Genomic DNA, 282,796 nt, shown 5'->3' with positions numbered 1-282,796 from the left:
CACGAGGAGCGGATACCCTTCTGCAGCCTGGGTCGGCGCGGCAGCTCCCGCTGCAGTTCAAAGCGCAGGGGGCGCGTCCGCTGCGCAGCCGGGAATGTCCGGCCGCTTAAAGCGCTCGCCGGCTCTTTTGTTCCCCAGACCCGGCCTCCGGGGAGAGGGGGCTGGGGGAGGGGAGGAGAGGGGGGCGGTGGGCAGAGGAGGAGGGCGGTGCGGGCGCGGGCGGAGTGCGGAGCGCGCACCCCGGGCGCGGCTGACAGATCGCCGCGGTGGGTGCAAGATGGCGCAAGCGGCGCTCTCCGTGATACCCGATCCCCGCTAAAGCCGGCATGCGGCCCCAGCCTCCAGCTGCCCGGGCTCGGCCCCGGCCCGAGCCCCGGCCCCGGCCCCGGCGCCGGCCCCGTGGGACGCTGTGAGCCCGTGAGATCCCCCTCACCCCCCTGAGCAGCGCCGTGCGTCGCCGAGCCCAGCGGACCGAGAGACCGATGGCTAAGCCGCGCACCGCGTCCCCGCGCCGCCTGCCCGCGCTGCGCCGGCCTCGGCTTCCGCCGCCCTTGCTGTCGCTGCCGCCGCTGCTGCTGCTGCTGCTGCTGCTGCTGCCGCTGCCTGCGCCAAGCCTGGGTGAGCCTCAGGACCCAGGCGAGAGGGGCGGACCCCGGGACACCGCGGGGACCTACGCTAGGAGCGCGTGCTGGAGGGTCCGGGCGGGACAGCGAGCTGTGGGACGGGGAAACCCACTCCGGCCCGGCTGCCGGTAGTTTGAAGGACTGCAGGGGGTTCTGGGGAGAACACCGGGAGAGGGCCGGGGCTCGGTTCTCTGCGCCTCCGGGGCTCAGGATAGGTTTAGGGCAGGAGCCCGATTATGGACATAGGAGCTGAAAGCGGGGCAAAGCAGGAGTTGGGAAGGCAGGCTGGAATTGCGGAGTGGAGGAAACAAGCCCGAGAAGAGCGGACGAGTCCCAACCGAGGAAGGCGAGCCCGGGTGCACAGAGCTCGGCTGGGGACCCTGAGTAGCACCGAGGCGAACGAAGCCGGAAGCGGCAGATCGGGGTCGGGGTCCCGGACTCGCCTGCACTGGGCTGAGAAGGCGTCCCCCAGGGTTTAGAGCTGGGACTGGGTTTAGGGGTATCCGACGAAGAGGAAGGAAAGATTCCCGGTTGGCGGAGTGGGCGACCGTGCCAGGGGCTGGGAGATCTGGAGGAGAGATGTCGCCTAGGGCAAGCGCCTGCCAGCGGTGCTGCCCAGGGCCCCGCCCTTCCCCGAGGGAGCTCTCTAGGAGTCCCTACCCTAGGTTCTCCCGGCCTCTAGTCGCTTCCTCCCGGCCTATAAAAGATTCATCTCACCCAAGAAGGGGATGGATCTAAGCCCTCCTCTTTCTCAAGTCCTTCGCAGACACACATTTGGACTATTCTTTCCTTTTCCTTCCTTCCCAAAAAGCAAAATATTGCATCTGTACTCTAGAGAAACTTTATCCCCGGTAGGTAGCTACAGCAGGGTTGGATTGGGGGAGGAGGCGGCTCAGACTTAGGATATGTGGAGGATGCGAAGGATTTGTACGACTGTGAGCTTCAAATGTCTTAAGCTGTCCTTATCGTACAGTGGAGGCAATGCCGAGACTCTCCACCCCACTAGGTCTCACACAGCAGGGAGGGGCTTGAATCCCCGAAGGAGCAACGGGGTCCAGGATCACTAGTTCCTTGGTAATGTGAGGGGGAGGGGGGCTCAGTGTCCGCCCCTTTAGACCAGGAGGGTTTGTTTCTCTTGGAGTGAATGCATAACTGATCTGGTAAATTACTTGCTGGTGAGACTTGCTGTCCCCTCTGGGATATGAGAACCTATTCCTTCTGCCTGGGCTCTGATTCATTCATCCCTTCCACACCTGCCTCCCGCTCTTTTTTATCCTGAGGTTACCTGGGAGTGAAGTTCCTAGGTACACACACGCGCTTTCTGCTAAATTTTGGAAATGTAAATTGATGTTTACTATTGCCCAACTCTCCTTACAACAAAGGCCAAAGGCGCAACACCCAGAGCGTGGGCTAAGGGGGACAGGCCGGCCACACACAGCCTGGACCCTGAATACTGGGTTTATACCGGGGGCTCCCTACCAGGCATGGGACCAAGTCTTTGATAGTTTTACCAGCAAATGGAAACCTGGTTTATTTCTATCTCACTCCACTTTTTAGGTTTTTGTTTATTTATTTATTTATTTTGAGACAGTGTTTCTTTGTATAGCACTGGCTGCCCTGGAATTTCCTCTGTAGATCAGGCTGGCTTGGGACTCAGAGATCCACCTGCCTCTGCCTCCTGAGTGCTGGGATTAAAGGTGTGTGCCCAACACAAGATTTAATTATTTTTTTTTAAAAAATCACAGCGAGGGAACATCGTTGTCTCCCTTATATGTGAAAAGCCAAAATGCCTCTTCACTTTAATTCTTGGTCCTCACACCCCCACCCCACCAGTGAGGGGATTATGAGCAACCATGTTGGGTTTCAGCGCTGGGGAAGGAAACCAGGATTTTATGCATGCAAGGCAAACATTCTACCAAATGAGCAGCATCTCAGCCCTTCCGAATTGCTTTAGGGATTTTAATTTTCTGCATTGCTCTCTTGTTAATCATGTCAAACAACCATGCGACACAAGCCATGTTGCTGTTCCTTGATTTAAATAGTTGATGAGGGGAAGCTGGGATTACACTGAATTTTTAAGATTACATCCTGAAAGTCTGCAAGGCTTCAGTGCCTATGCAGGGTGATCACAAAAATGGAAGCAGAGTGTTGGGATCAGTCTTGCTTTTGAGACTCTGATTTTTATGACCACTGATAGTTTTTTTTTTAATTTATTTATTTTCATATGAGTACACTGTAGCTGTACCACACCAGACACATCAGAAGAGTGCATCGGATTCCATTACAGATGGTTTTGAGCCACCATGTGGTTGCTGGAAATTGAACTCAGGACTTCTGGAAGAGCAGTCAGTGCTCTTAACCGCTGAGCCGTCTCTCCAGCCCCTGAGACTCTGATTTTTTTTTTTTTTTAATCTTAGTTCATTTTACATGTGAGGATATTTTTCCTTATAAGTCCGTGCATCTCTGTGCCTGGCTTCCATGGAGACCAGTAGAAGGCGTCAGATCCTCAAGAATGGATACAGAGAGTTGCAGTGTCCCCATGTGGGTGCTGGAAAGTGATCCTGAGTCCCCTGGAAGAGCAGCCAGTGTTTTTAACAACTGAGCCATCTCTCCAGCCCTACAAGATTCAGATTTGTAAAGACCAATTGTGAGGTCCTGGGCAAGTCACCAGGTTTCAGTTTTCTTATTCATGAGAGAGTTGTATAAATGGTATTCATTCTTCTACAGTGGTTGGAGTTAAGTAAAACACTGCACAGGATGGCATTTGTAATACATAAGTTTCTGTGTACATTAGGGACTCCTGTTAAGCCGGCAGATACACCACAGGCATGCAGTGGGTACATGGAATTATGGAACTTGACTCTGTGTGTGTGCAGTTCTTCTCGGATGTGTGGACACTCCTTGCTCACATCCCCTTTCCTTCCATTTCCCCTTCCCTAATTCAGGTCTGGGCCATTCTGCTGAACTGGCATTTTCTGTGGAGCCAAATGATGATATTGCAAACCCTGGGCAGCCCATAGTGCTGGGCTGCAAAGCGGAGGGAACCCCTCCAGTGCAAGTCTCCTGGAGGAAAAATGGAGCAGAGCTGCCTGAGGGCCCCCACACCACCCTGCTGGCCAACGGCTCCTTGCTGATCCACCACTTCAGGCTGGAGCAGGGAGGTGGCCCTTCAGACGAAGGTGACTATGAATGTGTGGCTCAGAACCGCTTTGGGCTGCTGGTCAGTCGGAAGGCGCGTATCCAGGCTGCAAGTAAGTACACGTCCCTTTTCCCCTTTCGTATAAGCCAGGGTGGTGACCAGGGTCATTCTACATCACGAGGATTTTGTAAAGCTCAAAAGAACAAAGTTTCTAGCTTGGCTCAGTTGACAGGTGGCACAGTGGTGACTTTGTATAGCACAGTTATGTCACATATTCTTTTTTCGTGACTGGAATATGAACTGACAAGAATGTAGCCAAAGACTCACAGGCTGGAGGCAGGGCCTCATCCATGTCTTCCTTTGGCTTCTGAAGGTTTTCACGTGTATATCATACATGAGCATCCTGGCCAATTGAATATGGCTCTAGTGTTTGAACATAGAAAAATTTGCCTTATTCTGTGGGGGCACTTAGATTTTTGAAGGGACATTTTAATGACATGAAAATTTTAGGTTAACTTTGAAACATTCTGAGTAGGATAAGACTTCACTATGCCAGTAATGAGTCTCAAACTGGTCAATTTTTTTTCTTTGAAAGCAAAACAACAAAAGCATCCAGTAAGTGCTGGGGAAACAGCTCAGTTGGCAAGGTACTTACTGCACAGCCTTGAGGGCCTGAGTCTGATCCCTAGAATGCTTCTAAAAAGCCGGGTGTGGTAGCAACCAGAATCCTAGTGCTGGGGAACTGGAGACAGGAGGATTCCTGAAGCTCACTGTCCACATAGACAGCACAGTTGAATTGGCAAACCTTAGGTGCCAAGGAGAGAAACAAGGTGGACAGTGTTGCTGAGGAAGACACCTGAAATTGACCTCTGGCCTACACACACACACACACACACACACACACACACACACACACACACACACCGCACACACACGCGCGCACTTGAGCATGCACTAAATAAATAAATAAATAAATAAAATAAATGTCAGGAAGAGAAGATATTTATTTGAGGAGTAGGAAGGAAGGACACTGTTCTTGAAAAACAGTGAGAGTTGAGGCCAGTGACCAGTGTTCTCTGTCCTAGATCTCTGTATTTCAGGGAGGCAGCTGTTCCTATACAAGCAGCTTTGGCTTTGGGAATAATTCGAGCCAACAGTTATTTAGTGCTCGCTGCATGCTGGGTACTCAGAATGCTTCATGTGACTTCCTTCACTGAATCTTCACAATGACTGAGGGAGACATGTGGTAACATTCCCCTCTTAGAGATGAGAAATCTGGGCCTGGAGGAGGGTGGGGTTCGGTGGTGACATTCTGGGAGGCCGGAGAGCCAGACTGCACCCTGGGCAGCCTGAACTTTACACCCTCCACCTAACTCCTACGGCATGCAGCCTCCTCCCCTCTGAACGCTGACAAGTTCCTTCCTGGCTCAGAGGACATTTGCACTGTTACTTTGAACAGTCTGGTGTGTGATGAATTGTTCCAGGCAGGAGCCCTCTTGCTGGGCTGAGGACGCCCCCTTTGTTCCGAGGATGACGGATCCAGGCCCCCATATGGAGTGTGCTGGGAAGCAGCCTTGGACTTGGAGATGGGAATCACTTCAGGCTCAGTCACCCCTGGCTGACTCTCTGGTGGCGCTGGCCCTCTCCACCAGGCAAGGGAGACTGTACAGCCTCTGAGCAGATGGCAGGGTGTATGAGTGGGACCCAGAAGAAGACCTGGGGCCGGGTGGTGGTGGCGCACGCCTGTCATCCCAGCACTCTGGGAGGCAGAGGCAGGCGGATTTCTGAGTTTGAGGCCAGCCTGGTCTACAGAGTGAGTCCAGGACAGCCAGGGCTACATAGAGAAACCCTGTCTCGAAAAAACCAAAAAAAAAAAAAAAAAAAAAGAAGAAGAAGAAGACCTGGGAGGAATGAGGCTTCCCAGGAAAAAGCTGCCATGTTTTATTCATTCATTCATTCATTCATTCATTGTGTGGGTACAGTGAACTTTATTGATGGTATCGAAGAAAATAAGCCCTCCCCCAATTCTTCTGTAGGTCTGGAATGGAAACTTTAAGGGGAGATGCTCAGTTGGGGTGGGGGCTGAGTTCAGACAGGGACTCCTTAGCATCCAAGGCCTCTCTCTGTTCTTATAGGAGGGGTGTGTAGTCCAGACTTCTTTTGGGAGGCCATGTGTACACCCTGTTGCTGTAGCCATATCTATTTTCATAACAGAAAATGGGATTACAAAGTTGTCATTGAGAACAATGCCATCAAGGGTGGAAGGGTGGGTGGCTCTGTTAGAGGCTTAGGGGACAACCTGACCCTCAGTGTAGTCCAGGATGTCCTTTAGAGGGCCTTCAGATGCCTGCTTCACCACCTTCTTTTTTTAAGATGTATTCATTTGTTTTATGTATATGAATATACTGTAGCTGTCTTCAGACACACCAGAAGAGTGCATCAGATCCCATTGTGGATGGTTGTGAGCCACCAAGTCGTGGCTGGGAATTGAACTCAGGACCTCTGGAAGAACAGTCAAGTACTCTTAACCACTGAGCCATCTCTCCAGCCCCCTTTACCACCTTGATGTCATCATACTTGGCAGCTTTCACCATGTGGCATGTCAGATCCACAACAGGCACCCTGAAGGTAGAAACATAGACGGCCATGCCAGTGAGCGTCCCATTTAGCTCTAAGACAACCTTGCCCACAGCCTTGGCAGTGCTGGTGGGTGCAGGGATGATGTTCTGGGCAGCCCCACAGACATCACGCCACAGCTTCCCAGAGTGGCCATCCACGGTCTTCTGGGTAGCACTGATGGCATGGATAGTCATGCATCCTTCCACAATGCCATGGCCTGTTTCCCTGCAGAAAGGTAGAGGCGTTGGGTCTTTGCATCACCACAAAGGATCCTGGGTAAGGATCAGGAGAGAGAAGACCTATAAGGGGAGAATCTAAATGTGTTTTTCTTTTTCTTTTTTATGCTGGGAGTGAGTCAAACGCAGGGATTTAAACCTCCTAGGTCAGTAATCTACCGCTCAGCCTCATTGTATGTGTGTGATATGTGTACATGTTTGTATATGTGCACATTTGAGGGGATGTGGACGTATGTGTGGAGGACAGAAGTTGATGCTGTGTCCTCCTCAATCACTATCAACCTTCCTTTTAAAAACAGTGTATCTAGTTGAACTCAGAGCTCGCTGATTTACCTAGACCACCTGGCCAGCAAGTCCCAGGGATCCTGCTGCCTCCATCTCCCCAGCCCTGGTCCATTTTTTTACATTGGTTCTGGAGAGCTGACCTCACGTCCTCGCCAGTGTGAGCAAGCATTTTACTGACTGAGCCATTTCCCTACTACTAAATGTGTTTTTTTTTTTTCTGTGCTTGATGTTAACTTTAAGATATTTTGTTTGAACTGGACATGGTAGTTCACTACTTTCTGTCAGACCTCTGTGAGTTCAAGGCCAGCCTGATCTATATTAGTGAATCCAGCCTGGTCTGGTCTATACAGTAAGTTCCAAGACAGCCAGGGCTAAATAAAGAGATTCTGTCTCAGAAAAGAAAGGAAGGAAGGAAGGAAGGAAGGAAGGAAGGAAGGAAGGAAGGAAGGAAAGGAAGGAAGGGAAAGGAAAAGAAAGGAAAAGAAGAAAAGAGAAAAAGGAAAAAGGTTTTTTTTTTAAAGATTTATTTATTTATTATATGTAAGTACACCATAGCTGTCTTCAGACACACCAGAAGAGGGGTCAGATCTCATTACGAGATGGTTGTGAGCCACCATGTGGTTGCTGGGATTTGAACTCAGGACCTTCGGGAGAGCAGTCAGTGTTCTTAACCGCTGAGCTATCTCACCAGCCCAAAGGTTTTGTTTCTTTCAACTCTAGCAATGCAAGGAATTGAGCTGTGGATGGAGCTGGCCTGGGGTTAATTCTTTAGGGTCCAAGAAGCAGCTAAGGGAGTTGTCGCTGACTGTTAGTTTGGTATATACTCTTCCCCTCGCTTCTAAGTCTGTGCCCCATGGGGACTTGCATTGGCCCCAAACAACTATGTAAGTGATTCCATCTTTTTATTTCACAGGCTAATGTCCCTGGGAAGCTTCAAGGAGTATTAGCCTCCTGACTAATTAGCCTCCGTTTCTTCCCAGGTTTTCATCCCCTGGCCTTGCCTGCTGGCACTGTAGATGTTGTAGGACATGGGAGGGTGGCTTTATGAAAAGGTGTGAGTGGCCTCAGGACCCCTGCTCCTCCTGTGGACTCTGGGGTTGCCTGGGAAGGAGTAATCTTGTTTGGCACTGCTCACAGGCAGGTCTGCTAAGACACCCAAGCCTGGGCCAGAGGGCACGCTGTCCCCTTCTGCCCAAAGCTGGGCTCTGCTGTAGGCTGATTTAGCCTTAGAACTTCAGTTTGGGATCAAGGTTCTAAGCTCCCAAGCTCATGATCTCAGGATTCTTGGACTCTCTGCCTTGATGTCTCACAGGCTGATAGCATGAGGGCTGAGACCTGAAAGTTGCTGATGTGGAGTTTGTGTTCCCTTGGCCGAATCTCCTGGACCATGACACATGTATATATGCCATCTCAAAGTGAAGGAAAGTCCCAAGGCCCAGTGCATCCTAAACTCTGCCTGACAAACAGGAGCCACTCAGTAACAAAACATGTCGACAAAATGCCATGCTTGTTTAAAGTGAGCGTCACAGACTAAACCTTTCAGTGTAATCTTGACTGCCACAGAGGTCATCTCTGGATGAAGCAAACCACCTGATTCCACTCCCAGCCTGGGCTTTCTCACTTGTTGGCATTCAGAGGAAGCTCCAGGGAACTCTACCAAGCCACGAGACTGTGGCCTCCCTGTTTTACTGTAAGCCTTCCCTGACCTAACCACCAGAGACCCTCTGCTGTCCCTCTCGAGGGATGCGTGCATTGACTCGCTCTTGCTGAATGAGATTTTTGTGCCTGATTTACTCCAAATAGCCCCTTTTGGGCTGAAGACATAACTCAGTGATTAAGAGCATTTGTTGGTATTCCAAAGGACTCAGGTTCAGTTCCCAGCACTTATGTGGCAGCTCACAACTGCCCATAACTCCAGGCCCAGAGAATAGAATGCTTCTTCTGGCTTCCTTAGGCATAGATGTGGTACATAGACATGCAGGCAGGCCAAACATCTGTACATATAAAAGTTTAAAAAGGCAGGGAAGTAGGCTATTCTTAAGAGAGTAGCCGGGTGGTGATGGCGCACGCCTTTAATCCCAGCACTTGGGAGGCAGCGGCAGGCGGATTTCTGAGTTCGAGGCCAGCCTGGTCTACAGAGTTGTAGCCGCCAGCAGCTACATGTAAACTGGGTTACCTGTTGAGAGAATTTTGGGGTCATAGGGAAGAGCGGCGAAAAGAAAGTACGGCTAAGTCAATGTTCACTGATCAAAGCCGTAAACTTTAATGGCGCCGGACCTTTTAACAGTTTGGGCAAACCCTCCCCCCAGACTCCAGGCTGAGTTCCGGTGGAAGTTGTCTAGCTTCTCTTGGAGGTCTTCGTCTTGACTGCTCCGGCAGCTGGGTGGGTCACCTGTTTAATTCAGGAATCCCTATACCAGGAAGAACAATGAACTTAACCTTTACTACGTGCGCTCCACCCTAAGTGGAGCAGAATCCTGGCTAACTGGGAGAAGTTAACCTTGACCAAAGTCAAACTCTGACCAAGTGCAAGACTGCCCCAATATGGCTCTGTACATGTCCTCCCTTTTTTTATTAATTTGAACACGAGGAGGTAGAAAACAAGTGGATAAATATCCTTCATAAGAAGGCGGGCCTTAACCAGGAGGGGAAGCATTGACCGTAATTCCTCTTAAATATTGTATAACGTCTTTTTCAGAGGAGGGGTAATAGGCTCCCTTATTATTTTAAGGACAGCCTCTCGACGTTAACCCCTATGCAATTAGGTGTACTTCCTGGGGACTCAGAAGCAGAAATTCACCTCCCCATGCAGTGCTTTGCCTCGCACGTCTCGCTGGTACCCATGTTTGTTCAAAAACAAACACACATAGATCTGAGTTCTATGTGGCTCCCTCTTTGGAGATCCACTTGTGTAAGTTTTGAAGCCAGGGGGGTCTGCAAGTGTCTTTAACAGACATGTAATCTCTCCATCCAGGTGAGCCTGGGTGGAGACAGCCAGTCTGCTTAACAGACAAGGTCAAGAGTTAAAGGTGGAATAGGATTAACTTGTCCCAGAAGTATCCAATTCAGTTGTAAATTAACAACTTTAAGGACCCAAGGCTTGGCCTCTGAGGTGGGAGAGGTAGCCTTGTGAATCAAGAATTAAGCTGTTACTTCTCAGGAAAAGTGGAGACTATATGTTAAATTAACACAGCTGGCTGAAGATTGTTAGCCATCTTCAAAATTGGAATCTTCAATATTGGAATTATTTCTAGACCAGTCTATGGTTGAGTCAGCTGAGCACAATAAGGAGAAGAGTCATTTTAACTCTTCTTAATTAATTTTTCCTAAGCTAGCATAACAGTCTCCATGTTCTGTCCCACAAAGTCTAAAAGCTTGAAGCTAGGCAATTTATCTAACCTGGGACATTTAACAATTGAGGTAAGTCAAGAACATATATCCAATATAGCTCTTATGTTACCATGGTCTGGGCATTCAGCAAGCACACAGTCAGCATATCTTCTGCAGCATTCTGTGGAAAAAACAGAGGACATGCCTTCTCCCCCAATATTAAATCAGGATCATGGCATATGTTAGTAAGTGAATTCCTTCATTTCACCTAGACATCAATATGTCTAATTACAAGATGTCATATACATTTAGCAAGGAGTTTCTTGGCATCTAAATTTTAAAATTTTAAAATTTTCTTAAAAACATGTAAGCATAATTTAAATTATATGTACAGGGACACGATTTCCCCTCTCTTCTTTCTTCCAAGAAGATATTGTTTTATTAATTTAAGTTGGAACACAAAGTATAACCCATAACATAGGCAATAACTATGTAATTATATAAAATATAGTTGCTTTTTCTGTTAGAGCAGTTGCAACTAGACAGCCTAAAAATGAATCATTAGTCACATGTACATATTTTTTAATCTTCTAAATTAGAAATATGAATATCATTTATCTGTAATAACTAAGTCCTCTAGGATTAACACCATTACGTGGTAGAGGTAGAAATTGAGGACATCAAGAACAAATCTTTATAATTTGATGTGCACAAAATATAAAATTATTTCAAATACCTAAAGGACAGTCATTTAGAGAACATATCCTTTGTTCTTAGAAATTTGAATCACATTTGTATGAACTGTAGAAATTAAGAATTAGCAGTATTAAAAATGGACCAATTTTAAGCAATTATAAACCATGAGCTATGTATATCTACTATTATTAAAAGCTTGACCTTTAACATCTTAAAAATAGCTGCTATAGCACCCAATTCAGGTATCTGTGTTGAAGCAGGGAGAAACTTAAAGGAATAAACATGTGATCTGATAGTACAAATTATCTTTTGGATAACAATTATTAATTTTGCCTAAAAATGCTTGCCATGTAATAGATCAACCATTAATAATAAATTTGATTGTTGCTTGAAGCAAGGAACAAACGTTTCCTACCTTGAAAACAGAGGTTTAAGACCTTCTGTGGCAAGCTTAAAATGAGGTAAATATAAGATAAAGCCAATTAATATATCCTAACAACCTTTGAAAGCCATTTACCTAAAAATTCTAAAAGTCTATAGGAGCAAGGGCCTGTAACAAACATTCTATGAACATTATACACTGAAAATTTTAAGATCTTAACTTCTGTATTGAAAGAGAGACAAACATTTTTTCTCACAGGACGTAAGGCTGTTAGCCATTCCTTGAGGCAAAAACTTTCTAATGACATTGTTTTGTTGTTTCTTTAAAATTAGAAGCAAATGCTTTTATAATTATCAGAATGTAAAGCAAAAAACCAACCCTTTAAATTTACAATAATTTTATAGGGAGTAGACAGGCCAAATGTTAATGCTTTTATAGCCTCCTTGACCTTTCATAGATTTGAACTGCATTTTAACCCACACCTGGATAAGTCAAAAACTTTTTTTTTTTTTTTTTTTAAACCAAACACTCCCTAGGTGGGGCCTGTAAGGCAGAAACAATTTCTCAAAACTTCCTCACTAGCTTCCCCTGAGGCAGCTCTAAGCTTTGCATTAACTCAAATGTAAATTTTTTTATCTGCCCTAGGATCCACCTTGAGTCCTTGGCAAGGACTTTGTATGAGATTCCTCAAATGTAAATATCTTCTAATCTGAGCCTTTTATCTAAGACCAGACCCAAACCTACAAGGACAATTTAAGGATTAAACAAAAGAAGCCTGTAATTTCATGGTCAAAGGAACCTACTTGATATCAAATACATTTCTACAGAGATATCCTTTTTAATCTTGGAGGGTTAAATTTTGCTCCTACCATTGTAGCCTATAAACTTGTGGAAAAGAGGCAATGGGCCTCTAAAACCCATAGCTGTATCACTCTCAAAATTATCTTAATTACAAAATGTTAAGAATTATGAGCCTGTAAACTGAAAACTGTAGCCAATGACACACTGATTTTTATTGTAACTCAATGTTTTCTTGCAATATTAGAGCACAATTGCAATTTTGGAAGCAAATCTCAATTTTAAACAATCTATTTTCTTTAAAATTAATGGCAAACACATATTTACAGCACAAGGTTTGTATGCCAGTTCTTATGTTCAAGTGTATAACAGTGTAACTTATTAAAGAGACAATATTTTAAATCTTAATCTTCATTAAGTCTAATCTCCAGGCCAAGATTCACATGAAACACCATGCCAATTTAGGAGCGTCCCAAAGGCCTGTATTTCCTGGATTGCGTCATGCCACGTGGTGTTCAAAATGGCGACTACCCTAAACTACCAGCCTTAACCATCATGCCACGTGTTCAAAATGGCGACTACCCTAAACTACCAGCCTTAACCTAACTTTTGTTAATAACATTATACCTTTTAAATCATGTGCAGTGACTTAAGCCAATACTCTATAGTCAAGACATGCAAAATATACCTTTAAATCCAATTATAAACAAGAACAAGGCATGAGTGGCGTTAGGCCACGTGTAGTTAGTTAAGATAGCTCTAACACTGAATCACCAGTTTTAAACTAACCTTTTCTTAATAACACTATACCTTTTACATAATAACCAATTAATTTATAACTCTTTAGTCAAGAAATGTAAAGCCTTATATCATTAAAACCAATTAGAAACAAGTATAAAGCGACTAGATGAATTTCACAAGCCAAACCAAGGTCTTCCCAAATCTTGAGGTTTCTGGGCTTTTAAGAGCGGCTTTTTCCCCAGCCACGCTTGCCTCTTGAGTGAGCTGCGCTGTCGCGGCGTGGCTTTGAATCAATCCCCACACAAACTGTGGCTAGCTCAAGAGGTTACCAGCAGATGTAATCTTTACCAATTTTTTCTTTTTAACATGAAACAGTCATTCACACAAAGACACAGAGAGGACATAAACATACACATAGACAGTCGGTGCACCGGGACAAACACGGAAAGATACACAGAAAGTTAAGCGTGCTTGTTAAGCAATTGCATCCATTTTCCTCTTTAAACAGCTCTTAGAAGCTGTGGACATATGCCTATTTTTAAAAACCCCTTTCTTTTCGCCGAAATCAGCTCTTACGAGCTTTGGGCAAATGCCTACCAAATTCCTTCCCCATATTTCCCTATCTTATCAACCCAAGCAGTCCTGCGCTGGGTCCACGCAGTATGCTTGAAAAACTGTATCCATTTCTTGCACTCACAACCATAGACACGAATTCACTAGCGCTAGTTTTGCCCTCTATGTTGTTTACCGTGCGGACACCATTAATTTTCACCTTTTCCACGAAGCTTCGCTGGATAGGGCTACCTCAAGAAATTCTCTCGTGCCAGGTCTTCCCACGTTCAGGCGCCACTATGTAGCCGCCAGCAGCTACATGTAAACTGGGTTACCTGTTGAGAGAATTTTGGGGTCATAGGGAAGAGCGGCGAAAAGAAAGTACGGCTAAGTCAATGTTCACTGATCAAAGCCGTAAACTTTAATGGCGCCGGACCTTTTAACAGTTTGGGCAAACCCTCCCCCCAGACTCCAGGCTGAGTTCCGGTGGAAGTTGTCTAGCTTCTCTTGGAGGTCTTCGTCTTGACTGCTCCGGCAGCTGGGTGGGTCACCTGTTTAATTCAGGAATCCCTATACCAGGAAGAACAATGAACTTAACCTTTACTACGTGCGCTCCACCCTAAGTGGAGCAGAATCCTGGCTAACTGGGAGAAGTTAACCTTGACCAAAGTCAAACTCTGACCAAGTGCAAGACTGCCCCAATATGGCTCTGTACACAGAGTGAGTTCCAGGACAGCCAGGGCTACACAGAGAAACCCTGTCTCAGAGAGAGAGAGAGAGAGAGAGAGAGAGAGAGAGAGAGAGAGAGAGAGAGAGAGAGAGAGAGAGAGAAAGAGAAAGAGAGAGAGAAAGAGAAAGAGAGAGAGAGGGGTAAGCGAATTAGTTCTAACCCTCTGTTCTCCAGGAGAAGCTCTCCATCCTGCCTCTTGATTCTTTTTCCTTCTTTCTTTCTTTGTTTTTTTCTTTCTTTTATTTTTTTATTGGATATTTTCTTTATTTACATTTCAATGTTTTCCCTTTTCCAGGTCTCCCTTTCAGAACCCCCCATCACACCCCCCCATGAGGGTGCTCATCTACCCATTCCCAACTTCCTGCCCTGGCATTCTCCTACACTGGGGCATCAAACATCATCAGGCCCAAGGTCCCTCCTTCCACAGATGTCCAACAAGGCTGTCCTCTGCCACACACGCTGCCAGTGCCATTGGTCCCTCCATGTGTATTCTTTGGTTGGTGGTCCAGTCCCGGGGAGCTCTGGAGGGGGGGGGTCTGGCCTCTTGGCTCTGTTGCTCCTTCCATGGGGCTGCAACCCCCTCAGCTCCTTCAGTCCCTTCTCCAACTCCTCCATCGGGGACCCTGCGGTCAGTCCAATGAGCACCCGCCTCTGTATTTGTCAGGCTCTGGCAGGGCCTCTAAGGAGACAGCCGTATCAGGCTTCCCTCAGTAAGCACTTCCCAGCATCCACAATAGCATCTGACTGCCTCTTGGTTCTTGGCCTCAATCTCATGAGGGGATAAAAGAGAAACACCCTGTGATCAAGTGCAGGATTCCCCAAGTTGAACTCATCCTGACAAACCCCCAGGGGGAGGGTCTTGGTAAGGTATGATTTTGAATCTAAGCATCTAGACAAAGCTCAAATTTCTGTATGCTCTGTAAGAGTCCAGGTGATGTCAATGCTGCTGACCCACAACTGACTCTTAGGTGGCCACCCAGTCATATGTCATAATCTCACATCATAATCTCTAGTTTGAGAAACTACAGGTGGCCTAGTAAAGTCTATAGAGCAAGAGTTTCAGGGGGAGAGGCTGTGTGGGCTTGAACCAACTCTGCTACTCACTGACCAGCGAGCGGCCCTGAGCAAATGTTGCTTAACCCTTTTGAGTCACCGCATACCCATTTGGACAAAGGCTGTAATCCCTCCCCTCAAGGAACTTGGGCTATGGGACCATTCATTGAGGTAGTAGAATAAAGGGCTTGATGCCTAGGAAAACCATACTGGGTATCTTGGATAGTAGGTGTTATCCACTAATGCCAGATGCATACTTATCAAGTGTTAATGGATTATTTTTAATATAAATATTAGCAGTGAATTAATCCAGTGTCTATACTTCTTTACCTTATGCTAGTCCCCAATAACTACACAGAAACACCAAGATTTATTTAAAGCTGTACTTCAGTAGCTGAGCTGCTAGGTGATCTACCGTAGCCTCTGATGCTGGCTCCCTCCTAGCGCCATCCCATGATATTGCATGTCATTATTCTCCACTGGCTCTTTGGGCTTCGGGGATTTTTCTGTGATCTTTCTCTGGACCCCTTGTTCATGGCTCCAAATCCTCCCCCCCCCCCCCAAGCCCATCTGAATCACCCTCTCTCCTTCCTCTGGCTGACAGATGTCCCAGCCTATTCACTATTCTGCCCAGCCATTGGGTGATCAGCATTTATTGACAAGACAGAGAATAAATGGTAAGAACTGTTTAAACAGAGACAAGAGATTCTTGGTATACACGTTACAATGCCGTGTCCGGATTGAAACAAGATATTTGAGCAGAGAAATCAGCATTTGAATAAATAACACTAGGGTAAACTTTACACAGCATACAAAAACATTATGCCTACAGTCAAGCCAGGCTGGGCGGGCCTAACCATGAGTTCAGATGTAGGCTGACAGAGCAAACAGATCCGGGCTTGGTGGCTGTGGGTCTTGGCCACCACCACCACCACCACCACTCTGGCTTCGGGACCCTGAGCAGGTCACTCAACCCCCTGGGACCCCAGATTCCCTAGGATATGTGCATGAAGAGCTCAGCACAGGCCATGGCTAGGGCCCTTGACTGTGGAGGAACCAACCGTGTGAACTCTCACTCTTCTGAGCTGGGCCACCTCCAGTCTTGGCTGTGGTGTGAGTCTTAGGAAGGGCCAGAGTTCAGGCCCATAGCAACTTCCAAGAGCTGAATCATTCTCCGGATGCTCAAGGGAGAGAAGGCAGGCCATCTCTGGAGCCTCTTTCCACATGAGCGATGGTTGTTGAGTCTGGAAGTACGTTTGGGTAGGGCCAGGAGAAGCATGGGCAGGAGCTGCTGGGGGGCACTCAGTGGGAGACTCAGTATATTTATAAGTGCACAAGTAAAGCAATGGGTGGTGTGGAAGTGGGTCTTGGCCCCGGGGCTGTTATTGTGAAGGTCTTCCTCATCTGGAAGTTGATTGTCCAGGCCCAGGTGTGGAGCTAAAGCTTTCACACTCTCCTTGAAGGGCAACTCAGTGAGGACACCCAAGGAAATGTCCTTCACTGCTTTTCAAAGTCATCTATTTACCGTCAGGGCAAGAAACAGGTTTTGAAGCTGAAGTGTCAACTGGTGGGTGAGTGTTCACAGGTAAACATACTTCCCACTGGGAGTTCACCTCTATCATGATGTGATAAATAGGTGAGGGTCTGAGGGTCAGCCCCTTTTACTTGCCAGTCGTGTGTGTGTGTGTGTGTGTGTGTGTGTGTGTGTGTGTGTGCGTGCGCGCGCGCGTGCACATATGAGTGTAGAAGCATTAGGACAGCCTTGGGTGTCATTGTGTAAGTGCCATCTACTCTGGGGTTTTTTTGGGTTTTTTTGGATTTTTTTTTTTTTTTCCTGAGACAGGGTTTCTCTGTGTAGCCCTGGCTGTCCTGGAACTCACTCTGTAGACCAGGCTGGCCTCGAGAACTCAGAAATCCGCCTTCCTCTGCCTCCCAAGTGCTGGGATTAAAGGCGTGCTACACCACTGCCCAGCTTGCTTTTGTTTTTGTTTTTGTTTTTTAAGACAAGGGTCTCACTGAGTGTCCTTGACTGGTCTGGAACTCACTGTGTAAAACAGATTGGCCTCAGACTCATTGAGATCCACCTGCCTCTGCTTCCCTAGTGCTGGAATTCAAAGCATGGCTTTCCCACCCAGCCCACCTTGTTGGATTGAGACAGAGTCTCTCTGACCTGGAGCTCCCAGGGTAGGGTAGGCTGGATGGCCAGAGAGCTCCAGGGTCTGCCTGCATCCACCTCCCCAGCACTAGGACTGATCTCTCTCTCTCTCTCTCTCTCCCTCCCTCCTTCCCTCCCTTCCTCCCTCCCTCCCTCCCTCCCTCCCTCTCTCTTCTATAAGCAGGTTCTGGGAATTGAACTCAGGTCCTCATGCTTGCAAGGCAAGTTACTGACTAGACTGTAAACTGTTACTTTACTATAGATCACTGTTTGGCATTTTTGAGTAAGTTTTGAGGAGCGATAGAAAGAGAAGGAGAGTGGAAAGGCCCTCCTGGGACCCCAGGAGCCCTGCGAACGAACGAACGAATGAATGGAACGAATGAATGTGAACAGCTCACTGAGACTGTAGTGCAGACCTGTCTCTTTGTAAGGCTCTCAGGGCGGACCTGCCTTTGCTGCGTCTTCCGCTCTTGCCCTTTGCCTGGTTCTTCCTCAGGCTTTGAGTCCTTTCTTCTTCCTCTCCTAGGCTGGGGACAATTGTGGTCTGTGGCATTCAGGTTGGAGCCTTGACAATGGCTGCTTGTACTGTTAAGTAACTGTTTTAGAGCTACACACTCCATCTGTCTCTTCAGCTAGATTTTAAGCTCCTGGGGCGTGGGCGTGGGGGTGGGGGGAGAGGCTTCTCAGCCTTTGCATTTCTCACATCCCCTGCCTGAGGAGCTTGGTAAAAACTAGATGAACATGTGGCCTTCTAGGCTCAAAGTGTGTGTGTCTGTCTGTCTGTCTGTCTGCCTGTCCGTGCCCCCCCCCCCAGCCTTCATTTCTGAAATCACTGGGTTGGTAGCACAGTTCCTAGGAACAGAGGCTATGAACATGGAGACTGGATCTGAAGGTACCATGTGTTCATTCAGGGCAGGATCATGGGCTGCCTGCTCTTCTCTAGAAGAACTAAAGCTCTGAGGACCCCACCAGATGGGGTGTGACTCACACTCAGTTGCCTGATTCTCCTCTCAGACTGGTCTTGGCTCTCTTGCCTTGGACCTTCCTCTCTGGCCTGCAACCCCAGGCACTTTGGCCGAATGGGAGGGAGGCCTCCAGCTCTGTGCTGAGCTCAGGGCTGCCCCTCACCCCACCCTCAGGACTCGAGTGTGGAAGTTGAGTGCTTCTGGTTCCCACACCTTGGCTCCACTGTCGCAGGCAGCCAGCTGGCCCCTTAAACACAATGTGCAAATCTTCTCTGTTCCTGTCCCCGCATTGTCAGTGGCCAGGCGCCTGGGCTGGGAATGTGGGCCCGTGAATAGGAGAGGCATTTGCAGCCTGCAAATGAAACAGGCCCCCCAGCCCCCCTTAACCCTCTGCCCCTTCCCACCCCTAGGGAGAAAAGACTTTTTCACTCCTGGCCTGCTTCTATTGCCTTTCTCTCTCCTCTCCAGAGCCCCTGCAGGCTGGAGTGTGTGTGTGTGTGTGTGTGTGTGTGTGTGTGTCTTGGAGAGAGACTTTCACACAGTAGCCTGAAGGTTATTTTACACCCCCTTAATAAAAGTGGAATGGAACAGAAAGGTACCCAGAATGGCAAACCAGACAGCTCCCTTCTGTCTTTGTTTAACTTTGTGGACTAAGTAATTCCATCGAAAATGTCCACCCTGTGTGCAGCTTACCTGTGACACCCCACATTTCTCTAGTATGTGCGCGTGGGGTGGGGGGAGAAAGAGAAAGAGACAGAGACAGAGAGAAAGAAGCAGATGGGCTGGGCCATGGGCCATTGCTTGGAGGGTGAGGTCTTGGACTGTAAGCTGCAAGTATGGCCATAGCTCCCCGGTTTTCATTCATTAGGTGGGTCCTCAGATCTGTCTGCCATCCCAAGAGAGCCTATGGACCAGTGCGACCTCTCCCCAAGGAACCTCTCCCTCATTGGTGAGCCCTGTCCCAAGACTTGCTAAAACTCTGATATTAGCCACTCTCAAATGAAGGGGAGAACACCTGTGTAGTTCCCATGGAGGGACTCCTCAGCACCTGAAGCCCAATGCTAAGAAGGTAGGAAAGGCCAGTAGAGGGCCTAGAGGGGCAGGATTGACTCCAGGCACAGGCTGGCCTTGTTCAGGCAGAGTCTGCTTAGAGACTTGGACCCCCTGCCTCCCAGCACCACCTCTGTCACTGCTGCTATCCTCTCCATCCACTCCCTACCTCTGCCTCCCTTTGAGGTGACTTTGATGTGTTTGCCTTTAATAAACCCCAGGGCCAGGTTCACTTAGCTTCTCCTCAGCCCTTCCTTACCCCTTCATCCCCTTCACTGGTCTGCTATTTTGCCTACCCTCCTCCATAGTGATTTCTCTAACTTTCTTTGCTTCCAGGGAACCCTCTGGTATGGGAACAGATCCCCTCTGCAGAGAACCAAAGAGGGGGAGGGTCAAAGAGGACCCCAAAAGAAGGGCTTCACAGATTCCCCTATAAGTCAGGGCCTCCCCAGAGGTCAGTCCTCACTGGGAGGAATCTGAGAACCTGGCTGCCCCCTAGCTGGACACTGACCCTGACTGTGAGGTGGGGCAGCCCTGGGCTGCTCTCTGGAATGCTGGTGTTGGGTTGCAAAGAGATGCTAGCAGTTGATAATGGGCAGAAACTGGACTTTCTGGTCTGGCTGCTGCCCCCAAGGCCACTGGAATGTGGGGGAGTGGAGACTACCAAGAGGCCCTGGGGACTTGGGGTGGGCAGATGGAGACCAGACCACCTAAACGCAGAGGAGGGGCAGACCACCATGACAGAACCAAGCTGTAGCTCTTTCATGGAAGGCACACTGCAGAAAAGAGTCCTAAAGTGCTCGGCTCACTGTGACCCCAGTGGCCTTCCTAGATTCCAAGAAAAACCAGAGTGAATATAGCTTTGCTTTGTTTGTTTGTTGTACAGCATCTTCCTATGTAGCCAAGGCTGATCCTGAGTTCATGGCTGTCTTCCCTGTCTTCCTAGTGCTAGGATTACAGGCATGGATCACCACACTTGGGTTTACAGACTTTAAAAACCAAGGCTTCAGGATCAGAAAGATGAGAGCAATTGCCGCTCTCCCAGAGGACCCAGGCGATGTGGTACCCACATTTAGCTGCTCACACCCATCTGTAATCCTAGTTCCAGAGGATCCAATATTCTCTCTGGCCTCTGTGGGCCACCTACACACGTGGTGTGTACTCAAGGATGCACATGCAGACACGTTAAAATTTTTAAAACAAGTTTTTAAAAAACTGAGGTGTCTAGGGCACCCAAGGGCCTCCCAGTCTTTCAGCCTGGGCAGCAAACTGTTCTTCCAGCCTGAACCAGAGTTGTCTGTACCTAGGTCCCCACAACCCCATCTTCCTAGTCCATTCTTCAGGCCTTTCCCAGCTACTTCCGTGTCAGATATTTGAGACATTCTGGTTTGTCCCCACCTCTGAACTCTGGCTTTCTCCAAGAACCTCACTACCTTCTTGGAGGGGCAGATCCTGAAAGAGGGTGGAAGGTCCCTTGTGCCCCTCCCCTAGGACAAACTGGAACTCAGTCTCTCTTTTGCTTTTGTCATGGTTGTAGTTCTGATGAAGACGGCTGATACCCGTGGTAGATCGCAGAGGACTTCATGCGTTCCCAAAGACACTGGCCATGAGCTGACACTCAGTGAACCAGTTAATAATAATAAAAAATGTAGTCATGGTCATGGGGGCAGGGTGCCACTCTGTGATAAACCCTCTCTGGCCTCATTTACTTAATTCCCAGAAAAGTTACATTAGTATTTCTAGTACTGTGTTACAGATCAGAAAACAGGGGTCCAAAATGATTGCTAGAGGGTACAGAGGAAAAAACTGAGAGTCAAAGCCAGGTTGGCCTGCTACAGTGCTCCCTGGAGCACACCGGACATCTGTAACCTGTGGGGATAGGGACGTGAACCAGAGGACAACAGCTTAGCACCCCAGCCTCGGAGGTTGCTCTTCCCGTACTCCCGGAGCCGCTGCTGGGAACTCCCAGGTAGGCCTGAACACTGCCTACCTTCCTGGAGGGTCAGAGCCAGTAGTGCACCAGCGAAGGAAGTTAGATTTGCTGGGGCTGCAGGAGGTAGAGGTGGGAGTTGCCTGTTCCCGGGGAGGGAAAGACAAATTCCCCTCCCCCTACGCAGGGTCCCTGGGCTCCCTTTCACTTTCTTGTTCCCCCACGCATAATGATGCTGATTGCTTCGCATCTGTCATAATTACTCTTTGTTTGAAAATTCAGAACAAATCACAGGAGAGGAACTGGCTTGGTTTGTGATGGCTCCTTCTCCCCAGGGGTCCTGGCGGGAGGGGGAGGGGAAGGAGGGTGGCAGGGTAGAGCCATAATCAGCCTGGAGGAAGCGGCTTACTGCCGCTGATTGTCCTTGTGCTGTCCCCTGGCCAAGGTAGTCACTACAATCCTGGGGTCTGGATGGCCCAAAGATTTCAGGAGTTGCCTGCTTACCTCTGCCCAAGGTTATAGTCTCTCCCCAGCCCGCTGTGGAGGCCAGATGAACACCCCCTCCCACTAATCTAGAGAGGAGTCTATGGTGCCCCCCCTGCCCTCTCAGCCTCCTTGAACAATGCTCAGTAGGAAGGGCAATAGGTATGTATCTGCTGGAAGGGCAGACAGAGATCCTTATTACTGAGGAGTAGCTGTGCCTGAGAGGCTCCAAAACAGATCAGTCATTGTATCTCTTGAGTTAGAAGTAAGGGCAGGGACCATAGCTTCCAAGACCCTCTTGGACTCAGCTGACTGACACCCACGATGCTCGAGGCTCCAGTCTTCCCCAGCCCTGGTACTTCTGGTTCTGCCCAGTGCTCAGCCTGAAGTCACGTGAGTGAGTGTGGGGTTTCATTGGCCCAGTGCTTGCGACTCTGCAGATCATGTGCAGCCAGCCCTCTGTGCTCCTCCCAACCCACATCCTCCCACCTCTGGAGTTTATTAGCCCTTGCAGCCATAAGTGTCTGTGCAAGTGCAGTGGCTGCCTGTGCTGCCCTGTGTTTCCTCCCTCGGCTCTGGCTATCCAGGACTCACTGTCTCGGGGTCCCTACTCCTGTAGGGAGTCATTTTGAGGAGGGACACTTTGCCTGCTTTGCTCTCAAAACTTAACCTTCATGCAGGGAATCTGGAACTATAGGGGAAAGTGGAAGAGAGAGAGAAGGCCTGGGTTTCCAGTTCCGTTTTTCCCAATGGCTTGGCCAAGGATTTCTGACCAAGGGGCCGAGCTAGACAATCTATTTGCAGTTTTAAATTGGGAGGGAAGAAGTTTTAGAGGCTACAGGAGAGCAGACTCAAATATGGGCGGAGCGTGTCACCATAACAGTGACGCTGCCCACAGTACTTCAGAATGGGAAGGACACAGCTCTGCCTCACACTGCCCCTGCCCGCCCCACTTCTCAGACTCCTGACTAGACTGTTTCTCAAACCACTGCCGTGGAAACTTGAGAACCTTGTCCCAAGTCCTGAAAGTATGGAAGAATAGCAAGGGACCAGATGCTCTTTCCCATGTGCTGATTGGTCAAATGGGATTTGGGTTTTAATTTCAAAACCAGAGTTGAATAAGACCTTAGAGAGTTGAAACCCTGGCATAAACAAGACCTGTATCTTTTTCTGCCATCTTCAAATTGGGCTCATTTTCTCCCTTCCCTTGGGGGATTGTTACCATGTCGCTTACATCCCGGCGTACGTGGAATGTCACTCTTTTGACAGCGATCCTCTTCACATTGACTTTCTCAAGATCCATGATAATGATGCCACACTCCTCCAGCAGCCCGGAGAAGCCTGTCTCATGGGCTATCACTGCACAGGTCCACCCAGTAATGGCGTCATGTGGCATTAGCCCAGCATTGCCTCTGTCTGGATTCCTGCCCCTCCTCAGGTCGCCCAGTAATGACGTCATATGGAATTAGCCCAGCACTGAGCCTGTCAGGATTACTGCCCCTTCCTTTGTTCCTGACTTGGATTCCCAAGTCAATCATTTTCTTATCAAACAGTGACAAAAATTAAGATCACAACAAGCGACCTTGTCTGCTGCTTCTGAGATTAAGACTTTACAAGATAAAATGATACTGCCTTTTAATTGAATGTATTATTTTAATTCATTTTATTAAGGGAGGATCCCATGTATCCCAGGCTAGCTTTGAACTTGCCATGCAGCCAATGATCACCATGAACGTCTGATCCCAGATTTAGGTACATGCCTGGTTTATATGGTGCTGGAGATCAAACCCAGGGCCTCCTGCACGCTGGCAAGCAATCTACCAACTGCCTCGGCCCTGATAGCTTTACTTTTGAGACAACTCCAAGTGCTGAGATACAGCATGGCGCTGCTTTTATCATGATGTTCTGAGGAGGATACACTAGGTGTGTCAACAGATTTGCTCTTAGGAGGGGCAGATGCATAGCTCTCGCTCTGATCTGTGGACACTAGGAGAGGCTCCGTCCTTCCTGGAGCCTCTGTGCATGGCCTGGAGTTGGTGCTTGCGGATGGAGGTAGGACTCTGTGTGAGAAGAGATTGGAACTCTGTCTGCTGTGATCTGCTTGCCCCGTGGAGCTCCACAGCCAGGATGGAGTAGACAAACAAAGCTGACTTTATCTCCAAGAGTTCCAGAGCAGCTTTCCCCAAAACACTCTCAGGGAACTTCACGGTCCCCACATCCGGGGTCCACAGTGGATGTATCTGGCTGCTCTTAGCTCAAAGATGATCAAAGAGGTTTTTGTCCATCTCATTTCATGCGACCGTACCTTTAATGCCCATTCTAGTCACCTACAGTCTTAGCAAGGGCCCACTGGAGTGCGCCACCCGAGACTATCTCCTAGAGAAGTGAGAGGCATTTCTAGGATGCCAGGCTTCAGGCCTCAACCTGAAAAGTAACAGGCCAGACTGTGCAAGAATGCTCCCCTTTCCCTCCAGCTCTTGGGCCTCCTCGTTGGAAGGACTGCACATATTCAGGGCCTCCTTCCTGTCACCTGTAAACATCACAACCACAACAGCACTGACAACATGGGCAGTTGTCGCTGTGGAAATGGTCATTATCCTTGTCTTCCTCCCCGAAGAGTGCTCGCCTGGGGAGGGTTTTCTCACAATTTACTTATTTGGGTTGGTAAGATATGAGATGATATAGGCTTCAGTTAAAAGTAAAGTATGTCATTGGAGCCGGAGGTAGCTGTTGCTTTTGAATAGTGGGCCATCTTCTAAATTATAATACACCTGAGGATTAAGCATTCAGTGCTGTCACTGTAATTTGGTCAAACTACAAAGGCTCACACGTGCGTGCACGTGAATGTAATTCTCGTTTGATTGAGCATTTGAGTCTTGTAAGATAAAGGTTATAGGTTAGAGAGATGACTTACTTGGTATGTTTGCCATACAAGCATGAGGACCTAAGTTCTGATCTCCAGCACCCATGTGAAAAGTCTGATGTAATGGTACAGGCCATAATCCCAGAGCTGGGTAGACGGAGACAGAGGGGCCCTGGAGATTTCTGGGCAATTTTTTCAGTGAGCCAAATTGGTGATCTCTAGGTAAGCCAGAGAGCCTGTCTCAAAAATGAAGGTGGTGGGGTCTAGAGAAATGGCTCAGCCAGTAGGAGCCCTTGATACTCTTCCAGAAGACCCCAGATCAGTTCCTAGCACCTGCTTCCATTGGCCAGGTAACTCATAACTGCCTGTGCCTCCAGCTTCAGGGGATCTGACACATTCTTCTGGTCTCCAGTGGCATGTGCATCTCTCTCTCTCTCTCTCTCTCTCTCTCTCTCTCACACACACACACACACACACACACACACACACACAGCAGAATAAAATCTAAAATAATAAATTAATTAAAAACAATAAGTTGGAGAACGACTGAGGAAAGCACCTGATGTTTGACCCGTAGCCTGTACATGCATCTGCACACAAACACATGTACACACATGCATGCACATATGCACAAAGTGAAGGTAGTAGCCTCTATCAAATTAAAAATGGTCTTTGATCTGCTACTAATAGCTATTTCCTTGGATAAATTCTTCTCTCTAGGAAAACAATGTTAAGGAGCATCTCTTAGAGCTTTGTGGCTCCACAGAAGGGGCTCAAGAACCAGAGGCAGGAGAGGGGGCTGGGGGTGGGTGGGGTGGGGGCAGCTCCAGACCGCCTGCCTCTACCCTATACAAGCGACTCTGCTTTATCTCTTTGTTTTGTTCTGCAGTTCTCTAAATTGACTAACTAGGCAGATCTTTCAAACGTAAGTAGTTCACAGCAGCAGGTGTTGTGAAGCCAAGCAGGCTTAAAAGGTCTGATACAGCCTTAGGCAGAAGAAATAGGAGTCCGTGACAAAGATTTACTTAGAGTTATGAAGGAAAACATTGTGATCACATCTGGGCTAGGACCAGGGTTCTGCTAAACTTTACTTCGAAAACAGAGCAAGGAAAACAATGAGCTACACTTAAAAATTGAAAAGCATGCTTTTCTCTTGTGATTATAGCTAGTACTTGGTAATACCAAGGAACTGCTTGGTGGCACTCATTCTTTCCAATGTTGTTCCATTCTCTTCTGAGACAGGATCCCACACAGCCCAGACTGGCCTGGACCTCACTACATAGCAGAGAATAACCTTGAACTTCTGGGTGCTAGGCTTATGCAGTACTGGGGTTTGAACTCAGGGCTTTGTGTGTGCTATTATCTGAGCTGCATCCCAAGCCCTCTATTCTTCAATGCAATTTCTCAAAGTAGATGGTTACTCCAATGAAGGGGTTGTCTGAGGCTGCCAGCGAAGGGCCTTCGATGTTGCAATGACAGCAGCCTTAGAAAATCCTGCACAGACAGGGAGAACTCCTTGGTATGTGTCAAAAAGATGATGCTAGGGGGAACAGTGGGTGGAGGGAAGTCACCCCTGATATGGAAGTGGGCTGTCCATGTTACTCAGAAGACCCCCGTCTTATTTGGTATTGATGAAGAAGAGACAGCAGCCCAATGCAGCATGAAGCATTTTACACAGCAGGACCGCCAGCTTGCCCATCTGTATCAGTTTCCTTTAGTTCTGATTGATTTCTTAACCGACCCGACTATCTCAATAGATAACGGAAAAACCTCAGGCTCGAGGGGTTTCTGATGGGGAGTCTGTCTTCACCTATCTGTGGCTGGAACCCGCACTGGTACAGTCCACCAACCTGCTGTTTGCCTCAAAACTGCGGCTTCAGCGCTCCTTATTCAAATCCCACTTCCTGGCCTCCCAGACTTCATCCTGCCGGTCCTCCCACCCCCACCCCCGACTCTTTTAGGCTTTTCTGAGTCATTCTGCCCTGCTGGTTCATTCCCCAATCGCTCCCAAGCATTCTCTAAACTTTTTGGTTGCTTGCAGTTGGTGACCCACAGGTGGATCCCAAAGCAGACAATTTTCCTCACTGTTCCGCCAATGGTTTCATGTGTTCTTACGAAATTTAATTAGGGCTTAGTGAATGCAGGCCTTTTCTGGCTTTCAGACTCAAGCATGGAACTGGAAGACCAGAGGAGGTGACTGCGAGTGGAGAAAGCTGGTTGAGGAGCCAGGAGCAGTGGGAGCAGGAGCGGGTGCTCCCCGTCTTGTCCATCTTCTCTTTGGGAGACAGAGATTGCTGTCTCAGTTTCACCTCACCGGAGGGAGCAAGGGGCCAGGGCTAGTTGGGGAATTCGAACCTCTAGAGAGGGATAGGGTGGCGGGAAATGGTGCTTCACTCGCCCCAGCGACATCAAACCCTCGTTTGGCGTGCGAGGACAATGGCTGTCTTATTTTCTCCATTCGCCGTGCACAATGTTGGATTCTCTCATTCACCCGCGGTGGTGCGAGCGAGGTAATTAGCCAGTGCCATTCAGCGCGGACACTATTGCTATGCTGGGGGGTGGGGGGGACGCCCGCGTCGGCCCGGATTAGCCGCGGGGCGGGGTGTGCAGCTGCGGCCACTTCAAAGGGGCCCGGCCGGGCGGCCGGGCTGTGGGAACCGGGCCTGCCTCTTGCCGGAGCGCCCGCCGCCCGCGGCCGGCGCCTTTACCGCGCACCGAGATCGCGCACCGCGCGGCTTGCGCTCTGGCTGCGGAGATTCCGGGCCGCCGCTGTGCGGTGCCGCTGGATGCTGGTGGATGGGATGCTGGTGTCGCACCCCGTCACACTCCCACTTTCATCAGAACCTCAAGTGCTTCTCTCCCTTTGAGTCCAGGGAGTCAAAGGGCAAAGGGGGAGGAAGGAGGGAGGGGAGCGAGGGGGATGGGGAGCTTGACACAAAGCAATGACCTCGGAGGAGTGAAGCAGATGGTCCCACTTACTCCTGCCGCTTAGCGAGCGAGGCTCTCAGGGCCCCTGGCTCGGGCCCTGACCTCGCCCGCCTCCCCCACCCCCACCCCCGAATGCCTCCGCCAGGGCCCCGCTGGGGCTGCGCTCTGAAGGCTCCCCCACCGCCTGCTGCCCTCTGCGCCTCGCCTTGCCTAGGGCGCTGGAGTCGGGATACTAAGACCAGCCGGCCTACAGGAAGAGGTGGGGGCTGGGCTGAGAATCTGCCCCTGTCGCTGTTCTCAAGAACCTGCACAGGGCCAGAGGTGCCCAAAACTAACTATGTGAGTCGTCTCCTGGAGCTTTCATAGAAACAGATTCTCGTCCCTTCATCCACCCCAGATCAAAGAATCTCTGACAATGGGACACCGACATTCCCCTTGTTAGGCAGAACTCTGGCTTGTTCGAATCCATATCCAAGTTTAAGAACTGCGCTCTGTTCAACTTTTTAATTTTCACTGAAGAAGCTTAGGCTAAAAGTGAGGAGGAAACTGCAAAGGTGAGGACTTGGCCAGAAGACAGGTTGAGGATGTCATGGGGACTTAGTTCAATTGGTAGTGTGTCTGCCCAGCATGCATGAAACCCTTGATCTTCGACTGGGTGTCATAGCCCACACCGGTAATCCCAGCACTAGGGAGGTGTGGGCAGAAGGATCAGAAGTTCAGGGCCGAACTCTGCTACGTTTTGCTGCAGGCCAGTCTGTCCCAAAATAAAATGAGGAACAACTGGCCTTCTGGGTCCTTCAGAACAGACTACAGTTTATGAGGACTTATTGTTTATCTTGTGTCCATTCTTGCTACTAGAAAGAGGAAGGCAAGTTAGTCTGTTCTCCAGTCTTGTGGGACTCATAGTCGGCAGGTGAATCGGCAGAAAGATGTTTTGATAAGGGCTGAGTGGGAGCTAGAGGCACCATTGCTTCTTTTGGGAGGTGTGGAAGGTGGAAATGTTTGCAGGGGAAGGAACAGAAAAGTTCCAGACCAAATGAAGAGGGGAGGCAAAGAAATGCGAGCATAAACATCCCCAGTATAGCCTGGATCCAGGGCCACACTTTTTATACCAGCACTCAGGAGGCAGAGGCAAGTGGGTGGGTCTCTGTGACATTAGGCCACCCTGGTCTGTGCAGAGAGACCATGTTTTTCTTTCTTTCTTTCTTTCTTTCTTTCTTTCTTTCTTTCTTTCTTTCTTTCTTTCTATCTTTCTTTTTCAAGACAGTGTTTCTCTGTGTAGCTCTGGCTGTCCTGGAACTCACTCTTGTAGACCAGACTGGCCTCGAACTCAGAAATCTGCCAGCCTCTGCCTCCCAAGTGCTGGGATTAAAGGCATGTGCCACCACTGCCGGGCTGAGACCATGTCTTTTAAAAGTGTGGGGAGCTGGGGTGCAGAGAATGGGTTGCTGTTCTTAGAGGACTTGGGTTGGGTCCCCAGAACCTTATAACCATCTTTAACTCCAATTCCAGGGGATCTGGTGCCCTCTTCTGGCCCCTGACGTCAACATCCATGCACATAAAATAAATATGCACATAAAAAGTAAAAATAAGTCTTTTTTTAAAAAAATCAAAATTCCGGGCTGGAGAGGTGGCTCAGCGGTTAAGAGCACTGACTGCTCTTCCGTAGGTCCTGAGTTCAAATCCCAGCAACCACATGGTGGCTCACAACCATCCATAATGACATCCGACACGCCCTCTTCTGGAGTGTCTGAAGACAGCTACAGTGTACTAACATATGATAAATAAATAAATCTTAAAAAAAAAAAATCAAAATTCCAGCACTTGGGTGGCAGAGGCAGGTGAATCTCTGTGAGTTCAAGGTTGCTTTATTATGTAGAGTGAGTTCCCGGACAGCCAGGGTTACACAGAGAAACCTTGTCTCAAAAAAAAAAAAAAAGACAAAACAAACAAACAAAAGCAAAACAACCACAGTCTATTCAGAGACGGAAAACAAGTACAGATTCTGTGACTACGGAATTATCTTTTGCGAATAGAGAGATGAGACGCCGTAATGATGAGGGCCATGAATGTTCTCAATGGCAATGAGTTTCCTCAGGAGCCACAACAAAGAGACACTAACAGGGCTGGAGAGACGAGGGCTCAGCTGTTAAGGGAACTGGCAGCTCTTCCAGAGGCCCTGAGTTCAAGTTCCAGCAACCACATGGTGGCTCACAACCATCTATGATATGGTCTGATGCCCACTTCTGGCATGCAGGTGTACATGCAGATACAGTATTCATAGACATAAAAAATAAAAAATAAATCTTAAAAAATTAAAAAGAGAGTCACTGTTTAAAAGGGGGGAGAGGGAGGGAGGGAGAGAGACAGAGAGAGACAGACAGAGAGAGAGAGACAGAGAGACCAAGTATTAAGAGCATCGTGGCTTTGTGGGTTTGGGGAGAAGGGACAGAATGAGATGGGGAAGGTGCAGGTGGGTGTGCAATTGCAGCAATAGTCGCAGTGGTGAGACCTTAAGCCCCAAAAAACAACAGGAAAGAAAAGGGAGGGTAGGCTGGGTGATGGTGGTGTACACCTGTAATCCCAGCACTCTGGGAAGCAGAGGCAGGCGGATTTCTGAGTTTGAGGCCAGCCTGGTCTACAGAGTGAGCTCCAGGACAACCAGGGCTACACAGAGAAACCCTGTCTCAAAAAAAGAAAGAAAGAAAGAAAGAAAGAAAGAAAGAAAGAAAGAAAGAAAGAAAGAAAGAAAGAAAGAAAGAAAGAAAGAAAGAAAGAAAGAAAAGGGAGGGCAAGTCAGTCAGGACCAATTAGGACCAGTTAGCCATGAGAGGGAGAGAGGTGGGTCAGTGATTCCTTCGTGTATATAACCTGACCTACTGCCACATAATGGGGCTGTTAATGAAGTGTACAGGGAAGAGAGACTCTCTGTTTGATCTAGTCTGATGAGTCCTGTGACTTTTTAGAAAAACTTTTGAAACCCTCTGCAAATGGTTTGTTTCTAAGGTGTTAGGAGACTTCCAACCAACCACTGTCCATCCCAGCTAAGAAACTCTATGGTCCTCCCATGGATTTGAACTTCCTGCCTCCTGAAAATAGATAAGACTTGTTCTAGAGAATTTTGGGGGTTGGAGGACCCTCAGGTCTCCATCTGTGGGGGCTTGGTGTTGAGGTACTAGAGATTCCAGGAGGCAACAGTGTGCTTGCAGAATACAATGCAGAAGCGTCCTCTCCCTGGGTCAGGAGGGAACTCCCTAGTGTTGTCCTAGAATCTTTTAAAATTTTTAATTGTGTGTATGTGTGTACACAAATGCACATGCCCATGGAGGTCGAAGACATCAGATCTTCCTTGAGCTGTATCTAGTCACAGGCGACAGTCAGCTTGCCAGCATGGAGGCTGGGGAAGGAAATCAGGCTCTCTGCAAGAACAGCATATGCTCTTAACCAGAAAGCAAAACAAAACAACATGAAGACAACAAAAACTCCAAGGTCTCCTGTTGTTGGGGTTTTGTCTAAGCTCCACCCCACACCTACCTGGCAATAGCCAGGTATGCCCCACCCCAGAGATCTGGCCCACTATAAGAGGGGCTACTTGCTCCATCTCTCTCCCTCTTTGCTCTCCGCTCTCCCACATTCTCTCACATCTCTATCCCTTGGGCTCTCCGCCCCCCCCCCCCACGTGGTCATGGCCGGCCTCCACTCCACTTCTCTACTCTCTCTCTATTCTCATTCTCTCTCTCTCTCCCCCCTCTCTCTTTCTCTCCCCCACTAACTCCCATCCCCTACTCTGAATAAACTCTATTCTATACCATGCCTCTGTGTGTGTGGTCCCTCAGGGGGCAGAGGTGCCCAGGCAAGGGCCTGCCTGGGCATCCCCTTTCCCACACTGCTGAGCCACACTCCCTTAACCCCCAATCCTCTCCTTTTTAAGCCCCCTTCACCTGTAGCCCAGGCTGGTCCCAACAATAAGTAGCCAGGCATGACCTTGAACTTCCAACCTTCCTGTTGATCCTTTTGAATGCTGGGAGTGCATGTATGTGGTGCTGGAGACAGAACCCGGGGCTTTGTGCTTGCTAGGCAAGCACTCTACGACAGAGCTACATCCCCAGTATCATTTTAGAGTCTGATATTGTCTTTATTTTTAGGTCCATACCTTGGCTATTACGGTTTCTATCCTTCTCCACTTTCATTTTACAGATGAGTAAAACCAAGGTTGGAATTGAAAAGATACATAGCCTGTGGCAGAGCCGTGCCTGGTCCAGCTAGCCTTTATTCTATTACCTAACCCCTACTCCATCAATCCCTACAAATCTTAATATATGGCTCTGGAAATTTGAGGGAAGTGTCTGTTTTTGTTGAGTTGTCCTGGTGGTCATGTGAAAGTAATTTACTTAATAGCTCCAGCCTGGGCCCCTAACCAGACGCTCTTCCGGGAGGTGAGAGAGATCCGGTGTCCGGACCAGAACAACGGAAGTGAAGGATATGGTGGGAGCCGGCAGGTTTACATAGGGAGATTGGTGACCCTGACACTAACAGAGACACACAGTCTGCGTGGAGAGGCTCTGCTGGACCTGGGCATTTCTAAATGCAACACAGAGATTCATTCTCAGGGCCACCCCACCCCCGAGTGGGCCACACTTGGTGCCTTGAAGGTTACATCTGGGCAATATTTCGAACTCAAAAGCTTTAACTCTGCTATTGCACAAGGAGGAAAAAAACAAAACAAACAAAACTGAGAGGGACTTTGACTTCACTAGGACTGTGTAATCCGTTGTTTAAAGAGTTGGCTCAAGTTGGGGCCTCACCTTGCCAGCCACTGGCATATCACCACGCTTTGTCCTCCCAGCCTGAGGGAAAAATACTTCTCCATTTGTATATCCCACTGGGGACCCCACTGAGCTGAGCCTCCCCACTCTGGAAAGACCCCCATACTTGTTTAAAGAAGAGCCGCCTGGAACAAGCTCCTCTTGGCTATTTATTTACCTGTGTTAATAGAATTTAGGGCCATTAGTGTGGTGATAACACTGCCTTATCATGGTGCTTTTCGGCATTAGTTACACTCTATAAAACCACCAAACCCTGGGGCAATTAAACTAAAGTGAACTTGCTGTGTGTGGTTGTCTCTTCAGGACCTTCGCTGAGTCTAAGAACTAGAGCACCCGTCACATTTGAGCAGCTTGTGAATGTGTGGGGGTTGTTTTGTTTTGTCTGTTTTTTGTTTTGTTTTGTTTTTACTGAGGGCAGCTCTGATGCTGGGAAGGAGCTCTGGATCTGGAGTCCACCCACTTTCTATTTAAACATTAGTTTCATTGACTATCTGTGTGACCTTTAGCAAATTCCTAGCTTCTCTGAGCCCTAGAAAAGGTGGCAGTCTCTGCCTCTTATGGTTATTGTTTCAATGTAATATCTAACCTTTAGCTCCAAGTAGGCCTGGTCTCTTTTTGGTTTGTTTGTTTGTTTTTTCAAGACTGGGTTTCTGTGTGCAGCCCTGACTGTCCTGAAACTTACTCTGTAGACCAGGCTAACCTTGAACTCAGAGTTTCAGCCTGCCTCTACTTCCCCAGTACTGGGATTAAAAGTGTGCCTCCGCCACCCAGCTCGATGGACCTGTTTTTAGAGCCGTATTTTAAAATCTTTTGTTTTATGTGTATGGGTGTTTTTTCTGCATGTATATCTGTGTACCACACATACATACATTTGGTATTCTCAGAGGCTAGAAGAGGGCATTGGAATTATAGACTATTGTGAGCCACAAATGGGTACTGCATATAAAACCTAGGTTCTCAGGAAGAGCAGCCAGTGCTCTTAACTCCTGAGCCATTTTGCCAGTGCTCACAGGCAAATTGTGAGAGCACCTAGAGCCTGGTGATTTCACTAGGCTCTTTCCTGAGTGTAATGAGAACATCTAAGGACAGTGCCCAGGGGTGAACAGCTTTGCCCCTGGGGTACCAGAGAGTCTGGTCCTGGTGCTCTTTTTTGTTTGTTTGTTTGTTTGTTTTTGTTTTTTTGTTTTTGTTTTTTGATTTTTTTTTTTTTTTTTTTTTTTTTTTTTGGTTTTTTCGAGACAGGGTTTCTCTGTGTAGCCCTGGCTGTCCTGGAACCCACTCTGTAGACCAGGCTGGCCTCGAACACAGAAATCCGCCTGCCTCTGTCTCTGCCTCCCAAGTGCTGAGTGCGCCACCACGCCCAGCTCCTGGTACTCTTAATCAGTGTGTATATGTCAGATGAATACTCAGGATGGGCTCAGCAGGTCTGCTGTGTGACTGGGACAGGTGATGTACCTCCTGAGCCAAACCCCAGGACGTATGTTCACCTGATATGAAGCAGGAAAATAAGACAAAAATACTTGAAACTGGGCTTGCTTTTGAAACCCTAGTCAGTGGAAGCACCACATGGGGTGGAGGTGGGGGTGAGGGGGTGGGGGTGGGGGCTCGGGCTCCCTTCACTTCCTCTGTTCCCTTCCCCCTCTCCCTCTAATGCTCCAGAGGCCCCCACAATGTGTCACATCCACCCTTAGGCACACATACCTAATAGGCAAGCACACCCTCTCCTGGCACACTTCACACTCTCCGTGGGAGGCAGGAAGTGGAGGAGGAGGAGTCCAGGGAGGAGCTGGAGCCTCCAAACTTGCCGGCTAAGTGATTAAACTAGAGCTTTGAGGACTTTTATTCTCCTAGGATTGTAAAAGCCCAGCTTAGGGACTCTGGATAGCCTCAGCTCGTGGTCTCCCTGCCATTCTGCCTTTGACCTACCTAAGGTGCTACCAAAGTTTGGAGGTCCCCCAGTCTTGAAGGAGCCAATGACTGGAAGACTTTCCTAAAGGAAACGCTCCCCCCACACACACACACCATCCCACACTGCTCCCCTTTCCAGGCCCCCATTTGTCAGAGGTGGCTGCAGAGGGGTGAGCTGTGGATTTATGACTGCGGACTTGAAAGACAAAGTTGCCTTTTGTGTTGGAATTGGGGGCAGAGTAGGGGGATTGGTGAGCTGGTGGCGGAGCTGGGAGGTGGGAGAGAGAGCCTGGAGTTCAGGGGCCCAAGAAGGGGTCAGGAGCTTGAGGAGGCAGACTGAAGAGGCAGACTGAAGGATGCTCGGGCTCCTCAGCAGGGTCACCTGGCAAAAGCTGGGCAGCAAAGCCCAGCAGGCTTCTAAACGCCAGTCTTAAGGAGCTGCCTTAGATCCATTTACTCTTCTGCTGTTCCAACATCCACACAGCCCTTCCCACTTCCTAGTGCACTCTTTGGATTCAGAACCCCAGTTTCACCCACAGTAAAGTCCACAGAGCTGAGTTGTGCTTTTTACCACCTGGGTGACCACAGCTGCTCAGTGCCTGTTACTCCTCAATAGAGCCAAAATGAAGGGTTAAGGGGGATCTGGATGGCGGGGTCACATGAGTGCTGGGAGTGGTGAGTCTGGGCCAGGGAGAACTGGGTTAAAAGGCCTGTACTTCCCACCAGCTGCCCCAGGACCCTTGCCATCTCTGCCCTCCTTCCCCTAGTCCTTTTGGGATGTGACATTTACAGAGGTGTCCGTGGGGTTAGAGAACATGGGAGGTGGAACACAACTGGCTCCTCACCTTTCAGAGTCCAAATCCCACTAGGCCTCACCGCTGCTTCTGATGAATGGGTCTGGAAGGAGGCCAGCGTCACCATCGCCATCGGGGCCCAGTTCAGCAGGTGTTTTAACTACACCTCAGAGAGCCACATCCAAAGGGCAGAATGAGCCTGGCCAATAAAGGCATGAGTTTATGGGCTTCGTAAACATTTTACTAGAGAAATCAAGGCCTCGATTGCCCAGCGGCCCCTTCCAACCGACAGCTTGTCTCTATGAAACCTCCGAGCATAAGTCAGATAGAAGACCACACTCTGGTTAATACCTTGTTGTCCCTCACCTCCAATGACCCCCTCCCCAGTCACCATTTTCTTGCAAATCCCCTCCAGTCCTATCTTCAGAGTACTTGAGGTGCATGCTTTTGCCTCCATCTCCTGGGAAAGAGGCTTGACTCTTGATGGAGTCATTCGCCCCCAGCCTTGCTCTTTTGTAACCTCATGACTCTCTTTTAGTTCCGTTTTCCTGGTTCCCTACAACAGCAGGTAGCAGCTAGCCTAGTGAGCGGATCACCTGTTTTACAGGTGACAAAATACAAATTCTGAGAGCCAGGTGTGGTGGCACACATGGCTCGAACCCCAGCACTTAGGAAGCAGAGGCAAGGGGATCTCTGAGCTTGAGTCCACTGCGTCCTACCCCGGGAAGTGAGTTCCGGACAATTGGAGATATATAGTGAGTCCCTGTCTCAAAACAAACAAATGAAACCCAACCAAAAAAAAAGTTCTGAGAGATTGTATCACTTGCCCAAGTTCTCAGGGTTCATAATGGAGAGCTGAAGTTGGGGTGAATGGAATTGTAGTGTTGAACTTTGAACTCGGGTTTTGTGTGATTCCAGAGTCTTTAACGTCTGTACTGTTACTGCAAAAAGTTCTTAGCAAATATTTCCCAACTTGGGACAGGAAAGAATCTACACATCTACTGACTGAACCATCACCATCAAGTGTTGTTTATTGTGAGGGTTTTTGTTTGGTTTGGTTTGGTTTGCTTTGCTTGCTTGCTTTCTCTTTGTTTTTTTGAGATAGGGTTTCTCTGTGTAGACCAGGCTGGCCTCAAACTCACTCTGTAAACCAGACTGGCCTTATACTCATAGAGACCCACTTGTCTCTGCCTCCCAAATGCTAGGATTAAAGGCATGTGCCACCACGCCCAGCCCCCAGTTATTGTTTTGTTTTTCTGATATGGGAGGCCTAACGTATTATTTGAACGTTTTTTCATAAGCATTTATTTTATATTAATTATTTAAATTAATTTTATTTTAATTTAATTAATTTAGGGGGTATGTGCATGTGTAAGTGTAGATGCCCACAGAACCCAGAAGAAGGCATCCGATACCCTAGAGCAGTTATGAGCTGCTCTAAGTGAGTACTAGAAATCACACTCAGGCCGGGCAGGGGTGGCGCATGCCTGTAATCCCAGCACTCTGGGAGGCAGAGGCAGGCAGATTCTGAGTTCAAGGCCAGCCTGGTCTACAGAGTGAGTTCCAGGACAGCCAGGGCTACACAGAGAAACCCTGTCTCAAAACAAAAAACCAAAAACCAAACAAACAAAAAAATCTACCGGATGGTGGTGGTACATGCCTTTAATCCAAGCACTTTGGAGGCAGACTATGGTGGTTTGAATATGCTTGGCTCGGGAGTGGTTTTATTAGGAGGTGTGGCCTTGTTGGAGTAGGTGTGGACTTGTTGGAGGAAGTGTGTCCCTGGGAGGGTGGGCTATGAGTCTCTCCTCCTAACCATGTGGGAGGCAGTCTTCCAGTGGCCTTAGATGAAGATGTAGAACTCTCAGCTCCTGCACCATGCCTGCTTGGATGCTGCCATGCTCCTGCCTTGAGGATAATGGACTGAACCTCTGTAAGCAAGTCCCAATTAAATGTTGTCCTTATAAGAGTTACCTTAGTCATGGTTTCTGCTCATGGCAAGACTTCTGTGTCTTAGGGTTTTGCTAGTATGTGTGTTATGTTTACAGGACATCTCAATTTTACCTGGGTGTATATCACTACACTGTCTTGGAGCAGTGGGCTGAGTTTTAGAATTTTAATCAGCTATAAATTATAGATTGAATTTACATAAATGTGAGTGTGTGTGTGTGTGTGTGTGTGTGTGTGATTAGGATCTTTGGATAAATCTTCATAGTGGTCCCCTCTTGAATGATGGTATGGAAAGGGTATGGTCAGCTCTCAGAACCCTCTCCTCACATCCCCCCTCCCTGCCCCCATTGACCGGAGACATCCACTAACTTTGACAAAGTGTGCATTTTCCAAATATGCCCACAGCTTCTTTTATCATCTCCTCACCAGATAGGAATCTGACTGCAGCCAGAGGTGGAGACCTGCACTCCCTTCCCAGCCCACTGCCTCCATCCTCCCCTGCCCTCGGTGTCCCCCTGGAGCCTGTCTAATCAAATCCAGGCCTGACCTCTGCAAAAAGCCCTGGACCAGGCAATAAGTTCCTCTCCGAAGCTGCTGTAGACTTGGTTCTCAGGAGATCCCGTCCCTCTGGGTGATTTATAGGGGTGTCCAGGACCATTTCCTGTCATTTCTGTTTCCTTCCAACCAAGGGTTGCTGGCCTCACTCTCTGCCCCTCTTGTCTCTGCCATAACCTGCTGTACCCATGGTGGGTCAGGGAATGTGAGGGGACAGGATGCTGGCCATCTTCTTCCCTCTGTTGCTTCCTTGGGCCCTCATACCTGGCAGGGTTCCCACCTACTTTGTTACTGTTCCTGTCATTCAGCTGAAGTGAGGAACCCAAACTGTCCTCAGAGGACCAACAAATGTCTGAAGAAGTGGAAAGCACCAGCAGTCACGGCACGATTTAATGTTCAGCAGCTAATACCGGCCATAGCCGTAACCAGCCTCCACAATCTTCAACCATAGTGGCCTCTGTGGTGACGTGTTTGGGGAACTCAGAGGTCTCACTGGTAGTCTGATGTTCCATGTGTACCCAGGAACCCTTTCCCTGGAAGGTTAATAACATAAAAGTACCCAGGAACCCGGCACTGCTATCTCAAGGCCAAACATGAGGAGACTGTATTTTCATTTTAAATTCAGAATCCCCGTGTGAAGCCCAAGTCTGGCTTGAATTCATGACCATCCTGCCTCAGCCTCCCGAATACCTGGATTACGGCATACGTTGCCGCCCCTGGCTGAGGTATGGAAGCTCATGCCTAGAGCCCCAGTACAGGGGAAGCGAAAGAAGCATTGAGTTTGAGGCCAGCCTGGGCTACCTACCAAAACTTCTCTATCTAGCTGAGCAGCTCTCTGGCCTGGAGACTGTGGCAAAGGTAAGAGCAGAATCTGAGGATCCTGAAGGGCACTAGTCCTTCCTTCATGCTGCATAAACTAGAGGCAAGCCTCTAGGCTGCAAGCTCTCGGCAAGCCTTCGGGCAGAGCAGAGACTGAGTGAAGGATGTGGAGAGGAGAGGGGAGCAGAAGGCTTGGTGACAGGGCACAAGCACCCCTGACAGGCCAGCCAGACCCCAGGGGAAGCTGAGGAACGAACTCTATCTGTACTCATGACCTGCCTTCCAGCCATTAAGAAAAGGCTGCTTTTAGCAGCCGGGAGGTGGTGGCGCACGCCTGTAATCCCAGCACTCTGGAGGCAGAGGCAGGCGGATTTCTGAGTTCGAGGCCAGCCTGGTCTATAGAGTGAGTTCCAGAACAGCCAGGACTACACAGAGAAACAAAAAATTGAAAAAAATCCAATAAATAAATAAACAAATAAACAAATAAACAAATAAATAAATAAAAATTAAAAAAGGCTGCTTGGGGCTGGGGAGTTGGCTCGGCTAAGAGCACTGGCTCCTCTTGCAGAGGACTTGGGTTCAGTTCCCAGCACCAACATGGCAGCTCTCAACTGTCTGTAACTCCAGTTCCAGGCCAGCAGGCTCCCTCTTCTGGCCTGTTTGGGCAGCAGGCACATATATGGTGTACAGACAGAGATGCAGGGAAAATACCCATTACACATAAAATAAAATTAAATGAATAGTATCTCTTAGTTTGTTTGGTTTTTCAAGACAAGGTTTCTCTGGTTAGCCCTGGCTGTCTTGGAAATTGCTCTGTAGAGCAGACTGTCCTTGAACTCACAGAAATCTGCATGCCTTTGCTTCCTACGTGCTGGAATTAAAGACATGCAGCACCACTGCCCTGCTAAAAATAAATATCTAGAAGAAGAAAGAGGAGAAGGAAAAGGAGAAGGAGGAAGAGGAGGAGGAGAAGGAAGAGGAGGAGGAAGAGGAGGACGGGGAGGAAGAGGAGGCTAAGAGGAGAAGAGCCCTGGTTTAAGATGCCCTTTGCTGCAGGGTTCCCAGCCCTGCAGAGAGCAGAAACTGGCTGGGGAACTAAGGAACACTCCCACCTCCCGCCTCCCGTCCCATTCCACAGAAGGCCCAGGCGCCAGTGCCCCTTTTGCAAGACATAAGGATTCGGTTCAAAATGGTTTTCTAGCATTTTTGGACAAGCAAAGCAGCCCTTCAGAGTGAGTGTAGTGTGTTAGCAAGCACAACACTCAGGGACTGTAAGGGCCACTCTGGTGCAGGCAGTGGGACCATGCAGGGGACCTTTAGGAATCCAGTGATCCTACTGGTATGCGGACTGACCCCTTCCCTCGTCCAGCCCCTGCCAGCACCGGCATTCCTTTCAGCATCTCTATATTCAACCCTGCTGTGCTGACAGTCTCCTGAGGCTGGGGAGTTGAGGGAGGGCTGCCCAGCAGAGGCCAGACTCCTCCATCCCAGCATCTAGGACTGAGAAACAGCAACCTCTTCTGCCTCTCCTCAGGCCAGTTCTAGAACCTACACAGAGTCCAGACTGAGAACTAGAGGCAAAAAAGGCTGTTTCTGTCATCGAGGAGGCAGGCATCTGCAGGCAGCAGAGCCATTAGCCCCCGGTTGAAGAGGTGGGGTGTGTAGGGAGCTACTGTGCCTTTCCAGCTGGGTTGAGGTGATCTCAGCTCCTACATAGGCAGGGTCTGAGGGAGGGGATAAGATAGCAGACTCTGTAGCCTGAATTCTCTCCCCCCACCCCCAAGATCTGTCTCCAGCCCTACCTCCTGGAGGCTAAGCTGGGCAGGGCCTGGAGCCTTCTCTACCACTCCCTAGTCCTAGGTTGACCCACAGGCTTTTGGCCAAGCACAACCTTTAGCCTGAGGCGGGGCAGGCTGACCTCGGGATGCTCCCAGGAGATTCTCTCCTCAAGTCTGATGGGGACCTCAGCTGGACCACCTGCCTTCCCCTCCTGAGTCCAGGCCCCCAATCCTGTCCACAAGAACTTTACCCACAGGGAGATACTCATGATTGATCAACTACACAACCACAGAAACACACAGACCCACTGCCGTGGTAGCTGGCTGATTCAAACCCCTACTGTGGTCCAGATGGGGTCAGGCCACATACAGGAGACAGCGCCAGGCTTCCCAGCAAACACGCAGCCCAGAACACATGTCCAAGGAGCTGTGCACACCCGCCTACCACAGTCCCGGGAGGCCGTCAGAGAGGAGCAGGCTGGGAAGGGGATTTTTATGCATGTTTATATTTAATGAACCATATGCAAATGAGATGGGGATGGCCACAAAGGAACCAGCCCCCAGAGACTCTTGAGGGGAAGGCACAAAGGCTCGGCCTCATCTTTTCAAGCTGCCGAGCTGCGGCCGGCGGAGTCCAGAACAGGACTAGATTGAGAGAGCCTAAGAGGAAACACTGGGGCCATGAGGAGGGCTGTCTAGGCATGCCAGGGAGACCAGAGCAGGGACAGCCAGCAACAAGCTCTGGGGTCCCTGCTGCTTCGGGGGGGGGGGGCTCCTTCTGGGAGGGAGAGAGCCACTGTCCCAATTGATGGAGTGCCAGAGGGGAGGGGCTGCAGCCTGGACAGATGGTGTACCGCCTTCCTGCACTTGAAGCAAAGTGGATTTTAATGAAATCTCAGTTCCCAGCGCTGAAGCTGGGAACTCATTTGGGAGGGGCTCTCCCCCCACCCCCAGGTTTGCAGCCAGGGTGGGAACAGGGTGGAAAGAACACTTAACCAGCTGGGGGTACAAGGGGGCACCACGGGCCCCCTCTGCAGATCAGAGTTTAAGTGTGAGTCTGATCCCCCCCCCAAGGTGGGGAGGGGTCCTTGAATATTTATGACACATTGAAATGTAGATTGGAAGGTTTGACAGTCTTCTGAGAGGGCCTGTCACCTTGCATGGATACACTACCCTCTTGGGGCGCCCGTGGAAACTGCAGAAGAGCTGCGTGTAAGGGGAGAGGGCAAGGAAGGAAGGAAAAGAAGAAAAAGCCACTGGATCCCGGAGAGTCTGGCAGAGCTACTGCTGACGATGACTGTACTAGGTGATGGTGGATTAACCAGCTCCCTCTCTGGGCCTTGGTTTCCACTTCTGTAGAATGTGGCTTATGCTGTCCAGGTCACAGCAGATAAACATAAACTAGCCAACGTAGGGGAAGTGTCTGTCTCTAGGTGGCCTCTGTGAGGTCTGAGAGACCCTTCCCTCCTGTGGAAACCTCCCGCAGCCTTCACGAGTTTGTCCCTCTGGAGTTGGCCTGCCAGGCATGTCCATGCCACAGCCAAGGGAAGCCATGAATTCATTCTGGTACAATGTTGTCAATGTATTTAAAATGTCATGCTTTTTGTTTTGGTTTGGTTTTTGGTCTTCTTTTGATAACTCTGGTGGATCTCACTTCTGAGCTTTGTAGGTGACCTTGTCTTATCTCAGTGCCTCCTTTCCAGGTATCTTAAAGATTATGTCACCTATAGGTTGGAGTCTGCCTACTGGTGGGGAGGGCTGAAGGAAGGGCTGCTATGACCCCTGAGCTACTGCCCTGCCTCAAGAAGACTCTGCTCCTCAGAGGGGGACCCCTCAGCTCTCTCCCTCTGCACCTCCACAGTGCACCTTATCCGTCTCCCCTTTTCTGTCACCCCAGCTATGTCCGACTTCCACGTACACCCCCAGGCCGTCATGGGTGAGGAGGGTGGTGTGGCCCGATTTCAGTGCCAAATCCATGGGCTTCCCAAGCCCCTGATCACATGGGAGAAGAACAGAGTCCCCATCAACACAGACCATGAGAGGTGAGCCTCTTGCGGGAAGGACGGGGAGACCCGGGAAACTGGCTTGGGATGAAGTTGGTGGCAGCGCCTACAGGCTGGGACAGTGCCACTTGTGTAAGCTGCAGTCAGAATTGTGGGTCTGCGTGGCTCACTAGGCACAGCTTCTAGGCTCATGAGAGTGTGTGAGTGTTGGGTGTGTTGCTATCAGGACTAGGAGGGTACGCCCACCTGGGAGGGACCCAGTAAGCAAGCAAGCATCTGTGATCACAGCAATACGGTTGGGTGAGTGCCCATGTCTCCGTTTATGTCCCCATGGCTTGAGGTTGCAAGGACTGTGCTGGTAGTCACCTCTGCCCTCCCCTAACAGGTACACATTACTGCCCAAGGGAGTCCTGCAGATAACGGGACTTCGGACTGAGGATAGTGGTGTCTTCCACTGTGTGGCCTCAAACATTGCTAGTGTACGGGTCAGCCACGGGGCCAGGCTCACAGTGTCAGGTGAGTTCCTTTGGCCTGCATGGTTCTCTCAGTTGATCTACTACCAGACAGACCCAGTTCCCCAGTGTTACAGAGGCCCTACCAGCTTAAGAAGGCGCCTGAGGTTGGTCTCCAGCCCTCTCTTTCTGGGCAGCATGGTTTCCCTGAGCTCTCCCAATGCTAAAGGCCTGGCTGGGAGAGGAAGGGCGTTTGTCAGGACCCGCAGGTTCCACATCTCCTTGTCTTCAGAACTTGGTTGGGGACTGGTGTGTACCCTGGGTCGTGCGTGGGCAGGAGGGGGCGTGGAAAAAGCTTCCAAATGAAATAAGGAAATGCGGGTTTCTCCTGCCAGGCTCGGGCCCTGGGACCTACAAGGAGCCCACCATCCTTGTGGGGCCTGAGAACCTCACCCTGACAGTGCACCAGACTGCCGTGCTGGAGTGTGTCGCCACGGGCAACCCGCGCCCCATTGTGTCCTGGAGCCGCCTGGGTGAGCCTTATCCCCGCTTCTCTGCTCTCAGACCAGCCTACCCCCCTGGAAGGGCTGGTCTCACGGTCTCATCACCCAGCTCTGGGGGGGCTTTACATTGTATTTGTTTTCCACCAGGGTCAATCCGATCCTCTCCCTGTGGCCTGGGGAGGGGTTGAGTTTCTCTGGAGGTCAGCCTGCTGTTACATTCTCTCTCTCCCGGCGGGGCTGGCTTAGTTCCCTGGGTTACCGAGTACAGGCAGTCCTGTCTCTCTAGCCCCTAGAACTCTCTGCAGCACCCAGTGTCTCCCATCCCACCCTCCGTGCCTGGCCACACCCCCACTATGCAATCCTCAGCCTTCAAAATCTCAGCAAGCATCCCACCGTGGTTCAGCCCCGCCCCGTCCCCCTCCCCTCCCGCCGCGCTTGCCTGCTCCCAAGTCTGCCCAGCCAGAATCCCCACGCAGCTGAAGAAAGCCGTGAAAGGGTGCAGATGGGCCACTAGTCTGAGCTGAAAGGTCACTGGGGGAAGGAGCCTCTAGAGGGGGTGGGGTGGGGTCACATTCACAGGGAGACTATGCCACACTAGCAGCTGAGTGCTGGGGGACGGGCTTGGGGGAGTGGGGGGGGGGGAGGCCGTGTGGGATAATGGAGTAGATTTCACCACTTCAGTGCCTGAATGGGGAGCTGTCTCCTTGTGTTCTGGCTGTGCTAATCTGATCCCTGGGGTGGGGGGAGGGTCTGGGTCCCAGGGAGAGGCTGCAAAGAGGAGGCTATCATCAGGAGCCACTAGGCACTTCAGGGGCCATCTGCTCCATCATTTCTCCTAGCAGGAGAGAAAGAATGGCTCAGGGGCCTAATACGTGTGGGGAACAGTTAACCAAGGCCCTTTACTGAGGAATTTCCCAGAGCCTTTATATCCCTGGGCATGCGCCTCAGCATCCTAGATAGAACAGATATTCAGCCGCAGAACTTAACAACTGCTAATCAAATCCAAACCCTCTATGGGATTTAGGTAGTGGTTCTCAACCTTCCTAGTGTTGCTGGATACTTTAATACAGTTCCTTGTGTCGTGGTGAGCCCCCCCACCATAAAATTATTTCATTCCTACTTCAAAACTGTAATTTTGCTAGTTAGGAATCTTAAAAATCAGATGGGCGGTGGTGGCACACACCTGTAATCCAAGCACTCTGGGAGGCAGAGGCAGGCGGATTTCTGAGTTCGAGGCCAGCCTGGTCTACAGAGTGAATTTCAAGACAGATATGCTACACAGAGAAATCCTGCCTTGAAAAAACCAAATCCAAAAACAAACAAACAAACAAACAAACAAAAGGAATCATAAAAATCCATGTTTTCTAGTGGTCTTAGGTGACCCCTAAATCCCAACACCTAGGAGTCTAAAACAGAAGGACCTTGCCCCAGACTATGCAGGGAGACGCTGTCTAGAAACAAAGCAAACAACAGTCAAATCAGCTAGCGGTCTTCCCGCTAGAATCAGAACACTGTCCCCCTGCTGCTGGGCTCCAGGGCTCCCTGCCACTGTTGGAGATCTGGGGAGGAGTTGTGTTAGAGCCATAGGTCAGGGCTTTCTGGAAGCCTGGTGGAGGGATGAGCCTTCTGGGATATTCTTATCCTTTCTATCTCCCTGACACAGCTGGCTCCCCCTCCACTTCCTTTGCAGACGGCCGCCCCATTGGGGTGGAGGGCATCCAGGTACTGGGCACGGGAAACCTCATCATCTCAGATGTGACCGTGCAGCATTCAGGTGTCTACGTCTGTGCGGCCAACAGGCCTGGCACCCGAGTGAGGAGGACAGCCCAGGGACGGCTGGTGGTACAAGGTATGGGGCAGCCAAACCCTTCCTGTGCCCCCTCAGCATCTCTGGTCTGTGCCAGAGACCAGAACCTTCTCTCACTCCAGCATTATCTACCCTCACCCTAGCCCCGCCCCTCACCTCTCACACATCTCCTGCCAGGTCAAAGGCAGCAGGACTCCCCCAGAGTATGAGTATTAGCACCAGAGGGCTGTGGCATTCATGGACTTGCCTCCCATGATCTCAGCGGGTCACTCCCCGAGCTCACACATGCCCCTTCCCATGCAGCCGTTTCATTCACACGTGTGCCACTTCCACGCTCACACCCGCCTGCTGTGTGCTCCCCTGTACCTGTCATCTCCTCTCACACAGCAGCCAGCCTCAATTCCGTTCCCAGGGCTTTCCCCGTGGCTGTCTCCTCCTGGGGCCTGGGCACGGAGCTGGGAAGTGGGGGGAGTGGGATCTAAATGCTGTTTGTTTAGCATGCTATGTGCCCGTGGTGAATCTGCCCACACGAAAGTGATGGAGTAGTTCATTCTTGAGTGTTAATAGAGGCTTGAGCAAGCCGGGGATTGGGGGGAAGTGGAATTAGGTGGCGAAGGGGGAGGGCTCATCCATCTCCTGTCATTACAGCCTTGGAGGTGCAGTCAGCCCTATTAGCACATTTATTTATTTAACAATTTCCTGAGCAGGGAGCTCAGCTTGATTGCTTTCGGATACAGATGTCAGTCTTTTGAATAGTCCTTAAGATGGAGTCCTCTTCCTAGACGCTGGGGTGAAGGAAGAAGACACAGAGCCTCTACTGGCCTCCTGGGAGTAGTCTTCTCTGACCCACCACCCCTCTCCCCTCCCTCGTGGCTGTCCCCGGTCCTCTCTACATGACCCCTATGCCTCTCTACCCGCTCAGCCCCAGCAGAGTTTGTCCAGCATCCTCAGTCCATCTCCAGGCCAGCTGGGACCACAGCCATGTTCACCTGCCAAGCTCAGGGTGAGCCACCACCTCATGTCACATGGCTGAAGAATGGACAAGTGCTGGGGGCAGGTGGCCACGTCAGGCTCAAGAACAATAACAGGTCTGTGTGTGTGTGTGTGTGTGTGTGTGCTGGGATGCTATCCCAGGAGGAGACGGTGGTCTAAAATAAGTAGCCCAAATATATTGTGTATCTCTAGCCAGAGGAAAGTGATGCGAGCCCGGGCTTAAGTTTTAGACCCCTCACCCCTGTGCAGACAAGTCTCGCTCTGACGAGGAGGAACTCGGTCTCTTTATCTCGAGTGGGAGGTGTGGCCGACCCCTCAGGCTCTCCCTTCCCTGCAGCACACTGAGCATCTCTGGAGTCGGTCCTGAGGATGAGGCCATCTACCAATGTGTGGCTGAGAACATTGCTGGCTCATCGCAAGCCAGCGCCAGGCTGACCGTGCTGTGGGCCGAGGGGTTACCAGGCCCCCCACGCAATGTCCGTGCCGTCTCTGTGTCTTCCACTGAGGTTCGAGTGTCCTGGAGTGAGCCTCTGGCCCACACCAAGGAGATCATTGGCTATGTCTTGCACATCAGGAAGGCTGCCGGTGGGTAGTGACCCTCAGGAGAGCTCTGTCACCTACCCTCACAGTAGCTAACCCTCTACCACACATAACATCCTGACCCAACACCTTCCTTTCCTTCTGGCCCCCTGCTCCCTGACCTCAGTTTACCGAAGCTTCTACGACTCCTACCTATCTATCCCTTAACACCCCCTACTCTTTGCCTCCCAGACTCACCCAAGCTGGAGTACCAGGAAGCTGTCAGCAAGAGCACCTTTCAGCACCTGGTGAGAGACCTTGAGCCCTCCACTGCCTACAGCTTCTACATCAAGGCCTACACGCCACGGGGGGCCAGTTTAGCCTCTGTCCCCACCCTGGCCAGCACCCTGGGTGAAGGTGAGGAGTGTGGGTGTCTTATGGTTTACACCATGACCAAGGCAACTCTTGTAAGGACAACATTTCATTGGGGCTGGCTTCTAGGTTCAGAGGTTTAGTCCATAATCACCAAGGCAGGAAGCATGGCAGCGTCCAGGCAGGTGTGGTGCAGGGGAGCTGAGAGTTCTACAGCTTCATCTGAAGGCTGCTAGTGGAAGACTGACTTCCAGGCAGCCTAGGATGAGGGTCCTATAGCCGACACCCACAGTGCCACACCTACTCCAAAAGGGCCACACCTTCTAATAGTGCCACTCCCTGGGCGGAGCATACGCAAACCATCACTTTGTCATACAAAATTAAGGATGCTCAGGCTATAATCCCAGCACTTGGGAGGCAGAGGCAGGCAGATTTCTGAGTTCAAGGCCAGCCTGGTCTACAGAGTGAGTTTCAGGACAGCCAGGGCTACACAGAGAAACCCTGTCTTCAAAAACAAAACAAAACAACAAAAAGGATGCTCAGGCTGTCAGAACAGAACCATCCCATGTATCTGTTCAGGCTGTGTACTGAATGAACAAGGGGCCTCGTCCTGAGGCTGGGTGGGGACTGGCTGTGCTGGGAGGAAGGGGCAGCCTTTTCTGATTCATTGAGAGATGCTGTCTAAGCAAGAGCATGCCCTATGCAGAGACCAGGGGGCTGTGGTTCCGGGTCACGGGTGGAAATGTAGAGCTCCCACTGACTGCTAACTTCTTGGCTCTCTAGCCCCTGTGCCACCCCCGTTATCTGTGCGGTTGTTGGGCAGCTCCTCTCTACAACTGCTGTGGAAGCCCTGGCCTCGGCTGGCCCAACACAATGGGGGCTTCAAGCTGTTTTACCGCCCAGTCAGCGCAGCCTCCTTCACCGGCCCCATCTTGCTCCCTGGAACTGTCTCATCTTACAACCTCAGCCAGCTTGGTGAGGCCCGAGGAGGGTGGAGCTGGGCACGGTGTGGTACTGGGGGCTAGGGGTGGTGTCCCTTCCATTCCAGGACAAAGGTGCCTGGCAGGGAAGGGGACGTTGCTCAATAGCCCTGCCTCCTGCAGACCCCAGCACCGTGTATGAGGTGAAGCTCCTCGCCTACAACCAGCATGGAGACGGAAACGCCACGGTCCGATTTGTGTCTTTGAAGGGAGCCTCTGAGAGGACAGGTGAGGGCTAAGGATAGGACCCGTGCTGCAGCCTGGCCTGCAGGGAGAAGGATGTGTGGTAAGCAGGCTAGGAGAGAGCACAGTATCTGTAGCCTCAGGCACACAGCACCCTGGTTTTATTTATTTATTTTTTTCTGTTATGAAACAAGGTTAAGAATACCTACTTTATAAAATATGTCCAGGATGAAATGGTCCGTAAAACCAAAACAAAGCACAGCTGGTCCTGGCTGGAACTGTAACTGGGCTGATAGTGTGCTTGCCTCATGTGTACAAAGTCCTGGGTTCTACCCCCAGTGCCACAGAAACCGGGCATAGCATCTCTAATCACATCACTTAAGAGGAAGGAGCTGGAGGATCAAAAGTTGAAGGTCATCCTCAGCTACAAGTTTGAGGCCAGCCTGGACTACATGAGGCTCTGTTGTCTCAAAATGAACAGCACTAGTCCTGCTAACTGGCATAGAGCTGCTGTCCTAGCAAATACCAGAAAGGCCCAGAAGACTGAGATAGGGTCCCAAAGAAAAAGTCAGAGAGGTCAAGCAGAGCCAGAGAGCTGGGGAGTCTTGCTTCAGGCCAGGCAAGCCGCGCCCCAACCTGCCCTCCCCTCCAGCCCTGACTCCCCCTTGTGACTGCCGGAAGGAAGAGGTCACCAACCATACGTCCACTACAGGCATTGTTATCGGCATCCACATCGGAGTCACCTGCATCATCTTCTGTGTCCTCTTTCTTCTGTTTGGCCAGAGGGGCAGGTGAGTTCTGAGTCTGGGGAGGAGGGGCTGCAGGGGAAGGCAACAGAGCCGGCACCTCAATCCTCTGTCTGCCTCTATCCCTATGGTGCTCCCCTAACATCTGGCTCACCTCCTAGGGTCCTCCTGTGTAAGGATGTGGAAAACCAGCTCTCCCCTCCCCAGGGTCCCCGGAGCCAGAGGGACCCTGGTATCCTGGCCCTAAATGGAGTGAGCAGAGGAGCCGGGGGCCAGCTAGGCCGAGATGAAAAGCACGTGGAGTTGGAACAGCTGTTCCCCACCGCTGGGGCAGCTGGGGCAGCTGGGGCAGCTGGGCAGCCGGGCTCCAGACCCACGGTGAGTGCCCAGCCTCCAACCCCTCTTCCCCACTCTCTGACCCCCTCAGGGCTGCCCATCCCCACATCTTGACCATAGGACAGGATATCTAACTCCTTGGATCCTGAGTCAGGCTGGGAGTCAGTCTAGGTGTAGCCAAGCGTGTCTGGCTAGCCTGCGAGCCACGTGCTTCTGCACTTGGCGGGTAACAGCTATGAATGTGGTCCAATACAAATATCGTAACTTGACTTAAAACAGGGTGTGCCCACATATGGTGGTGTACACCTGTAATCCTAGCATTCAGGAGGGGGAGGTGTGAAAATCAGAGTTTCAGGATTATCCTCAGCTATATAGAGAGCAAGCCTGAGCTACATAATACCTTCCTTTAAAAAAAAAAAAAAAGTTATGATTTCCAGCCTAGTGGTGCACACCTTTAATCACAGCCCTCAGGAGCCAGAGGCAGGTGGATCTCTATGAGTTCTAGGCCAACGTGCTTATATAGCAAGTTCTGGGCCATCCAAAGCTACACATTAAGACCCTTGAGGGGAAAAGAGAAAGTATTTTTTTCTGTCACTTCACTGACTAAATGGTCTCCAGCATGATCTTTTTGGTGACAGTATGCTGCCGGGTGAAAAGTTTAGATGCGTCTGCTGAACCTACACCCTGGGGTGGGATGGAGTCTGGTCCTTACCTATCTCTGACTCTGAAACTGACTTCCATACCTGACACTTTCCTCCTCAGGATCCCGGAGCCCCTGCTCCATGCGAGGAGACCCAGCTTTCCATGGTGCAACTCCAAGGCTTCAACCTTGTGGCAGGGAGGACAACAGAAGCCACGTCCCCCTGTGCAGGGCCTGGGTCTATCCCAGCACCCCAGGATGTAGGCTCTGGGCTCCTCAGTGAAGGCCAGACTACCCAGCCTCCAGCAGTTGCAGCTCCGCAGTGAGCTCACTGGGGGCAATAGCCAGCGTTGGTGTGTTCCCGACGGTGGTACCCCATTCTCAGGTCAAAGGCGAGGTTTTTCCTGTTCCGTGGGATCTGGATGTCCTAGGAGCTCGCCAGTGAAGGACAGGGTTCCCAAACCACAGGGCCCAGTGGGTCCTACAAGCAAGGCCTCTCCCGGCTCCAGCTAATGCCCCCTCACCACTGCCTGCTGCCTACAGGACTTAAGAAACAAACGTTTTCCTTTAAAACTCAAAATTCAAAAGTCAACAAAGGAAGAGAAAAAAGAGAGGTGGGGGAAAAGTGAATTATACTCCAAAAATATGTCCCTGCTGCAACTCGGCCTGATGCTGTCGCCCGCCCTGCTCTGACCCTGTTTTCTCAGGATGGATTTTAGCTGTTGTGACTCTCAGCACCTACCTCAGCCGGAATGAATGTCCTTGGGGGATAGCGGGGCAGTAGCCTCAGCCTCAACCCCACTGAGCCCGAAAGCACTCCTACCTCAAGCCCCTTAATGGGGACCCCTTCCACCTATATCATTGCCCAGAGTAACAGAAAAAGGAGGGAAAAAAGGAGAAAAAAAAAAGAAGAAAAAAAAAAAAGAAAAAAAAACCTAACCCCCAAAAGAACCACTGTCCCAACTCCAAGTGTGAAAGAAACTCACAAGTCTACCTCAAGGCTCACGGCCCTCAGTGTGGCCTGTGTCATCACTGGACCCTCCCTGGCCTCCTTCTTCCCTGGCCTGGCCTACCTCTCTCCCACAGAGGCGGCTGTAGCTAGGTATCCATGGGGGCTTACAGAAATAGAGATGAAACTGGTCAGAGAGAAAATGTGAAACAAGCCAAAAACAAGAGGAAAGCTGTCCCTTGAAGTGTGAGTTGTCCCCGACTAGTCACATCCCTGCCTGCCTCCTGAGCATCGCCCGTGTGTCTGTCCACCCTTGTTCCAACCTTCTCAGACAGCCTGCTGGCCACCTGTATCCCTATAGCCCTCCTGCCTGGGTTTAGGGAAGGCCTGTCTCCTGTTCTCCCAGACAGAGGGCCCAGCCCCTGGAATGTACTGCATTGTGTGGAGGTGGGGGCTCTCCCATAGAGGCACACCAGCTTTCTGGGACCCAGGTAACCTGACCTACCCAGTCAGCAGGGGCGGCCAGGAGTTATTTTTGTATGAGGTGTGTTTACGTTTTATTTCTCTTTTCTGTTGTATTGTTCTTTGAACTACTTAGGTTAAAAAGTAAGAAACAGAAAGGAAAAAAAAAACACAAATACCTATTTTTGGTTACACTCAGAAACATTTTTTTAAATAGCAGAAGAAGAACTTTTTTTAAAGAGAAAGAAAAAGGTTAAGTGTATTCTTTAAAAAATGAGGTTAGAACATAAAGTCCCTGACCCCAGATCCTCTAGGGACTCCCACCCTGAACTCTAGAGAATTAGCTAAAAAGGTAGAATTTGTGGCGTTCTGTTAGAAACCTAGACTCTTGTCCAAGTGGACTTGGGAAGGGCAGCCTGTCCCGTCTCCCAAATGGTAGGTGGATTCTAGGGCTCTCTCCACTCTGAGCCAGTGTCCTCTGTCCCTGAGGTGCTTCTCTGTGGCATCCCAGTTTCCTTGGTCAGAGAGGCCAGGGGAGAGGGGACCAGCGGCCTCTGTGGCCTGACGTGGGTGTGTCACAGTCTATTCATTTTAACTGAATAAAAGTACTGTTGCCAAAGTGAACATTGAGTTTTTTGATACAGTGTCAGTTTCTGGGCCACAGATGTCAGGGAGATGGGGGTGTGGTGGGGGAAGAACCCACACAGGGCCTGAGATACTAACAGCCAAACCGTCGGAATTGTGTGAAGCACCCACAAGTGGGCACAACGAGAACAGGTCACACGTCCACAGGAGGCCTTGAGAAGGAGCTATGCCAGTGGCCGTCATTTTCATTACTAAATACATAATTCAAGGAAGAGAAGTGGGCCATAACTCAGCTGGCAGAATGCTCGCCCAGCAAGCATAAAACCCCCGGGCTCCATTCCCAGCCAGCACTGCGTAATCTGGGCGTGGCAATCTGGGTGTGTAATCTGGGCGTGGCAATCTGGGTGTGGCAGTGTGCAGCTACAATCCCAGAACTCAGGAGGTAGAATCGGGATGATAAGAAGTACAGGGTCATCCTCAGTTGTGTTGGTCCCCTCCTCTTTCCTCCCCTCCCCTTTCCTCTTCTCCCTTTTCCTCCCCTCCCCTCCCACCACCCGCCCCCTCTACCATCTCAAGGCTGACCACAGCTTGGAACCCATTCTGTATGCCTGGTGCGGAGAGTTTTAGCATGGTGCCTACTCTACTCACGAGCTATGGTGAAGGCAGAGCTAGCTGTGGGTGGGCAGCCATCTCTCTTTTGCTTAGCTTCATTCACCTGGGCAGCTTGCGGCTGGAGGTACCTCCCCCTCCCCCTACCATGTCCTGTGGCTGATAGATGCTGTCAGAGGCACAAACTAGGTGGCATGCTTGTCATTATTTCTAATCTAGCCCTAATGGCACAATCCCACTGCTACAGTGTTTCTTAAAGCAAGTCAGGAAGACTGCTCATACTTAGGGAATTGGGTTACACCGGTGGGACAAGGGTCAGGGGACATGTGGACATATTTTAAAAACAACCATGGAGAAGCTAAGTGTGGCAGTGTCCCTCTGTAATTGTTGTGTTAGGGAGCTGGAGACAGGCAGATCCTAGGGGTTCACTGGTCCACCAGCCTGGCCTGGTCCAAAAGATGAGTCTTAGCTTTGGTAAGAACTCATGTCTCAAAAACAAACAAGCCGGGCGGTGGTGGCGCATGCCTTTAATCCCTGCACTTGGGAGGCAGAGGCAGGCAGATTTCTGCGTTCAAGGTCAGCCTGGTCTACAGAGTGAGTTCCAGGACAGCCAGGGCTACACAGAGAAACCCTGTCTCGAAAAAAACCAAACAAACAAAACAAGCAAAAAAAGCAAACAAGCAAACAAACAGACAAGAAATAAGTCAGGTAAAAAAGCAATCAACCCCACCCCCACCCCATGACTACCTCTGGCCTACACGCATACACAACCACATATGTACACACACATATATGCATGCATGTGCACACACACACACACATACACACACGAAAACATGCTGCCTGTATCACCTGAGTGTTAGGAGCAGGAGGATCAGATGTTCTGGGTCATCTTCAACTATATAGAGAATCTGAGGCCAACCTGGGCTTGAAACCCGGTCAAAAATCAAATAGGAGGTGGCAGGGGAAATGGTCCTATCAGGTAAGGAGATTTGCCACCAAACCTGATGACCCTGGGACCCGCATGGTGGAAAGAGAGAAATGACTCTTGCAAGTTGTCCTCTGACCTCCACTGACACACGGTGGCATGCAGTCATATAGATACACACATAAGCAAGCAAACAAGACTTAAGCCGGGGCAGGAGAGCAGCAACCGAGGCCGAAGGCACCCCTCTGTTCGCCTGGCTTTCCCGGAGTCTCTGGTCCCAGCCTGGCAGCCTGGTTGCCCAACTCTTAAAAAGCTGGGCCAAGACAAGAGGACTCTTGCTGCCACCTTGTGGAACCAATGAACACTACAGTCATTGGGATGGGTGTGCCTTACTAAACTCCAGGATCAATCAAAAGGTGCTTTGCTCCCTGTAAGAGAGGCGCAGGCCTCTATGAACTCAACACAAATAGCTCACAAGCGTCAGAACTGTCTTGATCACTCTATGGAAAGAGAAGGCGTGGAATTGTTGTTGAAGCAGTAGACTAAGGAAGGCTTTGTGGAGGAATAGAAAAGACAGGGAGAACTTTCAGGACAGAAAGCAAGAAGAAGCCAAGGCTGGAGGTGTGGTGGTGCACAAGGAGGTATCTTGGCAGCCAGGAGGCTGTGTGGGGCGTGGCACACATGGAAAACATGTAGATGGAATGACCACTAGGCTTCCACAGCGAGTGCTCTTTGAGTGGCAGATTCTGCCTGGGATCTTGGGGAAGAAGGGGGCAGGGCTTGGGGGAGTCTTATGTCCCAGTAATAATAAGGGCAGCAGTCTTTTTAGTCCATGTGTTCATTTACTGTGGAGGGGACGATGTGTGTGTCATGGTGCACGTGTGAAGGTCAGAGGACCACCTATGGGAGTCTGGTCTCTTCTGCCAGGTGAGTCCCAAGGGCTGAACTCAGACCATCATATTTAAAAACAGGCGCCTTAGCACTGGAGAGATGGCTCAGCAGTTAAGAGCACTGACTGCTCTTCTGAAGGTCCTGAATTCAAAATCCAGCAACCACATAGTGGCTCACAACCATCTGTAATGAGATCTGATGCCCTCTGCTGCAGTGTCTGAAGACAGCTACAGTGTACTCACATACAATAATAAATAAAAATCTTTGGGAAAAAAAAGTCTATAAAAACAGGTGCCTTTATCAGATGAAGCCAAGTCCCAGAGATGCGAGGGGAGATCTGGGGCCTGACTCCCAGATCCCTTGTCCTAAGCAGGCTGCTGCCTTAACCTGTGCTTCCAGAAGGAAAACTAGAGCAAGGGATATAAATGAACTGAGATGGAGTTGTTTTTGTTTTGTTTATCATAATTTTTGAGTTTATAATATAATTACCTCATCTACCCCTTACCCTTCCTTCCTCTAGTCTTTGCCCTGTATCTCCCTCCATCTTGTTCAAATTCATGGCCATGTTTAATTGTTGGTGTGTGTGTGTGTGTGATATTCCTAAATACATAAACACAACCTGCTCATTCTGTATGTTGCTTGTGTGTTATATGTTGTTTGTTTCAAGAGTAAGGAGACCCTGGCCTATCCAACACACTTCCTGTCCCATTTTATGATAAACTCAACAGTCATCATAAAATGGGACGGGGAACCTGCTAAAACTCCTTGTCCCAGAGCAAGCCAGGGGACAATGCTTTGTGTCCATCATTCAAGGTGTCCTCACAAGAGGCAGGGATAGTTCAGAGGACCAGCTAAGGTTTATAACCCTGGCCCTGTCATTGTCCAGCTGAGTGACTGGTGGACACACCCTGATCTCTGTTCTAATTTCCTCCATCATGGGTTGCTGGAGGAGTGACCCAGCCAGAGTGCAGGAAGCTCTCGGGGTTGAGCACACTGTCATTATCATCAACAAGGAAAGAAGCTGATGTGCTAGGCCCATCACCAAGCCCTGCTATCTAAGACAAGCCCTTGACTTCTCCAGGGCATGCTGTGCATTAAGACCTCTGGGCCTTACTGCAGGCAGTGCCTTCAGTCTATAACGACCAGCTCCACGGTCTGGGGAGATCTTTTCCCCCTCCTCTCCAGATAGAACCACTTCTGTCCCGTCCACTGCACCTTGCTCAACTTCCCAAGGGCCTTTGTCACATTAGGATCTGACTGAGGTAGCAGCCAGTGGATGCCTAATGAAAGCTTGTGGAATGAGAGAAAGGAAAAATAAGAGGAAAGGAAAAGGGGGGAAAAAGCAGAAATTGAACTAGAGATGAAACCAAGCGTGAGTGGGGCTGGGCAGTTTAGCACAGGCCTTTGGTCTTAGCACTTGGGAGAATAGGCCAGCAACTCGCTGTGAGGTCGAGGCCAGTGATATTTTAAGTCCCAGGTCAGCAAGGACTACACAGTGAGATCCTGTCTCTCAAAACAAAACAAAAGATAAACCTGGGCTAAAATGGTGGTGCACCCTCCACCCCTGTAGTTTCAACCCTGAGCCACATAGCAAGATTCCATTTAATAATAATAATAATAATACTGGAGAGATGGCTCCGTGAGCGAGAGAGTTTGCTGTACAATCATGAACCAGAGTACAGATCCCAGGACCCAAGTGACAAGCCTGCATCCCACATTCCTGCTGACAGGTGTGTACATACACATACAATAACTATTTAAAAGTAAAAATAAACAAGCAAGTTTGTAGGACAGCGGCTTAGCGGGTGTGAAGCCTCAGTTCCTGCCCCGGCTGCTGTCTAACTTCTTACGGGAAATGAACAAAGAGCCCTGGACATTCACAGTTTAACACGCCCCACCCACCCTCCTCAGCTCCCTTTCTTTCCTCCTGGGCCTAAAAACAGACGTTGAGAATCTCAGAGCAGCTCCGGGCTTGACCTTTGCCCCTCTGAGTATTTCCTCACCCAGTGGTGATCACGACCAGACTTAAATAGCTGCTTTGTGAAGAGATCAAATGAGGTCCCAGCTAGAAAATTCCTGGCACCTGGAGCCGTGTAGGCACTCAATAAACATTCTTTGTTAGGATGGTGATAGTTTGGTGAGCCTAGGGATTCCGGTGAGAATATAGCTCAGGGCGAAAGGGCTTGCCTAATGTGCAGGGGGCCCTGGGTCCGACCCCCAGCAGCAGGGGGTAAAACAGAAAAAGATATTGCAGACATGTGACAAAGGACTGTACCCCGGTACTGCTCTCCAGGGTTGACTGTTCTTGAATCCAGCTCAGCAGTCACACAAGGTCACAATGCCCTCTCCTGGCCTCCCCCTCTTCCTGTTAAGACACAATAAAGGACTCTGACTGCCTGATTAGAGGAAGCGGATATACATTTAATTTCAATTTTAGACCTAAAGCCCTCCTCCTACCTTTCAAGAAGAATTGCATACCTATTCCAATTTACTCACTGAACAAACATAGGATTTTCCTGCGGGTTCTGTAGCCTTTGAAGTGACCAGAGCAGACTATTGATTTATTTCCAACTAACCTCTTTCTTTGAACCCAGAAGGGTCAAGGTTAATTATATAATAAAACACACTGTGCCCAGCTGCCCTTCTGAGGGCACAGGGAGACTCCACTCCCTTTCTGAGCCAGAAGAGGTGGATCAGATCTCGGATTCCTTCCCCCTCAGTTCATTCCTTCATCAGAGCCCATTAAGAAGAAGGAGGAGGGGTGGGAATGACCTCTCATTTCCTCCCTGGGAGATAAATTTTAATTTGCCGAAAAGCAACAAAGGGATGTGAGCCATGTGTTTACAGTGCTTCAGCTAGAAAGCCGCACTGGGCACCCCTGTCCTAGAGCTGGCCGAGAGGTGCGCGGGGTAGCGAAGAGTTACAGACTCCTGAGCCTGGAGTCTTTGTCTCCTACGAAGTGGAATACTGCTCCCCAGAGGGGCCCTGCTGGTGCTGTGTTACCACAACCAAGACTCCACTAAGGCTGACCTGATGGTGAACTAAGTGGCCACGGGCTAGCCACACGCGTGTCAGTCTTCAGTGGCCACTGAGCTGGGCAGCGTGGCATGACCGCTTGTCAGCCAGCCCAGCCTGCCTGGTGAGTCCCAGACCAGTGAGGCTCGTCTCTAGATAAACAAACAGGCAAACACGTAAATGGTGAAATAAAATAAATAAGTGTTGGGCACAGTGTAAACACCGTTTAATCCCAGCACTCTGGAAGCAGAGGCAGGGAGATCTCTGTGAGTTCAAAGCTGATTTACATAACAGATTCCAGGCCAGCTAAGGCTACATAGAATCTTTTTTAAAAGCCATAGATACACACACACACACACACACACACACACACAAAATACATTAACCCAGATAGCTCAATTGGTAGAGCATTGGACCTTGCTGGTGGCTGGAGGAGATTTTACTTTGAGGTTGGGGGTGGTGAGTGGGGTGAGCTGATCAAAATGTATATATCTATGAAATTCTCAAAGAATCAAATTTGAAAGTAAATAATAATAATAATATTAAAATGAAGGCCGGTGAGGAGGCCTAGAGTGAAAATTCTGTCCCCCTGAATTCAACCCTAGAACCCACAGCAGGAGGAGAGAAGGACTATGGGTAAAGAGAACTAGATGGCTGCCCTTTCTTCTCCAGTGTGTGTACCTCAGAACATACACACTCTCACGCATACAAGTAATAAGGATGAAGATGATGAACTAAGTTAATTTTTTCCCCAAGATGCACAGTGTGTGCTTGAGGAATAATGTATGAAGTTGAGATCCCTGCCCCTACATACACGCCCACAGGTGCTTGTGTGCGTGCACCATTGTGTGCAAAAATTATCTTTTTTTTTTCACCCATATCCAGGGAGAGAACTTGGTTAAACTGCTACATTTTATGTCTGTGAAGTTTTACAAATGCCCACGTGTTGAACCGACTTCTCTTAGGAGGCGGAGCCTAAAGAAAGTAAGTTGCATCTCAGGGGCGTGTCTCTGAGAAAACTTCCGGCCTCTGCAGGCTGGCCTGCTTAGGGCCTTGCCGCTATCCTGAGTTCATGCAGTGACCCAATGGCCTTAGACCCCTGAGTCTTGAACCAGAAGCCCTCTTACCATCACTGCCCCGCAAGTTGAAAAAGAATGAAGCTCTTTTTCTTCCCATCATTTAAAGGCAAAAAGATTTCAGAAGATGGCCAGCCTTGGGACGCCTGGCAACACGGTCCCAGAGAGGCAGCCAAGCCCAGGCAGGTTCCTAGGGAGAGAGACAAACAACAGCCACACAGCTAACTGGATGGAAAGGTGGATTTGATTCTCTCCTAGGTGTCCAGCCCAGGGAAGAGTCCCAAGCTCTCCTGTGTTAGCTGATTGAGGATGTGGGGGTGGAATGTGACTGACTGAGACCACTCAGGGACCAGCATCCCTCCTAAAGCCCCAAATCTGGAGATTTCCCACCACATAACACCTCATCTAAGTGAAAATGACACCTCTGGAGAACCACTAAACCCTGCAATGGCCTGCATCTGAGGAAGGGCCTACCGTGGCCAAGGTGTCAGCCCCTGGGGACGGAGGCCCAGCCTCTGAGTAAGGGATGTAGATTCCAGAAGATGGCCGCAGATTGTCCACTCCTCCCCAAGTCAGCCCAGGTCACCCTGCCACGGACATATTGTGCTGTCTGTCGCCTCCTTGACTTCCTTGGGAAACTGTGGGCCAGGCACAAAGAAGTCCAGACATGTGGGGCAGTCAACAGTGCCTTTAAGGATGAATAAGGAGACCTTTCTCTGGCAGGGGGAGAAACTTGAAGACTGGTGACTGAATCGTGCTCACTTCTGCTAGTAGCAGGCTCTGGCATATCCTCTGCCCTGGTGGACTGGAATCCTGTCAGTGAAGTAAAGAACATCTTTCCATGGCAAAAGGATATTTCCTTCTTAAAAGAACTAAAGACTGCCATGTGAGTACTCTGGAAGCTGAGGCAGGAAGATGGATCCAGGTGAGACTTAATACGTAGTACAGCCTTCGCACACGCGTGCACACACACACACACACACACACACACACACACACGGAAAGACAGCTTACTGTTTTGCCATCACAAAGCTCCCAGTAAAGAAAGCACAATTATTCCCAAATTATTGCCAGCCTACAGGTGAGAACACTGAGGCCTCTCGAGGTTATGTGGCTAGGCAGCAGGTTGTGGCACTGGTTAACAGGTCCTCATTTTTGTCCAGTGTGCTCTGCTCCTTCTGTGCTTTCTCTAGCAATGGAGGTGAGGAGGTTTCAGATGGAGTGTCTCTGTGGGCCATCTTTGAAAAGCAGAGCCTGGTAGATCCATTACTGTTAACTATAATCCTTTATACCCTGACTTTAGACATCCCAACGGTATCTTCATTAGTGATCCCTGGTCCAAAGTCAAGTCAGAACTCTCCCTCCAGCCGGTACTAGGGTTCCAGGTCTGCTATCTGGAAGAGTGATCCTGGTGTGGATGTGTTTTCCAACTGACTAGGTTCAGAGGTTTGGGGCATAAACAGCTCAGAGGCCTGCTACATCCTCTTTGATGGGTCATGAGTGGACTACCCTAGTGACAGCTTGTCTTGTTTTAAGTTAGAGACCCAGGATCACCAGCCAAAGGTTTATTTTCCCTTCCTGGAGGCGCCACCTATCTGAAGGGATAAAGAGACAGGCAGGAATTGGCTCCTTCCAATGGGAATTAGCCTTAGCCACAGGGAAGTCTTTGGAACTCTGACACCAAGGGTGAGCATAGAAGAGTCTACCCATTCCAGCCTGAGAGGTGCCTTCTGGTCCTTTCTGGAACCTTCCATGTTTGCCTCACCTCTGCCCTAACAAGGCCTTCATGACTCTTGGGCAGTCAGCTCCTACCACTCTTCACAGGTGTGGCTTCCCCCGCAGGTCCAGTGTTCAACAAGTTCTCTGTGGGCAGGGACTCTGGTAGAGCACTTGCCTGCTAGCATGCATGAGGCTGTCATGGAGCTGAAGCCATGCGTGCCCAGCAGTTCCACTCCCAGGTATGTATGTGAACATACTTGTGAATGTGACTGCACGGATGTGAGTATATGCAGGCAAGTGCATGTGTGTATAAGTGCCTGCATGTTACTTACAGAAATGTATGTATGCAAGTGTGCTTACACGGGTATGTGACTGCTTGCATATAAAAATGCATGTGTGGGTGTTTGCATGGGAGTACACATGTGTGTCTGCTTGTGGATGTGCGTGGGCATGTGACAGTATCTACCACCGTTGGCCTTGGTTTGACCTTGCAGTTTGGCTTTGTCTCTGCTATTTTGTTAGCCACAGGAAGCTGTCTGAGTCAGGCCTCACAGGATGGACAACCTTGTAATCACTGAAGGCCAGGGCAGTTCTTACAGTCAGAGAACACTTTGGTTCTGCCACTCTCTGATCTCTACTCCCTAGAGCCCAGCGTTTAACATCATGAAATGTCAGAGCCTGGGCCACAGCGGCTGGGGGTGTCAGACTATCTGACTCACATGACAAATAGGGGAGACCAGGCCCTAGTCGGGTCTGTTTAAACACTGCAGAAGCTACACAACATTTTGCCCCCAGCTAGCTGAGAATCTCCCCAGTCTCTTCTCTCTCCTGTCACAAGAACCTTGAGTTTTTTTGTCAGCCACAAAGTCTGTAAAATTGGCTTCCCTGGGGCCTGCAGCCCTAGTCCTCAGGCTGGAAGTGGGGTCGACTAGGGGAGCCATTGCAATATGACGGGGCTCTACCACGGAGTCTTCACTGGGTCAGCCTTAGCTCCTCTCTTCAAGAGAATTTTGGTCTAGTGCTGAACAGAATTCTAGCTGTGGTTAATGGTAAAGTTGTTTTTGATCAAAGTCTACATCCTGGAACTTATGATAAGTGTTCACCAGAACTCTACCTCACTCAGCTATAGGGAGCTGAAGGGGAAAGGGGTAAGTTCTGAAGCCTCTAGTATGAAACCCAGCCTAGATAATTCCTTTAGAGTCTCCTTAAATATATATGGCAAGAATAACTAGGTACTACTAATACTTAGCCACCAGTCAAAACTAGTACAAAAGCACTAACCCATTACCAGAAGATATGGATAAAGAAGACTATATTCTAATATTGAACAGGTTTAAGTGTAGCCTTGCCGAAACAAGGCCTCAAAAAATTGGTTTAAGACTCAGAGTTGTTCCTCTCCACGGAAATCTTTAGTAAAAGGCGAAAGATTTATACGATCTGAAGAGAAACCAGAGTATGTCTGAAAGTGCTGACACTCACAACTCGGGTAAAAACAACTCCTAGCACAGTGATGGTGTCTACTTGACTCACGACTACTCTAGCTAAAAAGAACCACTCTTTTGATTTTATGAATTTATTCTGACTTTCACGGAGAAATTCTTAGGACATTACATTAATTTGTTGTTATGTTTTTGTATTGTGCGCAGTGTTCTGTGGGTATGCAAATATATGGCGGCCCCGCCCTGTGGACAAGGGCGGGGGCGGTGCCTCCTCTCAGTGTCTGGTCAGGCCACCAGAGGGCGACGCCGAGAGCTGGCTTGGAGTTCAAGAACACAGCATTCAACTGTGAGGACTCTAAATTCAGGATCCCGGCTCTTGCTTTAGTGAGAGCGAAGGGTGGGTTTAAAGAATGTGCCACTCTCCTGCTTCTTGGATCGCTCGGCGAGCATCTGAATAGCTTGTGGTTGTAGTGGATTTAAGTCGTGCGCGCAGCGCTTCTCTTGTGAATACTCTGCTTTCTTGTCTGTCGTTTAGAGTCTGTGACCACACTTGCCTTAAAATTGGCAGCCAGGCTTATGGTGCACACCTTTAGACCCAGCACTTGGAAGGCAGAGGTGGGCAGATCTCTGTGAGTTTGAGGCCAGCCTGGTCTACAACGTGGGTTCCAGAACAGCTGTGTAGACTGTCTCGAATAAAGAAAGAAAGGAAGAAAGAAAGAAAAAAGAAAGAAGGAAGGAGAGAGAGAGAACTGTAGCTTGCACGCTAGTTCCGGTTTCCTGTGGCCACATTACTGCTGTGGACAGGATCTTGTGGGTCTTTGACCCTGAACTTTTAAGATTCGCTGTCCTTTCCCAAGTGGTTTTCAGTGGTGCCCAGGACCTGCCCACCCTGACCCTGAATGGAAACCAGCGTTTTTCCCATATTGGTGTCTCGGGTTGGCCTCAAACTCTTGCTTTTGCCTCAATCTCTCACAAACTGGGATCACAGGCATGCACCACCACAGCCAGCGCTGGCCACCTCTCCTTTATGGTGAGAACAGTCCAGCTTCACTGGCCACGAGGTGAGTCAGCAGGTCTCGCCTCTGGGTAGCCGGTTTTGGTGCTTTTGGTTTGGAACAGCTGTGACAGAAAAGTGACAACTCATGTCCCCTTGTGACTGCGGGGTCCTTGAAGCCTCACACATCTGGGAACTGGATGTTGTTGGGAGACAGGGTCTCACGAGGCAACTCATTCTCACTCAGCTTCTGAATTTTTATTTTTTTATTTTTTGGTTTTTCGAGACAGGGTTTTTCTGTGTGGTCCTGGCTGTCCTGGAACTCACTCTGTAGACCAGGCTGGCCTCCTACTCAGGGATCTCCTTGGGACAGATGGGTTTAAGGTGTGCACCACTGCCCAGCTTGTTATTTTATTTTACGTGTATGACTGTTTGTTTGCAGAGGCCTGAAGAGAGCATCAGATACCCTGGAACTAGAGTTAGACAGTTTTGAACCACACCATGTGGGGGCCAAGAACAAAATCCTGGTTTTCCATAGGGCAGCAAATACTCCTAACCACTGAGCCATCTTCTCTGACTTCAGCCCTGGGACTTCTAATTGTGTTATTTTAATTATTTACCTTTAAATGGCTAGCATAGCTAATGGTTACAATGTCGGACAGTGTTGACTCAGCCATGTTTGGGACTTGATTTTTTACTTCAGAGAGTGGAGAAAATGTTGGATTTTCCCTCATGGGAAGAGGAGATGGGAGTCGAGACCCTCTCTTCTGAAGTTAAGTTTGAGGAGTGCTAGTAAAGGTCACTGAGACACAAGATTTCTTTTGAGTCAAGACCTTTGGGAGGAGAAAAACAGCTTGTACTGGGTGTGATGGTGCCTGCCTTTTATTGCAGCATTTGGGAGGCAGAGGCAGGTGGATCTCTGTGAGTCTGAGGCCAGCCTTGTCTACAGATCGAGTTCCAGGTCAGCCAAGGCTACACAGAGAAACTGTTTTGAAAAACTGAAAGCAAAACACAAAACACAGCTTGCATGTGGCAGACACTCTGAGATCTTTCTCTCTATGTCCTCTCTCTCTCTTCCCTCCCCCTCCCTGTAGTGGTAGAGAGATGGTGCACACCCTTAATCGTGGCACTTAAGAGGCAGAGGCAAGTGGGTCTCTGAGTTCGAGGCCAGCCTGGTCTACAGAGTGAGTTCCAGGACAGCCAGGGCTACACAGAGAAACCTTGTCTCAAAACAAATAAAAACCAAAACCAAAACAACAGCAAACCCCATACTTCTCTCCCTTCCCCTCTCTCTAACATACACGTGCGTCTCTCACTGTGCATGCACATGTAGACCCCACAAGGTCAAATCAGAAGGCAGTATCAGGAGCTGCTGGAATATAGGGGTTTGTGAACTGTCTCAGACCAGGGCTGAACCTGGGTCCTCTGCAAGAACTGTAAGTGCTCTTACCTGCCGAGCTGGCTCTCCAGCCCCCAGCCCTCTTTAATGTTTTTACAAGATATTATTGGGGCGGAGTGCGCATGCTGTGGTGTGTGTGTCGAAGTCAGAGGTCAACTGTGGGAGTCACTTCTTTCCTTTTACCATGTGAGTTCCAGGGATCAAACTCAGGTCATCAGGCTCGGCAGCAAGCTTTTGATGTTGTCTAGGGGTACAGGAACAACGGATTCGTGTTCTCCGATTAAAGAAAGACAGGAAAGAAATGTCATCATAAATCTTGGGGCATCCAAGATATTATAGGATATCAGGGAACTTGGATTTTTAGTCTCATTAGTAATAGAGTTTAAGAAGGGACACAAACAGAAGCTCGGGGCAGTTTAAAAGAAAAGTGCCAGGGCAGACAAGTTGTAAATCTCACAGCTCCCTGGAGGAGGGGAATGGAGGAAATACACTAGCAGGACAGCTCCCTGGCAGCAAGCAGGCAGCTACAAGGCTGGAAGAGGAGCTTTGAGGACGCACAAAACATAAGGAGCTTAGGCATACTCAGGCTCTGGTCAGCAACAGAGAGGACAGAGGAGAGAGGTCAAGAAGACCAGCTACAACCCAGAAAGTTCCTTCCAGGGAAGGAACAGCATTTACGTGTAACATGACTCCTCCTTCCTAGGGATGTCCCTCTACCCAGATTCCTTACCGGCCTCCCGGGATTAAACCTTAAAGCGGGGAGACAAGAGCAGATCTCTACCTGACATGGATTCTGTTCTTCACAGTAAAGTAGCTTTATGGCCGTAGCTCCAGCCCGCCCTTCCTACTCTTTATTCAACCTATGACCATCCTTCTCAGTGGCCACTTTTCTGTGGGGTGCTTTTGTATGTAAAATGAAGGAAGAAAATACTGTATGCTTTTCTCCTACTTATCTTTTGATATAAAGATGTATGTATGCCTTTTATGTGTATGAGTATTTTGCCTGCATGTATTATATGTGGGTCTCTGTGTACCTGGTGCTTTTGGATGTCAGAAGTTTTTTTGGTTGAAGTTATGGATGGTTATGAGTCACCACGGTGCTGGGAAACCCAAGTCCCCTGAGAGGGCAGCCGGTGCTCTTAACCACAGAGTCATTGCTCCAGCCTCCAGATATTCTTTCTAATGCCAGTTTAATTCTTTTTTTTTTTTTTTTTTTTAGTTTGTAGTTTGGTTTAGTTTTTTACTTTTTATTACTTTTGACCAGGGTTTCTCTGTGTAGCCCTGGTTGTCCTGGAACTCTCTGTAGCCAGGCTGGCCCCAAACTCAGCACTACTGGCTGCCAATTTAATTCTTATGCTGAGAGGTTTTGTTTTTACACCCCCACCCTGCCCCCAGACAGCTATGGCTGGAAACATCTAAAAAGCATGTGGGTGGGATCCAGGGGATCAGTATTGGTTAAGAAATATTCAATCCCAGCACTTGGGAGGCAGAGACAGGCAGATTTCTGAGTTCAAGGCCAGCCTGGTCTACAGAGTGAGTTCCAGGACAGCCAGGGCCACACAGAGAAACCTTGTCTTGAAAAACAAACAAATGAATATTGTCTTCTGCTTTTAAAGAGTTGGCCAGATAGGAGAAGCTCCAGTCTAGAGTGCCAGCCCATCCACAGAACCAAAAATAAATAAGTAAATTGATATATAAAGCTCAAGAAATAGCCAAGCAAGTCTCAGTGCAAATATTAAGTATATGAAGTATAACTAAACGTTGTACAATTCAGAAACACAAACTACACTTTCATCCAGAATATACGGGTACCTAGTGACATGCACAACTATTACACATAAGCAACCACTAAAGTAGATCTTAACAGTTTACTTCAAGACACTTCTACTTTTAAACACAGTATGTGGAGCCTTGCCAGAACAAGGCTTCAAAAAATTGGTTTAAGACTCAGAGTTGTTCCTCTCCACGGAAATCTTTAGTAAAAGGCGAAAGATTTATACGATCTGAAGAGAAACCAGAGTATGTTGCTAACAGCCTCAATACATCTCTAGGGTAACAGAACCTCCTAGTGTAGTGATGGTGACTTATACATTTAAACTGCCGTTATACACATAAATTTCTTCATGGTCTCTTGAAATAATATTTTGGTTTTTAGTTTTAAAAGTTCTAGTAATGGAAGTATTTTTTCACGACAATATTTGCATTAGCTGCGGTGTGTTATGGGTATGTAAATGAGACGAGCAATAGCCCTAGCGATTGGCCCTGCTCCTGGAGACTTCCTGCAGGGGCGGGGCGGAAGTTTGCACCTCCTGCTCACCGGAGTGGCGGGGGTTTGTACCTCTGTACACTGGAATTTGGACATAGTTTCTTTTAAATAAAAGAGGTTTCCAATAGATTAGACGGCGAGGAGCTGTAATGGACGAAGACATAACATCTGACAGGCTCCCTGTTCTGAGGGTGGGATTGGCACAGGAGCACAGAGGGTTTCTACGGTGTTGGCAATGTACTCTCTCTATTCTTTTGAAAACGGCAGTTTCTGTAGTGAAACCAACGTAGATAAGACCTTGCATATTCAGTGCAGTGCTTTATCTCTGCACCGGTGTGTGTGGGGGGGGGGGGAGGGAAATGAAGTTTACCATTTCTAAATCAATGTGTCTGGTTATTTCTGTACCAACTGCTAAACGAAGGTACTTTTTCCACCATTGATATATTTATCGTGCGTGCCTGTGTGCGTGTGCGCGCGCGTGCCTGGAGCTGGCGATTGAGCTGACCCACGTGAGTGCTGGGAACTGAACTGAGGTCTTCAGGAAGAGCAGCAAGCACTCTAGGGGTGGTGGTGGTGGTGGTGGTGGTGGTGAAGACAGGGTTTCTCTGTGTGGCCCTGGCTATTGACACTCTTCTCTGTAGAACAGGCTGGCCTCAAACTCAGATCTACCTGCCTATGTTTCCCGAGTGTTGGGACTACAGGTGTGTACCACCAGGCCCCACTTATAAATTAATTACTTTTTTAAAAAAAGACTTTTTGTAGTGTTTGTGGATAGCATAGAATTTATTTTTAATTGCATTTATTTTAAGATATGTATCTGTATGTGTTTTTGTGTGGATATATGTACCATATGTATGCAAGTGCTTTGGGAGGCCAGAAGAAGCCTCGGAACTGAAGTTACAGGCTATTATGAACTGAGTCTTGTAGCCTACTAGCTACTGCCTAAGACTCCAGCCCTAGAGGGACTGGATGCCTCCAGCCTCACTGGCCATCTACAAACATAAACACATACATGCAGATAATTTGAAATAATAAATATATATGTATTTTGTATTTTTAATTAAATTAAAAACAATACACACACACACATTTATATATATATTTTAGTTTAATTAAAAATGTGTTTTTAGGGGGCTGGAGAGATGGCTCAGTGGTTAAGAGCACTGACTACTCTTCCAAAGGTCCTGAGTTCAATTCCCAGCAACCACATGGTGGCTAACAACCATCTGTAATGGGGTCTGGTGCCCTCTTCTGGTGTGTCGGGGAAGGAAACAATAGTGGTGTGCTCATGTATAAAATAAATAAATAATTTTTTTAAAAAAAATGTGTTTTTGAAAAAAAAAAAAGTCGTGGTGGCTCACGCCTTTAATCCTAGCACTTGGGATGCAGAGGCAGGCAGATTTCTGAGTTCGAGGCAGCCTGGTCTACAAAGTGAGTTCCAGGTCAGCCAAGGTTATACAGAGAAACCCTGTCTCAAACAAAACAAAATGAAACAAAACAAAAAACCAAAAAAAAAAAAAAAAAAAAAAACCAAAAAAGAAAAAAGCCAAAAAAATTTTTTTGAGTCTTTTTGTATATCCCTGACTGATGATGCTGGAATTCTCGTAGATTTGGCTAGCCTGGAATTCATAGAGATGCATTGCCTTTGCCTCCCAAGTGCTAGAATCAATGGCATGTGGTTCCACAGCAGCTAACAATCATTTTTAATGTGTTATCTTACTCATGTATCTGAAGGAATTCTGTTCTCTGGTCTGGGAACAAGGCTCAGCTGACAGACTGTTTGCCTAACGTGCGCAAAGCCCCTAGTTTTGATTGCCAGCACTTCATAAAACAGCAATTTGTAAATATTGTAAATGTAAATATTTTAAATATACATGCATGCAGCAAATTAATCTGGCAGCTCTATTTCTATACTCTTGCTAGTCCCCAATAACCACACACAGAAACCAAGATATTTCAAGCTGCACCTCGATAACTGGACAATATTGATTAATATTAACCCTATGCTAATCAGGGTACTTCCCAGCCATGATCCCAATTAAAATTTGCAGTTTAATATTTTTCTAGCTCACTCTGCTCTCCCCTCCCCCCCCCCCGCCCCTGCACCCATCCCCATCCCCCTCTCCCCTGTGGCGGAAGCTCCTCTATTTTCTATTCTACTCAGCCATTGGGTGATCAGCACTATTTGACAAGTGTACAAAGAATTAAGTCTACAGCACTTGGTGGTAGATGCTCATTATCCTAGCACTTGGGAAGTACAGGAGACAGAAAAGTCAGACGTTCAAGGGCATTCCTAGCTACATAGGGAGTTGGAGACCAGCCTGGGGTACATGAGATCCTGTCTCCAAAAAGGGTGACGGGAAGCTGCGAAATGGCTCTCTGGATAAGGACACTTAAGCACCAAACCTGATGAACTGAGTCCAATCTCCAGGACCCACATGATGGAAGGAAAGGACTGACTCCCGTGAGTGAGTTGATCTCTGGCCTTCACGTGTGTGCACACTGGCGCGCGCGCGCGCGCGCACACACACACACACACACACACACACACACACAAACACAAATAAGTGTAGTTTTAAAAGGAGCTTTAGCCGGGTGTGGTGGCGCACGCCTGTAATCCCAGCACTTGGGAGGCAGAGGCAGATGGATTTCTAAGTTCGAGGCCAGCCTGGTCTACAGAGTGAGTTCCAGGACAGCCAGAATCACACAGAGAAACCCTGTCTCGAGAAACCCTGTCTCGAAAAACCAAAATAAATAAACAAACAAACAAACAAACAAATAAATAAAAGGAGCTTTACTGTGTAAATCTAAACTTTAAGGTGGCTTATGAGGTTCAAGTTTGGAGACGAGAAAGCTCTGATACAGTCAAAGGCTGCCTAGTCTCTGGTGTTAAGCAGCCACGCCCATTTCCTGTTTGACACTTGTGGAGGGATCTCTGGGGATCAGGACTGTTGTTGTTGGGCAGTCTTCTCTGTCTTTCTTAGTTCTTGACCCTCAGCCAGCGAGACATGTCAACCGGATCCTGAAGTGAGCGGCTGCTTTCCCTTCCGTCCCCTGAACTTACCCTGTCGTTTTCCTGCCTTGTGTATATTATCTACCTTTTCTTGTAGTTTTCCCCACTCGCGTGATTGCTTCAGTGGTCACCGTTAAGTGCCAAATTTACCTTAAAGCAGCAGGCTCTGCTGGCAGGGCGCCTGCGCAACTGCGTGAGGTCTAACGATTAGGCTATCCCGCTTCTTGGCTGCCCTCATGGTGTTCTTAGTTCTTTTTTTTTTTTTTTTTTTTTTTTTTTTTTGGTTTTTTGAGACAGGGTTTCTCTGTGTAGCCCTGGCTGTCCTGGAACTCACTCTGTAGACCAGGCTGGCCTCGAATTCAGAAATCTGCCTGCCTCTGCCTCCCAGAGTGCTGGGATTACAGGTGTGCGCCACCACTGCCCGGCCCCTAGTGAGTCTTTAATGTCCCTGCTTTTTCATTCTGCTCCAAGGTGCTCAGGGTTTCCGGTAGGAATGGTTTCGATGAAGACTCTTTCACTCTGTTTCTAGATATGAAGATGACCATTGGTTTTCTAGTTTACTTTTTTTTTTAGTCAGGAACTCACTATGTAGTCCTTGGGGCTTAGAATTCTCCATGTAGTCGGTCTTGAATACATAGAGATCCACCTGTCTCTGTCTGCCTCCCACATGCTGGGATTAAAGGTGTGGACCCTAACACTATTTTGTTGTTGTTTTGAGGGACGAGGTCTTATGTAGACCAGGATGACTGGACTTCTGATTGTCTCATTCCATGTTGGGTTGCTGCAGGCCGTGCTGTTATGTCCAGATTCAAGTTTTAAGTGCGTGGTCTGCCTTGACTTTGTGGTAGAAGTTGGAGTGTAGTCCTTTTTTTTTTTTTTTTAATTTCTAGAACTACAGTAAAATTTGGGAGTTATTTCTCAAGTGGTTAGTAATAGTAATCTTTTCAAGGAAACAGCCCTTTTATAGCCTTAGGGTATTTCCCGGTTACTGCTGTGTGTGTAGTATGTGTGTACTTGCGTATGGGCATCCATGTGCCGTGGCTTGTGTACTGATCAGGCACTGGCCTTCCTTCCCCACGGGTTCCGGGAGTGGAACCCAGCAACCTGCTTTCACTTCAAGCCCTTTCACCTACTGAGCCATCTTGGTTTTGGTTTTTTTTGTTTTTGTTTTTTGTTTGTTTGTTTGTGCTCTCCTCTTCTTTTGGTGTTTGTTTTTATTGTTTTGTGTTTTGAGATAGGCCCTGGCTGTCCAAGAACTCACTGGGTAGACCAAGCTGGCCTCCAACTTACAGAGATCTGACCGTCTCTGCCTCCAGAGTGCTGTTTGTTTGAACAATTTATTTCTGTCTTTGTTTGGGTTTCAGTGCTGAGAAGAAACACCATCACCAAGGCAACTTTTATAAAGGCAAATATGTAATGGGGCCTGGCTAACAGAGGCTCAGTTCATTATCACTACTGTGGCATGCAGGCAGGCATGGTGGAGCCAAGAATTCTACATCTTGATCTGAAGGCAGCAAAGAGGAGACTGCCTTCCTCAGGTTACCAGAAGAAATGTCTTTTCTGAAGGCAGCTAGAAGGAAACTCTCTTCCATACTGAGTGGAGCCTAAGGCCTAGGAGCCCTCAAAGCCCGCCCACATCGTGACACACTTCCGCCAACAAGGCCACACCCCTAACAGTGCCAGTCCGTTGGCCAAGCACTTAAACACATGAATTTTATCTTTTATATCCACGTATGTGTGTTGAGTGTCTGCTATGTGTCCTCAAGCCCTCAAAGGCCCCGTCAGATCCCCGGACCTGGAGTTCCAGGGAGTTGTGAGCGGCCTGATGAGGACAGGGCTTCTGGAAGCGCAGCAAATGCGCTTGAGGCCGAACGTCTCTCTCCAGCCCCGCTTCTGTACTCTCTCAGGCCGTGCTGTGTCTGTTTTCCCGATCTTGTTTTTATTTAATTCCTTATGTTTTCATTGGCTTTCTTCTGATTCTTAAGGTTTTTTTTTTCCTTCTTTACTCTTGAAGCTTATGATTGGCTGTTATTATATGGTGTTAGATTGATTCAGAATCGTCTGCATGAAAGGTGAGTGGTAGATTTTGTATCCCAGTTGTAGCCTCAAGTTGAAGAGAGAAAAACAACATTCACAGGAGTTAGGGAGATGGTGTGGTGGGTAAGAGTGCTCTCTGTGTAAGCACGAAGCATGAAGATCTGAGTTCAAATCCCAGCACCCATGTAAAATGAGGGTTGTGGGTATGGGAATAGTCGCAGCACTGTGGAGGTCTGCTGGCTGCCAGCCGAGTTCCAGGCTCAGCGAGAGACCCTGTCTCAAGGGGAAAAGTGACGGGTGATAGAGCAGGACACACCTCCTGTCCTTCTCTGTCCTTTGTGTATGCACATGGGTGTTTACATACGTCACACACCCATGCACACTCCGCACAATCTACAATCTTTTAGAAACAGTCCTAAGGACATACAGCATTTATTAAAGAATGCAGTAAAAGCTGGGTGTGGTGGCTCACATCTGTAGCCCCAGCATTCAGGAGACAGAGGCAGAAGGATTACCTTCAATTCCAGTTGCTCTGAACTGTGAGTTATAGCTGCTGCTCCCTCCTCCATTCACTAGAGCAGTATTTTACATTTTATTTTTAATTATGTGTGTGCACACATGAATGCATAAAATGGGTACTCTTTAAAAGGATAGGATTTGAGTTGTGTCTGGGCATGTGTAGAGGGTAGAACAGGGCACCAGCTCCCTCTGTAGCTAGAGCACTTGAGATGCTCTAACCACTGAGAAGTCCTTCCAGCTCCCCTCTAGTACATTTCGTAGGGAGCAAGAGTGTCACTCAGAAAGAAGCTTGCCATTGTCCCCACCCCACCTCCATGGTCCCGGGCCAGGGACTCCATCTACAGGGAGAAGGCCAACGGTTTCCCAAAGGAACAGGCTTCATTTATAACAGGGCCTGGAGGAGCCTCATGCAAACAGATTCGGATACTCTGTAGCTGAATGGTCGGCACTTCTCCAGTATGAGAGTGGCTCTGGGCTTAATCCCTAGCAAGGCAAATAACAATGGTGATAAAAACAACAACAACAACAGTGCATAGAGAAATCAAGTCGAACAATCCTGCAGGTTGTGTCGAAGGGCAATTGGGAAATTGGGAAATTGACACTTACTGGTTTTATGGATTTTATGGGCTAATCCCTCTGGCCCAAAGATTTATTTATCATTATGAAAGTACACTGTCACTGTCTTCAGACACACCTGGAGAGGGCGTCAGATCTCTTATGGATGATTGTGAGCCACCATGTGGGTGCTGGGATTTGAACTCAGGAGCTTTGGAAGAGCAGTCAGTGCACTTAACTGTTGAGTCATCTCTCCAGTCCTCTTTAATATTTTTTAAAACTACATTTATTATACTTGCCCGGCAGGAGAGATGGTCGGAAGGTTTTCTCAGAGTGAGAGTCATGCAGTATGTTTCAGCTGCCTTAGGGCAGCTGCTCCAGGACTTGGGGTCCCGAGGGGTTTTATTTGAAGCCATAGGCTCTGTTCTGCCTGCCTTGCCCCCCAAAGTCTGACGAGCACAAGGCCAAGCCCCATTTGGATGCTCAAGGAGAGGGTCTATTTCCTCAGAGAAAGCAGGACGTGCATGTGTATGTTTATCCAAGTTTTTTTTGTAAAGTTTTTTTTTGTTGTTGTTTGGGTTTGATTGTTTGAGACAGAGTTTCTCTGTGTAGTCCTGGCTATCCTGGAACTCGGTCTATAGACCTGTCTGACCTTACCTCAGAGATCTGCCTGCCTCTGCTCCCGGTGTGCTGGGATTAAAAGCGTGAGCCACCACCTCTCAGCAAGTGTGCAGTTTTTAAAGGGGTCCTTTATGTCATCAGTAGGCCAAATGCTTTCTTTTCCTAGTGAGGTCTTGAGGAGGAAGAGGTAAAGGGAATCTGTTCTTACATTTATTTATTTTGTGTATACGTTCACGTGTGGGCACACTCGAGCCTTGGGGCACGTGTGGAAGTCGTAGGACAAATTGCTGGAGTCAGTTGGCACCTAACATGTGGGATCCCGGGATAAAGCTCAGGTCGTGAAGACAGAGAGCTAGTGCCTTTACCCGTCCAGTTGCTGAGTCATCTTGGGGTCCAGTCTTTTCCCTTCCGCAGGGTTAGGTCATTGTTCTCTCAGCCCTCCAGTGCATGTTTTCCGGACTTCCTGTTAGAGGCCTTCGAAGGAGGAGGATCCTGGGAAATCTGAGGTCAGACATTCCAGCAATTCAGAGAATTCCGGAGGCTGTAAGGTAGAGAGGAAGGACTTTGGGTCGGCTACAGTATCTTGACAAAGTACTGTGTCACTCCGACCCTCAGTTTTCTCTGGGTGTCAAGTGGCTCCTTCTGTGCAACGTGTCAGCTCCAGAGGAAACCGATTTATTCAACAGGTGGCAATTCCCAAGGTGAGAGGGGCAGGCTCAACCCGTGGAGCCAGGACAAAGGCAATTCCCCGGGGCGGGTCCGGGATCGGTTTCCACCAGGGGCTGTGGCGAGGATGATTGGCAGCCGCATGGTCACCTTTGCCCGGCACCCTGGGCAGCAGGGATCCTCGGGGACGTGTGGGCGAGCGCGAGTTGAGCTAGGGCGCGGGAAGGGGCGGGCCTGGGCCGGGTGGGCGGAGCGGCGTGAGAGCGGCGGGCGGGAAGGTAGGCTGTGGCTGCAGGCAGTGTGGGGCGGGCAGGCCCGATCCACCGGGTCTCTGGAGTGCTACCGGTGCCAGATGCAATAGCGACAACTCCAGACCAGGGACTCCGGGACTGGCGGGACACGAGAGGCGTCTCTCCCGGATCCCGTGTTTCCTGTACTGAGCGACCGAGCCTAGTGTCCTGCAGAGGACGCTCGCCGGCGCGTTCTTACCACTGTCAATTTGTCACCCCTTTGCCTAGCTCCACCCCCGGGCTGGGAAACCTGGCAGCTGACGGTCCACGGTCCCCGGGGCCCAGGCCCCGCGCTGCCCCTCCTTGTCTCCTCCCGGCCACGCGCTACGAGCCCGGGATGCAGCTCTCCAACAGGGCAGCAGCCAGGGAGGCGGCAAGCCGAGACGTGCTGGCCGCGGACCTCCGCTGCAGCCTCTTCGCCTCGGCGCTGCAGAGCTACAAGCGGGACTCGGTGCTGCGGCCCTTCCCCGCCTCCTACACCCGCCACGACTGTAAGGACTTCGAGGCCCTGGTGAGTCCGTCCTGATCCACCGTTGCTCGCTGCATCCTGGGCCAAATGGCCCTGTGGAACGGCAGGCAGGAGCAGTTCCACCCGTGTTAGAAAACACGCCAATTCCCTGGACTTCCCACCCAGCCTGGTCTTGGGGAAGGTTCCCATCAGCAAGAACACTCCTAAACACCCTCGTGTAGACACACTGCCATGTCATTTGGTGGCTGCTTCCTTTTGTCAGTGACTAACTCCCAGGAGTGATGTGAGGAATAGTTACATAGTCCACAAAATGCTCAAGTGTGGCCCTAAAGGGGCGTTGATCTGAACCAGCTGTTCTGCCTAGATAGGAAGTTGTCCCTCCCTTTGCAACTAACTAGACTTTGTCCTTCAGATGAAGTTACATACAAACAGTTCTAATATAAACTGTCACGCAGTGCACATGTCCGCTGCTGTTACTTTCTGATGATTCTGAAGTTCTGAGTTCTGAGTTCTGGGATTACAAGTTTCAGCACTACCTATGACCTGTAAGGCATATATATATATATATATATATATATATATATATTTTTTTTTTTTTAAGAGTTAGGATCAGTATTCCAGATGTCAGCTATCCTTGTAATTCAAATATTTGGAATTATCTGGAAAGATATAGCTTGCCAAAATTGAAGTAAAGAAAATAGAAAGTCCAGTAGTGATGGTGTATACCCACAAACTCAACACTCAGAATGATGAGGCAGGAGCACAAATTTGAGGCTACCCTGGGATACAGAAAGAAACAAGCAAACAAACCTTTGAGCCTACCTGCTTTAATGACAAGTTCTATTTCAAATGCGAGAATAATACATAATTACGGTGTCAACAGAAATGTTTCGAAAATACTGAAAATGTAGTTAGATACGGTGGTAGGCAAGCATCTGCAATCCCAGCCCCTGGGAGGTGGACTAGCTCAAGGCCAGCCTCAGCAATGGATTGAGTTTCTGTACAGCCTGGATTACACAGAACTATATGGAACAAAACAAGAAAGCAGGAAAGAAAAAGAGGTTAGAACATCCTTGGATTTAAATCTGATAAAGGTAAAACAAGAAAAGGAAATTATTGAGCAATTCCATTCCCAAGTATAAATGCAGAAATCCAGGGTTGGGTGATGGCGCAGAGGTTATGATCACTGGCTGCCCTTCCAGGGGACACAGGTTCAATTCCTGGCACAAACATAGTGGATCACAACCATCTAAATCCAGTTCCAGGGGGTCTAAGACCCTTCTGGTCTCTGCCAGCACTAGGAACATACATGGTACACAGGCATACATCCAGGCAAAATACCCATTTGCACTAAAAATACATTGTTTTAAGAAATACAAAACACCACCACAAAATACTAGGACCCTCAACACAACATATAATAAAAGGTACTTCATCATCACTAGGTTAAGTCTGTGCCAGGAGTGCATCCATTTTCCATGTGTTAGGAAGTCAACTAATGTAACCAACCATGTTATCTGATGAAAGAAATGGGCACCAAGTATCTCCTACCGTCTCTGATGGCGTCATGAGCCCTGAGTTCCTTTGCTTTCTTTTTTTTTTTTTTAAGATTTATTTATTTATTATATGTAAGTACACTGCAGCTGTCTTCAGACACTCCAGAAGAGGAGTGTCAGATCTTGTTATGGATGGTTGTGAGCCACCATGTGGTTGCTGGGATTGAACTCAGGACCTTCAGAAGAGCAGTCAGTGCTCTTAACCACTGAGCCATCTCTCCAGCCCCCCTTCTTTGCTTTCATTCCTTGGAGGTCAAGCAACAGACAAAGGCGGGCCATGTGGCTCCACCTGGCCCTTTCAGCCCTAGCCATATGCTGAGGATCCCTCAAGACTTGAGCACACTGCCTCTGCAGGTCCGGGTGCAGGAAGTGGGAAGAGACAGGCCAACCGACTTCCATCACAGACTCCTGCAAACTCTGGTCCAATTTTTTTGCGTTTGTGGTGCAAGGGACTTGAGCACAAAACATGCATACGTTTTGACAACAGATGTTTATAGGTCAAGTGACCTCAAAGGCTAATTTATAAAGAAGATCAAGTCCAGTCTGGACTTCACTTTCTGGATCATTTTGTGGCTGAAGAAGGAAACTTGGGAAGCTGTTTTTAAAAATCTCTCATTTTTCTAGCTGAAAGCATTTGAGAAACAATAGGAGCATCGCCTCTTCTGGCCCATTTACAGTTACTTTCTCCACACGCCTAGGTGTTGTTACAGGTGCAGTAACTTTGAACAATTAGTGCCTGGTTTAAATTACTTTATTGACCATTGCTAGAGAACCCCTCTGATGAATCATGTCCCTGGCAGTTAGGCATGGCGGCCTGGTCTTATCCTGCCACTGCCTCCAAAGCTCTCAATTATCTCTTATATTCCTTGTTTTGAGAACATTTCTACCCCACCAGTTCTTTGATTTTTACACTGAGAATGGCCTGGCAGGCACTTACCCAGATCTGAGGCATCTAATTGAGTATGTGCTGACTGCCCAGGCTGAGAGCCTCTGACCTTGTTCCTTGGCACAAAGGTTGCATAAGCCCTTATCAGGCCAGAGAATCTCTAGCCCTCTTGGGATTTCCTGGCCCTTTGGCTTTTTTTTTTTTTTTTTTTTTTTTGGATTTGGTTTTATCGAGACAGGGTTTCTCTGTGTAGCTCTGGCTGTCCTGGAACTCACTCTGTAGACCAGGCTGGCCTCGAACTCAGAAATCCGCCTGCCTCTGCCTCCCAGAGTGCTGGGATTACAGGCGTGCGCACCACAAAGGCTGGCCCTTTGACTTTTATCTCCAAACTTACGTTGTCATTTGGCAACAGATCTTGACACTGGCTGTCACCTCTGTTAAGCTTTTACTTGTTTTCTTCCTTTAGAAAATACTGTACCGTGGTTTTCTGTTAGACCACAGACCCTTGGGGTGGGGTGGGGCGTGGGAGGTGGCTGGTGGTGGCTTTTCTGAACTTACTCCAGGGCTGACTATGATTTGGGTGTTTGGGACCTAAATCAACACCAGCGTCCCAGTCAGCAGCACCTTGGGGCTGTTAGAATTGCAGCGGCAGACAAGACCTGCTGAGCTCTGTGGGTAAAAGTGATTGCTGCACGGGCTGAGGAATTGGGTTTGATCCCTGGAACTTGCTGTGGTGGGAGAAAACTGACTCCTTCCTGCAAGTGACCTCCTCCTTCCTCTGACCTCCACACTCCCTGTGGCACACATGTGGATGGTCTCTCTCTCTCTCTCTCTCTCTCTCACTCACACACACACACACACACACACACACACACTACTGGAGGCAGAGCAGGCTGACCTCTGTGGATTCAAAGACAGTTTGTTTTATATCATGAATTCCAAGCTAATCAGATTCTGTCTCAAAAAAATTAACTAAGTAATTAAAATACATTATTACTTATTTATTTACTTATTTAGTTTTTTAAAATCTTGCATAAGCTTGCTGCTGTCCTGAGCCCCCTGATACCATTCATTTCTACTCTGCCCAGGAAACTCCTCCTTTAAGACTCAGGATGAGCCAGGCGTGGTGGTGCACGCCTGTAATCCCAGCACTTGGGAGGCAGAGGCAGGTGGATTTCTGAGTTCGAGGCCAGCCTGGTCTACAGAGTGAGTTCCAGGACAGCCAGGGCTACACAGAGAAACCCTGTCTTGAAAAAAACAAAAACAAACAAAACAAAACAAAAAGACTCAGAAGGAAGTTTTCCTGTTCTGTGCCCCACTTGCAGTAATCAGTCCCCTGCCCTGGGGGTATTTTATTTATTTATTTTGCATGTGTTTGTGTGTGTGTGTGTGCATTCGACTGTGGACTGTGTGTGGGCTCGTGTGTGCTTGAATTGGTGTGGAGACTTGAAGCTGATATTTGGGGTCTTCCTCCATCTCTGACTATTTACTGAGGCAGGATTTCTTGCTGGTCCTGGAGTTTGCTGGTTCCAGCTAGTCTAGCTAGTTTGAATGCTGGGATTATAGCTGGCTTCCACACCTGTCAGCTTTTCAGCAGGGGGTTCAAACTCTGGTCCTTAGGCTTGCAAAGCAACCACTATCCATTGAGCTGGGGGGGGGGGCGCCCCCACCTCCACCTCCGCCCCAGATTCCCACTACACCCCTCTGCCCCTTCAGTGTGATTCTGAGGATCAAACCCCAGCAGTTCATATTTGCTGGGCAAGCACTCTGTCAGCCGAGCTACAAGTCCAGTTTGTGCTGGTGTTTTTTTAACCCCAGACTGGCCTGGACTTTGGAATCCCCCTGCCCCAGACTTCTGAGTTCTGGGTTCACAGGTGTGCATTACTATGCCTCTTCTTTCATAACTTTAAGCAATGGCTCTCACAGACATTGCCACGGTAAAACACCCTACTATACTAATAATTGTTCACATTTCTCCTTGTCTTCTTGAGATAAACTCTGAGACATGGCATTGCTGTGAGGAAGGCCTGTGCTGCTTGTTTCCAGATTAGACACTGGCTGCTGACGTTTGCTGGGATAGTAGATCACTCTTTCCAGGCTCCAGGCTCCTCTGACATTGAAGTCACCAGGCAGCTGTCAAACAGCCCGGGTGTCAGGGCGCCATCCTTACAGCATACAGTTTAACTGATCAGTGTAGCCCTGGAATTGGATTTATTCTTGCTTGTAGATAGCATTTTAATTTTCCTATCAATTGATTTGAGGGTTTCTACAAGTACTCAGAGCCATGTAGGGAGGAAATTATAGCACTTAAATTTGGTCTTGTCTTATAAAAATGCTTTAGGTCAATCCTTGATTTTTTTTCTTTCCTTCTTCTTCTTCCTCCTCCTCCTCCTCCTTCTTCTTCTTCTTCTCTTCTTCACATTCTAAGTTTTTTTAAGACTTGTTTCTTTTATGTATATGAGTACATTGTAGCTATCCTCAGACACACTAGAAGAAGGCATTGGATCCCTTTATAGATGGTTGTGAGCCACCACGTGGTTGCTGGCGATTCCCCTGGAAGTGGAGTCAGTGCTCTTAACCGTTGAGCCATCTCTCCAGCCCCTTGTTATTTATTTTTTAAAACATTTATTTCATATATAAGAGCTTTATCAGTTACTTGCCTGCCAGAAGAGGGCATCAGATCTCACTCTAGATGGTTGTAAACCTCCTGTGGGCTGCCATGTGGGTGCTGGGAATTGAACTCAGGTCCTCTGGAAGAGCAGCCAGTTCTCTTCACCGCTGAGCCGTCTCTCCAGCCCTGAAGTCTCTGTCTTACCCCTCCTAGTCTTTCATCTCTTTTCTCCCTCCCCATCCCCGTTCCTTTCTCTCTTTAGGAAATGCTGGGATGAAGGCACTCACCACCATGCCCACCCCATGCACTCAGCCCTGCCTGGCAGCCCTCCATGCCCACTGTCCCTCCCTCACCATTGCAGGTGGCATCGCCTAGTCCCAGAGGCAGGTGCCCTTTGGCTCATTGTTTGTACTACAGGGTTCCCCCACACTCCCTCACCCCTCTGGCACTTTCCTAGACTTTTTCCAGGTGTTTTCTCGACTGCTGTGCCTAGTGAGAGCAGCCGCAGCTGCCACCTGCATCAGAGCGGTCCAGTTTTGCCTGGTGATGAGTGGCACCTGAGGTAACATCCGCAGACAGATTCCTGGGCCTCCGATCCAGGAGCTGGTGGAAAAGCATCCCCTGGGCTTCCCTGTCATTCAAAGCCAGGAGGCTGGGCTGCCTGCCTCCTCCTGGCTCATCCAGTCTCCTCCCCCACTTTGCTGGTTACCTAGACTTCTTGTCTTCCAGTCCCAAGCTCTCAGAAACCACCTGGAGCTGGTGGGCCACAGATGGACCTTTGAGGAGGCCAGGGTCTTCTGTGCAATAGCCTTTAAGATCCCCCCCCCCTTGCTCCCATGTGGGTGCTGGGAATTGAACTCAGGTCCTCTGAGTTCTCTTCACCTTCTTCTCCTTGCTCTCCTTGCTCCCGCACTCATTTTCTACCCTTTCTGTCCCAGGGTGTATTTGGGCTCAGGATGCCCCTTCTGTGTGCCTGACTGCTCACTCCTCTGGGTGTTCGCTTCCTCTGCCTCCCGTGGTCCTCCTGTAACCCTCTTCCATGCGCTCTCCTGGCAGTGAGTTCCTTCCGCACCTGCCCTTCCTCCAGAACGCTTTTCTCTTCCACCCAGGAATTGGCAGATACATCCAGCCAGGATCTATGGTTTAGATCTCTTGTGCACATGGAAGGTTTCCAACTCCTGCTCCATCACATACTATACACAATATATGTGGATATATTTCTCTCGGCCATTGACAGTCCTAAGGCAGAGCTGGTAGCTGTCTGGGTTGTATTCTCTGGGGAGCAGAGTAGGGGTTACTTGATTGCTTAGCTTCCCAAGCAGCAAAGTGTGGCCCAGTTCTTCCCTTGCAAAGATGCTCAGGCTATCACTAATAATTGTGTCCATTCAGCAGAAGAGTGTTGAACTTAGAGAGCCCCGAGTCCCGGCCACCTGGCTTCATGCATGCTCGTGCTGCCCGCCATGGAATGGCTAGCTCAGTGACCTAGGCAAGGGATTCAGAACTCCAAGCTTCAGTATCCTTGTCTTTGAAATGAGTTGTTACTAATATTACCTCAGTTAGGGTTCTGTTGCTGTGAACAGACACCATGACCAAAGCAACTCTTATAAGGACAACATTTAAGTGGGGCTGGCTTCCAGGTTCAGAGGTTCAGTCCATTATCATCAAGGCAGGAGCATGACAGGGTCCAGGCAGGCATGGTACAGGAAGAGCTGAGAGTTCTACATCTTCATCTGAAGGTCACCAGAAGACTCTCAAAGCCCACCCTCACAGTGACACCCTTCCTCCAACAAGGCCACACCCCCTAATAGTACCATTCCCTGGACCAAACATATTCAAAGCACCACCACCACCACCACCACCACCATCATCATTATTATTTTGAGACAGGGTTTCTTTGTATAGCCCTGGCTGTCTTGGAACTCACTCTGTAGACCAGGCTGGCCTCAAACTCATAGAGATCTGCCTGCCTTTGCCGCCTAAGTGCTGGGATTAAAGGCATGCACCACCACTGCCTAACTAGAATGAATTATTAATTATGGAAAGAGGGATATAGCTCACTTGGTAGAGTGCTTGCCTAGCTTTCAGGAAGCCCTGTGTTCTACGCCAGCATCACATAAATGTGGCATCGTGGCACACACCTGTAATCCCTGCACATGGGAGTATGAAGCTTGAGGCTAACCTGTTACATGTTGAGTGCTAGGATAGCCCCAACTATATAGTGAGACAGACACTATGCTTCAAATATCACATAGGTTAATGACTCACTGAAACAAATCCTTGCCATGTAGCCTTGGCTGTCATGGAACTCCTGATATAGACCAGGCTGGCCCTGCCTGTGTGGTCTTCCCGCTTCCTAAGTGCAGGTCTGCACCACCCTGCCCAGCTCATTTTTGATGTTGTTGTTGCTTGTCTGAAATTCCCATGTAACTGGGCAGATTGTATTTTATCCGGCAACTCTTCGTGTGTGTTTTCATCCCAGAGGTCCTACCACAGTGCAGACAGGGAAGACTTGACTTCGTAGAGCAGAATAATGTGGACAGGGCCACGGGCCATATAGGAAGGCTTGAGGGTGTGGGAGATGGAGGGCCAGGGAGGCCGGGCATAGCCCTCGCCCAGCACAGCCCTCTCCGGGCAGGTGGCAGTGGGAGGGCCTGGTAGATAACTTCCTTCGGGGCCTGTGTGCAGATTGGAGCTGGTAGGGGTCTTTACCGTTTTTCTGAAGCCCCTAAAAGAGGTCTAACTACTGCTCTTTTGTGGGACTCTCTGTACCCAGGTCTGGGTGGTGGATTGGGCTGTGGCTCACAGGATCAGGTGAGAGAGCAGGAGTGCTGGCGAGTCAGGGAAGTGGCAGAGCACTAGCTTGGGCACGGGCTCCGGCTCCGGCTCCGGCTCCGGCTCCGGCTCCGACTCCGGCTCTGGCTCCAGCTCGGGCTCTAGGCTAGCGAATGTGCAATAGAGAAACAAACGAACTGAACGTGACCCCAGACGAGAAGAGTGTCCTTTGTTATTCTTTTTTTTTTCTCGTTCCCATTCTTCTTCCTTTTCTCCCTCCTTTCCTTTTTATTTTTCATGGTAGAGCCGTACAGATCCTGGGCTGATGCTGATGCGCAACTTGCAAGAATGCCCTGAACTCCTTCCTAATCCTTTGCCTCCACTGCCTACCAGGGTTTAGTGCGCTGCTGTTGGTGGTGCGGTTAAATGCAGAGCTGAGCGTCAAGCATGGGCCTCTTACGTCTTGTCTTTTGTTTTATAGGTAGCGTCTTGCTTTGTTGCCCAAACTGTCTTCAAACTCACCACAACCTTCTTTCTGTCTTGGGCTTTTGAGTCTGGGATTACAGGCTTCCCAGCCTGACTACAGAATATTATTGACTGGGGATTAAACCCAGGGTCTTGTGTGTGCTGGGCGAGCAACCTAGTTCAAGCTATTTATTTATTTAAGAATTATTTATTTTAAGTATATGAGTATATTGTCACTGTCTTCAGACACACCACAAGAGTGCATCAGATCCCATTACAGGTGGTTGTGAGCCACCATGTGGTTACTGGGAATTCAACTCAGGACCTCTAGAAGAGCAGTCAATGCTCTTAACCTCTGAGCTATCTCTCCAGCCCCTCAAGCAGTTTTTTTAAATCACTAGGTGGCTAACTCATGTGGGCCTTGCCTGATTCTTGACCCTTCTGCTTCAGCCTCTCCACTTTGAGTGTGGCAGGCATGGAGTATGCCCACTACAGTGAGTTCTTTTCTCTTATTTCGTTTTCATGTGTGTGTGTGTGTGTTCGTGTGTGTGCTCACACACACATGCGTGCGCTGCTGTGCCACTGTGGACACATGGAGATCAGAGTGTGGGAGTCAGCTTCTTCTTCCACTGTGTCCTGAGGATGGGACTCAGGTTGTCAGACTTGGCAGCAAGTGCCTTTGCCTACTGGGCCTTCTCACAAGCCAGCGGTGAGAAACCCTGTGGGGGTGGGGAGGAGCCTCCCAGAAGTACAGGGCTGGGCACTGAGTAGATGCTCAGTAAAAAGGACCTCCTTCCTGGACGGGGACTAGTTGTGGAAGAGGCAGGAAGTAGTAAACAAGAAATAATAGCACTAAACCCTTGTGATCACGAGGGGGAAAGGTATAGGAACCACTCTTCAGTACTTCCTATAATAGCGCCAACCCCTTGTGTTCATGAGGGGAAAGGAACCACTCATTCAGTACTTCTGCAGCCGCCAGCCATCCCACACAGAAACATTCTTGCAGCTTAGTGCATCAGTTGTAACAGGACAGAGACTAAACCTGAAGCAGCTTAGGTCATGTTTTGTACCAAGTGAATAAAACAGAGCATAACCTTTTAGAATTGAAATGTTTCAAGGTTTGGTGTTATTTAGGTCGGAGACTACCTCTTGGAAAATTCCTCTTGATAGGAGTGAAGTTTTCCACCTTGCCACTAGAGGGCGTTCAATCACCATTTTTATCTGGGATTCTTGCTAATGGAGGTTCTTTCTCCTTTCAGCTTGCGGACACGGGCAGGTTACCCAACTTGAAGGAACTTCTGCAGTCCTCCAGAGACACAGACAAACAGGCCTGGGACCTGGTGAGCTGGATTTTATCCTCCAAGATCCTGACAATCCACAGTGCCGAGAAGGCAGAGGTGAGACTGGTGTATAGGTCACAGGTTCCCAAGGTTGGCTGCTCTGAGACCTACCTGCTCACCACTGGGCAGCTGGTTGAAATTTCAGATTCTTTGGTGTCAGTCTCAGAGATGCTCACTGCTTGTCTGGAGAGCCCAGGCACTCACACCGTGGCGGGCTCCACTGTGCAGTTTGGCGGCGTGGGTCTCCTCACCTATAAATTTGGATAACTGTGGTATACTTCAGTTGAGCAGATGTACTTTTTGCAGGTATTTCTGATAAGAGAAGGGCCTGTCCGTGCCTTAGGAATGTCTCTCGATGGGAGAACACTTGCTTAGGTCTTGAATTCTATCCTGAGCACTGGAGGGGAGGGAAGGGGAAGAGGAGAGAGGACAGAGAGGGCATGAGTGAGGAGAAGAGGGGAGGAAGTGGCTTAGTCCAGCTGGTAAACAGGAAAGTCTCCCATAGAGTAGTAGGATCCTTCAGTTTCAGGGTTCAAATCCTATTCCGGTCGCGTGCTGAGTCCCTTTTGTAAGGTAAGGCCGTAGCCATCTCCAGGAGGACCAGTGACAGAAAGGGTGTTTGCTACCCCTGCACAGTTTCTGGCAGAAGCCAGATGCCCCATAATTTAGGCCTCCTCTCCTGGCTGGGAGCTCCCAGGGACAAGCTGGGACGATCCTGTGGCCCCTGACATGGCGTTCTGTCCTCGGAAGCTCAGCGGGACGGTTATCTGTGCTGCTACTGAGCTAGGCAATTTCAACTAAGCATTCAATTTTAAAATGCAATGTTTTCACTTGAGGGCAGTATGTTGTAGGTCAGGGGACAACTTCTTCTACCATGGAGGTCCTGGGATTTCACTCTGGTTGTCAGGCTTGGTGGTGGGCATCTTCTTTTCCCCACTGAGCCATCTTGTTGGCCCTCAATTTAAAAAGTTAAAAAAATTTTTTAGATGAACTCATTTATTTGACACATTATACAAAAAATTATATACAACTGTACAAAAAGAACCATGTTTTCATATTACTAAAGACAGAAGTGGTCAAAAATAATGAATTGTTGAATGGACCCCAGGATTTAATGCCAAAAACACCTAGTACAGAAAAGCTTCAGGCTTCTAACTTGGATGAATCCAGAACTACATGTGTTTCTTTATACTCCCTGGCTTCTTCCAAGTCTTCTCCACTTTGTAATATCTGAAGATGGATATGTGCCACCTCTAACCAGAGCTGGCAGTCGGGGATCTCTGCAGGATCTAAGTACGCTGCAGCTGTCCTCAGACACCAGCAGAGGGTGTCAGATGGTCATTATGGAGGGTTGTGAGCCACCATGTGGTTGCTGGGATTTGAACTCAGGACCTTCAGAAGAGCAGTCAGTGTCCCTAACTGCTGAGCCATCTCTCCAGCCCCGCCCCCCCCCCCCCCCCAATGGCATAGTTGTCACCATCTTCAACCTTCACGTTTCCAGCCTTTGCTTCTTGCTGCCTTGCTTGTTCTCACCACACCCCTTCTTGAGTCGTCCTGCCAGTCTTGATCTTAATCTGCCTCATGCAAGGATCAGCCATGCTCCCTAGGGCACCACAGCCCGTTTTTATTTTTAAAGATTTATTTATGTATTTGAATACACCATTGCTGTCTTCAGACACACCAGCAGAGGGCATCAGAGCCCATTACAGATGGTTGTGAGCCACCATGTGGTTGCTGGGGATTCCTGAGTTGCAGAGGAACTCAGGACCTCTGGAAAAGCAGTCGGTGCTCTTCACCGCTGAGCTGTCTCTGCAGTCCCTGTTTTTATTTTTATTTCTATTTATTTACTTTTATTTATTTATTTATTTATTTTCAATTTTCTCTGTGTAGCCCTGGCTGTCCTGGAACTCACTCTGAAGACCAGGGTGGCCTCGAACTCAGAAATCTGCCTGCCTCTGCCTCCCAAGTGCTGGGATTAAAGGTGTGCGCCACCACCGCCCAGCTGTTTTTACTTTTAAAATGTATTTATTTTTATTTTAGTTGTATGAGTGTTTTTCCTGCAAGTATGTATATATACCATGTTTATGCCTGATACCTGAGGAGACCAGCCAAGGTGTCAAATCCTCTGAAACTATAGTTACAGATGGTTGTGAGCCAACATGTGGATGCTGGGAACTGAACCCCAGTCCTCTTCAAGAACAGCAAGTCTTCTTCACCTCTGAGCCATCTTTCCAACCCCCTGCTTCTGGTTTTTGAGACAAAGTTTCAATATGTAGCCTATGGTGACTATAAAGTCATGGCAGTCCTCCTGCCTCAGATTCCTGGGATCATAGGGATGTGCCACCAGGTCCAGCTCTAGAATTCAATTCTACAAGCATCTAAATGTTACAGACTTTGATTCCAGGGATCTGGTATCACAGGGACATCCAGCTGTGCTAAGTGGTAAGATACAGGGGTGGGGCACGGAGACATTGGGTATTACAGCTAAAGCAGATGTGATAGTGGCTCCTTTGCTTTTGGTGATGAACCAATTTGAAATGTGGGGTGGTGTGTGGGTGGGGTTGGAGAGATGGTTCATGGCTAAGAGTACTTGCTGTTCTTGCAGAAGACCCGGGCTCAGTGCCCAGCATCCATGTGCACCTTGCCACTGTCCTAGAGTATCCCATGTCTCGTTGGGCCCTGATGGGAACCTGCTTGCAGGTGGTACATAGGCAGATAAACAGGCATACACACAAACACATAAATAGAAACAAAAACAATCTTTAAAATGTGGGGGCGTTGGAGCACAGGAATGCCAGATTTTTATTTTGTTCAAGTCAGGACCTTGGCCATGTATTTTCACTTTATAAAAGGACATTTTATCTGGCCATGGTGGTACACACTTGTAGCCCAGGCTGGCTTTGAACTTGATATGTACCTGAGGATGACCTTGAACTCATGACCCTCCTGCCTCTACCTCCCAAAGGGGAGTGGGGGAGGGGGGTCGGGTGGGGTGGTGGCCGTGGGTAGGCCTGTGCCAGCACACTGGCCACTGGGAGGACACTTGCGAAGCACACTTACCAGTGCCCCAAATAAAGCTGTGACTTTGTGTTTCCCTTTCATGTTTTCAAGTTTGAAAAGATCCAGCAGCTGACTGGCGCCCCACACACACCTGTCCCCACCCCGGATTTCCTGTTTGAAATCGAGTACTTTGACCCGGCCAATGCCAGATTTTATGAGACCAAAGGGGAACGAGACCTGATCTATGCCTTCCATGGCAGCCGCCTAGAGAACTTCCACTCCATCATTCACAATGGCCTGCACTGCCACCTGAACAGGGTGAGCCTGGGGCACCTGAGGAGCACGGGAGGGGTGTGCAGGCATGCTGTGTCCCCGCTGGGGGCCTGCTTGTGAAGAGTCCGTGGGGAGGTAGGTTTACTGAGGCCACAGCACTCGGAGTGACCTGCAGACCACAGCGCTGTCACTGGGTAACTGCAGCCTCTCAGGCCACTGCTGACCTTCTGCACTGACAGGCTCTCGCTGGGAAAGCATCAGTGACTCCCTGCCTTAGCTCTGCATTTAGATCCCTTGAACAACTTTAAAAAATCCCAGTGCTGGGCTGGAGAAGCATCAGGAGCTCCCAGTGCTTGCTACTCTTGCATAGGGTCTGGATTCCGTTCCCAGCATCAACGCAGGTCAGCTCACCATTGCCTGTCACTCTAATTCCAGAAGATCCAGCACCCTCTTCTGGCTTCCATGGGCACTGCACAAACATGGTGGCTCTATAGACAAGCAGACATACATACAAATAAATAAAAAGTTTAAAATAAGCTGGGCAGTGGTGGCGCACGCCTTTAATCCCAGCACTTGGGAAGCAGGGGCAGGTGGATTTCTGAATTCCAGGCCAGCTGGTCTACCAGGGCTACACAGAGAAATCCTGTCTCAAAAAAACAGAAAAAGTTTAAAATAAAGAAAACAAAAATACCAGTACTGGGAGGGCCTGGGATGTAGCCCAGTTAGTAGAGCCCGCACTAGGCTCTGAGTTCAGTTCCCAGCACCTACGTAAGTTGGATGTGGTGATGACCACCTATAATCCTGACACCAGGGAAGTAGAGGCAAAAGGCTCTCAAGTACAAGGTCATCCTGGGCTGCATAGGCTGTTTGATGTTAGCCTGGGCTACAGGAGGCCTTTTCTCACAAAACCATAAAAATCCCAGTACCAACTGCACCCCAGACCAAGTAATTGAGATACTGTGGGCATGGGAGCCATCAGTACCCTTCAGCTCTCCAGTGGTCTTAACATGTGACTGGCCCTGGTCACTCAGTGTGGACCCTGGAACAGCAGCATAAGGATTACCCAGGAGCACCTTGTGGAAATGTGGAGCCTCACTTAGGTCCCCCAGTGACAACCCACACTTTAACGGGATCCCGCATGTGGCCATTTTTGAGCCTCCGTTGACCCTGGGAACATGTGGGGTACGCCAAGATCCACCAAGAGGAGTTCCTCCACAGAACTACTTTCCTCTCATTCTTATGACTCAGCCACCCTCTTTCTTCTGACACTTATTCTGTCACCTAGGAAGGAGTAGGAGGAAGATGACAGTCTAGGGCTCATAGCTAAACAGGCTTGGTAGCCTGTTCCCTCTTCTGTGGCACCCGTGACCACTACCCTCTAAACACATGAGAGGGTTGGAACAGTTTATGTTCCAGGCACCAGGAGAAGCAGCAGCTGCCATCACTGGCCAGAGGAGAGGGCATCTGAGGTAGTGGGTGCTGTGCCACCCCCCACCCCCACCCCACCCCCGGGCAGAGCAGCATCTGTCTTGTCTTGATGGGCTGGCTCCCGGAGCCTGGGCTCAGCTGCTGCTGATGTAGCCCTGAGGCTGGAGAAGCTGCTTCCAGCCCTGCTGCATCTGATTAGTGAGGGTGGGTGGAGCTTGTTTATGTCAGCCCTGGGCTTACTGTTGGCCAAGCTACTGGAATCCAGGGGTCTCTGTCTTACCCCGACGCTCCTCTGGAGAAGTTGCCTGAAGTTTATAGTCTTCTACACTAAACCTTCACTCAGGTACCCAGTGCTTAGGTGAACCTAGGGGGCCTTGGGTACTCGGACTCGCTCCCTGGTCTCTCCTGCTCCTCTCAGCAGAGGCTCCCTTGAGGGAGTTCCTGTCCAAGGGGGAGCTGTGAAACTTCTTCAGATGGAAACGTCTAGGACTCTCGTGTTCGCTGACAGCAGCCAGGCACAAAGTTTTGAGTCTCAGGAGCGGAAAAAATGTAGGCCTTGCATTTCCACCTGCAAGATAGCTTCACAGCTCCCGCTCGGACAGGAGCTACCTCAAGGGAGCCTTCGCTGAAGGGAGCAGGAGAGACCAGGGATGGAGTCCGTGTACCCAGGGCCCCCTAGGTTTGCCTAAACATAAGTGGAGGATCAGTGGGGAGGGGACACCAGGATGACTCAGTGGGTAGGGTGCTTGCTACTGAGCGTGATGACCCGGCTTTGATCCTTAGCAGGATGAATGGAGAACCAACTCCCACGAGTTACCTTCATACCGAAGTATGCAAACGTGTGTGCTGTGCACGAAAGCTCATGTGTGTGTGGTGTGAGAGAGAGAGAGAGAGAGAGAGAGAGCGCGCGCGCGCGCACACACACACACACACACACACAGAGGGAGCAAGATTTCTAGATGTCTTCTTAGCCCACACCAGCACAGAGTAAAACTCACCCCGCCATTCTTGCCACACCCCCCATTTAGTCCTAGTTTCTGTTCAGAGAGACACATTTCTTTTCCAAGTAGTAGGGTGTGACTTTGCTTTTGCAAACCCCTAGGTGTAATGCATTGATGCAACAGGTATGACGGGAATCATTCTGTCCATTACAACAGCGATGCTTGTGATGGCATGCCTACCGTGACTGCCACCATCTCTTGTATGCCAGAGAGCCTGAGCAGGCACACTGGATTTTGTGTGCCTGCTCAGGCTCTCACATTCACACGCGCGCACCTGTGAATGCTTACACAAGGGCTCTATCACTGAGTTACACCCCAGCCCTACCTTATGTTTTTGAATCATGGATAAAGCTTATGGAAGAGGAAGTATTACCACCATTTTGTAGGAGTAGAAACTGAGACACAGAATTTATGTAACCTGTTGGAAAATGGAAACTGAGGTCTATTTGAACTCTGCTATCATTGTTGGTTTTTCCATCCAACCTTGACGACAAGGTGCAGCTCGCTTGCCAGGCTAGGTGGCCAAGTCCACGGCCGGTTAAACTGGTGTCAGATGGGGATGTGTTTAGTAACAAGCCCTGCGGTGACATCAGAGGTTATTTGATATTATTGTCTTAAAGGGGTTGGGGAAGCGTGAAATTTTCTGTTTACAGCTCTGTGGAAGAAGGACATGTGCTATCCGTGACGCCAACTCTCACTCATTTTTGTGTGTTTCTTTTCTGTCATGTCTGCTATTCCAGACCTCTCTGTTTGGAGAGGGGACCTACCTCACCAGCGACTTGAGCCTGGCCCTCATTTACAGTCCTCACGGCCACGGGTGGCAGCACAGCCTCCTTGGCCCGATCCTTAGCTGTGTGGCTGTGTGTGAGGTCATAGATCATCCAGATGTCAAGTGCAGAACCAAGAAGAAGGGTGAGTGAGCGCCTGACCCGGGCCTGGCTGCTGCACCTGCTCCTGGTGCAGGGGTGGGCAGGGCCACCACACGCTTACAGGTGGGCTGCTCCAGAGCAGGGCAGGGCAGGGCAGGGTAGGGCTGGGCTGGCCTTCAAGGAGGGCAATGTCTCCTCAGGGATTGAACATATGATAGAAAAAAATCAGATACACCTTTAATCCCAGCACTTGGGAGGCAGAGGCTGGCAGATCTCTGGGCTATCCTGGTCTTTAGAGCAAGTTCCAGGACAGCTGGGGCTATATGGAGAGACCCTGTCTCAAAAAGAAAACAAAAACAAGAAGAAGGTCAGACTATAGGTAGAATTCAGGGAGTGCTAGGGGAGGGGCTGACATGTGGGTGCTGAGTGGGTCCAAGTAGCCAAGGAACTTGGCTTTGGGAAGGAAGCAGGATCTGACAGAGGGAGGGTGGAGAGATGGCTAGTGGTCAGGAGTGTTTGTTGCTCTTTTAGAGATCCTGAGCTCAGTTCCCAGCACCCACACTGTGGAATTCATAACCGCCTATAACTCCAAATTCAGTGAATCTAACACCTTCTCTTGGCTCAGGGGTGTCAGACATTCATGTGGTGCATGTACATACATTCATGTAAAACACTCATACATAGAAACAAAAATGAAGGGAAAAAAAGACCGGACAAATAGAAGCTAGTGTGTAGGGGAGGGCGTGGCTCCCTGAGAGTGAGACTTGGTGTTATCCTGGACACTTGGCACCAGCAGAGAACACTGGAGTGGGCTGGAATCCCCAGATGACCACAGAGGCATCTGAGGCCATGGACTCTCCAGGAGCAGAGAGCAAGGAGCTCTGAGGTGTCCTTTAGACAGTGTGCCCTGTGCCTCCCTCTGGGTCACCCTCCCCCAAGGCAGAAGAGTCATAGTAGGACTGTCATTCTGGTCTCCAAACTGGGCTGTTGTCATTACAAAGAAGAGGAGAATCCAAGACACAGGCTGTTCTGGCCTCTAATGTGAAACAACTGGGTCCCAAGGAACAGGCCCAGGTCTGACACCATCCTCCCAAACCAGCCGGCACGAACGCTTGCTCACTCACTTGCTCGCATTCGAAATTCTTAGCAAGTTTGCATAAGGTGACATTAAACATCAAAACAAGGCTGCTCAGCCTCTGCTGTCAGAGCCCTGGCTCGCGCTTGGCGGTAAGCAAGGCCGGCGTGCTGACCCTGCCTCCTCCTTCAGACTCCCTGCGCACATACAAGGTCCAGCACATGCACATAGAATCCACAACAAAAAAAAAAGCAATTGATGGGCTAGAGAGATGGCTCAGCGCTTAAGAGCACTGACTGATCTTCCAGAGGTCCTGAGTTCAATTCCTAGCAACCACATGGTGGCTCACAACCATCTGTGATGGGATCTGATGCCCTCTTCTGGTGTGTCTGAAGACAGCTACAATGTACTCACATACATGAAATAAATAAATATATTTTTTAAAAAAGCACCTGTAATTCCAGCACTTGAGACAGAAGGGTCAGGGGTTAAAGGTTACCCTCAGTTACATACCAAGTTCAAACAACTATCCTGGCAGAAATGTTGGAAGTGATTTTGTTTGTTTTTGTTTCTGTGTTTGTGTTTTTGGAGACAGAATCTTACTACAAAGTAGTCCTGGCTGTTCTGGAACTTACAATGTAGATCAGTCTAGCCTTGAACTCACAGGAAATTGGCCTGTCTCTGCCTCCCTCTCCAGGGCTGAGTTTAAAAGTGCTGGGATCAAAAGTACATGCCACTCGGCCTGGGGAAGGGAGCACTCTGGCAGCTCAGTCTGTGTGGTTATTCAGAACACCCCCTAGGCCCAGGGATGTAGCTCAGGCAGTGGAGGACTCACCTGGCAGGTAGGAGCTGAGGTCCAGCCTCAGCACGGCGTCCACTGCTAAGATGGGATGGGATGCCCAGCACGCAGAAGCAGAGACAGGAGGATCAGAAGTTCAAGGCCATCCTTAGTTAGCTATGAAACTTGTCGATCAGGAGACAGACAGACAGACAGACAGACAGCCTGCCCTACTTGAGCTTTGCTCCCCGGTGAGTCCTTGTCCTCTTCCCAGGGTATGTGATCCTGATCTGCTATTTCAGCCTTCAGTGTGCATCTACCGTCTGCTTTTCTCCATTAGGTGGTTTTATTTTCTTCTCTTATATTTTCATATTCTTTTTCCCATTTATCTTTCTGTCTGCCAGAGACTCCTGCTCTTTGAACACAGGTGCATACCTGACCTTCTGTGCCTCAGGACACATTTCTATTCCTTTTTTTTTTTTTTTAAAGACTTATCTATTTTATGCATGAGTGCTCTGTTACTGTTTTCAGACACATCAGAAGAGGGCATCAGATCCTATTACAGATGGTTGTGAGCCACCATGTGGTTGCTGGGATTTGAACTCAGGACCTTCCGAAGAGCAGTCAGTGCTCTTAACCCTGAGCCATCTCTCCAGCCCCACATTTCTATTCCTAATTTGCTCATTTTGTTATCGTGTTTCCCACCCCCAGGCTCACACCACCTAACACCATCCACTTTACCTTCTCTTTTCAGATTCCAAGGAAATAGACCGTAGCAGAGCAAGAATCAAGCACAGTGAAGGGGGCGATATCCCACCTAAGTACTTTGTAGTCACCAATAACCAGCTTCTGCGGGTGAAGTACTTACTGGTGTATTCCCAGAAGCAGCCCAAGAGGTAAGAACATGCTCCCTCCGTGAGGGTTAGGAGATGGCTACTGACGGTGTTCAGATGTCCCCAGCATCCCTCTCCCCCAGCCTCAGGCCTCCGATGTATGTAAAACATGTTTCCCACAATGCTGGACAACAAAGGAAGAACTTGGGAAGTCAGAGAAGATGCCCAGGGTCCTTGGTGGACTGGCATTTAGCCATTTTAATGCATTATTGCAGTCTGTGGTTTGGAGCTTCCTCCAAACACACACAGTGTCTGTGTGTGTGTTTGTGTGTGTGTGTGTGTGAGAGTGTGTGTGTGTCTATGAAAGTGCCAGGGAAACCAGAAGAAGACCCCAGACCCCCTGAAGCTGGAGTTATATGCTATTTAGTTGGGGAAACTCCATTCCTAACTGATTGTCCTTAGCAAGTGTTTCCAATGCATGTTTGGATGGCCTTAGAACACCTCCCCATGTAAGGAAAAGATCCCCCAGGCTGGTGAGAGCATTTGCCATCATACCTGAGAACTGGAGTTCAATCCCTGTGCCCCATGTGGTGGAAAGAGAACTGACTCCTACAAGCTAATCTCTGGCTCCACAGGCCCCCCCCCCCACATTAGTCCAAAAAAAAAAAAAAAAGATTTAAGATTTCTCCAGCTCAGATTTGTATCAGTTCATACGTAAACTATCTTTGCTAAGTCACTGTCCAGGCAGAGCAGGGGCAGCCTTATAGATAACAAACCCTTAAGGAAAAAAAAGAAAATGATTTATAAAAGGCAAGTAGAGGAGCTAAAAAGGGACAAGCGGGATGAGCTCATAGCTAGCTGTCTTTGTGCATTTAGAAAATGTTCTGTTGAAAGGTGTGATGGTGGTGCCAGGGCAAACCGCCCCAGCCCTCTCGAGCCGCACGAAGCCTCGCTTAGCAGCTCGCACAGAGGATGAAATCCATCCTGTCGTGTTCTCCGAGCCAGAACTTCTTGCATACACTTAGAACAAAAACTGTTTCCCTGAGTTGCCAACACTCTCTCCCTCCGGGCAGGGCCGCAAGCCAGCTCTCCTGGCTGTCCAGCCATTGGTTCATGGTCATGATGTGCCTGTATCTGCTGCTGCTTCTCATTGTGAGTGTCACCAAGTCCTCTGCTTTCCAACACTTCTGGAACCGTGTGAAGAGATGATCCCAGGTGCTTGGAATGGGGCCACTCACCGTGTGCCTTATGGAAGCTTGTCCTCTACCTCCTGCGTGTCACATCCGGTCAGGTCTGGGGACCAGTTGCAGGGGTGCACAGGACAATTTTTATATGCCATAAGTGTTGATGTGCCCAGACACAATTCAGTCAGTGGGGGACCCCTCGGCCCTCACTTGTCGGTGTCAGGGGTGTCCTACCATCTGCTTCTTCCTAAACAGCCTAGGGAGGTGGCTCTTTAGCTAGGGTCAAAGGAAAAAGTCTTGCTGCATTTAAAAGCAAAGTGTCCAAGCTGTCCGCGGTGTGTTTACAATTGCCCAGATGGAGGCCGGCCCTGACGCTAATGCCTTTTGGAAGAAAGAACATGTGCGACGGGAACGATAAATCATTAGGCGGCTGCCTTGTTTTGACTCGAGACACCCAAGAGGGACAGTCGTGTTTCTCATAAAAATATCAGTGGGATCGTTTGGGGATTCCATCGGCTTTAGTCTGCGGGTGCAAAACATTTTAACGGTTTTCTCAGATCAACAACAGTCTCTGCCACAGCTGTACCCACCTCCCTCCTTAACCACACAAGAGGAGGAGCCACAGGCGGGAAAACAAAATGCAGATTTAACAACTAGTAACTCTGTCATCTTTTTCTGAAAACGATCAGCTGTTGATTACAGCTCAAATGGAACCAAATGTTTGCGGTTCTGTTTTTGTTGTTGTTTGTTTGACAAATTATCCTCTATGAGCCAAATAGAGGGGGAGCTGCGTGAGCCTGGATCCACAGCCTCTTTCTGGTGTTGTTATGGAGAAGGGTCCAAGCCATAGGCTCGCAAGGGTCCTCATTCCCACAAAGCTGCCTTGATACACAACACTGGCCTTCCAGGCAGAGGCCTGCCTCAGTGGGCCGCAGATCTCCATGGGTTGAGTCTCCGTCTGAGGAGCCTGAGCTGAGTCGTAAGCAGGGAGGCCCAGCCATCCTTGCTGTGTTGACGACCCCTCCTTCCTGCCAGGCTTCAGCCAGGAAAGAACCCTGTCTACTGGGAATGGAATTTCCATAGAGAAGGAGAAAATAATTTTTCCCTACAATTTGTTTTAAAGCTTGTGAAAAAGCCACTATCATGATTTTTAAATCAAGTAGTGGGACGTTTAAAAAAACAATAAAGATATTTTCCTAAATACCAAGTCATCTGTGACTGTCTGCAGCCTCAGCTCAAGTAAGCTGTGTGTGTGTGTGTGTATGTGTGTGTGTATGAGAGAGAGAGAGAGAGAGAGAGAGAGAGAGAGAGTGAGTGTGAGTGGGTTGGGGGTCTGAGACAAGACAAGACACAGGTCTGTACCATGTTCCCAGATATTCCTCCCACCCAGGCTCCTCTCCTACAGTTTTCTTGGCTGGGGACCAAGAACTGCATGGGCCTACGGGAACATTTTGTAGCTAAAACTACAACACAACTTCATTGCCCTGTCCCACAAATCACAGAGGCTGCACTCAACTGAAACCTAAAGAGAAGTCAGCTTAGGCCAAGAGAGGGAGAAAAGTCTCTCAGACAGTGGGAACGTGAGAGAAGCAGAGAGGCACCACCGCCTGGCTGGCCTCGAACTTCTTACATAGTTAAGGATTTCCTTGAACTTCTGATCTTCCTGAGTCTCTACTTCCTGAGTGCTGAGAAAACCAGGTGCTGGACACCGGGTCTGGTTTTATTTATTTATTTATTTTTTGGTTTTTAATATTTGTATTTATTTTCATGTGTATGGGTTTTGTCTGTATGTTATGTCTGTATTGTGTGTGTGTAGTACTCATATGTTATGTCTGTATTGTGTGTGTGTAGTACTCATAAAGAAGAGGGCACCAGACCCCCTGAGGTGGGAGTTAGAGAGTTTGTTTTGTTTTTTTAGGCCACCCTGAGCTGAGGATGCTGGGAATCAAACCTCAGGCTCCTCTACAAGAGCAGCCAGTGTTCTTTATCCCTGCGCCATCTCTCCAGCCCTGGTTTTAAGTTTTTCCATGTGTTTTGAACCCAAGGCCTTGTCCATTCAAGGCAAGCATCTACCATGAAACACTATCTGAAGCTCCCCACTTCTGGTTTTAAAAGAAATTAAAACATTTGGGTGTGAAGCACTGTGCTTATTTTGTACAGTGAATGTGCCAGCCCTGGTGGAGGGTCATAGGAGATGGCGGGTGACCTCTTGGCACCTGGAAATGATCAGGAAAGAAGGGGGACAAGCCCTAGGAGACCAGCTCCACTCAGCCCCTACCCTAAGGCAGATGCCATTAGAACAGTGGCTTGAGCCGGGCGGTGGTGGCGCACGCCTGTGATCCCAGCACTCTGGAAGGCAGAGGCAGGAGGATTTCTGAGTTCGAGGCCAGCCTGGTCTACAGAGTGAGTTCCAGGACAGCCAGGGCTACACAGAGAAACCCTGTCTCGAAAAAACCAAATCCAAAAACCAGTGGCTCAGGAGAAGACAAGCTGACAGGCCTGGGGTGGGGCTCAGGAGGAGAAAACAGCTTCCTCTCTGTCTTGTGTACCCAATGTGGATGGCAGAGGTGCTCATACAGGGGCTCAGGTGTCACCACCTCACATTGGGGCTCCTGCTGCCTTGGCCTTGTGAGACACTCCCTCCCCAACTCTGTCAACTACAAGTCATTGTCTGGAGTACAGCTTTCTGAGAGGTGTCAAGTGGGCCTCTCCCTGGTAAGAAGCTGGCTTTGAAGGGCTCAGAAGCCTGGGAACTAAGTATATTCCTGAGTGGATGAGAGGAGCATATGCGAATCAGGGTTGGTTCTGATTAATTCATTCCACTAAATAGCCATTGCCTCCCAAGCCAGGCCAGGGGTGGGGCCTTGATTTAAAGAGCCCAATTCAGGTGTTTTCCTTTATGACATGTCAGCATCCCATCTGCGCCCATCCACTGCTAAACCCAGGAGGTTTGTGTTGGCATGGAATCTGCCGAACTCGCCCTCCCTGTTGCTATGGTGACTCCTAGGCCCCGGGGTTGGACTGAGTTCTTCACCCGAGCAAACAGGACCACACACTCCCCAAGCCCCTTTAACACCCCCCCCCCACCTCCGCACTGCCCCACTCCACACACCACGTGCTTGATCCCCTGGGTTTCCATCTCTTGGTCTTTTGTTTGTTTTTTCCCTTTGTCCACTCCTACCATGGGTTTTTGTTTGTTTCCCAGTTGTCTGGTGCTGCGCACCATGGAGACGGTGTCCTGGGCTGCCTCTAACCCTGATCTGGTTAGGAACCCCTCCGCTTTGCGTGTATCTCCAACCTGATGTTCAGAACATCCAAAACAAACCCCGACATTCCAAAGCAAGATAGAAACCACTGTCCCCACCCACTCTGCTGGCGCCCTGGTCCACCTGGAAAGGGTTTTTGAAAATTTCCAGAGTTCCGCAGCAGTGTCCGTGTGCTGAATGGAAAGCGGTGTCTGTTGAGCATTTTAGACCCAAAGAGCTGTGCTTTGGGTGAAGTGGATGTTTTCTGCCTTGAAATTCTACTGGAAGCTTCCTGAGGGCAAGGCCTTGGGACAAAAACACATTTGTCTCAGTTGGTGGGCTCAAGAGAAGTCTGTTGAGTGAAGAAATAAAGAGATTCGAGGAATCCACGTACCCCCACCCCAACCTTAAAACATAGTGCTGGTTTAGACCTCAGGGAAGCGAGGAGGGGAGGGTTGGTGGGCAGCTTGGAGCTTCTGTTTCATTTTAAAATGCAAATGTTCTGAAAGGTGGAAAACTGGCTTCTGAAGCTCCTTCACACAGGGTCGGTGACTGACAGCAAAGCCTTTCCAGCCAGGCCTTGTGCTCACACCTGTAATGGAGACACTTGAGCAGCAGTGGATCACAGCTTTAATCCTAGTGCTTGGGAGGTAGAGGCAGACAGATCTCTGTGAGTTCAAGGTCAACCTAGTCTACAAAGCGAAAGCCTGTCTCATACCATGTACATGCTCCTCCTAAGGACCTGAGTATGGGTCCTTGTACCCATGGGGTGGGGGACTCTGGTATAGGTGGGTAGATAAAGATGGACGACAAATGATCTGTAGCTTAGGCTGGCCTCAAACTGTGGCAATCCTTCTGCCTCGGCCTAGAGGATAGTCTTATTTGTTGGTTTTTCTGAGACAAGAGTTTCTCTGTGTAACCCTGAGTGTCCTGGAGCTCATTCTGTATGTAGACACCATGCTGGACTTGAATTTAGAGATCTGCCTGGCTTTGCCAAAGAGTGCTGAAATTAAAGGTGTGCACCACCATCCTGCTTGCAGTACATACTCTTGACAGCTGAGCTGGTGGTGGTGGGACTTGGGAAGTCTCATCCTTTTTTTTTTTATTATTATTTTTGGTTTTTGGAGACAGGGTTTCTTTGTGTAGCTCTGGCTGTCCTGGAACTCACTTTGTAGACCAGGCTAGCCTTGACTCAGAGATCCACCTGCCTCTGCCTCCCAAGTTCTGGGATTAAAGGGGTGCGCCACCACTGCTCAGCCTCCCCCCCCCCTTTTTTTTTAAAGATTTATTTATTTATTTTATGTATGTGAGTACACTATTGCTCTCTTCAGACATACCCGAAGAGGGCATCAGATCCCATTACAGAGGGTTGTGAGCCTCCATGTGGTTGCTGGGAATTGAACTCAGAACCTCTGGAAGAGCAGTCCATGTTCTTAACCACTGAGCCATCTCTCCAGCCCAAGTCTCATCCTTTTAGAGTTTTGATTCCCTCCCTCTTCTCCTCTGCATCAGACCACCTGTTCTTGGTACCTGGGGCCACTCACTGCACTGGCACTGACTACACTCTGACGCTGAGCCGTCAGCCCCATTTCCCCCTCTCCCTGGGTCCTGATAAAGCAGGCTGACTGTCTTTCCATCATCCACCCACTCTGAGCAGAGCAGTAGTTGGCTTCAGATGTGGGCATGAGACCCAACCAGATAATAAAGTCTCAGCAAGATGAAGTCCAGTTGTGGATGCTCCTGGAAAAGAGACTAGTATTTTCCCTGGTCCCAGAGGTGAGAGGTTGACCTTCTGCTGACCTTCCTGCTGGCTTCGTGACTATTTGCATTTTGTTTTTGAGGCAGGGGCTACCAGTGTAGCTTAGCATGACATGGGACTCAGCCTTACTGCCTCTGCCTCCCAAGTGCTATATTATAGGCACGAGCTATCCTGCAGGACCCTGTTGTCACCTTGCTCCCATGTAAAACCTCAGACTGACACCAACACAGTGGGAAGCAGGGCCCAGAACCTGTGTCGGTGTTTTCCCCTCAAACAAGTGCTTAAAACCAGGCTCTTCACTTGGTGATCAATGTGTTGTGACTTAACAAAGCTAAATTGTGTCTGGTGAGAAATAAAAGTGTGTGTATTGAGGGAAGGGGTTCTTAGCTGATGCCCTCAGCTGTCCCAGATTCTCTTTAGGTGTAAATGTATGAATTATTGGGGGGTTGCGGGGGATGTGGCGTTTAAGCTGACAAGTCTGGATCACTGAAGTTTGATTGCTGTTACAAGCCATGGATGATCCCACAATGCACTCCAAGTGTAGACAAGATGAGAGGCAGACCCCCAGAAAGTGTGGCCTTGTTAGCTGGGGCAGGGATAATAATGGAAGCAGGCAGGCACAGGCTCCAGCTGAAGAGGCTGCCTGAGGGACAGAGACCCTGGATGACAGTGAAGAAAGGCTGTGGTGCCAGCACCAGGCCCAGTGGGTGGAAAATCCCCCTCTCCAGAGCCTCAGGCTCTGCCTGGTCAAGCAGGGGCCACATGGCGGTACCAGGAGTAGATCCCATGGGGAGTCTCCCTGATGTTCCCTCATTAGCCAGAGCCCTGCACTCAGCCCTGATCACCTATCTTGCCCAGTCACTGCAGGTCTGAGAGGCGAGCATGTAAGACCCACAGGACACTGAATGAGAGGCAGGCAGGGGGCCTTCCCTCCCCTGGCTGCTGCTCAGTCTGCGTGATGATGATTTCTTCGAGACCACAAATCCAGGAGCTGCCTGCAGCCAAGTCCTCTGATTGTCTGAGTTGTTCTGGACATCAGAGAATAAACAGTCTCCACTGTCTGGCCAGCTGTGCTGAGCAGTATTTCTGTCTTCTGCTGCTGCTGGCTGGCCAGGTTACAATGCTGTGTTCACCTCCTGCTGAGGTCTGGGGGGCCTGAAGTGGCAGAAGGGTGAGGGAGAGCCTATGTGTATCTCTAGACTAGAGAGGACAGACACTCTTTCTGAGTCTCTATTTTGTTCCAGTATCAGGCATTTCAGCCTCAATCCTGGTTTTGTTTTTGTTTGTTTTGTTTTGTTTAAGACAGGGTCTCACATAACCTGGGCTGTTCTCAATTATGCACTTTAGCTGAGGATGGCCTTAGACTTCTGAGCTTCCTGCCTCCACCTTCTGATCACAACATACACCAGCATACATTGGTTTTTGCAGGGCTGTGGTTGCAACCCAGGGCTTCATGCATGCTAAACAGACACTATCAACTGAGCTATTGTATATCTCAACCTGGATTTCAACTCTGTCAGTTGGGAAGGAGACCCTTATAGGGTCACTGTCCCTGGCGTTGGAGTCCTTTAACTGGTGCCTATGGATTACCTGGGGTGCTTGAAATGTGACCTGCAGCTGTCACATCCCAATGGTTTGTTTCACAGAGGTGTAAAGAGGATAGATGTGAGGCAGAATGAGACTGGAATCCTGACCTTTGATCCCTAAGCCTTGGAGTGATACAGACACCGCTTGATGACATGATGGACTGCCCATGCATTTGAAGGGGGGCAGGGTGTTCTCATCCTAGGCCTGTTTTGGAGATCAAGCTCATGGCTGGGCTGTTTCCTGAGACGACGGCCCCTGGAAAAGTACTGGTTACCAGGCTCTGCTAAATCATCTTATAAAGAGCAGAGCTGGTGCCGCAGGAACTCTGCTACTGTCTGAGAGTCCAGCGGTTGGTCCAAGCATGGCCAGGTCATGAGAGGAGCCAGGGACTAAGGGCAGAGTCCTCAGGAAAGGGAACCCCTCCCCCAACATACAGCATCTGCTTCTGTGCCCTAGCATTGTGGCCTTAGATTACTGAAGGGAGGGGGTGGCTTCCCCAGCCATCTGCAGCAGGAATTCCTTTAGGATTTCCATCTCTTTCTCTCTTTCCAGCTGTAGACAGGAGGGTGGGAAGCAGACAGCGTGGGAGGGTTGGGGTAGCTCTGGAGTCTCTGTGGACAGGTGTCTCAATCCTGGTCCGGCCTGGGCCTCAGGCTGTGCTTTCATTGGTCCAGCTGTCCATGTCTGAGTGGGTTTGTGTGATCGTCCTGGGCTTGCCTGTGTGGGTAGCAGTTCCTTTGGTAGAAAGTGTGCTTATGTGTATTTAGGCCTGGGTGTAAGTGTCCACACTGAGTAAGCCTTTGTATATGGGCGTCATGGAGGATAAACCATGGCCTTCTGTGTCTTCGCAAAGATGTGTAGACTTGCCCCTCTGAGGTCATTTTGGAGTAAATGTGACCTTGTCTTTATAGATGTTAGGCTTAGGCATATATATGTGGAAACATGCATGTTTTTCTATAGTAGATCCAGAGTCTCTGCGAGCACGTAGGTAACATCTTTGTATTTATGCAGAAGCATTCATCTTACACTCACTAAATCATTTATAAAATTATATCCACATTTATTCAGGAGACATTTTTGAAGTGCTTACTTGATATTGTCCTGAACTTAGCACTGAGAATCTAGAGCAGTATAGGAGACCCAAGTAGAGCCATGTGGTGGCCTTCCGGGACCCTTCATGTCTATTTTGTATGGACTGGACCTATGACAGGAACCAATCTAAGAGCAGTATATCTACATGTCTAGTGTATACCTTTGCCTGTATACGTCTGTGTGAGTGCCTCCATGTTAGCTATATGTATGTCTGATTGCTTGGAGGGCAAAGCCCTCAGCTTTTCCCTGCTGGGGTTGACTTAGGACAGTCAGAGGTGCTGGGGTCACCCATCAAGAGTTCAAGATCCTGCTCCTACACCCAGTTTGGATCTGATCTTTAAACATTTATTTAGTGTGTGTGTGTGTGTGTGTGTGTGAGAGAGAGAGAGAGAGAGAGAGAGACAGACTATGTAAAGATCAAAGGAGAAATTGTAAGAGCCAGAAGAGCCAGGTCTCTCCTACCTTGTAAGTCACAGGGATTGAACTCGGGTCATCAGGTTTGGTGGCAAGCAAACCATTTTGCTGGCCCCTGAGTTATTTCTTTTTTAATGTTTATTATATATGAATACATTGTAACTGTCTTCAGACACACCAGAAGAGGTCATCAGATCCCATCACAGATGGTTGTGAGCCACCATGTGGTTGCTGGGAATTGAACTCAGGACCTCTGGAAGAGCAGTCAGTAATCTTAACCACTGAGCCACGTCTCCAGCCCCGAGTTCACCTCTCCAGCCCCAAGTTAAGTACTCTTTAGATCTCCATTTAGGAGATGCTCAGGTCTGGAACCTTTGGCCCTCCTTAGGGAGTGCTAAGAGCATTAAAGAAAATGACACGTGGAGGACTGAGGATTGTGGTATCTGGTGCTCAATAAATACTTGCTTGTGTCCTTGTCTGGAGTTTCAGCTGCCGTACCCCACCACTCCTGGTCCAGTGGGCACACTAACTGAATTCATTTAAGCCATGTACTGGCTAGTTCTGGCCTGTTGTGATTTGGGAACGGTGCAAGGAGACCTAGCTGTTCCTGTAGTGCTAGGGGAACAGCTCCCTTCCACCTTTCACCCTGTTCCAAGATGGAGCTCTCATACCTTCTTGCAGAAGGACACAGAGGTACTATGAATCACGGGTTTAATGCCGTCTTCCACCTGGACCGGCTCCTGCCTAACTCAGGGCTGCAGCATGCCGAGCTCAGCAGGATGAAGCCCAGGGCAAGGCTGGGTCAAGTCAGGCCTCCGCTCCTTACATGTCTGCACCTGCTTGCCCAGCTCAGCTCCAGCAGCTGTCCTCACGGTTGACATTCTTAGGTGGGGATCTCTCTGCTCCTGGCATGGGTGGCCTTGAGCTCTGGGTGCATGGGAGAGACAGACCGTGTCTCCTGTCCCCTCGAGGCCTCTTAGAACAGCCGAGTTCCAGGAGGGATAACACTCAAGGGTGGGGCAGGAGGCAGCTCGGGTTAGTGGGGTGCTCATCTTGGGAATCCCCTGGAACCTGTTAAAACTGGTGGCTCCTCTGCTCTCCTGAAATATCCCTGACCTGGAGGGAATGAAGGGGAGTTTAGAGTGCAGCCAGAGATGCAGGCTGGGAAATGCCCTGAAGGGAGCTCTACAAGGCCCAGGGCCTCGGGAAGGCAGGAGAGGGTCTGTCTGCCCTCCAGGTCACCACACCTCACCCTCCTCCCATGGGGACTGACAGACAGTTTGGTGGTTTCACAGGCCCAGAGCACAGGGTTTCTTTACACAGTGGATAGTGATTTATGCTCCAGAAGACCTTATGGAGTCTTGTGTGTGTTTTGCTCTAAGCCCAGGTTAGATTTAATCTCACCATGTAGTGCAGACAGGCCTCAGACTTGCCACAATCCTCGTGCTTCTGCTTCCTGTACCACCAAACCTGGTCCCAGAGGGTCTTTGTGACAGTTCCCCAACAACTCTAGGCTTTTCTGTTTGGGATCAGAAATGGAAATTTTCCTACTCAAAAAAATTATTAAAAGGAAGGGAGACATTGGTAAACTGTAGCCAAAGTAATGTGTTTAAGGAAATTTCTGCTTCATGCTAGCCTTGGCCAGGGCAGGGAATGTCTGGTCAAAGAGTTGGTGACGGCCAGGGTCTCTGCAAGTAAACAGGCCGCCCCCGATGGCCAATGGCCGCTCTGAGCTCATTTCCCTCAGCGGGTGAGATGGGGAATGACGTCATCACAAGTGGGGCCTTCTGGTCATGGAGTTTGTCAGAGAGTGGGACGCAGGCTACACGATCGCTGGCGGCCGATGCCACTGTTGGTTATTGGGAACAGCTGCTTCCCATAGAAGCCGCTAGGATGCCCTCCTACGCATCTTCCAGGATGGGACTCCAGCCACGTCCATGACCCCACAGCAGAGGTGTTTCTGGGGATGCCTGGGATTAACTGTCCCAGCCCTTACTTTCCACACAAGACCTGACCCTCCTCCAGGATCAAGGCCTCCCTTGGACTAAGGAAGGTCACTGAGGGTGGGTTCACTTAGAGTCACAGGCTCATGTCCTGTTCCCCAGTCCCCACCCCATCCCCCAGAGCTTGGGCAGTGGTAACGTGCAACCCTGCCTGTCTCCTGGGACTAGGCAGCCAACTCCAGCAGGGGAGTTTCCATGAGCAGAGAGCCCAGGCCTGGGGGGGATGGCGGTGAGGAGATGGGAAGCCACAAAGCCTTCTCTGTGGTTCCACAGGCTCTTCCTGAGCACTGCTACCCCAGATGAGGCTTTTATGGGGTCCGAAGGCCCTCCAGCAGTCTCTGAGCCCCAGCTGCCAGGGGTGGGGACAGGTTCACAGTCTCTCTACTCCCCCGCACAGCCAGACTTCACTTCCTGGCGGGAGAGTCATGAACAGTGGAACTCAGTAGAGAGTGGGCCAGAAACTTCCTGGAAGGAAGCCTGGGGCTTTTGCTTTGTTGTCACCCCAGGACTCACTGTGGGCTCATCAGTCAACAGACCCACCCCACAGAGCAACCCACCCAACTCAAGGGCTGCCTGACCTGGTCCGGGCTGAACCCAGGCCTCAGGCTGGCTGACAGGCTTGACGGCTGACAGGCTTGACAGCGACTCTTGATGTGCAGCTCCTCTGACCACAGGGCCAGACTGCTGTTCATCTCCTTGGTCAACACTGCCCTACCTAGTTTGTGCTAAATCTTTGCTGGATGCAGCAGATATAGGCACAGAGATGGAAGGCAGATTCCCGATTTTAGGGGGCTGACAAAGAAGCAAACGATGAGTGAGGTCTACACTTCATTTTTATCATGAAGGGAGCAGGTGAGGTCCCACGGAAGACAGTTGGTTACAGGCCTTTCCCTGGTTACAGTGGGGGTTGCAGAGTAAGAAAGGACCATGCAGGAACATGTGCAAGAGATGCCAGGTAAAGAGAAAAACAGCTCTGAGGTGTGGGGTCCCCCTAATCTTAGAACAGGAGAGACCCAACCTCGAGGCATGGGGCTGGCCTGGTCTTAGAACGATGAGAAAACCCGTGCCTGAGGCCTGGGAGGAGGGAACGAGTAGGGGCAAGTTGGAAAGGAGGGCAGGAGTCTCCTCACGAGCCGCGGGGAGGACCTAGGTATGGGGGGGGTGTCTTGGAGACGAGCAAAATTGTGACATGTCAAGGAAAACAGAATGAAATGGATGTCACACATCTGAGGAAAAAATAATGCCAATTTTACAGTCAATCTTCCTAAAAAATTGACAAGGAAGAAATACTTCCCCTCTTATTCCACAAAGCCAGTATCATGCTGACTGCGGATACAAAGATATTCTAGAAGATGAACATCACAGGTCCATGAGACCCAGTGGCCCCAGTCACTTGAGAGGGTGAGGCAGGAGGGTTGCAGAGAGTTCCAGGCCAGCCAGGGTCACATGGTGAGTCCCAGTATGAGCACAAGTTTCAGAGACAGATAGACAGACAGAGACAGAAGGAGGGAGAGACAGAGACAAAGGGAAAGGGAGGGGAGAGAGTGAATTATAAAACAACCAACAAAGGACTTCGATATAGAATATAGGTTTTTTTGGTGGTTTTTTTTTATACTCATTATTATGTATGTGAAGAGGAAAACTTTGTGGAGCGAGTTCTCTTCCCATGCTTTTGTGGCTTCTTGGGATTGAACTCAGATCATCAAGCTTGTGCAGGTTTTTACCAGCTGAGCCATCTTGCTCGTTCTAGAATATAGTTGTTTACAAAGAGTCACGTATGGTGGTACATGGAGTCGAAGACTATCCTTAGCTACACAGCAACTGTGAGGAGAGCCTAGGCTATATGAGATCACAGCTTTTAAAGAGAGACAGCCAGCCGGGCGGTGGTGGCGCACGCCTGTAATCTCAGTACTCTGGGAGGCAGAGGCAGGTGGATTTCTGAGTTCGAGGCCAGCCTGGTCTACAGAGTGAGTTCCAGGACAGCCAGGGCTATACAGAGAAACCCTGTCTCCAGAAAACAAAAACAAACAAAGAGAGACAGCTGAAGTTGACCTCTTGCTTACACACACACACACACACACACACACACACGATGGTCCTTGCTTATTAGGAAGTGTAGAGTAACGCTCATGGAACAGTTTAGTGGCAAGGCTGGAGGTGGGAACCTGAGTATTTCCAGCACTCTGGGAAAAGGCCCAACAGTCACTCAGAAAGTTAAACACACACCTCCTTCAGTATTTAGCAAATGACAGCAGAAGGCCACACAAAGACTTGTAGGTACACGAGTGCTTTCAGAACCCCAAATGTGCATCATCAGAAGGATGCATAGAGAAATTAAGGTACATTCCTCAACATGAAAGGGGACAAGCCGCCGGGCAGTGGTGGTGCACACCTTTAATCCCAGCACTTGAGAAGCAGAGGCAGATGGATTTTTGAGTTCGAGGCTAGCCTGGTCTACTGTATATATAGTGAAATATTAATTGTCTGCTAACTATATCTAAAAAAAAAAATCTGCTTCAAAACCAGAAGGTAGGGCCGAGGCTGCAGCTCAGTTCACACAGCACTTGCCTTGCATGCATGAGGCCTTGTGTTCAGTTCTCAGCACCCCATAAAACTGGGCATGGTGGTGCACACCTGTAATTCTAGCACTCTCCCGGAAGTAGAGGCGAGAGAATCAGAAGCTCAGGGACATCCTCAGCTACATCAAGAGTTTGGGGCCAGCCTATACTATGTAAGGCTCTGTCTGAAAAAGAAATCAGAGCCTGGCCTGGTGTCCCAGACCAGACATATAGAGCTGAGGCTGCAGCTGGCCTGAGTGTGTGGGAGAGCCTCCTGGGGCCGGGAGGTAACTGCAGACAGGAGTCTCTCATTCCTGCCAGTCCTGACTCAACATGTGGCCACAGGCCATCCACACAGCAGCCAAAGTGATCTTGAAGTTGTAGATCTGTCCCCATCATTCATCAGCGAGTGACCCCTTAAAGCTCCCCCTCACCCCGCACCTCCCCGCACCCCCTCACCCCGTCTACAAAGCCCAGTGTCCTGGCCCCACCCACCTCTGTGCTCATGTCTTTTAGTTGCTGTCTCCAGACACTCATTGCTTCTTAGGTCAGTGTCCCTCCTGCTCTGGGGTGTTGGCCTGGTGACCCCCTTCATTGAGTTAGTATCTACTGTCGCCTCAGATCTCTCTTCAGTAGGATTTCCTCCTCAGTCTCAGGCCATACAGATGTGTGATGTGAACTCTTATGACTTCCTGCCTTATCTTCCATAATACTGTCAAAGTGCATATTTATATTACATTTTCAAAAATTTAAGGGCCTGCAAGAGGGCTCAGTACTTGTTGCACAAACTTGGAGAGTTTAATTCCCAAAAGAACCCATACAATAATAGAATGAGGGAACCCACTCCATAAAGTTGTCATGTGACTTCCACACATGCACCATGGCATGTGTGTACCCCACACCATGCACACATACACATAATAATAAAAAAAAGAAAACAAAATGTAAAAGAGTCATGGTTTGGCTTTGTTGCCCAGGATAGCCCTAAACTCTTGGTATAGGCTTGTTATCCAGCTAAAGCAGTGAATACTTGATCTCAAGTGTTTAAGGTCAGCCTGAGTGGCATATTTGTATGTCTGTCTGTCTAGCTATCTGTCTGAGATAGTCTAAGGATTTGTATCTAATGGACCAACTGTGGCAGAAGCGATGAGGTGTGACAGCTGAGGGAGGCCAGAGAGGCATCTTGGCTCTCTTTGTGGATATTCCCTTTCAAAAGACAGTGCCAGCCAGAGGTGGTGCACGCCTTTAATCCCAGCACTTGGGAGGCAGAGGCAGGCAGATCTCTGTGAATTTAAGACCAGCCTGGTCTACAGAGCAAGTTCCACCATATGCTTTTTATCCTAGTACTAAAGAGGCTGAGGCAGAAGAATTGCCATGAATTTAAGGCCAGCTGGACTACATAGCAAGACTGTCACAAAAACCAACCAACCAACCAAAGCCACCAACTGCCCTTTTCCCCAGAAGACAGAATCAAAGGATAGTTGCCATGCTATGAGCATGCCAGGGTCACAGAGAGAGCTACATGAAAGTTAGTGAGAGAACTCCACTGAGAACTTGACCCAAGATCTGCACCAACTGCTAGACATGAACTACAGAGGCCTTGAGCATGCTTCTAGGTCTTAGGCCATTTCCTATTGCTAAACCAAAATACCAGAATCTAAATACTTTATAAGGACAAGATGTTCATTAAGCTCACAGATTTTGAACCCAAAGTCCAAGACTCTCAAGTTCTGCAAGAACTACTTAAGTCCCTTCCAAGGACAATGCCCCTAGCAATCCAATTCTCTCTGATTAGGCTCCACTTTATAACAGGTCTATTAGAAACATCTTCACACTGGATGCTAAGCTTCTAGCACAGGAACGTGATGAGACCACATACAAACCGTGACACCATATGATTACAGCCATATGAGACTGAGTAGGGAGGGGTTGCCCTGGGGAGTCCAGTTTCTCCTGGAACCACGAGAGGTAAATGATGATTGCATGAATCACTGAGTTTGGGGATGATATGTTCAGCAGCCATAGACAGTGGGAATAAAGCTTAGGAAATACTTTGTTGTTTTGTTTGAGACAGGATCTAGTTAACCTAGGTTGGTCTTGAACTCATGATCCTGTCTTAGTACTGGGATGGCAGGTCTGTACTCCAATGCCTAGCTCCAATAAGTGCTTGGAATGAACAGAAGTAAAAAGGTCTGGCTAACTGTGGCTGTGTTTAAGCTCTGTTTTTCCTTCCCCAAGAGATCCAGAGATTTCGGAAGTCCAGTTCAATATCTCAAAGGGCAGTCAGTGTTCTTGATAACCACCACCCTTGGTGGGGCGAGTCAGGAAGAACTCTGCTCAAAGCAGGAGTCATGGTGGTGTCGAGAGGTATCTTTGAGGCTCAGTTAGGAGAGTGCTAGCCCCCTGCATGAAGCCCTGAGTTCAAAGCCCTGGGTTTCGATCTCAAACATTGCATGAACCTTGGGATCCCAGCCTGTGGGAGGTGGAAGCAAGAAGATCAGGAGTTCAAGGTCCTCCTCAGCGATCCAGCAAGCTCAAGACAGACAAATCCCTGTCTCCAAAACAAAAAGGAAGGAAGGAAGGAAAGAAAGAAAGAGAAAGGAAGGAAATAAGGAAGGAAGGAAGGAAGGAAGGAAGGAAGAAAGAGAAAGAAAGAAAGAAAGAAAGAAAGAAAGAAGGAAAGAAAGAAAGAAGGAAAGAAAGAAAGAAAGAAAGAAAGAAAGAAAGAAAGAAAGAAAGAAAGAAAGAAAGAAGGAAAGAAAGAAAGAAAGAGGAAAGGAAAAGAAAAGTGTCCCCTCACTGTGTGCTTTTAAAGCTGGGCCCCTGGATAGTTTCAGGAGAACAATAGCAATTTTTCACATTTCCAATGTGCTCTTTCTGAGGAGACATTCTCAGACTCTTTTATTAAATTCTCAAAAGAATCTCTGGTCCGGACACATTAAGAACAATTTTCTGGTCCAATTATTTCAGTTTTTAGGTCAAGAAATAGAGCCTACTTCCTTCTGGAAATAATTCTGGACAAAAGAAAAAAAACTGTAAAAAAAATGGACTTATGAACTGGCAAGAAAGCAAGAAATATTCAAGCCGAAAATATTCATAATCTCACTGCCACCTGAACTATGAAACTTTCTTTTGCCTTAAGGACATATTTATTTATTTCTATAATTTTACTTTTTACTATGGTTAAGAAAAATGAAATCTGGCTGGGCAGCGGTAGTACATACCTTTAATCCCAGCCCTTGGGGTTAAAAAGACAGGCAAATCTCACAGTCTGATCTACAGAGTGAGTTCCTGGAGAGCCAGGGCTACACAGGGAAACCCTACCTTGAAAACCCCCAAAACAAAACAAAAGAAAAAACCCACTATGATATCTGATGATGCTATACACATAATCACAGCTCTTAGGGAGCTGAGGCAGGAGCATTCCCACAAGTTTCAGGCTATAGAATTAAAAATGAAAAAAGAAAGAAAGAAGAAAACAAACAGATGAAAATAAAGTCACCAGATCTTCAGTGTTTTGTTTGTTTGCTTTTTGAAATAGGGACTCACTCTATAGCCCTGACTGGCCTGGAATTTGATATGTAGACTAGACTGGCTTTGAATTCACAGAGATACATTTGCCTCTGCCTTCCAAGAACTTAGATTAAAGGTGTGTGTCACTATGCTCATTCAGTTTAAATGTTTGTGTGTGTGTGCTTCACATTTATTTATTGTGTGGGTGCACACGTGAAGTCAGGGAAGGACTCATTGGGAGATTCCTCCTTCTATCATGTGGGTCTTGGGTACTGAACCCAGGTCTACTGGAATAGCAACAAGTGCTTTTAACCAATGAACCATCTCTGCAGTCCTGAGACCCTATCTTAAAACAAGATAGAAGAGGAGGAGAGACACCTGAGGTTGTCCTCTGGTTCCATATGCCATCCACATTCACACAAACACTACAGGTAAACTTTTAAAAGACATATATTTTACAAAGTTGCAAAGGAGAAAAATTAGATAGGAAAAAAGTCTTGGGAGCAGTGATGCACACCTGTAATCCCAGCACATGGGAGCCAGGGGAGGAGGATTGTTCGAGGCCAGCCTGATCGAGAGCGTGAGAACCTGTTTCTAAAATCAAAGGTTGAGAGTCAGGTTTGTAGCTTGGTGGGTAGAGCACTTGCCTGGCTCTAGTCACGTCAAAGGCTCTTCTTGGTAAAGGAGAGCATGAGTGTATGCATGCATGAATGAATATTTGGTGTGTGTGTGTGTGTGTGTGTACAGGTACATTTGAGCATGAGTGTGCATGTGCCTGTGGAGGTCCGAGGACGACTTCAATTGTCACAAGTGCTGCCACCATTGCAGCCTCTGTCTCCTCTTTCTGCTTCTTTAGTTTTTTGAGACAGGGTTTCACTTTGAATCTGAGGCTGGCCTTGAATTTATAGAGACCCACCTGCTTCTGCCTCCTGAGAACTGGGATTAAGATGTGAGCCTCCACACCTGTCTTAAATTCCCACTTCTTATCTGAGGCACGGCCTCTTATTGTCCTGGAATGTCATTATGTAGGCTGTGCTGGCTGGCCAGGAAGCTTCTGGCTTCTGCCTGTCTCCACCCCCTTACCCCCCCCCCCCCAACGCTGGCATACCATCTCTAGGATTACAAGCGTGCCCCGACACGCCTGGCTTTTTATGTGGGTTCTCAGGTCAAACTCAGGTGCTTGGACTTGTGAGACAGCACTTTACCAACTGAGCTATCTCTCTCCAGTTTCTGTAACTTCTAGTTCTAAAGCCTGGAGCCTTCCTGACTTGCCAGTGGACTGTCCTTCCAGTGTGCCCTCAGTAGGAAAAACAAACCTGAAGGCACCACATTTCCCCAAGTGGTGATTGGGGGAGCAGAGAGAATATCAGAAGGTGGGAGAAAGCCTTGCTGGTTTTAGAGAGAAGTATCTCAGGGGACCCCTCCCCTGTAGCTGTAAGCTGGAGCGGCCTGGAGGTTAGAGTAGTGGTAGGGGAGGTTTGTGGCCCGAAGAGCCCCAGAGCTAGCCTGGAGACTTCAATATGTGTTAAAGGCATGTGCTCACAGGGAACTAGATGCCCCCATTTGCCTATAGGGGGAGAATAGGGAGGTCTTGGCTCTTCCCAAGTTCTGAGGAACTATAAGCTTTGCTTATCCACTAGCACTCCTTTTTATCCCTTCAGAGTCTAGCCCAAGCTGAGCCCAGGCTATCCTTCCCTCCCTCCCTCCCTCCTTCCCTCCCTCCCTCTATCCCCTTATCTCTTCTCCTCTCCTTACAGTGGGGCATAAATTGGTGGGTAGTATAGTATCTTTTATCATCAAAACAGAAGCAGAGAGTCATCTTGGAAAGGGCTTTTCTAGCCTGGGATTGTTTACTCTGTGTGTGTGCACATGTATGGGTTCATGAGCACATGTGTGTGCATACGTGTCAAACAGAGCTCAACCCTGTGTGTCGTTCCTCTGGAGCCATCTGCTTTATCTTTTGAGACAGGGTCTTTGGGACCTATCATTTGCCAGTGAACCTGGCTAGTGAGCTCCTAGGATCTGCCTGTCTCTTCCTCTGCGGCCGGGAAAATAAGTGCATACCACAACCCTTTGTGTGTGCGCGTGTTGGGAATCAAAGTCAGCGTCTCCTGCTAATCTGACAAGCACTTCCCAGACGGAGCTATCTTCCCAGGCTTCTGGGTGCTTTCCACAGCTCCTTGATGACCGAACCTGGAGTGAGTGCCTCACAAACACCTGGCAAAAATAAGCATCATGGATCTCCCCATGAGACAGATGCAGCTCATAGAGGCAGAACACATGGCCAAGGTCAGAGACTAGATGGGATGGGTGTGGCCAGGGCCTCAGATGGAGCAGAGTCACGGAACCTAAGCTCCTTGTGGGACCATGAAGTCTTCGGGCAGCCTGGGAACTCCCATTGCTGGCCCCTCTCTAGGGCTAGGTTGTGACTGCTCTAAGGCCTAGAGTGTGGATAGGTCACCTCTCCTGGTTCAATCCTGGGTTCCTCTCGCTGGAAAGGCACACCCTTTGGTGAGGGGGAGGAAGCATTTTTGAGGTGAACTGTTGTCTAACAGCCAGGAATGGAAAATATTAAACGTCCAATGGCGCCAATGAGGTTTATACCAGAGCCAGAAAGTACAGAGAAAAAGAGGGAACATCCTTGTTATTGAGGACCAGGGGATTTGCAGGGGGTCAGCTACCAGCCACCCACACCCTGTATCTCCTCCCCACACACACCCTGGAGCCATCTGTATCTTCAAGAATAGCACAAGTCTCTCCTGGGCCAAAGGAAAGCCCTGCTTTGTTGACTTGAGAGAAATCTCTGGTTCTGTTATGTTTGGTTTATACCATACTCTGGGGAAGGCAAAGAGCACAGCAGTGTGGGCAGTGGTCCATGGACTACCTCAGGGGAGGGAGGGAGAGGCCAGGCTAGCTCATTCCACACATATTCTGAGCTTTGTGTATAAATGGCAAGAATGCCAAGATGCTTTCTTCTGTAGGGCCTCTCACCATAGAAGGGCAAACCAGAAAAATATGACTACAGTTCTTCTGGAGGAGTGCTCAGGAATTGTGGGACAGAAGAGGACTTAGCCTGAGGAAGGGCTCCCAAAGGGTAGGTACTGAGGCAAGCCATATTATTGATAGAAAATTAAAGGAAATCTCAGAAATCTAGAGTCTGAGTCTGCATTCTTGGAAGTGTCTCTGTGTTTGGGGAAAGATTTACTGACAGATGCAGGCCAATGCCTGAGCCTCCCCACTTGAACTGCAGGGAAGACACAGGAGCCTGGGAGGGCACAGGAAACCCACCCTAGGTCCTCTGCTGAAGCTGCCAGCGTCTGAACACGGAGCCATCTCTCCAGCCCTCTTTTCGGGGGCATTTTAATGGGACGATTGCTCAAGAGATCTGAGGTATGCTAGAAGGGGTCTTGAAACTACTGGGCAAGGTGACATGGAGCCAACCTCTGTTCCAGGTAACTGTCACTATGGAGCAAATAACCCCAGGCCGATGCCTTCTGTGATAACCCTTGATTATTCCTTACAGACTCAGTAGCTCAAGAGTTCATGCAGGACTCGACTGGACGATTCTTCTCTTTCCTTCCTCCATTTTGAATACTCCTTGGTTTTACAGACAATTCAGGTTTTGTTTTGTTTACTATTTATTTAACATGTGTATGTCTACACGTCTGTGTGAATGGGATGTCAAGTGTGGGTGCCCACAGAGGTCAGCTGTATGGAGCTGGAGGTATAGGCAATTGTGAACCATCTGATTGATCTATCAGAACTGAACTCCAGTCTTCAGGAAGATCAGCAAGCACTCTTAGCCACTGAGCCATCTCTCCAGACCCAATGTCTGTCTGTGTGCCACATGCATGTTTGCTGCCCTTAAAGGACAAAAGAGGACATCAGATCCCGGGAACTGGAGCTACAGATAATTGTGAGCCTTCTTTGGTAGCTGTGAATCAAATCTGGGTCTTAACTGCTGAGACATCTTTCTAGCCCCTTAAACTTTTAAGAATTCATTTTTATTTTATACATTTATGTATGTATATACATATACATACATATCTGTGTGCATGTATCTGAGTGGCTATGTGCACATGAGTGTGTCTGCAGAGCTACTCAACATGTTACAGTTCCAATTGTGTTCTTTGAGGCATTAACTAAGCCCACGTAATAAAACTCTGCTGGTGGGTGAGCTGGTATAGAAGCCCCAAGACAACCTCACTCACATGTCTGCACCTTGGTGATGATGTCTGGACGCTGGGCTCGGTGGGGTCTGTTGACAAGCCACACTGGGCTACTTTGGTACAATGGTCTGGTGGTAATTAGACTTGACTTCTTACACAGCAGGTGGATCTCCCTAGAGCAGTGGTTCTCAACCTAGGGCTTTTGTTCGACCTCATTTGGGTCACCTATGAAAACCATCAGAAAACACAGGTGTTTACATTTCAATTCAAAATGGTAGCAAAATTACAGTTAGGAAGTAGCAGTGAAAATAACTTTATAGTTGGGAGTCACCACAACAGGAAGAACTGTATTAGAGGGTCCCAGCCTTTGGAAGGTTGAGAACTCCCACACTAGAGTGAATGACCCCAGAGAGGAAGCTGTATGACAGGGAAATCATGAGGCTACCTGAGACTTGAGGGGTGAGAAATTCAACTCTGCATCTTGAGGTGGAGTAGTGTAGTCACCCACACGCCTTTAGTCCTTTAGTCCCAGCACTCTGGAGGCAGAGGAAGGCTGAGGTCTGAGTTTGAGGCCAGCCTGGTCTACAGAGTTCCAGGGCAGCCAGGGCTATACAGAGAAACCCTGCCAGAAAATAAAAAACAAAAGCAAACAAAGAAAAAGGGGCTGCAATGAAAACCACTTTTGGAAAATGCAGACTGATGTCTCCTTGAACAAAACCATCACAAAGGAAGCAGTTAAGATGGGGAGAGGTAGGTGGGTTAAGAGCACTGGCTGTTCTTCCAGAGCTCCTGAGCTGAATTCCCAGCAACCACTTGATGGCTCACAACCATCTATAGTGTGGTCTGATGCCCTCTTCTGGCATGTAGGTATATATGCAGATAGGGAACTCATACATGTAATTTTAAAAAAATCTAACGAAAGCAGGGAGAGAGAACAGTTCTGCATGCCTGGATCTGATTTCACAGGCATGATGATGTATGCCTATAAACCCAGCACCTGGGTACTAGAGTCAAGATTGATACAAGTTCAAAGCCAGACTGAGTTGAAGTGTTAGACCTCATCTCAAAAAAATAAAGTAAGGGTTGGGGCTGTTTCAGTTGATAGAGCTTTCTTTGTATGCAGGAAGCTCTGGGTTTGACCCTTAGTACTGCATAAAACAGGGCGGGCGAGGTGGTGAGCATCTATCTCCTAGAATTTTGGGGGCAGTGACAGGAAGGACAGAATCTGTAAAGCCTCCTCAGGCCACAGGACAGCAACCATGGCGGGGTGGGGCTCCAGGGTGGGGGTGGGGGACCAAAGAGTGTTAGAGACAGATCACCACCTTCCTCTGGAGTCACCAGTCAGCCCACCCACACCTCCCCTGCCAAACTTCTTTCCCAAGGGCAGAGTGGGGTCCTTGACCATAGGTTCTGGCCTCGGAGACCAGCTGAGCTGAGTTTCAAACTCTTCTGCTGCCTGGGCAGGAGTGGGGGTGATAAATGAATTTCCAGTACGTTCCAAGCAGGGGTTTGGAGCTGATTGCAGACAAGCTTGGCTTGCAGAAGTCCCAGATGGCTGACACATCCAGGCCAGGCCTTGGATAGTACAAGCCTATGGCCATCTCCCAAGACCTTCTGTCCTGGGGTCCTGGCTGAGGCAGCAGCAATCTCTTCCATGGAGGGGATCTTGGAGGAGAGGGTTGGGAAGGCTCAGATTCCCATAGTCTCCCTTGAGGAAAAGAAAGACCCATGGGGGTAGGGAGGGTCAGGAGCTGGAGGTCCCCAGGGATTCCATGCCTTCTTCTCCCATCTATCTTATTAAAATCCAACCTCAATAGTCAGTCATACTGCTTTTCTAGAAAGCCTCCTGCCCCACAGCACGACTCCTTGATAGCTCATGTCTCCCCTTCTCTCATGCCTGTTGTGTTTGCTCTTCATGTGTGAACAGACCTTGCCACCCTAGAGCTGGAAGGGCCAGGCGCTCACTCAGCCCAAAGCTCTTATGGCAAGGATGGAGACACAGAGGCCCAGGATTACTGGGAATGCTGCTAGTCACACTTCAGAATGCATTATAGGACCGGGACGAGACTTTTGAATCCTAGGTTCTTCTTTTTCTCCTACCCTTTATTCTAATGATTGTAGCTGAGTCCCCATCTATCTGTCTTTCCCTCAGATGAATCACATGGGCTTTACTCATTTCATACAGCTACTATCAGAGCCTGATCTGAGGACTGGGGATATGACTCCGTTGGCTGAGTGCTTGTCAGGCACTGGGTTCGATTCCTATCACTGCATAAACCCACATGGCACACTCCTGCAATTGCAACACTCTGGAGGTGAGACAGAAAGATCAGGAAGGCAAGATCACCCTGGCCCACATAGCAAGTTTGAGGCCAGTCTGGGGTTATAACAGCAACAACAACAAAAACAAGCCTAGTTGGGTGGTAGTGGCCCATGCTTTTAATCCCAGCACCTAGGAGGCAGAGAAAAGTGGATCTCTGAGTTCGAGGCCAGTCTGGTCTAGAGTGAGTTCAAAGACAGCCAGGGTTCACAGAGAAACCCTGTCTCGAAAAACCAAAATAAAAAAACCCAAGCCTTGGCTGAAGCTCTGATGAATTGAATTGGGCCAGACTGGAGCCAGCTACAGCTACAGAGCCTGTTGGCTGAGGCCTGGGTGCTGGATTAGAAACCAGGCCCCTTAAGAACAAGCCAAGCAGATCTGTGTCCTATGTCAACTCAAGAGCTCTGTCTCTCCTCTCAGCCCTTGACCCAGATGACTTCCAGGAGAAACCCAGTTTCTGAACTTCTGCTTACACACTGAGGAAGGGAGAGCTACAAGAGGGCATGAACATGCACGTCCACACACTGCTGATGAGAGGATCTGTCCTGCTGCATTGTGGGACCTGGTCCATGAGAGCCCTTTTCCTCTGAGTGCGGGGATATGCCTGTGCTGGTTAATTCTGATTGTCAACCTTACAGGATCTGAACTCACATGGGAGACAAGCCTCTGGGCATGTGTCTGAGGAAGTTTCTGAAGAGAGAGTTAATTAAGGCAAGACCCACACTAAATGTAATGTAGGAGGTTCCATTTCAGGGCTTGGGTCCTAGTCTCTCTCTCTCTCTCTCTCTCTCTCTCTCTCTCTCTCTCTCTCTCTCTCTCTCTCTCTCCTCCCTCTCCCCCCTCCTCTCTCCTCCCTGACTGTGGGTATTATGTGACCAATCACCTCTTTTTTGTTTGTTTGTTTTCGAGACAGGGTTTCTCTGTGTAGCCCTGGCTGTCCTGGAACTCACTCTGTAGACCAGGCTGGCCTTGAACTCAGAAATCCTCCTGCCTCTGTCTCCCAAGTACTGGGATTAAAGGCGTGTGCCACCACTGCCCAGCCGCCAGCCACCTCAAGTTCCTGCTGCCATGATTGGCTGCATATTATACTGCAAGCCAAAATGAGCCTGGTCTCTCTTAAGTTGTTCTCTTGGCTGAGACAATGTGAAATGTAACTAATACAACATCCTTCTTGTGACTTCCCACTGTCCAGCTGAGCTAGCTACCTCCTGTGAAGAAGAGTTCAGTCAGGCTTTGAGAGTGACCTTATTCTTTGCTGTGGAAAGAGTCCACCACCACGTGTTGGCATGGGACAGGAAGCCCACCCAGGCCACCTAGATGAGGCTGTGACATGAGGCAGGACTCAGGAGACCCCCTTCTTATCTTCTACTTACATCTGGGGTTCTATCTTTTCAACCAAACTCTCAAAATGTGGTCTGAGGACCACCAGCTCCATAGAAAAACCAAGTCTCATGTTCTGAGTCAGAAACTCTGCGGGTGGAGCCAAGAAACCTGCATTTTCCCATGTGCCTGCATGGATATATGTGCACCACGCATGCGTCTGGTGTTCATGGAATCCAGAGGGTGTTGGAGATCCTGGAACTGGAGTTGCAAACTGCCTGATTTGGATGCTGGGAACTGAAGATAGGTCCTCCGAAGAACAGTAAATGCCCCCACCTCCATGCTGAGACAAGGTTTCTGGGTAACAGAGCCCTGGCTGTCCTAGAACAATTTGTAGACTGGGCTAGCCTCAAACTCACAGATATCTTCCTGCCTCTGCCTGGGTGCTGGAATTTAAAGGCATGTGCCACCACCACTACCACCAGGCTTCTAAGTGGTGACTTGTGATTTTTTTTTTTTTGAGACAAGGACTTATGTAGCCCAGGCTAGCTTAAGACTCCCCATATAGCTGAGAATGATCTTGTACTCCTAATTCTCCTGTCTCCATCTGGATTCTGCGATTACAGGTATGTCCCATCATACCTGGTCTATGCAGTTGGGTTGTTCATGTTAGGCAAATGCTAATGGAACTACATCCCTGTGAGGTTGAGGACCTGTGCAGGAGACCCAGCCAGGGGTGGGGGTAGGGGTGCGAGTCCTTGTTCTGATCTGGCATCTGGAAATGCTGAGAGGCCTGTTCCATTGCTCTAGCATGGTGGGTTTTGATGAAAGGAGACAGCCCATGATTTTAAAGCTTTATTGAAGAAGAATAGAGTGAGAGAGGGGAGGTGGAGAGATGAAAGCTGGCCATGGCCACCTGGAAAGAGGGGGAAAGAATGGGGAAAGAGAAAGAGAAGAGAGCTAGAGGGAGAGGGAGAGAGGGGGGAGAGAAAGAGAGAGAGAGAGAGAGAGAGAGAGAGAGAGGAGATGAGAAAAGAGAAGAGAAGGGAAGGGAAGGGAAGGGAAGAGAGAAGAAGAGAAGAGAAGAGAAGAGAAGAGAAGAGAAGAGAAGAGAAGAGAAGAGAAGAGAAGAGAAAAGGGCAAGAGGGGGAGGAGGGGGCCGAGCATCCCCTTTTATACTGGGCTGGGCTACCTGGCTGTTGCCAGGTGACTGTGAGGGCGGAGTACCAGGGGCTTGGGGCAGGCATTGCCCTACCCGACTGATGGCCACAGAATTATGGAGTTGAGGGCCTCGTGGTGTCAGCCTGGTGTCTGGGCACATGGGCAAACAGCCTTCCGTCCCTTGTGGATTAAATCCACAGGATCACTGGAGTTCAAACCTAGCTTAACCACAACATAGACTGCCTTTCATGGTCGGACACATCCCCACTTCCTTCTAGCTGGTTCTGATGGCGCTGAAGTTAGCTAGCCTAGCCATGGTCTAAGACAGCAGGCAGTTTCAGGCTGGAGCTGGACGAGGAATATGGGAGAAGCCTTAGAGTTCAGGCAGCGGTTTAGTCACCTGTAGGTAAGGCTTGCAGGGAGAGATGCACACACATACACACACACACATGCACACATACATACATGCTCATGCACACACACACACACACACACATACACACATCCTGCTGGGGCTCAGAGCAGTTTACATGATGAATCTCTCTGGTCTCAGTGGGTGTGGGGAGGCATGCAAATGGCTGTGGAGAGGGGATTAAGAAAGAACCATTCTTACCAGGTGACATCCTGCCCCCCATAGCCTTTGTCCCCTCTGAGGGTCCCTGGGTGTTCCTTCAAAGGCCAGAGAAGCTGAGTCACTGCCAGTAGAGACCAAGCACACCCGTCCACAGAAGCTGAGGTGAGACTTATGTGCCAAAGAGTTTCAGAGTAGGTGCTAAGAGCTTGCTGTGCACGGCCCGGCCCGCTGGGGAATGTGGAGGGTCGGCAGGCAAAGCTCGGGCCCCTCACATCATCCCAAGCTTGAAAGGCTGCTCAGATGGAGAATTCTCTTGGCCCTTTCCCAGGACTGAGTCCTATGTCTAGCCTTCCTCCTGACCACTGTCTCTCTGATGTAGACTGTGGCGGCCAGGCTGTGGCCCGCTTGGGTGTCACTGCTCCGTGGCATCCTCCCCCACCACACCCCCACATCCCTAAGGGTCTTGATGTTCAGTTCTTGCCCCTGAGAACTGCTGGCGATGTGGGGAAGGGAGAGAGCCTCATGCTCAGATCTGGTTTCACTGTTGCTGCTGTTGCTGCTTCATGGCTGGCTGCCACGGGCTGAGCCACCAGCTGTGCTATATAAGACGGCTGGACGGCTGGCGGCCGGCGAGGTGAAGAAGTCTTGGACCCCCAGCTAAGAGGCTTGTTCAGGACACGGTGAGCTCCAACCCCAATCCCTCACCGCATCTCTGTGTCTCGCTACCTGGCTCTGCTCCTACCCCATCCCTAGATACCTCATTGTTCTTTCTTTGCTGGCTAACCACAGAAAAAAAGAGGGAAAACAAGATGCCTCTTTCTGCTTCATTCTTTTTTTGCTCCTCATTAACTGGACTTCCCTCAGTCCTGCTTCCCTGAAGTCACAATGTCCCCCAAGTGGCCCCATCTTGGTCTCGATACCTTTTCCTTCTGTGGTCAGCCACTGTGCACTGTCGGGGAACTCCAGGGAACATCGGCTGGGCAGCCTCGGAGTCAGGCCTCTTCGGAGGAAATGGTGGGCTGTAGAGAGCCTCTCTGCTGGCTGCCAGATGGGAAATGGCTTTTCCACAAGGTGCCTCAGGCCACCCTGGCCTCTTCCACAGATTTAGAGCTGGCTCTGCTGTTTAGGTCTGCTCAGAGCCTTGGAGCTTGGAGTAGCCTGAACCAACTGGTACAGCGGTCTCAGGGTGAGACAGTCTGCGCTGTGGATTTGTTTGTCCCTAGAGACATCCAAAAATTCAGGGGATCTTTTTTCTTCCAGAAAGAGACATTTTCTTCCCTTTCCTCTGCACCAGACTTAGTGATTAAAGGTAACTTTTTTTTTTTTGAAAGAGAGAGTCTTGCTCTTGCTGGGTCCCCAGGGCTATCCTGTAATTCACTATAATAGCTCAGGCTGACCTCCAGCTCACAGAAATCCACCTACCTCAGTATCCCAAAGGCTGGGATTGCACTTGGGGTCCCACTCTTCTGAAGGGAACCGTTTTTTAGATTAGATTCTGAGTTGGCGCTAACTCTGGGGGAGAAAAATACTCACCTGTGAAAGAGCCTGGGCCACCCATGTCCACCTCATGGTTCTTTAACATTATTTCTGGGCATGTTTTCTTCTCCCTAACTCCATGTTCCCAGTTCCTGGGAGCCCTGGGCTCTCACTTCACACCCATTCAGTTCTCTTTAGCTGGCTCCTGGCTATGATGCTCGTAGCCAGGTTGCAAACAAACAGGCCAGAATAGGTTCCAGCTGTGGCCCATGCACATCTGGGAATGTCTTCTTGAAGGTGATTGGACTGAAGCATGGGTGTCTTTCAGCCTGCCTGCTCACCCTAAGAGGACTCCCTGCTGCTGCGGCCAGGGCTACATAGCCTTACGATGTGCAAAACTGTGAGCCCCATTCAAGGGCAGCCAGGACAAAAGTCTGGGGCTTGAAAGTGATCAGTAAGTTACCCAGCAGCTGCTGGAAGTGAACCTCTTACTGTCAAGGAACTTCTTTATCTCTTTCCTCCTTTGTGGCCTGTCTGCCATGGAACCTGATAGGTTTAGAACCTGGTCCCGCCTGTTTGGATTCAGATCCTCAGTGTCTACATCTCCCCAACAGCTCAGTTTGGCGGTTCAAGAAGATGTCCTTCCATAAAGTTTTCCCCTTCATCCTGGACAGGTCAAGAGCTATGTCTACTGGAGCTGTAGGAGATGTGACCCGGGCTTGGGATGTAGCTCAGTTAGTAATCTGCTTGCCTAGCTTGAAGGCAGCCCTCCTTCACCCCTAGCATCACGTAATGCCAGTGTACAAACCCGTAGCCTCAGCGCTCAGAAGACGGAGGCTGGAGAATCCCAAGTTCAAGGTTATCCTTGTGTACATGTGAATTTGAGGCCAGCCTGGGCTACAGAAGACCACATCTCAAAAAAAAAAAAAAGGGGAAAGTGATTCAGGAGTGTGAGATATGATTCCCTTTGCTTCTTTGCAGATCATTGGCTCTATGAAACATCCCTGGGGAACCACAGGTCCAACCTTGTGAAGCAGTGCCACTTATCTGCGACATTTCTACGGGACCTGAGGGAGAGATGGCAGCAATCAAGACCTGGATACTCTCTTTCCTGGTCCTTGAGGTCGCCACTGTGCTGGGTATGCACCAAGTCTCTGCTTGCTTCCATAGCTTCTACTTGCCACAGTGAAGTTATTTCTGTTCCGGGACCCAATTATCCATGCATCTGCCTGGCCTGAAGACTTGAGGCTGTTTGATAGTTTGTACTCTGTTCCCACTTCAGATCTGAGATTATACTTAGTATTAAGATTCACAGAACAGAATCAAACAAGCAAGATGAATAGTCACTTGTGGGGAGGAAGAAAAAAAGGATAGAAAAGGTTCAGCCTTGTACACTAAATTTATCTGTGAGCTTCCTGATAGCTAAAGCGAAAAGGGAGTCACAACGGTGACATTCTCAGGAGCAGGTTTAAGGTTGGTCCCTTTTCAGTCGCATGAAAATTTGTCTGGCAAGAAAACTCAGTTTCCTTTATACCCCGAAGCCAGATTTGATGGACACACCAGAAACCTTTCTGGTTTCCTTGCCCTCTGCTTCCATATTCTGGTGACGGGAAAATCAGAGAGAAGGTACCTGCTGGAGCTGCTGACTACCTGAGCTGCTGCAGCCCCTCAGAGGTCTCCCACTCTCTTGCCTGCCTCCCCTCATTTCTAATTATACTGCTAATGCGGAGTGATCACAACCCTCTTTTAAAGCTGCATGCCCTGCAGGCTCCTGGCCTCAGAGGCAGGAACAAAGGCAGCCCCAGCTCGGCGCCAACCCTGTGTGTGCCCGCCTCCCCCTCGCCCTTTCCACCTTGGCAGCTGCTGTTTGTGAAGATGATTAACATTCAGCCATCTGAGGGGAAATCAGATTAGGTTGATTAAACGGGCTCCCATCACCCCAATTAAGCAGCACAGAGAATTCCGACTTGGCTCCTTGCCCGGGAGTTAATTGCCTTTCAAGGCTTTCGCAGGCCGCTGCTCCCCCCTTCTCCTGCTTCTGGAGTCTTCATCCCAGCTTTATGTAGAGACAGGCTGGAGAAGGCTGCCCCTGTCCCTGACCCTCTGCTCATCCTCAGGTTGGAACAATGACAGCCATGTCAGTTCACTGAGTCCTTTGTGGGATGGTGGATTTCAGTGCCAACCCAAGTCAAGGGGAAGGGACTTCCAGTCTTTGCCAGGCTCTGAGCTAGAAGAGCTTTCTAACATTTACTCAGCATGCTAGACAGCATTCTGAGGCAGTGCTTCTCGACCTTCCTAATGCCGCGACCCTTTAATATAGTTCCTCACGCTGTGGTGGCCCCCAATCATACAATGATTTTTGTTGCTACCTCATAACTGTGATTTTGCTGTTACGAATTGTGATATGTAGTATGATATGCAGGATATCTGATATGCAAACCCCAAAAGGGTAGCAACCCATACAGTGAGAAACACTAAGTATTTTATGAACAAACTCTTCTTTTCATGAGAGAGTAGACAGGGTCAGGTGGGTTAAACAGCCTGCCCAAGTTAGTTAGGAAGTGGCAGAGTGCGCTGCTCTCTCCAGAGACACTGGCGGCGTCTCATTTCGTCAGACCCTCAGGACAGCAGCACCCTATGAGGGGGAAAGTTGTGTTCCCACTTTATAGGAAAGGAAAATAAAGCCCCACATAGACTCCCTAGCAGAAGTCTCAACCTACTAGCTGACAGAAGTATCTGATGACCCCATTTAAAATGTTTATGTAATTAATGGGTTTCATTATGTCATTTTCACATTTGTGTGTGGTATATCTTACTCTCTGGCCTTCTCTGGTCCCCCCTCTACTCCTGCTGATCCCCCATTTCTTCCTTGCTTTTTTTCTTTTCTTTTCTTTTTTCTTTTTCTTTTCTTCTTTCTCTTTCTTTCTTTCTTTCTTTCTTTCTTTCTTTCTTTCTTTCTTTCTTTCTTTCTTTCTTTCTTTCTTTCTTTTTTTTTTTTTTTTGGAGATGTAGTCTTATGTAGCCTGGTTGGCCAGTCTGTCCTTGAGAGATCTTCCTCCCTCTGTCTCCTAAGTGCTGGGATTAAAGGCATGCATCACTATGCCTGGCTTCCCTCCCTCCCTTCCTCCCTTCCTCCCTTCCTTCCTTCCTTCCCTTCTTTTTCCTCCTCCTCCTCCTTCCTCTCTCTCTCTCTCTCTCTCTCTCTCTCTCTCTCTCTCTCTCTCTCGGTTTGATGTAGCTTAGGCTGGCCCGGAACTTACTATGTAGCAAAGGCTCTCCTTGAACCTCTGACCTTCCAGCCGGTAGCTCCCAGGTGCTAAGATTACAAGCATGTGCTGCCAAGTCTAGCTACTCATCCACTTCTAGAACAGCTGAAAAGGGAATTACTGTCTGTCAAGCATGCCCTCCATGCCAGCCTCAGTGTGTACTTCTGGGAAACAGGCTGAGAAATAAAGCCTTTGGGGGTTTCGCAGCAGTGATGGCAGAGCCAGAACTGGGCCAGTGCTTAGGACTCACGCTGCATCCTCTTCTGACCTTCCTCCGCATCTTCGAGCCCTGTGAGCCCTGGCTTACTCTTCTGTCCTACAGGGAGACAGGCGATGCTTTCCCAGTCAGTGAGAAGAGTCCAGCCTGTGAAGAGGACCCCTAAGCCCCTTGCCAAGCCTGCTGACTCCCAGGAGAGTGAGTCTCCACTGGAACAGGGGGGTTGGGATGGGGCCTTGGCTGAGCTCGCTGGGTAAGTCTCTGAAGCCTGGGTAGGATGTTAGGATTTCCTGGAAACTTCATTTTAACAAGACACTTGGCTATTCTCTCCAGATGGAGTAGAAGAAAGCCCAGAGTCAGGAAGCGGCCTGATGTCTTCCAGAAATGGGTGTTTACATGCTAGAGCTGGTGGGGAAGGAAGGGGTAGATGAGGGTGTAGAAATAGCACAGGAGTCTCACCAACGCCCTAACTGCCTTGCTAAGAGCTTTTTAATGCCAGGGAATGCTGTGGCCCAGACCACATGGGGAAAGCTTGCCCCATGCACAGTGTTAGAAAGGGGTGGGGGGCTAGAATGGGAGAAAGGAGCGATTAGACAGAAACTCGCAGGCACAGTCTGCCAGGCTGGAGAGAGCTGGAATGGAGGCTCCCCATTGTGAGACAGAGAAAGACTGGAGAGTTGCTGGAGACATAGGGGTGGGGTGGGATGTGGGAAGTGGGGATTGAGCAGAAGCAGGAGGGCATTGAGCAGGGACGCACCAGGAAAGGATAGCTGGAGCTCACTTGCTATTCAGAGATGGTTCCTCCTCAACCTGGCTCTGGCCCTCAGGTCCTGGAGAGTGGACAGCTTGGTTTAACGTCGACCACCCAGGTGGGCAGGGTGACTACGAGCGACTGGATGCCATCCGCTTCTACTATGGGGAGCGTGTGTGTGCCCGTCCCTTGCGGCTAGAGGCCCGGACCACTGACTGGATGCCTGCGGGCAGCACTGGCCAGGTGGTCCATGGCAGTCCCCGTGAGGGCTTCTGGTGCCTCAACAGGGAGCAGAGACCAGGCCAGAACTGTTCCAATTATACAGTGCGCTTCCTGTGCCCACCAGGTGAGTTCGAGTGGCCGCAGGCAGTCCTTGCCTCCCAGCAGCCCTGGCACAGGAGAGGCCCGGGTCTGAACAACGCATATCGACATGCACTCTCAGCCTCTCATCTTTAGTAAGATCCCCAAAGCTGCTCCAGTCAACTGTTTGTGTTGAGTTACAGTGACTCAGTAGGGAAGACAGTGCACCAAGTCCTCTAGGCTTTGAATCTCCAGCTTACTGTGTGCAACTGGTTTTATTTTTTGTAGTACTGGGATTGAACCCAGAACCTTATGACAGGCAAGCCCTCTACTACGGAGTGATATCTCCAGCCTTCTACCATTTTATTACTATTTTAAATAATGAGATAGGGTTTCTCTAAATTGCCCAGGAAGGTCTTAACCTTATGATTTTCCTGCCTCTGTCCCAAGTAGCTGGTATTACAAATATGTAAAACCAAGCCCAGTACAACTGTACTCTATAGCCTAAGATGGCCTTGGGCTTCCCAGTAACCTTGGATGGCCTTGAACTTCAGATTTTCCTTCTGCCACCCCACCCCTCAAGTGCTGGGATTCTAGGTTCGAACCACACCTACAGGCTGGGGCTCCATCAAAGACTTTATGTGTATCAGGCAAGCATTCTTCGAGCCACATCCCTCACCCTCTGCCCTCCTCCTCCTCCTTTTTTAAGGGGGAGATGGGGTCTCACTATGTAGCCATAGCTGGCCTGGAAATCATTATGTAGCTCAGGCTATCCTTCAACTGCTGACCTTCCTGCATTTCTCCAGAATGTTGGGATTGCAGTCCTGAGCCTCCATCCAGACTGATCCTGAAGTCATGATTTTTTTTGGGGGGGGGGGCCTGGAGATTACTGTTCTGGATTGAGACATGTTTCTCTGTAGTCCTGGTTGTCCGGGAACTCATTTAGGTTGGCCTTGAGCTCAGAAATCCACCTGTCTGCCTCCTGAGTGCTGGGATTAAAGACAGGTGCCACCCCTGCCTGACTGCCACTGGCCTCATACATGTGTGACACAGGGGCAATAGTGTATCTTCAGAGTTTAGTTAAACCAACAAACCCTTTTTTTGTATTTTTGTTGTTTTTTTTTTTGTTTTGTTTTGTTTTGTTTTGTTTTGTTTTTTGGTGGTTGTGGTGGTTTTTCGAGACAGGGTTTCTCTGTGTAGCCCTGGCTGATCTGGAACTCACTCTGTAGACCAGGCTAGCCTTGAACTCAGAAATCCACCTGCCTCTGCCTCCCAAGTGCTAGGATTACAGGCATGCACCACCACCGCCTGGCTGTTTTTTTTAGTTTTGATTTAAAGTTTCACTTTAATTTAGGCTTGCCTCAAAAAACGTACTACTAAGCAGCTCAATCTAGTTCCTATAATCTGTCTGTCTCAGGTCTCCAAATTCTAGGAATACGGGTGTGTCCTTCCATTCATAGGGGTTTTGGTAATTGTATAAGACAAGGAACGAAGCAGCAGAGCCCAGGTAGGCTAAATGTCAGCTGCTGCTACAATTTCCGTGTGCACGATGCTGGCTGCCCTCATTATTCAGCCCTGACAGTAGATCTTTGAGGCATTGCTATCTCAACAGGACACGTGAGGCTCAGAGAAGACATAGTTGTCCAGTAGATACATGGCTAAGTGCCACACAGGGGTTTGAACCATGCCCATGTTTTGGAATCCATGTTCCTTAAGTCCTTCCAAGCACTCAATAGTGCATATATTAAGTGACCAGCTACAGGCCTGCACTCTGGATGGGTACCCAGCCCCGGGGCTTTACCTGTCCATATAGATTAATGCTGCACGACCTGTGATGCTTTTATGCTGTTAAGGAGCCCAGCTGGTCTCCACAGCAAGGGCTGACCCTCCTTATTATACACAGCTTGTAGTTGTATTATATACAGAAAAGGTAGTTGTTTTCATACTAGTGAAAGACAATAATGGGCTGCTAACAATGTAGGTCCTACAAGCATTGCTGGGTTCCCCCCCCCCAAAAAAAAACCTCCCTTCCACCCATAGGTTGCCTCTGTGCAAGCTTTAGAGACATTGCTTCTTCAAGACTTTTGACTTCCCTTGTTAGAAAAAAGCCATTGCAAGGCCAAGGTGTGGTTCAGTTTGTCAATGTTGGCTTAGCATCCACAGAGCAGCAGCTTTCGTCTCCAGCAACACCTACACTGGACAGGTGGTTGCCTGCCTCCTTACAGTGACAGTACTCAGGAGAGAGAGGCAGGGGGATCAGACATTGGAGGCTAGATAATGAGACTGTCTCAATATTATCTGTACTTCATTGCAATAAATATCCCTGATATTTATCAACAGGGACTTTGTGCTCCCTCACCAGAGAAGATACAACCTTGAGGTCAGATTTCCTGACCCAGTCCCCTGGGGGAGAAAGTGACTCCTGCTGGTTTCATTTTGTAGGGTCCTTGCGACGAGATACAGAGAATATCTGGAGTTCCTGGTCTCCCTGGAGCAAGTGCTCAGCCGCCTGTGGTCACACTGGGGTCCAGACCCGTACCCGCACCTGCTTGGCACAGACAGTGTCACTGTGCAGTGAGGCCACGGAGGAGGGCCAGCTCTGCATGAGCCAGGCCTGCACAGGTATCTCCCTCCCTCTGGGCACTGAGCCTCTGTGGTAGGCGGGATTGAAGCAGCCTGTTTGATGAGCTTGAGGGCCAGCGTGAGACCGGGTTGCCTGTTCACCCACTGAGCCCTAACTATGCAAGTCATTTGCTCTGATGGGAGACACAGGACAGCTAAGAACACAGTGTATTGTCAATGAGCGATCACAGCTTAAGAAATCAACTGGGCAGTGCTAGTGCAAGCCTTTAATCCCAATACTTGGGAGGCAGAGGCAGACAGGTTGGAAGCTAGCCTGGTCTACAAAGTGAGTTGAAGGACAGCCAGGGCTATGCAGAGAAACCCTGTCTTGAAACATCTGCCACCCCCACATACCATCCCCCTCCCCAAAAAAATGAAATCAGGAAGCTGTTTAGAGGAGGTTCCCTGGGCTAAATCTGAAGAGCAACTAGGAATTAGTTGTATAGGCAGGCGAGGATAGTGGAGCATCCAGGCTGGGCTAGGGGATAGGACAGGTCAGATTCCATACAGCCCTGCTGATGTGGCTCCTTGTCCCACAGCTTGTGACCTGACCTGCACCATGGGCCAGGTAAATGCTGACTGCGATGCCTGCATGTGCCAGGACTTCATGCTTCACGGGGCCATCTCCCTCCCTGGAGGTGGCCCAGCTCCAGGAGCCACTGTCTACCTGCTGGCCAAGGCACCAAAGATGCTGACCCAAACAGACAGCAACGGGAGGTTCCAAGTTCCTGGCTTGTGTCCTGATGGCAAAAGCATCCTGAAAATCACCAAGACCAAGTTTGCCCCAATTACAATCACGATGCCCAAGACTAGCCTGAAGTCAGCCACCATCAATGCAGAGTTTGTGAGGGCAGGTGATTCCGTGCCCTGGGGCAGGAGGGGTTATAGTTGAGAGGGCTCCTTTCCTGGCTAAAATGTGAAACCCCAGTGTAAAACCCCAAATCTTTACCATGACCCATGGGCCTTCTATCCTCTGGCTTTTCCTAATTTCCCTTCTTCAAACATGCTATGCAGAATCAATCTATTATAGCCACAAGAGCTTTGTCTGTTTCTCAAATAGAGGCACACCCCTGCCTCAGGGCTTTTGCTCTTTGTGTGTACTTAGTGCAGAGGGTTCTTCTAGATGTTGGTAGGTCTAGCACCCTAAGGCATGAGGACTTCCCTGGCCTACTGTCTAAAACAATTACCATAAAGGTTTGTAGGTCACAGAGAAGCCTGGAAAGCACAGACATGGTGCAGAATGGTTATAAACATTATAATAAACATTATGCAGGGGGCATAAGACTGTGAACTGCACAGTGAAGCAGTGAGTTCTATCCTTTGTAGCACTTAGAGTGTGGGTGGCATGAGGGCCCCTGCGTTCTCTGTTGTTCCACCCAGATGCTACCAGAGAAGTTTGTGGGAGCAGGTCCCAGATAGAGGAGGTGGAGGAGGTGAATCCACCGGGGATCGTTTCCTTTGGTTGTTAGGGCACCACTGGAAACAGGCGGGGGATAGGATAAAGCCGTACGATTGAAATACCATCACAGACCCTGGGGAATCAGGACTGGCTAGATCCTGTCACAGAGCAAGAAAATCAAATAGTTTTCTCATCTTCTCTCCCAGAGACTCCATACATTGTAATGAACCCTGAGAAGAAAGCACGCCGGGTTGGGCAGAGTGTGTCTCTGTGCTGCAAGGCCACAGGGAAACCCAGTCCCGACAAGTACTTCTGGTGTGTATTCTTCAGCTACCCTGTCCAGTTCTCTCTCTTTTTAAGAGTAACACTTTTTTTTTTAAGATTTATTTATTTTATGTATGTGAGTATACTGTTGCTGCCTTCAGACACACCAGAAGAGGGCATCAGATCCCTATTACAGATGGTTGTGAGCCACCATGTGGTTCCTAGGAATTGGACTCAGGACCCCTGGAAGAGCAAGCAGTCAGTGCTCTTAACTGCTGAGCCATCTCTCCAGCCCCTGCCCAGTTCCCTTAGCAACCAGAGCTTGCCTGCCTTGTGTCTAGACTAAACTAGCAATGACTGGTAGAATAAAGGCAAGTATGGGCTACTGGTGCAAAGCCCGAATGGTGGCACTTACAAGTGGGACCTGTAGGATTGAGGTTGCCCAGACAACCAGCCAACCTCTTACACCTCAAAACTCAGTCATTCTGCCAAAATGTCTCTTGACTTTTGGGTTCTCATATGCATGTTCTAAGACAATGCTACAAGGCTTCTCAGTCCTGCTACCCCACACAAGATCAGAATCCCCAGTGGTAGGAGTGAGTTGTTTACCCTTCGATAATCAGTTACAGCCACTAGGCTTGTTTAGAATGCCTACAGTTCTGGGAGGTCAGCTGGAGATCACCACTCCTGTTTTACAGAGCGGGAAGTTGTAATTTAGAGAAGTGATGGGATTTGTCTAAAGATTCCCCATCAATTAAGAGGTGGGACTGGGATTTAGAAGCAATTTCCCAACTGCCAGCTAATCAGGTGCTCTTGGGCAAGCCGAGTGAAAGTGAACCATCACCAGCCCTCGCTTCCTGGCACATCCTACCCCGGCCCCTCCCTGTCCCCTGGGGCTCCACTGCTGCATCTTTACAGGTACCACAACAACACACTGCTGGACCCCTCCCTCTATAAGCATGAGAGCAAGCTGGTGCTGAGGAACCTGCAGCAGGACCAAGCAGGGGAGTACTTCTGTAAGGCACAGAGCGATGCCGGGGCTGTGAAGTCCAAGGTCGCCCAGCTCATGGTCATTGGTAAGCCTGTCTGCGTGGGTCTCAAGGGTCCCAGATCTGCAACAGGGATGGCTGCATCACTGGGCAGGAGAAGCTTGGCATATTCTGTGATGTGCATAGTGCCAGGCATCGTTTGAGCTGTGTGTGTGTGTGTGTGTGTGTGTGTGTGTGTAGAAATGGAAATAAAATCCAAACAAGACAGAAACATGCAGGGCCTGGGGATAAGGTTCAATAGGTAGAATAGCAAGAATTAAGCCCTTGGTTCCGTCCAAGCATTGCAAAAACCCAGCTTCAGAAGGTGCAAGTAGGGGGTCAGAGGGTCAGGGTCAGCAACAGCTTTATAGTGAGTTTGAGACTAGCTTTGGCCATGTGAGATCCTGTCAACTTGCCTCCAAATGACAGAAAAATGCTGCTAAAATTAAAATGTAGATTTTAATAGACAAGAAATAGACTCCTCCTGGGCTAATGCAAGGTAGCATTTGGGAAGTAGAGGGAGGATCAGTAATTCAAGGTCATCTTCCCTTTCATAGCCTTGAACTTATAGAGATCTGCCTGCCTCTCTGCCATTTTTGTTTTTTGAGACAAGGTTTTTTTTTGTATCCCAGTCTGGCCTCAAACTCACTATGTGGCCAGGAATGACCTTTATGGTCCTTCAGACTCCACATCACAAGTACTAGAATTATAAGCATGTGTCACCATACCCAGTTAAAACAGGATTTCTGGGGCTAGAGAGATAGCTCAGAGGGTTAAAAGAAGTGGCTACTCTTCCAGAGGTCCCAGGTTCTATTCCTACATGGTGACTTATAACCATTTGCAACTCCAGTTCCGGGAGCTCCATTTTTCTGGACTCTTTGGGTAGTCTTCTGGCCTCTGTAGGCACCAGACTCGCAAATGGTACACAGACATACATGCAAGCAAAACACCTATATACACATAAAATAAAAACAAAAGCAGGGTTTCTACGTACATTTCCTGGGATGTGGGAAAATTGCTGAGGTGTAGGGAAGTGCCAGGCACTGGAGGCCATAGATCGTGAATCCTCCCTTCTATTATAGGCCAGTGATTCTTCCAGTTTTGCTGGGGATTGAACTCAGAACCTCTGGAAGAGTAGACCCAGTGTTCTTTTTAATTTTTTTTAAAGATTTATTGATTTAAATTAATTTATTTTTTAAAATTTTTCTTTCACCTTCAATTAGCAGCTAGAAAAGGTCACTTTCTACATCAACTTTGTAAATGTTTAAGGGCCCACTTGGCCCAGATAGCCTCTTAAAAATGGCCAGCAAAAACATACCAAGATTTATTTATTATATATGTAAGTACATTGTAGCTGTCTTTAGACACCCCAGAGGGGGACATCAAATCTCATTACAGATGGTTATTAGCCACCATGTGGTTGCTGGGATTTGAACTCAGGACCTTCAGGAAGAACAGTCAGTGCTCTTAACCTCTAAGCAGTTTCTCCAGCCCCAAGACCCAGTGCCCTTAACCACTGAGCCATTTCTCCAGCCCAAGGCACATACTTGCAATCCCAGTATTTGAAAGGTGGAAACAAGAGGATTGTGAATTCAAGATCATCCTAGGCAAAAGTTTAAAGGCAGCCTGAAACATCTGAGACCCTGACTCAACAAAACAAAAACAAAATAGTGAGAGGGGAAGAAAGGGGAGAGAGAGAGAGAGAGAACCCCCATTGAGTTGAAGTACTCTGTCTAAGGCATAAACTTTTTTTTGTTTTGTTTCATTTTGTTTTGTTTTTTGCTTTTTGAGACAGGGTTTCTCTATGACAAGGCATAAACTCACACTTTAACATTCACACAATTTCTTCTTTAGCACATGACGAGACTCCTTGCAATCCAACCCCGGAGAGCTACCTGATCCGGCTGCCCCATGATTGCTTCCAGAATGGCACCAACTCCTTCTACTATGATGTAGGCCGCTGCCCGATCAAGACCTGTGCAGGTCAGCAGGACAATGGGATCCGGTGCCGAGACGCTGTGGACTACTGCTGTGGCATTTCCAGAACAGAGGAGCGGGAGATCCAGTGCAGCGGGTACACACTGCCCACCAAGGTGGCCGTGGAATGCAGCTGCCAACGATGTGCAGAGACACGGAGCATCATCCGGGGCCGAGTCACTGCTGCGGACAATGGGGAGCCCATGCGCTTTGGCCATGTGTACATGGGGAATAACCGTGTGAGCATGACTGGCTACAAAGGCACGTTCACCCTCCACATCCCCCAGGACACGGAGAGGCTGGTGCTCACATTTGTGGACAGGCTGCAGAAATTTGTCAACACTACCAAAGTGCTACCTTTCAACAAGAAGGGGAGTGCAGTGTTCCACGAGATCAAGATGCTTCGGCAGAAAGAGCCCATCACGTTGGAAGCCATGGAAACCAACATTATCCCCCTGGGCGAGGTGATTGGGGAAGACCCCGTGGCTGAACTGGAGATTCCATCCAAAAGTTTCTATAGGCAGAATGGGGAGCCCTTCACAGGAAAGGTAAAGGCCAGCGTGACCTTCCTGGATCCTCGGAATATCTCTACAGCCGCAGCTGCCCAAAGTGACCTGAACTTCATCAACGATGAAGGCGACACCTTTCCCCTTAGAACATACGGTATGTTTTCGGTGGACTTTAGAGACGAGGCCACTTCTGAGTCACTTAATGCTGGCAAGGTAAAGGTCCACCTTGACTCGTCCCAGGTCAAAATGCCGGAGCACGTGCCGGCCATGAAACTCTGGTCGCTCAACCCAGACACAGGCCTCTGGGAAGAGGAAGGAGATTTCAAATTTGAAAGCCAAAGGAGAAACAAGAGGGAAGAGAGAACCTTCCTAGTGGGCAATATGGAGATTCGTGAGAGAAGGCTCTTTAACCTGGACGTCCCTGAAAGTCGAAGGTGCTTTATCAAGGTGAGGACGTATCGGAGCGAGAGGTTCTTGCCCAGTGAGCAAATCCAGGGTGTTGTAGTCTCGGTGATCAATCTGGAGCCCAGAACTGGCTTCTCATCCAACCCCAGGGCCTGGGGCCGATTTGACAGTGTCATCACAGGGCCCAATGGGGCCTGCCTGCCTGCCTTCTGTGATGACCAGTCCCCTGATGCCTACTCCGTCTATGTTTTGGCAAGCCTTTCTGGAGAAGAGCTAGAGGCCGTTGAGTCTTCTCCTAAATTCAACCCAAATGCAATCGGTGTCCCTCAGCCTTACCTCAACAAACTTAAATACCGTCGGACAGACCATGAGGATCCACGGGTGAAAAAGACGGCTTTCCAAATCAGTATGGCCAAGCCAAGGCCCAACTCGGCTGAGGAGAGCAATGGGCCCATCTATGCCTTTGAGAACCTTCGGGCATGCGAGGAGGCCCCACCCAGTGCAGCTCACTTCCGGTTCTATCAGATTGAGGGGGACCGCTATGACTATAACACAGTTCCTTTCAATGAAGATGACCCTATGAGCTGGACGGAAGACTACTTGGCATGGTGGCCCAAGCCCATGGAGTTCAGGGCCTGCTACATCAAGGTAAAGATTGTGGGGCCCCTCGAGGTGAATGTACGATCCCGTAACATGGGAGGCACCCACCGGCAGACCGTGGGAAAGCTCTATGGGATCCGGGATGTGAAGAGTACTCGGGACAGAGACCAACCTAATGTCTCATCTGCCTGCCTGGAGTTCAAGTGCAGTGGAATGCTGTACGACCAAGACCGTGTAGACCGCACCTTAGTGAAGGTCATCCCTCAGGGCAGCTGCCATCGAGCTAGTGTTAACTCTATGTTGCACGAGTACCTGGTCAACCACCTTCCCCTGGCAGTCAACAATGACACCAGTGAGTACACCATGCTGGCACCCCTGGACCCTCTGGGCCACAATTACGGTATCTATACTGTCACAGACCAGGACCCTCGTACAGCTAAGGAGATTGCGCTTGGCCGGTGCTTTGACGGCACTTCTGATGGCTCCTCCAGAATTATGAAGAGCAATGTGGGTGTCGCCCTGACCTTTAACTGTGCAGAAAGGCAGGTAGGCCGCCAGAGTGCCTTCCAGTACCTCCAGAGCGCACCCGCCCGGTCCCCAGCTATAGGCACTGGCCAAGGAAGAGTATCTACAATGAGGCAACAGCGGGTAAGCAGGGGTGGCCCACGCCGGCGTGGAGGCATGGCCCCTCTGAGATTTTCTGGTGTTGCTCAACAACCTCTGAGCAACTGAGTCTTGTGGTCCTTAGTCTTCTCTGTCTACCTTGTGTGACAGCTGTCGTGAGACTGATGCACAAACTGTCACTTGTTAATTTAAACATATCTGATTTGGTGCAGTTAGCTTCTTTGTGCCTTTGCGCACTGTCTCTGTCTTGTGATACTGATTGACACAGGGCCCCCAAGATGACAAAACGCAGATCCCCTCTTAAAAAGAAACAAAAGGAATTGGTAAACGTCTGCAGCTTCGGCCGAAAACACACTTCTTATTGTATGGTTTTGCCAGCCTTTACGCTAATGATAATCTAATACTGAGGCTCAAGTGAACAATAATTAAACAGTTCTTGGCCATGTTCCACAGGATGTAAGCAAAGCCTCTGTCACAGTCCATATATGTAAGTGGTGATGAATAAGGAAATAAACAATATTTTTATGTGAATTGCAATTAACATTTATTTCTTTGGGAAATTTGGAACTCTGGTGTCCATGCACAGTTTCTTTTGTTTGTTTGTTTTGTTTTATTTTGTGGCAGGGTTTCTCTGGGTAGTCCTGGATGTTCTGGAACTTGCTTTGTAGACCAGGCTGGCTTTGAACTTACAGCGATCCCCTGCCTCTGTCTCCAGAGTGCTGGGATCAGAGGTGACATCCCACCAAAGATTCTTTGTTTTTAGTGTGTGTGTGTGTGTGTGTGTGTGTGTGTGTGTATTTATTTTCATTACATGTATGCAGGTGCCCAAGGAGGCCAGAGGGCATCAGAACCCCTGGAATTGGAGTCAGAGGTGGTTTTAAGCCATCTGATATGGGTTCTGGGCAGAACCAGGCTCTTTTGCAAGGGCAATAAGTACTCTTAATTGCTGAGCCCTCTCTCCAGCCTCTAAATGTACTGTTATCCCAACAATTCTGGGAAGACTATCTCCCAGTAACCCATGATTGCTTTGCGTTGTTAATTGTGTATTTCTCTCTTTCAAGATAGGGTTTCTAGTAGTGAAGTCTGGTCTCAAACTCATAAAGGTTAGGATCACCTTGGACTCCTGGTATTTCTGCCTTCATCTCCCAAGTGCTAGAATTAGGGACACACACCACTGCACCTAGCTTTATGCAGTCCTGGGGATCAAACCCAGGATTTTAAGCATGCCTGGTAAGTCCTCCCCAGACTTAGCTGCATTCCCCAGTCCTGCACGTATGCTCCTTTATATTTGCTGTTCTTGCTAGGAGCCCAGCAAGGCCAGGGCAGATATCCATAGATGCACATCCTGGGCTTTGACTCTGAGGCTGCCATGCTATCCTTCAGCCTTCAAATTACACCAGGTGCTCTGAGCACAGGGCTCTAGAAAATGGGACCAAGGTGGTTCAAGGTCTCGTGTCCCAAAGTTACAGGGCTGGGCACCTCCGGCTGTTACATTTGCTCTCTTAGCTCATATTTTCCATTTTCAGAGAAAAGCAGAGATTCCTGGAGTTATGAGCCTGTTCTGGGCTCCTGAGCAAGGCTTAAAATATGTCCCAGTTTTTGTCTCCTTTTTCCAGCATGAAGGAGATTATACAATGCTGGCCTAGGATTCTGGCCAAGTAATCCTTTGGCTTCTCCCGGTTCTGTTGTCTCCTCCAGCTGCTCTGGCTAACCTTGCTCCAGATGACAGGCTTTCTCTCTCTCTCTCTGCGTTCACGCCTTCTACAGACACCCTGCTTTTCTAGACTGCAGGCCTCTGCTATGGATAGCACCTGTCCCTGGAGTGAAACAACTGGTCTAAAGGGACAGGATTTAGTTTTGGTTTAAAAGGTTTTAAATAGTAAACCAAGGGCCAGTAGGTGGCACCAGTGCAACCCTGGAGCCTCAGGAGAAGGCAGGGGAGGAGAGAACAGGATAGCACTCTAGTCTATACTGGATCTCAGCATTCAGGAGATGGAGGCTGGAGAATCAGGAAGTCAAGGTCAGCTTAAGCTTCAAAGTAAGTCTGAGGTTAGCAGCATGAGCTCATAAGCTCCTGCTTGAAAAATCAAAACCAACCAACCAAACAAACAAACAAATAACCAGGAGAGGGGAAGCAGAGTTGGAATGAGATGATTTTCTATCTTTTTCTACCAGCTACTCCAAAACTGTCAGGAAAACAGGTCAGGGAGGGCTGGAGGAAGATAGGGCACCATTTATTATCAGAACAAAAACCTTGCCATGTTCCCTTGGTCAGACTGAGCTCCTTTGGCCACCACTGTGCTGTGTTGGACTCCATCTCTCAGATCAGCATCTGCCTAGCTCCTATGAGTGCAGTTTATAATCAACTAGAAATGTCTCTGGCATGCACAAGGTCCCAGGTTCCTTCCCCTGAACAACCAACCAAACAAGCAAACAGAATAGCCGCTGACTCATGGCTTGGTCCTCTCCACTGAGGAGTCTGCTTGTTTTCTGGACCAAATACATGTTCACCTCAGGAAAGCACTGTTTTCATTCTCAGCCGGTGCTGTGCTGGCTGACCGCTCAGTACAGAGAGTGAATTTTACGATATATGAGGTGTAGCAGCAGAATAAGCACAGGCAGGAAGCCACTTAGAGGAGACAAGAGCAGAACCTATGGGGCTTTAGAGGACTTAAGAGACAACACCCCATTTTATGCAGTGCTGGGATCAAACCCAGAGCTCTATGCATGTTAGACACCACACCGTAAGAGCTACATCCTAGCCCTTGTCTTTGAGCCATTTTGACTCAGTTATCATATATAGTAAAAGGATGAATCTCACTTCATTCTTTTACATGGGGTTATCCTCCAGACCTGGCACCATTTGGTGGAAAAACTCCTTATTGAAGGTCTTGGCAGCTCTGATGAAAATCAGCTGACTGTAAACGACCTTATCTATGAATTTACCAGTCCATTCTTTTACTTTATCTGTCTACTGCACTCCTGCTGACTCCCTGGTAGCTGTAGTTTTGAAAGCAGGATGCTGTGAGTCCTCCAACTTCGTTTTTAGTTGTTTGGAATGCTTCATTTTGATTCTTACCCTTGAAAACATTTTCACCCAATATCAGTGCCCTTTGAATTTTTCAAACAAAACTGGGCAGTGATGTCACACACCTTTAATCCCAGTACTCAGGAAGCAGAGACAGGCAGATCTTTGTGAGTTCGAGGCAAGCCTGGTCTATGAGCTAGTTCCTGGACAGCCAGAGGTACACAAAGAAACTCTGTCTTCAAAAACCAAAAACCAAAACCAAGCAAACAACAACAAAAACACAAAAAACCCCCAAAACAAAAATCAAACAAATGCTTTCTGCAGCTATCCTCAAGATTTGTGACACTGGAGTTCCACTGGATTAACTTCAAGAACCACTTTCTCTCGCAGAGTCCGAGGGAAGTAAGGTAAGTTAGCGCCACCTGCTGACCATCTCTCTAAAAACAGCAGGACATAGAGCTCCTGCCTCACCTTCAGCCCAAAGCACTGCCACTGGGGGGTGAGGAGTGCTTCCTCCTGTTCTCCTTCATCTCCAGCACAAAGGATGAACAATGACCCTGATGGGAAAAAGCCTAAAGAGAGACCTTAGAAAATACAGGCTTGTATCACCATAGTGGAGACCCACCTTACCGCAAATAAGCTTTAGCATTCCATAGTTCTAGCAATAGAAAAGATTCCTGGGGTTAAAAAGTTATCTCAGCAGTTAAGAATACTGACTGTTCTTCCTGAGGACCTGGGTTCAATTCTCAGCACCCACTAGGCAGCTCACAACTCTCTGTAACTCCTAACACCATCATACAGACATACATGCAGGCAAAACATCGATGCACATAAAATAAAACTAAATAAAAAATTCTTAGAAAACAGGTTCCTGATCTGGGGGTGTGTAGCTCAGTTGGTAGAGTGATTTCCTGACTTGCATAAAGCCCTTGGTTCTATTCCTAGCATCAAGTAAACCAGACATAGTAGCTATGGCCTGTAATTTCAGTACTTGGGGGTGGAGGCAGGAAGATCAGACATTCAAGGTCATCCCCCATTTTACAGAGTTTGAGACTAGTTTGTGCTACCTGGGGCCCTGTCTCAAATAAATTAAATCATTTCTGAGTCCTAGTCTAGAATATTTATGAAAACACTTTGGGGCAGGGGCTTAGGTGTATTTAAACCAAGACCCGCATGCTTCTTCTTGTTGATATGAGAGCTTGTTGTGTGGTCCTGGCTAACCTTAGACTTTCAGGCCTTTTGTCTCTGTTTACCCAGTAATGGATTACGGGGGTGGGGGTAGTTTGTGTGTGTGTGTGTGTGTGTGTGTGTGCACACGCGCAACTGTATTCCAAGTATGTATAGGTATCTTTAGATGGAAGAATAGGGTATCTGATCTCCTGGAGCTGAAGTTATAATAGGCAGCTTCAAGCTGAATGACTGGATGCTGGGAAATGAGCTAACTTCTGAAATAACAGGAATCACTCTTAATCATTGAATCACACCCCAGGGGGTAATTTTCAAAGAATACTGGTAGGTCACTGTCTTAATTAAACAGCAGAGTTGTTTTTTGTCTTGTTTTTAAAGACAGGGTTTCTCTGTATAGCCCTGGCTGTCCTGGAACTCACTCTATAGACCAGGCTGTCCTTGAACTCAGAAATCCACCTGCCTCTGCCTCCCAAGCTCTGGGATGAAAGCATGCGCCACCACTGCCGGGCTGAAACAGCAGAGTTTTAATCCTTGAAGTGACACATCTATCTGGGTAAGGGGTAGAGATTCTTCTGCAAACCCTAAAACCTCACTATCATTTGAAGAGGGAAATAGGGAAGAAATGAGGAACTCATGTGGGAGACTTAGTCTGAGCTCTGGGTCAGTTAGCTTGGGCCGGTAAAACTCAGGTGCTGCAAGCTGCAACATAAAGATGTAAAACCACTCTCGTTTGCAGGTGTATGTGTGGTGTGGTGTGGTGTGGTGTGGTGTGCATGTGTGTGCATGTTTATGTAGGTGTAGATGCATATGTAGGGTCCCCCAATTGACATCATGAGTCTTCCTCAATTGCTTTTTTACCTTGTTTATCAAGGCACGGGTCCTTATTTGATGCCAGAGCTTTTTGATAAGGCTCGTCTGGCTAGCCAGTTTTAATCACAGAGTTACCTCACTTGTTTTCCTGAGACATAACCTCACTCATAGCCCAGGCTAGCCTGAACCCAGTATGTAGCCCAGGTTGGCTTCCAAGCAATGGCAGTGCTTCCAGCTCAGTCTCCCAAATGCTTTGATTACAGGCAAGAGCCACTACACCTGTCTGTAAAGGTTTTCAAAATTGTAAAGTTCTGCATGATGGTGGCTCACATCACCTACAGATGCAAATCCATATCTTTGTGTATATATGTTCACAAGTTGCAGCCTATGCATGCATGCACACTGGTGTGTTGTGAAGGCCAAAGGCTGATCTCAGATGTCCTCCACACTTACTCTGCCACCTTATTTTTTTCTACAGGAACTCTAATTGAATCTGGAGGTTCACTTAGGAATTTTGGGCTGTGGAAATGGCGCACTATAGCCAGTTTTAATATTAAAAACCTGCTGTGGCTGCTGTGCCTGTAATACCAGTGCTGGGGGCTGGGAGAGGCCAGAGACAGAAGGATCGCTAGGCCATGAGCCCAGCTCCCAGATTCAATGATAGTCTGTCTCAAGAGAATATGGAGAATAGTGAAGACACCCAGTATTCTTCTCTGGTTTCCGTATGTGTGCATGTGCATATGTCATACATAGCACACATTCCCGAACATACATACTAAAAGGTCTTTATTTAAAAGACAACAGTGATTCTAGAAGAGGATTTGTGCCGACAGTTTTATGCCAACTTGACACAAGCTAATGTCACCTAAGAGGAGGGAATCACAGGTGGGAAAATGCTTCCATAAGATCTGGCCACAGGGAAGTCTGTAGGGCATTTTCTTGACTAACGATTGATTGGGGAGGGAATCATCCATTATGGGGGGACTATCCCTAGGATAGTGGTCCTGGGTTCTCTAAGAAAGCAGGCTGAGCAAGCCGTGGGGGCAAGGCAGTAAGCGGCACTCCTCCATGGCCTCTGCATCAGCTCCTGCCTCCAAGTTCCTGCCCCATTTGAGTTCCTGTCCTGACTTCCTTCAATGATGGACTACAGTGTAGAAGTGGAAGCCAAACAAACCCTTTCCTCCCCAGTTTGCTTTGGTCATAGTGTTTCATCGCAGCAATAGTAATCCTAAGACTGTGTGGCTCTCTAAGAGGAAGCAGGACTAGAATTTCTGGTGAAAGAGGAGGGGGAATTTAAAAACAATATTTGTGTGCGGTGGGATGTACGGAGGTCAGAGAGTACATCTTTCAGGAGTCAGTTCTCAACTTTTACAGTGCGGCTCCAGGGATTGAACTCAAAACATCATCTGTTTTGGCAGCAGTACCTTTACTCACTGAGCCATCTTGCTTGTGCTGAGCAGTACAATTTTTAAACCAGAAGACTTGGGCTGTGTTCTATATCTCTTTCTGAATCATCATATGATCCTGGTCAAATTTCTACTCCCCCCTTTTTTTTTTTCCGAGACAGCATTTCTCTGTGTAGCCCTGGCTGTCCTGGAGTTCACTTTGTAGACCAGGCTGGCCTCGAACTCAGAAATCTGCCTGCCTCTGCCTCTGCCTCCCAAGTGCTGGGATTAAAAGCGTGAGCCACCACGAATTTGTACCTTTAAAAAAAAACCTATTTATTTATTTATCTATTTATTTATTTGTGTGTGTGTGTGTGGCAAGGGGCACACAGCGCTGTGCCCGAGGAGGTCAGAGCACAGCTTTTCAAGGACAACATTGTCCTCTCCTTCCACGTGGCATGTGGGTGCCGGGGCTTGCACTCAGGTGGTCAGGCTTCAAGGTGTACCTTCACCTGTTTTCTAATCTAATCTAATCTAATCTAATCTAATCTAATCTAATCACTGTTGCAATTTTTCTGATTCTAACCCATATAAATAGTTTTTTTACAGTAACTTGTAGTATCCTCAATTCTGGGAGATGGAGAAACTGAGTTTTATGCAAGAAGACACACAAAGCTATGTTTTTCAGCTATGTAGCTCACGAAAGATAAATAACTCAAGATAAGGACTCCGCGGCTCCATTAAAACTATTCAAGCTGGAAAATTGCACTTGACTTTCTTGTTTAAGCATCATTAACCTGTCAGAAAGGAGCGAAAGTAGGTGTAATGTGGAAGAATGTTGTTTCGAAGAGCTGGTAAGATGTGACCAATGTGTTCCACCCATTTCCTGATAGAAAATCCATTTTTATCACAGGAAAAAAAAACATAAATGGCCCTGTGGTTAACAAAAACTTGAGAGGATGCCCTGGTGAGAACCTGACCAGAGGCTATTTGCGATGTGCCAAGTGGGACAGAAGTCATAATATGCCTTTGGGACTCCTTACTCTCTCCTCAGACCCCAAGTCCTGCTCTATCTCACAGATACTCAACCGTAACCCCCTAAGCAAGGGCCCGTCCCAATCTATTAATATCAAGTCACAAAGTGTATACATATAAATGTAGCATACACCTTTATTAAACAGCTAAACAGCCTATGAAGACTGATGTTTACAGTTTCCAACATTGACGTTACTTTAAACACAATACCCATTAGTATTTTGTCAGTATGTGCACTCTGTGAGTCCAGTGCCCATGGAAGGCAGATGAAGGCATAAAGGCTCTGTAAGTGGAGTTAGGGATAGCTGTGAATCATGTGGGTGTGGGGAGCCAAAATAGGTTCAGAAACAACATTGAAGAAAAGAAAGTGTTCTTAATTGCTGAGCTATCTTGTCAGTGATCCCTCAGTGCCTTTCATTTCTATGACAGGGTCACCTCACTGTGTAGCTCTGGCTGTCCTGGAGCACAGTACGTAGACCAGATTGGACTAGACCTCAGATCACAAGGCCCCTGATGCTGGGGTTAAAGGCATTCACGATCACATCGGCTATAAGCTCCCCAGTTCGAGCACCATTTACTAGGTGTTTCATCTATATCTCTATGAGCTATAACCAATGAAGAACTTTGTATGAAGTCAGGGTCTCAAACCTGGTGTCTCGGGTGCTGATCCCAATAGCCCAGGGCCTTCTGACACACGCAGCAGTTTTAGAGGGCAAATGAAACTTCCAAATTTTCTTTGCCATATGAGGAAACTTTCCCCGGCCTAATGCCAGACCCACATAACCCTTGTTCACATCGATGAGACAATTTAACCAGGCTGGTGTGTTTTGTATTTTCTAGGGCAAAGTCTACACTATGCTAATTGGGCAACCACTGGGAATCCCTTCCTGGACACTAAGATTAACTCTTATAGAAGTTTATAAAATTTGTCTTCTAACCTTTTACTTCACCAAACAGAGCCCTAGCTGGAGTGGGACTTGGGATTTTCCTGTCTCTGCCTACAAGTGCCGGACTACAAGTGTGTATCATACCCAGCTTTCCATTTGTTTCCAGATAGGGTCTCACTGTGTAGCTCTGGCTGGTTGGATCTCATTGTGTAGACCAGGCTAGTCTCAAACTCACAGAGAACCACCTGTCTCTGCCTCTGGAGTGCTAGAATTAAAGGTGTGCACCACCATACCCAACACGTTTTGTTTTTGAGACATAATCTTATGCAGCCCAGGCTGACTTTGAACTTCTGATTCTCTTGTTTCCACCCAAGTGCTGAGATTTTAAGTGTGGACTCTCCTGTCCATCCTGGTCCTTGGCCTTAAAGTGATTGTTTTATTTTTAATTGTGTGTCTGTGGCTATGTGCATGGGAGTGCAGAGGCATATAAGTCATTCTAGATTTATAGGTTGTTAAAAGCTGCTTGACATGGGTGCTGGGGACGAAACTGGGGTCCTACAGAGCCATCTCTCAGCCCCATCATGTGTTTAAGTTTTTAATTGCTATGTTTATTTATTCAGTATGTGTGTGTGTATGAGGTGGTTGGGGAGGGGGGTAAGAGACATACTGTGGAGATCAGAGGATGGCTTGTGAGAGCTGGTTCTTTCCAGCATGTGGATCTTTGGTATCAAACTCAGATCATGAAGCTTGATAGCAAATGTGATTACCCACTGAGCCGTCATAAAAGCCTGTGGTTCTCGGTTTGTAAGTTATTAGGTGGAAAAACCCCACAACATTCTAATGAAAATGAGGTTTGATATATTGGTTTCCAAAGTTTTGAGGGAGCCAGGCAGTGGTGGCGCATATCCCAGCACTTGGGAAGCAGAGGCAGGTGGATTTCTGAGTTCCAGGCCAACCTGGTCTACGGAGTGAGTTCCAGGACAGCCAGGGCTACAGGGCTACACAGAGAAACCGTTTCAAAAAACCAACCAACCAACCAAACAAACAAATAATAAAAAAGAAAAGAAAGTTTTGATGGATTTATTGGCATTTTTTTTTGTTTTGTAGCCTAGTTCTGGTTACTTTGAGCAGATAAAAAGGCTTTTTGTAATTGTTTCCCCTATCAGAAAAGTTTAGCAGAAAAACTGCCAAACATTAGGGATATTTTTCTATTCATTACTTAAAAGGTCATTTGTGTAGTGTGTGTGTGTGTGTGTGTGTGTGCATCTGAAGGCTAGAAGAGAGTTCAGGCACTGAAAATTAGGAGCGGTCCACCTTGTTTTTTTAGGCTTGTTTCTCCCACTGGCCTGAAGCTTGTGAGTAGGCGAGGCTGAGAACGCTGGCTTCTAAACACATGCCACCACGCCCAGCTGCTTTATTGGCTTGTTTCTGTGGATTCTGAGGCTTGAACTCAAGTCCTCTTGCTTGTGTAGTATGATGGTTAATGTTAATTATCACCTTGACAGAATCTACAAATACTGGGAGATGGCGCATGAAAGCAAAAATTTAACACTACCAACAAATCTCTAACCACACAAGGAGACCAGGAAAATCCTGGTTTGTTTTTAAAGACTTAAGTGGTTCTTCCAGTGAGCCCTTCCTTTTCAGTAAGTTAATACCTATGTACTAAAGGGCCATGATTCATGGGACATCTCATTGGGCTCATGAAAATGTAATCATATGGTAGGAATGCTGACAATTCAGGGCCTGCTAGCACAAGTGGGTAAAAAAAAATTGTAATATAAATTATTGACCTGCATGCTTTTTCTGGACTCAACTCAGTCCTTACATGTGAGCTTAGTTTTTGCTATTGTTTGGACCACTGGTTGAGCAGAAGCCAGGACAATAACTTTTTTAGTAAGTACAATGATGACGAGCAGTGGTCGATACTTTTATATCAAAAGGAGGAAGTAACACTGTTGGAGAGATGGCTGCTCTTCCAGAGGACCTGGGCTCTTTTCCACATACAGGGCTGCTCACAACTATCTTAACTCCAGTTCCAGAGGATTTGACAGTATTTTCTGGCCTCTTTGGACACTATATGCACATGGTTCACATACAAGCATGCAAAACACCCATATACATGATCTCTCTCTCTCTCTCTCTGTCTCTCTCTCTCTCTCTCTGAGACAGGGTTTCTCCATGTAGCCTTGGCTGCCCTAAAGCTTGTTCTGTAGACCAGGCTGAGTTTAAACTCAGACAGATCCACCCGCCTCTCTAATCCCCAGTTCTGGGATTAAAGGCATGTACCACCACCACATGGTTTTGTTGTCTTTTTAAAAAATATTTTTAGAACTGAAGAGATGACTCAGCATTTAAGAGTACTTTGCTCTTGCAGAGGTACTGGGTTCCCATCACCCACATGCTGGTTCACAGCCACGCATAATCCCATAATCCAGGGAATCCAACAGGTACACATATGATACACACACATTCATGCAGGCAACATATTCACACGCATGAAGCGAAGATTTAAAAGAAATTGTGTGTGAGTGTACCCTCTCCCCCTTCTCCCTCCGTCCCCTCAAGGGGCAGAAGGAAGGGACCAACTCCTCCTGGATCTCAAGTTACAGGTAGGTATGATCTGACATTGGGTCCTCTGCATGAGGAGTGCCCCTAACCTCTTTCCGAGCTCTCTTCGCCCCCTGGAGCACTGTTTTTCAGTGATCACTATCCATTGACACACCCTAAGAATACAGATCTACATGGTGGTAGTTGTCAGATCTCAGTCTAAATCAGTCTGCCTGTGCTTGCAGAGTGCTGGCATTAAAGGTCCCACCACCTCTGCTCTGGCATGTTTGTTTGCTTGTTTGTTTTGTTTTGTTTTTTTGAGACAGGGTTTCTCTGTGTAGCCCTGGCTGTCCTGGAACTCACTCTGTAGACCAGGCTGGCCTCGAACTCAGAAATCTGCCTGCCTCTGGCTCCCAAGTGCTGGGATTAAAGGTGTGCACCACCACCTGGGGCCGGTGTTGGTTCATTTCTGAAAAGAGATGTTTGTCCTAGAGTCATGAATTCCAAACACTGTTTAATACAGAAAGACTATTTCCAATAAAATCCCAATAAATAAAACAGATAAAAAAACATCACTTCTCTCTTAAGGATGTGTGTGGGAGAAGGCAGACAGAGAATGTCCACTTGGTTCCCTCACAGTAACCATGTAGGGAGAGCTTCCAAGAGAGTCTAAGAACACAGTTCGAAAGCAACTACTGAGAGAACTTGAGCCCCTCTTTTCAATTGTATTCATGGATGCAGCCAGGGAAGGTGTGGGTTTTAGTGAAGAATGACAGGAATTCTTTTCTATCTCTGCAACTTTACCATGAGGAGTTACCAAAAGTCAGCTCCACTAGAAAGAATCCTTTAGTATGAACCACCTGTAATTCCCCTTCTGTGAGTTAGACCCGGGGAACTGGAAGTCGCTTTTCTGGCTGGAGATTGACGCTGGTTAATATAAGTGAACTAGTGTTGATCCTGGCTTGATTCTCTTTCCTCACAGTTTCTATCTAAAGGTTCCAGCAGGGTGTGGCACAACTCTGTAATCTCAACCATCTAGAGGTGGGAGCATAAACATCAGAAGTTCAAAGCCGTTTTCAATTACATAGCAAGTTCCGGGCTACCTGTCAATTTGGCGTTTAGCGTTGAGATTCATATACAAAAACAAAACAAAACAAAAACAAAAATGCATAATTACTTTGGCATAGTCCCAAATAAAAACCCATATGGTGGTGGAGGCGGAACTCTTTAAATTCGGGGTCAGCCTGGTCTACAGAGGGAGTTCTAGGACAGCCAAGGTTACACAGAGAAACACTTTCTCAGAAAAATCAAAACAAAAATCCACACAGGCAACTAGCAACAACTGAAAACTTTATCATCACAAAGCTTGAAAGAGCACGGAAAGCTGTCTCTATTCAACTTGTTGCTGGGGGTGGGAGTGGGATTAGGTAACCATTTTCGTGCTGCAAGTGAAACAGAGAACATAAAGGAAGCCAGGATGTAGAGTCCACGAAGGAAGGAACTTGCCGAAGTGCAAGCGCCTGGCGGTTACAGTTTATATTTATTATGTGGGATTATGGTCTTTACCATTAAACTGCATTCTTAGTCTTCGGATCACTTAAAAAAGATCCTCACCTTTTTTCGCTTTTATTTCCCCTGCTGTTAAGAAGCGTAGGGACAACTCCCGACACGACACGTGCCTCTTTGGGTCTAAAACTTTTTAACATCAGAATAAAGGCACTTCCTGAGAAATTGGGCTACCGCAAAACTTTGGGTTCGCCGCTTGCCGTAGCGTGCTCATTGGTGCCCAGGTTACCGCCCCATTCTCGAGGCTCACGTTAGTCTTCACGCATGCGCAGCGTAAACCCACGCCCCCTCCCGGGTCTAGGACGCAAGCGCGCGCACGCTCCCCGGTCGGGGTGGGCGGGGAATGGGGGAGAGTAGGAGGGAGGGGAGGAGGGGAGGTGTCTACTCCTGTGAGTAGAAGGCGGTGGGACGCTGGGATCGCCCAGGCCTGGCTGCCTGGTGGGGAAAACGCTGCGCCAGCATAGAACCGGCGGAAGGGAGCGAAGCCAGTCAGCGTAACACTCGAGCGGCACAATCGGGCCGCTGAGCCCCCTCGATCCTCAGGGCGCGAAGCCCTGGCCTAGGCCCCGCGGAGATGTCCAGTTGCGGCGCTTGTACCTGCGGCGCTGCGGCCGCCCGGCTTCTCACCACCTCGCTCACCTCCGCGCAGAGAGGTAACGAAGTAGTCCCGAGCCCGTGCCCACTCTGGGCTCTCAGCGAGTGAACCGGTAGGGACCCCGGGGAGGAGGGCTTGAAGGCTGCGAGGCGGTGCGAGCCTCTGAAGTACCTGGCTGTCGGATTGGAAGAAAATCCAGTGGGCTGTCGCCCGCCTGTGAGCTCTCAGGCCTTCGGAGTTTGGGGCTGGAACGGGGCCATCTCGCCTCAACTCAGGGAGAAGAACCGAGTGCGGCACTCGCTCGTTAAAAAAGTGACCCCCGTGCAGCCCTGCTTGGGGCCTGTCACATTTAGGGCTGTCTCTGTGTGTCCGGCTAGTTGCCTGGAGGGGCAGCGTAAGGGTGTCACTGTCATTGTGCGGTCGGTGACGACAGGACGTAAACACAGCTCGCTGGCCTTCCAGATATTTGGCAAACTTGGGGTCCCAAGAAAGTAGCGGGGAGGTGGGGGAAAACGACCGCTGGAATTCTTCAAATACTTAAACATAGCAACAGTCGTTCGCCCGCTTCCCCAGTTTGACAGCTGGGATCTGCCTCTAAGAGAGGCTCTTGTTTACTTTGCTTCTCTATTCATCAGGACCCGTGACAGAGTGCACACCTGCCAAGAGATTCCGGGAATGAAACCCGTTTTTTCCCCTCCCTCAAGTCTATGCATATCAGATTGTGAGGCTAGGTCTTAGACTCTGAACATAAGTTCAGATGTCTTTTCATGACGACCTTTGGATCAACAAGAGCCGGTTTCCTATTTTTTTTTTTTTTACTAATTCTAAAAATCATCATTGTTTACTAAATGTATAATTGGCAGCTTATAATACACATGAAATGGAGTAACATAGGCGGAAGCATTTAGTATTGACACGTAAGTGTAAGATTTAGTCTTAACATTGCCACACCTCAAATAGATGTCCCAATTCCAGACGCTTGATTTGTAAACACACGAAAGAAACATAATTTTAATGTATTATTTGACATACATTCATTGAGGGCTTAAGGTATTACTGTTTGGTACTAGGGGTATTGAATTTGTCATGTTTAAGTTTGGTAAAGTAGACAAAGCATTGAAAAGGGTCATGTGTTTTATTAGACAGGAGGGATTCTTGGTAAGATTTAGTCAAAGACTTCCCAGAGTCAGCCTGGAGGTTATAGCACAGGACTTTAGTTCCAGCAATCTTTAGGCAGGGGCAAGCCAGATCTCTGGAATTTGTAGACTAACCTTGGCTTTGGATTCAGATCTACCAGCTTCTGCCTCCAATTGCTAAGATTAAAGGTATACACCACTACGCCCAGCTGACGTATATATTTTCTTAAATGGACTTGACAAGTGGGTTAGAAAGGTAGCTCAGCAAATAAAAGCATTTGCTGCTGAGTCTCCCAACCTGCCTTCAACCCTGGGCCTGTACAGTAGAGAGACTAGAGTTCTGCTAGTGAAGAGCAGACAGAGAGACACATTTTAAATATGTGTGACATGTATGCGGTCACTTTGCCTTTTAAGTGTATACATTCGGCAATACTTGAGCATTTAACTTCTCAGGGACAGCATTGGCCCTGTCTTTGGGAGGATTGTAGAATTGATGTAATTTCTTCAGTTTCTGACTTCCTTAAATTCAAACAAAGGATGCCAGGCTGTCATGTCACTCCTTTATTCTCAGCAGCTGAGATACAGGCAGGAGGATCTCAGAGTTCCAGGCCAGTCAGGTCCAAAGAGGGAGTTCTAGGACAGCCAGGGCTATATAGACACCCTGTCTTCAAAACCAAACCGAACTAACCAACAAGCAAGAAAGACAAAGGGTATCATTCCAAAAAAAGGTCTGAATGAAGAGGTCAGACATGTTGGCATCACAGTTTTCATGATTATATAGTGTAACTATCTTAATTTTTAGTCCTATTTCTCCTTCCTTCCTTCCTTCCTTCCTCCCTCCCTTCATTTTTGATAGTCAAATATAATAGATTAAATAGGGCAGAATGAATAGTTGAAGCATTTTTGTTTTACCAATTTTGCATGCACCACCACCGCCTGGCTTGGTTTTTTCGAGACAGGCTTTCTCTGTGTAGCCCTGGCTGTCCTGGAACTCACTCTGTAGACCAGGCTGGCCTCGAACGCAGACTGCTTCTGCCTCCCAAAGTGCTGGGATTACAGGCGTGCGCCACTACCGCCCGGCTAAATATCTTTAAACTTAAGAAATATTACAGTAATGATGTTACTTGTTCTTATTAAACAGTATTTAGAACACAGGAGACAATAGTGCATAAAATAAAAATCTAAGCATAAATTAATAAATGTAGTAAGTACTTGTTAAGTTTTGGGTTCTTTTTTTTTTTTTCAATTTGAAAACTTTTTAATTAGAGGCCAAACTTGTAAGAGGATATAGTGTTATTTTCTATTTCACCAGTTACTTTTTCTTTTATTGGATATTGTCTTTATTTAATTTTACCAGTTATTATACACACTTAAAATACTGTCACTAAAACAGATAATTTTTCATCTTTTTTGAGACTATTATCTGCTATTTATTCTTTCATGCTAAGTAAAATAGTTGTTTTTCTTTTTTTTTTAAGCTAGATTATTTGTAAAGTTTTGTGGACTCCTTAGTTCAAAATGAAGAATCCAGGGAGGATCTGGGACTCAAGGCCAAGAGAGAATTCACACTAGTCTGGGTTACATGAAAAACTGTCTCAAAACCAAAAAGTTAGGTATGGTGTTGGCTCATGCTAATAACTTCAACACTTTGGAGGGTTGCCACAGTATTTAAGCCAGTCTGGTGAAAGTGAAAGCTTATCCCCCAAATGAAAAAAAAAATTTAAATATGTATTAAGTATATATGTTAAATATAATATTTAAAAGCTGAATAAATTGTGGCTGGAGAATTGGCTGCTCTTCCAGAGGACCTAAGTGCAATTCCCAGCACCCATATGGTAACTCACACCATCCTTAACTACACTTCTGGGGATCTTAACACCTCCTTCTGGCCTTCACAGGCACACGTGGTAACAGAGCTACATGCAGGTAAACCAACCATACACAAATTTATAAAATTTAAAGAGTAAATTACATCATTGTTTTGAGACAAGGTTTCACTCTGCAGCTGATGCTTTCCTGGAACTCACTGTGTGTGAGCTTGTGGTCCTCCCGCATCCGCTGGGGATCACTCTATATTTGTTTTGTTTTTTGCCATAGTGGGACATGGATCAAGGGCCCCACACATGCTAGCAAGTGCTTAGCCCTCCAGGAACATATTGTTTTGAGACAATGCTTCACCAGGTTCTCTTTGTGACCCTTGCAGGCACTGAATGTAATTACCATACTCCTGCCTCAGCCATCAAAGCAGCTCAGTTCTGTATCACCAGGCTTAGCTTTCTTCTATTTCCTAACAGCCTCAAAATAGATATTAGAAGCTGCTCTGAAGCTCAAAAGGCTTTATCTGTGTGAAAGATGTTCATAGATGATTTAACTTTTAACTAGCATTTATCTTTACTGCCAAACAGTGTTGCAAAATGTACAGAAATATTTCCCTAGCTTTCAGGGATTTTTCACCTGAGGTTCACGGGTCCTTCAGGGGTCAATAGGTAGGATTCAGGTTTCCTAAACCTTATTTCCACTAATCTTTAACTGGAAAACAGCATTTTCTTTAATTATCAAAGTAGGCCATAAATCATAACAATCTTACAAGTGTCTGAATTTATCACCAGTCAGAATCACACATTTTCATATTACAGTCTGGGCTAGCTTGGACCTAAACATCTTGATTTTTTTTGCCCATTATTTTCTTTTTGAAAAATTATATTTTGTTTATTTGAGTGTGTGCAGGGGTGTGTATGTGCACATATATCATCATACTGTGTTTATGGAGGCCAGAGGACAATTGGAATAGTTTTTTGCCATGTTTCCTAGAGATTGAACCTCATGTACCATCTCACCAGCCCCTGTTTTAGCCTCTTGGGTGCTACAGTAGGCCTATTCCACCAAGCCTTAATTTTTTTGATTTTCTTTTTTAGCATAGTGTAGTGAATTTTCTTTGTTACTTATTTTATGGTATAATATTTAAAAAAATCTGAAATCTGTTCAAAAATTTACCAGAATATGTAAGTTTCATGGTACAAAAGAGAGTTAAACCCCCTGATAGTGTGCTGATTATCTTTTCTGAAGTGGTTTTGTGGTTCCTGAGTGGCCACTTTAGTACAATTTAGTACAATTGTTTTTGAAGTGCAGTCCCAAGGCAGTGGCATTGGCTACAGCATCAACCTAGGACCTTGTTAGAAGGTCATTCTTGGGTCCTGCCTTCAGCCTTCTGAAGAACCAGGGAAGAGTGCCTGTAGTGTTTTAACAAAATCACCAGGTAGTACTAAATGCATACTTGAGTTTGAAGACCATCAGTTTAGTGACTTGGCATCTTGTTCCTTGTCATAGCTTACAGCGTGTTAAAGCAGCACTGTAATACCATGCCAAAAGTTCCAGGAAAGAAATCCTCTACTTCAGAAGTTTAAATGACACATAAAGTATTTTTTCAAGTAATGTTTTTGTTTTTTTTGAGACAGGGTTTCTCAGTGTAACCAGCCCTGGCTATTCTGTAGACCAGACTAGCCTCAAACTCAAGAGGTCAGCCTGCCTCTGCTACCCGAATGCTGGGATTAAAGGCTTGCACCACCCTCCTGGCTCAGGTAGTGTTTTATATGGTGTTTTTAAGGTTGCATTGGTTTTTGTATTTAGAAACACTGTATGCTTAGACATACAAGTTCATGAGCTCATAAAAATAAAATTTAAAGAGTAAGTTTGCAATAAAATGAGAAGAAAAATAGTTTTTGGTTTTTTGAGACAGGGTCTTTCTGTATAGTTCTGGCTGTCCTAGAACTCACTCTGTAAAACAGGCTGTCCTTGAACTCAGAGATCCTCCTGCCTCTGCCTCCCAAGTTCTGGGATTAAAGGTATGGGCCACTACTGCCCTGCTGAAAATAGTTTCTTTCTTTTTTTTTTTTAAAGATTTATTTATTATTATATGTAAGAACGCTGTAGCTGTCTTCAGACACACCAGAAGAGAGCATCAGATCTCATTATAGATGGTTGTGAGCCACCATGTGGTTGCTGGGATTTGAACTCTGGACCTTCGGAAGAGCAGTCAGTGCTCTTAACCGCTGAGCCATCTCACCAGCCCAATAGTTTCTTAAAAATAACTGTTAACGTCTCCTCTACCAGTTTTTGGCTATTGTTACTTATTATCTTCTAACAGCATTTTGGTAAACTGTTAGAAAGCCACCATAAGTATTCATTATAGTCTCTTGGTTTATGTAAGGTTTTTAGCCTCATAGTACTGAAAGACATAGTTTTTTTTCCACAGTCCATAAAGGCTTTTTATTTATGCTTTACATTTAAAAGAAGAATCCCGGGATTTCCCTCCTGTATGTTTTTGTCTTGCCTGTTTTGGTCCATGATGCCAGCCGAGGTTGTCAGCACAGTGAAACCAAACTGCCGTGATGGACGCAGATTGTTCTGCCACTTCTCTAGGTCTTTTGAATTGAACATCTAATCTAGGGCTTATAACTCCACACTTGTTCAACCTTCCTGTGAGGTTCACAACGATCTTCCCAGCTTTGTTGTCGTCAGGGATCTCGAACTCTCCAGTGCAGCCGTGCCTCATCCTCACAGTTAGGAACTGAATGATGACTTGGGAGCACGGCCTGATGGGGACCTGGCCTTTGCCTCTCCTCTCAGCGCTGTTGATGCTGTTGAGAGCATCCACCAAAACATTCATTCGCACCATGGTGACAGCGAGGGAAGATAGCAGAAAGACATAGAATTTTTAATCAAAGGCCATTTACCTCTTTGTTCAATTTTAGTTTGTTCCCTGAAACCCAGCTAAAGGCAGGAGGACTGCACAAAGTTGTTGTCTGACCTCTACACCATGGCATGTGCACCCCCACATACACATCCTACACAGATACACGGTAATAATAAATGAAGAAAAAGGAAGAAAGTCAGATATGGTGGTATATATTTTTAATCCCAGGAGTCAGGAGGTATAGGCAAGGGAATCTCCAAGAGCCAAGTCCAGGTCAGCCTGGTTTCCATGCTGAGTTCCAGGTGAGTTAGTACTGCAAAGGGGGACTTAGCTTAAAAAGAAAAAGGTAAAGACAGCTCAAGAGCAACATTGATGTCCATCAAGAGAGGAAGTACAAATGTACTTCAAGCACATGTTAATCCCAGCACTGAAATAGGTGGATCTTGAGTTGGAGGCCAGCCTGGTTTACAGAACAGTTCCAGGACAGCAAGGACTGCACAGAGAAACCTTGTTTTAAAAAAACAAAAACAAATAATACTTTAAACATGGTTCCTTTTTCTATAAGACTTAATTCACTAAAGTATGTTTATTTTTTCTAAAGATTATTTTATGTATTTGAGTATACTGTAGCAGTATTGTTGGTTGTGGGCCATCATGTGGTTGCTGGGGATTTGAATTAAGGACCTCTGCTCACTCTGGTAGACCTTGGCTTGCTCCTGCCTAAAAATTTATTATATCTAAGTACACTGTAGCTGTCTTCAGATGCACCAGAAGAGGGCATCAGATCTCATTACAGATGGTTGTGAGCCACCATGTAACCACATGGGATTTGAACTCAGGACATTTGGAAGAGCAGTAAGTGCTCTAAACTGCTGAGTCATCTCTCCAGCCCAAGTATGCTTATTTATAATGGTGTTCTTTGTTTTAAAACCAGTATCCTTAGTCTAGGCTGGCTTCGAATTCATTATGTAGCAAAGGATAAACTTGAGTTGATCTTTCTGCCTCTTATCTCCCAAATGTGGAAAATGCCAGTGTATGCTATCATTTTAGTTTTTGGTTTTTTTTTTTTTTTTAAGATTTATTTATTTAATGCATAAAAGTACACTGTTGCTCTCTTCAGACACACCAGAAGTGGGCATTGAATCCCATTACAGACGGTGGTGAGCCACCATGTGGTTGCTGGGAATTGAACTTAGGACCTCTGGAAGAGCAGTCAGTGTTCTTAACCATTTCTCCCACCTTTTTGTTTTTTGTTTTTTTTTTTTTTTAAAACAGATTTTTTAAATTTACTTTTTGAATATTTTGCTTGCATGTATGTCTGTATCATATGTATGCAGTATCCTTGACCACCAGAAGTTTCAGATCCCCTGGAACTCAAGTTACAAATGATTCTTAGCTTTGAACTGGAAGTTAGTGCTTTTAACTCCTGAGGTATCTTTCTTCCCTTTCTTCTTGAAATATTCTCTCTCTCCCTCCCTCCCTCCCTCCCTCCCTCCCTCCCTCCCTCCCTCCCTCTCTCCCTACCCCCTCTCTCTCCCTTCCTCCCTCCCTCCCTCTCTCTCCCTCTCTCCCTCTGTGTGTGTGTGTGTGTGTGTGTGTCTGTCAGTCAGTCAGACTGCGTGTGAGTGTTAGGAGGTTTCCTCAGAGGCTAGAGGCTCTTCTGGAAGAGGAGCAAGTGCTCTTAACCACTGAGCCCTTGCTCTCTGGCCTTGTTTTTAGTTATTTGAAGCAGTCTTATATAGCTAGACTGACTTCAGACACAATATGAATCTGAGTATGACCTTGTACTGATCCTCTTGCATCACCTAAGTACTAGGATTACAAACCTGTGCTATGATTCTAGCCGGGTTTTATTTTTTCTCATTATATAGCCCAGGCTAATCTCCAGCTAGGAATTCTCCTGCCTAGTTTCCTGAGTGCTAGAATTGCAAGCTACAGGCATGTGCCACTCCATCCTTGCCTGGATTGGTGTGTGTGTGTGTGTGTTTCTGTGTATGTGTTTGTATTTTGTGTATTTGTTTGAGATGAGGTGTTAAGTAGTCCAAGCTGGCTTTGAACTATGTGCCAAAGACTGGGATTAAAAGTGTGTACCACTTAATACTAAACATTTTTAATTATTATAATTTGTATGTATCTGTGATGTGTGCTTATGGATTTATATGCTATAGCATATCTGTGGAGGCCAGAGGTTCCTTTCCTTTCCTTTCCTTTCCTTTCCTTTCCTTTCCTTTCCTTTCCTTTCCTTTCCTTTCCTTTCCTTTCCTGTCCTGTCCTGTCCTGTCCTCTGTCCTCTGTCCTCTGTCCTCTGTCCTCTTGTCCCTTCACCCATCTCTCTCCAGGAGCTCATGGCCGGCCTCTTACTCCTCTGCTTCTCTTCTCTCCTCTCCTCTCCTCTTCTCCCCTCCCTCCCCTCCCCTCCCCTCCTCTCCCCTCCCCTCCCCTCCCCTATCTTCCCCTCTCCCCTTGGCCTGTAGCTTTTCTGGGAAAGCTAGCATGTTTCAAGCTTTTTGTGTTCAGCTTTTATTTAGCAGGACTTTGTTTAAGACTTTATTTTATGTGGGTAAATGTACTTGGCTAAATGTATGCGTGCCATGTATGTGCCTAGTACTTGCAGAGAGCAGAGGAGGTTGCTGAGACTCTTGGACCTGTGGTTGCTAGGACTCAAACATATGTCCTCTGGGAGAGCAGCCAGTGTCCTTAACCACTGAGCCTCCTGGGAACTTATTGAGACATACCAGCATTTGGTATGAAAACTAATAGACTTCCTTCTCCCTCCAGGTATTTCTTGTGGGCGCATTCATGTGCCAATATTAGGAAGACTGGGGACCTTGGACACTCAGATTCTGCGCAGAGCTCCTCTAAGAACCTTTTCAGAAACACCAGCATACTTTGCCTCAAAAGATGGGGCAAACAAGGACGGCTCCGGAGATGGAAATAAGGTTAGTTTTGTCTTGTTAGCATCTATACGCTTCCTGTCTTTAAAGAGCTAAATATAATAGTAGTGTTATGTATTGTTAGTTTAAATGTGTTGTGTAGGAAATGTGAATTACATAAAATGATCTGAAGAATCTGAATTGATCTTATTTTGTATTCTGTCAGTTAGTTTTTTGTTTTTGTTTTTTTTTTTGAGGCAGTTTTCTTGTGACTTAGGCTGCCCTGCAAACCAAATCCAACCCCCTCCCCTCAAAAAAAGGAGCCTTGCCAAATAGTTGAACTCACTCTATAGACCAGGCTGGCTGTGCGCTCACAAAGAGGCACCTACCTCTTCCTCCCAAGAGCTAGGATTGAGATGTACACACCACAACCCAGTTTAAATCTTTATTTTAAAATTTTATGTGTATTGGCTTTTTTTTTTTTTTTTTTGCCTGCACAGCATATGTATGTATTGCCTGGGGAGGACAGAAGAGGGTATCAGATCCCTGGAACTGCAGTTATAGATAGTTGTGAGCTGCCATGTGGGTGCTGGGAATTGAAGCTCAACCCTATGGAAAAGTAGCCCTTCCTTCCTTCTTCCTTTCTTTTTTGGTTTTCTGAGACAGAATTTCTCTGTGTTGCCCTGGCTATCCTGGAACTCACTCTATGGTGCTAAGCTGGCCTCAAACTTTAAAAGATTGACCTGCCTCTACTTCCCAAGTGCTGTGATTAAAGGTGTCTACCAGCACCGCCCAGCAGCAGCCACTTCTCAAACACTCGCAGTTAGTGTATGGAAATGGATACCCTCATTCCATCCGACTAATTATGCCATTATTTAATCACAGTTTATACTTAGCCTATTAGAACTTTACTCTTTGCTTACTAAGTACAATAACTATATAACTATAATATAAATTAAGCACTGAATAAGCTAGGCTTGGTGGGCACTCAGGAGGCTAAAGTCAGGATCCCATTCCAGTGCTGCCTGGGTTACACAGCAGGCAGGGTTTACAGCCTTTCTCTGTGTAGCCCTGGCTGTCCTAGAGCTCGCTCTGTAGACCAGGCTGGCCTCAAACTCAGAAATTCGCCTGCCTTTGCCTCCCAGAGTGCTGGGATTACAGGCGTGCGCCACCACCTCCCAGCTTGGCAAGTCTTCTGATCCAACCTTTTAACCTTTTTTGTTTTTTAAGATTTATTTATTTATTTTATGAGTACACTATAGATGTACAGATGGTTGTGAGCCTTCATGTGGTTGCTGGGAATTGAATTTAGGACCTCTGCTCTCTCCTTTCAACCCCACTCCCTCTGGTCGACCCTGCTTGCTCCAGCACAAAGATTTATTTAATATAAATAAATACACTCTAGCTGTCTTCATACACACCAGAAGAGGGCGTCAGATCTCATTACAGATGGTTGTGAGCCACCATGTGGTTGCTGGGATTTGAACTCAGGACCTTCAGAAGAGCAGTCAAATGCTCTTAAACACTGAGCCATCTCTCCAGCTCCCTGATCCAACCTTTTGAGCACTGAGACTATAAGTATGAATCACCAGCCTGGATTATTCCTATACGTAACTTAAAAATCTCATTTAAAATGAGAATCATTAGCAGGGCAGTGGTGGTGCACACCTTTAGTCCCAGCACTTGTGAAGCAAGGGTAGATGGAAGGAACTCTGTCATTCGAAGCCACTTTAGTCTACAAATTATGCTCCAGGGCAGCTAGGAAATCTGTCTCGAAACACCAAAGAAATATGTGTCTGTGTGTGTATACTCCATACATTATATATTTTTAAAAAATACATTCTTTTAGCCATGCGGTGGTGGCACATGCCTCTAATCCCAGCACTTGGGAGGCAGAGGCAGGTGCATTTCTGAGTTCGAGGCCAGCCTAGTCTACAGAGTGAGTTCCAGGACAGCCAGGGCTACACAGGGAAACCCTGTCTTGAAAAACCAAAAAAACAAAAACAAAAAACATTTTTTTAAAAAAATGCTTTAGTCCGGGCGGTGGTGGCGCACACCTGTAATCCCAGCACTCTGGGAGGCAAAGGCAGGCGGATTTCTGAGTTCGAGGCCAGCCTGGTCTACAGAGGGAGTTCCAGGACAGCCACGGCTACACAGAGAAACCCTGTCTTGGAAAAACCAAATCCAAAAAACCAAAAAAAAAAAAAAAAATGCTTTAGATAAATACATAGTAACTAGGACTGATTTGATTTTTATGGTAGATCTTTTGTCATATATGTGAGTATTTATGTATGTATGTGAGTACACTGTCGCTGTCTTCAGACACTCCAGAAGAGGGCATCAGATCCCATTACAGATGGTTGTGAGCCACCATGTGGTTGCTGGGAATTGAACTCAGGGCCTCTGGAAGAGCAGTCAGCGCTCTTAACCACTGAGCCATCTTTCCAGCACGAAATTGTAAAATTTTAAGATTAATATAAATTGTTGTTTACATCTAAACTACATGAAACAAATGATTTATTTTTTTCTCTTTTGTGAACATTAGAAATCAGTGACTGAAGGAAGCAGTAAGAAGTCAGGCTCTGGGAACTCTGGGAAAGGTGGAAACCAGCTTCGCTGCCCTAAATGTGGCGACTTGTGCACACATGTAGAGACCTTTGTGTGTAAGTATTTTGATTTTCTTTCCTCTTTTGCTACAGGCCATTGACTATATAGAAATTATATATTATATAAACCAGAATTATTTTTGCCCTGACATTGTGATTCTCTAAATGTTCTAAAAACCTAAAAATTCCTAGGACTGGTAGTAGCACTTTATATTCTGAGAGGAAGAAAGAAAATATTTGCTTTATTTGCTTCAATATATTTGTTTCAGATTTGGATTTTGTGAGTTTTCCTGAGTATATTCATTGGACTGTAGAAAATCCAAGACTTATTTATACTATATTGCTATATTCTTCAAATACATTTGTCTTGGTTAGGGTTTTACAGCTGTGAGCAGACACGATGACCAAGGCAAGTCTTATAAAGGGCAACATTTAATTGGGGCTGGCTTATAGGTTCAGAGATCCAGTCCATTATCATCAAGGTGGGAGCATGGTAGCATCTAGGCAGGCATGGTGCAGGCAAAGCTGAGAGTTTTACATCTTCATCTGAAGGATGCTAGTGGAATATTGACTTCCAGGCAGGTCATAAGCCCACATCCACAGTGACACACCTACTCCAACAAGGCCACACCTTCTAATAGTGCCACTCCCTGGGCCAAGCATATACAAACCATCACAACTCTTAACTATTAAGTAACTATTAAGTAACTCATCTGCCAGGAAATCAGTCATTTATGTATTAAGGTAATTTCTTCTGGGCACTGATATCCCAGAAGTGAGAACTCTCAGTTTTAGGAAGTGTTTGGTGATTATTAATGGTTCAGGCTACTTCTGACAGTTCTCTGAACTGTAAGAGCAAAGTGCATTACATCAAATGACTCATTGCCTCTGTGCTTAGAGCTAATTATAATCAAGGGAAATTGCACTGTACCACGTGTCAGCCTTCCTGTGCCCATGAGAAGGTTTCTTTCTTTTTCTTTCCCCCTCCCATCTCCTTCCTTTATTCCTTTCATTTTTCTTTTCTTTTCTTTTCTCCTCCTCTCTCCTTCCTTTCTTTCCCCAGGTTTGAGAGAGTCTTGCTGTATACCCAACTGGCCTTGAGCTCCAAGAGCTCCTCCTCTAAGTACAGGGGTCACAGTCGTGCCTCACTGTACAGTTTAACTCTGATAGAAATACTTTAGTTACTTATTATTATATGTGAGTACACTGTAGCTGTCTCCAGACACTCCAGAAGAGGGGGTCAGATATCATTGTGGATGGTTGTGAGCCCCCATGTGGTTGCTGGGATTTGAACTCAGGACCTTCAGAAGAGCAGTCAGTGCTTTTAACTACTGAGCCATCTCTCCAGCCCCTAGTTCCATTTTTATAGTTTTGGGGAGCCTTTTTTGAGACAGAGTCTCTACATAGCTCCTATTGTCTTGGAATTTACTATGTAGACCAGCCTGGCCTTAAACACACATCTCTGCCTGCCTTTGCCTCTTAAGTGCTGGGACTAAAGGTGTGCATGCATCATTGGCCCTGCTCATAAAATAAATTTAAAGGGACTGGAGAGATGGCTTAGTGGTTAAGAGTACCGACTGTTCATCCAGAGGTCCTGAGTTCAATTCCTAGCAACCACATGATGGTTGTAATGGGATCTGAAGCCCTCTTCTGATGTGTCTAAAGACAGCTCCAGTGTACTCATACATAAAATAAATAAATCTTTAAAAAAATATTTTAAAGTAGCTCTACTGGACAGTTTGACTACAAGAAGTATTCTTAATGGGTTTACATAGTGAAAGAAAGAACCAATTAGAATAAATAGTAATTGGGATCGCCATAGAAAATGAGAGTGGTGGACCTGAATATGATATTTTCTAGACAAATCTGACATGATGAAGTAAAATCCTAGAGTCTGGGGATTTCTGTCCCCACTGTGTAAGAACACTGCCATTCTGACTCATTTTGTAGTTTTAATTTGTATCTTGCCGGTGCCGTGTGTGTGTGTGTGTGTGTGTGTGTGTGTGTGTATATATAAAATGTCTAGTATCGTTTCGCCATTCATGAGTGGCTAGATGACCATGTGAAGACTTTGTTCATTTCTAAGTGAGGTCCATATGTATTCTAGGTACTAATCCTAAGTCCAGGTGCTTGCATCACAGTTCTTCTAAATACAGTATAGCATGAGTCAGCAAACATTTGCTGGAAAAGGCCAAACAGTCAAAACAACAACAAAAAAATGTGGCCGGGCGGTGGTGGCGCACGCCTGTAGTCCCAGCACTCTGAGAGGCAGAGGCAGGTGGATTTCTGAGTTTGAGGCCAGCCTGGTCTACAGAGTGAGTTCCAGGACAGCCAGGGATATACTGAGAAACCCTGGCTCAAAAAAACCAAATCCCCCCCACCCCCCAAAAAAATGTGAAAAGCTGGGCAGTGGTGGTACGTGCCTTTAATCCCAGCACTTGGGAGTCAGAGGCAGGTGGATTTCTGAGTTTGAGGCCTGCCTGATCTACAGAATGAGTTCCAGGACCACCAGGCTATATAGATAAATCATGTCTTGAAACAAACAAACAAACAAACAAACAAAAAAGGCCAAACAGTAACTATTTCAGGGTTGTGGGCCATGTGGCCTCTTGCAGCTATTGTAGTCTGCATTTGTGTCAGTACTCTCCTTGTTTCTGTGACACAGTACTGACAGAACAACTTAAAAAGAGGAAGTTTTTATTTTGGCTCAAAGTTGCAGAACATTACTTGGCCTTGTGTACTTGGACAAGAACACAGTGCCATAGGAATGTGTGATGGAAAAGAACGGTTCATTTCATGGCCCAGAAACAGAAAGGGAGTGCCAGCAGCCTACTGGCTTTCTCCCTTTCCTCTTCCATAAAAGTTTTCATTACATTACCTTCATTTATTTATGTGTGTGTGGTGGGGGTTGTGGGGGGACGGGCGCTTGACACACAATATCTCAAGGACAATTTGAAGGAGGTAGTTCTCCACTTTTATGTGGCACCCAGGGATCAAACTCAGTCGTCAATCGTGGCAGCATGCACTTCGACCTTCTGGGTCACCTCACTGGCCCACTTTCCCCCTGTTGTTCTGCCCAGGCCTTCAGCCCATGGAGTGTGTGGCCCACTTTAGGGAATTTTTAAGAGTTAAAAAGTATGCCATATAAATTCATATCACCTCCATAGTATTTCAGTAAGTAAAATTGAGTCATTGAATTTGGGTATATGCCAAACATGCTCCACCATAAACTTGTATTACAAATCCAGCCTTCAAGTTAAATTTTAGCAGCCCTTCAACATCAAGTTCAGATGACACATGGTAGTGTTTAATCTCTTTCCCTTTGACCTAATTTCCTTAGAAAAATATTTTGGTCTTCTGTTTTCAAGCCAGATTTTCCAGTCACACAGCCTGAACTAGACGAGAAGCGTCTCTGCCCTTTAATCTTTGCCCTGTTTACTATCAATAACAGCTGTGAACTTGTACCCCATTATAAAATAGAGATGATCACTTTTTTTCTTCAATGGGCAGTGGTGGTTATATATTTGAGCTTGTGTTAATTTTTGGATTTGATGGCTTGAATTTTTTTAACAGAAGTGATTAGTAAATACAGAGCATGTGAAAGTCAGTCCTCTTGTCATTTAAAGTTTGCTGCTGGAACATCCAAAATGTGTGTTCATGTGTGTGCTCATGCACTGCACGTGTGTGTGCTTTGTTGTTTTAATAGAATATCATTTTAAAGATTTTTTTTTTTTTTTTTTTTTTTGGTTTTTGTCGAGACAGGGTTTCTCTGTATAGTCCTGGCTGTCCTGGAACTCACTCTGTAGACCAGGCTGCCCTCGAACTCAGAAATCTGCCTGCCTCTGCCTCCCAGAGTGCTGGGATTACAGGTGTGCGACACCACCGCCCGGCCCATTTTAAAGTTTTTTGAAGGCTCATTTTATATTTTGAGAATAATTTTTAAAAATTATTTTGTGTATGGATATTTTGCCTGCATGTTTTTCTGTGTGCAGTCTCCACAGAAACTTGAAGAGGCCATTGGATCCCCCAGTACTCAAGAGTTGTGAGTCAATTGTGAGTCACCATGCGGGTGCTGGGAAATGGAGCCTGGGTCCTCTAGAAGAGCAGGCTGTGCTCTTAACCATTGACTCATCTCTCTAGTCCCTTAAAACTGTATTTTAATAATGTATAGGTGTATATGTATCACCATGTGGGTATTTGCCTGAGTACAAGTGCCCACAGAGGGCACAGGCATTGGATCCCCTGGAGTGGGAGGTAGAGGTAGTTGTGAGCCCCCTGACATGCTTGTGTGAGCAATGCCACTTCCACTGTAAGAGGAATATGTTCAACTGTTCACTGAGCCAGCTCTCCAGCTCCTAGAATAGCCTTTTTTCTGTAATTATTTCCAAAAACTTTATTCCCCTTTCCCAACTCTTTTCACCTACAAAATGTTTTTAAAAGTTCTTTAAAAAAAAAAAAATCAGGCTGGAGAGATGGCTCAGCAGTTAAGAGCACTGACTGCTCTTCCAGAGGTCCTGAGTTCAAATCCCAGCAACCACATGGTGGCTCACCACTGTCTGTAATGGGATCCGATGCCCACTTCTGGTGTGTCTGAAGACATCTACAGTGTACTTACATACAATAATAAGTAAATCTTTGGGCAGGAGTGAGCAGGGCTAGAGTGAACAGAGGTCCTAAGTTCAATTTCCAGCAACCACATGATGGCTCACAACCATTTGTACAGCTATAGTGTACTCATATACATAAAATAAATAAATAAAAATCTTTAAAAAATATCAAGAAACTTTTCCCCTGTGCCCATGTCCTCCAGGGTCTTCCCCAGTTTCTTTTCGATTAGTTTCAGTGTGTCAGGTTTTATGTGGAGGTCCTTGATCCATTTGGAGTTGAACTTGGTACAAGGAGATAAGAATGGATAGATGCACATTCTTCTGCATGCTGACCTCTAATTGAACCAGCACCATTTGTTGAAAAGACTATCTTTTTTCCACTGGATGCTTTCAGCTCCTTTGTCGAAGACCAAGTGACCATAGGTGTGTTGGTTCATTTCTGGGTCTTCAGTCCTACTCCATTGATCCGCTTGCTTGATATTGTACCAATACCATGCGGTTTTTATCACTATTGCTCTGTAGTAGAGTTTAAAGTCTGGGATACTGAATCCCCCTGAAGTTCTTTTACTGTTGAGAATAGTTTTAGCTATCCTGGGTTTTTTGTTATTCCAGATGAATTTGAGAATTGCTCTTTCTAGCTCTAGTACCTCCCACTCCCAAACCCAGACAAAACTAAAAATAAAAATAAACAAGAAACCAATAAGACAAAATAATGCCAAAACAAAACAAAACAAAGGCCACAAAACTCCTGTTGAGTTTGTTTTGTGATGGCCAACTTCTGGATGGGAGAAACACGGTTCTCCTTTCCCAGCAGCTATCAGTTATAGGTAGCGTCTTGGTTGGGGCAGGACCCTGTGCCTACGGTAGTACCCGCTTACCCTTCTAGTTAAACCTATGCAGGCCCTGTGTGTACTGCCACACCGCCTCAGGGTCACTGTGCATCAGTCATGTTGTGTCTGGAAGACACTGTTTCCCTAGAGTCATCCAGGCTCCATTTCCCAGCACCTACTCACAAATTGGGGACTCACAAATGTCTGTAACTCTTGAGTTCTGGGGGATCCAATGCCCTCTTCAGGCTTCTGTGAGGATTGCACACATGTAGTGCACAGAGAAACATGCAGACAAAATATCCATACACATAAAATAATTTTTAAAAATTATTCTCAAGCCGGGCGGTGGTGGCACACGCCTGTAATTCCAGCACTCTGGGAGGCAGAGGCAGGCGGATTTCTGAGTTCGAGGCCAGCCTGGTCTACAGAGTGAGTTCTAGGACAGCCAGGGCTATACAGAGAAACCCTGTCTCAAAAACCAAACCAAACCAAACAAAACAAAACAAAAAAACCCCAAAACAAACAAACAAAAAAACCCCATAGATAATTAGAAAGCAGTTTGACAGCTGGGTGGTGGTGGCACACGCTTGTAATTCCAGCACTCTGGGAGGCAGAGGCAGGCAGAGGCAGGTGGATTTCTGAGTTTGAGGCCAGCCTGGTCTACAGAGTGAGTTCCAGGACAGCCAGGGCTATACAGAGAAACCCTGTCTCAAAAAACAAAAAACAAAACAAAACAAAAACTTGTATATGTATGTGTGTCTGCATGGGCTTATTGTAATACTTGTATACATAGGTCCTGGAAAGTAGAAGAGAGTCTTAGATCCCCTGGAAATTCGGTTATAGACTGCTGTGAGCTGCCATGTAGGTGCTTTGTGAGTAAGGTGGAGCTTAGATCATTTGCAGGAGCAGTAAGCATTCTTAACTACCAAGCCACCTCTATAGCCTCTAAGTTACATTTCTTAAATTAACTTACAAAGTAGTGAGGTTTTCCTACATCTTTAGTTTGGGTTAACCTACCTCTCCTCCTTTCTCTCACCATGTGTGCTAAATTGGCTTGTGTTTAGAAATGGGAACAATAGGCCTGGAGGGACAGCTCAGTGGTTAAGAAGGCTTGCTATTCTTCCTGAAGATCCATATTCTGATTCCAGCATTAATGTTGGGTGGCTAACAACCACCTGTAACTAGCTCCCAAGATCTGACATTCTCTCTAATCCTCCCCCACCCCTAACTCCCACCCCCAGCATGCCTCTATGCATGGCAGATGGGAGGCAGAGGCAGCCAGTTGTCAAGACCAGCCTGGTCTACAGAGCAAGTTCCACGACAGCCAGGGCTACACACAAACTCTGTCGGGGGTTGGGGAGGAATATATCTCTTACATTTTTGGCAATTAAAATCACTTTAAGTACTGAAGGTTTTCATAAAAATAATAGAAAAATCTACTCACAGCTTTGTCACAGTTCATTGAGGTATTTCGGTAAACTAGATGATTGGTCTATATTCTCAAACTAGTTTTAAAATTATCTCTAGTAAATTGAAACTGGATTACAACCAGATCTCTTAATGACTATTAGATCAGGATAGAATCTAGTGGAAATTAATAAAATATTTTAATTGTTTTTAATACATTTATATGTATGCAAGTGTAGAGATCAGAGGATAATTCTGGGGAGTGTGTTCGCTCCTGCCATGTGGATTCCAGGGCTTAGAAGCACATACTTCAACCTATTGGCTGTCTCACTGGCCCTGCTTGTTTTTTGTTTTGTATCCACTTGTTTTTGTTTTTTGGTACAAGGTCTTACTTTCTGGCTTATGCTGGTCTGTGACTGTGCTCAGTATGACCTTGAATTTTTGTCTGTCTACCTCAGCCTCACAAGGGCTGAGTTTACAGCCATGTACTGCCACATCCAGTGGACAGGTCAACTAACTGAGGTATTGTGACACTGAGTCATATCCCCAGCCCTACATTGAAATTATTTGTAAAGTTTTCCTTTCTTGACCTCTCTTTTGCAGCTTCCACGCGTTTTGTTAAGTGTGAAAAATGTCATCATTTTTTCGTTGTGCTGTCAGAAGCAGACTCAAAGAAAAGCATAGTTAAAGAACCAGAGTCAGCCGCGGAGGCCGTGAAGTTGGCATTCCAGCAGAAACCACCTCCACCCCCCAAAAAGGTAGACGAAGCCTGTTCTTCTGAAGATATTCCATTGCTACGCCCTTCTGTTTATGTTAAATCCTCAGTTTCTAGATAAGCTCATCAGGTGTTTACTTTTTTTGTTGTTTTGTTTGTTATATTTTATTGAGACCCATGTTCCAAGTAGCCTGGGTTAACCTTGAACTCCCCAAGCAGTTGAAGATGAACTGCGGATCTTCTAGCCTTCACCTTTAAAGTGCTGTAGTGTGGGGCATATGCTATGTCTAGCTATATACGTTTTTAATTTAATTTGTGTGTGTGAATGTGCACATACATGTGCTGTTGGTATGTGTGTGGGATCAGAGGACAACTTCTAAGTCTGCTCTATTGATGGGAAGACCTCTTTGTACATGTTTCACGTAGTGGGATTTGGTCCTGTGAAGGAATGAGAGAGTGTAGGCTGGTTCCTCTGACTACACAGTGTGTCTTTCTGAGAACCCGGAAGCCTGTACTTCTTGGCCCCACATTCTCTGTCCTGGCATGTGCTGGGGGTCTGCACACTTGCACTCCTGTCTGCTTCTGCTGTGTTCAGGGTATTCGTGTGTGTCTGACTCCATGTCTATTGTGGCAGATTTAGTAATGCTGAGATAGAAAATAGAGGAATGAATAATTGAAAAAAACTATAAGACTAAAGAAATGGTCATGTAAAATACTGTAATAGTAAATACGTTTTATATCTTTGTTAATTTGTGTAGATTTTGGACTTCTGGGTCAAACTTCCAGAAAACACATAAATGATTTAACTTCTCAGGAACTGATCGTTATTAATAGCTTCTGTGTGTGTGTGTCTGTGTGTGTATGTGGTTATTACAAAGACAAGGTGTTACTGTGTCACTCAGGCTGGCCTTGAACTTGAGATCCCCCTGCCTCTACCTACCACATGATAGAATTACAACCATGTGGTACCATGCTTGCAATTTACTTTATTAAAAACTCAAGAAGTTGATGCTGGTTCTAAATAGTTGGTAATATGAAGTGTGAAACAGCCTTAATTTTTATTAACAAAAGTGAGTTGAGGGTGTGGTTCAGTGGCAGAACATTCAAGACAGCATCTGAGCCCTGGGCTTGACCCCAGGCACTGCCCTCCCCTACAAAAAGGAAAGACATTTTAAGTTGCTACTCAGGTAAATGAATAACTTTTTAAAAAGATTTCATTCTCTCTTTTATGTGTAGGTGTGTATGAGTCTGTATCTGTGTACATTTAAGGGGTGGGTGCCTGCTCCAGGGAATTGAGAAATTCCCTGGAGGCAAAATTACAAGCAGTGCTGAGCTGCCTTGTGTGGGTGCTGGGAACTAAACTCTAATCCTCTGCAGGAGTGCAGGCACTCTTAACCACTGAGCCATCCATCTCTCCAGCCTTAGACACTTCAATATTAATGGGGATTTTTTTTTTCAAATTTAAAACTCTAAGAAAGTTCGTTTAGCTTGTAGTTTCGAAATGTGTTTGTTCTTATGATGGCTCATAGTAAATTGTTTATGCCTAATCATCTTTCAGATTTATAACTACCTCGACAAGTATGTTGTTGGCCAGTCGTTTGCTAAGAAAGTGCTTTCAGTTGCCGTGTATAATCATTATAAGAGAATATATAATAATATTCCAGCTAATCTGAGACAGCAAGCAGAGGTTGAGAAGCAGACATCATTAACACCTAGAGGTCAGTGTTTTTGGTAATTGACCACAATGTAGATTACTATGCCTGATCTTTATTTGTAACTCTTATTTGAAAATCTTCTTACCATAATACAACATTTTAAATGATCTCACAGTAGATTATGAAATCATTTTGGTACCTTTCCAGAAGCTTTATTATTTTTTTTTATTAAGTAGGCATGAATGAAAAATGCCAAAGTTCATTAACTTTTGTTAAGGTAAGTATTGTTTCTTAAAACTTGGAGTCACAGAGTCAAATGTGTTTCTCGAGGATTTCACTTTTTTGTTTGTTTTTTTGTTTTTTTTCTAGACAGGGTTTCTCTGTGTAGCCCTGGCTGTCCTGGAACTCACTCTGTAGACCAGGCTGGCCTTGAACTCAGAAATCTGCCTGCCTCTGCCTCCCAAGTGCTGGGATTAAAGGCGTGCACCACGACTGCCTGGCTTTTTTTTTTTTTTTTTTGGAGGATTTCTTGAGGATATGTATGATCAGCTCAGCTCAGTGGTGGAGCCCTCCTCGGCCCTCTCAGTCTGCCCTTGCCTTTGATAAGGAGCATCACAAAACCTACCACCAAACCTTGAAGGCTGCGGAGGAGAGGGAGGAGAGCCTTTGAATTCCTGAGATAACTGTGGACAGATCAATGCAGTGCTCTGGACTGCAACTCTAAACTCTGGACAAAAACTCTAGTTTTTGTCTTTTGGGTTCAGAATACAGAATTTGATTTGCCTATTATCAGAGATGATAACTTAACAGCATATTTAGCATTTTTCGTGGGGGGAGGGTTGGATGAAGCTACAGAATATGAGGTTAAGGGCAAATTTGTAAGTAATTTTCAGTATATTTCCTATTAATTGAGATTCTAATATATCATTGTACTATGTAATGTCAATTTACTGTAAACAATAAAGTATAGTAATTGATTTTTAAATATAAATTCAAATAAAATATAAATATTTAGGTTTTTATTTTGTTGTCTAGGGAGCCCTGATTTCTGATCTAGGTCTAAAATCCAACATTTTAGGTTCTTTTAGTCATTATCATACAATTTGAGAAACTTTTGCCAATGCTTTTAAGTAGCTACTAAATATATAACTGATTTAATGAAGACAGTGGTCACCTGTTGAGCTTTTTGTAAGATAGTTATGTGGTAATATGAGTTGACCTTATTTTTAGAAAGCGGAAGTCATACCAAATGGTGGTCATAGGACCTTCATTTTTATAAGGTCCAAAGAGTAGTCTTGTCATAGCAACTATTTTCTAGTTCTTTTCAGTCATTAATATCTAGATTGTAGGCGATGCTAGAAGAGCAAACAGTTTCAGACTTTATAGTATGGAGAACTTCAGCTCATGATGCATAGATTATTACTCTCTTAAGATAGACAATAGTTTTAATGGATAATTAATAGGTAGTAATTTTAAATTCTACTTATATGACTATTAGGACCTGGGCAGTCATCATTGAACTTGGTTTCAGTTTTTTTAATGTAGAAAGGATGTTGCATAGAACATGAAAGTGAAAAACTAAAAACATCCTTTAAATGAATTTGGAAGAAGGCAGGAAGTAAACATTCATTCTTGGCTGACCCAAACTGAACATATATATAATATATATTTCATACTGCCCCTTTTTATCTCCTTTCTTAGAGTTAGAAATAAGAAGACGGGAGGATGAGTACAGATTCACAAGTAAGTCACCTCCCTCGGGTCCTGTCTGGACTCTCTGGTTCTGAGATTGCCTCAGTGACGTATCTCAGTGGTAGTGATGATCTGTTTGCCTGTGTGTTACCAAGAAGGCTTACTTAACTCTCTCTTGTGCATCATTTAAATGTCTCCTTTATGTGTAATATGTAACTTGGGACAAGATTTAAAAAAGATTTTGCCAGGGGAAGGTAGTGGTGCACCTTTAATCCCAGCACTCAAGAGGCAGAGACAGGCAGATCTCTGAGTTCCAGGGTAGCCTGGTCTACAGAGTGAAGTTCAGGACAGTCAGAGCTACACAGAGAAACCCATCTCAAAGCAAGTAAACACACAAACAAAACAACAAATGAGAACAGGTGACCATGGAAGCCAGGGGTGTTGGATCCTCTGGAGCTGGAGTTCCAGGTTGTTGTGAACTGCCTGATGTGGATGCTGGGTACCAAACTCAGGTCCTGTTCAAGAGCAATATGCTCTCCTAACTCTTGATCCATCCCTCCAGGCCCTTATCTTTTGTGGACCAACAAGATGGTCAAATGAGTAACGACACTTGATGTCCAAGCTTGGTGACCTGACGAGTATGCATAGTGGTCCCACATGGTGGAGGAAATGGACTCCCATAGTGTCTTCTGACCTCAGCATGTGTGCTGTAGCATAGAGGGACACCAACCTAATAAAAAAATCAATACGCTTAATTAAAGATTCTTGTTGCTGTATTTCAAGACTTGGTTTCTCTGGGTAGCACTGGCTGTCCTAGAACTGGCTCTGTAGACTAGACTAGCCTGGAATTCAGAGATCCACCTGCCTCCTACATGCTAGATTTGAAGATGTGCACCACTGACACCCTGCTAAATTTAAATTTTTTAAAGAGAAAATTATGTTGTCTCTGACGTATGAGTACATGAGTGTGTGCGTGTCTGTGCTGGATACAGTGATCTAGTCTTGTGGCCAAGGCTGGCCTTGGATTGTAGAGTGTTAATGTTATAGATGTATGCCACCATACCTTGACCAAGTTATTTTTACATTTATGGAAATACTGATGTTCAGTAAATAACACAGTAAAATTAAGATATACTCTCAGTAGAGGTAGAAAGATGGCCCAGTGGCTAAGAGCACTGACTGTTCTTTAGTGGCAGCCCACAACTCTCTGAAACTCCAGTTCTAGGAGATCCAATTTCCCCTTTTGGCCTTCAAAGGCAATAATCAGGCAAGTGGAGAAGAGACATGCATGCAGGCAAAACATCCATACACATAAAGATTTAAAAAAAAAAGACATACAGTTAATGCAATAGAATTAAATTATATAGAAGAATATAAGCTCTAAACCAAGTATGGTAGTACATACTATGCAATCAATACTAATAAATTTAGGCTGATATCTAGTGAAAGTAGTATAAATTAGTAAAAGAAAGTCTATAGTGATTACTTTGAAATACCGATATGTAATAATATATGCAACAATTTAGTGTCATGGATGTTTTATGGTACTGATAAGCTGTCTACAAGACACCTAATATAATTTTTTTTTCGGTTTTTCAAGATATCTCCCTGTTACCAGGCTGGCCTTAAACTCAGAAATCTGCCTGCCTCTGCCTCCCAAGTGTTGGGATTAATGGTGTGTGCCACTACTGCCCGTCTTAAATTTTAACAAATAATAGAACTCAAGCACCTCAGTTAAAGCAGTTTATAATTGTATTAGTTGGCTTGTAAACAAACATTTCAGACATTTAATTATAATTTATCATTATGTACTGTTTAGTTATATCTTGTGTAGAATTTCAGGTTCTGAACTTAGGACTTAGACCAAAGTCATGAATAATATAATTCAGAAGTTTTTCTTGGGATGACAAGATTGTTCATAGAATAATGTATTTGATGTGTAAAGCCTGATGGCTTGCATTCAGTTCTCAGAACCCTCATCCGGGTGGGTGGAAAGACCCAGTGAGTGCCTTGGAGTTGTCCTCTGACATTCACATTTACACAGTAGCATATGTGCCCAGACATGGGATATCTCCCTCCTCACCACCCCATTCCCTGCCCTGGAACTTGTTATATATACTAGGCTGGCTTCTGCTTGCCTAGTCCTAGGGTTAAAAAGTGTACTATTCACTCTACTAATACATTTTTGAAAAGTATTCTGTGTTCCTTTGGAAATTAGATATCTGCATACAGCTCTTAGACATAAATGTTTTTTCTGTACTTTTGGAACATAACACTGTTTCTTTCTTTTTATGTTTTTCATTTTGTTTTTTTGAGACAGGGTTTCTCTGTGTATCCCTGACAACCCTGGAACTCACTCTGTAGACCAAGCTGGCTTCAAGCTTGCAGAGATTCTTCTGCCTCTACTTCCCAAGTGTTGAATTAAAGGCATGCACTATCAAGTCCTGGTATAACACAGTTTCCTAAATCAAGTACCAGATATAATCCTTAGCCTGCCTTTATGCTTTATGAATGATTTTTTTCTGGTGGTAGTGAAGATTGAACTTGGGGCCTCATGTCACTAAACAAGTGCTCTGCCACTGAGCTAGATCCCTAGGCGATGGATGAATAATTAAACTCTTGGAAAATAGCAGCAATATGAGCAAGTGTCTCTATGATAATAAACCTTATCTTATAGGCACTGGCTGTGCTGTTTTATGTGTGTTCAATTAATCTTTCCAAAGCTTGCAAGGCCTAAACTATTATTTTTCAACCCCATTTTATAAATGAGAAAACTGGAATATAGAAGTATATGCAGACACACACACAGATGTGTTGAGCTCCATGTCACTGGAGCTTGTTCACAGCTGTCATTGTGAGAATTTCTTACAGAGTGAGGCAAAACAGGGATGGAGGGCTACCTGAAAGTAGACTCATCATCTCAAAGTATAATCTAGGGCACTAATCATAAAATAGAGAAACTGACTTCACCATTGCCAGTTTGTTTTATGTGGCCCACACAGCACATACGGAGGTCAGAGGACAACTGTCAGGAGCTGACAATTGTCACAGTATCTTTCTAGTTTCTGCTGCTGCACTGTGTACACCAAGCCAACCCTGCATCTCTCAATAAAGGTGACAGATTTCACATGCATTCCAGGGATCAAACTCAGGGTTGTCCAAGTTATCCAGCTTGTGCTTTTACCTGCTGGACCACCTCCCTATCTCCCTGAATAATAAAACACATGTGTATCATGTAGCTGTATTGTAATTTATCTCTTGTAATTTAAAAAAAATCTCTAAATCATTTTTCTCTATTGGAAAGAGCTAAATCAGTCAAGACCTTTATTACTACAGTTCCTAGCTGTATTTCCCAGAAATTAAAAATTTTGCCAATAGCAGATAAATTCAGACATACAGTATGTTTTCTTTCCTAATGTAGATAATAATATGAATTGCTAACTCAGATGTTTACAACTCAAGTTCTATGTATATTGCACTAGTAATCTTAATGACTAGGCAGCTTTAGCCACAAGCATGATGATTAAAGTGGTGACTGATGGAATTTTAGGGCGGATATTAACTGGATGGCTGCTGAGCTTTTACTATCCTGTCTATTGGCTTGATTAAAATGGTCACTAGACAGCAGGATGCTATTCTTAACTCATTCTTAGAAGTAGCTTAAAAGTAAACCCAGGGGCCTGAAGAGATGGCTCATTGGTGTAGAACTTGATGCTTTTACAGAGGACCTAAGTTTACTTCCCAGCACTCACATGATGGCTCATAACCATCTGTAACCCCAGTTTCAGGGAATCTAATCCCCTCTTTTTGAACTTCAAGGACATAGGCATGGTCATGGTACATATATGCAGGCAAAACATTCATACACATAAAATATAGTATAAAATCCAAAATTATATACAAGTAAAATGTAGTCACAGATAAGTGATGAGAACTGGGAACAATCTTTAAAGACTGGGTGCAAAATCTTTAAAGAGTTACTCTAGTCAAGAGAAAAAAAAAGAATAAGCATTCATTTTTTATAAACTAGTTAAATATTTTGTTTGTTGAAGGAACTAGAAGGATCCTCTTGACACCCAATAAAGTCAGTTATTCAGATAAGGACATTAATAGTGAGATTACCACACTTGGTTTCCTGCTACACTAAGAAAAACATTTTTACAGAAAGATGAGAGTATAAAAGGCCAGGGTCACAGTATTATCATATTGTAGTTGAAGTTAGGCAAATTTCCATAGTTCCATAAGCAGGAGGCAGCTAAACTGAGACTAGAACTCGTTTCCTAGTTCCCTATTCCTTTTTCTTCTTCCTCCTTCATCTCCACCTCCATTCTTGTCTCCTTATGTAACTCTGGTTGGCCTGGACACCCACTATGTAGTCTAGACGTCCCTTGAAATCAGAGATTTGCCACCCTCTGCTTCCTGTACTTGAAAGGTGTGTTCTCCAGTACTTGGTCTCATTGTTTTTGTCTATATATGTTTGAAATTAATAGGACAGGTGATAATGCTGTTTTAAAGATAGAAAACAGAATCAGAAGGGAAGGCTGGCAGCTGAAGCACTGTTCTGTTGTATTATACTCTGAAGAGCACACTTACACATTGTATAATTATGGAGGAGAGTTCTTTTCTAGTTCCTTTCTTTGAAGCTCATTGTTTTATAAGTATGTATTTAGCATTTGCCACTAGTCAGTTTGAAATATTGGAGTTGTTTTCAATAAGTGTTTATTATTTCTGGATGTAGGATTGTATGGCACATTTTTCCAGTAAATTCGGGTGTAGCTCTAATAATCTGGTATTGTTTTCCCCAGAGTTGCTTCAGATTGCTGGAATTAGCCCACATGGCAATGCCTTGGGAGCGTCTATGCAGCAGCAGGTGAATCAGCAGATGCCCCAGGAAAAACGAGGGGGCGAAGTATTGGATTCTTCTCACGATGATATAAAACTTGAAAAAAGTAATATTTTGCTGCTTGGACCAACTGGGTCAGGTAAATAACATTTTGGGAAACTTCACTATGCATTTTTAAAATAGAGGATGATACTATAACCTATACCTTGGAATAATAGTAGATTCTGGCTCATACCTGAATGTAATCCTAGCGATTGGGAGGCTGATGCTAGAGGATTGCCACACGTTTGAGGCCAAACAGGTTTACAGCATGAGAACCTGTCTCAAAAAAAACCAAAATAAAACAAAATCTAAGATTGCTCCGGCTATTTGATTTTTTTTTTTTTTTGAAGATTTATTTATATGACTACACTGTAGCTATCTTGAGACACACCAGAAGAGGGCATCAGATTTACAGATGGTTGTGAGCCACCATGTAGTTGCTGGGAATTGAACTCAGAACCTCTGGAAGAGGAGCTGCTGGTGCACTTAACCTATGAGCCATCTCTCTAGCCCTGGCTATTTGATTATTATTCATTGTTTAGACTGTAAACTGAATTTGAGATATTGGCATGGCCCTTTGGGCTAATCCCTAACTTTTTAATTAACATATTAATTATACCAATTTGTAACTTTGTAAAAGGAATAATAAAATAAGATCTGAATATAATAAAGAACACATGCAACACTTCAAGTTTCATTATATACTTAAGGTTTGGTATTTTGTTTTGTTTGTTTTCAAAAAGGTTGTAAGACAGTATATTTTCAGTTACTATTTTTGTTTGTAGGTAAAACCCTGCTGGCACAAACTTTAGCTAAATGCCTTGATGTTCCTTTTGCTATTTGTGACTGTACAACTTTGACTCAGGCTGGATATGTAGGTGAAGATATTGAATCTGTGATTGCCAAACTACTCCAAGATGCCAATTACAATGTAGAGAAAGCACAACAAGGTATGCTGTAAGTGGAGCTTGTCTGTTCCCAGGTGAAGTGTCTTGAGAAAGCAGTCGAGTATTAAGAAATCGTATAATTCTCGTTTTCAGTCAAGGGCTAACATTTTCTAATGTTAGAAAAGCACACAGTGTTGTACACTTTCGAGCATGCTTGTTTGCTTTGTCTTAATGGCTCCAAAGACACCTGCTAGAGTGAAAACAGGCTGCTACTATTCATTTAGGCCTTAGTGCTCCCAGTGGTGTTTCTGTTCTTACTTCTCTCCAGATTTCTAGTGGTGGTGGTGGTGGTGGTGGTGGTGAAAGGATGGGGACAGGGACAAGGATGGGAGAGTTTAGAATGGATGAGTATAGAAAAATGTAGCCTGTTCCTCCAAGATTGTCATAGATGCTTCATTTCCTTTCTCTGAGTACTTCATAAAGAAAGATTCTAACAGCTTCCCAGTCAGATTCCTTTAAGGCAGTGAGTGCTTCTCAACCTGTGGGTCATGACCACTTTGGGTTCACATATCAGATATCTTGCATATCAGATATTTATACTATGATTCATAACAGCAAATTATAGTTATAGTGTAGCATTGAAATAATTTTATGGCTGGGGTCCCCACAAGATGAGGAACTGTATTAAAGGGTCACAGCATTAGAATGGTTGAGAAGCACTCACTGCTTTAAGACAAATCTATCAATGATAGGCCATCAAGGTGGGTCATTAGACAAAAACACTTGCCTCCAAGTCTGATGCCCTAAATTCATTCCTTAGAGTCCACATAGTGGAAGTTGTCTTGCAAGTTGTCTCCTGGCCTCCACATGTGCCATGATTACGTGTATGCCCATAGACACGCAAACATACATACATACACTGAAATACTTACATGTGTGTAGAGGGGGGGATAGATGTGGGGAAGAATAAACTGAAGTTATACTAGTGGCAAATGCCTCATGCTCACATGCTGTATCTCACCTCACCATAAGAACAAAGATTGAATACATTTTACCAGGATAGATAATTGTTGTCAGACAGTGTTTTGGTTATCATTTTCAAATTGTATGCTATAGAATCAATAGTTATATTAAAAGATGAATAAGAAAGATTATATTCTTATATGACCAAGCCTTTGCATGTTAAGTGTTAAAAAGAACTTAATACCTTTGCTTTGTAGGTATCCAGTCTTTTAAAGCTGAGACTATCTTGTGCCTTTCTTTTCCATATTATAAATAGAATCCTCCTTAAATTATAGGAATTGTCTTTCTGGATGAAGTAGATAAGATTGGCAGCGTGCCAGGCATCCATCAGTTACGGGATGTAGGTGGAGAAGGCGTTCAGCAAGTAAGCAGTTGAATATTTTGTTCACGCCCACTAAAAGGAAGGGAACCCATCAGCTTCCCAAGTACTGTACGTCTGGTTTCACATTCAATTAGATTCAGTTTTATTTCTCTCACCCTAAACTTCATAAACCACTTTATTTATGTATTTATTTTATTTGGGATTTTTTTGAGACAAGGTCCGTATAGTCCAGGCTGCCCTTGAATTTGCAGCAGTATTCCTGCCTCAGTCTGCTGGGGTCACAGGCAGGTGCCACCACATCTAGCTTCACATACTGTTTAAATTAGGTCAGATCCTAAAAAGGAGTGTTTTATTTTGTTTTTTTAATTATTTTAAATAAGAAATTACATTTTTGGGGGCTGGAGAGATAACTCTGTGGTCAAGAGTACTGACTGCTCTTCCAGAGGTCTCAGTTCAATTCCTAGCACCCACATGGCAGTTCACAACTCTCTGTAACTTCAGGATCCAACACCCTTACGCAGACATACATGCAGGCAAAACACCAATACACATAAAAATAAATGAATTTCCAAAAAAGAAAATGTATTACTTATGAAATTTAAATGCTTTTAAACTGTTTTATTTTTATTCTTCAAAGGCCCTTTTAAATGCTTCTAGAAAGGTGAAAACTAAATACAAAGATCCCATGCATGTTTCTTCATATAAGATTAGCATATGGCCCCAGATGTTACTCATTGAGTGAGTGTTCAAGGCTCTGGGTTCAATCCCTAGCACCAAGAGAAGTAGAGGAAGAAGAGTTGAAAAGTAAAGGAGAAAGGAAAGCAGACATGGTGGCATACCTGTTGTCAGGGACTGTGTGGAACCAGAAAAACGATGAAGAGTTCAGTGTCATCAGCCACACAGTAAGCTTGAAGTTAGCCTAGGCTCCATGACAATCTGTCTCAAAAAGATGGTATAAAATAGCATTTCATTTTATGCATAATCATAATTAAAGCCACATGGTCTAGTGACCACAGTAATAAACTTAATCTATAATGGCAATTAAACTGTAACCAAAATGCTTCTGCTTTATTTTCTGACAAACACAGAGGGATTATGTTTTTTTTACTTATCAAATAATTTTTTATGAAAGCATCTCAAAATATAATCTTAAAGCTGACTATAGAATTATGTTAGAATTATAGCATTCATGTGAAAGATTGATTATTTTCAATTTTGAATATTCCCACTGTTCATTACCATTAATAGAATCATTATTCTGTCTGCATTAAGAGCTTGCCATCAAACTAGGTATAGTGGCTCTGTCCTGTAATCCAGTACCCAGGAGACTGAGGCAAAGGACCACTGCTCAAGACCAGCCTGGGCTACATAAGCTATCAGGGGAGGTGGGAGAGGAGATGGGATGGGGAAAGGAAGGCTTTACCATTAAACTCAACTTCCTTAGATGACTGTTTACTGAATTTCAATTAATTTATGAAGTACCAAATTGATAAATGCAGTTGATTTTTACTTTGGTTTTAGAAATGTGGGAGTTTTCATTAGTTACACTCATTGACCATAACCATGTATTATTTTCCCCCATTGAATCCTATTATTTGATGTTTAATAATGCCTTTACAAATGGTAATGCTACAATTTATTCATTATCAGGGTTTATTAAAACTTCTAGAAGGCACAATAGTCAATGTTCCAGAAAAGAATTCTCGAAAGCTACGTGGAGAGACAGTTCAAGTTGATACAACAAATATCTTGTTTGTGGCATCTGGTGCCTTTAATGGCTTAGACAGGATCATCAGCAGGAGGAAAAATGAAAAGGTAAGTTTTCTGTGAGATTCTTCATAAGATAATGTAAAATCACATATGGCAGACTCTGAGCCTCTGTTCACTTGTCTACTGGTTACCAGTCATGGGGTTCTCTGAGAAAGAGCCAATGTATATCCCTAGTTGTTTGAATTTTAGAGTAACAAATAATAGGATTTCCAAATACCTATGAATTAGCTATGCATGATGGCACAGGACTTTAATCCCAGCAGTTGGGAAGCAAAAGCAGATCACTGTGAATTTGAGGCCATCCTGGTCTACGTTGAATTCCAGGACAGCTAGGATGACAGTAAGAACCTGTCTCAATATACCTATGGATGAACAAAATGTACCTGAACTTGATGAGTGTAGTTTTATTTTTTGCCTAAGAAGCTTTCATACTGTTTGAGATTCGCTGCAGGAGAAACAAATGGGCTAGAGCAGCTGGGGCACAGTAAACATTTAAGAGTCTCCCTGCTCTTAAAATTTGTTATTAACTGCTGGATTTTCCAAATAGGAGGAAGAACTATTCCTAGTAGGGAAAGGATTGTGGTTTTACTGCGTCTTATTGGTGTCTCTCGGAAAATATTTTTAAGCTTTAAAAAAAAGATCTACTAATGTAATTTATATATATGAGCACTGTACTTGCATGACTGCCTGCATGGCAGAAGAAGACATCAGACAATGGGATCTTACGGGTGGTCGTGAGCCACCACGTGATTGCTGGGAATCAAACCCTGGACCTCTGAAAGAACAGCCAATCCCCTTTAACCACTGAGCCATCTCTCCAGCCCCCATCTTGTAAAACATTCCTCTAAGCCATGATTTTAATTGGGGCTTGGATTTCAGGGTTCACTTCCTGTACCAAGTAGTTGGTTGGTTCCAGTAAGATGTAATGATAACATGGTAGTGAGAAACCTAGAACACCCTGTGTTTGTCCTGCCTTGGGTTTTATCTAGTAGCCACTATGACATTTCATGACGTTCCTAAGTGAGTGTATTAGAATGCGCTTTCCCACAGTTTGCTTTAAATTGTCCTTGAATTCTTGCCTTAATATTTAATTTAATAGTAGTTTCATCAGCTCTACCCTCGTTACAGGTACTGAGTCATGTATCAAGCCCAGCCGCAGTTGAGTTCTTATTTTAGTTAATTTATTCTTGCTATTGGAATTCTACATAGGTTAACAGAGAATCTTTTTTTCTTTCATGTGTGACAAACATAGTAATAAGTTAGCTTATATTTAAGGTTCTATAACCAATGACAGGAAACTATGTTCTAATATTAATAATTACTAGTGCTTCTTCAGACTTCCAAAAAGGATTTGATGGTAGAGATATGTAAAATTAAAAGTAATGTTAAAGAATCAAGGACATGTCAAAAGAGGATCTGCCACATAATTTTAACCTATAGGGATTTAGGGCATTTCATTTAGTTGTGAACTTAGCAGAAATCTAAGTCCTAAATTCAGATCTTGGCTTTGCTACTTAGAGAAGCCAACCATGGTTAAAGTGCTTAGCCTTTGTGACCCTGCTGCATGTGACTTGTAGAGTGTGAGGCATGTTTGCAGCATCTGCCCACTCCTTATAATCGCTGTCGTCTCTTGGACAGTATCTGGGCTTTGGAACACCATCTAACCTGGGAAAGGGCAGAAGGGCTGCGGCTGCTGCCGATCTTGCCAATCGAAGTGGAGAATCCAACACTCATCAGGACATTGAAGAGAAAGACCGGTTACTCCGCCATGTGGAGGCCAGAGATCTGATTGAGTTTGGCATGATTCCGGAGTTCGTGGGACGGTTACCTGTGGTGGTTCCTTTGCACAGCCTAGATGAGAAGACACTTGTCCAAATACTGACCGAGCCTCGGAATGCTGTTATTCCTCAGTATCAGGCCTTGTTCAGCATGGATAAGGTTAGGCTTCAAGGTTTCCTTTATGATTTTTTTTTGATATCATAATTCTATTTTAAGGTAGCCCAGTATATTAAGAGAGCCATGCCCATCTGGAATGCTAGCCTGGGTATAGATGTAGGAAGGCACAGGGCGTTACACTGAGCATTTGTGAGTTTTGCTTTTTTCTAGTTAAAATGAGCATAAAGTACAAAGATATAGAGAGAAGTGTCAGCTTAGTGTCAGCATTTCCAAGCCAAATGCAAAGAATTGCTCTTTCAGTCTTGATATTCTAAGTGCTTTTGCTGTTCATATATTTTTATATTCATATATAAATGTTTTTCTTCTCACATCCAAACATGGAGGTCATGTAGCCAGTACATCCAATCAGATAAAGAACACTTTGAGTTTTGTGACCTTGGCATCTCTCAGTGTAGTCTTCTCCCTGTTGCCATGCAGTCACCTCACCACTGAGCCTTGTACCCAGCCAAGGAGCAAACTGTGACTCACAGCCGTGACGCTCCCAGTGGTTAATTGATTAAACATACTGCTTGAGGATGACATTCTAAAGTGTTATGAAATGACAGACTTGTCTTGAGTTTTGCCTTTTTAACTTTTTCTATACATTGTGAGAGTGTTATACTCTTTAAAATGTACTTAGACAGCTAGGGGTGTAGTTCAGTACTAGAGTGTGTGGCCCTAGGTTTAATCCACTGTAGCAAAAAGAAAATTTTAGGGTGCCAATGAAAGTCATCTGTAATGAGGTCTAACTGGTAAGACATAGTCTAATCTGAAAAGGTTAAGGTCTGTCAAGAGATAGAGCCCACAGGAGCCTTGCCTTTCTCTCTGGCTTTGTTCCTGAGTCTCAGTGTACTTAACTTTCTGGAACTCATCTGTGAAGTAGCTATTGGTCCCATTGTTTATAAAATTTTCTGAATCTGGAAAATTAATATTAATCATTACAGTTAGTACATCAAATGCTACATGGCTGTATTAGGAAAAGATCACCAAGGACTTGCTTAAGTTTTCATTTCTCTTTTACCTATTTGTAGTGTGAACTGAATGTTACTGAGGATGCTTTGAAAGCCATAGCTAGATTGGCACTGGAAAGAAAAACAGGTGCACGAGGTCTTCGGTCTATAATGGTAAGATGGAGCTAAAAATTAACAAGCCTCACCTCCCAGATTGTGAGTGAGCCAAATGTGTTGTTTTGTTTTGCATTTGTCAGCATAGTACATACGTGTCTGCATGTTTGTTCACATGCATGCAGATGCATGTGCTTAAAGGCCAGAGGTCGATGTTGGGTGCCTTCCTTTTGGGGTTGAATAGGTGTTGAGACAGGGTTTTACTATGTAGCTCTGGCTAACCTGAAACTTACTCTGTAGACCAGGTTGGTCTCAAACTCACAGATGTGCCTGACTCTGCCTCAAAGTGCTGGGATGTGAACCGCCAGGTGTCTTTTTTCCTAGACTGGGTCTCCTGCTAGACCTGGAACTTTCCAGCGTGGTTGGTTCAGGCAGCTTCTAGGGCTCCGCTTTCTCTGCTTCTCAAGCACTAAGATTATAGATCAGCCACCACATCTACTGAACTTTTATGTCAAGGCTGGGGATCTGAGCTCCGGTTCTCATATTTGCAAGTGCGTCTTTATTCACTGAGCAATCTCCTTGCTCATACCCTTTGAGTCTTTTGAGACTATTAAACTTTCTGTTTTTCTTTTGGAAATTCTATTTAGAGATCTGCCCTAAAGCTTTATTATTTCTATAGTTTTCTTTTGTGGAGGATGGATAGGGTAGTCACAGATTTTATTTTGCTTCAGCTTCTAGAAAAAGGTATTTTGTTACTGGTAAGTGTGGCTTATTAGTGTGAATGTGTACTGACTTCAGTTTGTAAAACAACACGCATACACTCACAGGAACACACACACACACACACACACACACACACAATTTCACAATTTGGGCTCAGACACTCAGTAGGTAAAGTGCTTGCTAGAATGCCAGAAGCCCTTAGTTTATACTCAGCATCATAGAGCTAGATGTGATGGCTCATATCTAATGTTAATCCCCATGATGTGAAGGCAGGAGAATCATGCCTGCTCAGTAATAAGTGAGTGCAAGGCCAGCCTAGCCTCAATCTCTTACCTTACTTCTGACTCTCAGTCAACTTAACTTTCTGGAACTCGTTTGTCTGTGAAATAGTCATTGGTTCCATTTAATAAAATTCTTTGATTCTGGGAAGGTTAGTAATGGTCATTGCAGTTAGTAGATCAGTGATTATTAGGAAAGATCACCAAGCACTAGCTTAAGTTTTCATTTATCTTTAGTCTATATCTGTAGTATGCACTGAATGTTACTGAGGTTGTTTTGAAAGCCATAGCTAGAACACTGGAACTGAAAAATATGTGCATGAGGCTTCCATTGGAATCCCTATTGCAGACACCATGACACAGTCTCAAAAATGAAAGAAAACAAAAACAACCCAAAATTGTAAACAAAAAGCTCTTTAGGCCTTAAAGTTGAAGGTGTTTGCAACCCCAGGGCACACATACTACGACAGATGAAGTACATGATCTGAATCAGCTGGTGTGATGGTTCACACCCCTCCCAGCAGTTGAGGGGCAGCTAGGCCGCTCTCTGAACCTGAGGCCAGCCTGGTCTATGTGGACTTTACCAAGTTCAGATCTCTTTCTCGGACCCTTTGAAATCCCCATTTTAGCCTCTATGCTTCAGTGTGCTATGAGTTTTTTCTTAGAGACCCTCAGTTTAGGACTGGGGCTTCCTAGTGCAACCCACTCCTTTTTAAAATTGTCCTCCAGATCTGCCATGGATTATTATTTCACTGCCTGCTCCTAAAGCAAGTCATCTTCCCCGTAAGGATTTCACTGCTCATCTCAGTGAGATTTCAGTTGTGTAACTATGTGTTTATCACAAGCAGCTTGAGACTACTCTGGTGAGGCTCTGGTGGTAAGGTATTACTAAGGACAAACAGGCAAACTGAAAGAACAGCTAAACTATTCAGTTGACATTCCTGGAAATTTGATGTGTTGGCAGTTTTCTTTAACACCCCCCCACCCCCCCACACCACCACCACCACCACCACCACCACCACCACCTATAGGAAAAACTGGTTTTTCTAGTTTTCTTCAGACCTGCTGCTTGAGGCAAATATCCATTTGACTCACAGTGTTAAATTGAATAGCTGGGCAGAGGTAATTTTAAGATTAATTGACATAAAAGAAAGGACTATTAGTTGACTGTGTTGGCCATTGAAAAGACCAGGCACATTCTGAAGCAGCATCTGAGTGTGAAACTACAGCTTGTATGTCTGTTGCTTAGGTTGACAGAACAATAGGCAGTTAGTTGATTTATTTATAAACTGACCTGAATGTAATGAAAAACTGTATTTTTTATGGACTCAATTTTCCTCCTAATTTATCACCTTTTCTCTTTCTAGGAAAAGCTGTTACTAGAACCAATGTTCGAAGTTCCTAATTCTGACATTGTATGTGTGGAAGTTGACAAAGAAGTAGTAGAAGGCAAAAAGGAACCAGGATACATTCGGTAATGCATGTTCTCAGGCCAGAATAGTGCCAAAGTTAAGGTCCCTGTGCTTGAGTTTATTGGTCTGTCATTGAAATTCTTCCTTGTAAGGGAAGTAATAATTTCATGAATTTTCTATAAGATAAATTTAATATAGTTTTATAAAGTAATTTTGTGAGTCATTTTGAAAACTGATCTTCAAAACAGTCTCTATTTTCACCAATAAGCAGTATATGAAAGAGCGTACGCCTGTCGTATGTACTGCCTTGCTCAGAAGCTGCCTCCCTCTGGCTCCTCCCGGCTCCCTTTGCCCCACCCGGCTTAGCTCCAGGATGGTGGCAACCAGCCCACTCTGAGCTTCCTTTTCTACCTGCCTTCTCCTGGAGGGGCCGAGTTACTAGCCCACTCCAGAGACTCCTAAATCTCAGATTGATCACACACTAAAAGTGATATGGTCTAGGAAGAGGGAAAAATTAGTTTCTCAGAGAAAGGAATGATTCCTATGTTGGCTTCAGCTCAGGAACCTTAAACAAAGAAACTCAGGGGAGCCTCAGCTTGTGGATGTTGGAATCCCCTGCTGTGAACTGGAGGAAGGCAGAGAAAGGATAAAGGATAGATTGAATGAAGAAATGCTTTAGGAAAGATTTAAAGAACTCTCACAGAATTATTCAGATTCTTTGAACATGGGATCCACGGGAATTCTGTGTTCACTATTTCTGGCATGGCAGATTAGAAGCCTGAGAACAGACTTATACAGTAAGCCGAGGTTTTTAAGGTAGAAGGGAGATTGAAAAAAGAAAGTTTTTTGTTTTTCAATTGGACAGAAAAGGAGAGGTTAAGGGAAGGATCTGTCGTTAAGATCTTGTTCTCCAATTGGTTCTTAGCTTGTCAATAAAGAGAAAGTGGGCAATTGCTGGGCAGAAGGTACAGATGGGACTTCTGGGTCCCAGGAGAAAAAGACTCAGGGAAAGAGAGGAGCTTTTCTGCCATGCTTTAGAATGAAAAGAAAGCAGCAGTCATGTAAGGTCTCCGGGCAGCTAGGCCTGCAGCCTCTGCTGGGGGGGGGGGGTGGACCAGCTGATGCAAACCACTAAGTTTAGGACTAGGGAGAGGAGGAGATAATAAATTGATAAGGGCACGCATATCCAGGTAGGAGGTATCTGCACCCAGTATTTATTCCTAGATGCATGTTCTAAAAGTAATGGATCAGTGTGTGTATGTTTTATCCAAGGATTCAAGGGTCTTGAGAGTGGGCTGGTAATGTGACTCCTTCAGGAGCAAAGGTAGGTAGAAAAGAGGCTGGGTCAGTGCTGGTGGAGCTGATCCTAGAGCTAAGTTGGTAGGAAGAGAATGGGACCCGGAGGGTCTGGTAGTGCAGCCTCCGCTGCTGGCAAAGGCAGAGTGTGCTTTTAAAACTACACCCAACCTACACCCATTATGTGGGAAGGGAAATACCTGCAGAAGGTTCAGAAGTTCATGGTTTTCTTCAGCTACATGAGGTTGAGGCCAAACTGGACACTGTTTCAAAACAAAACCAAGGAGGAAGGGGCAAGCCTAACTATAGCCTGATCTACACAGTGAGTTCAAGACAGCCAGGGAAACACAAGAGAAACCCAAAAAGGTGTGGGTGTGGGTTGGAGAGAACAGGGAACAGATTACAGAGATTAAAATGAATTTTGATGCTGATTGTTTTATTTTTTTTAATATTTATTTATTTCATGTACATGAGTACACTGTAGCTGTCTTCAGACACACCAGAAGAGGGCATCAGATCCCATTATAGATGCTTGTGATCCACCATGTGGTTGCTGGGAATTGAACTCAGGACCTCTGGAAGAGCAGTCAGTGCCATCTCTAACCACTGAGCCATCTCTCCTGACTCCCCCTCTCCCCCAATGCTAATTTTCTAATTGATGGATAATTTTTTTAATGGCTTGCCTTTTTATTTTTTGGTTGGGGTGGGGGTGAGGGTGGGGCTCATGTAGGCCTTGAATAGCCCTGAACTCCTGAATGCTGGGATTATTGGTGTGCACGAGCACATTCAGCTCTTCTTAATGGCTTTCATAAAAACAAAACTTTGTTTACAAAGTTGTTTTCTTCAGTATCATACCAGCTGACACAATTGATATAGTTGTTGCTTCCTTTATTATAGGCATCAGCAAGCTTGCTCATATAAGTGCTTCAGAGCCACACTCTCTGTACAGCAACTGCTCAAACTACTCCCAACACAGAGGCAGCCATAGGCAACACGTCAGGGAATGAGCATTTCAGTATCCAGGGGAATCTTGTTTACAAAAGCAGACAGTGGGCTAGACTTGGCTCATGATTTGCACTTTGTTTCAGCAGTAGCTTCTTTAGGGAAATCACTGGACTCTTCTATAACTAAATCCCTTATTTCACCACTAAGCAATGCTAATATTAAAATATTTTTGGTTTTTGTTTTGGGGGCTTATTTAGCTATGAAGTCTAGTTTACTATTCTGAGACCAATGTTGTTGAAAAACAAACACGGCTTTTGATTACAGGGCTCCCTCGAAAGAGTCCTCTGAAGAAGAATATGACTCTGGAGTGGAGGAGGATGGATGGCCTCGCCAAGCGGATGCTGCCAACAGCTAAACCACCAGACTCCTACCTGCACATACGGCTCCCGGCTCCCTGTTCTTTAGCGTCATAACAGTTTCTGCAGTCTGGCATTAAAGGCATTGAATCGATCTTGGATATCATACATGGTCAAAAGCCTTTAAGATAAGAATCGGATCATGTATATTATTGTAACATCACATTGATTTATACTGAAGACAGTATATGGACTTTAATGACACAATGTTTAGAGATAAAAATGTACATTATTTTGGTTCTGTTTTTTAAAAATATGCTTTAACAAAATCCTTAGGAATTCTTTTAAGCAATGCAGATGTTGCAATAACGACTTTACAATAATGTTACTCTAAAAATGAGAAAATAAAATCTTTAAAGTTGAGTATTGGGATCCCATTGTTCAGTATTACCTTTTTTTACCCAGATTCCTTGGAAATATTAGAATTTTCATTTTAAAAATTGGATCATTGCCGGGTGGTGGTGGCGCACGCCTGTAATCCCAGCACTCTGGGAGGCAAAGGCAGGCAGATTTCTGAGTTCCGAGGCCAGCCTGGTCTACAGAGTGAGTTCCAGGACAGCCAGGGCTACACAGAAAAACCCTGTCTCGAAAAAACCAAATCCAAAAAACAAAAAACAAAACAAAAACAAAAAATGGATTAGGTAGTTTTTAGACAAGTAAGAATACTTTGAAAACCCACACCTTGAGTCATGTTTATCTGTATTTCTGGTCTTTTCTGCTAGTGAAGACTCATTCCCAGCTGGTGCCATAGCAACAGACACGTTCCCTTGGTGACCTGTCTGACTGACTTGCATCTCTGAACCACTTTTACCACCATCAGTGAGCAGATGGGATTAATAGTCTGATTTAAAGATTTAGAAGACCATAGGCAACTAATCGTACATAGCTTGCTATCAGCCATGTGCTACACTAAATAAAATATCTTAATAGTATGCACTTTTTCTAAAGTCCTGAATTTGTTTTTTTATCTGCTGGATATCTGTCAAGTTTTTAACTCTACAAAACCATTAGTGTCCTCATTGGCATATATATATATACATATATATATATATACATATATATATATATATTATACTGCAGAACTAAGACTTAGGGATGAGGGAGACTGGAATGAGACTTGTATCTGCATTTGTAAGTGAGTTTATCAGTATCTGTAAAAATTTTCTTCCTTTTGTTACTTTTGGAGTATTTTCACACCCTTTTCCCTCGAGTATATACATTACACTTTTGTTCTATGATTTTATCATCCTTTCCAATTATACTTTCAATTATTAATTCTATTTTAGAAGTAAAAATGGCAGTTTCTAAATATAGTAAAACAATATTGAACTAGTAGACAAACACATACAATTACGATTTACCCTGGAACTTGGGTTTGGCACCTGGATAAAACAGACTGAATTTAATTTGTGGTGGTGTGTTCATGCCACAGTGGTGCAGCACTCTGTTGGCAGTGCCAAGGGGAGCCAGATTGGTCCTTTCTTTAGACAGAGATTCACTATACATCGCTCCAGCCTGTCCTGGAACTCACTATATATGCTGGGCTGAGCGTGAACTCCCAGAGATCCACCTCCCTCTGACTCCTGAGTTATAATGTTTGTTAAACGTTAATGAAAAAATACCTAAATGTCCTGTTTGGAGCCTGAACTGAGGACATAGACTCAAGGATCTTGTAGCCTTGCAGGGAGCAGTTATAAACTTGAGTGGGTAAGATAAGCACAGGGTATGGTAGCCCAGATGAGTTTGGAACAATTAGGAATTAACCAAAAAGGATTGGGTACAAAATCAAAATCTCCAAAGTAAAATAAAACTAGGGGCCCTTGGGAGTTCAGGAGTAGTGGTAATTTTGTCTTCCGCTTGTTGCCCTGCTCCTGTCCTTTGTCACTTTTATTCAGTAGTAGTTTCCCCCCCCCCCCCCCCCCAGTCTTCAGTACCAGACATGGCAAAAAGTGACTACAGCCAACTGTGATTAAAACATTTGTTCAGCTGGTGTGCTTATGGTGCACACCTTTAATCCCAGAACTCGAGAAGCAGAGGCAGGCAGATTTCTGAGTTCAAGGCGAGCCTGGTCTACAGAGTGAGCTCCAGGACAGCCAGAGCTACACAGAGAAACCCTGTCTGTGAAAACAAAAACAAAAACAAAAAAAACAAAAAAACACTTGTTCACAATAAACACCCCCATTACTACAGACCCCACAGTCCTCATTGTGTGTACTTTTGTTCCTTTAAAAAAATAAATGCTGGGGCTGGAGAGGTGGTTCAGTGGTTAAGAGCACTGACTGCTCTTCCAGAGGTCCTGAGTTCAATTTCCAGCAGCCACATGGTGGCTCACAACCCTCTGTAATTGGGTCTGGTGCCCTCTTCTGGTGTGTCTGAAGAGAGCAATGGTGGTGTACTCATATGCATAAAATAAAAAAGCCACAACCAAGACCAGGTGGGATGAACAAGAGTTAAGATCCTGGAGGGGAAGAGTCCAGGAGGTCAAGGAGGAGGAACAAAGGGAGAAGTGAACACTACAAATGATGAGTAAGGAGACACAATCCCAACGCACAACTGAAGGCGGTCACGAGGTGCGATGACAGTGGAAGGCATAGAGAGTTGAATTCATTGGTGCAGACAGTCTGCAGACATGAAGAGCAGCCTATGGTGCATCCACACCGCTTTCTCTATTTGGCTATCGAGTGTGTTATAGAACATCTTAGTGTATATTGGAAAGGGTTGCCACAGTGGACTGTTAGAGGCAGTGCTAGGTTTCACTGTCTCACTAGGCAGGAGGTGACTCCTGCAAGGAATACCAGCCTAGCTTACTTGGTGTTGAGTATGTTTAGATTATAGTCAGTCCGGCAATGGTTTTCCTTGGCGCCAGACTGTGTGAAGGATTTCCTTTTGAAGTCTAGGCTGCCCACCATTACTTCATCCTTCACTCGCCATTTGCATGGACTTTAGTGTCTTCCATGCTGTATGAAGCTCGGCCTCTTTCTTTCTTAGAAAATGGAGAAGATAATTTTTTGTTTGTTTTTTTAAAGACAGGATTTCACTGTAGCTCTGGCTGTCCTGGAACTCACATTGTAGACCAGGCTGTCCTGAAACTCACAGATCTGCCTGCTTCCATCTTCTGAGTGCTGGGATCAAAGACAAATGCAGTGATGACCTGGCTACTTACTGTTTCATTGGGATACTTTTAGAGTAGGGATAGTTCTTGCTTTTGTGTTTCTTCATTCTGAAGAAATCATTGTACAATCCAGTCAAGACAACCCTGTCAGATCCATTTTCTAACATGCAAATATGTTAACTATGCAGCTGTTACAGTGTTCAAAGTTTGCTTCTGAGGCATTCGTGTACTTGATGTCTCCATAGGCCTGTAGCCAACATAGATCTATTCCTGTGGCTGAATTTTACCTCAGAAATATAGGATATGGTTTCAAATATTTGACTGTTTACTCATTGAAGTTCAGTTCATGGTCACTTCAACATACAAACCAAGCAGATGTTTACAATAGGCAGCCATTTGCAATCAGCTGACATCATGCTACTGTGAGACTTAGCAGTGACTGGGTTTATTTTTAGCTCTTGGTAATGAGGCAACTGCTGTTCTCACTTTACGGGGACCTTGATATTATAGACATTATATCATTCCTGTTATAGCAGGAACTAGGTCTGTTAGGGTTGAGAAAAATCAAAATGTCAAAAATGTTTTAATTATGTTAAGCAAGGTCTTTTGAAAAGAGATTGTAGGCAAGGCATTCCTAGAAACAATGTTTTTCTAGAGATAATCCAAAAAGAAAGCCAAAGTCTTCTGGAGTATGTACAAGGTGTAGCAAAGGTTGGCAGTGAACTAATGAATGCAGATTAACAAGGGACAGGAAACAGGAGCCTTTGCCTTCAGGAAAAGCCCTGGGGGGCAGATCAGGCCCTGATATCAATTTTGAACGAACCATTTCCTTTCGGCATCAGAAAAACTTATCCGCAAAGCAATTAAAAGATTTAAGTCCTGTTGTTAAAAGCAATACTGCTCTGAATGTAATCAAGATCAGAACAGCTTCAGTACATAAAACAAAAATTTAAGAGAGACCAGAAAACAAGTATTTTTGGAAAATTTCTATAATGGTCAGAAACCAAAGCAAAAACAAAAACAAAAAAAAAAAACAAATAAATGGCATTGAAACTGAAGATTTAGTAAGCACAGAAGCAGATGTAACTATAATCTCACCAGAATTTTGGCACCCATATTGGCCTCTTCAGGAGGTAAATATTCAGTTTGTAAAGAGAATTTTGTCTTGCTGGGGATTACAAATTCCTCTTGAAAAACACAAAAAGGAGATTATGTTAATTATCTAGGATATAAGATAGGGCTACAGAAAACCTGACTACAGAAAGTACAAATCAAGAAAGTTAAATTATTGCTGGGTGGTTGGTGGCACATGCCTTTAATCCCAGCACTTGGGAGGCAGAGGCAGGCGGATTTCTGAGTTCAAGGCCAGCCTGGTCTACAGAGTGAGTTCCAGGACAGCCAGGGCTAGACAGAGAAACCCTGTCTCGAAGAAAACCAAAAATAAAAAGAAAGTTCAATTATAAACTCTTAATGATTTTAAAAATTTGCTGGGAGATGTTAACTGGCTATGGACCAAAATTGGATTAACTTCTCAAGAGCTAAGTAATTTATTTCAAACCTTACAAGGAGATAAGGACTTAAATAATCCAAGAAAATTATTAACAGGGTGAGAGAGAACTGACTTTTGTAGAGCAGAAACTACAGGATGCACATGTAGATTGTTTGAATCCAAGGCTATATTGTATTTGGGTTTTTGCCCTCTGTTCATTCTCCCACAGGGGCTTTCATAAGATAATATCTTAGAGAATATTTTTAGCACACAAACAGAAAAAAATTTAAAGACCTATGTAGAAAAGGTTTCTTTTTTTTCTTTTTTATTTTTTTTCACATTTTTTTATTCAATATATTTTTTATTTACATTTCAAATGATTTCCCCTTTTCAGGCCCCCCACTCCCCGAAAGTCACATAAGCCCCCTTCCCTCCCCCTTAGAAAAGGTTTCTGAATTGATTCTGAAAGGAAAAATGAGACTGTTGTAAATGTATCTTATTCTCTGTATTTGTAGTAATTGTTGTCTCCAAAGCATACTGCTTCTTTCTACCTTCCTAGGCCTAGTCCTGGAAGCTTCTGGACTTCTATAAAATCTAATCTAGGCCTAGAATGATTTTCAGACTCTGAGATGTACTGCTGAATAAGCTCACTCTTTCTAGCTCTTTCTGAATTTTTAAAATTTATTTATTATTATATGTAAGTACACCGTAGCTGTCTTCAGACACACCAGAAGAGGGCATCATATCTCAATACAGATAGTTGTGAGTCACCATATGATTGCTGGGACTTGAACTTAGGACCTTCGGAGGAGCAAGCAATCAGTGCTCTTCACTGCTGAGCCATCTCTCCAACCCCCGAATTTTTGATGGCTAGTTCAACTTGACTGTTCTGGCTCAAGCTCCTTTCCATACTGATTCAGTCTGGCTTCTTTTTCTCTCTTTCCTGAATTCTCTGCTTGGCCTCATACTAACTTAGGCAATATGTTCTAATCTTCTATCTCCTTCTCATTATCTGTCACATTCTGGCCACTCAATTAAACATCACTTTCAAACTTGGGAGTTTCCTTCTACAAATTAACTTTACCTTCATTGTTTGGGATTAAAGGTTTCTACTAAGGGCATGTCTGTGTTCCAGCCAGAGAGGGATTAAAGGTATATGCTAAGGACTGAGCCACATCACAACTAGAAACAGGGGTTTTTAGTAAATAAAACAATCTTGGGTTCATAGTATGATCAAATATCCTGTAATACTTTGTCAATTAGCAGAAATAGACCTAGCAGAAATTGTGGTACCTTTTACTAATGCTGAACTTGCCTCATTATGGGTAGAAAATGAACATTGGCAACGAACTTGCAGTAATTTTTTTGGTGGTGAGAGATTAACAACATATAAATATTTACACAGTTTATAAAATGAACTAATTAGATTCTCCTTTGCATTGTAAAAAGACACCGATTTCTGGACCCCTACATTCTATATTGATGCAAATGAATCAGGAAAGACAGGTTATAAGTCAGAAAAAATAAGTGCCTGAAAGATGTTTGCCACTCTTTTGTTTTGGTTTTTTTTTTTGTTTGTTTGTTTTGTTTTTTTTTTTTTTGATTTGGTTTTTTCGAGACAGGGTTTCTCTGTATAGCCCTGGCTGTCCTGGAGCTCACTCTGTAGACCAGGCTGGCCTCAAACTCAGAAATCTGCCTGCCTCTGCCTCCCAGCGTGCTGGGATTACAGGCGTGCGCCACCACCGCCCGGCGCTGTTTGCCACTCTTATAGTATTATTAGATTTTCCTGAATCTCTTTGTAGTTACTGACTCTCTCTATGCAAAGAGTTGTTTTACATATTGAAACCACTGAATTTATCCCAGATGGTTCAGAATTAACTTTGATAGTTATTCAACTGCAACAAGTAATCAGAAATAGAAACCATCCACTGTCTATAACTGTGGAGAGCTTTTGGGGCCACCTTGTAGGTACTTGGCAGGAATTTGACATTGGGCCAGGACACAGAAGCAGGCTCAGGCAAGAATATTTACATTTGGACTAATGCAAAGAGCTCAGAGCTGGCTCTGAGCCGAGGAATGTGTGGCAGTCCTTTCGTCTTGGTCATCCTCATAAACCCCTAGAAACAGTGTTTATGGGCCTTTGTTTGTTCATTGACCGTTTGTGTTTATTGCCCAGAACTGACATTATTTGCAAGTACTTAAAGTGGTATAAAAGCAGACTGGGAAAAAATTATCCCACTTCAGTCTCAGAACAGGCTGGGGTAACGCTACCGTGTTGTCTATTTGTCTTTTTCTTTTTAATCCTCACTCCCTCCCTGGAGAACCAGTTGACTGAGTTGGCTTGATCATATAACACGTATCAGATCCCATGTGGGTTTACCAGACCCTCTAGCACAAGGTAATGGTGCAATTTATCAGCTTATTTTTTTTATTTTGTTTTATCCAGACAGGGTTTCTCTGTATAGCTCTGGTTGTCCTGGAACTCACTCTGTAGACCAAGCTGGCCTCGAACTCAGAAATCCACCTGCCTCTGCCTCCCAGGGTGCTGGGATTACAGGCGTGTGCCACCACTGCCTGGCTTTTTATCAGCTATTAATAATAAATGTGGTAGAAGCTCAGAATTTCATAAGAAATGCCATGGTAATAGCAAATATTTGAAGACAGATTCTTCTATCACTTGGCAACTAGTGATATAGCCAAGGAAGTTATAAGGAATTGTCCTACTTGTTCTTCATATAACCAAACTCCATTACTTGCAGGAAGTAACCCAAAAGGAACCCAAAGAAATGAAATTTGGCAAATGGATGTGTTTCATTTTGCAGAGTTTGGAAATAAAAGTATGTATACCATAGATACTCAGGATTTCAATGGGCAACTGTTTTTAAGTTCTGAAAGTGCTGATTCTGTAATTACGTATTAGAAGTAATAGCTATTATGGGGATACCTGTACAAATTAAGTCTGACAATGCTCCAGCATATGTCTCTAGTAAAATGAAAGTTTCTTGCATATTACAACATAAAGCATATTACAGGTGTTATGGCTTTATGCTATGCCCAGGGAGTGGCACTGTTAGGTGTGGCCATGTTGGAGTAGGTGTGACTTTGTTGGAGTAGGTGTGTCATTGTGAATGTGGGCTTTAAGACCCTCATCCTAGCTGCCTGGAAGCCAGTATTCTGTTAGCAGCTTTCAGATAAAGATGCAGAACTCTCAGCTCTTCCTGCACTATGCCTACCTGGATTCTGCCATGTTCCTGTCTTGGTGATAATAGACTGAACCTCTGAACCTGTAAGCCAGCCCCAATTAAATGTTGTCCTTAGGGCTGGAGAGATGGTTCAGCAGTTAAGAGCACTGACTGCTCTTCCAGAGATCCTACCACATAGTGGCTCACAACCATCTGTAATGGAGATCTGATGCCCTCTTCTGGTGTGTCTGAAGACAGTGACAGTGTTCTCGCATACATGAAATAAACAAATGAATCTTTAAAAAAAGAATCTATTTAAAAAAAATGTTGGGCTGGAGAGACGGCTCGGTGGTTAAGAGTACTGTCTGCTTTTCTAGAGGTCATGAGTTCAATTCCCAGCAACCACATGGTGGCTCACAACCATCTGTATGTTTAATGCCCTCTTCTGGGTATGTGTGAAGACGGTTCTCTCATATACATAAAACAAATAATTTTTTTAATAAAAAAATGTTGTCCTTATAAGAGTTGCCTTAGTCATAGTGTCTGTTCACAGCAGTAAAACCCTACAACAGGTATACCACACACTCCTACAGGACAAGCAATTATAGAAAGATCTAATCATACTTCAAAAGATATGTTTTATAAATAGAAAGGGGTAATAAAGACTCCCTAGATAGATTATATAGTGTTTTATTAACTTTAATTTTTCAATACTAATGAGAAAGGAACAACAGCTGCAGAGAGACATTAGAAAGTAAGAAAAAAACTGCTGAATTAAGTCAGGCTGTATACATTAAAGATGTGTTGACCTTAGAAAGGAAACCAGGTTATGTGTTACTTTGGGGAAGAGGATTTGTCTTGGTTTCCACAGGGGAAGACAAGCCGTGGACATCATCAAAATTGATAAGATTAGACTTAAATAGGAGATTTCTCCTGTATAATAGGAGGCAATTGTTCTCAGATAGCTTGGTCATTCACTCCAAACTTATAAAGACTAGCAAATGCCTTTCATCTGATCAAGCATAAAAGCATAAAAATGAAATTTTTTTTTTTTTGGTTTTTTGGATTTGGAATTTTTCGAGACGGGGTTTCTCTGTGTAGCCCTGGCTGTCCTGGAACTCACTCTGTAGACCAGGGTGGCCTCGAACTCAGAAATCCGCCTGCCTCTGCCTCCCAGATTGCTGGGATTACAGGTGTGCACCACCACCCGGCGAAAAATAATATTTTTGAATGATAATTTACCAAAGGCACACTTGCCTTGTAGGCATGAAATGATAACTGAGTTTTCTTAAACCATCCATCTTAATTCCATGTTAGAATATTAAACTACAGATTGCCCATGCCATCTTCAAATCAGCTTTTGCATTTTCTTCTTAAATAAAAAGGATATTTGTAGGCTTATGTTTTTAAAACCTAGTTTTAATAAGGGTTCTTAAATGCTTTAGCCTCTCTTCTAGCCCACCCCCACCAGAGGTAGTGGAAAGGAAAGGTTCACAGGACAAAGGAGAATGTGGACCTGTTTAGAAATAGTTCTTTGGAGCAAATCCAATCTGTGTCAGGATGTCAGATCAGGTCACATGAATCAGCAGTGGCAGCTGATCCACTGGCAAACACCATTTATGATCGGCAACAGAAGTTGATCCAGAAGAAACAACAAGACTCTGCCAATTGTCCCAACTCCACAGAAGAGGCAGGAAGCTGCAGGAACACCCCCAGAAGCTCTTTGGTGCTGTTTCTTTTTATATAGTCCAGACAGATGAATACCAGCCAAGAATGGCAAGGTAAGCCGATACCATGCAGTGCCATCCACTGTCTGTTGGGTTATAGTCACACCCTTTCCAAACATCACATTTCTCTCAAGCATCCGATCAGCAAACTCCACATGCCCTTTTTCCAGGCTGCTTCCAGAAAAACACCACATGTCTGTCCTCAGCAAAACATCCATGTGTCTGCTTTGGTAAAAACATCCTCTCATAAGACAGTTTCCAGAAAAACATTACATGACACAACTGGGTCTCCAAAGAAACCAGAAATTTCCATTTCAGATATTTTTGTTCTTTGGTATTAAAAACACACTTAAGAGATTTAAAACATTTCAAGTAAATTCAAAGAGTTACTACAGTTCAAATGTTGTTTTCTCAATCTCTAAGAGCTGGTGTGTTTTAGAGATGATAAAGTATTTGAGCAGGGCAATGGTAGATCATGCCTTTAATCACAACACAGCCAAGTGGATCTCTGTAAGTTGTTTTCTGAATTCTAGATTTACAGTGAACAAGGTGGCGGTGGTACAAGACTTTAATCCCACACTCCCCGGGGAAAAAATGATCAAACAAGTATAAATTCATATGGGATCCTGTCAGGAATAATACAAACCTGGATAAATAAGCAAATCTCCAGTTCCAATAGCCTGAAACTCTTTTGGTAAGTGGTGGCTAAGATTTCAGAAGGTGGATTAAGGGCTAAAAATAGGGTGGTTCTAAAGGGAAAATGCACTGCAGCTTTACAAGTTGTTGCAGGTGGGGGAATCAGGATAAAGGGCACACAGGCTCCTCTGTATTGTCTCTCACAGCTTAATATGAACCTTAAATTTATACCGAAGAAGTTTAACTCCTTTAACTAATAAGATGGAAGGATTTCCCTTTACAATTCTGGCTTATAGCCATTGGTTTTTCATTTTTCTTAAAACATGACACCCTGGAGCCAGACAGTAATGGCTCATGCCTTGAATCTCAGCACTGGGGAGGCAGAGGCAGGCAAATCTCTTTGAGTTTGAGGCCAGCCAGGTCTAGGGAACCAGTTCCAGAACAGCCAGAAAATCAAAACAAACAAATGATATGAAATCTGGATACTGTGACATCCATCTCTCCAAGACCACCTAGCCTCTCAGTGTTTCTGCGTTCTACACCCTGTGTCCCTTCAGACCCCCGGCAGACAAACTACTAGCACATGCTGCTTCCATCCTGTGTTCCTCTCAAAACTTTTTGTCTTTCAGATCTTAGCTGGAGCTTCAGGCATGTCTCTAGTCCCTCTAGAACGTTCAAAAATGTCACTGCTTCTGAATTCAAGACTGAATCGGAGAGGTCAAATCTCCATCTTAAAGAAAAGAAAAACGCCTGAGAACTTGACCTGCAGCAGAACTCAAACTGCACCAACACTACCAGACCTCATGTCTTGTCCTTGGCCAGTTACTCTCTAGCTACTTCTAGCAACAGTTAAGCAGAGATTAGTTTGATTGTTCCAGATGTACTTTCAAACTGTTTGTGATCAAATACAGTCTTGCTTCAGAACACCCACCTGTTGGTTTATAGTCATTCTATTAGATGCTTGCCAGACTGGACGCCCCCTCCCCTCGCTCTTATTTTCCTATAAAACTTGTTTGTCCTACTGAAGGTTCAGGGCTGCTCCGCCTTCCCTTCCTGCCCTGCTATGTTAGGGTTTGTTTGGAGGAGAGTCCAAGCCCGAGCTTGTAATAAAGAAACCCTAATGCTATTGCATCGGAGATGGCTCCTTGGTGTTTTTTCCGGGTTCACACTTCCTGGCACGACAAACAAAAGTCCTGCAGTTCGCCAAGCTTCCAGGAAGTGAGTAAAGCACCGGTCGTGCATTATACACGTCACTTCCTCCTGGAACCCGGATAAAGAAGTACACAGATTACTACTGTCACTGCTCGCAGCCACTGCTCTACAGATATGGCCCTGCCACCTTTTTTCGCCCAGAGCCGTCAGGGACCGCCGCCCCCGCAGCCACCGCCTTCCGCTCCATTCGGCTGTCCGCCCCCGCCGCTGCCCTCTCCGGCTTTTCCGCCGCCTCTTCCCCAGCGACCCGGCCCCTTCCCGGGGGCATCTGCCCCTTTCCTCCAGCCTCCGCTGGCTCTGCAGCCCCGCGCGCCGGCCGAGGCCTCCCGCGGCGGCGGCGGTGGCGGTGGCGGCGTCTTCTTCCCGGTGCCACCCCCACCGCTGCCGCCGCCACCGCCGCCGCCGCAGTGCCGGCCCTTCCCGGGGCCCGACGTCGTCGAGCGTCCACGGCCACCGCCTCCAGGCCCTGGGCCGCCCTGGAGCCCGCGCTGGGCCGAGGCGCCGCCGCCGCCCGACGTGCTCGGAGACGCGGCCCTCCAGCGCCTGCGTGATCGGCAGTGGCTGGAGGCGGTGTTCGGGAACCCTCGGCGGCCGGGCGGCCTCCGGACCCCGCGCACACCCTCCGGGCCCAGCTTGGGCGAAGTACGCGCGCGGTTGCGTGCCGCTTTGCGTTTGGTGCGACGGCTACGCAGCCTGGGGCAGTCCCTGCGTGAGGCCGAGGCCGACGGAGCGGCCTGGGCCTCTCTGCACGCTCAGACGGCGCCACTGCGAGCGGAGCTAGCCGAGCAGGTGCAGCCCCTGGCCCAGGCCGCCTATGTGGGCGAGGCGCGACGGAGGCTGGAGAGGGTCCGGCGCCGCCGGCTGCGGCTTCGTGAGAGGGCCCGGGAACGTGAGGCTGAGCGGGAGGCGGAGGCCGCGCAGGCCACGGAACGGGAGCAGGAGATTGACCGGTGGAGGGTGAAGTGCGTGCAGGAAGTGGAAGAAAAGAAGCGGGTGAGAACTACTATGTGCTCGGTGGTTGGAGCAGTGGTGACTGGAACCCGAATCTGTGTGCTAGTTAGCTCGGATGCTTATCCGTGAAAGCTAGCCTTTCGCACCTCTTTGCTCTGTGTTCCGTGTTGACGATGTGTGGTGCATAACTCTAGAACTTAGACCATAAAGTCCCTTAAACACAGGACAGGTTCACACTGGTGCATTTCAGGGAGGACACCCCTCCTGTATCCTGCTCCAGAGTTGTTGGATCCACTTACTGATGGTGCAGTACTAACCGGTCGAATTATCTTTTTTGGGGGGTGGGGGGGTTATTCAAGACAGAGTTTTCTCTGTGTAGCCCTGACTGTCCTGGAACTCACTCTGAGGACCAGGCTGGCCTTGAACTCAGAAATCCGCCTGCCTCTGCCTCCCTGAGTGTTGGGATTACAGGTGTGCGCCCCCACCACCACCACCACCACCACCGCCGCCCAGCTGAATTATCTTTTATACTATGTCCTAAAACGTGCAAATTTAGAGGACTTGGACCACACCCGGAGACCTTTATAACCTGATTGGCTGATGAGGTTGATAATAGTCACGGGATTCATTTGTTTACTCGTTTGACACTATGAATCCCACTGTTTGGGTGAGGTGGGTCTGTCTGGTTCGAGTGTTTCCCGGTGCTTAACCTCTTATTCAAATGATTGAAATTAGGACTCACAAAATTGCAAAAATAGCAAGAAAACTATATTCAAAAACAATGCAGTAAATAGCAAGTGCAGATTAGAATATGATACTCCCGTTATTTTTGGAGATTGTGCATGGAGAGAGCATATAACCCAATTCCACTGGCCTCAGGTTGCTATGCTATTCTGGTTTTTGTTTTGTTTTAAAGATTTATTTAAGCATGGCAGTGGTGGCGCACGCCTGTAATCCCAGCACTCTGGGAGGCAGAGGCAGGCGGATTTCTGAGTTCGAGGCCAGCCTGGTCTACAGAGTGAGTTCCAGGACAGCCAGGGCTATACAGAGAAATCCTGTCTCGAAAAAACCAAAAAAAATCAGAAAACAAAAATATTTATTTATTTACTTATTTATTATATGTAAGTACACTGTAGCCGTCTATGTTCATAAACTCCAGAAGAGGGTGTTAGATCTTATTTGGGATGGTTGTTAGCCACCATGTGGTTGCTGGGAATTGAACTCTGGACCTTTGGAAGAGCGGTCAGTGCTCTTAACCTCTGAGCCACCTCTCCAGCCCGCTATGCTATTCTGTACTCACCCCAGCTCAGCACTTACATCTATAGTAGACACTACACTATTGTGTGTTGTCCTACACACAGTCCTGAGGAATTCATTACCCTAATTTTACAGATTGAGACTTAAAGCAGTTAACTTGACAGCAGTCACACAAATTTGTACCAATATTACTTCAGATTTAATCCCAAGTTGTCTGATTTCAAAGCTTGCCTGTCTCATGTTCTTTGGTAGAACCTGGGAGAAAGTAGGGTTTGCCAAGTGTGAAGTTGTAGGCATCCTCATTTCCTTTGAATGCTGCTGTTATTGTTGTTTCAGATTTATTCATTTTGGGTTTTGTGATTGTTTTGCCTGTGTGTTTGTATGTGTACCACATGTGTACCTACTGCCTCTGGGGTCAGAAGAGGACATCTGATCCCCCGGAAATAGAGTTACAGATGGTGATGAACCACTGGGTGCAACCAATGGGTGCAGGGTGCTGGGAATTGAGAGTCCTTTGTAAGAGTCACAAGTGCTCTTTTAACTGCAGACCCACTGCTGCTTTATGTGTGTGTATGTGTGTGTGTGTGTGTGTGTGTTGGGGTTTTTTTGTTGTTGTTGTTTTGTTTTGTTTTTTGGTTTTTTTGGATTTGGTTTTTTCAAGACAGGGTTTCTCTGTATAGCCCTGGCCTGCCCTGGAACTCACTCTGTAGACCAGGCTGTCCTCGAACCCAGAAATCCGCTTGCCTCTGCCTCCCAGAGTGCTGGGATTACAGGCGTGCGCCACCACTGCCCGGCTTGTTAGTTTATATATACATATATAAATATACACACATATGTATGTATATATGCACATGTATACATATACATGTTAGTTTTTGAAAATATAATTACATAATTTCCCCCATTCTTTCTTCCCTCCAGCCTCAATGCATCTCGCTTGTTCTCTCTCAAATTCACGCCCTCTTTTTCTTTACTGATTGTTACATATATACATAAATACAACCTGACTAGTACATTTTATGTTACTTGTATGTATATGATTTCAGGGCTGACTACTGATAATGAATTGAGGTGCTTGTCCCTGGGGAAAACGGTTTCTCTTGCTCTCAGCATTTCCCAGTTACCTGTAGTTGTCTAGAGCTGAGGATCTTGGAGCTTTTTCCCTTCCATGCTAGCATGTCTATTGTTCAGATGTTGAGACGGTGCGAAGGGTCCTTCAGCTCTTCCTACTTTGTACAGTCAGCTGACACTTGTTTTAGTTAGGGTTTCTAGTACTGTGATGAAATGCTATGAGGAAAAGCAACTTGCAGTTCAAGGGTTCATCTCACTTCCACGTCCGCATCCCAGGGTATGATCAGAGCTAGTCAGGGTGGGAACCTGGAGCAGGAGCTGACACAGAGGCCATGGAGAAGTGTTGCTTGCTAGTTTGCTCTCCATGGTTTACTCAGGGGCTTTCTTATATACCTAGGACCACATGCCCACAGGTAGCACCACCTATAACTGTACTGGGCCCTCCTACATCAGTCACTAATTAAGAAAATGCACCACAGGCTTGCCCAGTGGCCTGGTTGGTGGTGGTGCAGGGGATGGCTTCTCAATTGAGTTTCCCTCTTCCCAAAGGACTCTAGCTTGTATTGAGTTGACATAAAACTAGCCAGCACAATCTCCTTCCCCCCACCCCCACCCGGTGTCTACTACTGCTCTAGAGGCCAATGTAGCATTGGTGAAAAGTATGTTGATAATGAGATTTAGCATTGAACCTCAGGAATGTCAGCACAGGGGAGGCAGTACTTTAGTCTGGAAATATTTTGAGTCACTTCAGCAAACATTTAGTAGGAGTCCATTAAGTGTCAGAGATAGCAGGGGTAAGGAGAGTAAAATATAGCTCTTATCCTTGATTGCTTAGAGCCTTGTAAAGGATCGTGTCAGTACCGCATGGTATATGTTAATTTTTCAACCGAAGATAGTATAAGGAGCCCAGGGATATCCGTCTAGTTCAGGGGAGGGAGGCTCCCCAGATAACTTAATGACTTCTGAACTGAGCCAAAAAGCAGTAGTTCCAGCCAAGGGTGGTTTTCCTAGCAGAAGACTGAAGGGGGCACCGTCGTTGGCTGTAATGGTGGAATTGCAGGCACTTACATAAGAGACGGGAGGGAGAACTAGGCAAGCAGATTAGAGTATGGGAGGCAAATAATCCTAGGAAGATTGGCTCCTAGTGTGAAAGATGCTTGTGTGGAAGCCTTCTTTAGGAGCAGTGAAGGATAAACTTGAGTGTTTATCTGAGGTATTATAGGGTTCTAGGCCTTCACAGTTCATTCCGTATCCTCCTTGGGAGCCTGATCTTTCAGGTCTGTTAATCTGCATTTCTAGAGTTCCAGCTTGACAAGGTGATTAGATTCAGGCATTTGCTGTACCATACCTTAGGAAACACTGAGAAACAAGAGCTCAGTACAGATGCTGAGGAGAGGTTCTCCTTAAATAAGGTTATGGAGCTGGGTGGGGTAGCTCACATCTGTGATCCCAGCACTCAGGAGGCTGAGGTGCAGGTGGAGTGCTGCAGTTTGAAGCCTGCCTGGCCTACAGAGTGAGACCATGTCTAAGAAATAAATAAAACCAAAAAAAGGGGAGACGTCTGTATGATGAGCTGGGAGAGGTGGTCATACCTGTGGGAGGCTGAAGTAAGATAACTCTCTTTTAGTCCAATACAAGACTCTTCTCTTATATTAATAAAATATACAAGAAGACAATTATGAAAACTATCACGTAAAATGACATTCACAATGCCCAGTTCATTTGTATTTAGCAACCTTGGAGAAAGTACTATCTATCCTGTCTTGGTGAGTTCAAAGTTCTGTACTTAAATCACTTTCTATTATTTTAAATCACTAATCTATTAAATCACTTTTATATTATTTATAGGTTGCATTTACCAACCTATAAATATCATTTTAGACCTTAAGACATTTTTTTTGAATCCTAAACAACTTAAGCTTAGGTATGAGACTATAACTATCTAGTCTTCAACCCCATGAGAGACCCGAGAAGGAATAAAAATTACCTGAGTAAACAGGAAATTAAAATTTGGAAGCAAGCAGCTTCCAAAACTATAGAAATGACAGACACGGCTGGCTGCCTGGACAGACACCCAAGGTTCCGTTGCAGCAAGGGAGCATCCATCTTTGGTCTTCTGGCCCAGCAAAGGACAGACTTTTTTGTGAAGCAAGAATTAAGAAGGACAGGCCTACTTTGTCCTTGCAAAGTCTGGCAGTTGGTTTCTTCCATGTTCTGCTTGCCCACAACTTGGACAGCATGCTGTCTGCAGTTCTTGCCCAGGGGCAGCTTGCCACATTTGAAGCAAGCTTCATGTGAAGGTTCTTTGGTGCTCGTCATCTTTGAGGTAGAATGGGGGTGCTGCCAGGAGGAGTCATGTCTCACTGTCATGAAAAGCCTTTTATTAATAAAACATCTTAAATGCCATATTGTGTGCATCTCTGAGGTTTTTTGAAGATCATTATCTGTAGTATATCTGAATAGGAAATGTTGCTTGTTTCCAGCTAGTTACTCTCTGTTCAACTTTGAAAACTCTGTAGGAGGCTAAAGAAAGCTTATTTCTGTAATAAACTAAACTAGTACCTCACAGGACTATAAGTTTGACTGACTACTAAGTTGTATTTTTTAATTATTCTAAACAGTTTGCAATAACAGCTTACAAAAAGGGCTAGCACTTCACATTGCATTTTCAAATAAGTTGCATAGGCACAAAACCTTTAACAAGTTAAAATATATATACAGTATTTGTAGCAAAAGTAACCGTAAGTTTGAATCAATATACAAAATCCATACAAAATGTAAATTTTGTTAATGATCTTTAGTCTAAAAGTAGATTCAGTAACCTACCCTTTCATCCTCTCGTTCCTTATACTCTGTTTTCTGTTCACCCTTTCTGTAACACTAGATAGGGAAGAAAGAAGGGTAGAGGAAAGAGAAAGATCCTTGAATCTAACTTCCTTTACTTTGTTTCCTCCTTGACCAAGAGCATTAACAACTTGTGACAACTTAAACAACAACAAACATTCACCACCCAGGGAACAATCCAAACCCACTTTTTGGGAAATGGGGCATTCTGTTAAAATTGCTTCCTGATGTCTTGGGGAGGTGTTTTCTTTTGGGGTCCCTAAGAAAATTGGGATATTGGCCAAGTCCTAAGAAAACTAGCAATACATTTGTTGTTCAGTCTCTGTGTGATGGGAAAGTGGAAAGTGCAGGGCTTAACTAAAGTCCTGGCTAGACGATCTTAGCTGTTTTGAAATTGTTTTTGACTAGATATTTGAGGAAACAGCTATTGAAGCTGTCTGCGAGGTTGGATCACCTGGGCAACTTGTCTTCTTTGACGTCTGGTTCTTTTGTTCTGTAAACATATAAACTTTTAAAAGTAATATACATTTCTATATTAGCACATGTAAGGAATATGAAGTGTGCACAACTCAGCTGAAGATGATCCTCTGCTCTTTGAGCAGGAGAGAGACATCTATCAATTTATAAGTCTGTGTGGACTGTATAGCCGAACTGTAATATACATTTCCATCCTTGTAGGCTGGAGAGATAGCTCAGGGGTTAAGAGCACTGACTGCTCTTCCAGAGGTCCTGAGTTCAATTCCCAGCAACCACATGGTGGCTCACAACCATCTGTGATGGGCTCATGTATTCATATAAATAAAATAAATAAATCTTTTTAAAAGAATTTCCATCCATGCCATATGAAAGGATGGCATATATTAATAATTCCTGAGGACTCTCTTGTCAACAAGGTTTATTGGCCATGTAGAGGTATTTCTTAGCCAGTCTCCAAGCTGTTCCCTTGGAGACGGATCAGCATGCACCTCCTGCTTTGTTTTTTAGTTTCTTTTTTCATGTCTGCAGCCAGAATTTTCAGGGTCTCCTCCAGTCAAATCTGATCTTTATTAATTTTGACAGAATCCATAGCTTTTCATCTGCTGTTGAAACAAAGACAAAACCTCTTCCCTAATGTAACATACTTCCACATATATAGGCTGGCTTAATTCCACAGTCCTTTCTAAAATCCAATGCTTTTCAGCAGCTGTGCTGTGTGTCTCAATGACATTTAAATGTTTTTAAATTCAGTAGAGCACCATTTAATCCGTCTTTGGGAGATCCTACATCTTCTGTTTATGAGCGTCTCCTTTAAAGAATAGGGAGATCCTTTACAGCTGCCTGACCTGCAGGACTGTAAGCTACGTCTGTAACGTGTTTTATGCTGTAATGGCTGAAAAAGTGTCACATTCTACTGTGTACATATGTTGGGGCATCATCAGCTTCAATCTGCAAAGTCATATATCAGCATATATACATATTTTAAGTTTTCAAACTCTACAAAATGAAACACATACGCTGTTATATAACATTGCTCTAAGGTGTCCTCAAACAGTATCTGTACTTTTAATTCAGAGTATCACATCTCTATGAGTTGCCATTCTAGTTCTTCAAGTTTTTATTGGATTTTTCTCATCTTGAATCCTCTGATGGACTCTGTGGTCTGTAACCTAGCATCCCATCTTTCAGTCCTTATCTAAATCTACTTTATTCTGATCTTTCTTAAAGAGCATATGTGAAATTACAGCCATCTCTGAAAATAAGATTACTTATTTGTATGCTGATAATGGAAACAGAACTATGTGGGCTCCAGATGCCCTCTTCTGTTTGCTGTTGTGGTCACTTCCTTTGGAAACTTATTATTTTCAAACTTTTTTCTGTGATTGTCTATGCCCAGTTTCTTTTCTTTCTTCAGCACTTAAGCACAGGCTTACCTGATCAGAGGCTCGTCCGTGCTTGGGATTTGGGCTTTCTGTTCAGGCCTGGCTTCTGCACACCCTTAGTGGTTCTCTGACCATTCTTAAAGGGTGCCGACCCAGGGGCAGTCCCTTTGCCGTGAGACGTTCACTAGATTTCAGCCTCCCTCCTGACTCTGGCCTCAGCATGGCATGTGTTCCTGTGGTCATCTTGGGCCTCTGGTTCCTGCTCCCTACCTAGTAAGCTGCTTTGATATGGAGGCAGGGTTGGGGGTTGGGGGAGTGTGTGTCTTAAAGGAGCCCTGATTTGATATGGGGTGGGGTGTCCTTAAAGGAACCTGTTCCTGTAGAGTGCTTGTTCAACTTTCCACCCAGGACTTCTCTCAACCCTTAAGCTTTGATTTCTAGCCCCGCGTTGGGTGCCAAATGTCAAACTAGGGGCTTTTCCAAATGTGCCCTTGCTTTGAATAATGACAAAGAGACCTTTATAACTATTAAAAGCTTCAGGCACAATAGCTGGGCTGATTCCGATCTATTCTAAGCAGCCTATGCTGACCTGGTCTACTTCTCAGCCAGGTGGCCCCGTACCTACCTGCCACCTCGTTCTCACTTTGGCCTCCTTCAGACATGTCCCATGTGACATGCCCCATGTGACTTCCCAGGCCCCACATGAGACCCTATCCCTTTCTCTGGGCTCAGAAGTCCTGTCTTTTCCTCTCCTGCCTAGCTATAGGCTGTTTAGCTCATTATTGACCAATTAGAAGATGGTGGAGAACAACATCTTATAAAATACTGAGTCGGGAGATATGTCATAATAATGACAGTGCCAAAGTCCAGACTGCAACCAAATTTGTGGGTACAGAAGTCAGCATTAGAAAACACTGTGCACAAAACGCCCTCCAGCAAAGATGCAAAGACAGGAAGTTCAGTCAAGGCCAGCTTGGGCTACATAGAGGGGTAGCCTCTGCAATAAAGCAGCAACACAGTTGTATAATTTGTCTGCAAAAGGACAGAAGCCCTTGGGCAAAGTCATTGTAGCTTGCTACGCCTAGGCAATTGAAATATAAACTCAGTAGGCTGTGGTGTGCATGGCTTGATCCTCTGAAATCTCACCTCCAGGCAGGTCTGATCTCTCAGGCCGTTCCTAATACAAGTTCTTGTGGCCTTTCCCCTCCAGGAACAGGAACTCAAAGCAGCTGCTGATGGGGTCTTAGCTGAAGTAAGGAAAAAACAATCAGACACCAAAAGAATGGTGGACATCCTGCGTGCTTTAGAGAAACTGAGGAAACTGAGGAAAGAAGCTGCAGCCAGGAAAGGTAAGGACGGCTTGTATTCCAGCTGATTGTTGTCTCGGCCTCCGATGTAGTTCAGAGTCCTGGGGCCTCACTGAGGTTTTGTTAGGACAATTGTGTGTAAGGGGGAAGATTAATATTTGCTGTTTGAAGCTCTTTTTTATCTTATGGAGAACAAAACCGAAGACCTCCCTTTATTTGTTTGTTTGTTTTTGTTTGTTTGCTTTATGGTGATTTCATGATTTTATCGTGGTCTGTTCAGTAATGCCACTCTTACTGAGACGGAAAGAGAACAGTCTTGAATTGATTGTTCTATTTTAAGGGACTTATAGTCTGTCCTGGATGAGAGTTCATCAGTAAGGGGTTAGGAATAGCTAAGTGTTTAAGAGTACCTGCATTTGAATCCCCAATACCCATGCAAAAGGCCAGATGTAGTTATATAAACCTGTAGTCCCAATGCAGGAAAGGGGGGGGGGGGGGGCGGTGTGCTGAGACAGGATGGATGGGACTTGCTGGGTGCCAGCCTAGCTCCAGGTTTAGTGAGAAATCCTGTTTCTTTTCTTTTCTTTTCTTTTCTTTTCTTTTCTTTTCTTTTCTTTTCTTTTCTTTTCTTTTCTTTTCTTTTCTTTTCTTTCCCTTCCCTTCCCTCCCCTCCCCTCCCCCTCCCCTCCCCTCCCCTCCCCTCCCCTCCCCTCCCCTCCCTTCCCTTCTCCTCTCTCTCTCTCTCTCTCTCTCTCTCTCTCTCTCTCTCTCTCTCTCTCTCTCTCTCCAAGACAGGTCTTGCTTTGTAGCCCTGGCTGACCTAGAACTCACTCTGTAGAGTAGGCTGGCCTTGAATTTGTAGAGATCTTCCTACCTCTGTCTTTCTCCTGACTACTGGGAAGCCTAATTGTTTTTCCCCCTAAGTAATTTATTTATTTTTATTATATGTGAATTGGTGTTTTCCCTGTATGTATGTCTGTGAGAGTGTTGAATCATCTAGAACTGGAGTTACAAACAGTTGTGTGCTGCCATATAGGTGCTGGGAATTGAACCTGGATCCTCTGGAAAAGCAGCCAATGTTCTTAACCGCTGAGCCATCTCTCTAGCACTGAGAGATCCTCTTTCAAGGGAAAAAGACAGTGATAGAACAGAACACCTGATGGCCTCTGGCCTCACACTCATGTGCATGGGATACGCACCTGTGCACATGCTACACACACACACACACACACACACAAATGAGTTAGTTAGCAAGTAGCATAAACTGGAATGAGATGAGTGAGGGCCAAAAAGACAAACTTTTGGGACTGTCTAAGGATTGATGAAAAAACCAAAATAGGATGGAGAGACACAAGGAAAAGGTAACCTCCCAGAGGGGGTGCAGACCTCAGTTCCTTTTCCTCTGAGAACTTAGGTAAACTCTGTGTGTCGGGTTCCTGCTCTGCGAAGGGAGTGACGATAGTTCTGCCCACAGCTGGTGTCACGCTGTAGTGTGTGTGAAGCACACGGCAAGCACTGCATAGGTGTCCCCTCGCTCTGCTCTGCACTGCCTAGGAATGTACGGGCAAAGGAGCATCCACTCGCTTCTTTTTGCACAGGGGTCTGTCCTCCTGCTGCAGCTGATGAGACTTTTGAGCACCATCTTCAGCGGCTAAGAAAACTCATTAAAAAGCGCTCTGAACTGTATGAAGCTGAAGAGAGAGCCCTCCGAGTTATGCTAGAAGGAGAACAGGAGGAAGAGAGGAGAAGAGAACTGGAAAAGAAACAGAGAAAAGAGAAAGAGAAACTTCTACTTCAGAAACGTGAAATTGAGTCCAAGTTATTCGGGGATCCAGGTAAGATTATCTTTACCAGTAGAAATGAGGAAAGTAAGTTGATAGTTCTTTTTATTGTGAGTTACCCAGCTTAAGCCAAAAGGAAGACCTGACTACAAGCTGAGATTCTTAACTGGGTGGTCAAAGTGAGGGCTACTAGAAGATGAGGTTGATCTTATTGTCATAATCCGTCACCGTGCCTTGAGAGTGCACTCCTAACAGCAAGCAGACATGGTGACGTGTTGTGCCTTCTCTTTCAGATGAGTTCCCGCTTGCCCAGCTCTTGCAGCCATTCCGTCAGTATTACCTCCAGGCTGAGCACTCGCTGCCCGCGCTCATTCAGATAAGGTCAGAAGGGCAGCCTCTGCTGTCCCCCTTTCTCGGGTACGGGACGCTCTTGATGAAGTGCTTCTGCTATTGAGCTCTACTGCTGTATCTTTTTAAAAAGTTCCTTTTGGGTGTGCAGTGTTGCCAAATTTCAAGGGTGCCACCTGTATCTTTAAAGTCCTCATTAGTTCTTGGAAGTCAATGTCTCCATTTGAACAGGTAAAGAAACTGAAACTTGACTGTGACTGCTCTGTACGTACATCATGTTGTCCTTGAATTCAGAGATCTACTTGCCTCCCTTCATTGCTGGGATTAAAGGCATGCACACCATAGCTGGCCTTGTTGTCTTTCTTTTTTTTTTTTTTTTTTTTTTTTTTGGTTTTTTTGGATTTGGCTTTTTCAAGACAGGGTTTCTCTGTGTAGCCCTGGCTGTCCTGGAACTCACTCTGTAGACCAGGCTGGCCTCGAACTCAGAAATCTGCCTGCCTCTGCCTCCCAGAGTGCTGGGATTACAGGCGTGCGCCACCACCGCCTGGCTTTGGCCTTGTTTTCTTAATTTTAGTGCTGAGTCAACCCAGGAAAAGAAACTTTTTTTCCTGAATGGTTGCCCATGGAGACTAAAGTCCATGCTGACCCCTGCGTGCCCGCAGGTTTGAGCATAGTTCTCTCAGCTGAACTCGCTCCTTAGGAGGGAGTTGGGCGGTTCTCAGCTGTCTAGGCTGTGACAGCAGCTTCTTTTCCACACGCAGTCTTCTGAGAAGTCAATGACTGGATGTCCCAGGCAGTGTAAACTTGGTGCCTAGAAGCATGTCTTTATTTTCTAGGCTCCAGCATCTTAGGACTTAGGGGCCTCAGAAAAATGGCTTAAAATACTGGAGACTTCTTCCAACATTCCAGCAATTTCTGAATATTGGAAAGGAATTTTCTGGGGAATCAAGTTTACTTTTTAGAAAACGTTCTAACTTCATTGCACAAGTTTTAGACTTTAAACGTATTTTTGATAGTAGGTTCTGTCAAGCTACTGTGAATATTGAATCACAGAATATTAAACATTGCATTACTCCTGAAGGAGACAGGGCCAGGTAGACAACTGAGCTTTTGTCTCAGGGTTTTTTTGTTTTGTTTTTGTTTTTAATGTGATTTGGGTATTTGAGTGTGTGTGTGTGTGTATGTGAGAGAGAGAGAGAGAGAGAGAGAGACATGTGTACCTGGTGTAATGGACTGGCATCACAGGTAGTCGTGAGCCATCGTGTAGATGCTGGACGTCAAGCCTAGGTGGTCTGTAAGAGTAGCCAGTGTTCTTACTGCTGAGCGGTCATTCTAGCCTTTGTCTTATTTTTACTAGCTGATCGCTACCTTGTTTGATGTGTCAGTTTGAAGATGCCTAATTTCATGTATCCTATTGATTATAAGCATTGCATTAGAGCTAACTGGACTATAATCTGAGTCTAATGATGCTTGTCTAGAGTACATTATCTAGAGTACAAGGTACCTCACAACTCTCTCACGTAGTAACATTAGCACTTCACCAGCACATTTGGGTGCCATTTAAAGAGTAAAGTCACCAGTAAGAAGCACAGAACTGGCCGGGCAGTCGTGGTGCACGCCTTTAATCCCAGCACTCGGGAGGCAGAGGCAGGCAGATTTATGAGTTTGAGGCCAGCCTGGTCTACGGAGTGAGTTCCAGAACAGCCAGGGCAACACAGAGAAACCCTGTCTCGAAAAACCACAAAAAAAAAAAAAAAAAGAAGAAGAAGAAGAAGAAGCACAGCACAGCACAGAACTGAACAAGTGAAGCACGTGGCAGAGAGCAGACAGGAAAGGATGCTGATTTATACCATAGGAGCTGAGGAGAAGACGGCGGAGGAGGGCCTTCACCTAGGAATGTGCATTTTGATGACAGATTTTTTGGGTTTCCGTGAAAATTCCGCATGGGTTGATGTAAATTTGCTAATACAGCCAAGTGTGGTGGCTCATGCTTATAGGCCTTGGGGGAAGTGGAGGCAGGAGGATAGGTTCAAGGCCAGCCCCAGCCCTGTCTCAGAAAAAGAAATTACAAACGTAAAATATGCAAATAATGAGGATCAATATTTTTCCTTAAATGTGTACCTTATTGTGACCCAGTTCTTTAGCTTTTGAAAACAGTATCCTGGATAAGAAGTCTAGTTTCTGAATATCTTGCTTGGAGAAACAGATATAAACATTGTTTTTTAACCTTCTTATTAAGGCATGATTGGGATCAGTACCTGGTACCGTCTGATCATCCTAAAGGCAACTCCGTTCCCCAAGGCTGGGTCCTTCCTCCGCTCCCCAGCAATGACATCTGGGCAACTGCCATTCAGCTGCATTAAGACGCTCCAGGAGTGTGGTTCAGTGGGCAAGCACTGCGGCTCGAGATGCTAGAGATGCTGAAGTCTTCTGCACAACTTAAACTCTGCAGCATTGTCCTAGCTGGAAAGCCTGCTTCTTTCCTTCTCTGCCCTGGGCAGGGGTGCCTCTGGAGCCAGGAGATTCATAAGGTTCTTCTGGAAAGGGCCTAGATGAACTGAGGGTATTAGCATGGGCTGTGACCTTAGCTCACTAAATCTGCCTCTGTTTTGAGAGGCTTGGTTCAATGTGGCCTGCTCATTTGCTCTATTTTGTCTGTGTGCTCTGTTGGTGGGTAAGTACGGCCAGCACACTCGGTGGCTGCGTGGAGGTGGTCACTGAGTAGAGTTAGCAGCCACTGCTCCTTACTTCCCTACCAGCTGCCTCCAGCTCCCAGGGGCACAGGTCACAGTGTGACCTACAGTTCTGCTGCTCCCAGTGTCAGTGCAGTGTGGAGGCCAATACTGAGGATGATGGGGCAGTGGCTGCCGGGATTACCGATGGCTTAGAACTGTTGTTGTGTGGAGAGTTTAGAAAACTTGAAGAGTTACCAGAGCCAGGTTGGCTTGTGCTCTGACAGACAGTGCCTGATTTCCTCATGAAAGTGCCAATACAGACGTTCTGAGGGAGCTGGTTGTGTGCAGCCTCCAGGAAGAGAAACTTACTTCCCTGTGGGACCGTAATCTCAGTCACATGGTAGGGGCTGGATAGCTTCTAAAGCTTCTAAAAACATCCATGTCGTAAAAGTTGGGAAAAGAGCAAATATGAATGATAATTTTATTTTTATATTCATTAGTAAGTGCTGTTGTGCTTGGACATGATCAGTCATATGACATGTTATGGTTTTTGTTTTGCTTTATTCTGGGTTTTGTTATTTAATTTTCTAAAAGCCAAATAAATACCATTTTTGCTTTTTTGTTGAGCCTTTGCCCCTGATTTGTTCTCTCTCAAATCATTTGACACATTTCATCTTCACATTGCTAAAGCATTTCACTCCAAAGTTTAATTTTAATACACAGGTGTTTGCTGCAGGAAAAATGAATCCTCAACACAAAACTTTGTCTGCAGAATCTGACTCTGCATAGCAAGAAAGGTCCCCATCAGCTTTGGAAATGCTGTGGACTTGGGAGCCCTGGGGTGTAATACGCTAATACCTTCGTCCCTTTCTGTAGTCTATTGTACAGTGCTCCGTCTGTGCAGTATGGCGTTATACTGCACAGCTAGGGAATGGGGGCTGCTTTTTCCCAGCATGTCTTAAGGTCTGACACGATTCACTTCACCCAACCCACAGGCCTGCTCCTTTGTTGGATTCTGCTGCTACGAGATGAGCTGCAGGAGGAGCAGAGACTGAAGAGGGAGAGTGAGCGAGCGTTGGTGCCGGCCTTATCCCTGGGTGCCAGCAATTTCGCGTAGGGTTCAGAGGTTCAGCCCTGACTCAGAAAAGGAGGTGCTGAGTCCTAGGTGGAGAAAAGCTGTTGCCACTCTACACTCCGTGCCAACAAGGCTTGTATAAAGTGAGCGCTACTTTTGTTCAGTTTTTGTTTTCTAGGTTTCCTGGTGCATTGCCTGCCTGTGAGTTATAGTGGCACCAGTCACTGTTTCTTTCCAGATTTAGAAAGATGCAGGCGAGTGCTTTACCCCTGACTATACCCCCAACCTGGCTTATAGACCTTTCAGTCGACAGAATTTGGATCAGCCCTTTACCGATTCATTTTTTTTGTTTTGTTTTATTTTTTCACTTTTACCTTAATTCTCCTTATATTAAACATCAATGAATAAAATGGAAAAATAAGATTCAAAGATTAAGCAGAAAGCTAATTGTTAACTTACCACATTTTTAATTAAAAAAAAATGATTTGATGTATATGGGTGTTTTGCACTATGTGCATGCCCAGGCCCATCAGGCAAGAATAAGGAGCCAGAGCCCCTGGGATTGGAGTTGCAGATGGTTCTGAGCCACCGTGTCAGTACTGGGGACCAAACCCCGAGTCCTCGGGAAGAGCAGCCAGTACTTACAACCACTAAGCCATTGCTCCAGCCCTAGACTAATCATATCATAGGAACAAAATAGAACAACGCACACACAGACTCAGGACTTGTGTGAGACTAACAGGAAGAGTTGGGTACATACGGGAAGAGTAGCAGGCCACTGGAGAACACTCGGTATTTAGCTGGAGTACCTGAGCTTGCGCTGTCTGGAATTAGCTGCGACAAGCCAGCTGGTTTAATCACGCTAAGATCCTCTATGCTTCTGAGGCCATGTGACTTTTAAAAAGCTCAGCTGGGATTGCTGCTCCTGGTGTGCGGCTCGGCTTCATATACTGTCCGCAGAGAAGCCTCCCGGGATCGCAAGGTCAGTACAGATCATGTCTTGTTTCCAATTAGCTTCCTTTTTTGAATGATATATTTAAAAAACACTTCTTTCAGCTGATTCGTCATTCCGCTTCACTTTGTGAGTTAACTTGAGTGAACTCTGGACTTTTGCGTGTGTCACACAGAAGTTCCTGATGCGCCACGCCTGGCTGCAGCTCAAGATTTTGTTTCCAAAGCAGGGTCCATTTGCCTTTGGAATATGCTTGTTTTCTCATAATCTCTGAAGCAAAATTGAGGGTTCGGGGCAGATGGCTTGTAGAGACTCTTGTATATCTGCACATCAGAAGACAGTTGTCGACTTCTTTACTTCATGTAAGGATCAGGAAACCAGGATTTGAGCCGTGTCCTTTGGAAGATGGCTTTTTGTTTCCCAGTTTTCTGGGTACTGTAATTTACATGCTAAGAGGATAAGAAGGAGTGGGCTGGATTCCTGGTATTGATGGCTCTTCACCTTACTCCATCAGACTAGCCTTCCTTGATCCTACAGCTTCGCAGACAAAGCTCTTCACTGTCACTATGATGGTGCTAAGGGGAAGTGCTAACACCTCTGTGGTTTCATTGCTCAGATATTTCACACAAAGTGCCTGTGGATGCTAAGAAATACCTCATGATCCCACAGAGAGCACAGGCTAAAGGGAACATGCTCATTGACACAACAAAACTGTTTTGAGTACTTTGAAGGTTCTACAGGATCCTTAAGTAGGAATCTTCTTCAGATTTAAGTGAGATAATATAAACAGTCCTGTAGAAAGAGTAAGTTACTGTTGCACCTGTGTGCGTGTCCTGGTTCACTGAGTACGCTGTGGGTCAGAGAAGATGGGCAGGTAGAAATGTACACCAGCTGGCAGAATGTTTGCCTGCATGCCTGGCTTCAACCCCAAGCACCCCATAAAATCAGATTCCCACGCTTAGGGAGTAAAGGCAGGAGGGTAGGAAATTGAAGGCCTTCCTCAGCTGTTTAGAAATTCAAAGACAGTCTGGAGGAACTGCCTCTACCATGATTCAGGAAGGTTCCCTGAGGAGGCAGCTGGTAAGCAGGTGATATTTTTGCTCTGGGGAAAATAAAAGCTTTTAAATAGTGCATGAGAAGAGATGCAAACAAAGACACTGTCAGGAGTAGCTGGCAGGATGTTGTGGGGTTGAGGGACCGCTGCAGGTGAAGGCCACCCAGGCCGGAGTTGCATGGGTAAGAATCAGCTGAGCTATTGCAACCTCCAGAAGTTTAATTTTTATTTGGAAAGTACCCGAGGGCTATGGAAAGAGGAAGGATTGGAGCTTAATTTTGCAACTTGAAATCATCTTGCTTCTGTATGTAGAGCAAAAATACAACAGTAGCACACGAGAAGATGAATGGAGGTGCGTTGTCCCGCTGAGGTACCACTGGCATGGACTTTCATGGTAGCCATGGCATAGGATGACCCAGACTTAAACTTCAAGGAGGACCTGAGATGCGAGGTGGTGTCTGAGTGAGGCGGCACCTGGATTGGGTCATCAGACCATGAGACAGAGACCTGTGGGGGGAAGAAAGGTGAATTCCCTTTGTGAGTAAATTAGAGGCACCCTAAACTTGGGAGAAGTCTTATCGGCAGGTGTTTGAGTTTGATCTCAGAAGAGACAGAATGTGGCGGTTGTTGGCAGGAAATTGAAGCTCCAAGCCAGGAAGGAGTCCTTTCGAGTCCCTCGGTGTGACCCCACCTAGGTCAGTCACTGTGACTAATACCCACTTCAGGGCCAGCCCCATCCTCAGATGGGACTCTGAGATGTGCTGGACTATAGTTTGCTGAGGTGTTGAAGCACACACACCCTTGCTTTCCTTAGGCACCCCCACCCCACCTCCACCCCATCCCAACCAGTCAGGGCTTTCTCCGCCACCTAGTTTTTGGAGTCAGAACTCAAAATTCAGAGTCTTCCCCAGGAAGACCCCAATCTACCTTGAAGTCTTGCTGCAGACTGCACATAGCATTTACATACTTGTGACCCATCACCCCATCCTGCAGGGTCCTGTATCTGCTCCTGCCTTAGGCTGTGCCTTCTCTGGTTGCCTGCTCTTTGATTCTTTTTCTGCTCACAGTTCATTCTCCCACCCCTTGATACCCAAGTCAAACCCGATCTGCTTCCTAAAGCTTTCCCAGGCCTCACAAGGACTAGACTACCCCTTCCAGAGGCACTCCTTGGACATTTTTAAACGTTCTAACTAGCTCTGAATTCCACTCTGTCCCTTGCTGTTCTTCAAAAGAGTTCCTCAGAAATTTCAAACTAGAAAGAAGCCCATTCAGGGCTGTGCAGAAAACAGTGGATGCAGACGTCAGGTGGAAGATGAGGAGAAGAGGGGTTGTTAGGTCTGTATCTCAAGTGCATAAGATTTTACACTTGAGCCTCAATAGAAGCTGGGCCCTTTCTTCTCTGTAATTCAGAATTCAGTGATAGCTGAGACTGAAAGATAAATCTGAGGGTAGTAAAACCTGAATTTTCCTGAGCCTCCTGTAACATCCTTAGACCTCACTGGTACCCTTTAAAAATGAGCTGATAAAGCAGATTTTTGGTGGCTACCCCAAGATTTGCTTGGTGTTGCTCATAGCAGGGCACTGCGAGCCACCCACTGACGTGCAGGGGTGTGAACTTAGGCAGGAAGAGATGAGTCCTAATGGCAGGATGATGCTGATGAGAACAGACAGGTGGGGGAGGAGACGAGGGCTTCGGGCCGGCAGTGTCACATGACCTGTCTGCTCCCAGATTACCCACCCTAGCTCTCCAAGAGGCTGTCCTACCAGGAACAGGATGACCGCCCAGTGACCCCAAGCAGCAGGGTTTTGTTTCCTTAGGTCTCTGATGACAGATTGTATGGAGCCAGAGCCACACCCTGGGCCAGGCTCCTATTGTTTGCAAACTGCCAGGCTATGTGTGATCAGGGTTCACTTTGTTATAGGTAGTTTTGAACTTGAACTCCATGTTAAAGGGTTTTTTTTTTTTTTTTGCTTTGTTTTGTTGCTGTTGTTTATTTGTTTTTTGTTTTGCTTTTTCCAAAGCAGTGAACTGCTTGCATTACTAAACCAAGGGCAGATACTATACAATGCTATCCAAAAGACAAGGGATGTGAAGATGAGTTTTTAATTCTAGGATTTCAGCCTCAGTAGCTGCTGTGGACCAGTACTGACTTTTTTCACCGACAGTGCATGAATATGACTCTCCCATTCTGGTTGTCTCTAAACTCTGATGACTCGGACTTCTAACTTTAATCCAGTTTATCAGTATTGTCTTCATGGCTAGTCTTTCTTTGTGTGTATTTATATACATGTGATAGTGGGGGTTAGCCAAGGGCTTCCTGTCTGCTAAGCAAGCACTCAACACTGAGTTCTGAGCCCTATAGCCCCAGCCCTCCTCTTACCTTTATGTTAAGACTGCATTGGCCAGGCAGTGGTGGTGCATGCCTGTAATCCCAGCACTCTGGGAGGCAGAGGCAGGTGGATTTCTGAGTTCAAGGCCAGCCTGGTCTACAAAGTGAGTTCCAGGACAGCCAGGGCTATACAGAGAAACCCTGTCTGGAAAAAAACAAATCCAGAGAGAGAGAGAGAGAGAGAGAGAGAGAGAGAGAGAGAGAGAGAGATTGCATCTCACTAAATTGCCCAGGCTAGATTTACATTCTATAACCCAGGTAGACATTGAACTTATGATCCTCCTGCTTCAGACTTCTGAGTGTTGGGATCATAGACCCATGCTACCCAGACTGGCTCTGTATCCTTGCTCTGATCCTTGGTCTTTTGTAAATGTCTTTATGAAGCAGCCTCAGGACCCCAGCAGGTTTTTTTGTTTTTGTTTTTGTTTTTGTTTTTGTTTTTGTTTTGTTTTGAAACAGGGTTTCTTTATGTAACCACCCTAGCTGTCTTGGGCCTCAAGTTGTAGACCAGGCTGGCCTTGAATTCAAAGAGATCCATCCACCTGCCTCTGCTTCCTGAGTGCTGGGATTAAAGGCACCACTGCCCAGCTTCTCCAGCAGTCTTTACCTCCATCTTGGGCTGTCTGTGATACCAGAGTGTGATGGTGGACTTGAGCTGAAGAACTCCTATATGTGCGTTGAAGTCCAGAGCAAGAAAAGCATCCTGATCCTGAAGTATCCCATGGAACAAGGTGCCACGGTAGACATGGAGATCATCTAGTACCGTATCTTCTACAATGAGGTGCTCGTAGCCCCAAAGCAGTACCCCATGCTGCCCTCTGAGGCTCCCCTGAACTCTAAAAGCAACCATAAAAGATGACCCAGATCATGTTCAAAACCTTTGACACCCGAGACTTTGCATAGCCATGCGGGATGGGCTGTCCCTGCACAAGCCTGATGCAGGGACCGGGAGCTCTGGAGACAGAATCACCTACCCTGCTGCCATCTCTCACCCACACTGTGCCCATCTACGAGGGCTATGCTCTCACCCACGCCATCCTGCATCTGAACCTGTCTGCCTTAGACCTGAACGATCTCGACTTAGCATGGCTACAGCTTCTACCACTGCTGAAGGGGAACGTGATATCAAGGAGAAGCTGTGCTATGTTGTCCTGGACTTAGAACCAGAGACAGCCATTGCTGCATCTTCCTCCTCCCTAGAGAAGAGCTTCTAGCTACCCTACAACCAGGTCGTAACTGTTGGCAAAAAGAAGTTCTATTTCATTGAGGCAGTCTTCCAGCCTTCCTTCCTTGCTATGAAATCCTGTGACATCCATAAAATTCATTTCCATTGTGAGGTGTGATGTCAACATCTGTAAAAACCTCCATGCTGCTGGGCAATGGTGGCGCACGCCTTTAATCCCAGAGTGAGTTCCAGGACAGCCAGGGCTACACAGAGAAACCCTGCCTCAAAAGAAAAACCCTCCATGCCAACTAGTGCTATCTGGTGGTACTGCCACGTTCCCAGGCATGGTCAACAAGGGAATCACTGCTCTGGCTCCCAGCTCTGAAGATCAAGATCAAGCGCAGGGACTCTGGATTGGCAGCCCCATTCTGATGTTGTTTACCATCCAGCCCATGTGGGTGGACAAGCAGAACAGTGAGCCACTTCATCAGCCTCCAGCAATGCTTCTGGCAAATGCTTTTCTTGACAAAACCGAACTTGTGCAGGAAAACAAACATAAGGCAGCATTGGCATGGCTTTGTGTTTTGTTTTAATTTTTTGATTTGTTTTGTTCCTGTGCTTTGGACTCAGGATTTAGAAACTGCAACAGTGAGGGCGACCACGCTTGGTTGGTTGGACAAGCATCCTTGAAGTTGTACTGTGTAGCTGAAGATTGATTGAACATCTTTGTTTAATAATAATTCCAATAAGACACTTGGTTACAGGAAGTCCCTCCTCCTCCCAAAAGCCACCTCCTACTCTAGAAAGGAAGATGACTCAGTCTGGGTTCTGGGTTTATGCTTTTGAGTTATTAAATGTGAGACCAGTTTAATAAAAATGAATGCTTTACAAATGATCAAAAAAAAAAAGGATTTATTTTAGAATAAAAGAGAGCCCTTGCTGCCCTTTCAGTGGACCCGGGTTTAGTTCCCAGCACCCACATGTGGCTCACAACCGTAACTCAGTTCCAGGGCAGCTGATGTCCTCTTCTAGTCTCTAAAAGCACAAGGCACAACAACAAACAGACAGTAAAACACTCAATTTAAAAAGGAAATGTTTGCTTATTCCAGCCGATGGCACATGCACCCTAAGCTTTGTTGTGCTGTCTTTGCCATTCACATCTAGAGCCGCAGGGTTGAAGAGGGGCTTGAGGTGAGGGCGAGGCCAGTGTTTTCCAATTCTGAGGTTCTGTCATACTAATCAAGGATGCTACCACTGCAAGATATATTGTCACACTCAAGATTGTTTATTTTTTCCCCTCAAGATGGGTATCTTGTTGATCCAGAACATTTATTGCAAAGTCTTTTTTACTGTTCTACAAATCAAATGTCTCATTAGTCAAGAGTATTGTGTGGTCTGCCTCTGGACTATTTACTCTTCTGGCCCCTGTGAAGGGATTTCTGCCACTCACTTTGCTCTGTTTGCTGGTTTCTTTGGTTGGGGGATGTTAGTGTTTGCTTGTTGGTTGGTTGGGGTTTTTTTTGTTTTTTGTTTTTTGTTTTTTGTTTTTTTTTTTAGTTTTTGAGAAAGGGTCTCACTATGTAGCCCTGACTGGCATGGACCTCATTATGTAGAACAGGCTGGCTTGAACTCACAGATATTCTGCCTCTGCCTCCCAGTAGTAGATTTCTGATTGTCTGTATCTCTCCCAAATCCCTCCCCTCTCACCTTTTTTCTTTAAGATTGCCCTGGTGCTAGGGAAATGGCTCAGTGCTTAAGAGCACTTCCGATGCTCACAGAGACCACAAGTTAGGCTCCAAACCCCGTGTGAACAGTTCACAACTGCCTGTGTCTCCACCTCCCAGCAATCCAACACTGTGACCTCTCTGGGAACCTATGCACACATGAGCTGCATTTATGCAGACACACATCCAAGTTAAAAGAAACTGTCCTGGCTTTTCTTTGCATACCATTTAATTTTAGCATTAGCATGCCAATTTACACCAAAAATGTGATAAAATTTTGATCCTTTGGATCTGTACATTAGTTTTCAGATATTGAAGTTTATTATCATCAACCAGGGTATGTGCCTCTATTTAATAGCTTTTGGTTTTCTATATAGAGGCCTTACACATACTATGTTAGATTAAGTCCTTGTTGGTAGATATAATATCAGTGAATATCAGTAATCTATCTTTAATAAGTCACTCTTTGATTAATTTTATGTATTTACTTATTTTGGCTTTCAGAGATAGGGTTTCTTTGTATAACAACCCTGGCTGTTCAGGAACTCTCTTTGTAGACCAGGCTGCCCTTGAACTCACAGAGATGCCTGCCTCTTTCTCCCAGTGCTGGGATTAGAGGTGTGCATCACCAGCCTGCTTCTTTAATTATTTAGAGGTGTGCACCACCAGCCTCTGCTCCTTTAATTAAATTTTTAAAAATGCTTTTTCATTGTTATTTGCATATAAGGATACAGTTTACTGTGTGTGTTGACTGTATATCCAGTGTCCTTTATAAATCGTGTTACTAATTCTGTTCAGATTCCTTTGGACTTGGTTCATATAACTGTGTCATCTACAAATAACGTTGTTTTCCTTCTTTCCAATCTGTATCTGCATTAGCTTTCCTCCTTCTTGCACAACTAGTATCTGATGTCATGCTGAACAGAAGAGACGGTGGTCTGACCCCCACCTTCACCGTCAGCCTTGAAAACATCTTTCCTTATCTCCCGTGGAATGGGGTGTTTGCTGTAGTTGGTTACTTATTCTTTCCTTGACTGAGGAAGCTGCCTTTCAGCCTATGGAGATGTGCACTTTATTTTGTTGCTCTTTAAAAAAGTATTACATTTCCAAAATTCAGGAAATCTTTCTGCAGAAATCTATTTCATATATGAATAGTTACCCAACACAGTGATGGAGAGAGAAAAAAAATCCATTTTGGTGAATTTTTACACTTGACCTTAACCAAAAGGCAGAGAAGGGATTTGGTGAGATTTTTGTTTGTTTTTTTGTTTGTTTGGATTTGGATTTTTCAAGACAGGGTTTCTCTGGCTGCCCTGGCTGTGCTGGAACTCACTCTGTAGACCAGGCTGGCCTCCAACTCAGAAATCCGCCTGCGTCTGCCTCCCAAGTGCTAGGATTAAAGGCATGTGACACCACCGCCCCGCCTGGTGAGTTTTTAAAGAGTCACTTGTTTCTTGTTTTAGAGAAGTAAAGGAAGAGCTTGAGGAAGAATGAATCCGTACTTTCAGCATTATGTCACAGAATTGATTTTAATCTCAATCAAACAGAATTTCTCAGAAAGAGACATTTCACTCTTCTCAGTAGTAAACCCTATCGTATAACAATTCCACTTTATTATTATGTCTCTATTATAAGAACTGATAATCTGTGAGTACTTGTTGCTATCTTTTGCTATATAAATACCTTCATAGTAAATAAATATTACATTTTATTATTGGGTATATGTGCACATTCATATACACTACGGCATGTGTGCAGGGGTCAGAGGACAATTTGAAGAAGAACGGCAGAGGTTTGAATTATCAAACCAGGGCAATAATTGAAAAATAATCTTGCTGGGCAGTGGTGGCACACACCTTTAGTCCCAGCACTTGGGAGGCAGAGGCAGGTAGATTTTTGAATGAGTTCCAGGACACCCAGGGCTACACAGAGAAACCCTGTCTCAAAACCCAAAAACAAACAAACAAAAAACCCCAAAAAACTCATAATGTTTTAAGTAAGTTTCTATTGGGCTCCATTCATAGCCATCTTGGGGCACATGCAGCCTGTGGGCCTGGCTTGGACTTGCCTGGTAATGTAAACTTAGACATAAAACAGCCAACGTGGATGCTCTGAGTTTTACTCACTCATTTCTTCTTTGTACAGCACTGGCCACTACATCTTTTCCTTCCAGCTGCAAGGGTGACCTGAGCCCAGTTCTGAGGACTCCACAGCCTCTCCCTGCCATCTGGCCACGTACTTCAGAGACTGTCCCACCCTTCTCTGGCAGAATGAATGCCCTCGATGGTGTCCCCTTCAAGGTGCCCAAGGGCTTTGTGATGGACACAGAGCCCCACCCAGTGCCTGAGCTCAGTGTCCGGGACTGTAGAGAGCTCTTGCTGGGCACAATGGTAAGTAAATTTGAGTGTCTAGCTTTGTCCTGGGATCTGACATCTGGGGCCTGTCTCATGATTGTAAAGGGAACCTTGGGTTGCTTTCCAATAGTCTAGGGAGTTTGAAAACCAGTCACTAAGTCCCGTGGAGAAGGCTGGGTCTGGGTGATGAGGTTGTTCCCCTAGGTCAGCCGAGAGCTGTGTGAGCGGCCTGTGTCACTGCCGGCATACCCGGCTTGTTCCCTCTTCTCATCAGCTGTTAGAGTCCCTCTTGATAAGACTGCATCTCAGAAGCCTCTGTTAAAAGTGCAAGCAGCTAGCTGGGTGCACATCTTTAATCCCAGCACTCGGGAGGCAGAGGCAGATAAAACCTAGTCTACAGATCAAGTCCCAGGACAGCCGGGGCTACATAGAGAAACTCTGTCTAAAAAAGTGCAAGTAGCTCTCTGGGCACATTAGAATGGATTAGGAGAGTGTCCACAGACTGAGTACACTGCTGGAGGCCTGAGAGCTTCTCGTGCTCTGCAGAGTTGGTGCCACAGGCAACCTCAGGATAAAAATGATTTAGCTTCCTATGGAATCAAGTTTACTTAGAGATTTGGGTGGGGAGTATGTTGCATTTACACTAAAACATGGGGCTGAAGCTAAGGTGGAAGAATTATCTATATTGTAGCATAGATGTATCATAGGGTAGATACAGATTCGTATGGACTTAAAAATTAAAATTCCCAGGGACTTTGAACTGGTCTGGGGCTCCTGTGCATGGTAGCACATGCTACTCAATCCAAGCATTTAGGAGGCCTGGGCAGGAAGAGCCTAAGTTCCCTACAGCCTGGGCTGTCTAGTGAGGCACATATCAATAACAAAACTGTAATTAAAAGAAGTCCAGGGCTGGAGAGATAGCTCAGCGGTTAGGAGCACTGGCTCTTCTTCCAGAGTTCCTGAGTTCAATTCCCAGCAACTACAAGGTGGCTCACAGCCATCTGTAATGGGATCCTGTGCCCTCCTCTGGCATGTCTGAGAACCGCAATATACTCACATACACAAAATAAATAAATCTTAAAAAAACAAAAAATAAAAACAAAATAAAGAAGTTCCGGTCTTACCAGCTTTACTCTTGAGAAACCTGAGGTCTAGAGATTCATTCGGTAATTGCTGGGTTTTCCCTGGTTTTTCTAGACAGGGCTTTGTGTAGCCCAGGATGGTCTTAAATCACTATGTGGCCAAGAAGAATTTTTGAATTCCTGGTTTCCTGCCTCTGCTTCTCAAGGGCTGAGCTCACAGGTGTGCCCCGCCCTCCCAGTCTAGGTGGTGCTGAGATTAGAACCCAGAGCTTTCTGTGTGCTAAGCAAGCACTCTGCAGTCAGAACTAACTAAGCCCCGAGACCACAAAACTCTAGTGGAGTGTTTTGAGGTAGCTGTTGTTCAGTGGCATCCTGAATGGTGAATGGTTTTATTTTGTGTGTGCATTCACACAAAATAATTTCAATTTTGTTTTCTGTGCATTGGTGTTCTGCCTGCATGGTATATCTGTGGGAGAGTGTCAGATCCCCTGGAATTGGAGTTACAGATAGTTGTGAGCTGACATGTGGATGCTGGGAATTAAACCAGGGTCCTTTGGAAGAGCAGCCAGTGCTCTTAACCACTGAGCCATCCCTCCAGTCCTGAGCAGAGGGTTTTAAATATTGGCATTTTATCGTGATTACTTTATTAATTCACCACCTGATTTGTCCTTCATGCCAGGGTTTACCACTAAATCGTTATGATGCCTGTTGGCCCCAGAAATATCTGTAAGGGAAGATGGGAGTGGGCTCTGAGGATACCTGAAGTTTAGGGCCAGGAAACTTCCCCCAGCTGGCAATTGAACAGTGTCCCCAAGCCACCAGTGAGGGCTATGGCCCATGGCCGTGGCTTGCTACAGCTGAGCCTCATGTCGTTCTTCTCTCTGCAGTATGACTTCAGCCTGGAAAAGAAGGCTCTCTTCTGGGTGGAAGCAGTCATCCGAGGATCTTGCCCCCATCAATGCAATGACCTGGGGATTGCATCAGCCCCTCCCGCCTGGTTCTTACTGGTCAGTCCAAAATACAATCAGGTGCCTGCACCTGCTGAAATCAGAGACCCAGAGGCTGGACTGCAAGAATCTTCTGAGCAGGAGGAGGAGGAGGAAGAAGAAGAAACAGAAGAGAAGGGGGAGGAGGAAGATGCCTCCTCTGCCAGCGAGGAGGGCATGGACTCCAGCAGCCCTCAGCCCGGCTCCCCTACAAGTCATCGTCGCTGCTCCCTGGATGTGCTGCGAAGCATGAGGTCTGAGCTGGCCGGCGCCAGGCGGCGGCTCTCGGAGAGTAGGCTAGCCGCGCGTCCTCGAGCCCTCCTGCACCGCTTCCGCGGCCACCGCACGCTGAGCCTGAGCGCCAGCCCAACTCCAGCCCCTGGCCCAGCACCACAGCCCCCCAGCGTCTCCGAGCTGCCCCCACGACCGTCCACCGCTGGCGCCATGCCTCCATTGCGGAGCCACAAGCCCACAGTTGCTGTAAGAACTCTCCTCCAAGGGTGCAGGCCCCAAGCCAAGGCCTCCAGGTTAAGGGGTCCCGAACCTAGGGTCCTTCCTCCATACAGTGCTCTCTTCTCATCTGCTCCCACCCGGCCCTGTGGTCCTCCCTGAAGCCTAGTACCCGGAGTCTCTCTCTTCTCTTGATTTCACACAGAGGAGCACCTCACAATAATTAATAATCACAGTTTCTAGTTCCATCTTTCTCTTGCAATGGAATTATTTTAGGCACAGGGTGAGAGAACATTCATTTTTGTTTCACAGCACCAAGCAGTAGACCCTACCGACAGGGGGCGCTCAATGAATGCCTGTTGAAGACGCAGATCTAAGGTTTCCGAAGGTAGAAGCTGGTGGTTCAGTCAAGAAATATTCAGTTGCTTCCCACCAGACACCCATAGGATAAAGAGAGCTGGTCAAGAGGATGTGAAGAGAGGCCCAGGCTTGGTTGTGAGATCAGTTTTTGACAGGCAGGGCTGACATAGCTGCGAAGGCCAGGGTAGAGGGCATAACACGGCAAGTTCCCCGTGAAGAAAACAGCCGGGCAGTGGTGGCGCACACCTATAATCCCAGCACTCTGGGAGGCAGAGGCAGGCGGATTTCTGAGTTCGAGGCCAGCCTGGTCTACAGAGTGAGTTCCAGGACAGCCAGGACTATACAGAGAAACCCTGTCTCCAAAAAACCAAAGAAAAAGAAAAAAAAAGAAAAAAAGAAACTAAGTTTCAGGAGGCTTAGGTGTGCCCAGATTTGTATATATATTTTTCCTTTAAGTGACACCCCTCCCCCATCCCCCCCATCAGTGAATAAATTTCAGAGTTCAGAAGCCCCAGGGCCAGACTGGCAGACTGTGACCCACAGTTAGAAACTGAGGTGCTACAGAATAAGACCCAGGAGAAATTAAACCCAAGAGATGGAGTCTGGAAGTCCGGCTGAGTGGCTGGGCCACTATGTGCCACTGCCTCTACTTATCAAATGGGTCAGTGTGCGAGAGGAGGGCCTTTAAGAGCTGGGTAGATGCCAGATGTTGATGCCAGAGTGGCTCTTTTCTGATTAAGATCAATCTAATTAGCAGAACACATGTCTGGCACACACTTGTAATCTGAGCAACTCAGGAGATGGAAGCAGGAGGATTGCCAGTATGAGGCCAGCCTTGGCTACATGGCTACTTTAGGTCTACTCTGTGCTACATAGTTATAAAACAAGATATTATCTAAAAAAAAAAAAAAATCAACTTGAGGCCCATTGGGGGAGCAGAGCTGGGGCAGGAGGATGAGGCATAAGGAAACCCAGGCAGACAGTAGCTAAGAGTCTTTAAAGATAAGTGATACCACTGCTTGAATCTGAATGTTCCCCAACTTAGAGTTGAAAGGAGGGCTCATAGCAGAGGATCCCTGAGATGATGGCGGCAGGGAGAATTCATACGCCCCAGACATGCACCAGGACTCCAAAGGCAAGGCAGCACCTGGTTTTTCCCTCAGGGGAGGGGAAAGGTCTGATGGCATGCTGATTCTCGCTGAGAAGTCCTTCCTCATGATGCCAGCCAAACACAGGAATGTCTTCAAGCTATCTTCTGTAGTGCAGCATTTGCCTAAGAGTCAGCGTGCTGAGTTCTCTCCTGTTGGGCCTAGCTTAACCAAACTGCTGGAAAGTGTGGCTGGGGAAAAGGTCCTTCTCACTAAGTTACTGGGCATGGCGGTCTCAAGGTGGGTTCATATCACAAATGTGCACTGTGTGTTGGGGTCACTGACTTCTCTAAACCTGGTTTTCAATCTGTAGCATTCATATTCTCTCTCTCTCTCTCTCTCTCTCTCTCTCTCTCTCTCTCTCTCTCTCTCTCTGTGTGTGTGTGTGTGTGTGTGTGTATGCCTCTCTCTGTGTGTCTTTCTCTGTGTGTCTCTCTCTCTGTCTCTCTCTCTGTCTCTCTGTCTCTGTCTCTCTCTGAAACAGGATCTTATGTAGCCCAGGTTGACCTCAAACTTGCTATGTAATGGTATCTGAGGATAACCTTGAACATTTTATCCTCTTGCATCTGGGATCACAGGTATACACTGCCAAGCTCTGTGCATGAGATGCTAAGGACTGAACCCAGGACCTTGTGGGTTCTAGACAAGCATGCTACCAACTGAGTTATACACTCTGTCTTTCTTCCTCATCTGGCCTCTCACTATGTTACCCAGGCTCAACTTGAGTTCTGGGAGTCAAGCAATCCTCCTGCCTCAGCTCCCGCGTAGCTATGATTACAGACACGCACCACCACATCATGTTTCATTTGCAGTGTGGCAAGCCTTAGGTGAAACGGTAGCTTTTGCTGACAGCTTCTGCATACTGGGCCCTTTGCTTATGAATCACTTTGCTCACACTCTGATTTATGCCTCCTAACAGTCTGACGAGGTAGTTCTAAGATGGCTGTGTTGACATCTGAGAAAGGCAATGGAGCCTGAGAACTGGAGCCTGCAGGACCCAACGCTCTCCACAGTGGACACAAAGCCACATCTTAAGCCCAGCTGACTGTGACCTCCTGTGGTTACTGACATACCATTCTGTCTGTGTTTCAGTCCCTCAGCCCATACACCTGCTTGCCACCTCTTAGGGAGACACCCCAGCCCCTCGTCTCCTGTAGAATGCTTCCTGATTCAGCACCTGACCTGCTGTCTGCCCTGACCAAAGAGGAGCAAGACCTCATCGGGCCGGTGGTCGCCTTGGGCTATCCCCTGGGAAGGGCCATCGTGGCACTGCAGAAGACCGGGAGGCAGAGCCTGAGCCAGGTGAGCGGGCTGAGGGGGCTGCTCCCCCTCTCCCCCTCCCCCTTGCAGTGCTGGGGATGAACACAGGGCCCTGCACATAGTAGGTGAGCTCTCTCCCAGCCCCTCTATAGAGCCTCTCTAGAGCCCCAACCCCTGATTCCGTCTCTTTAGAGGTAGAACCTCAACTTGGCACAAATTACCCAGTTAGTGATTAAATTTTTAGGCCTTACTGCTCTCTCCTCCACAGGACTTCCCAAGGAATTCCTATGGCCATTTAAGGATCTCCACAGTCAAACCCTTATTCTAGTCCATGTACCAACTGCAGGAGCCTGAGTGCTAAGCAGTCAAGAACCTCTCAGGAACTGTCCAATAGGACAGTCTCTAAGAGAATGTGCATGTGTGTATCTGTTCATGTATGTGCTGGTGTGTGTGTGTGTGTGTGTATGCAAATGCACGAAAAGGTCATATATAAATAAGTCAGCCTCAGGTATCTTCCTCAGATACTAGCACATCTTTTTAAACGGTCTCTCACTTCTACGTGGTATTTGCTTCAGTTACGACAGCTGCCTCAGTCCAGTGAGTGATGATACTTGCCAACTAGGCCACGTTTCTTCAGAAAACTAGTCCAGTTAGTGTCAAGAGTAGAAGAGCAAAAACTTCAAAATTCTACACAGTCATTTCCACCTCACAGACTAGTTCAGATTTAAAGGACTAAGACTCTGACAAGCTGTCAGCTCCGCCAGGCCCTCCTTCCTCAGCAGTGAAGGGGGTTGGGGTGCTGTGAGCCAGACCTGGGTGTCCTGCAGTTCCCCTCGCAGGAGCGCCGGGGCTGGCTCTGTGTGGCTGCAGCCATTTGGCCTCCAGCTCCGGGCAGCCTGCTCTTAGGTGCTGCTCGCTGAAGCTTCCCGTGCTGGCACAAACAGACGAGAGCTCCAAGACTTTGAAAACCACATGGCTAGGCCATCTGTGCTCCTGCCAGCCCTGAAGGTCAGCAGAAACCTGACCTCCTCCTTCCCAGACACACACATGGTTCTCACGGCCTAGAGCTTTCAGCCGGCACCTGTCCCCCATAAAGCCTGCTTTGATTTGCCCAGCACTGGCATAGTCTCCCAGGTCTGGTTTATCTCCTCCTCTAAGCTGTGAGTTCCTTGATGGTAGTTCTTAATTAGTTTTACGAACATGGCATGTTTATTGTGCCCCTCCCTCGCTGATGTAGTGGTGACTGACTAACTTCCTCTGTGGGACAGAAGTGAGCGGGCAAAGCCGCGTGGGTGGAGCCTGAGAGCCCCAAGGATGGCCCAGTGAAGGCGGAGTCTGCAGGGAGGTCTCCTGGGAGGAGACTGAGGCTGGCCTTGCATGGGAGTTGCACAGAGGCCTGGAGAAAAGGAGGGAACCAAGGCTATGAGCAGGCCAGGGTATGGTGAAAAGCAGCATGTTTGTTTTGGAGACGTGGTTTCATGTGGCTGGGCTGCCTTCAAACACATTATGTAGCTAAGAGTGAGCTTTAACTTATTGTGTGTGTGTGTGTGTGTGTGTGTGTGTGTGTGTGTGTGTGTGGTCTAGTGCAGTATTTGTGTATATGTGTGTGCAAATGCAGACCCTCATGAGTGCTTGAGAGACCATAAAATTATCCTGGTCTGTCATTCTCCGCTCTGTTCTCTTGAGACAAGATCTCCCACTGAACCCAGGGCTAGGCTGGTGGCCACACGCCCCAGGCATTCCGCTTCTGCCTCTTACAGTGCTAAGGCTTCAGGCTGGCAGGTGGCACCATCAGATGTCTATGTGGGGGCTGGGCATTTGAATTCAGGTCCTCACGTTTATGATGCAAGCACTCTTCACCACAGAGCCAGCTCCTCGGCCATGACTGTGAACTTCCCACCCTCCTGCTTGCACCTCCCCAGTGCACCATGGTACCCAGTTATACGGTGCTGGGGACTGAACCTCGTACACAGTAGGCAAGCGCTCTACCAACATAGCTACCTTAAGGCAACACTTAGTTCGTGTTTTGAGTCAGGTCTTACTATATTACTGGCTACCCTCAAGCTCCCTATGTGGGCAGGCCAGCCTGGATCTAAAGATCCTCAGGTGATGCTACTTACCCTGAAGGCAAACGAAGCACCCCACCCCCATGATGTAATCTGGGGGGGGGGTTAGAACTGGTTTTCAGCACCAGAGAAATGCTCCAGGAGAAACTTCCTGCCCCTCTGCACCTTCCCCACCTCTCATCCCCCAGCTGTGGTGCAGACTGAGGCCTGGTGTGAGCTCAACCCATCCTAGGTGGCAGGTGTGTCTGGGGAGGAGGAAGGGTGCATAGAGATGAGTGAGGGGGTCCTTTTACATTTAGGGGCTCCTTTGAGAAGGATGGCTAAGCTGGTGGTAGTCCATGTGGTGGCTGAGGTGAGGCAGAGTTACCTGCTTAAAGCCGGTCCTGGACCCCACTTAGGCTCTGTGGACACATGAACAGTCCTTTTCTTGGACTGAATCCCTCAACTTGGGACATTTATTGAGGACCTGCTGTCACTCCTCTGCTGATACTCAGCGGAAGCCTGTTCCAATTCTGTTAGCCATGATGGGTTGTCCAATATGCATGGCCTTAGTGAGACCCCCGCGTGGTCCCCCAGCGTGCCCGACACTCCTCTTACTGTCTCTCTGTGTCTGCCCTCTTTGGTCCAGTTTCTCGGCTACCTCAGTGCGTGTGAAAGACTGCTGCGGCAGGGCTATGATGAGGCGCTGGTGGACGAGGCAATGGAGATGTTCCAGTTCTCCGAGCAGCAGGTCAGCGGGGCCTCCCACTTGGTCCTCAGAGAATGGGAGCATGGGGTGGAGGGGTGCATTGTCCCCAGAGCTGCATGTGGACTGGTCAGAGAGAACTGGCCTGCTCACACTGGGGAGAAAGTACCGACCTAGAGAAGCAGAACTCAGCCAAAGGTAGGAGAGAGAACGAAGGGGCCGAGAGGGAACTGGAGGCTGGAGGAGCAGGGCTTTGCTGGAGGTAACTGAAGCAACACAGCACATATTACTGGATGCCTGCTGGTTTTGAGACTTCCATATACGAGCAGTCTGAAGATGCTTAAACTCGGGGAGTTTGCTGCCCTCAGCAACCAGGGAGCTTCAGATGCCCAGAAAGTAACACGTACCACGATAGCTCCTGCTGCAGTAATGGAGCAGCAACTCAAAGAGCCAGGAGCTGCATGAAAGACTGGGTATCAGCCAAGAGAGGAAAACTCAGGGAGAATCTTCAACAGAGGCTGAGCTGGGTGAGCTCTGCATTGCCAGCCCACAGGTCCCCTGGCTTGGCCTGTGCATCCTCCTGGAGCTGCTGCCCTAATGCCAATCACAGGGAGCCCAGAGTGAGCCACATGATGGCATCTCAGCAAAGCTGGCACCTTCTTTCCACGCATCCCTAGAGGAAGAGGAAGATGACAGGCATTGACCCAGGGGCCAGGCTTCCCTAGTGAAGGGAGCACAGTTTTCTGGGATGGTTGGAGGGTCAGTAGGCACCAGGGATGGGGAGACTCAGGACTGAGGCAGCAGTGATAAAGTACCCTTTGTGCCTCCTCTTCAGGCAGGGGAGTTCCTGCGTCTCTGGCAGCAGTTCAGTGACATGGGTTTCCAGCAAGACCGGATCAAGGAAGTGCTGCTGCTGCACGGCAATCGGCGCGAGCAGGCTCTGGAGGAGCTGGTAGCCTGCGCCCAGTGACCAGCCAGGGCACTGATGCACGGCTGACAGTGAAGTACCAAACATGCTGCACTTTTAATGATCCCAACTGTATCATTAGAAGAAGATAATGCTGGTGGTAGTGGCACACACCTTTAGTCCCAGCACTAGGGCTGCAGAGGCAGGCAGATCTCTGAGTTCAAGGCCATCCTGGTCTACACAATGAGTTCCAGTTTAGCCAGCCAGGGTTGCATAGAGAAACCTTGTCTTAAAAAAACCCCAAACAGTAATCATAATAAAACAAAATAAACAAAACTTAACAAGACCAAAGCCAGGTGTGGTGACACATGCATTTAAGCCCAGCACTCAGGAGGCAGAGAAAGACAGATTCTTGAGTTTGAGTCTAACCTGGTCTACAGAATTACAAGAGAGCTAGCACTGCATAGAGAAAACTTATCTCAAACAAAACAAAACAAAACAAAACAAAACAAAACACAAAACATTAACAACAAAACTAGTAAGACTAACCATGAAGCACAGAGAAGGCCAAGGTGGCCGTAGATATGAACTGCTGCCTCTCACTTTCTAGAGGCAGCAGGTGAAGAGCATGGTGGGGTTGGGAAGGTCGGAGCGACAGTTGTCCCTAGTCACCACTAGCCTGAGTTTAAGAGACTCCAGGGACTGAGAGGACCAACCAGTAAAGTAGCCTGTGACTCAGGCAAGCAGAGGTCAGAGGCCAAAGGCTAGTGCCCTGCCTCTGACTGCAGCCAACCCAACATTCTTGGGTTTGCTCTCTCTCTTTCTCATTTGCTTTGGTCTATAAATTAAGTTGGAGCCCAGGTCTGTGGAAAACCCAAGGAGAGTGCCCTTGTCTGTCAGCATTTCACTCCCCCATTCAGCTGTGAACTGGGGACCTCTGCAAGCTGAACAGCAAGTTTGGGGCAGCTTGCCGGGTCTCCTGAGGCCCACAGAGCCCGTTCGCCCTTTCCACTAAGTTTCAAAGCCACTCAGCTTGAAATCACATTGAAAATACTTTGTGTTCTCTGCCTAGCTTTGAATAAGCTGGAGGTAATGCACAGAGAAGTATTTGGGAAAATGAGCTAGAGAGCATGAAGGTGGCCATGAGTCTATCGCCAGAACCAAACTGACTTGGAAAAGACGGTAAAATTGCAGGGTGAACGCTGAGATGCCGTGGCAGACCTGGGGCTTTTCCTGTTCTAGTTAAGGTAATCTGGCTCAGATGCCACTTGTATTAAGGCCCTCGAATGAGAGGTGACCTGAAAGGTGCTCGCCACTGTCATCCTTTCTTCCTGCCACAGACCCTTCCATTTCCATCCCTGGGAAACTATTGCTTGATTATGAATGAAAAAGGGTTAGTTTGCAATAATCGTTTTCTAGCTTTTTATTGCATTCATTTATATAATGACTTCCTAAGTTTAATATGGGTTGTTTACGGGAGCTTGGGGGATTTACCTGTAGCTACATCACTGAAGAAAATATCTCTCCTTCAGTTATCAACTGCCTGTAGGATCTATAGTATAGCTCCTCAAGGAGGGGGTGATGCCTCTTAAGCCCCACCCCCCTAACTAAGGGAGGTGGAAAAATAAAGCATAGACTCTGAGATCAGATGGAGCTACAAGTTCAGCCTTAGAGCTAACTAGCTGTGTGATCTTTTGAAAGTTGCTTATCTTCTCTGTGCCTCAGTTTCTTGTTCAGACAATACATGGGAAAAGTTTTCAATGATACTGGTTGAGTGAGGTCGTGCACAGGACGCTTCTGGCACTGTATCCGCCAGCCTTTCACATATATGTCGCCCTTGTTCTGTAGCCACCATCCTCTGTTCACTCTCCCCCTCATTTGATGAACACAGGCTCTTACAGTCTGCGTACATGTATGTCCCCTAAAGGGTTAAAGACTTAGTCTCCAGCTGAGGGTGCTGGTGGGGACTGAGGTGAGGCCAGGAAGACGGGAATTGCACCATGTCCTTGAGAGGACCCTAGCCTGTCTTCTCGCTTCCTGGCTATCATCACGTGAGCCTCTTTGTATCTCACAAACCACAACGCTCTGCTTCATCATGGGCCCCAAAGGACAGACTGAGCGACTGTCTGCTGGACCCTCTCAAACCGTGGGTCAGAGATATCTTTGGGGGCATCTGGAAAGATGGCTCAGCGGTTGAGAGCACTGACTGCTCTTCCAGAGGTCCTGAGTTCCCAGCAACCACATGGTGGCTCACAGCCATCTGTAATGAGATCTGATGCCCAATTCTGCTGTGTCTGAAGACAGCTACAGTGTACTTATATAAAGAAAAAATAAAACTTAAAAATAAAAAGAAATTTTTTGGTTTTTCTCATTCATTTCCAAAGCAGTATTCTGTACCCAAACTCAGAGCCCCTGAACAAGCCTGTCCCCTAGGGACCACGCCTCTCTGGTCAGCAGAGTTGAAGAAAGCATCCAAAGTAGAGGATTATGGAAGGACCTCCTGGGAAAATGGTGCCTCTATGATTCATATTAAGGGTCAGGTGGCTCCTGAGGTATCAGTAGATGACACACACAGGCTACCTGAAGTCAGACTCGGATACGATGACCCCTACAGGGAGACCACAAAGATGGTGCAGTCCAAGTCCCAGGCAAAGCCAAGCCAGGCCCAAATAACAGATCCAGTCTTGCTTCTTATCACCCCCTTGTCTTCTCCTTTTCTGCTTCCCTCTAAGTTCCCTGGGAGATGCATGCCAGTGGGGAGAAGAAGGAAGGCCCCCAAGCTGACAGGATAGCTGTCTTAGAAGCCACTTCACTCAGGCTGAGCTCTCAGGCTCACTGTGCCCTCTGTCTAGTTCACCCTTGGCCACTTCCTCTGAAGCACCCTGAAGATTATCCTGGGCCATGAGACTAATCCAGGATGATCTGCCTTCTCAAAATGCCTAGTTCAATCCACATGCAAAGTCCATCCCACATGGAAATGACAGGTTCACAGGTTCTGGGAATTAGGCAGAACCCCTTAGGGGATCATTATCCAGGCTGCCTCACGGTGCAGTGCTTTCCCCATATAACTGTGATGGATGGTTACAAACAATCCATCCTACATGGCACATTCCTATTTTAGAAAGGAATGAGAGTGAGGTGGGGTTTCTGTGTGGCCCTGAGTTCCTAGATCCACTGACTGAGAGGGTGGGGGCGGGGCTGGCTGGGCAAGGCTGCCACAGTGCAGCTCCTCTCTCTCCTTTGGAGAGCAATCCTGCTCTTGCTTCAGTGTGAGTCTGCCTCCTGCAGCTATCTAACTTCTGCCATGGGAGGAGTGCTGGCCAAGGTGCTGCCACAGTCTCCTCTCAGCCTTGACCTTTGCAGTCAGGGGACAGTGGAGAGGCACACCTCCTAGATCTTGGTTGGTGGAGAACTCAGCCACGAGTCTCTTCCAGGACCCTCTCCATCTGTGAGCCTTTTCCTTCATTCCCTGGGTCCAAATCTGCCCCCCCTGTTCTTCTGTCTGCTGCTGTTAGAGAGGTCTCAGCTTGTCCCCACAGAGAACACATGGCCCTTTGCTGACCTTAGACTATGATGAGATCGTAGGCACCATGAAAGCTGAGGGAAGGTCGGAACCCAGATTTTCAACCTTGACTACAAGTCCTACCATAAAGAGGATCTGGGCCTCAGGGGCTCACGGGAGTCTTTCCTAACGGGGTAGAATCACCTCAGGGACACCAACCTCTCCTTCAGACCCTAGTGGCCAAACCTTTGTTCCTATGCATGCTGATGTCACAGGAACACTTGAACAACTAGGACTCTCTGAGAGTATAGTCCCCCATCCTGTCCCCCCAACCCATCCCCCCACCTCATCCCCCTTCCAGCCCCCAGCCCCAACCCCATGTTCCAGGAACTGCAGTCCATGTCATGAGTCAAAACTGCCACCAAAGAACAGCTCATTTGGTTCTGTGACTATGGCTAGGGTGTGGCCCAGTTGGCTGAATGCTCACCTAACATATACAAAACTGTGGGTCCAAACTCTGGTACCACATGAACCAGGAGCAGGGATTTATACTGACAAAGCCAGCATTGGGGAGGTAGAGGCAAAAGAATCAGAAAGCATTCTCAGCTATAGCTAGAGTTTGAGGCCAACCTGGTCTACGTAAGACCTTGGGTTTTGTTTGTTTGTTTGCTTGCTTGCTTTTTTTTTTTTTAAATACATTCACCAGTTCTCCCACTATCTATAACTTTGTTGCCTAGCATCCCAGCTGGGCATGGGTTGGGGGTGGGGGGAGGCGGCGGAGAGTGGATGGGAAAAAAAAAAAAAAACCAACAGGAAATGGTCTCAGTGCTTCAATGAGCTGCCAGCATTGGGCTGGCTTGGGAGGCTGGTGTAACACAGGCTGCGGCCTGGGCTGATGATGACAGCAAAAGGTACAGGGTGGGGTGGGAGCAGGGGCTCCTGGGGCTGCATTTGGCCAGCTCACCCTGTAGAATGAGTCCTGGCCAAGAATGCCTGCTAGTTCCATACCCTGCTGAGTGGTGGGGCACCCACCCCCAGCCTCCAAGGCTGCTGCCACTGCTGGCAGCCCTCCCTCCTGCCCACTCTCTGCCTGAACCTGTCCTTATAAGGCCACCCATTCAGGAGATGCAAGCTCTGTGTCCCCTGGGCAACTGCCCACATGGCGTCATCCGATGTTTCTCTGCTCAAGATTTTTAACCTATGACTTGGTTTATTTTGTCACTAAGAAAATGTTTCCAGGTTGAACAGAGACATTCACTGGGTTCCAGATGAGGATACAAAGATAGAAGCTAGGGTGCTGGGGAGCTGGGGACCCGGGACATGCCCCAGGGCATGTCTTAGCCTAATTCCATGTTCCCTTAGTAGCCACGCAATTCCAAGAACTTAAGCAAGCTCTGTGCTTAAGTAACTCCCAAGCACTTGGGGAAGCAGCCCCTCCCCCTGCTGTGAGCCATCTTAGTGCACTGTCAAGGTGCCCTGTCCTCTCTTGACCAGGAGTAGACACATGTCACTGCTTGGGGCCAGCTTATTCTGATATGTACTATTGGATCCTTGAGAGCCTCCTTTCTGGCCTGGCCTTGGAGAAGTGAGATCTGCTCCTGCGCAGAGCCTGTGCCACTGACTGCTGCCCTTGCCCATCCCAGGGAGCTCTGAGTAAACCCAAGGTCTCCCAGTCTGGTACTGAACTAGCTGAAGTCCTTACCTTCTGCTACACATGGCTAAGCTCCCTGCTGGGTGTGGTAAACACACACACACACACACACACACACAGAGTCTGAGTACTCCAGGGACAGTTCTGGGTTGTTTTGGGGTGCAGGTTGGGGGCGGTAAGGAGGTAGTTTTTGGGTAAGAGGCTGATGCTAAAGGATGTATTTTGAGCTTCTCAGAGCTGCGGGGCTCTCAGGAGCAGGTCAGAGATATAGCACATTCTTGGTATCTGTACAACCCAGCTGAGGGGACTCCTGCCTGGGGAGCACTGTCCCAGTCCCAGTAGTGGTGAGAGGTCTGGGTTTGTGATGCTTCCTTGAGGTAGAGTGCTTTCTGGTTCATTGAAACGAGCCAGGCACTGCTGGTCTGATGTTCTGTGCTCCTTATAGAACTTAAGTTTACGCATTGTTATTGTTCCCACTACCAGATGCCCACCTGATGTTCAGAGGCTAAACAGCTGGCCAGGGGCATACAATCAGAAGGCCCCAGAAATGGATTTGATCCAGAAAGCCTGGGGTAGCAGCTGGAGCATTCCTCGGGGCCGCTTGTTCTCCTCCCAGTGGGCCTGCACACAGCTCCCTCCCTGAGCCCACTGCAACATGCGCAGCACAGGTAATCATGGATGGCACTTCCTAGACCACCAATCAGGCCTCCAGAGCTCTCCTTGTGGGCCCTGTGACAGGAACCTTGTCACATAAGGGGTCTAAAGAGCATTGTTTCCCCCTCAAAGTGGCTTGGGGAGGCGAGGCTCCAGCTTCCAGTTATGGAAACACCACCCCTACCCGGAAGGCATTTCTCTGGTTCCAGCCACTGTGTGATCAGGCCAAGCTTTGGGATGGACACTTACCAATATGCTTTACTGTGCCTGAATTTAACTGCAGGGTGACTGCTGCCCGGATTGCTGAGGGCCAGAGAGGACAGGCACTCAGCCAGCAGGCTCTTGCCAGGAAAATGGCTCACTCCAACCTGCTGACAGAGGCTGTTTAGGAAGGGTGAAGGTCCACCCAGGGGCAGTACAATGGCAGTGACGGGCACTCTCTCCATTCCTGCACCCCCTGTACGTGCGGGTCGGAACCCCAACCTGAAGCCTGAAAGGACTACCTGGAAATAGCCACCTGACAGGGGTTGTTGTTCAGAGCAATGGGGTAAGAAAGCCCCGACAAAACTGCTGGAGGTGGGAGCTAGGAACTCATTCCCCCCTCCTGCTCCCAGCCCCCTCTGCGGGAGCACCCATGTCACAGGAGCTGAGTGATGTGACCCAAACAGGGGTCTCAAGGGTTTTCACACGTCTCTGCTTGTCACATTTATAGCCTTATAAACAAACTTGCAGCTCCAGTTTCTTGAAAAACAGAACCCAAGTTCTCCAGGTTGAATGTTCTCGGGCTCGGGCTCAGCCTCATCCATGGCCTCACAGCCTGGGCGCTTGGGACAGCCTGCAGGATGGCGGCCCGGCCTGCAGGACGAAGGCATAAGCCTCCGGCCCATCTCCATCCCTGCTTTAGACAGAAACCAGGTTAGAGCTGGGCTGGGGGTACAGGACGAGGTGGAGGCTAGAGGATCCCCTGAGTCAGAAAGTCCAAGGCTAGCCCAGACAACATAACATCTCATCTCAATAAGTAAGGCGCTGGGCCTTACAGTACCCGAGTACAAGTGGAGGATAAGAAATACAGAAATTCAAGGTCAGTCTTGGCTTCATAGAAAGTTCAAGGCCAGCCTGGGCTACAGGAGACCCTGTTTCAAAATAAATAAGTAAATAAATAAATACCCAACCAGGAGGGTGCACACACATACACACCACACACAAATAAAAATAAATCTTTAAAAAAAATCAAGATACAGGCTGCTCTTCCAGAGAACCTGGGCTCAACTTCCAGCACCCATGTGGCAGCTCACAGCCATCTGTAGTTCCACTTCCAGGAGATCTGACACGCGCTCCTGCTCTTTCTGGGCACTGGGCTCACACATGATGCACAGATAGACATGCAGGTGAAACACTTATACAACTAAAAGTTAACTAAAATGTTTTAAAAATATACCACACACACACACACCCCACACACACTACCTTTAATCCAAGCACTCTAGAAGCAGATGCATCTAGATATAATTGAGTTAAAGGACAGACAGGTCCATATAGTAAGTTCCAGGTAAGTTAGGACTACAACACGAGACCCTGTCATTTAAATAAACAAACAAACAAACAAGCCAGTTGGAGTCAACACTGGACTCTAAAGCCAGCTGGCTGGCAGGCAAGCAGGCCTGCCCCTCTACAGAGTTAACCACATGAAAATCCTCTCTCTTAGTGCCTTGGTTTGCCTCAGCAACCTTACAAAAAACATTACCTGTGTATGTGTGTGTGTGTGGTGTGTGGTGTGTGGGTGTGTGCATGCACTCATACAGTATATGTGTGTGTGTACTTGGTGCGTGTGTATGGCATGTCTGTGTGGTGTGGTATGTGTGTGTATGCAGTGTGCTGTGTATGGTATGTGTGTGGTGTATGTCTGTGTGTGGTATGTGTGTGTGGTGTGTGTGGGTGTGTGCATGCACTCACACAGTGTATGTGTATGTACTTGGTGTGTGTGTATAGTGTGTCTGTGTGGTGTGGTATGTGTGTGTATGCAGTGTGCTATTATGGTATGTGTGTGGTGTGGGGGGATGGTATATGTGTGTGTGTGGTATATGTGGTGTGTGTAGCATGTATGTGGTATGTATGTCTGTGTGTGGTGTGGTGTGTGTGTGTGGTGTATGTGGTGTGTGTGGTGTGGTGTGTGTGTGGTGTATGTGGTGTGTGTGTGGTGTGGTGTGTGTGTGGTCCTCTTGAACTTTATTTTTTGGAACAAGGTCTCACACCTGCGGCTTCCCAGGTAAGTGAGGCTGAGTGACCAGGGAGCCCAGAGACTTAACTACTTTTGCTTTCTCAGCACTTGGATTACAAGCTCACATTACTGCACTTGGCTTTTACTGTTGTTTTGATTTTTGGTAGCCCAGGTTGGCCTCAAACCCACTATGTAACCCAGGCTGGTCTTGAACTCTTGATCCTCTTGCTTATGTAGGTTCAAGGAATGTAGGAACTAGAAATCAAAGTCAGGTCCTTGTGCTTACAGGGCAAACATTTTAATGACTGGACTCTCCTCAACTCCCCTTTACCTTTCTTAGCTGCTGAAAAGCCAGAGCCAGGAGTCTGTGTCTTCATGGCTGACAGCTGAAGTATCACTGGACAGTGCGGGGATGAGACTTCCCTCTTGGGATCCAGGATCCCCACGATCAGAGGTAGCTTGTCTCCTGACAGCTGGGCCTTACACCAGCACAGTTAATTTGCTGCTGGTTCCTGAGGAATGACAGCAACTTGAACAAAGCAATTAGGATGAAAAAGGGGCCCAGCTGCCTGAGGCCAGAGGAAAATAAACAGACTGGTCCTGTGTGTACTCCACCGCCAAGAGGAGCAATCCTTCACCGGTGATTAGCCTTCTCAACCACAGCCTCCTCCCCTCCCGGGAGGAAGAGTGTGGCTGAGTTCTCAGATCCCACGTCTCCCGAAGTGCACAGGTCATCCTTGCCTCACAAAGTCTTCTCTGCCTTTACAACCACCCTCAACCCTCACTGCCCTACCAGAAACTCCTCTGAAGTCTGAGGCTTGCTACGTACCTCCCTCGGGGTTTTTTTCTATTTCTGATTGTTCTGGTAAAGACATCATTAAACACTCCGGCATTCTTCTCACAGATGGTATACATCTTTACTACATTGTAGACACTGTTCCTGGTACTAGTGATACATCAGTGAATAACATAAACAAAATCTGCCCTTGGGCTGGGAACATAGCCCAGGGGTAAGGTAATAGCCCAGCCGGCTCAAAGCCCTGGGCTTAAACCCTAGCAGCAGGGTTGAGATCCCTGCTCTCATAGAGTTCAAATTTTAACAGGGAGAGAGAAAAAAAAAAAACAGGTGAAAATATAGCAGAGGAGAAGGTGTTAAACCCTACAGAGGAAAAGGAACAGTCGCTGGAGAGAGAGAACTCAGCAGTTAAGAGAACATATTGCTCTTGCAAAGAACCACATTTTGGTGTGTGTGTGTGTATGTGTGTGTGTGTCAGTGTTCTATTGTAAAGAGACACCATGAGCATGACAACTCCTATAAAGGAAAAGAAGGCATTTAACTGGGGCTGGCTTACAGTTTTGAAGGTTTAATCCATTACCATTATGGTGGGAGTGTGGTGGCACAGTGGGAAGTGGCACTCAGAGAGAATTAGCTGAGAGTTCTATATCTGGATCTGCAGGCAGCTGGCAGAAAGAGGGGGGAAGAAAGGGAGAGGGAGAGGGAGAGGGAGGGGGAGGGGAGAGGGAGAGGGAGAGGGAGGGGTAGGGGGTAGGGGGAGGGGGAGAACCAATGGGCCTGGCTTAAGCTTTTGAAACCTTAAAGCCAACCCCAAGCAACATCCGTTCTCCAACACCCACTCCGAGGGCTACACCCACTTCAACAATAGCACTCCTTGATGACTAAACAAATATATGCTACTATGAGGGCCACTCTGATTCAGGCCACCACAGTGTGCCTGTGTGCACATATGTGTGCAAGAGTGTTTGTGTGCATGTGGGCTTAAGTGTGCTTACACACATTTGAGTGTGTACATGTACTTGCCGGTAGGTCAAAAGGCAATTGTTATTTTGTAAACACCATCTGTGCATCTTTCCCTTTTCTTCCTGAGACGGGGCTTCTCCTTGGCCTGGGACTCTCCAGCTGGGCAGGCAGCCGGTCAGGGAGTTCTAGACACTTCCACATCTCTGCCATGCCAGTGCAGGGATTCCACGCCTACGGTTCCACACCCAGACTTTTAAGGTAGAAGCTGGGGGCTTAACTCAAGTCCCTGTGCTTCCAAGGCAAACATTTTACCAAGTGAGCTATCTACAGTTCCCCTCATTACCTTTCTTTGTTGCTAGATTTTTTTTTTAAACATAGGCTCTTAAATCTAAATTTAGGGCCTTCTATTTGCAAAGCAAGCACTTTACCAAATGGGTTATCTCCTTAGTTTTGCTTAAAATTCTTTTTTATTCTTTTTTAATTTTTATTTTGAGACAGTATCTATGTAGCCATGGCTGTCCAGGAACTTGCTATGTAGAGATCCACCTTCCCCTGCCTCCTAAGTGCTAGGGTTAAGGGTGTGCACCACACTGGGCTCTTGCTTAAAATTCTCCAACACTTGAATAAGTCAACTTTGAGAAAACTGTATGAACTTCAGATGCTCATTACTATGCATAAAGACACTTCTGCAGGAAGGTGCCGCTCTTGCTAAGCAACAGAGTGCAGAGAGCCAGTCCAGCAGGCCTCTCAGAACCAATCCTAGAGTTCATTGAGTTGAGAAAGAGCCTATGAGCTGACAGACATTGCTGTTACAATTGACACGTGTTCAGTACTGGTCAGGAGGTGTGATCAAAGAGGCAGTGCTCTGGCTGCTAAGGAAAATGGTCCATCACCTGGAATTATAGCCAAAGGAGGATAGTGGGTCCTTAACAGCATCGCTCTGGGGCCAGGCTGAAGAAATGAATGTGAAAACAGCTTGCCTAGAGTTCATAGGATACGAATGTCAGAGTTTATTCGTGTGATTTATAGGACTAGACTATTTCAAAGGCTAGAAGATTCCACACTCCCAAAGGCAACTTATTTCAAGTTTGGGATACTTCAGGGAAGAGGCAGCGACGGCCCAACACCAGGCTCCATGCCCAGGAAGTACCTTGCCAATGCTGTGTTCTCTACTTCTAAAGCCAGGGTTTTCTATGAATCTTGAGTCCTGGAGGATGGAGACTACACCGGACCACTGAGAGACATCTGCCTTGGCCAGGCTGCAGGGCTGAGCAGGCATCCGAACAGAAGCTGTATCTGGGTATTGCTTTTAAGATAAGAGCTGTTTAACAGCACATGTCAGTAGCGGACCCCTAACTAGAGGTTCTTGTAAGACATCATTTCATTTCGCAGGCAAGGAGGTGCCTGGCTCAGTTAAAAGTATTGGACCTCTATGCCTACTATCTGCAAACATGTGTGGCTGCATATCCAACACAGAATGTCACGGAGATCACTGAGCGATGCTGGCAGCCAGGCCAGGAAAACAGGAGCTGGCTCAGCCAATCCTGCAGAGAGGAGGTGGGTATGGAGCTGAGGAACAGGAAGAGGGAAAGCTCGGGGGAATGGGCACAGCAGAGATTACAAGAGAGACGGAGCCCATGGTACATCTAGGAAGGAATGCCCTGAGGAGTTAGCAGGGTTAGGCTCCATACACCTTACATAGCCTGAAGTCAGTGATACAGAAAAAATGGGTCAAAATTTACACCTGGGTACTCCCTTTCCATTACAGTCCTTAAAGCAACCACGGTGAACCCTTGCTCCCTCCCACCATCTTGCTTCAGGCTCAGCGGAGTTTCATTTGCTACAATTCAGTCCAGCCTCACTGCCGAAATGCCTCCATCTTCCGCTGTTCTGCCTTAAAGGCTGGAGTTTACTGAGACCTTCTCTGATCCAGCCTTCCCCCTCTCCACTCTTTGAACTCTCAGATTCTGTGATCTGCGGCTGCTCCTCCAGGCTGACTGTTTTAGTATTCTTCTTATTGCACGGTATGTTGTTTGCTTTTTTAAATCAGCATGTCGCTGTTGGTTTGTGGGTGGAGGCAAATTATGTGTAGACCTGTTTTATCATCCTGACCTTTGTATTACAAAAGCTGGTATTGTCACCAAGCTTTCTGTGCAGCAGCTGACAACTACAGCCCAACATTGTATTGACACTTTATGCCTGTTAATTAGCAGTTTGGTTTAGCTGAATCACTTAACCCACTTCTAGCTATAGCTTGTATTCCACTACAAGTCTGAATTGTCCAAATTGTAACTCTACCCTTTTCCCTGAGATTGGGACCCACCAGCTCTCAACTGAGCCCAAGTTATTTGAGGTCCCAGGCACCTGCGTTGCTCAGGGCTTCGTGGACATCTGCACCACCAGAAAGCAAACCTGAGTGTCTTAACAGGGGGAAAGGAGTTCCCAAGAGCTCCCCAATCCAGGCGCACACAGCCAAGGCTCACGAGGACACAGCCAAGGCTCACGGAGACTCGTGTATCTTCTGAAGTCATTCCAAGCTCACAACTCTGGCAGGGCGGTGGCCACAGGCCCAGTAGTGCCAGGAGGCAACCGCAAAAGAAAGGTCTGTAGAGAGCCAGGCCGAGGAAACCCAGCCTTTTCCCTGAGCAGCCGCCAGGTGCCATCTTCAATGGCATAGACCAGCGTGGATACACGGTTGACAGTATAAACCATGTCCCCACGCACTACAGACGTGAAGAGTGCTCCCTTGCTGTTGACAAATTGGCCAGGTAGCGATGTCCACTGGCCTGTGACCAGGTTGAGGCAATCGATGGCACAATGCAAGAAATCATCGGAAGGTCCATTTCGTACCACATAGAGACTGTCGCGATGGGCCACCATAAAGTGACCGTAGCTCTGCGAACGACACAGTTCAGCCACGGGCAGCCACTTGTCCATCTGTACCACGTACTCCACGACAGCAGTGATGTCTGCCGGCCTCCACAGGCACACAAAGAGGCGGCCACGCGCCTGGGCACAGGGAACCCCTGTAGCCGGTTGTGGCAAGTCCGCCACGAAGCTCCAGCAACCTGTGGCCGGGTCATAGCACTCCACGGAGCTCATGGGTGTCCTCTGGAATTCGCCACCAATGGCATAGAGGCGGCCTTCAAAGCCAGCCAGCGCCATATCATAGCGCGGTTGGTGCGGGCTGGGGAATTCGCACCAAGTGCCACCTTCTGGGTCGTAACAGAAGCCCAGCTCCACTACTTCCTTGCTGGCACCACACACGCCACCCACTATGTAGAGCTTGTTGCCCAGGGTGGCCACACCCGCCAGCAGCGTGCTGGCCTCCAGGGGCAAAGCGGCCAGCGTGCGCCACGCGTCCTCCTCCTCGTCCAAGAAGCACATGGTGCGCGATGCATCCTCCAGGAAGCCGGGTGTGGGCGTGTGTGTGCTCACCGCCACATAGGTGCTGGGTCGCAGCGCCGCCACGTAGGCTCGGGCCTCGGGCAGCTCCAGCTGTGCCACCAGCTCGTGCGATCCGTCGCGGATGAAAAGCGCAGCGCTGTGGAGCACATCGCGCAGGCCAAAGGCGGCGGCCGCGTCGCACAGCAGCGAGCAATTGTCCGAGGTGACGCTGTGCTCCAGGAAGCGCGCGAGCGCGGGCGCCTGCAGGAACGCGGCGCACTCCACCGCCTGCAGCAGCTCGTCGTCGGCCGCCAGCTCCGGCCGCTCTCCGCGCAGCACCCGCAGCGCAGTGCGGAAGCCCGCGGCGCTCAGCGCGCCCAAGCGCACCTCGGCGGCGCGCGCCTCCCGCATGCCAGAGCGGAAAAGCCCGCGGAAGAAGCCGCAGTGCTCCACCAGCAGCGACTGCTCGGCCTGGAAGAGTTGACCGTCCACCCACACTTGCACCGGGACCTCGGGGCCTGGGGACATGATGAGCCAGAGGGGCAGAGGCTGCCACCGCTGGGGGGGCCTAGATTTGCCTGGGGCCACTGACTCTGGGGCTACCCCGAGGCGGGGAGGGAGGAAAAAAAACTTCCTTGGGGGTTATAAATACCTTCCTTGCTAAAGATAGGTCCTGCTCATGTGATGTGGCCCGCAGCCGTGCATAGCCTCCGGGCCCAGAGGGCATCTGGACACCTGTGTGATTATTCAGTTCTGTTAAGATACTAGTGACAGGGCCGAAGAGACCGTTCAACAACAGGTTCTTGTCTAGAAGCCTGGTTGGCCTGGGTTCAACCTAGAACCTACATAAAGGTGGAAGGAGGAAACCCACTTCAGAAAGTTGCCCTCTGACCTCTGGATTCATCCCACCTCCACAGAGACTCAGATAACTTTTTTTCAAACAAAGAAATAAATAGTGACAACAACTAACTTATACTGAATACCCACTGTGTGCTGGGCCCTGCCAGGCCTGCTTGTAAAGATACCCTGTTTAACTGGCACCACAACAAGCTGTGTGTACAACACATGTATCTCGGCTCTGTTTCCTCACCTTTAAAATCGGGTAAATGGAAACATCTATATACAGTATTGGGGCAAATTCCATAAGGTGTTCCGAATGAGGCCTGGAGAGTTTATATGACTTGTCTAAGGTCTTTCAGACGAGGACAAGCGTTCATCGGCTCAAAGGAGTGGGGAAGGGCAGTTGGAGTATGAGACGAAGGAGGAGCAGATCAGATGCTCAGCCAAGGGCTCTAAGATGTCTGTCTCTGCTCATGCTTGTTGGACAGCCCAGTCACCACTCACATTTTGCCTGCATGTGTGTAAGTGCATCCCAGACGTGCCACAGGCACATCTCAGATCCCTTGGACATGGAATTCTGGGAGTGGAGGGAGCCCTGTCCTCCGGATGAGGAACAAGGGTTTGCTCTTAATGTTGAGTGGTCTCCCGAGCTCCATCTCAACCTCCTTTTGAGCCCTTTTCTTCCATGTCACAGAGCGTCCAGGAAGCCCCTGTAGGTGAAAGCTGCCCGTTTCTTGAAATGGAAATGGGAAGCTGGCATTTGGTTCTCACTTGCCCGACCCCTCCCTCTGTGACTGTCACTGTGGGTGATATGTACTTTGACTCCTAATCCTTGCAACTGTCATGAATAGTTACTCTGCCCAATATCCTTGGTGACTAGCCTTCTCCACTTACTTTACAGCAACACTATGAGCTGCATTTCTTCTCTAGGCCATGTCTGATATATCCTAGGCTGGCTTCAGTGCGGTAAGGATGACTCTGAACCTCCAACCTCCATCTCCCAAGTTCACGTGTCACTATGTCCGGTTTATGTGGTGCTGGGGTTGAGCCGAGAGCTCTGTGCATGCTGAACAAGGACTCTGCTTACAGAGCCACACCGCAGCCCTGAACTAGATGCCGCTTTTGCTAGATAAAGAGAGTAAACTAAGGAAGGGTTTAGCCCACGACCAGCAGGTGGCAGATTTGGGGCCAGAATGCAGCCAGTTTGTGTCTGTGCCTTAACCGTGCTGCCCTGTTCCCTCCTGGGCAGAGATGAGGCAGTGGAAGGAACCTCGGGTCCTGAATTCCCCAGAAGGCCTGGTGAAAGTATGAGAAAGAGCCCTGCCCAGGGTCTTGCAGCTTGGGACAGACAGCCCAGGCTCTCCCGCAGTCCCATCCAAGGACCTTTCCACTGCACGGCTTTCATGGCTTACCTTCTAATACTTGGTCCAAGATGCCAGACGGGAAGGAGTCTGGTGACTGCCTCCTCCTTCCACCTCACTCTGGTGTTGAGGGAGCTGAGGAGCAGACTTTGATAGGATGGTGTATTTGTGTGGGAGGTGTTCGCCTTGGCCCTCGTTTGGGGGTGAGGTTTGTGTGTGTGGAATAGTTATCCATTACCAAAAAGGCAGGAGGAGGAGGGTAGAAGAACCCTCCTCCCCTGTAGGACACAGACATAGACCCCACAGATAAAATCGCAGACCCACAGCAAATGTGCTCCCCTGAAGGCACTCCCTAGTTCACCCCATCCAAACAGGCCTGGGGTGCAGGGACCACTTGTGTGAGCCTGGGAAGCAGGAGGCCTGGAAGACACTGCCAGAAATATCTCAGATGCTCTGCCCCAGGGACCAGGCAGGAAGAGGGGAAGGAGATGGGGGTGGGGTGGGCAGAAATCCCATGAGTATTATCCCAGGCCCTCTGCCAGTGCCTCTCCTTCTGTGAGACCAGACATTGGCTGGAAAGGCCCAGAATGTTTCAGGCAATAGGTATGACAACCCTTTCTTGGGGACAAGTGGACGCTTTGGTGTCCTTCTTAGGCCTTAGTGACAGGGAGAGTGTCTGGGAGGCTTCCAGATCAAGGGGGCTTTTCCTCAGCGTGGGACTTGACCAAACCTGTTTACTGGCCCTGTAGGCTACTCCCTCCCTAGGCTGGCACCATCTCTCTACCTGCCTAGCCTTGCCTCAGAAGGGAGAGGAGCTAAAGAAAGCCAAGGGTCACGACAGCGCTGCAGAGATGCCATCAGCTAGCCTGTTCCTGACACCTAACGGAGAAGCCAGCCAGAGCCAAATGGAACCACATAGGCCTCTCCTAAGAGCAGGAGGCAAAAGTCACAAAACTCTTCTAGACTGAAGTTTATCCTCCAATCCATACCCCCCTCAAGTCAAGACCTCTTGAGTGGGTGGGGGCTCATGCGCACACCCTGTTTCCACCTTCCACGGCCTGATGATGGGGAGGGGTCTATACAGAGTAGAGATCATGGTTCTGCATCTGAGCTGAGGCTTTGCCCTTGGGTCTCACCCTCAGGGCCCCAGCTGGTAGTGTGCACAGCTGGGAGTTTCCTCCTCCCAGATCCTGAGTGGCCCTCTGGGAGATGGAGAGGACAAGGAACCGTCTTGGCTGTGGGCAGCCCACAGAGTTCCCAGGCCCTGCCTGACCCTTGCCTGACCTCTAACAACCCCCCTTCTCCACTTTGCACTCCCCACACTGAGAGAGATGGGGGTAGGGACAAAAGGCAGGCAGGCATCAGGCTCTGAGCCTTGGAGGAGCAGAGACCCAAGCCTTATTCATAGCTGCAGCCACATGGTCAGCACCCAGTAGGGTCTCCCTGCCCACCTTTTTTTTTTTAAATTAAAAAAGAACTTTTAAAAATGTATTTATTTAATTTTTATGTGTATGAATGGACTGTATGTATACCATGTGGATGCCTGGTGCCTGCAGAGGCCAAGTGTCAAATTCTCTGGGACTGGTGTTATAAGTGGCTGCAAGCCTCCAGGTGGGTGATGGGAACCAAAACTGGATCTTCTCCAAGAACAATAGGTACTCTTAACTGCTGAGTCACCTCTCCAGGAGGGTCTATACAGTGGAACCCTGAGCCCCAACCTGTTGGAATCCCTAATGAGCCAAGGGAAATCCAGTTTCTGTCCCAGAAGAATGTTGCCTGATGGAGGAGACATAGCTCTGGTCTGATGGTGGAGCCTCTTTCCAGTCATAGTGGAGACAGTGCAGAGGGCAGGAAATACCTTGCAGCTCCTGAAGTTAGAAAGAGGATTCTTGCCTGGGCCTTTGTGGTACGTGACCACCGATGTGCCAAAGCCGCTCTCCAGGCCTCAGTTCCACAGCTGCGATGTGGGATTTGCAAATGATTTCTAAGGTTCTACCCAGTTCTGATATTGTGATACGTCACAGAGCAACAATAGAAGGCACGTTGTGTTGAGACCCAGGAGAAGCTATCATAGGCTTCCTCAAGGTTTAGCTTTATGTGCAATTGCTTATGGGTATCTTGGCACCAGGAAAGACTTACAAGTCCTACATGCCCCACCCGTTCATGCCTTACCTACTTTGTGCAGCTATTGAACACTGACTGCAACAAGCCCATCTCTGGGCCCAGCAGCACAACCTCCATGTTCTGGGTATCTGACATCTTCTATAAGAGCTTTGGTTGGGGGGCTAGATAAGAAGAGTTGAGCTATGTGCCCAAACAGAATAGCCTCTCTCTTGAGCGAACTGTCTCCCTTCTTTGTGAGACGGGCTCAGACATAGTGTGGGCTGTTCCTGTTCTCCTGATCTTGTAGGAGAGAATGAACTCGAACTTCTGATCCTCCTGCCTCTGACTCACAACAGCTGGAATTAGAGGCCTGAACCATCAGTCACTCAGGTTTACTTGGTTCTGGGTGGGGATTGATTCCAGAGCTTTGTGTGAACTGAGCCCCAGCCTAAAAAAGACTCTAAGCAACTCCCCCCACCTCACACAAGCTCAGAAGTGGCCAAGCACTCATCTGCTGGACCCGTGCTGGCTCCACCTTGCTGGCTCCAGCACTCCGGCAATGAGACAAGTTTTCTCCCCCATGGACCCCATCTGGAATGTCTGCACAGGGTTGTAGCCAGCCTGGGGATGTGGCTACACCTTGGCTCCTGCTTTTCTGGCTCCTGCTTTTCCTGCTCCTCCACGTTCTGGGTATCTGACATCTTCAGAGGAAACCCCTTACGCATCAGCGTTCAAGCAGGTCTAGTCTGAAGAGTGATGTAGACAAATCCCTCTGGTACCTCACAGGCATTATAACAGCTGGTTTACTGTGAGTCCCACAGCATCTAGACCAAGCCAGAATTCACATCCTGTCCAGAAAAGCTTTTTTTTTTCTTGCTTAGGGGTGATGCTGCCATCCTGCATATACCCTGTCTGCTTGCAGGTTCCATGCTTTTTGATTTTCTCTGGTTGGTGTAACAGGCACCCCCCCCCAGAACTTAATTGGCCCCCAGACCCTAATAAAACTGACTCCATGATGGAAGTACCATTCAGGCCACAAATGCAGCTCATACACAACACCACCTACCAAAACTAAAACAAAGACCTGATCCATCAAAGCCCATAGTTCTAGAAAAGTCTCTAACTGATTTTCTGTCTTCTGTTGCTCTGATTCTGACTAACTGTTCTTGCTAACTGAGATGTGTCAACCTGGGAAATGGTTTTGTGCTTAAAAGCTCACCCTGAGAAAGGCCCAAGGCTACACTGGGATCCCAAACAACAGTGTAATTGCTGCCTAACTAACAAAGACTTTCTATTGGCCTAACAGTTGTCTGAGCAGGTGGATTCCCACAACAGTGGGTGAATGGGTAATCAGCTCACCATTGTGGGGGCAAGAATGGGGTGGAACCCCTTCAGCATGAGTGTTTTCCAGAACACAGGCCTTCAGGGTTCTAGAATTTACTCATGCCTGCCAAAATCACATCACAAAATTTTGTATTTATTTGCCCATTGGTATTTACAGATAGGGACACCAAAACCTGAAGAAGTGGGTGATTTGCTCAAAGTTACCTCAGCAACTAAGTTCTTGTGCCCTATCTCCAGCATAACCAGATCTATCCGAGACCCCAGGGAATGACCCCTACTTCATCAACCTCATCACCAAGCTCAGAATGCTGTCCACTCCAGAACATAGACAACATACTCAACTCTTTGCTCCTGTCAGGGAGCTAAAATAATCCAGGATGGGTGAGATTTCTGGAAGCCAAGCCCGCATAAAGTAGCTGTTTTACCTTTTAGTGGCATTTATCAATTATACATAATCATGAGTTTTGATGTGACATTTTCACACAGGCATCTAATGTATTTTGGTTGTATTCACTGTTCCATACTCCCTCTCACGTCCCTACCACTCACTTATCCCCTTCCTGTTCCCAGTTACCTTCCTTTCAATTTTCATACCTTTATTTTTTATTATTTTTATTTATTTATTTATTTATTTATTTATTTATTTATTTATTTATTGGATTTGGTTTTTTCAAGACAGGGTTTCTCTGTATAGCCCTGGCTGTCCTGGAACTCACTCTGTAGATCAGGCTGGCCTCGAACTCAGAAATCCGCCTCTGCCACTGCCTCCCAGAGTGCTGGGATTACAGGTGTGCGCCACCACCGCCCGGCTTGTCATACCTTTAGATTAATTTTTGGCGAACCAATGAGTTCAATTAGAATCACTTACAGGAGCATGGATGGAGTGTTTTATGTTTGGTTTGAGACGGTCTCATATGTAACTTAAGCTCTCCTGGAATTCACTAGGTAGCCCAGGATGGCCTCCAATGCGCCACTGCTGCAACCCTCCCTCAGCTTCCCAAATGCTGAGATTAGAAGCGTAAAATATGGTACCTGGCTGGGTCATGAAATCTTAGCAAGGGACACAAATTCTTTGTCCCAGGAGCCTGAGTTCTGCAGTGATGCTACTTGGAGTCGCCCTCGCAAAACACAGAAGTTGAGTGCTGAGGTTGAGCTGGTTGTGGTCTAAAGCAAAAGTGACACAGACCAAACAGGAAGCAGGGAGAGTAATCCTGGTTGCAGGGTGCTCTGGCCAAGGCTCAGCGGCTTTTAAAAGGTGTTTGGAACACGGAGGCCACGCCCCGTTCACGCCCCTCCTCCAGCGGGCGGACACGGATGGGTCTGCCGGAGGGTGACTGGGGGCGTGCAACTAGCCAGGAGACCGGCGGGGCCATCTGCAGCTTCGTCATGTCCTCGGTGTTCGGCAAGCCCCGAGCTAGCAGTGGGCTGCACAGCGTGCCCCTGGAAGTTAACCTGGCTATCCTTGGGCGCCGCGGAGCGGGCAAGTCTGGTGAGTGACCTGCAGCGTGGAGGATGAGGACAGCTTCATCCACCAGCTCCCAGACACTTGCTTCCCCCACCCCATCCCCGTGGTTGGGTGAGCCCCCTAAGACTTTGCTTTTTGCCTCAGTTTCTCTGTTGCAGGCTGTCACCCTCGCCTTGCTTCTCCATCGCTTTTGTTTATCTTTAGCTGCTTGCCTGACTCTTCCTCTGCCTCTGTTCTCGGTGCCTGTGACTCCTGTCCCCCACAAAACTCTTCTCTTTGTGCTTCTCTTCGGTCCTCTACTCCTCTCCATCCCTAGTACCAGCAGCCAAATCTTGTCAGCTGACACTAACGAGATCTGTTGGTCTCCAGCCTTGGGTCCCTTTTGAATTTAGTGACATTCTTGCTACTTTGATCTGTGCTATCCACCCCCTCACCACCCCCTCCAAGAAACTTAGTAGAAGTCAGTAGAGATTAGACTTTCTCAGACTTGGGCCACTCCTCCACTGCCAACCTTTGGGACTCTGAAACAGACTATTCTTATCAAATGTATTTGTTTCAAGCCAGACCCCTCTTGACTTTCTGAAAAAAGACTACAGTCCCAGGTGCCAGGGACTTGTCCTTGGGAAACCTGGATCTTGGGTACTATTAAGATAATTTCTGTCACCCCTGAACCTTAATTGCTCTAAAAGCCATCACAGAAACCCCAAAAGGAGTGTTTGCGCTGCTCCCTGACACTTAAAGACCTAATAAGCGGAAGATGGGTAGCCGGAAGGGGCTTCTCCTGCTGCCCAGCTCCAGCCCACAGTTAATGGCCGCCAGGCCTGTGAGCTGTGGCTTTCCTTCTCCTCCTTTCCGTGAGATTCCCTGGGGAAGTTTGAAGCCAGCACCCATGACGCAGAAGAGGGACCCAGAACACGGTTTTCCTTGAAAACCAGCTTGTTCCCAGTGACTTGGCTAATGGTCAGCTAGTGACCACATGGCTGAAGGAATTCTTTTTATTTTTGATGTAGACTCATGTAGCCCAGGCTGTCCAAGAACTTGTTATGAAGTCAAGTTGTTATGATAGCCCTATATTCCTGACTCTTCTGCCTTCCAAGTGCTGGGTTTCCTGCACCACCATTCCTGGTACTGGTAAACCTGGAGATGGAACCCAGGGCTTCATGGCACTCTACCAACTAGATAACATCTTAAGCGCCAGAAAGTTTAAAATATGTATTCCCTGGCTAGTAGATCGCCAACTGGCAGTGTTAGGAATCCTTCAAAAGAATCTTACATTTATTTTTAATCCTATCAAGAGTCCAGCATAATATATTTGGCTGACCCTTGCCTTTATGTGCCGAGCTCTGAACAGAAGCAATCCTGTTAGTGCACGCTACAAGGGAAAAAGAACTACTTCTTCGAGTCTTACATTTTCAAGAGCTAACCAAGAGGGGTGTGGAAGTCCCACTGAGAGCCAAAGCCCAAGGTGTAGAGGACCCAGACTAGAATGTGTTTACTTGGGACACAGTCTGTCCTGGACCTTGCCTGGAAACTCATGCCCTGAGGTGGAGGTGGGGGTCAGATTCTTCCTGGCAATAGCCAGTCCATTCTTCACTTACTGTTCTGAACCTTCCTAATGCTGCAGCCCTTTAATACAGTCAGTTCCTCATGATCCCCAACCATAAAATAATTTTTGTTACTACTTCATAACTGTAATTTTGCCACTGCTATGGATTACTGGTAATGTAAATATCTGTGTTTTCTGTAAAAGGGTTATTTAACTTCCCAAGGGGTTGTGACCCACAGGTTGAGAACCACTGGCTTATTGTCTCTGGTGTATACCCAAAGCTGCAGTAAGTGCCCCCCCCCACTAAAAAAGTCAGTGTGACCTGTCCAAGGGTGGCAGATGTATCCCTTGTGTTGGGGGATTCACCAGTCCTCAGGATAACTTGAGGTATGGTCTAGACCATGGGTTTGGTTGTTCACAAATACTCTTAGACATGCCTCTTTCTGACTTTCATACTCATAGTAACTAATCCCAGGGTGCATGTAGTTAGTGGGGCTTGGCACCCTATTCCCATGCCTTCTGAGCCAATTCCTCTGCTCTGCAGCATTTGGAGAGCCAAGCTTGGTATCAGCAGAGACCACAGAGATCAGTTAGGCCTCCATAAAGTGACAGGGACAGTGACCTCAGCTGCAGCTGCGGCAGGAGCCTGAGCCTACTTCTTTCTTCTTGCAGCCCTGACTGTGAAGTTTCTCACCAAGAGGTTTATCAGCGAATATGATCCCAATTTGGGTAAGAAGCAACTCCTCTCTGCTGCCTGGGCCCCACCTGGATGATTGCCCCCTGACCCCCAGCTTCCCATGTGGGCCCTGAGTAGCCCTGTGGGTCTTAGGGTAGAAGAGAAGGATCCCTGGGATGATTCAATGCACACCAGACAACTGGGGGCGCTGGTCCAGCTCAAGGAACTGAGACTGTTTGCCCTAAAATATGTGGTGCAACAAGACTTTAGAAGAATGTTTTCTTAAATAGCAGTATGTCCACATCCAAATAGGCACAGTTATTCAAAATGTTCACTCAGTGTTCTTCCCGAGACAGCCAGACATACTATTTAAGGGATTCTCTATTGGTGCTGGACATTCTTTGGACCAGGAAGAATTTGTTTTGTTTTAGAATTTTAAATTTACTGTATTTTATGTATATGTTTTGCCTACATGTATATCTGTGCACCGTGCGTGTGCCTGATACCAACAGCGTTCAGAAGAAGGCACTGGATTCCCTGGAACTGGAGTGACAGATGATTGTGAGCCACCATGTGGGTGCTGGGAATGGAACCTGGCAAGAGTGACAAGTATTCTCAACCACTGAACCATTCGTCCATTCCTACACTTAGCTGCATAAAGCTAAGTTTGGACGCTGGCTCTGACATTTATTGGCTGGGTAACTTTGAGACAGTCACTTAACTTCCCCGAGCTACTATTTCCTCATCTGCCAGAGGAACCTAGGCATAGCTGTAGCAGAGAATTGTTGTGAGGTCTGAAGAAAGGGCGCACGTTAGGCTACTGCATGACCCCAGGAGACTCTCAGAGAATGTTTACTCCTCCTCAGATGGTGTCCCATGCATACTGCCCAGAGTCCCTCACATTCATCAGACCTGGGCTGTGAAACTTATTTTTAACAGAAGGATCATTGATAAATGAAATAAAGGATCCTAAAATAAACCCTTACATAGGACCCTAATACCCAAGACAAACAAATTTAGAACTTTATCAGCACCAAAGTCACTTCTAGCTCATGTCTATAACACTTTTATTTGTAAACTGTCCATTGAGAACAATGAGGTATCTGAATGAGCTTAGCTTTTTGAAACTGATGTTGAGTTGTTTTCCCATTCATTAAAATCAAATAAAGTGCCTGGCGGTGGTAGCGCACGCCTGTAATCCCAGCACTCTGGGAGGCAGAGGCAGACAGATTTCTGAGTTCGAGGCCAGCCTGGTCTACAGAGTGAGTTCCAGGACAGCCAGGGCTATACAGAGAAACCCTGTCTCAAAAACAAAAAACAAAAAACAAAACCAACCAACCAAACAAACAAAACCTTAAAATCAAATAAAGTGTCAGTGCACCAAGGCGTCCCCCACTACAAGAATGCACAGGACTCTGGGTCACAAGATAAGATCCATTCTGCAGCACTGCCTCCAAGAGGCTAGCAGTCCATGCTAGATTAGAATGCAGAGGAGGAAGAGAGTGCTCAGGGCTACAGCTACCATTTTTATTTTGAGGCTAGTTGTTATGTAGCTCAAGCTAGCCTTTAAACTATCAGTGTTGCCAAGGATGACCTTGAGCATCTGATCCTCCTGCGTCCAGCTCTTAAGTGCTGGGATCATAGGTGTGCGCCACCATGCCTGGTTTATTCTGTGCTGCTTATTGAATGAAGGGCTTTGCGCATGCTCGGTGAATACTCCAGCAGCTCAGCCGCACCACCAGCCCCTGTATTTACTTTTTTCCTCACGTTCCGTTTCTAGCATCTCCTCTTTCCTGCTCTCCGACCTTGCCCTTCCACAGGATCCCATCAGATGATTCCAGTACAGTGGTGATTTGAGCTTCCTGGTTGAGCAATTTTGGAATTCTGATCTGATGATGGAACATGTGGTCAGACTGTCTGAGGTGGTGGGGGGCAGACAGCAGCCTATAATGTTTAACCACCTCAGTCTTTGGTCTCTTGTTCTCCTGAGAGCCTATTAACTGGAAAGTAGCTGCTCCTATTCAGACACCTTAGTAGGCCAGACTGAGAGACCCAAGCCTCTCCTATGGAGAGAAGTCTGGACATACAAGAGGAGGGTGTGCCTCAGGCACAGGTGGCTAAAACAGCTCTTTAGCCCTTTGCAGGGTCTCCCAGGAGCCTGAGCACACACTGGGACTCTTTGAGGTGGAATGCCACTCCCAGTTTCAGCCTGATATGTGGATTATGTGATATATGTTTGATCAGTGGTTTGTCCTGTGGACTGAATTGTTTTTGAAATCTGTTTCAGAGAATTATCAGCTGGGCTTTAGCTCACACCTTTAATTCCAGCATTCAGGAGGTAGAATTCTGTTAGTTTGAAGCCAGCTTGGTCTACAGAATGAGTTCTAGGACAGCCAGGGCTATAAAGAAACCCTGTCTCAAACAAATAAACCAAAACCCAACAAAAAAGAATTATTACCATCTTCATTTTCTAAGAAATAAACTGAAGCAGAGTGGACTCAGTGAGTCTTCTAACATCACAGAGCCCCCTCAAGTTCAACGGAAGGAGAGGTTTATCCACTTCCTGTGAACTGCAGTTTATGGGTCCAGAGGTGGAGGTGTGTGGTGTACTGGGTTCTCTGAGCCTCAGTTTCCCCACATGGAAGCTGAGACTGAATTGTTGGGATTGTATCTTGTGGGCTGTGACTGGGGCTGCTAGGACCTGGAGACTGACTCTGCATAGAAGGTGTTTGCCTGTGTTCTGCCATGGGTAGGTCAGGGGCTCCAGTGAATGTTCTTTCCTGGCTCCTACATGGGATGATGCCAACTTCTTACCTCATTTGCCTTCATCCTGTTTCTGTAAGGACAAGGATGGTCATCGTGTCTGAGGTGCCACCTGATGTACAATCATACAGACCTTTGGTGCCTTTTGTACAATTATTCTTTTAAAGACATCGAGGTGCTCAGAGTCAAGATAGGCTCTACAGCACTATGACCGGGTAAGAATGTGCCATTCCAGCTCCTGAGGCCAGTCACTTGATGGCCTGAGGCTTCATCCAGCTTGCATATCTGTACTAGAATTCCTACTAAATAGGATACTTCATGTCAGAGACTTAGTGGGAGGACCAGCAGATCCATCATTAGTCAGGGACATCATTAGTGGGAAGGCAGCCCAGAAGGCCCAAGTCCAAGTCCCCCCACACCTCATTACTGGGATTGAATGAACCATGCATGCTAGGCAAGCCTTCTATCATTGAACTGTACCCCTAGTCCCCACCCAACCCCAGTTTTATAACAGGGTCTCACTACATGGCATAGATGTGCCTTGAACTCATTCTGTAGCCCAAGCAGCTCCTCCTGCCTCAGCCTCCCAAAACAACCTTGTCATCTTTCTACAGTGGAGCTAACAATCTGCTAGCTCGTTGGATAACCAGGAAGACCAAGGTTAGAGCAACATTTGTCACTGGGCTGGGCAGGACTTTGCCTGTTTGGGGTCATTGCCTAAAAGGCAAGTTTGGCAGAAAAATAACAAGTATGAACACAAGATAGGCCTCCAGCAACAGCTCTTCTTGGGCCAAATATAGTTAAGCATTTGGAGCATATTTTCCATTATTTTTTTCCTTCTTCTTCTTTGGATAAGAGCAGCTATTTATCCAAGTCCCCAAAGCAGGCTGGGGACGAGGAGCTGTCTGTGACTCAAGTTGGATGTTAGTGGACTTGGCCTGTGTCCAGGCCTGCTTGGCTGCCAGCGGTCATCAGAGAGAAGTGTGTGACTGCATTCCTCCCCCCCCCCCCCCCGTCCCCCGGGGTAAGGGTGCTGTTCGCAGAGTGGCTACTGCCAGGAAGGCAGAGAGCACCTCAGTTTTGCCTAGAAGGGTCCTCCAGGGAAAGGTGGGGACTGAGGGTACACATGTACACGTGCCAGAAGTGCAGGGACAGTGGGGAGGTTGAGAGAAGCAACTGTCAGCGTGCCCGTGATGGTTTCTGTGTGCCTGACCACATTCGGATTTCTTGGGTTTAAAGTCATAAGAACTGGAAAAAAAAAAAAAAGAAGAAGAAGAAAAGAAAAGAAAGAAAGAAAAAAAAAAACACAAACTGGTGAAATCCAAATAAGGCCAGTAATTTAGCTCATAGTGGAGAACCAGCATCAACTTCCTGGTTTGGCGATTATGCTGTAGTTATTATCTGAGGTGTTAACATTGAGGGAAGCAGATGAAGAATATGCAGGAACCGTGTGAGTTTGTAACCTCTATTTGAGTTTAAAATTATTTCTCTATAAAATAAATGAGTTGTGGGGGCTGCGGATATCACTCAGTCAGTAACATGCTGAGCAGGAGGGCCTGAGCTCAGACCCTCAGCACCCAGGTCAAAAGCAAGGTCTGGTGGCACGCCTCCGGGGAGCAGAGGAGACAGGTGGACCCCGAGAGCTCTGTGGCCGGCTGTCCCGGAGCAAATTGGAGAGCTTCAGGTTCAGTGAAAGATCACAGCTCAAAAAGAGAGGTAGAGGGGTGGGGCTGGAGGGATGACTCAGTGCTTAACTTGGTGTTCTTCCAGAGGACGCAGCTGTTCCAAGCACCCATATTGGATGCTCACAACTACCTAAAACTCTAGTGCTGGGAATTCAGTGCTCTCTTCTGGTCTCTTTGGGCATCAGCATACAGGCACATACCTAAAAATAAATGTAAAACCTCTTTTAAAAATAATAAAATGGGGGCAGTAGTGGCGCACGCCTTTAATCCCAGTACTTGGGAGGCAGAGGCAGGTGGATTTCTGAGTTCGAGGCCAGCCAGAGTGAGTTCCAGGACAGCCAGGACTATACAGAGAAACCCTGTCTTGAAAACGAAAATAATAATAATAATAACAGCAGCAGCAACAACAACAATAATAATAATAAAATGGAAAGAGGCTGAAGAAGACACAGATGTCAAACTCTGACCTCCACACAGACTTGCACACACGGACATGCATACATACACACACCACATCCTCACCCACATAAATAAAACCAGAAGGAGGAAATAATTACCTGGGAATGTGGACCTGTCCTGTTAACTTTGGAGATCCTTCATGTTCCTCACCACCAGTTCTAGATATTTCTTATGAACTAGGCCCCAAACATGGAGTCCTAAATAGTCTTTCCCCAGTCCTGGAAAACAGGGAGGGTAAATGTGCTAGCTTAGGGGCAAGCCAAGCAGAGTGAAGGCTTGAACATTGCTCTGGCTAGGCAGAGGTATGGCATGCCTTTAGTACCAGCACTTGGGAGGCAGAGGTAGGTAGATTTCTGAGTTTGAGGCCAGCCTGGATCCAGGACAGCTGGGGGTACACAGAGAAACCCTGTCTCAAGAAGAAAAAGAAAGAAAGAAAGAAAGAAAGAAAGAAAGAAAGAAAGAAAGAAAGAAAGAAAGAAAGAAAGAAAGAAAGAAAGGAAGGAAGGAAGGAAGGAAGGAAGGAAGGAAGAAAGGAAGAAAGAAAGAGGCAAAAAGAAAAGAGAAAAAAAAAGAAAACTGTCAATTGAAATTATTATAGTGTTTCTGTTTTAAAAAGGACACACTCCCTGAGAACTGAAGTGATGTGACCAAATCAGGTAGCTGAATTGGCTTTTGGGGAAATGTGCAGTGTATGTGTGTGCTGTGCATGTGTGTGCTATGCATTTGTGTATGTGTGTGCTATGTGTTTTGTGTATGTGTGTGTATTGTGAATATGTGTGCTGTATGTGTTGTCTATGTGTGTGCTGTTTGTATAGTCTGTGTGTGTTGTGTGTGTGCAGTGTATGTGTGTGCTGTGTGTGTAATTTGTATGTGTGTATTGTGTGTGCAGTGTATGTGTGTGCTGTGTGTGTTGTGTGTGTGCAGTGTGTGTAGTCTGTGTGTGTTGTGTGTGTGCAGTGTATATATGTGCTGTGTGTGAGTGTGCTCTGAGTGTGTTGTGTGCGCTATGCATGTGTGTGCTGTGTGTAAGTCTGCATATCTGTATGCACACAGAGAACAGAAGAGACATCAAGCACCTTGTTCTGTCCCTTTCAACTTTATTCCTTGATGAGAGGATCTTCAGGAGCCCAGGCATCAGCTGACAGTCAGCAATTCCCAGTGATCCTCCTGGGGTTTTTCTGGGGTTACAGGCATGTGCACATCTATGACTGGCTTTTTATGTGGGTGCTGTGGACTTGAACTCAGGTCCTCATGTTTTTTTAGCAATCACCCCTCCCCAGTGAGCTTTCTCCCACTTCCCTGAAGTCAGCCTGGATTCTACATCACCTTGTCTATTTGATAAGGATGATTTACAAACCCTTGGAACGTCTGAGTGAGGTCTGGCTGACCTCTCTCTGTCATATCAGAAGCTTCTCTTTCTCCTTGTCTCCCACGGAGGGAAGTCTTTGGGGATTCCCTGTGAGCCAGGTAATGTGCTGGGAAGAGAAAATTGGAATTCTTGGAGGAAATGCTAAGCCTCAGCCGCTACGCTCCTCACCACAGGCTTTGTGCATGGATCCAGAAACAGCCCAATCCCCAGGGCATGGTATGTAGTGGCCTCTGTTGCTTCTAGCCTGGTTGCAGCTCCCAAGGGCCAGTCAAGGCTACACAGGAGTCCAGCACAGGAGGAAGCCGGGACATTGACCTTTATTGTGTGGCCTGCCATGCTGCTGACCTGGCTGGCCATCTGTTTTGCAGAGGACACCTACAGCTCTGAGGAGACTGTGGACCACCAACCTGTGCACCTGAGGGTCATGGACACTGCAGACCTGGTAATATTATCCCCTCCTTGATCCCCCGGAGAGGGCAGGCAGTCAATGCAGCCCCTCCAAGTCCTGACCTCACAGGGAGTCAGGATCTCTTTAGCCTCCAGTTTGCTGTGTGCCCCTGAATGAGACTCTGACTTTTCTGGGCCTGAATCTTTCATTTGCCAAATGAGAAGAGTGACTGCTGACATCTGCCCAGATATCTTAAGCTGTAAGGCTTTCTGAGCATATACTGTTATGTGCCTGTTTATGCAAGCACTCCTAGAGAGCCTGTGAGCTCAAGTCTCTCAACATATGTCCTCTCTACCCACTGCTGAAGTCAATTCTCAGAGGCCAAAGGGGCAGTGTGAACCTGACCTAACACCAGCAGTACTCAGGGACATCAGGTCCTTGGAGGGCCAGGCCAGAATCTTTGACCGGGTGCCCAAGGGGCCAAGGTCTCCAAGTCTCTGGCTGGGTGGTGGGAGGGAGGCTCATGAGACAATGTCTCTTTTCACACCAAGCCAAATCGACACTGAAGTGCTCCTTTGAAAAGAGATCTGCTGGGAAACAATATACAAAGACTCCCAAGGTGGAAAGGGCAGCCCAGGTGAAGGCCTTTTCCCCTCAAGTTCTTCTGCCTCTCAGTTAGGGTCCGCTCTCTTCCTCCAGGACACCCCCAGGAACTGTGAGCGCTACCTGAACTGGGCCCATGCCTTCTTGGTGGTGTACAGTGTCGATAGTCGGGAGAGTTTCGAGGGCAGCAGCAACTACCTAGAGCTGCTGGCCTTGCATGCCAAGGAGACACAGCGTGGCTACCCTGCCCTGTTGCTGGGCAACAAGCTCGACATGGCCCAGTACAGGTGAGTGCAAGCATCTCAGCATCTTCTCTAGAGCTTGCCTGCATGCGGATGCAGGTGGCATCCTGCAGCCAGGAGCAACAGAACTCTCAGCTTCAGATAAAAAGACTGTCCTGGGAGAAGGGACTGGGAGTTTGTCTTCTAGGCAGCCAATGACAGGACGGGAAAGACACCTGGGCTACTTAAGACATAGGCTGGACCCCCAAAAGGCAAAACAAGACACCCTTCCTTTCAGGTGTCTCAGTGGCCGCTTGCATCAGCCTTGCCTGAGGCTGTGTGGCATTCTGGTTGCCCTCCCAGCAGCTGACTAGTCATTTGGTGACCAACTCCAGTGCCAAGGAGAGGGTCTAATTTGCTCTCTGGATCAGGTGACTGCTGTGGTCCAAGCAGCCCTTCCTTGCCTCGTCCAGGCTTAGCATCTCGGGCTTGTTGCCGCGGCTGGCTGCTGAAGGCAGGCCTCTCTTAGAAAGGGTTGGATTTGAACCAGAGGTCACAGACTGGGCCGGAGGGCAGGTCACCACAGAGTGCTGCAGCCGTATTTTGCTTGGCTGGCACTATGTTTTAAATGAGTAAGATGTGGAATGCTCTAAGGTGGGGCCTCTCCTTCAGCTGACCACAGGCCTGCCACTCCCTGTGGCTTCTACCTCCACCCTTTCCCACACATCCAAGTCACCAGCCTGGCTTTAAGGTCCTTGACACGGAGGCCTAACCCTGAGCAGTCCCCCTGGAACTCTCCAGTGTGGACAGTGCCCCTCGTGCCCAGCATGCCTGCTCGGTGTGGTCCCTTCTACTTGTCCCCTCTGCTCTCAACTTGTCCTTTTTCTCCCAGGCCCCTGAGGTCCAGGGACTGAGACTGAGGTTGGGTTGTTTTTTTTTTTTTTTTTTTTTTTTTTTTTTTTTTTCCGGAATAGATCACACAGGCAGAGGGAGGAGAGAGTTGTGGTTTCCTGAAAGGTAACCATGGTGGTAAGGGGGCCTTCTGCATGGGTGGTCCAATTTTCAGCCCAGAAAAAAATTGCTTCTTGGGGAATTAGGGAAGTTGTACAGTGGGCAAGTCACTGAAGGTGGTCTTCGAAATATCTTGGAACCTGAGATATCAGAAGACTGGATTGTCTATGAATAGGAAGGATACTGTTCAGTATGGTGGGTGTGTTGTGTGTGAGAGAGAGACAGAGAGAGAGATAGAGAGACAGAGACAGAGAGACAGAGACAGAGCGAGAGAGACAGAGAGAGAGAGAGAGAGAGAGAGAGAGAGATTACAGAATATTGTTTTGACCCCAATGTTTACCAAAGAGATTGTTGAAAAATGGTTTGCAAGTGAGTGACCAGGAATCCAGGGCTTGGTGGAACGGGCCTGTTCCCTGGGTATGACACATGGTGGCTTGCCCCGCCTCCTTTTCAGTCCAGTAAAGCACTAACAGGCTAGGGTTCCGTGGCACAGTATGTCTCCTGACCCCTTGCTCCTGCCAAATCAGGAGACTGTGACATCTCCTCCGGTCTTGGGCCGAGTCGTGGTCCTAAGGAATGGTGGTTGGGACAGCTCATCAATGGGTGCTGGTGGTGAGCAGGAGTCACCCAAGGTGCAACCTTGGCCTCAAGACCTGAGGACTCCTTGTCACTCCCCTCTCCTGAACAAGAGTCAGTCTTCGTTTTTTTCTTCACCCCATTTCTGTGGGTTCCAGTCAGAAGCTCCTATGGTCCTTCCTCATGCCAACACTTACCCCATCACCACCGGAGGCAGACAGAGCCTCCTGGGAGCGAGGACAGCCCTCGGTAATATGGCACCCTCATTGCGGTTCTCTGCTGGCCCTCAGCTGGACCAGCAGACAAATCACCTACGGGCACCAAGAGTCTGCCAGTCACGGGCTTCCCGAGTAATCTGAGGGGTGCTACCCGCTTCATTGCAAACACCTGCTCTTCACTAGTACTAGCCCCTCAAGCTGAGGGTGGCCATTTCCTGAGGAGGTGGGCAATGCCCTTCTTCATCTGGCCACAGGCAGGGTCTATCCTGGGAGAATTTGACTCAGCCTTTCTCTCTTCCTTGTATTTATTCCTAAATTCCAGCTTTGGTGATCGAGGGCTGAGTCTGTGCCAGGTACTATGCTAAGCACTCCATGCAGGTTGCCTCTAACGGAGGTGGGTACCATGACCCTGTTGTATGGAGGAACAAACAGACTCAGAGGATGAAGATGGGTCCAGACCACCTGGTGGGGAGATGGGTGTGGGACCCTCTCTGCTTGACTTACAATGACATTTTCCTGATGGCGTCTCCCTGCTTCCTCTCCAGGCAAGTCACCAAGGCCGAGGGTGCAGCTTTGGCAGGCAGATTCGGGTGCCTGTTTTTTGAGGTCTCTGCCTGCCTGGACTTTGAGCACGTGCAGCACGTCTTCCATGAGGCCGTGCGCGAGGTGCGACGAGAGCTGGATAAGAGTCCCCTGGCCCGGCCCCTCTTCATCTCTGAGGAGAAAGCCCTGTCCCACCATACCCCACTCACAGCCCGGCATGGGCTGGCCAGCTGTACTTTCAACACTCTCTCCACTGCCAGCCTGAAAGAGATGCCCACTGTGGCCCAGGCCAAGCTGGTCACTGTGAAATCATCTCGTGCCCAGAGCAAGCGCAAGGCACCCACGTTGACTCTACTGAAGGGCTTCAAGATCTTCTGAGGTCCCTTCTGCAGGAGCCTTAGGCTCAGCTGATGCTTGGGGCTGCAGGGATTGGGCTGGATTGCACTCTGATGAACCAAGGTAGATAGCGGATTCCACCTCCAGCACCAAGCAGGGTCCATACGTGCTCACTAATGTGAGCCAGAGGGACAGGCAGGGATGCTGTTCCTGGCTGCCTCACCCTGATTCCTGGCCAGGCAAGGCCTGGGCTCCATGGTAACTGCTGTATCCACTGCCCTGGAGGGAAGCTGCCCCTGTTACAGACAGAAGACCTGGAGTCAGCTGCGAGCATAAAGGACCTGCAATCCAAACCCTGTGCCGTGACTCTCCTGCTCCAGCCACCGCCAGAACAGCTGCAGCCCGTGTTCAAAGAGGCTTTGTCTATGTGAAGCCTTTCTTGCTAACAGTCTGCAGGATGGCTGGTCTAGAGGTCCTACCATCACCTGGTGGTAGAAGGAGGTAGGCCAGCTGTTCAGAGGCCCAAAGCTTCTCCAAGAAAATTCTAGTTAAAATAATCCAACGAAGGCTTGGATAGGGCAAAGAAACCTGGACAGGAGCCCCTCAGCACTTGCCTTTAATTGAAGGGTGCAAAGAGGAGCTGTGAGTTGTCCAGGTTAGAGAGCCTCCAACATTTTTTTTACCAGCATTTGGGGGACTATTATAACTACTTTGTTAGTAGATGCCTCCCCCAGGACTACCCTTCTTGAGCTTAATGACCAAGGCTGCAGAAAGTCATTCTACCCAGTGACAGTCCTCAGAGAGTCCACAGCTGGCAGGATCTGACACCCTCTGGTGGGAACCTTTGGCCTGCCCACTGTTTCGTAGGCGCGGTCTGGTTTGGTTGGATCTACGACCCTCAGCAATGGGATTGTTCAAAGCCTACTTTAGTAAGATAGATCCCAACGTGTTGGGGATTGATATGGTGGAAATTTACATAAGCTATTTGGTGTTTTACCAAGGCTCAGATGTGAGGAGTCTGTCACAGGCAGGGGCTGCAGCTGTTTCGTACTGTTTACCACAAACTCTGGATGAGCAGGCTCAAGGGTGGGGCCTGAGAAGGCCTAGGCTGGGCACCCTGGGAAGCTGCCTCCTTTGGCTCCCAGACAGCAGCCCAGGGGCTTCAATGGAGAATTTCTCTAATCCAGTCTTCAGCTCTAGTCTATAGCTGGAGAAGCTGAGGTCAGAGGGAGGCCCTGATCTACCCAAGAGCACTTGCTGCAAGTGCTGGCCCTTTGTCCTGACCAAAGGCCAGCTGTGAACTTTATACAATTTTTTTTTCTTTTGGGTCTCTTTATTATGTAGGTCTGGCTGTTCTGGAACTCGCTATGTAAATACCAGGCTAGAGTTGAACTCACAGAGATCCACCTGCCTCAGCCTTCTGAGTGCTGGAACTGAAGGCTTCCACCTCACACGGCTGAACTTTGTACTTTCAATGCAAGTCCCTGTGTGTGGTCTGCAGACAACCATCGTCTGAACCCAGGGCACAGTTCCAGCTGCCCACCTGGAGAAGCATTTGAATAAAAGATTTTTTTAAATAACAATTTTTCATCTGATTGTCGTTTGTTTATTGGGTCTGCTAAAAATAAGTTAGGTGGCTCAGTGGGGTACGGTCTAACCTAAGGGGTTTGAGGCCTCAGAGCTGAGCTCAGATCCCAGTCGTGTGTCTGGCTGGGGCAGTGTGTTCTCTCCATGCTCCCTAGCTCTCAGCTTCCTGTGGGTCTGGTAGAAAGACGAGTGATGTGTCTTTCTCATTCAACTCAGTTTCCTCCGGGGCCAAGTCTGGCTTCTCTGCGATCAGTGTCTCTCTTAGGGCGGCCCCGCTGATGTTCTCTTTCATTTTGGAATCATCTAGATGCAGGTCTTCTGGTGTTTCTTTGTCTTTTGACTGCTTCTTTCGATTTCTGGAAGGAGAAGAAATAGTGTTGATCGGGGATACTGAGTGGTTGGCTCAGGACCCAATAGTTGGCTTGAGGGGAGCATCTCTGTTCAGAAGTGACAGTGGCTCCCAATGGCTCCCACTCTACATCCATCGCCTCACGGCAAGGCCACCTGGGAGTTAAGCTTTGATCGCCAGCCCTTTCTCTTAGAGATGAGCAAATGCAGCGTTGGAAGCCAATGAAGCACCTATCTGCCTCGTACAGCTAAGTTTACCCATGCTGAGCCCTGTGACCTTTCTCCACAGCACACTATCCTGACCCCAGGGCTGTCATGATGCTTGGTGTACAGACCCTTGCCTACCATGTTCTATCACTAAGATGCTGCCAGAAATCCCTAACTAGTCTTCTATCTCCCCTGTTTCTCCAAACAGCTTTATCCACACCCCTGGTCATGTGTGTAAGATGGTCATGTGTGTAAGACCCACTGCTCCCACTGCCTCCTCAACCTGACCGTCTCTCTAGTAATCCCTGAAAGTCTCTCCTTTCTCTAAGCTGGTTTACCCAAGGAACTCTTGGACTTCCTGGCCACAGTGGAAGGAGCTGAGTACCTAGCCCACAGGAGAGCAGACCTGTATCTGCTGCTCCTGTGGACAACCACCTTGTCTCTCAGTTGAGTTTGCTGAAAGGAATACCTCTGACAGGGTAAGAGGGGCCATAAAGGGTAACACCCTTCTGAGTCATTTCAACTTGCTGGCCCAGGAGAGGGGATCACAGGGGAGAGGGGCAGCTGCTGGGTTGTTTATTTCGTAGCTTTGGTCCTTGATGACTACCATGGAAGATGAAGAGCTAGTTCCACTAACGTGACTTCTGCATAGATTGCCATCTGGGGAGGAGGCCCCACCGCTCTCTATGGAGACCCACACCAAACCAACCCCTCACCTGTTTGCCAGGATGCTCCTTCTCAGGAGGAACATGCTTATCACCACCACCACGATTGCCAGAACCAGGATGGAATAATTCCAAGGAGCCGCTGGGGAGGGACACACAAAGAGACAGAGCCCTGAGCAGAGGCCAGGTGCCACCAGGCCCACTCAGAGCTGGGGCTGGGGCTCAGGCCTATCCCAGGGCATCATTTGTCCCTTCTATGCAGACTCCCATCAAGACCCCTTGCTTTAGGGGAGCCCCCCCCCCAACTGACCAGTAGGGTTGGGGTGGAGACAGGGTTTCTGCTCTGGACCAGCCCTGATCCTACCGGGGGCAGGGCAGCGGGCAGTGCTATGTTTGCATAATAGCTGGATAGAGGTGTGAACAGCAAGGAGGAAACCTGAACTCCAGTCTTCAGTTTTATACTACCTTTAGGAAGAGGAGGAGGAGGAGGAGAGGGATGGAGCGATGAGTCCGACTGGTGCAGTTACTACAGGTGAAGTGGCAAACTGGGTGGTGTGTGCACCAGATGAGTCAAACTGTGACATGTGAGGCAGGCTCCAGGATCGCAGCTTTTACTTCCCCTCCTACAGGAATGGTCTTCCACCAAAGGATCCGAGAGCAAATTCCCTCCCTTCTTGCAAGTCTTTTCCCCCCTGCAAGCCTTTACCAGAATGTCCTGTTAGTGAGACTTTCCTTGATTACTTTGTCTTCCTTGCTGCATAATCCTCCACTCTATGCCTTATTGAGGGTTCAGTGTAAGATTCCTCACATGCATGACAGGCACCCCATCACTGAGGGCCAAAACCTTTTAAAATAAGGTTTCACTAAATTGTCTGGGCTGGTCTTCAGTTCACTGTGTGGCTCAGCCTGGCCTTGAACTTGTGATCTTTGTGGCTGAACCTAATGAACAGCTACAGTTGAGGGCCTGTGCCACCACTCCCAGTTTGCTCCTCCTCCTCCTGTGTCTTCTTCATTTTCAAGACAGGGTTTCTTTGTGTAACAGCCCTGTTACTTGCTTTGTCAACCAGGCTGGCCTCAAACTTACAGAGATCCACTGCCTCTGCCTCCCAAGTGCTGGGGTTAAAGGTGTGCGCCACCACCACCTGGCCAGCTTGCTTCTTGTTTACTATGCACCAGGAACATGCTATACTCTTAGCTGTTGGTTTATTTTCCGTCTCCTCTACTAGAATGGACACTCTGTGTGGGCAGAGACTTGTGTTTTGCTCACTGCTGTATCCCAGTGCTAGGGACAGTGCCTGGCATACAGTACAACTAACTTAATAAATAGTAGAGATGGTTGAGAGTTGCGTGAGTAGCCCATACCCTGAGGAAAGGGGAGTGAGAGATGTGCCACTTGCTGGAGAATGATAGACAGTGACGAATTGCCCCGCCCACCTGCCATCACCTACCATCTTCTGCACGAAAATACCAAAGCATTTCTTCCAGCAGTTCCTGGGGCACTTCGGCGCTGGCTGCAGCTCCCTCTGCACTGTGGTCCATGTTTCTGCTCCTGGTTGAGATGTTTCTGGGCTGTGAACAGACAAGTCTTGAGGCCCTAGCTGCTCACCTGGCCTTCCAGGTTCTGGCCTCTGAGCAGACAACTCCAAAAACAGCAGGAAGCTCCATTCCTCCTTGTCCAAACCAGCAGCCCTAGAGCCCACAGCTTTAGGGCTGAAGGAGCCTGAACCATGCCCAGCGTCATCTAGGATAGGCTGAAGGCCTACGAGTGACCTCCTGGAGATGCCCATTAGATAGATGGCAAGGTCCAAAGATACTTCCATCCAGGATTGCTTCTTGCAGCTGATATGCCTTTCCTGTCATTATTAAAATAGTATAATAATTCCTGGGCATCAGCTCGCCCTATTTGGCAGGTATACTGCAGATCAACAAAGATGTACTCTCTTGTAGCAATGCTATGTAGACAAATTGGTGATTTCGTAATTCCTAATAATGATTCCATAGAGTCCTTAAATGTATACAGGTAATTTTGAGCCCTCTACAGTATGAAGGCTGCAGTTAGGGCTCTGTGAACCTTTATGTGTCACAGGCTAATTGCATTAGGATAGAAAGAGGGCTTGGAACAGATCTGAGGTTGGGGAAGGAATTCCTTCTGGACTGGCTGTGAAACCATCATCTGATAACCAAGGCTTGTAAACCAGGAGTAGGTGCAAGACAGAAGTTTGCTCATCCAGAATAAATGAGGTTTTTCATTGGTGCTCAATGGCCTTGCTCATGGGGGCTTTTGCTCCATCCACCAAATATATACATATTTGTCCATGATAGCTAGCTGGTAGATACATAGATGAACACATAGACAAATACATAGGTAAAGTAAGAATGTGATCTTAGGAGCGGGTGGGGCCTGAAGTCAGGAACCAGAGAGGAAGGAGTGAATATATATATATATATATATATATATATATATATATATATATATTCACATGCATGCATACACACACGCATATATATATATATATGCGTGTGTGTATGTGTGGATGAGACAGGTGGTCAGCCCCAACAAGAATATGCGTGTGTATGAATGTGTGTGTACATATTTTCTTTCTTCAAGTGTAACTTTCTTTCCCAGCTTTACAAAGAGTTAATATCTCCAGCCCCGTTGTCCCCCCCCCATACCCCCCCTGCACTACAGCCTATGTTAAGCGCCAGAAGTCAGCACTTATTCAGGCATAGAGAATTATAGTGTAAGTAAGAGTTAAGCTTCCTACAAGGTTGGAGATCATCGGTCCTTTGGTGTTCCACCTGAACACATCCAACACTGCTTTTCTGTACCCTGACGCTTTTAGAAACTGTCTTGTCTTGTGGTTTTCATTGTTTTATTACTATAAAATGTCACGGGGCACTTGGGAGCCAGAGGCAGGAGGATGCCTGTGAGTTTGAGGCCAGCATGTTCACCACAGTAAGGTCCAGTACAGCCAGGGCTCCATACTGAAAGCCTGTGTCAAAACAATAGCCCTTCCCAAAACTGCTACTACTTGGAATGTGATATTTAGGGCAACTGAGCTCTGTGTTCCTGGGCCATGGACACTTAGAGTTGGCTTCGAGGCGAGATTTGTGGGGTTTTTTGTCCGTGATAGGTAGCTGGTAGATAGATACATAGATGAACACATAGATAGATAAATACATAGATAAAATGAGAATGTGATCTTAGGAGCAGGTGGGGCCTAAAGTCAGGAACCAGAGAGGAAGGAGTGAATCAAATCTATTAAAATTTATAGCGTTCAGGGAAGGGGACTAGATAGGCCAGTGTGAGGCTGAGCCACTGACTGGCAGTGAGAGAGAGAGAGCCCCTTACAGTTGACACCCTCCACCCCCTACCCCCGTTGCTCCCAGCCAGGCACTCCATCCCACTTTTAACCCAATTATCCCACCCAAACCACCTCGAGCCTCCCTCCCCTCTTTCCCCGTAGCCAATCACAGGCCAGTGTCTCTTCTCGTGCCCAGAAACCTAGCCCTGCTTAATCTCCTTCCGCGGATTGACACACTGCTGCCCCCCTGTGGACAAGAAGCTGGAAGAGTCCCGGAAAGGCGTTTGCGGGGAGCGGCGGCGGAGGGGTGTTGAGCACTCGGAGGCATTGGTAAGCCTTATCTGCCACTTGCTACTCAGAAAACTGTTTCTTCTTTTTCTTTCGCGGGGTAAGTGGCGCGAGGTGGGATGGGGATAATGACTAGAAATGGTTCCTGTTGTTGGCAAGAGAAAAGCATGAACAACTGTCCCTGAGATGGTCCCTTAGCGTGAGCCTGTTCCGTGTCCCTGGGAAATAAAACAAGTGAAGCTTCCTGCCGCATTACTTCACTGGAGATTTTCTGGACTTACTTAAAGAAACAGTGACGTTAATTTTGACAGCGTATTCCATTCAAGACAGTTCGCTTAAAGTATTATTTCAATGTGATTGAAATCACATTGTGTGATGTTAAAAATATTGACGTGTTTTGCATTTTTTTTTTTGATACTAGGTCTTTGAGATCGGATATAAGCTTTATGCTTGCAGTATGCTTATTCCGAAAACCACTAGCCACATTTCAGGGGCTCAGTAACAATACGTGACTGGCGGCTACTCTGCTGGGCAGTCCAGCCTTGGCCAGCATCTGGTCCTCCTGACTGCACTGTGGGTTCTTGTCATTTACAAGAACTTTATAATCCCAAATTTTAAAACCTTATGTTTAGCTATTCTCAACTTCATGTGGCCTGTGGGCTGCAAGGTGAACATCCTGGTAGATTAACCTAACCAAGAATACCAAACACTTGTGATAAAAATGCTAACTCTGGGTGGGTGAGTTGGCTCAGCTGGTAAAGGTGTTTGCCACAAAGCCTAACAGCTAAACTGAGTTCGATTCTCAGGCCCCGCAGAGTGGAGGAAGAGGACTAATCCTCATCTGTTGTCCTTTGATCTCTCCATGTGTGCCGCGTCATGGGTGGACCCCACCCCACCCCAAAGGGAATAAAGACTTTAATTTCCTCAAGAGGGACATGCCATACCATTTATCAAAAGTGAAAACACTCGAACAAAGCAGCACATGCTTTACTAGAACAACTTTTAGGAGCCATGTTAGGATTGTTGCCTCTGAGAAAGAAAGGGAAAATAGAAATCAGAGAAAATGAAAAACTGAAGATATGAAACAGAAGTCCTGGGCACACATGAGACCCACCAAAGGCAGAGAGAGCACGTGGTCTCCAGTTCCGGAGCTCTACAACTCTGCCTGAGACAGCCTTTGCACTCACAGCCTGGGGCTTTCTCAGACAACTAAATGGCAGACAGCCAAAGGGAAACGAAAGCACCTTGAAAAAACAAACATCGCAGGAAGACTGGAAGAAGATTGCTTGACAGGAATGTCAGAGCTCAGCTTTCTTGAATATGACTGCTCACTTGTGTGTCTGAGTTGGTATGAACTGTGGGGAGAAAGAAAGACCTCTGAGGGGCTGGACAGAGGCTCAGGAGTTAAACGCAGGTTCTGGTCTTGTAAAGCAGCAGTTCTCTCTCTGTGAAGGGGTCATGACCCCTTCAGAGGTTGCATGTCAGATGTCTTGCATATCAGGTATTTACATTGTAATTCACAACAGCAAGATTACAGTTATGAAGCACCAAGGTTGGAGGGTCACCATAAGCCAAAGAACTGTATTAAAGGGCTGCAGCATTAGGAGGCTGAGAGCCACTGCTGTAAGGGAACTGAGTTCAGTTCCCACTTACCTGGTGCCATAATTCTAGAGGATCCAGGGCCCTTTACTGGCCTTTACAAGCACCTGCACACACACACACACACACACACACACACACACACACACACATATATATATATAATTAAAATTAAAAATAGAGAGTTTTAAAGACATTTGGAGACTCAGATGCCTACTTCCAACATCCTTGATTGAGGGATGTGATAGAAAAGACAAAATCATGAGATTGGCTAATCAATGAGATCTGCATTTAGCTCCAGCTAATTCAGAATGCCACACTGAGGAAAACGAGGCATTCTGGCCAGTTGCAGGGCCTGGGTTAAAACATCAGATCATCCCTTGCTCCCCACACCCATAGAGAAGATCACTGAGATCTAGGTAGCAGACACTGTCTCTTTCTGAGGACTGTGATAGAACCTAGATACCAGTATGTGACATTGACTTTGAAAACCTCTGTGCTTATTCCTTTCAAGTATGCCATTCATTCATAGAAAAGCAATGTGTGTAATTCCGTGTGTGTGTGTGTGTGTGTGTGTGTGTGTGTGTGTGTGTGTGTTGCTGGAGATCAAGCCAAGGACCTTACACAGGCAGATAAGTAAGTACTCTATCACTGACCTATGACACCTATATTTTTCCAGGTGTATTTATTTTATGTATATGGGTGCTTTTCCTGCATGTATATCTGTATGTAACTTGCATGCCTTGTGCCCATAGAGGCCAGAAGAGAGTGTTAGATCCTGGAACTGGAATTACAGGCAGTTGTGAGACACCACATGGGGCTAGGATCAAACCCCAGTCCTCTGGAAGGGCAGCCAATGCTGTCAACCATGGAAGCAACATCTGTCCAGCTCAACCCCTCCACTGGTATGTGTGTATATTCTGCACACATATGCATGTTTCAGTGTGATGCACATTATAGTTTTTAAAAGATCAATTCTGATTTGAGATATTTAGTTTGTGGAACTAAAGGTATGGAGATGAATGTCTGCTTGGACTGAGTCTCAGTGAGTGGCCTAGCAGATATGAATTGCTGGGCCACATTCCCAGAAGAGAGAGGGCTAGGGTTAGGGACAGAAATAGAGGAAGAAGGAGCAAGGGATGGAGACGTAGAGGGAGATAGGGGTGAGAAGGAGAGTAGGAATATGTCAGAGAGTCAGGAGAGAAAGGAGAGAGGGAGAGAGAAAAGATGCGTGTAGGCTGGAATCTAAATGGAATATGCATTCTAAATGTGAGATCACACACACACACACACACACACACACACACACACACACACATATAAAATGTTGTGATAAAGACTAAAGCCCAAGCCCTCACACTCTGAGATACCAAAGCAGCATGGACCTGTTCAAAATCCATTGGCATTTAAAAGGTATGTCTATTAGCTTCTGTAATCACATTCATGTATGATGGCTGTATGCATTTAATATAGTGTGTTACTGCCATAGAGGCGGGAAGGGATTAAGTTTAATGTTTATAGGCCCTATTGGCTGTGACCCTAGTGGCTGTTACTCTCTTTATACTGTCTATGGTCAACTCAGCATGGTAAAACAAGGTCCTTTCCTTCTGTAGATGACACCACAAGTAGTTTCTTTTTTTAAAGATATATTTACTTTATTTATATGACTACACTGTAGCATCAGCCACACAAGAAGAGGGCATCAGATCTCATCACAGATGGTTGTGAGCCACCATGTGGTTGCTGGGAATTGAACTCAAGACCTCTGGAGGAACAGTCAGTGCTCTTAACTTCTGAGCCATCTCTCCAGCCCACAACTAGTTTTAAAAATTACAAATTGTGGGTTTGGGTAGGTGGGTGGAGACAGAGAGAGAGAGGGGGGGGGAGGGAATGGTAATAATGATATGTTGTATATCAGTTGTAGCACAAGCTTTTCCAGGTTCTGCAGTCATCTGAACAAAATTGTAGAGACATCCAGCCTATTCCATTAAACAAATAAACAAGCAAAAAAGTAAAAATGGGAGCTAGAGAGATGGCGCAGCAGTTAGGACCACTGGCTGCTCTTGTAGAGGACCTGGGCTTGATTTCTAGCACCTACATTGCAGCTTACAACCATCTGTAACTCTAGTTCCAGGAGATCCAGCTCTGACTTCTGGCTTCTGAGGACACTGCGCATGCATGGTGCACAGGCAAACATGCAGACAAAACAGTCATGTACATAAGATCATTTTTAAAAAAATAAAAATAATGTTCTCAGAAATAGAAAAGTTCAGTTGTTCTTTTTTGTTGTTGTTGTTGTTTGTTTGTTTTTTGTTTTTTGGGGTTTTTTTGGATTTGGTTTTTTCGAGACAGGGTTTCTCTGTATAGCCCTGGCTGTCCTGGAACTCACTCTGTAGACCAGGCTGGCCTCAAACTCAGAAATCCACCTGCCTCAGCCTCCCAGAGTGCTGGGATTACAGGTGTGCGCCACCACCGCCTGCCCGGCAGTTCAGTTGTTCTTAAGGTACTTGGCACATACTATCTTTTTAAAAAAAATATCATTGTTAAACTAAACTCCATCTTTCTTTGGATGTCCCTTAGTGGACATGACATTACATTCAGATGCCGTGGTCTCTTTGGCCCTTCTACAAATCCCTTCATTTTAAACAGAGCTTAAACCATTGGTGTGATTCCTGCCACAGACCCTGCTCCTCCCACCACACAGCAGGCGGAGAGCACTCACCCTGGATCGGAGATTCCTGGGACCTCAGGCTGAGTAGAACGGCCCTGGTTTCTGTGTTTTTCTCTTCTTCCTCACAGGAACTCTCCCCAGGAGTGCACAGTTGTAGCTAGGCAGTCCACCTACAGAGCTCGCAACAGCAGGGGCCCATTTGGTAGCTCTGCCCTCAGCACACACCCAGGCCCGATGCCTTTGCTGCCAGTCCAGGGTGAATGACCCCTTGGATACATGACCTCCCGTGACAAACTGACTCCATTTGACTCACAACCTGAAAGCGCCAGGAGCCCAGTATGATCTGCCATTACGGAGCACCCACTCGGGTACTCTGTCTCTTAATTATTATCAATCGTTAACCATCCAGGAAGGAGTCAAGGCTCTTTCCTTTTATAACCAGAGCTTTCTCATGGCAAAGGTCATCATATGAACTGAAAGGAACCATAAAGTCAGACCTTGGAAGCTGGGGCTTGGGAGATTGTGTGATCAGAGGATCCACAGGAGAGGACGCAGACCCAGGAGTGAGGTGCTCCCATATCCCGGCCAGTCCAGGTCAGTTCTGACAGTTGTCAGTGCACACACGTGGAGACAGGTTGGCTGTGGGTCTGTGTCAAGTCCAAGGTCCTCTTTGACTTATAGTAGATGGCAGTGCAGTTTAGAGGGAGAGACGCAGCAGATACTGGAGCTGTGCCGGAGGCCACACCCTGCGTCCATTCAGTAACTATTGATTACCTGACGTGTGGATAGGATGTGGACAAGGCCAGCAGAGATGCTGAGGGCCCAGGACGCAAACTCTAGGGAGATGGACAGGCAACAAAAAGTAAGGACACCATGGTGATCTGAGTTATCCTGGGCCCGCATGGTGGAAGGAAAGAACCAGTCACTGAAAAAAACCAGACACTTTTGTGTCACCTGTGCTCCCACACTCACAAACATCACAGGCAAACACACAATAATGAAAACCAAATAAAAAGATGGGCTGGTGAGATGGCCCAGTGAGTAAAGGTGCTTGCTGCCAAGCTGACATGAGCTCCATCTCGGAGACCTACGTGGGGAAAGGTGAGAACCAACTCCTACAGCTGCCCATACGGAAGTGCCACCATGACAGGCTTGTGCCTACAGGCGCGCGCACGCACGCGCGTGCACACACACACACACACAGAGAGAGAGAGAGGGGGAGAGAGAGAGAGAGAGAGAATATAGAAATTAAAATAATAAATAAGAGATAGGTCTGGGGAACCACAGTTGTATTGCCATATTAGAAAAATGAATGAGAATCTCACCATAAACCTCCAAGCAGTGGGTTCAAGGACAGGGAGGAAACCAGGAATGTAAAGAGTTTGAGAAACAAGAAGGTGGCCAGAGAGGAAGGAGGAGCCCTGCAATTAGGAGAAATGGTAAGAAGTCAAGTCAGAAGATCACAGGGACATTTCAGGCAGAGAAGAGACGTGGTCCTGTTGGCCTTGCCCTAGGACAGCTTGTCCTGCTGTGTAGACAGTGGATTACAGGAAGCAGAAGAGGGTCAGGGGACCGCTGGGTGGCTTCTGCCCTCAAGGCTGGCGGCAGCGGAGAAGAGTCAGGGTGTGTTTCAGAAAGGAAGGTCTCAGAGCAGAGTTCTGAGAAAGGGGAAGTCAGCACATGCCAACAAGGAATTGATTGGCTCATATTACGAGGAAAGGCAGGGTGGGCGGATCTGGGACTGCTGGGAGCAAGGCTCAAAGATCCTTAGTGGTTTCCTTCTCTGCCTCCCTCTTTGTGGGTTCACTACCTCACATTGGCCATCACCAGGAAGCCACGCCGGGCTGCCGGAAACCCGGGCCCACATTTACACCCAGAGGGGAAGGGGTCCCTGTGCTTAGCTCTGAATATTCCTAGGGAAAGACTGTCACTGTCCTGGTCTGTGTCCTCTGTGTGTCTTGGATCAATTGTTCCAGCTGAGGCAGAAGAGGTTAAGTTCCTCAGATGGCCAGCTCAAATGTCAAACCCATCAGGTCTCCAGGAACGAGAGGCCGTGTGCTGACCAGATGCTCCCATGTGATCCCCGGAAGCAGCCTATGGACCAAGCTACATTCCCAGCTGTGAATGGTGTTTTCTAAGAAAATGTCAACTCCCCTACTTTTAAAACCTTATATTTATTTGTTTATTTATTGTGTGGATGTATGTGGGCCCATGCACACTGGTGTGTCCGTGAGTGGTGGGCATGAGAAGCGTGTAGGCATGTGAAGGTCTTCTCACCTCCGGGGAGGTTAGAGGAGAACTCTGAGAAGCTGGGTCTCTCCTTCCACACGTACAATCATGGTCGCCAGAGTTGGCATCTCTCGCCCACTGAATCGTCTCTACTTCATGCCTCTTTCTAGAATATCTATTATAATGGTAAAAAAAGGACGTCTGAGGACAGGGGTCATTGAATAACATTCCATAGGTCAAGTTTGACTGTCAGGTTGTTTTATATACCATTTTAAAAGATTTATTTATTTTATTTATGTATATGAGTGCTTTGTCTTCATGCACACCAGAAGAGGGCATCGGATCCCATTACAGATGGTTGTGAGCCTTCATGTGGTTGCTGGGAATTGAACTCAGGACCTCTGGAAGCATAGCTAGTACTCTTTACTGCTGAGCCATCTCTCCAGCCCTGTATGTAAAGTCTTGTTGGAATGTGTTTCACTTGATTATGTAATGTCTGGTTGCCTCAGGCTAGCAGAACTGAGCATCATTAATAGTCTGCTTTGTTTGAAGACAGGGCTTTGATATATCGAGTGGGCTAGCCTCGAACTCACAGAGATCTGTCTGTCTCTGCCTCCCAGAACAATAAACAGTTTTGTTTGTTTTAATTTATATGGTTTATTATTTTGTGTATGGGAGTTTTGCCTGTATGTTTGTCTGTGCATCATATGTATGCCGGATACCTGAGGAGGTCAGAAAATGGCCTTGGCTCCCCTGGGACTAGAGTTAGATGGATGTCAGCCATCATGGGCTGGGAACAAAACCCGGGTCCTCTGCAAGAGCAGCAATTACTCTTGACTGCTGAGCCAACTCTCCAGCCCCAGCTTTTTACTTTCTTTTTGCATTTCTTTATGTGTGTGGGAGGCATAGGCATGGGTGAGTATGTATGCTTGTATGCATGTTTATGGGTATACATGTTTTGTTTCACATACATGAAGACCAGAGGATAACCTGGAACCAGTTTTCTCCTTCGACCATGTGAGTTCCTGGTATTGAGTTTAGGTCATCAGTCTTGATGGTAAGTTCCTTTTAATACTGAGCCCTGGCCTGGAGAGATGGCTCAGTGGTTAAGAGCTCTGACTGCTCTTCCAGAGGTCCTGAGTTCAATTCCCTGCAACCACATGTGGCTCACAACCATCTGTAATGGGATATGATGCACTCTTCTGGGGTGTGTCTGAAGACAGCTACGGTGTACTCATATAAATAAAATAAATCTTAAAAAAAAAAAACACTGGGCCCCCTTGCCATCCCCTAGAAGCCAATTTAATATTACCTTTCAAACAATAGTTTCTCCAAGTCCCCATTAGCAACATGTTATCCTCTCAGCAGAGAAAACTTCATTGGAAATAAAGTAAAATAGGAGTGAGATAATACAAGAAGATGACCACACAGGAGCAGAGCTGTATGCACAAGGTTGTTCAGTGAAGCCAGATGTGACAATACTCCTTTAATACCAGCACTCTGGAGGCTGAGTCAGGAGAATTGCTGAGTTCAAGGCCAACCTGGGCTACACAGTCAGCCAGGACCAACACAGCAAGATCTTATCTTGAGATAGTAAAATAAATAAATATTAAAAAGGGAGAGGTCTGGGAGTACAGTTCAGTAGTAGAGCACATGCCTAGTATGCTTGAGACCCTGGCTTCTATGTTTGTAGAGCTATGTAGCTCTGGAAAAGAATCCACAAGTGACTTCTGTTGTAGCAGCACACATCTGTAAGTCCAGTACTTGGAAGGTGAAAAACAAGAGACTCATCACAAGTTTTAGGTCAGCCTGATAGAAAATGTTCTAGGACAGCCAGGCTTGCCTAGTGAGACCATGTCTAAACAATAACAAAAGACCTGTGTTGGTGGTAGGTGCCATAAGTCCCAGCACTTGGGAGGTAGAGACAGGAGGAGCTCTGTGAGTTCGAGGTCAGCCTGATCTACAGAGCCAGTACTGGGACAGCCAGGGCTACCTGGAGAGACCCTGTCTTAAACAAACGATCACCATCAGCAACAGAAGTGTACACTCCAGCGTACTTCCTTAAGGGACTAATTTTCATGTTAAAGCCAGAACGGAAGGGGGAATCAAACAGTGGAATTTGTGATATTTTGATGAATGTGTGTGTATGTGGAGGGTGCAGTAACAGAATCCATAATCATTGGTTGTAGGCCCAGACTTGATCTCTACATATGGAGGGCTGTCACATCTCCCAAGGTAAGCCATCTTTGTGAAGAAGTAAAATAATCTTGGTGAATGGATGCTTGTCCAGGAGATGCTATTGAGATGCATATTTTAGTTATTTTTTTTACTAGGGACATTGCACTGGAGACTCTTCAGTGTGGAAAGTGCCTTCCTCTTGTTTGTTTTATCTATAGTGCTGGAGACTTTCTATGTCATTGACCTCAATTTATCATCCTCTTTTCTTTCTATTACTGTGGCTCCTTGATGCTGGTTACATTGTAACTAAATATCTTCTTCAGCTGCTGGCTGAATCAGAGTCCAAATGTAAAAGAAACTCAAAGTCTAACAACCTCTACTTAGCCCTGCTCTGTCCTGGAAGTTTAATCATTGTAGCATGCAGCAGTCTTTGACTAGTTTAATTTTTTTGTTGTTGGGTTTTTTTTTTTTTTTGAGACAGGGTTTCTCTGAAACTCACTCTGTAGACCAGGCTGGCCTCAAACGCCTGCCTCTGCCTCCCAAGTGTGGGGATTACAGGCGTGTACCACCACCGCCCGGCGACTAGTTTAATTTTAAGACTAAGTGTACAACCCTGTGCTTGAAGAACACCAAGCCATCTGTGAGCACTGCGTATTAAGCTGCGTGCATTCTTCGAGAGGCTCTATTTAGTAAGCAGTTGACCTTAGCACTCATGAACACGTAATGCCAGGCATGTTAACAAGTGCCTGTAATCTAAGAATTCTGGAGATGGAGTCAGGAAGACCCAGAGTCTAAGCCCCTCAAAGGCTTTCAGAAAAACACGTGGAAGCATTTTTATCAGGCATCATAATTTCCTTCCAGAAGGAAGCTGTCAACTAAATTATGCAAAAAAGCAATATAGTCTGTCTTAGATTAAACTTGGCACAAGATCTTGATTGGGGAGATTGCTCGGTTAGTAAAGTGTTTGTCACATAAGGATGGTCCTTAGAATCCATGTAAAAATTCCAGGCTTGGAAAAACCCAGGCATGGTGGGATGTGCCTTTACTATCAGGACTTGAAATGTGAAGACAAGCAGATCCCTGGGGTTTTCTGGCCACTCTAGGCTGATTGGAGAACTCCAGGCCAGAGAGAGACCACGTCTCAGAAAACAAGGTGAGTGCCACACAACCATGACCTTTGGCCTTCACACATATGTATCAAAGATCTGTGTTGGTTTAAAAGAAAAAAAGAGATTCTCTCTTTATATTCGTTAGATCTGTTATCTAGTTGATCACTTGCTTTTTGGATTTATTTACTTATTTTGTGTATGTGAGTACACTATAGCTGTCTTCAGACACACCAGAAGAGGGCATCGGATCCCATTACAGATGGTTGTGAGCCACCATGTGGTTGCTGGGAATTGAACTCAGGACCTCTGAAAGAGCAGTTAATGCTCTTGACCACTGAGCCATCTCTCCAGTCCTGGTACAGCCTTTTGGAAAACAGCTACCAGAGCGGCTGTTTTACTCTACATTTTATTTCTTAGAACTTTTAAGTTAAAAGGCTTTTCTCTTTAAATTTTCCTTTATTTATTTGAGTTTGCACACGGCTATGGCTATGTCACGTGGGAAGCCAGAGGCCAACCTGCCGCGGTTAGTTCTTCCGCCGTGTGAATTCAGGGCCTCAGGCTTGGTGACAAGCACCTTCACCTGCTGAACCAGCTCACTGGCCCCAAACCTTCTGCCATTGCACGATGATGTCATCTGTTTTGCGCCACTCTCAGCTATGCTGGGACACGTGGGGCCCATGGGCCTCAGGTTGGACACACCTGATAACATTCCCCTTTTGGGAATCTACCCAAAAGAACTGAAAACATTCCTGCACTAAAACCTGTATGCAAATGTTCCTAGCAGTGTTAGTCATATGTCTGTTATTGCTGTAATAATTGCTAATGTGACAACCTATTAGATAAGCATAAGGAATTTTTAACTCCAGTCTATTAATAATCACCAGAATGTAAATCTGAGTCTTACATTCTATAAAATCAGACAGTTGACCTTCTTTTCCTATTTATTTGTTTATTTACTTATTTATTTAAGACAGAATATTTCTCTGTAGCTCAGATTGACCCCAAACAAACCTATATGTAGCCCAAGCTGGGCTTGAACGATCTGTAACCCTCCTGCCTCAGCTCTCTGAGTGCTAGGATTACAACATGAGTCACCAGGCCCATCTTAACCATTTTTTCCTTTTTGTCAAAGTGGACTCCACACAGAATCCAAAAGTCAAA

General features: G+C 47.1%; 9 protein-coding genes, 1 long non-coding RNA gene and 2 other non-coding genes across 15 annotated transcripts; 8 read left to right on the top strand and 4 right to left on the bottom strand.

Moving 5' to 3' along the window:
- The first annotated feature begins 246 nt into the window (after nucleotides 1-246).
- Nucleotides 247-50,602, top strand: Igdcc3 (immunoglobulin superfamily DCC subclass member 3). 2 transcript variants are annotated; one of them, XM_052188019.1, is made up of 14 exons: nucleotides 247-618; nucleotides 3,569-3,874; nucleotides 42,086-42,230; nucleotides 42,577-42,707; nucleotides 43,039-43,176; nucleotides 44,837-44,995; nucleotides 45,876-46,041; nucleotides 46,284-46,531; nucleotides 46,718-46,882; nucleotides 47,621-47,812; nucleotides 47,941-48,045; nucleotides 48,713-48,791; nucleotides 48,908-49,124; nucleotides 49,845-50,602. In XM_052188019.1, the coding sequence occupies exons 1-14, from the start codon at nucleotides 483-485 to the stop codon at nucleotides 50,046-50,048; spliced, it is 2,391 nt and encodes a 796-aa protein (XP_052043979.1). In that variant the 5' UTR covers nucleotides 247-482; the 3' UTR covers nucleotides 50,049-50,602. The 2 variants fall into 2 exon arrangements, with proteins under 2 accessions (XP_052043979.1, XP_052043978.1); XM_052188018.1 differs by having other exon boundaries at nucleotides 48,653-48,791.
- A 10,695-nt stretch (nucleotides 50,603-61,297) lies between these two features.
- On the bottom strand, nucleotides 61,298-61,413 carry LOC127690441 (U5 spliceosomal RNA). The gene has a single exon (XR_007979129.1). It is a non-coding gene; the product is annotated as a U5 spliceosomal RNA (small nuclear RNA).
- A 4,282-nt stretch (nucleotides 61,414-65,695) lies between these two features.
- On the bottom strand, nucleotides 65,696-65,811 carry LOC127690440 (U5 spliceosomal RNA). The gene has a single exon (XR_007979128.1). It is a non-coding gene; the product is annotated as a U5 spliceosomal RNA (small nuclear RNA).
- A 4,988-nt stretch (nucleotides 65,812-70,799) lies between these two features.
- On the top strand, nucleotides 70,800-95,502 carry Parp16 (poly(ADP-ribose) polymerase family member 16). Its single transcript, XM_052188017.1, has 8 exons — nucleotides 70,800-71,139; nucleotides 73,236-73,500; nucleotides 73,984-74,266; nucleotides 83,774-83,911; nucleotides 86,966-87,172; nucleotides 90,297-90,468; nucleotides 93,033-93,174; nucleotides 94,185-95,502. The coding sequence occupies exons 3-8, from the start codon at nucleotides 74,093-74,095 to the stop codon at nucleotides 94,318-94,320; spliced, it is 969 nt and encodes a 322-aa protein (XP_052043977.1). The 5' UTR covers nucleotides 70,800-71,139; nucleotides 73,236-73,500; nucleotides 73,984-74,092; the 3' UTR covers nucleotides 94,321-95,502.
- Nucleotides 95,503-120,499: 24,997 nt separating this feature from the next.
- Nucleotides 120,500-135,957, top strand: Cilp (cartilage intermediate layer protein). The gene is made up of 9 exons (XM_052188016.1): nucleotides 120,500-120,690; nucleotides 122,468-122,625; nucleotides 125,075-125,167; nucleotides 125,797-126,066; nucleotides 128,463-128,642; nucleotides 129,182-129,496; nucleotides 130,248-130,356; nucleotides 131,224-131,381; nucleotides 133,188-135,957. Exons 2-9 carry the CDS (start codon nucleotides 122,565-122,567, stop codon nucleotides 135,554-135,556), a joined length of 3,555 nt encoding a protein of 1,184 aa, XP_052043976.1. The 5' UTR covers nucleotides 120,500-120,690; nucleotides 122,468-122,564; the 3' UTR covers nucleotides 135,557-135,957.
- Nucleotides 135,958-148,260: 12,303 nt separating this feature from the next.
- Clpx (caseinolytic mitochondrial matrix peptidase chaperone subunit X) lies at nucleotides 148,261-188,025 on the top strand. Of its 2 annotated transcripts, XM_052188013.1 has the most exons (14): nucleotides 148,261-148,550; nucleotides 157,100-157,260; nucleotides 159,740-159,857; nucleotides 167,248-167,402; nucleotides 168,918-169,077; nucleotides 170,716-170,757; nucleotides 175,512-175,688; nucleotides 176,377-176,541; nucleotides 177,777-177,865; nucleotides 179,474-179,638; nucleotides 181,232-181,531; nucleotides 182,560-182,652; nucleotides 184,961-185,067; nucleotides 187,571-188,025. In XM_052188013.1, exons 1-14 carry the CDS (start codon nucleotides 148,472-148,474, stop codon nucleotides 187,659-187,661), a joined length of 1,902 nt encoding a protein of 633 aa, XP_052043973.1. In that variant the 5' UTR covers nucleotides 148,261-148,471; the 3' UTR covers nucleotides 187,662-188,025. The 2 variants fall into 2 exon arrangements, with proteins under 2 accessions (XP_052043973.1, XP_052043974.1); XM_052188014.1 differs by lacking the exon at nucleotides 170,716-170,757.
- An 8,990-nt stretch (nucleotides 188,026-197,015) lies between these two features.
- Nucleotides 197,016-198,920, top strand: LOC127688904 (uncharacterized). Its single transcript, XR_007978787.1, has 3 exons — nucleotides 197,016-197,226; nucleotides 197,706-197,866; nucleotides 198,438-198,920. It is a non-coding gene; the product is annotated as an uncharacterized LOC127688904 (long non-coding RNA).
- Nucleotides 198,921-199,055: 135 nt separating this feature from the next.
- On the top strand, nucleotides 199,056-213,739 carry Pdcd7 (programmed cell death 7). The gene is made up of 5 exons (XM_052188012.1): nucleotides 199,056-200,013; nucleotides 208,213-208,351; nucleotides 209,908-210,144; nucleotides 210,384-210,471; nucleotides 212,678-213,739. Exons 1-5 carry the CDS (start codon nucleotides 199,135-199,137, stop codon nucleotides 212,799-212,801), a joined length of 1,467 nt encoding a protein of 488 aa, XP_052043972.1. The 5' UTR covers nucleotides 199,056-199,134; the 3' UTR covers nucleotides 212,802-213,739.
- Nucleotides 213,740-223,532: 9,793 nt separating this feature from the next.
- On the top strand, nucleotides 223,533-233,122 carry Ubap1l (ubiquitin associated protein 1 like). Its single transcript, XM_052188011.1, has 5 exons — nucleotides 223,533-223,863; nucleotides 225,797-226,375; nucleotides 228,946-229,155; nucleotides 231,808-231,909; nucleotides 232,700-233,122. Exons 1-5 carry the CDS (start codon nucleotides 223,744-223,746, stop codon nucleotides 232,832-232,834), a joined length of 1,146 nt encoding a protein of 381 aa, XP_052043971.1. The 5' UTR covers nucleotides 223,533-223,743; the 3' UTR covers nucleotides 232,835-233,122.
- Nucleotides 233,123-243,289: 10,167 nt separating this feature from the next.
- On the bottom strand, nucleotides 243,290-246,470 carry Kbtbd13 (kelch repeat and BTB domain containing 13). The gene has a single exon (XM_052189436.1). The coding sequence runs from the start codon at nucleotides 246,468-246,470 to the stop codon at nucleotides 245,094-245,096; it is 1,377 nt and encodes a 458-aa protein (XP_052045396.1). The 3' UTR covers nucleotides 243,290-245,093.
- Nucleotides 246,471-252,908: 6,438 nt separating this feature from the next.
- Nucleotides 252,909-267,032, top strand: Rasl12 (RAS like family 12). Of its 2 annotated transcripts, XM_052188010.1 has the most exons (5): nucleotides 252,909-253,079; nucleotides 255,274-255,330; nucleotides 261,922-261,995; nucleotides 262,641-262,831; nucleotides 265,116-267,032. In XM_052188010.1, the coding sequence occupies exons 1-5, from the start codon at nucleotides 252,977-252,979 to the stop codon at nucleotides 265,489-265,491; spliced, it is 801 nt and encodes a 266-aa protein (XP_052043970.1). In that variant the 5' UTR covers nucleotides 252,909-252,976; the 3' UTR covers nucleotides 265,492-267,032. The 2 variants fall into 2 exon arrangements, with proteins under 2 accessions (XP_052043970.1, XP_052043969.1); XM_052188009.1 differs by lacking the exon at nucleotides 255,274-255,330 and having other exon boundaries at nucleotides 252,928-253,079.
- Nucleotides 267,033-267,104: 72 nt separating this feature from the next.
- On the bottom strand, nucleotides 267,105-269,815 carry Slc51b (solute carrier family 51 subunit beta). The gene is made up of 3 exons (XM_052189765.1): nucleotides 269,705-269,815; nucleotides 268,308-268,398; nucleotides 267,105-267,392 (listed from the first exon to the last, which is right to left on the bottom strand). Exons 1-3 carry the CDS (start codon nucleotides 269,793-269,795, stop codon nucleotides 267,188-267,190), a joined length of 387 nt encoding a protein of 128 aa, XP_052045725.1. The 5' UTR covers nucleotides 269,796-269,815; the 3' UTR covers nucleotides 267,105-267,187.
- Between the last annotated feature and the right edge of the window lie 12,981 nt (nucleotides 269,816-282,796).

This window comes from Apodemus sylvaticus, chromosome 7 (genome assembly GCF_947179515.1).
Source record: "Apodemus sylvaticus chromosome 7, mApoSyl1.1, whole genome shotgun sequence".
In the NCBI taxonomy this organism is placed as follows: Eukaryota; Metazoa; Chordata; class Mammalia; order Rodentia; family Muridae; genus Apodemus; species Apodemus sylvaticus.
This window is presented reverse-complemented; position numbering and strand designations above follow the sequence as displayed.

Coding starts and splice junctions, on each gene's coding strand:
- Igdcc3 (XM_052188018.1), top strand. CDS start 483: ATGGCTAAGCCGCGCACCGCGTCCCCGCGCCGCCTGCCCGCGCTGCGC. Junction 42,708..43,038: donor GGCCAGGCTCACAGTGTCAG/GTGAGTTCCTTT, acceptor TTCTCCTGCCAG/GCTCGGGCCCTGGGACCTAC. Junction 49,125..49,844: donor AGCCGGGCTCCAGACCCACG/GTGAGTGCCCAG, acceptor TTTCCTCCTCAG/GATCCCGGAGCCCCTGCTCC.
- Parp16 (XM_052188017.1), top strand. CDS start 74,093: ATGCAGCTCTCCAACAGGGCAGCAGCCAGGGAGGCGGCAAGCCGAGAC. Junction 74,267..83,773: donor GTAAGGACTTCGAGGCCCTG/GTGAGTCCGTCC, acceptor TTCTCCTTTCAG/CTTGCGGACACGGGCAGGTT. Junction 90,469..93,032: donor GTGCAGAACCAAGAAGAAGG/GTGAGTGAGCGC, acceptor TTCTCTTTTCAG/ATTCCAAGGAAATAGACCGT.
- Cilp (XM_052188016.1), top strand. CDS start 122,565: ATGGCAGCAATCAAGACCTGGATACTCTCTTTCCTGGTCCTTGAGGTC. Junction 122,626..125,074: donor TGAGGTCGCCACTGTGCTGG/GTATGCACCAAG, acceptor TCTGTCCTACAG/GGAGACAGGCGATGCTTTCC. Junction 130,357..131,223: donor AGTCCCGACAAGTACTTCTG/GTGTGTATTCTT, acceptor GCATCTTTACAG/GTACCACAACAACACACTGC.
- Clpx (XM_052188013.1), top strand. CDS start 148,472: ATGTCCAGTTGCGGCGCTTGTACCTGCGGCGCTGCGGCCGCCCGGCTT. Junction 148,551..157,099: donor GCTCACCTCCGCGCAGAGAG/GTAACGAAGTAG, acceptor TTCTCCCTCCAG/GTATTTCTTGTGGGCGCATT. Junction 169,078..170,715: donor GACATCATTAACACCTAGAG/GTCAGTGTTTTT, acceptor CTCCTTTCTTAG/AGTTAGAAATAAGAAGACGG.
- Pdcd7 (XM_052188012.1), top strand. CDS start 199,135: ATGGCCCTGCCACCTTTTTTCGCCCAGAGCCGTCAGGGACCGCCGCCC. Junction 200,014..208,212: donor AAGTGGAAGAAAAGAAGCGG/GTGAGAACTACT, acceptor TTTCCCCTCCAG/GAACAGGAACTCAAAGCAGC. Junction 210,472..212,677: donor CCCGCGCTCATTCAGATAAG/GTCAGAAGGGCA, acceptor CTTCTTATTAAG/GCATGATTGGGATCAGTACC.
- Ubap1l (XM_052188011.1), top strand. CDS start 223,744: ATGAATGCCCTCGATGGTGTCCCCTTCAAGGTGCCCAAGGGCTTTGTG. Junction 226,376..228,945: donor GCCACAAGCCCACAGTTGCT/GTAAGAACTCTC, acceptor TCTGTGTTTCAG/TCCCTCAGCCCATACACCTG. Junction 229,156..231,807: donor GGAGGCAGAGCCTGAGCCAG/GTGAGCGGGCTG, acceptor TCTTTGGTCCAG/TTTCTCGGCTACCTCAGTGC.
- Kbtbd13 (XM_052189436.1), bottom strand. CDS start 246,470: ATGTCCCCAGGCCCCGAGGTCCCGGTGCAAGTGTGGGTGGACGGTCAA.
- Rasl12 (XM_052188010.1), top strand. CDS start 252,977: ATGTCCTCGGTGTTCGGCAAGCCCCGAGCTAGCAGTGGGCTGCACAGC. Junction 253,080..255,273: donor CCGCGGAGCGGGCAAGTCTG/GTGAGTGACCTG, acceptor TTCTTCTTGCAG/CCCTGACTGTGAAGTTTCTC. Junction 262,832..265,115: donor CTCGACATGGCCCAGTACAG/GTGAGTGCAAGC, acceptor CTTCCTCTCCAG/GCAAGTCACCAAGGCCGAGG.
- Slc51b (XM_052189765.1), bottom strand. CDS start 269,795: ATGGACCACAGTGCAGAGGGAGCTGCAGCCAGCGCCGAAGTGCCCCAG. Junction 268,399..269,704: donor GTATTTTCGTGCAGAAGATG/GTAGGTGATGGC, acceptor GTCCCTCCCCAG/CGGCTCCTTGGAATTATTCC. Junction 267,393..268,307: donor AGGAGCATCCTGGCAAACAG/GTGAGGGGTTGG, acceptor TTCTCCTTCCAG/AAATCGAAAGAAGCAGTCAA.